Source organism: Hemiscyllium ocellatum, unplaced genomic scaffold (genome assembly GCF_020745735.1).
Source record: "Hemiscyllium ocellatum isolate sHemOce1 unplaced genomic scaffold, sHemOce1.pat.X.cur. scaffold_633_pat_ctg1, whole genome shotgun sequence".
NCBI classification, from domain to species: Eukaryota; Metazoa; Chordata; class Chondrichthyes; order Orectolobiformes; family Hemiscylliidae; genus Hemiscyllium; species Hemiscyllium ocellatum.
In genome coordinates this window covers 66,113-305,623 of record NW_026869144.1, presented here as the reverse complement: position 1 = coordinate 305,623, position 239,511 = coordinate 66,113, and the positions used below count along the sequence as shown (strand labels likewise).

Here is a 239,511-nt window from a genome sequence, read left to right as displayed (position 1 = left end):
GTAGTTAGCAAACAGACTAGGAGAAGTTTCACTGACTGTTCTGAGAAATCACAATAGGAGATATTCCACTGACTGTTATTAGCAAACACACTGGGAGAGGATTCAGTGATTCCATTCAGGATAGAGAATGCGACAGTTCAGAAGCTGCTCTGCGCAAATAGAAATGTAGCAATTTAACTGACAGTTAATAGGAAACACAATGGGAGACGTTAGTAGATAACAGAATGGGACAAGGTTCACTGGCTGTTATCAGGAAACAGAATGCGAGAATTTAATTGACTGTTATTAGGAAACATATTGGAAGAATTTTCTTTGGCCATTCTTGGGAAACAGATTGGGAGACGTTTCACTGGCTATTATTACGGTACAGAGTTGGACAAGTTTCACTGACTGTTAGTAGGACACAGAATGGGAGGACTTTCACTCGTTGTTATTACGAATAGGAGAATTTTCACTGACTATTCTTAGGAAACAAAATGGGACTACTTTCACTGACTGTAATTAGGAATAAGAGCAGTTGTACTGACTGTTATTAGGAAACAGAATGGGACATGTTTCACTGAGTGTTATTAGGAAACAGAATGGGAGATGTTTGACTGGCTGCTATTTGGAAACAGAATTGGAATAGTTTTACTGGCTGTTATTAGGAAACAGAATTGGAATAGTATTACTGGCTGTTATTGGGAAACGGAATGAGAGGTTTCACTGACTGTTATTAGGAAACAGAGTGGGAGAATATTCACTTGACTGTTAATACGAAACAAAATGACGTATTTCACTTACTGTCATTAGGAAACAGAATGTGAGAGCTTTCACTGGCTGTTGTCAGGAAATAGAATGGAAGAGGTTTCACTGTCTGTTTTTAGAAAAAACCCAATGGGACAGGTTTCACTGGCTGTTATTAGGAAATATATTGGGAGTGCTTTCAGTAACTGTTATTAGGAAATCGATTGAAGAATTCTCACTGGCTGTTTTTAGTACATAGGATAGGAGAAATGTCTCTGGCTATTATTAGGAAACAGAATTGGAGTATTTACAGTGGATGTTATCAGGAAACAGAATGGGAGTAATTTCACTGGCTGTTATTAAGAAATACAATCGTTGAAGTTTCACTGACTGTTATTATGAAACAAAATGGGATATTTTGCACTGACTGTTTTTTGGAAACAGAATATGAATATTTTTACTGCCTGCTTTTAGGAAATTGATTCGGTCAATTTTCAGTTGCTGTTTTCAGGAAAGAGGAATGCCCGAGGTTCACTGAGTGGTATTAGGAAATAAAATGGGACATGTTTCACTAAATGTAATTATGGAACAGAATGGGAGTAGTTTCACTGGTAGTTCTGAGGGATCTGCATGGAAAATGTATCACTGTCTGTTCTGAAGAAACAGAATGGAAGAAGGTTAACTGGTTGTTAAGAGGAATAAATTGGGACAAGTATCACTGAGTGTTGTTAGGAAACACAATGGGAAATGTTTCACAGTCTCATCTAAGGAAACAGAATGGATTACGTTTGAGTATTAGTTATTAGTAGACAGAAGGGGAGATGTTTCACTATCTGTTGTCAGGAAATAGAATGGAAGAAGTTTCACTGTCTGTTAGTAGGACACAGAATGGGAGTACTTTCTCTCGTTGTTATTACGAATAGGAGAATTTTCACTGACTATTCTTAGGAAACAAAATGGGACTACTTTCACTGACTGTAGTTAGGAATAAGAGCAGTTGTACTGACTATTATTAGAAAGCAGAATGGGACATGGTTTCACTGAGTGTTATTAGGAAACAGAATGGGAGAAGTTTCACTGCCTGTTCTGAGGAAACACAATGGAAGAAGTTTGACCGGCTGCTATTTGGAAACAGAATTGGAATAGTTTTACTGACTGTTATTGGGAAACGGAATGAGAGGTTTCACTGACAGTTATTAGGAAACAGAGTGGGAGAATATTCACTTGACTGTTAATACGAAACAAAATGACGTATTTCACTTACTGTCATCAGGAAACAGAATGTGAGAGATTTCACTGGCTGTTGTCAGGAAATGGAATGTAAGAAGTTTCACTGTCTGTTTTCAGAAAACCCAATGGGACACGTTTCTGTGGCTGTTATTAGGAAATATATTGGGAGAGGTTTCAGTAACAGTTATTAGGAAAACGATTGAAGAATTCTCACTGGCTGTTTTTGCACATAGGATAGAAGAAATGTCTCTGGCTATTATTAGGAAACAGAATTGGAGTATTTTCTGTGGATGTTATTAGTAAACAGAATGGGAGTAGTTTCACTGGCTGTTATTAAGAAATACAATCGTTGAAGTTTCACTGACTGTTATTATGAAACAAAATGGGATATTTTTCACTGACTGTTTTTTGGAAACAGAATATGAATATTTTTACTGACTGCTTTTAGGAAACTGAATCGGTCAATTTTCAGTTGCTGTTATCAGGAAAGAGAAACACACAAGGTTCACTGAGTTGTATTAGGAAATAAAATGGGACATGTTTCACTAAATGTAATTATGGAACAGAATGGGAGGTGTTTCACGGGCTGTTCTGAGGGAACAGCATGGAAAATGTATCACTGTCTGTTCTGAGGAAACAGAATGGAAGAAGTTTCACTGGCTGTTAATAGGAAAAAATTGGGACAAGTTTCACAGACTGTTGTTAGGAAACAGAATGGGAGAAGTTTTACTGGCTGTTATTAGGAAACAGAAAGGGTGAAGACTCATTGACTGTTTTTAGGAAAGCGAATGGGAGACGTTTCATTGAAATGTTATCAAGAAACAGAAGGGGTGAGGTTTCATGACTGCTAGCTGGAAATACAGTGGATGAAGTTTCACTTGTTGTTCTGAGGAAACAGCATGGGAAAGGATTGACTGGCTGTTCTGGGGAAACAGAATGGAAGAAGTATCATTGGCTGCTAATTGGAAACAAACTGGGGCAAGATTCAATTACTGTTGTTAGGAAACCGAACAGGAGATATTTCTCTGGCTCATCAAATAAACAGAATGGAAGACGTTTGTCTATTAGTTATTAGGAGACAGAATGGGAAATGTTTCACTGGCTGTTATCTGGAAACAGAATGAGAGAGGTTTCACTGTCTGGTATTAGGGAACAGAGTGGAAGAAGATTCACTGGTTTGTATGAGGATACAATAAGGAAGAATTTTCACTGGCTGTTATTAGGAAGCAGAATAGGAGAATTTTCACTGACTGTACTTAGGAAACAAAATGGGACTAATTTCACTGACTGTAATTAGGAAGCAGAATTGGAGCAGTTGTACTGACTGTTATTAGGAAACAGAATGGGACAGGTCTCACTGAGTGTTATTAGGAAACAGAATAGGAGAAGTTTCACTGGCTGTTATTAGGAAACAGAAAGGGAGAAGACTCATTGATTGTTTATAGGAAGCCGAATGGGAGACGTTTCATTGACATGTGATCAATAAACAGAAGGGGAGAGGTTTCATGACTCCTAGCCGGAAATACAGTGGGAGAAGTTTCACTGGTTGTTCTGAGGAAACAGCATGGGAAAGGATTGACTGGCTGTTCTGGGGAAACAGAATGGAAGAAGTTTCACTGGCTGCTAATAGGAAACAAACTGGGTCAGGTTTCATTGACTGTTATCCGTAATCAGAATGACAGATGATTCATTGGCTTTTCTGAGGAAAGACGATGGAAGACCGTGGACTGTCTACAGTTGGGAAATAGAACTGGAGAGGTTTCCCTGACTGTTGTTAGGAACCAGAATGGAGAGGTTTCACACACTGGTATTAGGAAACAGAATGGAACAAATTTCACCGTCTGTTGTTTGGAAACAGAATGAGAGAAAGTTCACTGACTCTTCTTAAGGAAAAGCATGGAAGACGTTTCACTGGCTGTAGTTAGCAAACAGTTTGGGAGAGGATTCTCTGACTGTTCTGCAAATCACAAGACGAGATATTCCACTGACTGTCCGTAGCATACAAACTGGGACAGGATTCAGTGATTCCATTGAGGATAGAGAATGCGACAGTACACAAGCTGCTCTGCGCAAACAGAAATGGAGTAGTTTAACTGACAGTTATTAGGAAACACAATGGGAGACGTTTCAGTGATTGTTAGTAGGTTACAGAATGGAAGAAGTTTAATTGACTATTATTTGGAAACATATTGGAAGAGGTCTGATTGGCTACTATTAACAAACAGATTGGGAGACGTTTCACTGGCTCTTATTAAGGAACAAAGTTTGTCAAAGATCACTGACTGTTAGTAGGACACAGAATGGGAGGACTTTCACTGTTTGCTATTACGAAACAGACTGGGAGAATGTTCACAGGGTATTATCAGGAAAGAGAATGGAAGAAGTTTGACTGACTGTTGTTAGGAAACAGAATTGGAGATGTTTCACTGGCTGTTATTAGGAAACAGAATGAGGCAGGTTTCACTGACTGTTATGAGGAAACAGAGTGGGAGAAAATTCAATGTCAGGTATTAGGGAAACAATATGGAAGAATTTTACTGGCTGTTAGTAGGTAGCAGAATAGCAGAATTTTGACTGACTGTTCTTAGGAAACAAAATGGCACTATTTTCACTGACTGTAATTAGGAAGCAGAATAAGAGACTGTTATTAGGAAACAGAATGGGACATGTTTCACTGTGTGTTATTAGAAAACTTAAAGGGACAAGTTTCACTGGCTGGTATCAGGGTACAAAATGGGAAAATTTTGACTGACTCCTACTTGGAAACAGAATGAGTGACGTGTCACTGGCTGGTCTGAAGAAATAGAACGGAAGAGGGTAGATGGGAGAAGATTTACTAGCTGTTATTAAGAAAATGAATGGGTTAATTTTCACTGGCTGTTATTAGGAAACAGAACGGGAGAAGACTCATTGACTGTTCTTAGGAAACAGAATGGGAGACTTTTCATTGAAATGTTATCAAGAAACAGAAGGGGTGAGGTTTCATGACTGCTATCAGGAAACACAGTGGGAAAGGTTTCACTGATTGTTCTGGGGAGACAGCACGGGAAAAGATTGACTGGCTGTTCTGAGGAAACAGAATGGAAGACGTTTGACTGGCTGTTATTAGGAAATAGCATTGGAGACGTTTCACTGTCTGTTAGTTGGAAACAGAACTGGAAAATTTTCACTGACTGATCCTAGAAAACAGAACGGGAGAGGTTTCACACACTGGTATTAGGAAACAGAATGGAATAAATTTCACCGGCTGTTGTTTGGAAACAGAATGCGAGAAGGTTCACTGACTGTTCTTAAGGAAAAGTATGGAAGACTTTTCACTGGCTGTAGTTAGCAAACAGATTGGGAGAAGTTTCACTGACTGTTCTGAGAAATCACAATAGGAGATATTCCACTGACTGTTATTAGCAAACACACTTGGAGATGATTCAGTGATTCCATTCAGGATGGAGAATGCGACAGTTCACAAGCTGATCTGCGCAAATAGAAATGTAGTAATTTAACTGACAGTTAATAGGAAACACAATGGGAGACGTTTCACTGATTGTTAGTAGATAACAGAATGGGACAAGGTTCACAGGCTGTTTACAGGGAACAGAATGGGAGAATTTAATTGACTGTTATTAGGAAACATTTTGGAAGAGTTTTCTTTGGCCATTCTTAGGAAACAGATTGGGAGACGTTTCACTGGCTATTATTACGGTACAGAGTTGGACAAGTTTCACTGACTGTTAGTAGGACACAGAATGGGAGGACTTTCACTCGTTGTTATTACGAATAGGAGAATTTTCACTGACTATTCTTAGGAAACAAAATGGGACTACTTTCACTGACTGTAATTAGGAATAAGAGCAGTTGTACTGACTGTTACTAGGAAACAGAATGGGAGAAGTTTCACTGTCTGTTCTGAGGAAACAAAATGAAAGAAGTTTGACTGGCTGCTATTTGGAAACAGAATTGGAATAGTTTTACTGGCTGTTATTAGGAAACAGAATTGGAATAGTATTACTGGCTGTTATTGGGAAACGGAATGAGAGGTTTCACTGACTGTTATTAGGAAACAGAGTGGGAGAATATTCACTTGACTGTTAATACGAAACAAAATGACGTATTTCACTTACTGTAATCAGGAAACAGAATGTGAGAGCTTTCACTGGCTGTTGTCAAGAAATAGAATGGAAGAAGTTTGACTGTTTTTAGAAAACCCAATGGGACAAGTTTCACTGGCTGTTATAAGGAAATAGATTGGGTGTGGTTTCAGTAACTGTTATTAGGAAAACGATTGAAGAATTCTCACTGGCTGCTTTTAGTACATAGGATAGGAGAAATGTCTCTGGCTATTATTAGGAAACAGAATTGGAGTATTGTCTGTGAATGATAACAAGAAACAGAATGGGAGTAGTTTCACTGTCTGTTATTAAGAAATACAATCGTTGAAGTTTCACTGACTGTTATTATGAAACAAAATGGGATATTTTTCACTGACTGTTATTTGGAAACAGAATATGAATATTTTTACTGACTACTTTTAGGAAACTGAATCGGTCAAGTTTCACTTGCTGTTATCAGGAAACATAAATGCACAAGTTTCACTGTGTGTTTGTTATTAGAAAATTAAACGGGACATGTTTCCCTGACTGTAATTATGGAACAGAATGGGAGGAGTTTCACTGGCTGTTCTGAGGGAACAGCATGGAAAGGTTATCGATGCCTGTTCTGAGAAAACGGAATGGAAGAATTTTCACTGACTGTTAATAGGAAAAAATTGGGAAAAACTCAACTGACTGTTGTTCGGAAACAGAATGGGACATCTTTCACTGAGTGTTATTAGGAAACAGAATGGGAGAAGTTTCATTGAAATGTTATCAAGAAACAGCAGTGGTGAAGTTTCATGAATGGTATCCGGAAATACAGTGGGTGAAGTGTCACTGGTTGTTCTGAGGAAACAGCATGGGAAAGGATTGACTGGCTGTTCTGGGGAAACAGAATGGAAGAAGTATCACTGGCTGTAAATAGGAAACATACTGGGTCAAGTTTCATCGACAGTTATCCGTAATCAGAATGACAGATGATTCACTGGCTTTTCTGAGGAAAAACAATCGAGACCTTGGACTGTCTGCAATTAGGAAAAAGAACTGGAGAAGTTTCCCTGACTGTTATTAGGAAACAGAATGGAGAGGTTTCACACACTGGTATTAGGAAACAGAATGGAACAAATTTCACTGCCTGTTTTTTGGAAACAGAATGAGAGAAAGTTCACTGACTCTTCTTAAGGATAAGCATGGAAGACGTTTCACTGGCTGTAGTTAGCAAACAAATTGGGAGAGGTTTCTCTGACTGTTCTGCAAATCACAATAGGAGATATTCCATTGACTTTCCTTAGCATACAAACTGGGAGAGGATTCACTGATTCCATACAGGATAGAGAATGCCACAGTTCACAAGCTGCTCTGCACAAACAGAAATGGCGTAGTTTAACTGACAGTTATAAGGAAACACATTGGGAGACGTTTCACTGATCGTTAGTAGGTTACAGAATGGGAGAAGTTTCACGGGCTGTTTTCTGGAAACAGAATGGAAGAAGTATAAATGACTATTATTTGGAAACATATTGGAAGAGGTTTGATTGGCTACTATTAACAAACAGATTGGGAGACGTTTCACTGGCTCTTATTATGGAACAAAGTTAGTCAAAGATCACTGACTGTTAGTAGGACACAGAATGGGAGGACTTCCTCTGTTTGTTATTACGAAACAGAATGGGAGAATGTTCACAGGGTATTATCAGGAAAGAGAATGCAAGCAGTTTTATTGAGAGTTATTATGAATGGGAGATGTTTCACTGGCTGTTATTAGGAAACAGAGTGGGATAAGATTCACTGGCAGGTATTAGGAAACAATATGGAAGAACTTTCACTGGCTGTTAGTAGGAAGCCGAATAGCAGAATTTTGACTGACTGTTCTTAGGAAACAAAATGGCACAATTTTCACTGACTGTAATTAGGAAGCAGAATAAGAGACTGTTATTAGGAAATAGAATGGGACATGTTTCACTGTGTGTTATTAGAAAACTTAAAGGGACAAGTTTCACTGGCTGGTATCAGGGAACAAAATGGGAAAATTTTGACTGACTCCTACTTGGAAACAGAATGAGTGACGTGTCACTGGCTGGTCTGAAGAAATAGAACGGAAGAGGGCAGACGGGAGAAGATTTACTAGCTGTTATTAAGAAAATGAATGGGTTAATTTTCACTGGCTGTTATTAGTTTTCAGAACGGGTGAAGACTCATTGACTGTTCTTAGGAAACAGAATTGGAGACTTTTCATTGAAATGTTATTAAGAAACAGAAGGGGTGAGGTTTCATGACTGCTACCAGGAAACACAGTGGGAAAGGTTTCACTGGTTGTTCTGAGGAGACAGCATGGGAAAAGATTGACTGGCTGTTCTGAGAAAACAGAATGGAAGACGTTTGACTGGCTGTTATTAGGAAATAGAATTGGAAACGTTTCAATCTCTGTTAGTTGGAAACAGAACTGGAGAAGTTTCACTGACTGTTATTAGGAAACAGAACGGGAGAGGTTTCACACACTGGTATTAGGAAACAGAATGGAACAAATTTCACCGCCTGTTGTTTGGAAACAGAATGCGAGAAGGTTCACTGACTGTTCTTAAGGAAAAGTATGGAAGACGTTTCACTGGCTGTAGTTAGCAAACAGATTGGGAGAAGTTTCACTGACTGTTCTGAGAAATCACAATAGGAGATATTCCACTGACTGTTATTAGCAAACACATTGGGAGAGGATTCAGTTATTTCATTCAGGATAGAGAATGCGACAGTTCACAAGCTGCTCTTAGCAAATAGAAATGTAGTCATTTAACTGACAGTTAATAGGAAACACAATGGGAGACGTTTCACTGATTGTTAGTAGATAACAGAATGGGACAAGGTTCACTGGCTGTTTACAGGGAACAGAATGGGAGAATTTAATTGACTGTTATTAGGAAACATTTTGGAAGAGTTTTCTTTGGCCATTCTTAGGAAACAGATTGGGAGACGTTTCACTGGCTATTATTACGGAACACAGTTGGTCAAGTTTCACTGACTGTTAGTAGGACACAGAATGGGAGGACTTTCACTCGTTGTTATTACGAATAGGAGAATTTTCACTGACTATTCTTAGGAAACAAAATGGGACTACTTTCACTGACTGTAATTAGGAATAAGAGCAGTTGTACTGACTGTTATTAGGAAACAGAATGGGACATGGTTTCACTGAGTGTTATTAGGAAACAGAATGGGACATGTTTCACTGCCTGTTCTGAGGAAACACAATGGAAGAAGTTCGACTGGCTGCTATTTGGAAACAGAATTGGAATAATTTTACTGCCTGTTATTAAGAAACAGAATTGGAATAGTATTACTGGCTGTTATTACGAAACAGAATGAGAGGTTTCACTGACTGTTATTAGGAAACAGAGTGGGAGAATATTCACTTGACTGTTAATACGAAACAAAATGACGTATTTCACTTACTGTCATCAGGAAACAGAATGTGAGAGCTTTCACTGGCTGTTGTCAGGAAATAGAATGGAAGAAGTTTCACTGTCTGTTTTTAGAAATCCCAATGGGACAAGTTTCACTGGCTGTTATTAGGAAATATATTGGGAGAGGTTTCAGTAACTGTTATTAGGAAGACGAATGAAGAATTCTCACAGGCTGATTTTAGTACATAGGATAGGAGAAATGTCTCTGGTTATTATTAGGAAACAGAATTGGAGTATTTACTGTGGATGTTATCAGGAAACAGAATGGGAGTACTTTCACTGGCTATTATTAAGAAATACAAACGTTGAAGTTTCGGTGACTGTTGTTACGAAACAAAACGGGATATTTTTCACTGACTGTTATTTGGAAACAGAATATGAATATTTTTACTGACTGCTTTTAGGAAACTGAATCGGTCAAGTTTCACTTGCTGTTATCAGGAAAGAGAAATGCACAAGGTTCACTGTGTGTTATTAGGAAATAAAATGGGACATGTTTCACTGACTGTAATTATGGAACAGAATGGGAGGAGTTTCACTGGCTGTTCTGAGGGAACAGCATGGAAAATGTATCATTGTCTGTTCAGAAGAAACGGAATGGAAGAAGTTCCACTGGCTGTTAATAGGAAAAAATTGGGACAAGTTCCACTGACTGTTGTAAGGAAGCAGAATGGGATATCTTTCACCGAGTGTTATTAGGAAACAGAATGGGAGAAGTTTCACTGCGTGTTCTGAGGAAACACAATGGAAGACTTTTGACTGGCTGTTATTAGGACATAGCATTGGAGACGTTTCATTGTCTGTTAGTTCGAAACAGAACTGGAAAAGTTTCACTGACTGTTACTAGGAAACAGAACGGGAGAGGTTTCACACACTGGTATTAGGAAACAGAATGGAACAAATTTCACCGGCTGTTGTTTGGAAACAGAATGCGAGAAAGTTCACTGACTGTTCTTAAGGAAAAGTATGGAAGACGTTTCACTGGCTGTAGTTAGCAAACAGATTGGGAGAAGTTTCACTGACTGTTCTGAGAAATCACAATAGGAGATATTCCACTGACTGTTATTAGCAAACACACTGGGAGAGGATTCAGTGATTCCAGCTGCAAATGTGTTGCTGGTCAAAGCACAGCAGGCCAGGCAGCATCTCAGGAATAGAGAATTCGACGTTTCGAGCATAAGCCCTTCATCAGGAATAAGAGAGAGAGAGCCAAGCAGGCTAAGATAAAAGGTAGGGAGGAGGGACTAGGGGGAGGGGCGATGGAGGTGGGATAGGTGGAAGGAGGTCAAGGTGAGGGTGATAGGCCGGAGTGGGGTGGGGGCGGAGAGGTCAGGAAGGAGATTGCGGGTTAGGAGGGCGGTGCTGAGTTGAGGGAACCGACTGAGACAAGGTGGGGGGAGGGGAAATGAGGAAACTGGAGAAATCTGAATTCATACCTTGTGGTTGGAGGGTTCCCAGGCGGAAGATGAGGCGCTCCTCCTCCAGCCGTCGTGTAGTTGTGTTCTGCCGGTGGAGGAGTCCAAGGACCTGCATGTTCCCGGTGGAGTGGGAGGGGGAGTTAAAGTGTTGAGCCACGGGGTGATTGGGTTGGTTGATTTAGGCGGCCCGGAGGTGTTCTCTGAAGCGTTCCACAAGTAAGCGGCCTGTCTCACCAATATAGAGGAGGCCACATCGGGTGCAGCGGATGCAATAGATGATGTGTGTGGAGGTACAGGTGAACTTGTGGCGGATATCGAAGAATCCCTTGGGGCCTTGGAGGGAAGTGAGTGTGGAGGTGTGGGCGCAAGTTTTACATTTCCTGCGGTTGCAGGGGAAGGTGCCGGGGGTGGAGGTTGGGTTGGTGGGGGGTGTGGATCTGACAAGGGAGTCACGAAGGGAGTGGTCCTTGCGGAACGCTGATAGGGGAGGGGAGGGAAATATATCCTTGGTGGTGGGGTCCGTTTGGAGGTGGCGGAAATGGCGGCGGATGATACGTTGTATGCGAAGGTTGTTGGGGTGGTAGGTGAGAACCAGTGGGGTTCTGTTTGGTGGCGTTTGGAGGAGCGGGGCTCAAGGGCGGAGGAGCGGGAAGTGGAGGAGATGCAGTGGAGGGCATCGTCGATCACGTCTGGGGGGAATCTGCGGTCCTTGAAGAAGGAGGCCATCTGGGCTGTGCGGTGTTGGAATTGGTCCTCCTGGGAGCAGATGCGGCGGAGACGAAGGAATTGGGAATATGGGATGGCGTTTTTACAGGGGGCAGGGTGGGAGGAGGTGTAGTCCAGGTAGCTGTGGGAGTCAGTCGGTTTATAATAGATGTCTGTGTTGAGTCGGTCGCCCGAGATAGAAATGGTAAGGTCTAGGAAGGGGAGGGAGGAGTCTGAGACAGTCCAGGTGAATTTCAGGTCGGGATGGAAGGTGTTAATAAAGTTGATGAACTGTTCAACCTCCTCGTGGGAGCACGAGGTAGCGCCGATACAGTCATCGATGTAGCGGAGGAAAAGGTGGGGGGTGGCGCCAGTGTAGTTGCGGAAGATGGACTGTTCCACATATCCTATGAAGAGGCAGGCATAGCTGGGGCCCATGCGGGTGCCCATGGCAACTCCTTTAGTTTGGAGGAAGTGGGAGGACTGAAAAGAGAAGTTATTCAGAGTGAGGACCAATTCAGTCAGTCGAAGGAGGGTGTCAGTGGAAGGGTACTGGTTGGTGCGGCGGGAAAGGAAGAAGCGGAGGGCTTTGAGTCCTTCGTGATGGGGGATGGAGGTGTACAGGGACTGGATGTCCATAGTGAAAATAAGGCGTTGGGGACCGGGGAAGCGAAAATCCTGGAGGAGGTGGAGGGCGTGGGTGGTGTCCCGAAGGTAGGTGGGGAGTTCTTGGACTAAAGGGGACAGGACCGTGTCGAGGTATTGGGAGATGAGTTCGGTGGGGCAGGAGCAGGCTGAGACAATGGGTCGGCCGGGGCAGGCAGGTTTGTGGATTTTGGGCAGGAGGTAGAAACGGGCGGTGCGGGGTTGTGGGACTATGAGGTTGGAGGTGGTGGATGGGCGATCCCCTGAGGTGATGAGGTCCTGGATGGTCTGGGAGATGATGGTTTGGTGGTGGGAGGTGGGGTCGTGGTCAAGGGGGCGATAAGAGGAGGCGTCCGCGAGCTGGCGTTTGGCTTCAGCGGTATACAGGTCAGTGCGCCAAACTACCACCGCGCCTCCCTTGTCTGCGGGTTTGATGGTGTGGTTGGGGTTGGAGTGGAGGGAGTGGAGGGCTGCACGTTCTGAGGGTGTGAGGTTGGAGTGGGTGAGAGGGGTGGACAGGTTGAGTCGGTTGATGTCACGGCGGCAGTTGGCTATAAAGAGGTCGAGGGCGGGTAGGAGGCCTGCACGGGGTGTCCAGGTGGATGGGGTGTGTTGGAGGCGGGAGAAGGGGTCGTCAGAGGGTGGGCGGGAGTCTTGGTTGTGAAAGTAGGCACGGAGGCGAAGGCGGCGGAAGAATTGTTCAATATCTCGCCGCGTGTTGAACTCATTAATCCGAGGGCGTAGGGGAACGAAGGTGAGGCCCCTGCTGAGGACTGATCTTTCATCCTCAGAGAGGGGGAGATCTGGAGGGATGGTGAAAATCCGGCAAGGCTGGGAGCTAGGACCTGGTGTGGGACTGGAGCTGGAGCTGGAGCTGGGGGCGGGGACAGAGATCGAAGTAGGGGCGGAGTTAGACGTGGTGACGTTACTCGATGTGGGGGCGGGGTCATGCGTCGTGACGGAAATAAGTGTGGGGGCGGGGTTACGTGAAGCGACGGAAGACGGCGTGTGGGCGGGGTTATGCGTAGTGACGAAAGACGGCGTGGGGGCGGGGAAACCTGAGGATTTGTGTTCCTGCAGGTTAGTGATGTCAGTGGGGGCGGAAGTGGCTGCGCCGACGGCAACCGGAGGGGCGGAAATGGTTGCGGCGACGGAGGAGTGGCGGTCATTCCCGGTGGCCGCGTGGGTAGCGGGTCCGTCGGCGATCGTGGAAGCGGTTGTGTGTGTGGTGGTCACCGGGGCAGTTGTTGGGGCGGCGATCGCGGGGGCTCCGAGGTCGGTGGGGGCGGAAGTGACGTCACGGTCGGCGGCGGCCTTTGGTGCCGCGGGCGCTGTGGAGGCCACATGTGTAATGGCGTCCGACAGGCCTGTGGAAGATTCTGGAACAGTTGAGGGGCCACGAGTGTGGGGGTAAGTACATGAAAGTTTTTGGTACTTACTGTCTTTAATCTCTGATAGGGCTAGGAAGAACTGTTTGTTGAGTTTGTGGATTCTTCTGTAGATGAAGAACAGCAGGGGTCCGTTGCAGGTCAGTGAGAGTGTTGTCCTGAGCTGGGGTAGGGCTGATTGCAGGGAGTGTAAGTGGCAACGCATGGCTGCAAGGGTGGAGCGGAGGATCCAGAGGGAGGTCTGTTGCTGGAGGCTTCGGATTTGTGGTAGGTACAGGTTGTCCTGGTTGGGTCCAAATTTTGTTGGTCGGAACGTAGTCCGGAGTCCGTGTGGGATCAGTCGGTTCCTTAGACAGGTGCTGAGGAAGGCGATGTGGCTGTGGTAGCGAGTCTGTTTGAGAACGTGGCTGAAGAGCTTCTGTGCAGAGGAGATGACCTGGGGGGTGCAGTGAGAGAGGGACTCACTGAAATCCTTGTAGAGGGAGGAAGAGAGCTTCTTCAAGGAAGGCATCCTTGTAAGAGGATTCAGATCCACACCCCCCACCAACCCAACCTCCACCCCCGGCACCTTGCCCTGCAACCGCAGGAAATGTAAAACTTGCGCCCACACCTCCACACTCACTTCCCTCCAAGGCCCCAAGGGATCCTTCCATATCCACCACAAGTTCACCTGTACCTCCACACACATCATCTATTGCATCCGCTGCACCCGATGTGGCCTCCTCTATATTGGTGAGACAGGCCGCTTACTTGCGGAACGCTTCAGAGAACACCTCCGGGCCGCCTAAATCAACCAACCCAATCACCCCGTGGCTCAACACTTTAACTCTCCCTCCCACTCCACCGAGGACATGCAGGTCCTTGGACTCCTCCACCGGCAGAACACAACTACACGACGGCTGGAGGAGGAGCGCCTCATCTTCCGCCTGGGAACCCTCCAACCACAAGGTATGAATTCAGATTTCTCCAGCTTCCTCATTTCCCCTCCCCCCACCTTGTCTCAGTCGGTTCCCTCAACTCAGCACCGCCCTCCTAACCTGCAATCCTCTTCCTGACCTCTCCGCCCCCACCCCACTCCGGCCTATCACCCTCACCTTGACCTTCTTCCACCTATCCCACCTCCATCGCCCCTCCCCCTAGTCCCTCCTCCCTACCTTTTATCTTAGCCTGCTTGGCTCTCTCTCCCTCTCTCCCTTATTCCTGATGAAGGGCTTATGCTCAAAACGTCGAATTCTCTATTCCTGAGATGCTGCCTGGCCTGCTGTGCTTTGACCAGCAACACATTTGCAGCTGTGATCTCCAGCATCTGCAGACCTCATTTTTTACTGGGAGAATATTCACTTGACTGTTACTATGAAACAAAATGACGTATTTCACTTACTGTCATCAGGAAACAGAATGTGAGAGGTTTCACTGGCTGTTATTAGGAAATAGATTGGGAGAGGTTTCAGTAACTGTTATTGGGAAGACGAATGAAGAATTTTCACTGGCTGTTTTTAGTACATAGGATAGGAGAAATGTCTCTGGCTATTATTAGGAAGCAGAATTGGAGTATTTACTGTGGATGTTATCAGGAAACAGAATGGGAGTAGTTTCACTGGCTGTTATTATGAAATACAATCGTTGAAGTTTCACTGACTGTTATTACGAAACAAAATGGGATATTTTTCACTGACTGTTATTTGGAAACAAAATATGAATATTTTTACTGACTGCTTTTAGGAAACTGAATCGGTCAAGTTTCACTTGCTGTTATCAGGAAACAGAAATGCACAAGGTTCACTGAGTGGTATTAGGAAATAAAATGGGACATGTTTCACTAAATGTAATTATGAAACAGAATGGGAGGAGATTCACAGGCAGTTCTGAGGGAACTGCATGGAAAATGTATCACTGTCTGTTCTGAAGAAAAGGAATGGAAGAAGTTTTACTGGCTGTTAAAAGGAAAAAAAGTGGGACAAGTTTCACTGACTGTTGTTAGGAAACACAATGGGAGATGATTCACTGTCTCATCTAAGGAAACAGAATGGATTACGTTTGACTATTAGTTATTAGGAGACAGAATCAGAGATGTTTCACTGGCTGTTGTCAGGAAATAGAATGGACGAAGTTTCACTGTTAGTAGGACACAGAATGGGAGTACTTTCTCTCGTTGTTATTACGAATAGGAGAATTTTCACTGACTATTCTTAGGAAACAAAATAGGACTACTTTCACTGACTGTAATTAGGAATAAGAGCAGTTGTACTGACTGTTATTAGGAAACAGAATGGGACATGTTTCACTGAGTGTTATTAGGAAACAGAATGGGAGAAGTTTCACTGCCTGTTCTGAGGAAACACAATGGAAGAAGTTTGACTGGCTGCTATTTGGAAACAGAATTGGAATAGTTGTACTGTCTGTTAGTAGGAAACAGAATTGGAATAGTATTACTGGCTGTTATTGGGAAACGGAATGAGAGGTTTCACTGACTGTTATTAGGAAACAGAGTGGGAGAATATTCACTTGACTGTTAATACGAAACAAAATGACGTATTTCACTTACTGTCATCAGGAAACAATGTGAGAGCTTTCACTGGCTGTTGTCAGGAAATAGAATGGAAGAGGTTTCACTGTCTGTTTTTAGAAAACCCAATGGGACAAGTTTCACTGGCTGTTATTAGGAAATATATTGGGAGAGGTTTCAGTAACTGTTATTAGGAAAAGGTTTGAAGAATTCTCACTGGCTGTTTTTAGTACATAGGATAGGAGAAATGTCTCTGGCTATTATTAGGAAACAGAATTGGAGTATTTTCTGTGGATGTTATCAGGAAACAGAATGGGAGTAGTTTCGCTGGCTGTTATTAAGAAATACAAACGTTGAAGTTTCACTGACTGTTGTTACGAAACAAAACGGGATATTTTTCAGTGACTGTTATTTGGAAACAGAATATGAATATTTTTACTGACTGCTTTTAGGAAACTAAATCGGTCAAGTTTCACTTGCTGTTATCAGGAAACAGAAATGCACAAGGTTCACTGTGTGTTATTAGGAAATAAAATGGGACATGTTTCACTGAATGTAATTATGGAACAGAATGGGAGGAGTTTCACGGGCTGTTCTGTGGGAACAGCATGGAAAATGTATCACTGTCTGTTCTGAAGAAAAGGAATCGAAGAAGTTTTACTGGCTGTTAAAAGGAAAAAAAATGGACACGTTTTCTGACTGTTGTTAGGAAACACAAAGGGAGATGATTCACTGTCTCATCTAAGGAAACAGAATGGATTACGTTTGACTATTAGTTAATAGGAGACAGAATCAGAGATGTTTCACTGGCTGTTGTCAGGAAATAGAATGGAAGAAGTTTCACTGACTGTTAGTAGGACACAGAATGGGAGGACTTTCTCTCGTTGTTATTACGAATAGGAGAAGTTTCACTGACTATTCTTAGCCAACAAAATGGGACCAATTTCACTGACAGTAATTAGGAATAAGAGCAGTTGTACTGACTGTTATTAGAAAACAGAATGGGACATGTTTCACTGAGTGTTATTAGGAAACAGAATGGGAGAAGTTTGACTGGCTGCTATTTGGAAACAGAATTGGAATAGTTTTACTGGCTGTTAGTAGGAAACAGAATTGGAATAGTATTACTGGCTGTTATTGGGAAACGGAATGAGAGGTTTCACTGACTGTTATTAGGAAACAGAGTGGGAGAATATTCACTTGACTGTTAATACGAAACAAAATGACGTATTTCACTTACTGTCATCAGGAAACAGAATGTGAGAGCTTTCACTGGCTGTTGTCAGGAAATAGAATGGAAGAGGTTTCACTGTCTGTTTTTAGAAAACCCAATGGGACAGGTTTCACTGGCTGTTATTAGGAAATATATTGGGAGAGGTTTCAGTAACTGTTATTAGGAAAAGGTTTGAAGAATTCTCACTGGCTGTTTTTAGTACATAGGATAGGAGAAATGTCTCTGGCTATTATTAGGAAACAGAATTGGAGTATTTTCTGTGGATGTTATCAGGAAACAGAATGGGAGTAGTTTCGCTGGCTGTTATTAAGAAATAAAATCGTTGAAGTTTCACTGACTGTTGTTACGAAACAAAACGGGATATTTTTCACTGACTGTTATTTGGAAACAGAATATGAATATTTTTACTGACTGCTTTTGGGAAACTAAATCGGTCAATTTTCACTTGCTGTTATCAGGAAACAGAAATGCACAAGGTTCACTGTGTGTTATTAGGAAATAAAATGGGACATGTTTCACTGAATGTAATTATGGAACAGAATGGGAGGAGTTTCACTGGCTGTTCTGAGGGAACAGCATGGAAAATGTATCATTGTCTGTTCTGAAGAAAAGGAATCGAAGAAGTTCCACTGGCTGTTAATAGGAAAAAATTGGGACAAGTTCCACTGACTGTTGTTAGGAAACAGAATGGGATATCTTTCACTGAGTGTTATTAGGAAACAGATTGGGAGAAGATTCATTGGTTGGTATTAGGAAACAATATGGAAGAATTTTCACTGACTGTAATTAGGAACCAGAATAGGAGCAGTTGTACTGACTGCTATTAGGAAACAGAAGGGGCATGTTTCACAGAATGTTATTAGGAAACAGAATGGGAGAAATTTCAATGGCAGTTCAGAGGAAACAAATGGAAGACGTTTGACTGTCTGCTATTAGGAAACAGAATGTGAGAAGAGTCACTGGTTGTTGTTAGGAAGCAAAATGGGATAATTTTCACTGACTGTATTAAGAAACAGAATGTGAGAGGTTTCACTGACTGTTGTCAGGAACCAGAATGTGAGAAGTTTCACTGACTGTTGTTCGGAAACAGAATGGGAGAAGTTTAAACTGCCTGCTTTTAGGAAACAGAATGGTGTAAGTTTCACGGACGGTTATTAGGACACACAATGGGAGAAGTTACACTTGCTGTTCTAAGGAACCAGAATGGAAGAAGGTTGGCTGGCTGCTGTTAGGAAACAGAATTGAAATAGTTTTACTGGCTATTAGGAAACAGAATGCGAGATGTTTCATTGACTGTTATTAGGAAACAGAGTGGGAGAATATTCACTGGCTGGTATTAGGATACAATATGGAAGAATTTTCACTGACTGTAATTAGGAAACAGAATAGGAACAGTTGTACTGAATGTTATTAGGAACCAGAATGTGAGAGGTTTCACTGAGTGTTATTTGGAAACAGAATCAGAAATCTTTAAGAGGCTGTTCTCAGGAAACAAAATGGAAGACGTTTGACTGTCTGATATTAGGAAACAGAATGGGAAAGGATTCACTTGCTGTTAATAGAAACAAAATAGGGCAATTTCACTGACTGTCATCAGGAAACAGAAGGTGAGAGGTTCTATTGAATGGGAGATTTTTCACTGGCTGTTATTACAAAACAGGATAGGAGAAATGTCACTGTTAGTGGGCGGCACGGTGGCACAGTGGTTAGCACTGCTGCCTCACAGCGCCTGTAGACCCGGGTTCAATTCCCGACTCAGGCGACTGACTGTGTGGAGTTTGCACGTTCTCCCCGTGTCTGCGTGGGTTTCCTCCGGGTGCTCCGGTTTCCTCCCACAGTCCAAAGATGTGCGGGTGAGGTGAATTGGCCAAGCTAAATTGCCCGTAGTGTTAGGTAAGGGGTAAATGTAGGGGTATGGGTGGGTTGCGCTTCGGCGGGTCGGTGTGGACTTGTTGGGCCGAAGGGCCTGTTTCCACACTGTAAGTCTAACCTATACGTCTAACCTAATATTAGGAAACAGAATGGGAGAATTTTCACTGGATGTTATCAGGAATCTGAATGGAAGAAGTTTAACTGTCTGTCATTAGGAAACAGAATGGGAGTAGTTTCACTGCCTGTTATTAAGAAATACAATCATTGAAGTTTCAACTGAGTGTTATAATGAAAAAAATGTGATATTTTTCACTTACTTTTATTTGGAAACAGAGTACGAGTATTCTTACTGACTGCTTTTAGGAAAATGAATCGATTAACTTTCACTGGCTGTTATCAGGTAACAAAGTTGGTGAAGATTCACTGTCTGTTATTAGGATACAAAATGGGATAAGTTTCACTGCTTGTTATTATGTAATAATATGAGTGAATTTTCACTGGCTGTTATCAGGAACGAAAATGTAAGAAGTTTGACTGGCTGGTATTAGGAAACAGAATGGAAGTAGTTATACTGGCTATTAGTAGGCAACAGATTGAGATAGGTTTCACTGACTGTTACTAGGAAACAGAGTGGGAGAAGATTCACTGACTGTTTTTTGGAAACAGAATGGGAGATGTTTCACTGGCTCTTCTGAGGAAACAGAATGGAAGAGATTTGACTATTACTTATTAGGGGACAAAATGGGAGTGGTTTCACTGATTGTTATTAGGAAACAGAATTGAGAGAGGTTTCCCAGACTGTTATTAGGAAACAGAGTGAGCGAAGATTCACTAATTGATGTTAGGAAACAGAATGGGAGATGTTTCACTGGCTTTTCTGAGGAAAAAGAAAGAAAGACGTTTGACTATTAGTTATTAGGAGACAGAATGGGAGATGTTTCACTGGCTGTTATTAGGAAATAGAATTGAGAGAGGTTTCCCAGAGTATTATTAGGAAACAGAGTGGGAGAAGTTTCATTGGTTGGTATTAGGAAACAATGTGGAAGAATTTTCACTGACTGTAATTAGGAACCAGAATAGGAGCAGTTGTACTGACTGTTATTAGGAAACAGAATGGCAGACATTTCACTGCCTGCTATTAGGAAACAGAATGTGAGAAGAGTCACTGGGTTTTATTAGGAAACAAATGGGATAATTTTCAATGACTGTTATTAAGAAACAGAATGTGAGAGGTTTCACTCTCTGTTGTTCGGAAACAGAATGGAGAAGTTTCACTGCCTGCTTTTAGGAAACAGAATGGTGTTAGTTTCACTGACGGTTATTAGGACACAGAATGGGAGAAGGTTCAATGGCTGTTCTGAGGACCCCGAATGGAAGAAGGTTGGCTGGCTGCTGTTAGGAAACAGAATTGAAATAGTTTTACTGGCCATTAGAAAACAGAATGAGAGATGTGTCATTGACTGTTATTAGGAAACAGAGTGGGAGAATATTGACTGGCTGGTATTTGAATACAATATGGAAGAATTTTCACTGACTGTAATTAGGAAGCAGAATAGGAGCAGTTGAACTGAATGTTATTAGGAAACGGAATGGGACATGTTTCACTGACTGTTATTTGGAAACAGAATTGGAGTATTTTTACTGACTGCTTTTAGGAAACTGAATCGGTTAAGTTTCACTGGCTGTTATCAGGTGACAAAGTTGTGAAGTTTCACTGGCTGTTATTAGGATACAAAATGGGATAAGTCTCAGTGCTTGTAATTATGCAATAATATGAGAAAATTTTCACGGGCTGTTATCAGGAACAAAAATGGAAGAAGTTTGACAGCTGTTATTAGGAAACAGAATGGGAGTAGTTTTACTGGCTATTATTAGGCAAGAGATTGAGATAGGTTTCACCTACTGTTATTAGGAAACAGAGTGGGAGAACATTCACTGACAGTTGTTTAGAAACAGAATGGGAGAGGTTCCACACGCTGGTATTAGGAAACAAATGGAAGACGTTTGATCATTAGTTCTTAGGTGACCGAATGGAAGTGATTGTTATTAGGAAATAGAATGAGAGAGGTTTCACTGATTGTTGTTAGGAAACAGAGTGAGCGAAGATTCACTAACTGTTGTTAGGAAACAGAATGGGAGATGTTTCACTGGCTGTTATTAGGACACAGAATGAGACAGGTTTCACTGACTGTTATTAGGAAACAGAGTGGTAGAAGATTCATTGGTTGGTATTAGGAAACGATATGGAAGAATTTTCACTGAATGTAATTAGGAACCAGAATAGGAGCAGTTTCCTAATAACAGCAGACTGTTATTAGGAAAGAGATCGGGCATGTTTCACTGAGTATTATTAGGAAACAGAATGGGAGATGTTTCAATGGCTGTTCAGAGGAAACAGAATGGAAGACGTTTTACTGGCTGCTATTAGGAAACAGAATGTGAGAAGAGTCACTGGTTGTTATTAGGAAACAAAATGGGATAATTTTCACTGAATGCTATTAAGAAACAGAATGTAAGAGTTTCACTGTCTGTTGTCAGGCACCAGATGTGAGATGTTTCACTGACTGTTGTTTGGAAACAGAATGGTGTTAGTTTCACTGACGGTTATTAGGACACAGAATGGGAGAAGGTTCACTAGCTGTTGTGAGAAAACACCGACTGCTATTAGTATAACGAATGAGCCAATTTTCACTGACTTTTATTTGGAAACAGAATGGGACAAGTTTCACTCGCTGGTAAGAGGGAACAGAATGGGAGAAGTTTGGCTGACTGGTATTTGGAAACAGAATAAGAGAAGTTTAACAGACTGTTCTGACGAAATAAAATGGAAGAGGTTAGACTATTTGTTATTAGAAACCGAATGGAAAAGTTTCAATGATTGTTTATTAGGAAACAGAATGAGAGAAAGTTCACTGTCACTTGTGAGGAAACAGAATGGAAGATAAACTTTCGTCTATTAGTTATTAGGAGACAGAATGGGAGATGTTTCACTGGCTGGTATTAGGAAACGGAGTGGGAGAATATTCACTGGCTGGTATTATGAAACAATATGGAAGAATTTTCACTGACTGTAATTAGGAACCAGAATGGGACATGTTTCACTGAATGTTATTAGGAAACAGAATGGGAGAAGTTTCACTGGCTGTTCTGAGGAACCAGAATGGAAGAAGATTGGCTGGCTGCTGTTAGGAAGCAGAATTGAAATAGTTTTACTGGCTGTTACTAGGAAACAGAATGAGAGATGTTTCACTGACTGTTATTAGGAAACAGAGTGGGAGAATATTCATTGGTTGGTATTAGGATACAATATGGAAGAATTTTCACTTACTGTAATCAGAAAACAGAATAGGAACAGTTGTTCTGAATTTTATTAGGAACCAGAATGGGACATGTTTCACTGACTGTTATTTGGAATCAGAATGGGAGAAGTTTCACTTGCTGTTCTGAGGAAACAGAATGGAAGAAGATTGGCTGTAACAGTAGTTAGTAAGCAGAATTGAAATAGTTTTACTGGCTGTTATTAGGAAACAGAATGAGAGATGTTTCACTGACTGTTAGTAGGAAACAGAGGGGGAGAATGTTCGTTTGTTGGTATTAGGATACAATATGGAAAAATTTTCCCTGACTGTAATTAGGAAGCAGAATACGAACAGTTGTTCTGAATTTTATTAGGAACCAGAATGGGAGAAGTTTCACTGACTGTTATTTGGAAACAGAATCAGAAAACTTAAGAGGCAGTTCTGAGGAAACAAAATGGAAGACGTTTGACTATCTGCTTTTCGGAAAACGAATGGGAGAAGATTCATTTGCTGTGTCACTGGCTGTTGTCAGGAAATAGAATGGGAGAATTTTCACTAGCTTTATTAGAAAACACAATGGGACAAGTTTCACTGGCTGTTATTAGGAAGTACATTGGGAGAGGTTTTGGTAACTGTTATAGGAAACAAGATTGAAGAATTTTCACTGGCTGTCATTATAAAACAGGATAGGAGAAATGTCACTGGCTATTTTTAGGAAACAGAATGGGAGAATTTTCACTGGATGTTATCAGGAAACTGAATGGAAGAAGTTTGAGTGTCTGGTATTAGGAAACATAACGGCAGTAGTTTCACTGGCTGTTATTAAGAAACACAATCGTTGAAGTTTCACTGACTGTTATAATGAAAAAAATGAGATATTTTTCACTGATTGTTAACTGGAAACAGAATAGGAGTATTTTTACTGACAGCTTTTAGGAAACTGAATTAGTAAAGTTTCACTAGCTGATTTTTGGAAACATAAATGGACAAGGTTCACTGACTGCTAGTAGGATACAGAATGAGACAAGTTTCACTGGTAGTTCTGAGGAGACACAATGGAAGAGGTTTGACTGGCTGTTATTAGGAAACAGAATCGGTGAAGTTTCACTGGCTGCAAGCAGGACACACAATGGAAAATGTTTCACTGATTTGATCAGGAAACAGGTTGGGAGAATTTTCACTGATTGTTATTAGGTAACAGATTGCGAGAATTTTCACAGGCTAGTTTTAGGAAACAGAATGAGAGAAATTTCACTGGCAGTTTGAGGAAAGAGAATGGGAGTAGTTTGACTGGCTTCTATTAGGAAACAGAATGGGAGAAGTTCCATTCGCTATTATTAGGAAATAAAGTGGTACAACTTTCACTGACTGTTATTAGGAAATAGAATGAGAGAAGATCCACTGGCTGTGTTAAGAGAATATTCACTGCCTGGTATTAGTATACAATATAGAAGAATTTTCACTGACTGTAATTGGGAAGCTGAATAGGAGCTGTTGTACTGAATGTTATTAGGGAACAGAATGGGACATGTTTCACTGACTGTTATTTGTAAACAGAATCAGAAAACTTTAAGAGACTGTTCTGAGGAAACAGAATGGAAGGCGTTTGACTCTCTGCTATTAGGAAACAGAATGGGAAAGGATTCCCTGGCTGTTAATACAAAACACAATAGACGTCAGGAAACAGAATGTGAGAGGTTTCCCTGGCTGTTGTCAGGAAATAGAATGGGAGAATTTTCACTGGCTGTTATTACGAAACAGGATAGACGAAATGTCGCTGGCTATTATTTGGAAACAGATTGGGAGAATTTTCGCTGGATGTTATCAGGTAACAAAGTTGGTGAAGTTTCACTGGCTGTTATGAGGATACAAAATGGGATAAGTTTCACAGCTTGTTTTTAGGTAATAATATGAGAGAATTTTCACGGGCACGAATTTTCAGAAACAAAAATGGAAGACGTTTGACAGGCTGTTATTAGGAAACAGAATGGGAGTAGTTTTATTGGGTATTATTAGGCAACAGATTGAGATAGGTTTCACTGAGTGTTATTAAGAAACAGAGTGGGAGAAGATTCACTGACTGTTGTTTGGAAACAGAATGGGAGAGGTTCCACACGCTGGTATTAGGAAACAAAATGGAAGACGTTTGATTATTGTTGATTAGGAGGCAGAATGGGTTAATTTTCACTGGCTGTTATTAGGAAACAGAATGAGAGAGGTTTCATTGATTTTTATTGTGTAATAATATGAGAGAATTTTCACGGGCTGTTATCAGGAACGAAAATGGAAGAAGTTTGACAGCTGTTATTTGGAAACAGAATGGGAGCAGTTTTATTAGGTTTTATTAGGTAACAGATTGAGATAGGATTCACTGAGTGTTATTAAGAAACCGTGTGGCAGAAGCTTCACTGACTGTTGTTTGGAAACAGAATGGGAGATGTTTCACTGGCTCTTCTGAGGAAATAGAGTGGAGGACGTTTGACTATGAGTTATTAGGAGACAGAATGGGAGATGTTTCACTGGCTGTTATTAAGAAATAGAATTGAGAGAGCTTTCCCAGTCTGTTATTAGGAATCAGATTGGGAGAAGATTCATTTGTTGGTATTAGGAAACAATATGGAAGAATTTTCACTGACTGTAATTAGGAACCAGAATAGCAGCCGTTTTACTGACTGCTATTAGGAAACAGCATGGTCATGTTTCAGTCAGTGTTATTAGGAAACAGAATGGGAGAAGTTTCAATGGCTTTTCGCAGGAATCAGAATGGAAGACGTTTGATTGGCTGCTATTGGGAAACAGAATGTGAGAAGAGTCACTGGTTGTTATTAGGAAACTAAATGGGATAATTTTTCCTGACCGCTATTAAGAAACAAATTGTGAGAGGTTTCACTGTCTGTTGTCAGGAACCAGAATGTGAGAAGTTTTACTGACTGTAGTTCGGAAACAGAATGGGAGAAGTTTCACTGACAGTTATTAGGAAACAGAATTGAAATAGTTTTACTGGCTATTAGGAAACAGAATGCGAGATGTTTCATTGACTGTTATTAGGAAACAGAGTGGGAGAATATTCACTGGCTGGTATTAGGATACAATATGGAAGAATTTTCACTGATTGTAATTAGGAAGCAGAATAGTTGTACTGAATGCTATTAGTAAATAGAATGGGTCGTGTTTCACTGACTGTTATTTGGAAGCAGAATCAGAAATCTTTAAGAGGCTGTTCTGAGGAAACAGAATGTAAGACGTTTGACTGTCTGATATTAGTAAACAGAATGGGAAAGGATTCACTGGCTGTTAATACAAAACAAAATAGGGCATTTTCACTGACTGTCATTAGGAAACAGAATGTGAGAGGTTTCACTGGCTGTTGTCAGGAAATAGAATGGGAGAATTTTCACTGGCTGTTATTATGAAACAGGATAGGAGAAATGTCACTGGCTATTATTAGGAAACAAAATGGGAGAATTTTCACTGGATGTTATCAGGAAACTGAATGGAAGAAGTTTGAGTGGCTGGTATTAGGACACAGAATGGCCTGTAGGGATGCGCTCTCGGGTCTCGATATATTGAGTCCTCCTGGCCTGTAGGGATGCGCTCCCTGGTCTCGATGTATTGAGTCCTCCTGGTGGGTCAGCACTCCCAGAGTCTCTATGTATTGAGTCCTCCTGGCCTGTAGGGATGCGCTCCCTGGTCTCAATGTATTGAGTCCTCCTGGTCGGTAGGTTGGCGCTCCTAGGTCTCGATGTATTCAGTCCTCCTGGCTGGTAGGGCGGCGCTCCTATGTCTTGATGTATTGAGTCCTCCTGACTGGTAGGGCGGCTCTCCCATGTCTCGATGTATTCAGTACTCCTGGCCTGCAGGGCGGCGCTCCCAGCTCTCGATGAGTTGAGTCCTCTTGGCCGTTTGGGCGGCGCTGCCTGGTCACAATGTGTTTTGTCCTCCTGGCTGGTAGGGCAGCGGTCCTAGGTCTCGATGCCTTGAGTCGTTCTAGACCGTATGTGGCACTTCTACGTCTCAATGTCTTGAGTCGTCCTGGCTGGTAGCGCGCTCCTATATCTTGATGAATTCAGTCCTCCCAGCCGGTAGGGCGGCGCTGCTACGTCCCGATGTATTCCGTCTTCCTGGCCGGTAAGGCAGCGTTCCTAAGTCTTGATGTATTGAGTCCTCTTGGCCTGTATTGCGGCCCTCCCAAGTCTCGAATTATTGAGTCCTCCTTGCCGGTAGGGCGGCGTTCCTAAGTCTCAATGTATTGAGTCCTCCTGGCCGGTAGGGCGGCGTTCCTAAGTCTCATGTATTGAGTCCTCCTGACCGGTAGGACGACGCTCCCAGGTCTCGATGTATTCAGTCCTCCTGGCCGGTAGGGTGACGCTCCTAGGTCTCGATGTGTTGAGTCCTCCTGACCGGTAGGGCGGCTCTCCCAGGTCTCGATGTATTGAGACCTCCTGGCCGGTAGAGCGGCGCTCCCAGGTCTAGATGAGATGAGTCCTCTTGGCCGGTTGGGCGGCGCTGCCTGGTCACAATGTGTTGTGTCTTCCTGGCTGGTAGGGCGGCGCTCCTAGGTCTCGATGTATTCAGTCCTGCTGTCTGGTAGGGCAGCGCTCCTAGGTCTCGATGCCTTGAGTCGTTCTAGACCGTATGTGGCACTTCTACGTCTCAATGTCTTGAGTCGTCCTAGCTGGTAGCGCACGCTCCTATACCTCGATGTATTGAGTCCTCCAAGCAGGTAGGGCGGCGCTCCCAGGTCTCGATGTGTTGTGTCCTCCTGGCTGGTAGGACAGCGCTCCTACGTCTCAATGTCTTGAGTCGTCCTATCTGGTAGCGCGCTCCTATATCTCGCTGTATTGAGTCCTCCAGGCCGGTAGGGCGGCGCTGCTACGTCCCGATGTATTCAGTCCTCCTGGCCGCTAGGGCGGCGATCCTAGCTCCCGATGTATTCCGTCCTCCTGGCCGGTAAGGCGGCGTTCCTAAGTCTCGAAGTGTTGAGTCCTCTTGGCCTGTAGTGCGGCCCTCCCAGGTCTCGAAGTATTGAGTCCTCATGGCCGGTAGGGCGGCGCTCCCTGTCTCGATGTATTGCGTCCACCTGGCCGGTTGTGCGGCGCTCCAAGGTCTCGATGTATTGAGTCCTCCTGGCCGGTACGGCGGCGCTCCCAGGTTTCGATGAATTGAGTCCTCCTGGCCGGTAGGGCGGCGCTCCCAGGTCTCGATGTATTGAGTCCTCCTGGCCGGTAGGGTGGCGCTCCCAGGTCTTGATGAAATGAGTCCTCCTGTTCGGTAGGGTGGAGGTCCCAGGTCTCGATGAAATGAGTCCTCCTGTTCGGTAGGGCGGTGCTGCCTGGTCACAATGTATTCAGTCCTCCTGGCCAGTAGAGCGGCGCTCCCAGGTCTCGATGTCTTGAGTCATTCTAGCCTGTAGGCGGAACTTCTACGTCTCGATGTATTGAGTCCTCCTGGCCGGTAGGGCGGCGCTCCCAGGTCTCGATGTATTGAGTCCTCCTGGCCGGTAGGGCGGCGCTCCCAGGTCTCGATGTATTGAGTCCTCCTGGCCGGTAGGGTGGCGGTCCCAGGTCTCGATGTATTGAGTCCTCCTGGCCGGTAGGGCGGCGCTCCCAGGTCTCGATGTATTGCGTCCTCCTGGCCGGTAGGGTGGCGGTCCCAGGTCTCGATGTATTGAGTCCTCCTGGCCGGTAGGGCGGCGCTCCCAGGTCTCGATGTATTGCGTCCTCCTGGCCGGTAGGGTGGCGGTCCCAGGTCTCGATGTATTGAGTCCTCCTGGCCGGTAGGGCGGCGCTCCCAGGTCTCGATGTATTGAGTCCACCTGGCCGGTAGGGCGCACTCCTAGGTCTCGATGTATTGAGTCCTCCTGGCCGGTAGGGCGCACTCCTAGGTCTCGATGTATTGAGTCCTCCTGACCAGTAGGACGGCTCTCCCAGGTCTCGATGTATTGAGTCCTCCTGACCAGTAGGACGGCTCTCCCAGGACACGATGAACTGAGTCCTCCTGGCCGGTGGGGCGGCTCTCCTAGGTCTTGATGTATTGAATCCTCCTGACCGGTAGGGTGGTTCTCCCCAGTCTCGGTGTATTAAGTCCTCCTGACTGGTAGGGCAGCAATCCTATGTCTCGATGCCTTGAGTCGGTCTAGCCTGTATGTGGCACTTCTACGTCTCAATGTCTTGAGTCCTCCTGGCCGGTAGGGTGGCGGTCCCAGGTCTCGATGTATTGAGTCCTCCTGGCCGGTTGTGCGGCGCTCCAAGGTCACGATGTATTGCGTCCTCCTGGCCTGTAGGGCGGCGTTCCTAAGTCTCATGCATTGAGTCCTCCTGGCCGGTAGGGTGGCGCTCCCAGGTCTCGATGTATTGAGTCCTCCTGGCCGGTAGGGCGCGCTCCCAGGTCTCGATGTATTGAGTCCTCCTGGCCGGTAGGGCGCGCTCCCAGGTCTCGATGTATTGAGACCTCCTGGCCGGTAGGGTGGAGGTCCCAGGTCTCGATGTATTGAGTCCTCCTGGCCGGTAGGGCGGCGCTCCCAGGTCTCGATGTATTGAGTCCTCCTGGCCGGTAGGGCGGCGCTCCCAGGTCTCGATGTATTGAGTCCTCCTGGCCGGTAGGGCGGCGCTCCCAGGTCTCGATGTATTGAGTCCTCCTGGCCGGTAGGGCGGCGCTCCCAGGTCTCGATGTATTGAGTCCTCCTGGCCGGTAGGGCGGCGCTCCCAGGTCTCGATGTATTGAGACCTCCTGGCCGGTAGGGCGGCGCTCCCAGGTCTCGATGTATTGAGACCTCCTGGCCGGTAGGGCGGCGCTCCCAGGTCTCGATGTATTGAGTCCTCCTGGCCGGTAGGGCGGCGCTCCCAGGTCTCGATGTATTGAGTCCTCCTGGCCGGTAGGGCGGCGCTCCCAGGTCTCGATGTATTGAGACCTCCTGGCCGGTAGGGCGGCGCTCCCAGGTCTCGATGTATTGAGTCCTCCTGGCCGGTAGGGCGGCGCTCCCAGGTCTCGATGTATTGAGTCCTCCTGGCCGGTAGGGCGGCGCTCCCAGGTCTCGATGTATTGAGTCCTCCTGGCCGGTAGGGCGGCGCTCCCAGGTCTCGATGTATTGAGTCCTCCTGGCCGGTAGGGCGGCGCTCCCAGGTCTCGATGTATTGAGTCCTCCTGGCCGGTAGGGTGGAGGTCCCAGGTCTCGATGTATTGAGACCTCCTGGCCGGTAGGGCGGCGCTCCCAGGTCTCGATGTATTGAGTCCTCCTGGCCGGTAGGGTGGAGGTCCCAGGTCTCGATGTATTGAGACCTCCTGGCCGGTAGGGCGGCGCTCCTAGATCAGATGGGTTTGAGTAGTGATGGTGCGTTGTGTTCAGGGTTAATGTCTTTGATGTTTTTTAAACAGACTGTTTAACAGCTGTGGGCCTTGGATATATCGATGTTGCTATGGTGGTGAAAAGGCTTTAATGTTTTTGTACTCCAGCCGGTAAGCGTGTGGAGAGGATGTGGTGAAGATGCACCGGGATTTATTTCCCCCGGCCTGGGACAGCCCTCGGCATCCTGAGGAAAACAAAATGTCTGAGCTGGTGAGGGCTCTGCCTTTGTTGCCGGGGCCTGGGCCTGGGCCCGGGGCCTGGGGTCGGGGCCTGGGGTCGGTGTTGGGATCGGGGCCTGGGGTCGGGGTCGGGGGCTGGGGCCTGTGATCGGGGGCTGGGGTCGGGGCTGGGGTCGGGGCTGGGGCTGGGGTCGGGGTCGGGGGCTGGGGCCTGTGGTCGGGGCTGGGATCGGGGTCTGGGGTCGGGGTTGGGGTTGGGGCCTGTGGTTGGGGCTGGGGTCGGGGTCTGGGGTTGGGGCTGGGGTCGGGGCTGGGGTTGGGGCCTGTGGTCGGGGCTGGGTCTGGGGTTGGGGCTGGGGTCGGGGCTGGGGTTGGGGCTGGGGTTGGGGCCTGTGGTCGGGGCTGGGTCTGGGGTTGGGGCTGGGGCCGGGGCTGGGGTCGGGGCCTGTGGTTGGGGCTGGGGTCGGGGCTGGGGCCGGGGCTGGTTCGGGTTTGGGGCCGGGGTCGGGGTTGGGGCCGGGGTCGGGGTTGGGGCCGGGGCCTGGGGCCGGAGCTGGGGTCGGGGCTGGGGCCGGGGCTGGGGTCGGGGCTGGTTCGGGTTTGGGGCCGGGGTCGGGGTTGGGGCCGGGGTCGGGGTTGGGGCCGGGGCCTGGGGCCGGAGCTGGGGTCGGGGCTGGGGTCGGGGCCTGGGGTTGGGGTCTGGGGCTGGGCCTGGGGTCGGGGCCTGGGGTTGGGGCTGGGGTCTGGGTCTGGGGCCGGGGCTGGGGTCGGGGCTGGGGCCGGGGCCTGGGGTCGGGGTTGGGGCCGGGGTCGGGGTTGGGGTCGGGGCCTGGGGTCGGGGCCTGGGGCCGGGGCTGGGGCTGGGGCTGGGCCTGGGGTCGGGGCCTGGGGTCGGGGCCGGGGCTGGGATCGGGGCCTGGGGTCGGGGCCTGGGGTCGGGGTTGGGGTCGGTGCTGGGGTCGAGGCTGGGACCGGGGCTGGTGTTGGGGCTGGGGTCGGGGCTGGGGTCGGGGTTGGGTCGGGGTCTGGGGTTGAGGCTGGGGTCGGGGTCTGGGGTTGGGGCTGGGGTCGGGGCTGGGGTTGGGGCCTGTGGTTGGGGCTGGGGTCGGGGTCTGGGGTTGGGGCTGGGGCCGGGGCTGGGGTCAAGGTTGGAGTCGGGGCCTGGGGCCGGGGCTGGGGTCGGGGCCCGGGGTCGGGGCCTGGGGTCGGGGTTGGGGTCGGTGCTGGGGTCGAGGCTGGGGCCGGGGCTGGGTTGGGGTCGGGGCTGGGGCTGGGGTCGAGGCCTGGGGTCGGGGTTGGGGCCAGGGCCTGGGGCCGGGGCCTGGGGTCGGGGTTGGGGCCGGGGCTGGAGTCGGGGCCTGGGGTCGGAGTTGGGGCCGGGGCTGGGGCCAGGGCTTGGGGCCGGAGCCTGGGGCTGTGGGCTGGGTGATGCGGCTGTGTGTCAGGCCCTGGCCCCTGTCGGTAAGCGAGCTCCCTCTTGTCCAGGCCCCTTGGCTGCGCTGTAAGACTTGTGCAGGCCTCCCACCTGTTCAGGAGCAGAGCCTTCGTGGGAGAGGGAGAAAGGGCTGTAACAAGGACAGAACCCCCCGGTCTCACCTTCCACCCTACCAACCTTGGCAAAAACCAAATCATCCGCCGACATTTCCGCCACCTCCAAACGGACCCCACCACCAGGGATATATTTCCCTCCCCGCCTTCCGCAAAGACCGTTCCCTCCGTGACTACCTGGTCAGGTCCACGCTCCCCCTACAACCCACCCTCCCACCCTGGCACCTTCCCCTGCCACCGCAGGAACTGTAAAACCTGCGCCCACACCTCCACCCTCACCTCTATTCAAGGCCCTAAAGGAATCTTCCACATCCAAAGTTTCACCTGCACATCCACTAATATCCTTTATTATATCTGTTGCTCCCGATGCGGTCTCCTCTACATCGGGGAGACTGGGCGCCTCCTGGCAGAGCGCTTTAGGGTACATCTCCGGGACACCCGCACCAATCAACCACACCGCCCCGTGGCCCAACATTTCAACTCCCCCTCCCACTCTGCCGAGGACATGGAGGTCCTGGGCCTCCTTCACCGCCGCTCCCTCACCGCCAGACGCCTGGAGGAAGAACGCCTCATCTTCCGCCTCGGAACACTCCAACCCCAGGGCATCAATGTGGACTTCAACAGTTTCCTCGTTTCCCCTTCCCCCACCTCACCCTAGTTCCAAACTTCCAGCTCAGCACTATCCCGATGATTGTCCGGACTTGTCCTACCTGCCTATTTCTTTTTCCACCTATCCACTCCACCCTCTCTTCCCTGACCTATCACCTCCATCCCCTCCCTCACTCACTTTTTGTACTCTGTGCTACTTTCTCCCCACCCTCCTTTAACTTATCTCTCCACGCTTCAGGTTCACTGCCTTTATTCCTGATGAAGGGCATTTTCCTGAAACGTTGATTTCTCTGCCCTTTGGATGCTGCATGAACTGCTGTGCTCTTCCAGCACCACTAATCCAGAATCTGGTTTCCAGCATCTGCTGTTATTGTTTTTACCCGCTACCTGACACCAACTGACTGCACACCAGACAAACTTCTCCTGCCACACTCTTCATACACACGTTAAAATATTATCATTGTAACTTACGATCCCTACAATGTGGAAACAGGCAATTGGGCCCAAAAGGTTAACATTGACCCTCCAAAGACTAACCCATACAGACTTTTTATGTACCCTACATTTACCTCTGATTAATCTCACTCTAATCTGCACATCTCTGGACATTAAAGGACAATTTAGCACAGCCAACTCATCCTAACATCCCTGCGCACTACGGGGACCATTTAACACGGCCAATCCATCCTAACCCGCGCATCCCCGGGCACTACAGGAACAAATTAGTCCGGCCAATCCCACCCTAACCTGCACTTCCTGGGCACAAAGTGACAATTTAGCACGGCCAATCCACCTTAACTTGCACATCCCTGGACACTATGGGACAATTAAGCTTGGCGAATCCACTCTTGCCTGCACATTCATGGGAACTACAGGATAATTTAGCCATGGCCAGTCCACCCTAACCTGCACATCCCAGGGCGCTATTGGACAATTTAGCACCGCCAATCCATCATAACCTGCGCATCTCTGGGAACTATGGGATAAAATTAGAATGGCCAAGCCTACCCTAACACGCACATCCCTGGGCACTAGGGGACAAATTAGTGCAGCCAATTCACCCTAACCTGTACATCCCTGAGCACTACCAGGACAATTTAGCACGGCCAATCCCACCCTAACCTGCACATCCCTGGTCACTGCAGTGACAATTTAGCCCGTCCAATCCACCGTAATCTGCACATCCCTGGGCACTACGGGGACAATTTAGCACGGCCAATCCTCCATAACCTGCACATGCCTGGGCACTACGGGGAGAATTTAGCACGGACAATTCCACTCTAACCTACACATCGCTGGGCACTACAGGACAATATTGCACGGCCAATTGCACCCTAACCTGCACACCCCTGGACACTATGGGACAATGTAGCACGGCCAAATCCACTCACACCTACACATCGCTGGGCACTACAGGACAATATAGCATGGCGAATCCACCGTAACCTGCATGTCCCTGGGCACTATGGGGACAATTTGGCATGGCCAATCCACCCTAACCTGCACATCCCTGGCCACTACGATGACAATTTAGAACGGCCAATTCACCCTAACCTGCACATTCCTGGGCTCTACGGGACAATTTAGCATTGCCAGTCCCACCCTAACCTGCATATCGCTGGGCATTACGACACAAAGATCGGGGACAATTGCACTGTGACCTGCACTCCCTGGGCACTAGGGGGACAATTTAGCACGGCCAATTCCACCCTAACCTGTACATCCCTGGGCACTACCGGGACAATTTAGCACGGCCAATTCACTGTAACCTGCACATCGCTGGGCACTACGACACAAAGATTACGGACAATCCCACCCTAACCTGCACATCGCTGGGCACTACAGGACAATTTAGCACGGCAAATCCCACTCTAACCTACACATCGCTGGGCACTACAGGACAATATAGCACGGTCAATCCACCGTGACGTGCACACCCTTGGGCACTACGGGACAATTTAGCACGGCCAATCCAGCCTAACCTGCACGTCCCTGGGCACTACGGGAACAATTTAGCATGGCCAATCCGCCCTAACCTATGCATCCCTGGCCGCTACGATGACAATTTAGCACGGCCAATCCATCCTAACCTGCAAATCCCTGGGCACTATGGGGACAATTTGGCATGGCCAATCCACCCTAACCTACACATCCCTGGCCACTACGATGACAATTTAGAACGGCCAATCCACCATAACCTGCACATCCCTGACCACTACGATGACAATTTAGAACGACCAATCCACCCTAACCTGCACATCCCTGGGCACTACAAGGACAATTTAGCACGACCAGTCACACCCTAACCTGCACATCGGTGGGCATAACGGGACAATTTAGCACGGCCAATTCACACTAACCTGCACATCCCTGAGCACTACGGGGACAATTTAGCACAGCCAATCACACCCTAACCTGCACATCGGTGGGCACAACGGGACAATTTAGCACGGACAAACCTGTACATCCCAGGGCACTATGGGAACAATTTAGCATGGCCAATCCACCCTAACCAGCACATCCATGGGCACTACGGGACAATTTAGCATGGCCAATCCATGCAACCTGCACAACCTTGAGTACTACGGGGATAATTTAGCACAGCCAATCCACCCTAACCTGCACATCCCTGGGCACTACGAGACAATTTAGCATAGCCAGTCTCACCCTAACCTGCATATCACAGGGCATTACGACAAAAGGGTCAGGGACAATTGCACTGTGACCTGCACATCCTTGGGCACTACAGGGACAATTTAGCACGGCCAATTCCACCCCAACCTGTACATCCCTGGGCGCTACCGGGACAATTTAGCACGGCCAATCCACTGTAACCTGCACATCGCTGGGCACTACAGGACATTATAGCACGGTCAATCCACCGTGACGTGCACACCCTTGGGCACTACGGGACAATTTAGCACGGCCAATCCAGCCTAACCTGCATGTCCCTGGGCACTACGGGAACAATTTAGCATGGCCAATCCGCCCTAACCTACGCATCCCTGGCCACTACGATGACAATTTAGAACGGCCAATCCACCCTAACCTGCACATCCCTGGCCACTACAAGGACAATTTAGCACGACCAATCACACCCTAACCTGCACATCCCTGGGCACAACGGGACAATTTAGCACGGCTAATTCACACTAACCTGCACATCCCTGGGCACTACGGGGACAATTTAGCACAGCCAATCACACCCAAACCTGCACATCGCTGGGCACTACAGGACAATTTAGCACGGACAATCCGACTCTAACCTGCACATCGCTGGGCACTACAGGACAATATAGCACGGCCAATTGCACTCTTACCTGCACACCCCTGGGCACTACGGGACAATTTAGCACGGCCAATCCCACTCTAATCTACATATCGCTGGGATCTACAGGACAATATAGCACGGCCAATCCACCGTAACCTGCACACCCCTGGGCACTACGGAACAATTTAGCACGGCCAATCCACCCTAACCTGTACATCCCTGGGCACTACGGAACAATTTAGCACGGCCAATCCACCCTAACCTGTACATCCCTGGGCACTACAAGACAATTTAGCACGGCCAATCCACCGTAACCTGCACACCCTGGGCACTACGGAACAATTTAGCACGGCCAATCCACCCTAACCTGCACATCCTTGGGCACTACGGGGACAATTTAGCACGGCCAATCCCATCCTAACCTGCACATCCCTGGGCACTATGGGACAATTTAGCACGGCCAATCCATCGTAACCTGCACAACCCTGGGCACTATGGGGACAATTTAGCACGGCCAATTAACAGTAATCTGCACATCCCTGGGCACTAAGGGGACACTTTAGCCTGGACAATCCAACCTAATGTGCATATCCCAGGACAATTTAGCTTTGCCAACCCACCCTAACCTAGGGCACTGCAGGACAATTTATTATGACGAATTGCACCCGAACCCGCACATCCCTGGGCACTACGGGGAGAATTTAGCACGGCCAATCCACCATAACCTGTACATCCCTGGGCACTACAGGAACAAATTAGTCCGGCCAATCACACCCTAACCTGCATTTCCTGGGCACAAAGTGACAATTTAGCACAGCCAATCCACCTTAACTTGCAAAGCCCTGGGCAGTTCGGGACAACTTAGCACGGCCAGTGTACCATAACCTGCACATCCCTGGACAATACGGGACAATTAAGCATGGCGAATCCACTCTTACCTGCACATCCCTGGGAACTACAGGATAATTTAGCCATGGCCAGTTCACCCTAACCTACACATCCTAGGGCGCTAACGGACAATTTAGCACCGCCAATCCATCGTAACCTGCGCATCCCTGGGAACTACGGGATAAAATTAGAATGGCCAATCCCAGCCTAACCCGGGCATCCCTGGGCACTACAGGACAATTTAGTGCGGCCAATTCACCCTAACCTACACTCCCTGGGCACTGCGGGGACAATTTAGCACAGCTAATCCCACACTAACCTGCACCTGCCTGGGCACTACAGGACAATTTAGCACGGCCAATGCGACTCTAATCTGCACATCCCTGGGCGCTACGGGGACAATTTAACTTGGGCAATCCCTCCCTACCCCGCACATCCCTGGGCATTAATGGACAATTTAGCACAGCCACTCCACCCTAACTAGCACATCCCTGGGCACAATTGGGACAATTTAGCACGGCCAATCCATCGTAACCTGCACAACCCTGAGCACTATGGGGACAATTTAGCTCGGCCAATCCACCCTAACCTGCACATCCCTGTGGACAATTGGGACAATTTAGCACGGCCAATCCACAGTAACCTGCACATCCCTGGGCACTAAGGGGACACTTTAGCATGGATAATCCAACCTAATGTGCATATCCCAGGACAATTTAGTTTGGCCAACCCACCCTAACCTATACCACCCTGGTCACTGCGGAACAATTTATTATGACCAATTGCACCCGAACCTGCACATCCCTGGGCATTACGGGGAGAATTTAGCACGGCCAATCCACCGTAACCTGCACATCCCTGGGCACTACAGGAACAAATTAGTCCAGCCAATCCCATCCTAACCTGCACTTCCTGGGCACAAAGTGACAATTTAGCACAGCCAATCCACCTTAACTTGCAAAACCCTGGACAGTACGGGCCAGTGCACCATAACCTGCACATCCCTGGACACTACGTGACAATTAAGCATGGCGAGTCCACTCTTACCTGTACATCCCTGGGAACTAAAGGATAATTTAGCCATGGCCAGTCCGCCCTAACCTACACATCCTAGGGCGCTATCGGACAATTTAGCACCGCCAATCCATCGTAACCTGCGCATCCCTGGGAACTACGGGATAAAATTAGAATGGCAAATCCCACCCTAACCCGCGCATCCCTGGGAACTACAGGACAATTTAGTGCGGCCAATTCACCCTAACCTACACTCCCTGGGCACTGCGGGTACAATACAGCACGCCAATTCACCCTAACCTACACTCCGTGGGCGCTATTGGACAATTTAGCACCGTCAGTTGATCCAGACATACACTTCATTGGGCTCTACGGGACAATTTAGCACAGCTAATCCAACCTAACCTGCACATCCATGGGCACTACTGGACAATTTAGCATAGCCAGTCCAAACCCTAACCTGCACAGTTCTGGGCACTACGGGACAATTTAGCATAGCCAGTCCCATCCTAACCTGCATATCGCTGGGCATTACAACACAACGATCGAGGACAATTGCACTGTGACCTTCACATCCCTGGGCACGACGGGGACAATTTAGCACGGTCAATTCCATCCTAACCTGTACATCCCTTGACACTATGTGGACAATTTAGCACGGCCAATCCAGTGTAACCTGCACATCGCTGGGCATTACGACACAAAGATTACGGCCAATCCCACCCTAACCTGCACATTGCGGGCACTACAGGACAATTTAGCACGGACAATCCCAATCTAACCTGCACATCGCGGGACACTACAGGACAATTTAGCACGGACAATCCCATTCTAACCTGCACATCCCTGGACACTATGGGACAATTTCCCACGGCCAATCCACCGTAACCTGCACACCCCTGATAACTACAGGAAATTTAGCACTGCCAATCCCATCCTGACCTGCACCTCCCTGGGCACTTCAGGACAATTTAGCATGGCCAATCTGCCCTAACCTACACATCCCTGGCCACTACGATGACAATTTAGCACGGCCAATCCACCCTAACCTGCACATCCCTGGCCACTACGATGACAATTTAGCACAGCCAATCCACCCTAACCTGCACATCCCTGGGCTCTACGGGAAAATTTAGCACAGCCAATCCACCCTAACATGCACATCTGTGGGCACTAGGGGACAATTTAGCATAGCCAGTCCCACCCTAACCTGCATATCGCTGGGCATTACGACACAAGGATCAGGGACAATTGCACTGTTACCTGCACATCCCTGGGCACTACGGGGACAATTTAGCACGGCCAATCCCACCCTAACCTGCACATCCCTGTGCACTACGGGACAATTTAGCACGGCCAATCCCACCCTAACCTGCACATCCCTGGGCACTATGGGGACAATTTAGCACGGCCAATTCCACCCCAACCTGTACATCCCTGGGCACAACCGGGACAATTTAGCACGGCCAATCCACTGTAACCTGCACATCGCTGTGCACTACAGGACAATATAGCACAGCCAATCCACCCTAACCTGCACATCCCTAGGCACTAAGGTACAATTTAACCCGGCCAATCCACTCTAACCTGCACATCCCTGGGCACTACGATGACAATTTAGCACGGCCAATCCACCCTAACCTGCACATCCCTGGCCACTACGATGACAATTTAGCACAGCCAATCCACCCTAACCTGCACATCCCTGGGCTCTACGGGAAAATTTAGCACAGCCAATCCACCCTAACATGCACATCTGTGGGCACTAGGGGACAATTTAGCATAGCCAGTCCCATCTTAACCTGCATATCGCTGGGCATTACGACACAAAGATCGGGGACAATTGCACTGTGACCTGCACTCCCTGGGCACTAGGGGGACAATTTAGCACGGCCAATTCCACCCTAACCTGTACATCCCTGGGCACTACCGGGACAATTTAGCACGGCCAATTCACTGTAACCTGCACATCGCTGGGCACTACGACACAAAGATTACGGACAATCCCACCCTAACCTGCACATCGCTGGGCACTACAGGACAATTTAGCACGGCAAATCCCACTCTAACCTACACATCGCTGGGCACTACAGGACAATATAGCACGGTCAATCCACCGTGACGTGCACACCCTTGGGCACTACGGGACAATTTAGCACGGCCAATCCAGCCTAACCTGCACGTCCCAGGGCACTACGGGAACAATTTAGCATGGCCAATCCGCCCTAACCTACGCATCCCTGGCCACTACGATGACAATTTAGCACGGCCAATCCATCCTAACCTGCAAATCCCTGGGCACTATGGGGACAATTTGGCATGGCCAATCCACCCTAACCTGCACATCCCTGGCCACTACGATGACAATTTAGAACGGCCAATCCACCATAACCTGCACATCCCTGACCACTACGATGACAATTTAGAACGACCAATCCACCCTAACCTGCACATCCCTGGGCACTACAAGGACAATTTAGCACGAACAATCACACCCTAACCTGCACATCGGTGGGCATAACGGGACAATTTAGCACGGCCAATTCACACTAACCTGCACATCCCTGAGCACTAGGGGGACAATTTAGCACAGCCAATCACACCCTAACCTGCACATCGGTGGGCACAACGGGACAATTTAGCACGGACAAACCTGTACATCCCAGGGCACTATGGGAACAATTTAGCATGGCCAATCCACCCTAACCAGCACATCCATGGGCACTACGGGACAATTTAGCATGGCCAATCCATGCAACCTGCACAACCTTGAGTACTACGGGGATAATTTAGCACAGCCAATCCACCCTAACCTGCACATCCCTGGGCACTACGAGACAATTTAGCATAGCCAGTCTCACCCTAACCTGCATATCACAGGGCATTACGATAAAAGGGTCAGGGACAATTGCACTGTGACCTGCACATCCTTGGGCACTACAGGGACAATTTAGCACGGCCAATTCCACCCCAACCTGTACATCCCTGGGCGCTACCGGGACAATTTAGCACGGCCAATCCACTGTAACCTGCACATCGCTGGGCACTACAGGACAATATAGCACGGTCAATCCACCGTGACATGCACACCCTTGGGCACTACGGGACAATTTAGCACGGCCAATCCAGCCTAACCTGCATGTCCCTGGGCACTACGGGAACAATTTAGCATGGCCAATCCGCCCTAACCTACGCATCCCTGGCCACTACGATGACAATTTAGAACGGCCAATCCACCGTAACCTGCACATCCCTGGCCACTACGTTGACAATTTAGAACGACCAATCACACCCTAACCTGCACATCCCTGGGCACAACGGGACAATTTAGCACGGCTAATTCACACTAACCTGCATATCCCTGGGCACTACGGGGACAATTTAGCACTGCCAATCACACCCAAACCTGCACATCGCTGGGCACTACAGGACAATTTAACACGGACAATCCGACTCTAACCTGCACATCGCTGGGCACTACAGGACAATATAGCACGGCCAATTGCACTCTTACCTGCACACCCCTGGGCACTACGGGACAATTTAGCACGGCCAATCCCACTCTAATCTACATATCGCTGGGATCTACAGGACAATATAGCACGGCCAATCCACCGTAACCTGCACACCCCTGGGCACTACGGAACAATTTAGCACGGCCAATCCACCCTAACCTGTACATCCCTGGGCACTACGGAACAATTTAGCACGGCCAATCCACCCTAACCTGTACATCCCTGGGCACTACAAGACAATTTAGCACGGCCAATCCACCGTAACCTGCACACCCTGGGCACTACGGAACAATTTAGCACGGCCAATCCACCCTAACCTGCACATCCTTGGGCACTACGGGGACAATTTAGCACGGCCAATCCCATCCTAACCTGCACATCCCTGGGCACTATGGGACAATTTAGCACGGCCAATCCATCGTAACCTGCACAACCCTGGGCACTATGGGGACAATTTAGCACGGCCAATTAACAGTAATCTGCACATCCCTGGGCACTAAGGGGACACTTTAGCCTGGACAATCCAACCTAATGTGCATATCCCAGGACAATTTAGCTTTGCCAACCCACCCTAACCTAGGGCACTGCAGGACAATTTATTATGACGAATTGCACCCGAACCCGCACATCCCTGGGCACTACGGGGAGAATTTAGCACGGCCAATCCACCATAACCTGTACATCCCTGGGCACTACAGGAACAAATTAGTCCGGCCAATCACACCCTAACCTGCATTTCCTGGGCACAAAGTGACAATTTAGCACAGCCAATCCACCTTAACTTGCAAAGCCCTGGGCAGTTCGGGACAACTTAGCACGGCCAGTGTACCATAACCTGCACATCCCTGGACAATACGGGACAATTAAGCATGGCGAATCCACTCTTACCTGCACATCCCTGGGAACTACAGGATAATTTAGCCATGGCCAGTTCACCCTAACCTACACATCCTAGGGCGCTAACGGACAATTTAGCACCGCCAATCCATCGTAACCTGCGCATCCCTGGGAACTACGGGATAAAATTAGAATGGCCAATCCCAGCCTAACCCGGGCATCCCTGGGCACTACAGGACAATTTAGTGCGGCCAATTCACCCTAACCTACACTCCCTGGGCACTGCGGGGACAATTTAGCACATCTAATCCCACACTAACCTGCACCTGCCTGGGCACTACAGGACAATTTAGCACGGCCAATGCGACTCTAATCTGCACATCCCTGGGCGCTACGGGGACAATTTAACTTGGGCAATCCCTCCCTACCCCGCACATCCCTGGGCATTAATGGACAATTTAGCACAGCCACTCCACCCTAACTAGCACATCCCTGGGCACAATTGGGACAATTTAGCACGGCCAATCCATCGTAACCTGCACAACCCTGAGCACTATGGGGACAATATAGCTCGGCCAATCCACCCTAACCTGCACATCCCTGTGGACAATTGGGACAATTTAGCACGGCCAATCCACAGTAACCTGCACATCCCTGGGCACTAAGGGGACACTTTAGCATGGATAATCCAACCTAATGTGCATATCCCAGGACAATTTAGCTTGGCCAACCCACCCTAACCTATACCACCCTGGTCACTGCGGAACAATTTATTATGACCAATTGCACCCGAACCTGCACATCCCTGGGCATTACGGGGAGAATTTAGCACGGCCAATCCACCGTAACCTGCACATCCCTGGGCACTACAGGAACAAATTAGTCCAGCCAATCCCATCCTAACCTGCACTTCCTGGGCACAAAGTGACAATTTAGCACAGCCAATCCACCTTAACTTGCAAAACCCTGGACAGTACGGGCCAGTGCACCATAACCTGCACATCCCTGGACACTACGTGACAATTAAGCATGGCGAGTCCACTCTTACCTGTACATCCCTGGGAACTAAAGGATAATTTAGCCATAGCCAGTCCGCCCTAACCTACACATCCTAGGGCGCTATCGGACAATTTAGCACCGCCAATCCATCGTAACCTGCGCATCCCTGGGAACTACGGGATAAAATTAGAATGGCCAATCCCAGCCTAACCCGGGCATCCCTGGGCACTACAGGACAATTTAGTGCGGCCAATTCACCCTAACCTACACTCCCTGGGCACTGCGGGGACAATTTAGCACATCTAATCCCACACTAACCTGCACCTGCCTGGGCACTACAGGACAATTTAGCACGGCCAATGCGACTCTAATCTGCACATCCCTGGGCGCTACGGGGACAATTTAACTTGGGCAATCCCTCCCTACCCCGCACATCCCTGGGCATTAATGGACAATTTAGCACAGCCACTCCACCCTAACTAGCACATCCCTGGGCACAATTGGGACAATTTAGCACGGCCAATCCATCGTAACCTGCACAACCCTGAGCACTATGGGGACAATTTAGCTCGGCCAATCCACCCTAACCTGCACATCCCTGTGGACAATTGGGACAATTTAGCACGGCCAATCCACAGTAACCTGCACATCCCTGGGCACTAAGGGGACACTTTAGCATGGATAATCCAACCTAATGTGCATATCCCAGGACAATTTAGCTTGGCCAACCCACCCTAACCTATACCACCCTGGTCACTGCGGAACAATTTATTATGACCAATTGCACCCGAACCTGCACATCCCTGGGCATTACGGGGAGAATTTAGCACGGCCAATCCACCGTAACCTGCACATCCCTGGGCACTACAGGAACAAATTAGTCCAGCCAATCCCATCCTAACCTGCACTTCCTGGGCACAAAGTGACAATTTAGCACAGCCAATCCACCTTAACTTGCAAAACCCTGGACAGTACGGGCCAGTGCACCATAACCTGCACATCCCTGGACACTACGTGACAATTAAGCATGGCGAGTCCACTCTTACCTGTACATCCCTGGGAACTAAAGGATAATTTAGCCATAGCCAGTCCGCCCTAACCTACACATCCTAGGGCGCTATCGGACAATTTAGTACCGCCAATCCATCGTAACCTGCGCATCCCTGGGAACTACGGGATAAAATTAGAATGGCAAATCCCACCCTAACCCGCGCATCCCTGGGAACTACAGGACAATTTAGTGCGGCCAATTCACCCTAACCTACACTCCCTGGGCACTGCGGGGACAATACAGCACGCCAATTCACCCTAACCTACACTCCGTGGGCGCTATTGGACAATTTAGCACCGTCAGTTGATCCAAACATACACTTCATTGGGCTCTACGGGACAATTTAGCACAGCTAATCCAACCTAACCTGCACATCCATGGGCACTACTGGACAATTTAGCATAGCCAGTCCAAACCCTAACCTGCACAGTTCTGGGCACTACGGGACAATTTAGCATAGCCAGTCCCATCCTAACCTGCATATCGCTGGGCATTACAACACAACGATCGAGGACAATTGCACTGTGACCTTCACATCCCTGGGCACGACGGGGACAATTTAGCACGGTCAATTCCACCCTAACCTGTACATCCCTTGACACTATGTGGACAATTTAGCACGGCCAATCCAGTGTAACCTGCACATCGCTGGGCATTACGACACAAAGATTACGGCCAATCCCACCCTAACCTGCACATTGCGGGCACTACAGGACAATTTAGCACGGACAATCCCAATCTAACCTGCACATCGCGGGACACTACAGGACAATTTAGCACGGACAATCCCATTCTAACCTGCACATCCCTGGACACTATGGGACAATTTCGCACGGCCAATCCACCGTAACCTGCACACCCCTGATAACTACAGGAAATTTAGCACTGCCAATCCCATCCTGACCTGCACCTCCCTGGGCACTTCAGGACAATTTAGCATGGCCAATCTGCCCTAACCTACACATCCCTGGCCACTACGATGACAATTTAGCACGGCCAATCCACCCTAACCTGCACATCCGTGGCCACTACGATGACAATTTAGCACAGCCAATCCACCCTAACCTGCACATCCCTGGGCTCTACGGGAAAATTTAGCACAGCCAATCCACCCTAACATGCACATCTGTGGGCACTAGGGGACAATTTAGCATAGCCAGTCCCACCCTAACCTGCATATCGCTGGGCATTACGACACAAGGATCAGGGACAATTGCACTGTTACCTGCACATCCCTGGGCACTACGGGGACAATTTAGCACGGCCAATCCCACCCTAACCTGCACATCCCTGTGCACTACGGGACAATTTAGCACGGCCAATCCCACCCTAACCTGCACATCCCTGGGCACTACGGGGTCAATTTAGCACGGCCAATTCCACCCCAACCTGTACATCCCTGGGCACTACCGGGACAATTTAGCACGGCCAATTCCACCCCAACCTGTACATCCCTGGGCACAACCGGGACAATTTAGCACGGCCAATCCACTGTAACCTGCACATCGCTGTGCACTACAGGACAATATAGCACAGCCAATCCACCGTAACCTGCACACCACTGGGCACTACGGGACAATTTAGCACGGCCAATCCCACCCTAACCTGCACATTGCGGGCACTACAGGACAATTTAGCACAGACAATCCCAATCTAACCTGCACATCGCGGGACACTACAGGACAATTTAGCACGGACAATCCCATTCTAACCTGCACATCCCTGGACACTATGGGACAATTTAGCACAGCCAATCCACCGTAACCTGCACACCCCTGATAACTCCGGGAAATTTAGCACTGCCAATCCCATCCTGACCTGCACCTCCCTGGGCTCTTCAGGACAATTTAGCATGGCCAATCTGCCCTAACCTACACATCCCTGGCCACTACGATGACAATTTAGCACGGCCAATCCACCCTAACCTGCACATCCCTGGCCACTACGATGACAATTTAGCACAGCCAATCCACCCTAACCTGCACATCCCTGGGCTCTACGGGAAAATTTAGCACAGCCAATCCACCCTAACATGCACATCTGTGGGCACTAGGGGACAATTTAGCATAGCCAGTCCCACCCTAACCTGCATATCGCTGGGCATTACGACACAAGGATCAGGGACAATTGCACTGTTACCTGCACATCCCTGGGCACTACGGGGACAATTTAGCACGGCCAATCCCACCCTAACCTGCACATCCCTGTGCACTACGGGACAATTTAGCACGGCCAATCCCACCCTAACCTGCACATCCCTGGGCACTACGGGGACAATTTAGCACGGCCAATTCCACCCCAACCTGTACATCCCTGGGCACTACCAAGACAATTTAGCACGGCCAATTCCACCCCAAACTGTACATCCCTGGGCACTACCGGGACAATTTAGCACGGCCAATCCACTGTAACCTGCACATCTCTGTGCACTACAGGACAATATAGCACAGCCAATCCACCGTAACCTGCACACCACTGGGCACTACGGGACAATTTAGCACGGCCAATCCCACCCTAACCTGTACATCCCTGGGCTCTACCGGGACAATTTAGCACGGCCAATCCACTGTAACCTGCACATCGCCGGGCACTATGACACAAAGATTACGGCCAATCCCACCCAAACCTGCACATCGCTGGGCAAACAGGACAATTTAGCACGGACAATCCGACTCTAAACTGCACATCGCTGGGCACTACAGGACAATATAGCACAGCCAATTGCACCCTAACCTGCACACCCCTGGGCATTACGGGACAATTTAGCACGGCCAATCTCACTCTAATCTACACATCGCTGGGCTCTACAGGACAATATAGCACGGCCAATCCACCGTAACCTGTACATCTCTGGGCACTATGGGACAATTTAGCACGGCCAATCCACCCTAACCTGTACATCCCTGGGCACTACAGGACAATTTAGCACGGCCAATCCACCCTAACCTGCACATCTCTTGGCACTACAAGGACAATTTAGCACGGCCAATCCATTGTAACCTGCATAACCCTGGGCACTATGGAGACAATTTACCATGGCCAGTCCACAGTAATGTGCACATCCCTGGGCACTAAGGGGACACTTTAGCCTGGACAATCCAACCTAATGTGCATATCCCAGGACAATTTAGCTTGGCCAACCCACCCTAACCTATACCACCCTGGGCACTGCGGGACAATTTATTATGACCAATTGAACCCGAACCCGCCCATCCCAGGGCACTATGGGGAGAATTTAGCACGGCCAATCTACCGTAACCTGCACATCCCTGGGCACTACAGGAACAAATTAGTCCTGCCAATCCCACCCTAACCTGCACTTCCTGGGCACAAAGTGACAATTTAGCACAGCCAATCCACCTTAACTTGCAAAACCCTGGACAGTACGGGACAACTTAGCACGGCCAGTTCACCATAACCTGCACATCCCTGGACACTACGTGAAGCATGGCGAATCCACTCTTACCTGCACATCCCTGAGAGCTACAGGATAATTTAGCCATGGCCAGTCCGCCCTTACCTACACATCCCAGGGCGCTATCGGACAATTTAGCACCGCCAATCCATCGTAACCTGCGCATCCCTGGGAACTACGGGATAAAATTAGAATGGCCAATCCCACCCTAACCCGCGCATCCCTGGGCACTACAGGACAATTTAGTGCGGCCAATTCACCCTAAACTGCACATCCCTGGGCACTATGGGGACAATTTAGCACAGCCAATCCCACACTAACCTGCACCTGCCTGCGCACTACAGGACAATTTAGCACGGCCAATCCCACCCTAATCTGCACATCCCTGGGCGCTACAGGGACAATTTAACTTGGGCAATCCCTCCCTAACCCGCACATCCCTGGGCATTAATGGACAATTTAGCACGGCCACTCCACCCTAACCTGCACATCCATGGGCACAATTGGGACAATTTAGCACGGCCAATCCATCGTAACCTGCACAACCCTGGGCACTATGGGGCCATTTTAGCTCGGCCAATCCACCCTAACCTGCACATCCCTGTGGACAATTGGGACAATTTAGCACGGCCAATCCATCGTAACCTGCACATCCCTGGGCACAATTGGGACAATTTAGCACGGCCAATCCATCGGAACCTGCATAACCCTGGACACTATGGGTACAATTTAGCACAGCTAATCCACAGTAACCTGCACATCCCTGGGCACTAAGGGGACACTTTAGCATGGACAATCCAACCTAATGTGCATATCCTAGGACAATTTAGCTTGGCCAACCCACCCTAACCTATACCACCCTGGTCACTGCGGGACAATTTTCAATGACCAATTGAACCCGAACCCACACTACCCTGGGCACTACGGGGAGAATTTAGCACGGCCAATCTACCGTAACCTGCACATCCCTGGGCACTACAGGAACAAATTAGTCCGGCCAATCCCACCCTAACCTGCACTTCCTGGGCACAAAGTGACAATTTAGCACGGCCAATCCACCTTAACTTGCAAAACCCTGGACAGTACGGGACAACTTAGCACGGCCAGTGTACCATAACCTGCACATCCCTGGACACTGCGTGACAGTTAAGCATGGCGAATCCACTCTTACCTGCACATCCCTGGGAACTAAAGGATAATTTAGCCATGGCCAGTCCACCCTAAACTGCACATCCCAGGGTGCTATCGGACAATTTAGCACCGCCAATCCATCGTAACCTGCGCATCCCTGGGAACTACGGGATAAAATTAGAATGGCAAATCCCACCCTAACCCGTGCATCCCTGGGCACTACAGGACAATTTAGTGCGGCCAATTCACCCTAACCTACACTCCCTGAGCACTACGGGGACAATACAGCACGCCAATTCACCCTAACCTGCACATCCCTGGGCGCTATTGGACAATTTAGCACCGTCAGTTTATCCAAACATGCACTTCATTGGGCACTATGGGACAATTTAGCACAGCTAATCCAACCTAACCTGCACATCCATGGGCACTATGGGACAATTTAGCATAGCCAGTCCAACCCTAACCTGCATATCTCTGAGCACTACGGGACAATTTAGCACAGCTAATCCAACCTAACCTGCACATCCCTGGGCACTATGGGACAATTTAGCACGGCCAATCCCACCCTAACCTACACATCCCTGGGCACTACGGGCACAATTTAGCATGGCCAATTCCACCCAAACCTGTACATCCCTGGGCACTACTGGGACAATTTAGCACGGCCAATCCACTGTAACCTGCACATCGCTGGGCATTACGATACAAAGATTACGGCCAATCCCACCCTAACCTGCACATCGCTGGGCACTACAGGGCAATTTAGCACGGACAATCCCAATCTAACCTGCACATCACTGGGCACTACAGGACAATTTAGCACGGACAATCCCACTGTAACCTGCACATCCCTGGACACTATGGGACAATTTCGCACGGCCAATCCACCGTAACCTGCACACCCCTGGGCACTACGGGAAATTTAGCCCTGCCAATCCCATCCTAACCTGCACCTCCCTGGGCACGTCAGGACAATTTAGCATGGCCAATCCGCCCTAACCTACACATCCCTGGCCACTACAATGACAATTTAGCATGGCCAATCCATCCTAACCTGCACATCCCTTGACACTATGTGGACAATTTGGTATGGCCCATCCACCCTAACCTGCACATCCCTGGCCACTACGATGACAATTTAGAACGACCAATGCACCCTAACCAGCATATCCCTGGATACTACGGGACAAATTAGCATGGCCAAACCCACCGTAACCTGCACAACCTTGTGCACTGCGGGGTTAATTTAGCACAGCCAATCCCACACTAACCTGCACATCCCTGGGCACTAAGGGACAATTTAGCATGGCCAATCCACCCTAACCAGCACATCCATGGGCACTACGTGACAATTTAGCCTGGCCAATCCATGCAACCTGCACAACCTTGGGTACTATGGGGACAATTTCGCACAGCCAATCCACACTAACCTGTACATCCCTGGGCACTTCGGGACAATTTCGCACAGCCAATCCACCCTAACCTGCATATCGCTGGGCATTACGACACAAAGATCGGGGACAATTGCACTGTGACCTGCACATCCCTAGGAACTAGGGGGACAATTTAGCACGGCCAATTCCACCCCAACCTGTACATCCCTGGGCACTACCGGGACAATTTAGCACGGCCAATCCACTGTAACCTGCACATAGCTGGGCACTACAGGACAATGTAGCACAGCCAATCCACCGTAATCTGCACACCACTGGGCACTACGGGACAATTTAGCACGGCCAATTCCACCCTAACGTGTACATCCCTGGGCTCTACCGGGACAATTTAGCACGGCCAATCCACTGGAACCTGCACATCGCTGGGCACTACAACACAAAGATTACGGACAATCCCACCCTAACCTGCACATCGCTGGGCACTACAGGACACTTTAGCACGACAATCGCACTCTAACCTGCACATCGCTGGGCACTAAAGGACAATATAGCACGGCCAATTGCACCCTAACCTGCACACCCCTGGGCACTACGGGACAATTTAGCACGGCCAATCCTACTCTAATCTACACATTGCTGGGCTCTACAGGACAATATAGCACGGCCAATCCACCCTAACCTGCACATCCCTTGGCACTATGGAGACAATTTAGCACAGCCAATCCATCGTAACCTGCACAACCCTAGGCTCTATGGGTACAATTTAGCATGGCCAATCCACATTAACCTGCAGATCCCTGGGCATTAAGGGAACACTTTAGCATGGACAATCCAACCTAATGTGCATATCCAGGACAATTTATCTTGGCCAACCCACCCTAACCTATACCACCCTGGGCACTGCGGGACAATTTATTATGACCAATTGCACTCGAACCCGCACATCCCTGGGCACTACGGGGAGAATTTAGGACGGCCAATCCACCGTAACCTGCATATCCCTAGGCACTACAGGAACAAATTAGTCCTGCCAATCCCACCCTAACCTGCACTTCCTGGGCACAAAGTGACAATTTAGCACAGCCAATCCACCTTAACTTGCAAAACCCTGGGCAGTACGGGAGAACTTAGCACGGCCAGTGCACCTTAACCTGCACATCCCTGGACACTACGGGACAATTAAGCATGGCGAATCCACTCTTACCTGCATTTTCCTGGGAAATAAAGGATAATTTAGCCATGGCCAGTCCACCCTAACCCGCACATCCTAGGGCGCTAACGGACAATTTAGCTCCGCCAATCCATCGTAACCTGCGCATCCCTGGGAACTACGTGATAAAATTAGAATGGCCAATCCCAGCCTAACCCACGCATCCCTGGGAACTACAGGACAATTTAGTTCGGACAATTCACCCTAACCTACACTCCCTGGGCACTACGGGGACAATATAGCACGGCCAATTCACCCTAACCTACACTCCCTGGGCGCTATTAGACAATTTAGCACCGTCAGTTGATCCAAACATGCACTTCATTGGGCACTACGGGACAATTTAGCACAGCCAATCCACCCTAACCTGCACATCCATGGGCACTACAGGACAATTTAGCATAGCCAGTCCAACCCTAACCTGCACATCCCTGGGCACCAGGGGGACAATTTAGCACGGCCAATTCCACCCTAACTTGTACATCCCTGGGCACTACCAGGACAATTTAGCACGGCCAATCCACTGTAACCTGCATATCACTCGGCACTACGACACAAAAATTACGGCCAATACCACCCAAACCTGCACATCGCTGGGCACTACGGGACAATATAGCACGGCCAATTGCACCCTAACCTGCACACCCCTGGGTACTACGAGACAATTTAGCACAGAAAATCCCACTCTAACCTACACATCGCTGGGCACTACAGGACAATATAGCACGGCGAATCCACCGTGAACTGCACACCCCTGGGCACTATGGGACAATTTAGCATGGCCAATCCAGCCAAACCTGCACGTCCCTGGGCACTACGGAAACAATTTAGCATGGCCAATCCGCCCTAACCTACGCATCACTGGCTACTACGATGAAAATTTAGCACGGCCAATCCATCCTAACCTACACATCCCTGGCCACTACGGTGACAATTTAGAACGGCCAATCCACCCTAACCTGCACATCCCTGGCCACTACGATGACAATTTAGAATGACCAATCCACCCTAACCAGCACATCCCTGGACACTACGGGACAAATTAGCATGGCCAAACCACCGTAACCTGCACAACCTTGTGCACTGCGGGGTTAATTTAACTTGGGCAATCCCTCCCTAACCCGCACATCCCTGGACATTAATGGACAATTTAACACGTCCAATACACCCTAACCTGCACATCCCTGGGCACTACGGGACAATTTAGCACAGCCAGTCCATTGTAACCTGCACATCGCAGGGCACTACGACACAAAGATTACGGCCAATCCCACCTAAACCTGCACATCGCTGAGCACTACAGGACAATTTAGCACGGACAATCCCACTCTAACCTGCACATGGCTGGGCACTGCAGAACAATATAGCACGGCCAATCGCACCCTAACTTGCACACCCCAGGGCACTACGGGACAATTTAGCACGGCCAATCCCACTCTAACCTATACAGCACTGGGCACTACAGGACAATATAGCACGGCCAATCCACCGTAACCTGCACACCCCATCTCACTACGGGACAATTTAGCACGGCCAATCCACCGTAATCTGCACGTCCCTGGGTACTACGGGAACAATTTAGCATGGCCAATCCACCCTAACCTGCATGTCCCTGGGTACTACGGGAACAATTTAGCACGGCCAATCCACCGTAACATACACGTCCCTGGGTACAACGGGAACAATTTAGCACGGCCAATCCACCCTAACCTGCATGTCCCTGGGTACTACGGGAACAATTTAGCACGGCCAATCCACCGTAATCTGCACGTCCCTGGGTACTACGGGAACAATTTAGCAAGGCCAATCCGCCCTAACCTACACATCCCTGGCCACTACGATGACAATTTAGAACGACCAATCCACCCTGACCAGCACATCCCTGGACACTACGTGACAAATTAGCATGGCCCAGCCACCGTAACCTGCACAACCTTGTGCACTGCGGGGACAATTTAGCACAGCCAATCCCACTCTAACCTGCACATCCCTGGGCACTACGGGACAATTTAGCACGGCCAATTCACACTAACCTGTACATCCCTGGGCACTACAGGACAATTTAGCACGGCCAATCCACCCTAACCTGCACATCCCTGGGCACTACGGGGACAATTTAGCACGGAAAATCCATCATAACCTACACATCCCTGGGCACTACGGGACAATTTAGCAGGGCCAATTCACACTAATCTGCACATCCCTGAGCACTACAAGGACAATTTAGCACGGCCAATTCACACTAACCTGTACATCCCTGGGCACTATGGGACAATTTAGTAGGGCCAATCCCACCATAACCTGCAAATCCCTGGGCATTACGGGGACAATTTAACTTGTGCAATCCCTCTCTAACCCGCACATCCCTGGGCATTAATAGACAATTTAACACGGCCAATATACCCTAACCTGCACATCCCTGGGTACTACGGGACAATTTAGCACGGCCAATCCACCGTAACCTGTACATCCCTGGGCCCAATTGGGACAATTTAGCACGGCCAATCCATTGTAACCTGCACATCGCTGGGCACTACAGGACAATTTAGCAAGGACAATCCCACTCTAACCTGCACATCCCTGGGCACTACGGGACAATTTAGCACGGCCAATCCCACTCTAACCTACACATCGCTGGGCACTACAGGACAATATAGCACGGCCAATCCACCGTAACCTGCACACCCCTGGCCACTACGGGACAATTTAGCACGGCCAATCCCACTCTAACCTACACATCGCTGGCCACTACAGGACAATATAGCACAGCCAATCCACCATAAAATGCACACCCCTGCACACTACGGGACAATTTAGCACGGCCAATCCACCCTAACCTGCACGTCCCTGTGTACTACAGGAACAATTTAGCAAGGCCAATCCGCCCTAACCTGCACATCCCTGGCCACTACAATGACAATTTAGCACAGCCAAACAATCCTAACCAGCAAATCCCTGGACACTATGGGGACAATTTGGCATGGCCAATCCACCCTAACCTACACATCCCTGGCCACTACGATGACAATTTAGAACGACCAATCCACCCTAACCAGCACATCCCTGGGCACTACGGGACAATTTAGCACGGCCAATTCACACTAATCTGCACATCGCTGAGCACTACAAGGACAATTTAGCACGGCCAATTCACACTAACCTGTACATCCCTGGGCACTATGGGACAATTTAGTAGGGCCAGTCCCACCCTAACCCGCAAATCCCTGGGCACTTCGGGGAAAATTTAACACAGCCAGTCCCACGCTAACCTGCACATCCCTGGGCATTACGGGGACAATTTAACTTGTGCAATCGCACAATTGGGACAATTTAGCACGGCCAATCTATTGTAACCTGCACATCGCTGGGCACTACAGGACAATTTAGCAAGGACAATCCCACTCTAACCTGCACATCCCTGGGCACTACGGGATAATTTAGCACGGCCAATCCCACTCTAACCTACACATCGCTGGGCACTACAGGACAATATAGCACGGCCAATCCACCCTAACCTGCACGTCCCTGGGCACTACGGGAACAATTTAGCATCGCCAATCCGCCCTAACCTACACATCCCTGGCCACTACGATGACAATTTAGCACGGCCAATCCATCCTAACCTGCACATCCCTGGGCACTATGGGGACAATTTGGCATGACAATCCACCCTAACCTGCACATCCCTGGCCACTACGATGACAATTTAGCACGGCCAATCCATCCTAATCTGCACATCCCTGGGTACTATGGGGACAATTTGGCATGGCCGATCCACCCTAACCTGCACATCCCTGGCCACTACGATGACAATTTAGAATGGCCAATCCACCCTAACCTGCACATCTCTGGCCACTACGATGACAATTTAGAACGACCAATCCACCCTAACCAGCACATCCCTGGACACTACGGGACAAATTAGCATGGCCAAACCACCGTAACCTGCACAACCTTGTGCACTGCGGGGATAATTTAGCACAGCCAATCCCACACTAACCTGCACATCCCTGGGCACCACAGGACAATTTAGCATGGCCAATTCACACTAACCTGCACATCCCTGGGCAGTACAAGGACAATTTAGCACGGCCATTCACACTAACCTGTACATCCCTGAGCACTACGGGACAATTTACTACAGCCAATCCCACGCTAACCTGCACATCCCTGGGCCCTACGGGACAATTTAGCACGGCCAATCCCACCTTAACCTGCACATCCCTGGGCACTACGGGACAATTTAGCACAGCCAATCCACCTTAACAAGCACATCCCAGGGCAGTATGGGACTATTTAGCACGGCCAATCCATGAAACCTGCACAACATTGAGCACTACGGGGACAATTTAGCACAGCCAATCCCACACTAACCTGCACCTCCCTGGGCACTACAGGACAATTTAGCACGGCCAATCCCACCCTAATCTGCACATCCCTAGGCGCTAGGGGGACAATTTAACTTGGGCAATCCCTCCCTAACCATCACATCCCTGGGCATTAATGACAATTTAGCACGGCCACTCCACCCTAACCTGCACATCCCTGGGCACTACGGGACAATTTAGCACGGCAAATCTACCCTAACCTGCACATCCCTGGGCACAATTGGGAAAATTTAGCACGGCCAATCCATCGTAACCTGCACAACCCTGGGCACTACCAGGACAATTTAGCATGGCCAATCCACTGTAAAAGCCTGCACATCACTCGGCACTATGACACAACAATTACTGCCAATACCACCCAAACCTGCACATCGCTGGGCACTACAGGACAATATAGCACAGCCAATTGCACCCTAACCTGCACACCCCTGGACACTACGTGACAATTTAGGAAGGCAAATCCCACTCTAACCTACACATCGCTGGGCACTACAGGACAATATAGCACAGCCAATCCACCGTGACCTGCACACCCCTGGGCACTGTGGGACAATTTAGCATGGCCAATCCAGCCTAACCTGCACGTCCCTGGGCACTACGGGAACAATTTAGCATGGCCAATCCGCCCTAACGTACGCATCCCTAACGTACGATGAAAAGTTAGTACGACCAATCTATCCTAACCTGCACATCCCAGGGCACTATGGGGACAATTTGGCATGGCCAATCCACCCTAACCTGCACATCCCTGGCCCCCACGGTGACAATTCAGAACAGCCAATCCACCCTAACCTGCACATCCCTGGACACTACGATGACAATTTAGAACGACCAATCCACCCTAACCAGCACATCCCTGGATACTACGGGACAAATTAGCATGGCCAAACCACCGTAACCTGCACAACCTTGTGCACTGCGGGGATAATTTAGCATGGCCAATTCCACACTAACCTGCACATCCCTGGGCACTACAAGGACAATTTAGCACGGCCATTCACACTAACCTGTACATCCCTGGGCACTACGGGACAATTTAGCACGGCCAATCCCACCCTAACCTGTACATCCCTGGGCACTACGGGGACAATTTAACACAGCCAATCCCACCCTAACCTGTACATCGGTGGGCAATACGGGACAATTTAGCACGGACAATCGTGCACTATGGGGACAATTTAGCATGGCCAATCCACTCTAACCAACACATCTCCGGGTACTACGGGGACAAATTTGCACAGCCATCCCCACTCTAACCTGCTTAACCCTGGGCACTACAGGACAATATAGCATGGTCACTGCCACCCAAACATTCACATCCCCGGGCACTACAGGACAATTTAACACGGCCAATCCCACCCTAACCCACACATCCCTGGGCACTACAATGACAATTTAGCACGGCCAAACAATCCTAACCGGCAAATCCCTGGGCACTATGGGGACAATTTGGCATGGCCAATCCACCCTAACCTGCACATCCCTGGCCACTACGATGACAGTTTAGAACGACCAATCCACCCTAACCTGCACATCCCTGGCCACTACGATGACAATTTAGAATGACCAATCCACCCTAACCAGCACATCCCTGGGCACTACGATGACAATTTAGCACAGCCAGTCCCACGCTAACCTGCACATCCCTGGGCACTACGGGGACAATTTAACTTGGGCAATCCCTCTCTAACCCGCACATCCCTGGGCATTAATACACAATTTAACACGGCCAATATACCCTAACCTGCACATCCCTGGGTACTACGGTACAATTTAGCACGGCCAATCCCCCGTAACCTGTACATCCCTGGGCCCAATTGGGACAATTTAGCACGGCCAATCCATTGTAACCTGCACATCGCTGGGCACTACAGGACAATTTAGCAAGGACAATCCCACTCTAACCTGCACATCCCTGGGCACTACGGGGCAATTTAGCACGGCCAATCCCACTCTAACCTGCACATCCCTGGGCACTACGGGACAATTTAGCACGGCCAATCCACCGTAACCTGCACACTCCTGGCCACTACTGGACAATTTAGCATGGCCAATCCACCGTAACCTGCAGGCCCCTGGGCACTACGGGAACAATTTAGCATTGCCAATCCACCCTAACCTGCATATCCCTGGCCACTACGATGACAATTTAGCACGGCCAATCCGCCCTAACCTACACATCCCTGGCCACTACGATGACAATTTAGCACGGCCAATCCACCCTAACCTGCACATCCCTGGGCACTATGGGAACAATTTGGCATTGCCAATCCACCCTAACCTGCATATCCCTGGCCACTACGATGACAATTTAGAATGGCCAATCCACCCTAACCTGCACATCTCTGGCCACTACGATGACAATTTAGAACGACCAATCCACCCTAACCAGCACATTCCTGGACACTACGGGACAAATTAGCATGGCCAAACCACCGTAACCTGCACAAACTTGTGCACTGCAGGGACAATTTAGCACAGCCAATCCACCTTAACTAGCACATGCCAGGGCACTATGGGACTATTTAGCATGTCCAATCCATGCAACCTGCACAACATTGGGCAGTACAAGGACAGTTTAGCACGGCCATTCACACTAACCTGTACATCCCTGAGCACTATGGGACAATTTACTACGGCCAATCCCACGCTAATCTGCACATCCCTGGGCACTACGGGACAATTTAGCACGGCCAATCCCACCTTAACCTGCACATCCCTGGGCACTACGGGACAATTTAGCACGGCCAATCCCACCTTAACCTGCACATCCCTGGGCACTACGGGACAATTTAGCACAGCCAATCCACCTTATCTAGCACATCCCAGGGCACTATGGGACTATTTAGCATGTCCAATCCATGCAACCTGCACACCATTGGGCACTACGGGGACAATTTAGCACAGCCAATCCCACACTAACCTGCACCTCCCTGGGCACTACAGGACAATTTAGCACGGCCAATCCCACCCTAATCTGCAATTCCCTAGGCGCTAGGGGGACAATTTAACTTGGGCAATCCCTCCCTAACCCGCACATCCCTGGGCATTAATGACAATTTAGCACGGCCACTCCACCCTAACCTGCACATCCCTGGGCACTACGGGACAATTTGGCATAGCAAATCTACCCTAACCTGCACATCCCTGGGCACAATTGGGACAATTTAGCACGGCCAATCCATCGTAAACTACACAACCCTGGGCACTACAAGGACAATTTACCACGGCTAATCCACTGTAACCTGCACATCACTCGGCACTACGATACAACAATTACTGCCAATACCACCGAAACCTGCACATCGCTGGGCACTACAGGACAATATAGCACGGCCAATTGCACCCTAACCTGCACACCCCTGGGCACTACAGGACAATTTAGGAAGGCAAATCCCACTCTAACCTACACATCGCTGGGCACTACAGGACAATATAGCACAGCCAATCCACCGTGACCTGAACACCCCTGGGCACTGTGGGGCAATTTAGCATGGCCAATCCAGCCTAACCTGCACGCCCCTGGGCACTACGGGAACAATTTAGCATGGCCAATCCGCCCTAACGTACGCATACCTGGCCACTACGATGAAAATTTAGCACGGCCAATCCATCCTAACATGCACATCCCGGGGCACTATGGGGACAATTTGGCATGGCCAATCCACCCTAACCTGCACATCTCTGGCCACTACGGTGACAATTTAGAACAGCCAATCCAACCTAACGTGCACATCCCTGGGCACTACGATGACAATTTAGAACGACCAATCCACCCTAACCTGCACATCCCTGGCCACTACGATGACAATTTCGAACGACCAGTCCACCCTAACCAGCACATCCCTGGACACTACGGGACAAATTAGCATGGCCAAACCACCGTAACCTGCACAACCTTGTGCACTGCGGGGATAATTTAGCACGGCCAATCCCACACTAACCTGCACATCCCTGGGCACTACGGGACTATTTAGCATGGCCAATTCACACTAACCTGCACATCCCTGGGCATTACGGGGACAATTTAACACAGCCAATCCCACCCTAACCTGCACATCGGTGGGCAATACGACACTTTAGCACGGACAATCGTGCACTATGGGGACAATTTAGCATTGCCAATCCACTCTAACCTACACATCTCTGGGTACTAGGGTGATAATATAGCATGGTCACTGCCACCCTAACATTCACATCCCTGGGCACTACGGGACAATTTAGCACGACCAATCGAGCCTAACCGGCACATCCCTGGTCACTGTGGGACAATTTAGTCTGGCCAATCCATGCAACCTGCACAACCTTGGGCACTACGGGGAAAATTTAGCACAGCCAATCCCACACTAACCTGCACCTGCCTGGGAACTACAGGTCAATTTAGAACGGCCAATCCCACCCTAATCTGCACATCCCTGGGCACTACGGGACAATTTAGCACGGCCAATCCACCCTAACCTGCACATCCCTGGGCACAATTGGGACAATTTAGCACGGCCAATCCATCGTAACCTGCACATCGCTGGGCACTACGACACAAAGATTACGTCCAATCCCACTCTAACCTGCACATCGCTGGGCACTACAGGACAAATTAGCACGGACAATCCCACTCTAACCTGCACACCCCTGGGCACTACGAGACAATTTTGCACGGCCAATCAAGCTCTAACCTACACATTGCTGGGCACTACAGGACAATATAGCTCGGCAAATCCATCGTAACCTGCACACCCCTGGGCACCACGGGACAATTTAGCATGGCCAATCCACCCTAATCTGCACGTCCCTTGACACTACGGGAACAATTTAGCACGGCCAATCCGCCCTAACCTACGCTTCCCTGGCCACTACGATGACAATTTAGCACGGCCAATCCATCCTAACCTGCACATCCCTGGGCACTATGGGGAAAATTTGGCATGGCCAATCCACCCTAACCTGCACATCCCTGGCCACTACGATGACAATTTAGAACTGCCAATCCCCCCTACCTGCACATCTCTGGCCACTACGATGACAATTTAGAACGACTAATCCACCCTAACCAGCACATTCCTGGACACTACGGGACAAATTAGCATGGCCAATCCACCCTAACCTGCACATCCCTGGCCACAATTGGGACAATTTAGCACGGCCAATCCATCGTAACATGCACATCGCTGGGCACTACGACACAAAGATTACGGCCAATCCCACCTAAACCTGCAAATCGCTGAGCACTACAGGACAATTTAGCACAGACAATCCCACTCTAACCTGCACATCGCTGGGCACTACAGAACAATATAGCACGGCCAATCGCACCCTAACCTGCACACCCCTGGGCACTACGGGACAATTTAGCACGGCCAATCCCACTCTAACCTACCCATCATTGGGCACTACAGGACAATATAGCACAGCCAATCCACCGTAACCTGCACACCCCTGCTCACTACGGGACAATTTAGCACGGCCAATCCACCCTAACCTGCACATCCCTGGCCACTACGATGACAATTTAGAACGACCAATCCACCCTAACCAGCACATCCCTGGACACTGGTGGGCAGCACGGTGGCACAGTGGTTAGCACTGCTGCCTCACAGCGCCTGAGACCCGGGTTCATTTCCCGACTCAGGCGACAGACTGTGTGGAGTTTGCACGTTCTCCCCGTGTCTGCGTGTGTTTCCTCCGGGTGCTCCGGTTTCCTCCCACAGTCCAAAGATGTGCAGGTCAGGTGAATTGGCCATGCTAAATTGCCCATAGTGTTAGGTAAGGGGTAAATGTAGGGGTATGGGTGGGTTGCGCTTCGGCGGGTCGGTGTGGACTTGTTGGGCCGAAGGGCCTGTTTCCACACTGTAAGTAATCTAAAAAAAAACTACGGGACAAATTAGCATGGCCAAACCACTGTAACCTGCACAACCTTGTGCACTGCGGGGGCAATTTAGCACAGCCAATCCCATCCAACCAGCACATCCCTGGACACTACGGGACAAATTAGCATGGCCAAACCACCGTAACCTGCACAACCTTGTGCACTGTGGGGACAATTTAGCACGGCCAATCCCACACTAACCTGCACATCCCTGGGCACTACGGGACAATTTATTACGGCCAGTTCACACTAACCTGCACATCCCTGAGCACTATGGGACAATTTAGTACGGCCAATCCCACCCTAACCTGCAAATCCCTGGGCACTTCGGGGACAATTTAACACAGCCAGTCCCACGCTAACCTGCACATCCCTGGGCACTACGGGACAATTTAGCAAGGACAAACCTACATGTCCCAGGGCACTATGGGGAAAATTTAGCACGACCAATCCACCCTAACCAGCACATCCCAGGGCACTAGTGAACAATTTAGCACGGCCAATCCCACTCTAACCTACACATCGCTGGGCACTACAGGACAATATAGCTCGGCGAAACCACCGTAACCTGCACACCCCTGGGCACCACGGGACAATTTAGCATGGCTAATCCACCCTAACCTGCACGTCCCTGGGTACTACGGGAACAATTTAGCATGGCCAATCCGCCCTAACCTACACGTTCCTGGCCACTACGATGACAATTTAGAACGGCCAATCCACCCTAACCTGCGCATCTCTGGCCACTATGATGACAATTTAGAACGACCAATCCACCCTAACCAGCACATCCCTGGACACTACGGGACAAATTAGCATGGCCAAACCACCGTAACCTGCACAACCTTGTGCACTGCGGGGACGATTTAGCACGACCAATCCCACACTAACCAGCACATCCCAGGGCACTATGGGACAATTTAGCATGGCCAATCCATGTCACCTGCACAACCTTGGGCACTACGGGGACAATTTAGCACAGCCAATCCCACACTAATCTGCACCTCCCTGGGCACTACAGTACAATTTAGCACGGCCAATCCCACCCTAATCTGCACATCCCTGGGAACAACAGGAACAATTTAGCATGGCCAATCCACCCTAACCTGTACATCCCTGGGCGCTACGGGGACAATTTAACTTGGGCAATCCCTCTCTAACCCGCACATCCCTGGGTATTAATAGACAATTTAGCACTGGCAATACACCCTAACCTGCACATCCCTGGGCATTACGGGGACAATTTAACACAGCCAATCCCACCGTAACCTGCACATCGGTGGGCAATACGGGACAATGTAGCACGGACAATCGTGCACTATGGGGACAATTTAGCATGGCCAATCCACTCTAACCTGCACATATCTGAGTACTACGGGGACAAATTAGCACAGCCATCCCCACTCTAACCTGCTTATCCCTGGGCACTACAGGACAATATAGCATGGTCAATGCCACCCTAACATTCACATCCCTGGGCACTACGGGACAATTTAACAGGGCCAATCCCACCCTAACCCACACATCCCTGGGCACTATTGGACAATTTAGCACGACCAATCCACCCTAACCGGCACATCCCTGGTCACTACGGGACAATTTAGTCTGGCCAATCTATGCAACCTGCACTACCTTGGGCACTACGGGTACAATTTAGCACAGCCAATCCCACACTAACCTGCACCTGCTTGGGCACTACAGGTCAAATTAGAACGGCCAATCCCACCCTAATCTGCACATCCCTAGTAACAACAGGGGGAACAACAGGAACAATTTAGCATGGCCAATCCACCCTAACCTGCACATCCCTGGGCGCTATGGGGACAATTTAACTTGGGCAATCCGTCCCTAACCCGCACATTCCTGGGCATTAATGGACAATTTAGCACGTCCAATACACCCTAACCTGCATATCCCTGGGCAATATGGGACAATTTAGCACGGCCAAACCACCCTAACCTGCACATCCCTGGGCACAATTGGGACAATTTAGCACGGCCAATCCATCGTAACCTGCACATCGCTGGGCACTACGACACAAAGATTACGGCCAATCCCACTCTAACCTGCACACCCCTGGGCACTACGGGACAATTTAGCACGGCCAATCCCGCTCTCACTTACACATTGCTGGGCACTACAGGACAATATAGCTCGGCGAATCCACCGTAACCTGCACACCCCTGGGCACCACGGGAACAATTTAGCACGGCCAATCTGCCCTAACCTACGCATCCCTGGCCACTATGATGACAATTTAGCACGGCCAATCCATCCTAACCTGCGCAGTCCTGGGCACTATGGGGACAATTTGGCATGGCCAATCCACCCTAACCTGCACATCCCTGGGCACTACGATGACAATTTAGCACGGCCAATCCATTGTAACCTGCACATCGCTGGGCACTACGACACAACAATTACGGCCAATACCACCCAAACCTGCACATCCCTGGGCACTACAGGACAATATAGCACGGCCAATTGCACCCTAACCTGCACACCCCTGGGCACTATGGGACAATTTAGAACAGCCAATCCCACCCTAATCTGCACATCCTTGGGAACAACAGGGGGAACAACAGGAACAATTTAGCAGGCCAATCCACCCTAACCTGCACATCCCTGGGCGCTACGGGGACAATTTAACTTGGGAAATCCCTCCCTAACCCGCACAACCCTGGGCACTACGGGACAATTTAACATGGCCAAGCCATCGTAACCTGCACATCACTGGGCACTACGACACAAAGATTACGGCCAATCCCACCTAAACCTGCACATCGCTGAGCACTACAGGACAATTTAGCACGGACAATCCCACTCTAAACTGCACATCGCTGGGCACTACAGAACAATATAGCACAGCCAATCCACCATAATCTGCATGTCCCTGTGTACTACGGGAACAATTTAGCAAGGCCAATCCGCCCTAACCTGCACATCCCTGGCCACTATAATGACAATTTAGCACGGCCAAACAATCCTAACCAGCAAATCCCTGGACACTACGGGGACAATTTGGCATGGCCAATCCACCCTAACCTGCACATCCCTGGCCACTACGATGACAATTTAGAATGACCAATCCACCCTAACCTGCACATCCCTGGCCACTACGATGACAATTTAGAACGACCAATCCACCCTAACCTGCACATTCCTGGCCACTACGATGACAATTTAGCACGGCCAATCCACCCTAACCAGCACATCCCTGGGCACTACGGGACAATTTAGCACGGCCAATTCACACTAATCTGCACATCCCTGAGCACTACAAGGACAATTTAGCACGGCCAATTCACACTAACCTGTACATCCCTGGGCACTATGGGACAATTTAGTAGGGCCAATCCCACCATAACCTGCAAATCCCTGGGCATTACGGGGACAATTTAACTTGTGCAATCCCTCTCTAACCCGCACATCCCTGGGCATTAATAGACAATTTAGCACGGCCAATCCACCGTAACCTGTACATCCCTGGGCACAATTGGGACAATTTAGCACGGCCAATCCATTGTAACCTGCACATCGCTGGGCACTACAGGACAATTTAGCAAGGACAATCCCACTCTAACCTGCACATCCCTGGGCATTAATAGACAATTTAGCACGGCCAATGCCACTCTAACCTACACATCGCTGGGCACTACAGGACAATATAGCACGGCCAATCCACCGTAACCTGCACACCCCTGGCCACTACGGGACAATTTAGCACGGCCAATCCCACTCTAACCTACACATCGCTGGCCACTACAGGACAATATAGCACAGCCAATCCACCATAACCTGCACACCCCTGCGCACTACGGGACAATTTAGCACGGCCAATCCACCCTAACCTGCACGTCCCTGTGTACTACAGGAACAATTTAGCAAGGCCAATCCGCCCTAACCTGCACATCCCTGGCCACTACAATGACAATTTAGCACGGCCAAACAATCCTAACCAGCAAATCCCTGGGCACTATGGGGACAATTTGGCATGGCCAATCCACCCTAACCTGCACATCCCTGGCCACTACGATGACAATTTAGTACGACCAGTCCACCCTAACCTGCACATCCCTGGCCACTACGGTGACAATTTAGAACGACCAATCCACCCTAACCTGCACATTCCTGGCCACTACGATGACAATTTAGCACAGCCAATCCACCCTAACCTGCACATCCCTGGGCACTACGGGACAATTTAGCATGGCCAATTCACACTAATCTGCACATCCCTGAGGACTACAAGGACAATTTAGCAGGGCCAATTCACACTAACCTGTACATCCTGGGCCCTATGGGACAATTTAGTAGGGCCAATCCCACCCTAACCTGCAAATCCCTGGGCACTTCGGGGAAAATTTAACACAGCCAGTCCCACGCTAACCTGCACATCCCTGGGCATTACGGGGACAATTTAACTTGTGCAATCCCTCTCTAACCCACACATCCCTGGGCATTAATAGACAATTTAACACAGCCAATATATCCTAACCTGCATATCCCTGGGTACTATGGGACAATTTAGCACGGCCAACCCACCGTAACCTGTACATCCCTGGGCACAATTGGGACAATTTAGCACGGCCAATCCATTGTAACCTGCACATCGCTGGGCACTACAGGACAATTTAGCAAGGACAATCCCACTCTAACCTGCACATCCCTGGGCACTACGGGATAATTTAGCACGGCCAATCCCACTCTAACCTACACATCGCTGGGCACTACAGGACAATATAGCACGGCCAATCCACCGTAACCTGCACACCCTTGGGCACTACAGGACAATTTAGCATGGCCAATCCACCCTAACCTGCACGTCCCTGGGCACTACGGGAACAATTTAGCATGGCCAACCGCTCTAACCTACACATCCCTGGCCACTACGATGACAATTTAGCACTTCCAATCTATCCTAACCTGCACATCCCTGGGCACTCTGGGGACAATTTGGCATGGCCAATCCACCCTAACCTGCACATCCCTGGCCACTACGATGACAATTTAGCACGGCCAATCCATCCTAATCTGCACATCCCTGGGCACTATGGGGACAATTTGGCATGGCCGATCCACCCTAACCTGCACATCCCTGGCCACTACGATGACAATTTAGAACGACCAATCCACCCTAACCTGCACATCTCTGGCCACTACGATGACAATTTAGAACGACCAATCCACCCTAACCAGCACATCCCTGGACACTACGGTACAAATTAGCATGGCCAAACCACCGTAACCTGCACAACCTTGTGCACTACGGGGATAATTTAGCACAGCCAATCCCACACCAACCTGCACATCCCTGGGCACCACGGGACAATTTAGCACAGCCAATTCACACTAACCTGCACATCCCTGGGCAGTACAAGGACAATTTAGCACGGCCATTCACACATACCTGTACATCCCTGAGCACTACGGGACAATTTAGCACGGCCAATCCCACGCTAACCTACACATCCCTGGACACTACGGGACAATTTAGCACGGCCTATCCACCTTAACAAGCACATCCCAGGGCAGTGGGCGGCACGGTGGCACAGTGGTTAGCACTGCTGACTCACAGCGCCTGTAGACCCGGGTTCAATTCCCGACTCAGGCGACTGACTGTGTGGAGTTTGCACGTTCTCCCCGTGTCTGCGTGGGTTTCCTCCGGGTGCTCCGGTTTCCTCCCACAGTTCAAAGATGTGCGGGTCAGGTGAATTGGCCAAGCTAAATTGCCCGTAGTGTTAGGTAAGGGGTAAATGTACGGGTATGGGTGGGTTGCGCTTCGGCGTGTCGGTGTGGACTTGTTGGGCCGAAGGGCCTGTTTCCACACTGTAAGTCTAATCTAAGTCTAATCTAATCCCACCTTAACCTGCACATCCCTGGGCACTACGGGACAATTTAGCACAGCCAATCCACCTTAACAAGCACATCCCAGGGCAGTATGGGACTATTTAGCACGGCCAATCCATGAAACCTGCACAACATTGAGCACTACGGGGACAATTTAGCACAGCCAATCCCACACTAACCTGCACCTCCCTGGGCACTACAGGACAATTTAGCACGGCCAATCCCACCCTAATCTGCACATCCCTAGGCGCTAGGGGGACAATTTAACTTGGGCAATCCCTCCCTAACCATCACATCCCTGGGCATTAATGACAATTTAGCACGGCCACTCCACCCTAACCTGCACATCCCTGGGCACTACGGGACAATTTAGCACGGCAAATCTACCCTAACCTGCACATCCCTGGGAACAATTGGGACAATTTAGCACGGCCAATCCATCGTAAACTGCACAACCCTGGGCACTACAAGGACAATTTACCACAGCTAATCCACTGTAACCTGCACATCACTCGGCACTACGACACAACAATTACTGCCAATACCACCCAAACCTGCACATCGCTGGGCACTACAGGACAATATAGCACGGCCAATTGCACCCTAACCTGCACACCCCTGGGAACTACGGGACAATTTAGGAAGGCAAATCCCACTCTAACCTACACATCGCTGGGCACTACAGGACAATATAGCACAGCCAATCCACTGTGACCTGCACACCCCTGGGCACTACGGAACAATTTAGCATGGCCAATCCAGCCTAACCTGCACGCCCCTGGGCACTACGGGAACAATTTAGCATGGCCAATCCGCCCTAACGTACACATCCCTGGCCACTACGATGATAATTTAGCACGGCCAATCTATCCTAACATGCACATCCCGCGGCACTATGGGGACAATTTGGCATAGCCAATCCACCCTAACCTGCACATCTCTGGCCACTACGGTGACAATTTAGAACGGCCAATCCAACCTAACGTGCACATCCCTGGGCACTACGATGACAATTTAGAACGACCAATCCACCCTAACCTGCACATCCCTGGCCACTACGATGACAATTTTGAACAACCAGTCCACCCTAACCAGCACATCCCTGGACACTACGGGACAAATTAGCATGGCCAAACCACCGTAACCTGCACAACCTTGTGCACTGCGGGGATAATTTAGCACAGCCAATCCCACACTAACCTGCACATCCCTGGGCACTACGGGACTATTTAGCACGGCCAATTCACACTAACCTGCACATCCCTGGGCATTACGGGGACAATTTAACACAGCCAATCCCACCCTAACCTGCACATCGGTGGGCAATACGACACTTTAGCACGGACAATCGTGCACATTGGGGACAATTTAGCATTGCCAATCCACTCTAACCTACACATCTCTGGGTACTAGGGTGATAATATAGCATGGTCACTGCCACCCTAACATTCACATCCCTGGGCACTACGGGACAATTTAGCACGACCAATCGAGCCTAACCGGCACATCCCTGGTCACTGTGGGACAATTTAGTCTGGCCAATCCATGCAACCTGCACAACCTTGGGCACTACGGGGAAAATTTAGCACAGCCAATCCCACACTAACCTGCACCTGCCTGGGAACTACAGGTCAATTTAGAACGGCCAATCCCACCCTAATCTGCACATCCCTGGGCACTACGGGACAATTTAGCACGGCCAATCCACCCTAACCTGCACATCCCTGGGCACAATTGGGACAATTTAGCACGGCCAATCCATCGTAACCTGCACATCGCTGGGCACTACGACACAAAGATTACGTCCAATCCCACTCTAACCTGCACATCGCTGGGCACTACAGGACAATTTAGCACGGACAATCCCACTCTAACCTGCACACCCCTGGGCACTACGAGACAATTTTGCACGGCCAATCAAGCTCTAACCTACACATTGCTGGGCACTACAGGACAATATAGCTCGGCGAATCCACCGTAACCTGCACACCCCTGGGCACCACGGGACAATTTAGCATGGCCAATCCACCCTAATCTGCACGTCCCTTGACACTACGGGAACAATTTAGCACGGCCAATCCGCCCTAACCTACGCATCCCTGGCCACTACGATGACAATTTAGCACGGCCAATCCATCCTAACCTGCACATCCCTGGGCACTATGGGGAAAATTTGGCATGGCCAATCCACCCTAACCTGCACATCCCTGGCCACTACGATGACAATTTAGAACTGCCAATCCACCCTAACCTGCACATCTCTGGCCACTACGATGACAATTTAGAACGACTAATCCACCCTAACCAGCACATTCCTGGACACTACGGGACAAATTAGCATGGCCAATCCACCCTAACCTGCACATCCCTGGCCACAATTGGGACAATTTAGCACGGCCAATCCATCGTAACATGCACATCGCTGGGCACTACGACACAAAGATTACGGCCAATCCCACCTAAACCTGCAAATCGCTGAGCACTACAGGACAATTTAGCACAGACAATCCCACTCTAACCTGCACATCGCTGGGCACTACAGAACAATATAGCACGGCCAATCGCACCCTAACCTGCACACCCCTGGGCACTACGGGACAATTTAGCACGGCCAATCCCACTCTAACCTACACATCATTGGGCACTACAGGACAATATAGCACAGCCAATCCACCGTAACCTGCACACCCCTGCTCACTACGGGACAATTTAGCACGGCCAATCCACCCTAACCTGCACATCCCTGGCCACTACGATGACAATTTAGAACGACCAATCCACCCTAACCAGCACATCCCTGGACACTGGTGGGCAGCACGGTGGCACAGTGGTTAGCACTGCTGCCTCACAGCGCCTGAGACCCGGGTTCATTTCCCGACTCAGGCGACAGACTGTGTGGAGTTTGCACGTTCTCCCCGTGTCTGCGTGTGTTTCCTCCGGGTGCTCCGGTTTCCTCCCACAGTCCAAAGATGTGCAGGTCAGGTGAATTGGCCATGCTAAATTGCCCGTAGTGTTAGGTAAGGGGTAAATGTAGGGGTATGGGTGGGTTGCGCTTCGGCGGGTCGGTGTGGACTTGTTGGGCCGAAGGGCCTGTTTCCACACTGTAAGTAATCTAAAAAAAAACTACGGGACAAATTAGCATGGCCAAACCACTGTAACCTGCACAACCTTGTGCACTGCGGGGGCAATTTAGCACAGCCAATCCCATCCAACCAGCACATCCCTGGACACTACGGGACAAATTAGCATGGCCAAACCACCGTAACTGCACAACCTTGTGCACTGCGGGGACAATTTAGCACGGCCAATCCCACACTAACCTGCACATCCCTGGGCACTACGGGACAATTTATTACGGCCAGTTCACACTAACCTGCACATCCCTGAGCACTATGGGACAATTTAGTACGGCCAATCCCACCCTAACCTGCAAATCCCTGGGCACTTCGGGGACAATTTAACACAGCCAGTCCCACGCTAACCTGCACATCCCTGGGCACTACGGGACAATTTAGCAAGGACAAACCTACACGTCCCAGGGCACTATGGGGAAAATTTAGCACGACCAATCCACCCTAACCAGCACACCCCAGGGCACTAGTGGACAATTTAGCACGGCCAATCCCACTCTAACCTACACATCGCTGGGCACTACAGGACAATATAGCTCGGCGAAACCACCGTAACCTGCACATCCCTGGGCACTACGGGAACAATTTAGCAAGGCCAATCCGCCCTAACCTACACATCCCTGGCCACTACAATGACAATTTAGCACGACCAAAGAATCCTAACCAGCAAGTCCCTGGGCAGTATGGGGACAATTTGGCATGGCCAATCCACCCTAACCTGCACATCCCTGGCCACTACGATGACAATTTAGAACGACCAATCCACCCTAACCAGCACATCCCTGGGCACTACGGGACAAATTAGCATGGCCAAACCACCGTAACCTGCACAACCTTGTGCACTGCGGGGACAATTTAGCACGGCCAATCCCACACTAACCATCACATCCCTGGGCACTACGGGACAATTTATTACAGCCAGTTCACACTAACCTGCACATCCCTGAGCACTACAAGGACAATTTAGCACGGCCAATTCACACTAACCTGTACATCCCTGGACACTTCGGGGACAATTTAGCACGGCCAATCCATCGTAACCTGCACAACCCTGGGCACTATGGGACAATTTAGCACAGCCAATCCACCCTAACCTGCACATCCCTGGGCACAATTGGGACAATTTAGCACAGCCAATCCATCGTAACCTGCACACCCCTGGGCACCCTGACAATTTAGCATGGCCAATCCACCCTAATCTGCACGTCCCTTGACACTACGGGAACAATTTAGCATGGCCAATCCGCCCTAACCTACACATCCCTGGCCACTACAATGACAATTTAGCATGGCCAATCCATCGTAACCTGCACAACCCTGGGCACTATGGGACAATTTAGCACAGCCAATCCACCCTAACCTGCACATCCCTGGGCACAATTGGGACAATTTAGCACAGCCAATCCATCGTAACCTGCACATCGCTGGGCACTACGACACAAAGATTACGGCCAATCCCACCTAAACCTGTACATCGCTGGGCACTACAGGACAATTTAGCACGGACAACCCCACTCTAACCTGCACATCCCTGGGCACTACGGGACAATTTAGCACGGCCAATCCCACTCTAACCTACACATCGCTGGGCACTACAGAACAATATAGCACAGCGAATCAGCCGTAACCTGCACACCCCTGGGCACCCTGACAATTTAGCATGGCCAATCCACCCTAATCTGCACGTCCCTTGACACTACGGGAACAATTTAGCATGGCCAATCCGCCCTAACCTACACATCCCTGGCCACTGCAATGACAATTTAGCATGGCCAATCCATCCTAACCTGCACAGCCCTGGGCACTATGGAGAAAATTTGGCATGGCCAATCCACCCTAACCTGCACATCCCTGGCCACTACGCTGACAATTTAGAACGGCCAATCCACCCTAACCTGCACATCTCTGGCCACTACGATGACAATTTAGAACGACCAATCCACCCTAACCAGCACATCCCTGGACACTACGGGACAAATTAGCATGGCCAATCCACCCTAACCTGCACATCCCTGGGCACAATTGGGACAATTTAGCACGGCCAATCCATCGTAACCTGCACATCGCTGGGCACTACGACACAAAGATTACGGCCAATCCCACCTAAATCTGCACATCGCTGAGCACTGCTGGACAATTTAGCATGGTCAATCCCACTCTAACCTACACATCGCTGGGCACTACAGGACAATATAGCTCGGCGAATCCACCGTAACCTGCACACACCTGGGCACCACGGGACAATTTAGCATGGCGAATCCACCCTAACCTGCACGTCCCTTGACACTACGAGAACAATTTAGCATGGCCAATCTGCCCTAAGCTACACATCCCTGGCCACTACGATGACAATTTAGCACGGCCAATCCATCCTAACCTGCACAGCCCTGGGCACTATGGGGAAAATTTGGCATGGCCAATCCACTCTAACCTGCACATCCCTGGCCACTACGATGACAATTTAGAACGGCCAATCCACCCTAACCTGCACATCTCTGGCCACTACGATGACAATTTAGAACGACCAATCCACCCTAACCAGCACATTCCTGGACACCACGGGACAAATTAGCACGGCCAATCCACCCTAACCTGCACATCCCTGGGCACAATTGGGACAATTTAGCACGGCCAATCCACCGTAACCTGCACACTCCAGCGCACTACGGGACAATTTAGCACGGCCAATCCACCCTAACCTGCATGTCCCTGGGCACTACGGGAACAATTTAGCAAGGCCAATCCGCCCTAACCTACACATCCCTGGCCACTACAATGACAATTTAGCGCAGCCAAACAATCCTAACCAGCAAATCCCTGGGCACTATGGGGACAATTTGGCATGGCCAATCCACCCTAACCTGCACATCTCTGGCCACTACGATGACAATTTAGAACGACCAATCCACCCTAACCAGCACATCCCTGGACACTACGGGACCAATTAGCATGGCCAAACCACCGTAACCTGCACAACCTTGTGCACTGCGGGGACAATTTAGCACAGCAAATCCCACCATAACCAGCACATCCCTGGACTCTACGGGACAAATTAGCAAGGCCAAACCACCGTAACCTGCACAACCTTGTGCACTGCGGGGACAATTTAGCACGGCCAATCCCACACTAACCTGCACATCCCTGGGCACTACGGGACAATTTATTACGGCCAGTTCACACTAACCTGCACATCCCTGAGCACTACAAGGACAATTTAGCACGGCCAATTCACACTAACCTGTACATGTCTGGGCACTATGGGACAATTTAGTACGGCCAATCCCACCCTAACCTGCAAATCCCTGGGCACTTCGGGGACAATTTAACACAGCCAGTCCCACGCTAACCTGCACATCCCTGGGCACTAGGGGACAATTTAGCACGGCCAATCCACCCTAACCTGTACATCCCAGGGCACTATGGGACAATTTAGCACGGCCAATCTATCGTAACCTGCACATCCCTGGGCACTACGACACAAAGATTACGGCCAATCCAACCTAAACCTGCACATCGCTGGGCACTACAGGACAATTTAGCACGGACAATCCCACTCTAACCTGCACACCCCTGGGCACTATGGGACAATTTAGCACGGCCAATCCCACTTTAACCTACACATCGCTGGGCACTACAGAACAATATAGCACAGCGAATCCACCGTAACCTGCACACCCCTGGGCACCCTGACAATTTAGCATGGCCAATCCACCCTAATCTGCACGTCCCTTGACACTACGGGAACAATTTAGCATGGCCAATCCGCCCTAACCTACACATCCCTGGCCACTACAATGACAATTTAGCACGGCCAATCCATCGTAACCTGCACAACCCTGGGCACTATGGGACAATTTAGCACAGCCAATCCACCCTAACCTGCACATCCCTGGGCACAATTGGGACAATTTAGCACAGCCAATCCATCGTAACCTGCACATCGCTGGGCACTACGACACAAAGATTACGGCCAATCCCACCTAAACCTGTACATCGCTGGGCACTACAGGACAATTTAGCACGGACAACCCCACTCTAACCTGCACACCCCTGGGCACTACGGGACAATTTAGCACGGCCAATCCCACTCTAACCTACACATCGCTGGGCACTACAGAACAATATAGCACAGCGAATCAGCCGTAACCTGCACACCCCTGGGCACCCTGACAATTTAGCATGGCCAATCCACCCTAATCTGCACGTCCCTTGACACTACGGGAACAATTTAGCATGGCCAATCCGCCCTAACCTACACATCCCTGGCCACTGCAATGACAATTTAGCATGGCCAATCCATCCTAACCTGCACAGCCCTGGGCACTATGGAGAAAATTTGGCATGGCCAATCCACCCTAACCTGCACATCCCTGGCCACTACGCTGACAATTTAGAACGGCCAATCCACCCTAACCTGCACATCTCTGGCCACTACGATGACAATTTAGAACGACCAATCCACCCTAACCAGCACATTCCTGGACACCACGGGACAAATTAGCACGGCCAATCCACCCTAACCTGCACATCCCTGGGCACAATTGGGACAATTTAGCACGGCCAATCCACCGTAACCTGCACACTCCAGCGCACTACGGGACAATTTAGCACGGCCAATCCACCCTAACCTGCATGTCCCTGGGCACTACAGGAACAATTTAGCAAGGCCAATCCGCCCTAACCTACACATCCCTGGCCACTACAATGACAATTTAGCGCGACCAAACAATCCTAACCAGCAAATCCCTGGGCACTATGGGGACAATTTGGCATGGCCAATCCACCCTAACCTGCACATCCCTGGCCACTTCGATGACAATTTAGAACGACCAATCCACCCTAACCAGCACATCCCTGGACACTACGGGACCAATTAGCATGGCCAAACCACCGTAACCTGTACATCCCTGGGCACTATGGGACAATTTAGTACGGCCAATTCACACTAACCTGTACATCCCTGGGCACTATGGGACAATTTAGTACGGCCAATCCCACCCTAACCTGCAAATCCCTGGGCACTTCGGGGACAATTTAACATAGCCAGTCCCACGCTAACCTGCACATCCCTGGGCACTACGGGACAATTTAGCACGGCCAATCCCACCCTAACCTGTACATCCCTGAGCACTACGGGGACAATTTAGCACGGCCAATCCCACCCTAACCTGCACATCCCTGGGCACTACGGAACAATTTAGCAGGGCCAATCCCACCCTAACCAGCACATCCCAGGGCACTATGGGACAATTTAGCAGTGCCAATCCCACCCTAACCTGCACATCCCAGGGCACTATGGGACAATTTAGCATGGCCAATCCATGCAAGCTGCACAACCTTGGGCACTACGGGGACAATTTAGCACAGCCAATCCACCCTAATCAGTACATCCCTGGGCACTACAGGACATTTTAGCACGGCCAATCCCACACTAACCTGCATAGCGCATGGCATTTCGGGACAATTTAGCACAGACAGTCGACCCTAACCTGCGCTTGCCTGGGCACTACTGGACAATTTCGTATGGCCTGTCCACCTTAATCTGGTCACACTGGGCACTAGGGGGTCAATTTAACAAGGCCAAACCCACTGTGACCTGCACATCTCTAGGCACTAAGCTACAATTTAGCACAGCCAATCCACCCTAACCTACACATCCCTGGGCACTACGAGGACAATTTAGCACAGCCAATTCACCCTAAACTGAACATCCCTAGGCACTACGGGACAATTTAGCACGGACAAACCTGAACTTTCCTGGGCACTATGGGACAATTTAGCCTGGCCTATCCATGCAACCTGCAAAACCTTGAGTACTACGGGGACAATTTAGCACAGCCAATCCCACACTAACCTGCACATCCCTGGGTACTACGGGAAAATTTAGCATGGCCAGTCCCACGCTAACCTGCACATCCCTGGAAACAACAGGACCAATTTAGCATGGCCAATCCACCCTAATCTGCACATCCCTGGACACTACGGGGACAATTTAACTTGGGCAATCCCTCCCTAACCTGCACATCTCTGGGCACTATGGGACAATTTAGCATGGCCATTCCACCCTAACCTGCACTTCCCTGGACAATACGGGACAATTTAGCAGGGCCAATCCCACCCTAACCTGCACATCCCTGTCCACTGCGGGGACAATTTAGCGCGGAAATCCCACCCTAACCTGCACAACCTTGTGCACTAGGGGGACAATTTAACACAGCCAATCCATCCTAACCTGCACATCCATGGGCATTACGGGACAATTTAGCACAACCAATCCACCCTAACCAGCACATCACTGGACACTACGGGGACAATTTAGCTCGGCCAATCCACTCTAACCTGCACTTACCTGGGCACTACGGAGCAATTTAGCACAGCCAAACCACCCAAAACTGCACGTCCCTGGGCATTATGGAACAATTTAGCAGGACCAATCACCCCTAAACTGCACATCCCTGGGCACAATGGGACAATTTAGCATGTGCAATCCACCCTAACCTGCACATCCCTGGGTACTACGGGGACAAATTAGCACATCCAACCCCACTCTAACCTGCTTATCCCTGGGCACTACAGGACAATTTAGCATGGTCAATCCCACCCTAACATTCACATCCCTGGGCACTATGGGACAATTTAAGACGGCCAATCCACCCTATCTTGCACATCCCTGGCCACTACGGGACAATTTACCACGGACAAACCTGCACATCCCTGGCCACTACGATGACAATTTAGCATGGCCCATCCACCCTAACCAGCACATCCCTGGACACTACAGGGTCAATTTAGCACGGCCAATCCACTCTAACCTGCACTTACCTAGGCACTATGGAGCAATTTAGCACAGCCAATCCACCCAAAACTGCACGTCCCTGGGCCCTACAGAACAATTTAGCAGGGCCAATCTCCCCTAAACTGCACATCCCTGGGCACTAGGTACAATTTAGCACAGCCCACCCCACTCTAACTTGCATATCCCTGGGCACTTCAGGACAATTTAGCATGGTCAATCCAACCCTAACATTCACTTCCGTGGGCACTATGGGACAATTTAATGCGGCCAATCCCACCCTAACCCACACATCCCTGGTCTTTATTGGACAATTTAGCGCGGCCAATCCACCCTAACCTGCACATCCCTGGGCACTAAGGGACAATTTAGCACAGCCAAACCACCCAAAACTGCACGTCCCTGGGCATTATGGAACAATTTAGCAGGACCAATCACCCCTAAACTGCACATCCCTGGGCACAATGGGACAATTTAGCATGTGCAATCCACCCTAACCTGCACATCCCTGGGTACTACGGGGACAAATTAGCACATCCAACCCCACTCTAACCTGCTTATCCCTGGGCACTACAGGACAACTTAGCATGGTCATTTCCCACCCTAACATTCACATCCCTGGGCACTACGGGACAATTTAAGACGGCCAATCCACCCTATCTTGCACATCCCTGGTCACTACGGGACAATTTACCACGGACAAACCTGCACATCCCTGGCCACTACGATGACAATTTAGCATGGCCCATCCATCCTAACCAGCACATCCCTGGACACTACGGAGCAATTTAGCACAGCCAATCCACCCAAAACTGCACGTCCCTGGGCCCTACAGAACAATTTAGCAGGGCCAATCTCCCCTAAACTGCACATCCCTGGGCATTAGGTACAATTTAGCACAGCCAACCCCACTCTAACTTGCATATCCCTGGGCACTTCAGGACAATTTAGCATGGTCAATCCAACCCTAACATTCACTTCCCTGGGCACTATGGGACAATTTAATGCGACCAATCCCACCCTAACCCACACATCCCTGGGCACTATTGGACAATTTAGCACGGCCAATCCACCCTAACCTGCACATCCCTGGGCACTAAGGGACAATTTAGCACAGCCAATTCCACTCTACCTTGCGCATCCCTGGGCACTACGGGACAATTTAGCACGGACAAACCTGAATGTCCCTGTGCACTATGGGGACAATTTAGCACAGCCAATCCACCCTAACCAGCACATCCCTGAACACTACGGGAAAATTTAGCCTGGCCAATCCATGCAACCTGCAAAACCTTGGGCACTATGGGGACAATTTAGCACAGCCAATCCCACACTAACCTGCATATCCCTGGGCACTACAAGACAATTCTTCACGGACAATCCACCCTAACCTGCACATCCCACCACACTAAAGGACAATTTAGCATGGCCTATCCACCTTAATCTGCACATCCCTGGGCACTAGGGGGACAATTTAGCACTGCCAAACCCACCCTGAACCGCACATCCCTGGGCACTACGGTACAATTTAGCACTACCAATCCACCCTAACCTGCACATTCCTGTCCACTGTGGGGACAATTTAGCTTGGCCAGTCCACTGTAACCTGCACAACCTTGTGCACTAGGGGGACAATTTAACACAGCCAATCCCACCCTAACCTGCACATCCATGGGCACTAAGGGACAATTTAGCACGGCCAATCCACCCTAACCAGCACATCCATGGACACTACAGGGAGAATTTAGCACGGCCAGTCCACCCAAAACTGCATATCCCTGGGCACTAAGGACAATTTAGCGTGGTCAATCTCACCCTAACATTCACATCCCTGGGCACTATGGGACAATTTAACACGGCCAATCCTCCCTAACCTGCTCATCCCTGGGCACAAAGGGGACAATTTAGCATGGCCAATCCACGCTAACCAATTCATCCCTGGACACTACGAGGTCAATTTCGCACGGCCAATCCACTCTAACCTGCACTTACCTGGGCACTACGGAGCTATTTAGCACAGCCAATCCACCCAAAACTGCATATCCCTGGGCATTATGGAACAATTTAGCAGAGCCAATCCCCCCTAACCTGCATATCCCTGGGCACTACGGGTCAATTTAGCATGGCCAATCCACCCAAACCTGCACATGCCTGGAAACTACGGGACAAGTTAGTATGGCCAATACACCCTAACCTGCACATCCCTGGGTACTACGGGGACAAATTAGCACAGCCAACCCGACTCTTACTTGCATATCCCTGGGCACTACAGGACAATTTAGCATGGTCAATCCCACCCTAACATTCACTTCCCTAGGCACTACGGGACAATTTAACACGGTCAATCCCACACTTATTCACACATCGCTGGGCACTATTGGACATAGAACATAGAAAGATACAGCGCAGTACAGGCCCTTCGGCCCTCGATGTTGCGCCGACCGAATCCTACCTAACCTACACTAGCCCAATAACTCTCAAATGCCTATCCAATGCCCGCTTAAATGACCATAAAGAAGGAGAGTTCACCACTGCTACTGGCAGGGCATTCCATGAACTCACAACCCGCTGTGTAAAGAATCTACCCCTAACATCTGTCCTATACCTACCACCCCTTAATTTAAAGCTGTGTCCCCTAGTAACACCTGACTCCATTAGCGGTAAAAGATTCTCAGTGTCAACCCTATCTAAACCCCTAATCATCTTATACACCTCTATCAAATCTCCCCTAAACCTTCTCTTCTCCAATGAGAACAGCCCCAAGTGCCTCAGCCTTTCCTCATAAGATTTTCCTACCATTCCAGGCAACATCCTGGTAAACCTCCTCTGCACTCGTTCCAATGCCTCCACATCCTTCCTATAGTATGGCGACCAAAACTGCACACAATACTCCAGATGAGGCCGCACCAGAGTCTTATACAACTGCAACATGACCTCAGGACTCCGGAACTCAATTCCTCTACCAATAAAGCCCAGTACACCATATGCCTTCCTCACAGCACTATTTACCTGGGTGGCAACTTTCAGAGATCTGTGTACATGGACACCAAGATCCCTCTGCTCATCCACACTACCAAGTAGCCTACCATTAGCCCAGTAATCCATCTTCTTGTTACTCCTACCAAAGTGAATGACTTCAGACTTAGCTACATTGAATTCCATTTGCCACATTTCTGCCCAGCTCTGCAACTTATCTATATCCCGCTGTAACCTACCACTTCCTTCCTCACTATCCACAACTCCACTGACTTTTGTCTTACCCAAACTTGCTTACCCAGCTTTCAAGCCCTTCCTCTAGATCATTTATAAAGATAACAAAAAGCAATGGTCCCAAAACAGATCCTTGTGGTACACTGCTAGTAACTGCACTCCAAGATGAACATAGTCCATCAACTACTACCCTCTGTCTCCTTCCAGCCAGCCAATTCCTAATCCAAACCTCTAATGTATCCTCAATGCCATACCTCCGTAGTTTTAGCATTAGCCTACCATGGGGAACCTTATCGAACGCCTTACTAAAATCCATATACACAACATCTACTGCTTTACCCTCGTCCACTTCCTTAGTCACCTTCTCAAAGAACTCAATAAGGTTTGTGAGGCACGACCTGCCCTTCACAAAACCATGCTGGCTACCCTTGATCACGTTATTCCTATCCAGATGTTCATAAATCTTATCCCTTACCATTCTCTCTAAGACTTTGCCCACCACTGAAGTCAGACTCACTGGCCTATAGTTACTAGGGCTATGCCTACTCCCTTTCTTGAACAAGGGGACCACATTCGCTATCCTCCAGTCCTCTGGTACTATTCCCGTTGACAATGACGACATAAAAATCCAGGCCAATGGCTCTGCTATCTCCTCCCTAGCTTCCCATAGGATCCTTGGGTAAATGCCATCAGGCCCAGGAGACTTATCTATTTTCATCCTCTCCAATATTCCCAGAACCTCTTCCCTGCATATTTCCAGGCCATCCATTCTAATCATTTGTGACTCCATATTCACATCAGCAACAGTGTCCTGTTCCTGAGTGAATACTGATGAAAAGTATTGATTTAGTGTCTCTCCAATCTCCTCCGCCTCCACACACAACTTCCCACTACTATCCTTGACTGGACCGATACCTACCCTAGACATCCTTTTATTCCTGACATACCTATAGAAAGCCTTTGGGTTTTCCCTAATCCTACCAGCTAAAGACTTTTCATGTCCCCTTCTCGCTTCTCTTAGCTCTCTCTTTAGATCCTTCCTGGCTACCTTATAACTCTCTATCGCCCCAACTGAACCTTCACGCCTCATCTTTACATATGCCGCCTTCTTCCCTTTCACAAGGGATTCCAATTCCTTACTAAACCACGGCTGCCTCACAAGGCCCTTTACACCATGCCTGACTGGTACATACTTATCGAGGACACGTAGTAGCTGCTCCTTGAACAATCCCCACATCTCATTAGTGTTCTTCTCTTGAAGCCTGTTTTTCCAATCCACACATCCTAAGTCATGCCTCACTGCATCATAATTTCCCTGCCCCCAGCTATAACTCTTGCCCTGCAGCGCACACTTATCCCTCTCCATCACTAAAGTAAAAGTCACCGAGTTGTGGTCACTGTCCCCGAAGTGCTCACCTACCTCCAAGTCTAACACCTGGCCTGGTTCATTACCTAGAACCAAATCCAGTATAGCCTCACCTCTTGTTGGCCTGTCTACATATTGTGTCAGGAAACCCTCCTGCACACATTGGACAATTATGGAACAATTTAGCAGGGCCAATCCCCCCTAACCTGCACATCCCTGGGCACTATGGGGACAATTTAGCATGGCCAATCCACCCTAACCTGCACATCCCTGGCCACTTCGGAGCTATTTAGCACAGCCAATCCAGCCAAAACTACATATCCCTGGGCATTATGGATCAATTTAGCAGGGCCAATCCTCCCTAACCTGCACATCCCTGGACACTACGGGACAATTTAGTATGGCCAATCCACCCTAACCTGCACATCCCTGGACACTACAGGGTCAATTTAGCACGTCCAATCCACTCTAACCTGCACATCCCTGGGTACTACGGGGACAAATTAGCACAGCCAACCCGACTCTTACTTGCAAATCCTTGGGCACTACAGGACAATTTAACACAGCCAATCCCACCCTTATCCACACATCATTGGGCACAATTGGACAATTTAGCATGGCCAGTCCACCCTAACCTGCACATCCCTGGGCACTACCGGACAATTTAGCATGGACAAACCTGAACGTCCCTGGGCACTATGGGACAATTTAGCCTGGCCAATCCATGCAACCTGCAAAACCTTGGGCACTACGGGCACAATTTAGCACAGCCAAACCCACACTAACCTGCACATCCCTGGGCACTACGGGAAAATTTAGCACGGCCGGTCCCACGCTAACCTGCACATCCCTGGGCACTATGGGGACAATTTAACTTGGGCAATCTCTCCCTAACCTGCACATCCATGGACACTACGGGGACAATTTAGCACGGCCAAACCACCCTAACCTGCACATCCCTGAGCACTATGGGACAATTTAGCACGGACAAACCTGAACGTCCCTGGGCACAATAGGGACAATTTAGCACGGCCAATCCACCCTAACCAGCAAATCACCGCGCACTACGGGACAATTTAGCCCAGCCAGTCCATGCAACCTGCAAAACCTTGGGCACCACGGGGACAATTTAGCACACAGCCAATCCCACACTAACCTGCGCATCCCTGGGCACTACAGGAAAATTTAGCACAGCCAGTCCCACACTAATCTGCACATCCCTGGGAACAACAGGAACAATTTAGCATGGCCAATCCACCCTAACCTGCATATCCCTGGACACTATGGGGACAATTCATCACGGAGAATCCACCCTAACCTGCACATCCCACCATACTAAGGGACAATTTAGCATGGCCTATCCACCTTAATCTGCACATCCCTGGGCACTAGGGGGACAATTTAGCACTGCCAAACCCACCCTGAACTGCACATCCCTAGGCACTACGGTACAATTTAGCACTACCAATTCACCCTAACCTGCACATCCCACCATACTAAGGGACAATTTAGCATGGCCTATCCACCTTAATCTGCACATCCCTGGGCACTAGGGGGACAATTTAGCACTGCCAAACCCACCCTGAACTGCACATCCCTAGGCACTACGGTACAATTTAGCACTACCAATCCACCCTAACCTGCACATCCCTGGGTACTACGGGGACAAATTAGCACAGCCAACCCGACTCTTACTTGCATATCCCTGGGCACTACAGGACAATTTAGCATGGTCAATCCCACCCTAACATTCACTTCCCTAGGCACTACGGGACAATTTAACACGGTCAATCCCACACTTATTCACACATCGCTGGGCACTATTGGACATAGAACATAGAAAGATACAGCGCAGTACAGGCCCTTCGGCCCTCGATGTTGCGCCGACCGAATCCTACCTAACCTACACTAGCCCAATAACTCTCAAATGCCTATCCAATGCCCGCTTAAATGACCATAAAGAAGGAGAGTTCACCACTGCTACTGGCAGGGCATTCCATGAACTCACAACCCGCTGTGTAAAGAATCTACCCCTAACATCTGTCCTATACCTACCACCCCTTAATTTAAAGCTGTGTCCCCTAGTAACACCTGACTCCCATTAGCGGTAAAAGATTCTCAGTGTCAACCCTATCTAAACCCCTAATCATCTTATACACCTCTATCAAATCTCCCCTAAACCTTCTCTTCTCCAATGAGAACAGCCCCAAGTGCCTCAGCCTTTCCTCATAAGATTTTCCTACCATTCCAGGCAACATCCTGGTAAACCTCCTCTGCACTCGTTCCAATGCCTCCACATCCTTCCTATAGTATGGCGACCAAAACTGCACACAATACTCCAGATGAGGCCGCACCAGAGTCTTATACAACTGCAACATGACCTCAGGACTCCGGAACTCAATTCCTCTACCAATAAAGCCCAGTACACCATATGCCTTCCTCACAGCACTATTTACCTGGGTGGCAACTTTCAGAGATCTGTGTACATGGACACCAAGATCCCTCTGCTCATCCACACTACCAAGTAGCCTACCATTAGCCCAGTAATCCATCTTCTTGTTACTCCTACCAAAGTGAATGACTTCAGACTTAGCTACATTGAATTCCATTTGCCACATTTCTGCCCAGCTCTGCAACTTATCTATATCCCGCTGTAACCTACCACTTCCTTCCTCACTATCCACAACTCCACTGACTTTTGTCTTACCCAAACTTGCTTACCCAGCTTTCAAGCCCTTCCTCTAGATCATTTATAAAGATAACAAAAAGCAATGGTCCCAAAACAGATCCTTGTGGTACACTGCTAGTAACTGCACTCCAAGATGAACATAGTCCATCAACTACTACCCTCTGTCTCCTTCCAGCCAGCCAATTCCTAATCCAAACCTCTAATGTATCCTCAATGCCATACCTCCGTAGTTTTAGCATTAGCCTACCATGGGGAACCTTATCGAACGCCTTACTAAAATCCATATACACAACATCTACTGCTTTACCCTCGTCCACTTCCTTAGTCACCTTCTCAAAGAACTCAATAAGGTTTGTGAGGCACGACCTGCCCTTCACAAAACCATGCTGGCTACCCTTGATCACGTTATTCCTATCCAGATGTTCATAAATCTTATCCCTTACCATTCTCTCTAAGACTTTGCCCACCACTGAAGTCAGACTCACTGGCCTATAGTTACTAGGGCTATGCCTACTCCCTTTCTTGAACAAGGGGACCACATTCGCTATCCTCCAGTCCTCTGGTACTATTCCCGTTGACAATGACGACATAAAAATCCAGGCCAATGGCTCTGCTATCTCCTCCCTAGCTTCCCATAGGATCCTTGGGTAAATGCCATCAGGCCCAGGAGACTTATCTATTTTCATCCTCTCCAATATTCCCAGAACCTCTTCCCTGCATATTTCCAGGCCATCCATTCTAATCATTTGTGACTCCATATTCACATCAGCAACAGTGTCCTGTTCCTGAGTGAATACTGATGAAAAGTATTGATTTAGTGTCTCTCCAATCTCCTCCGCCTCCACACACAACTTCCCACTACTATCCTTGACTGGACCGATACCTACCCTAGACATCCTTTTATTCCTGACATACCTATAGAAAGCCTTTGGGTTTTCCCTAATCCTACCAGCTAAAGACTTTTCATGTCCCCTTCTCGCTTCTCTTAGCTCTCTCTTTAGATCCTTCCTGGCTACCTTATAACTCTCTATCGCCCCAACTGAACCTTCACGCCTCATCTTTACATATGCCGCCTTCTTCCCTTTCACAAGGGATTCCAATTCCTTACTAAACCACGGCTGCCTCACAAGGCCCTTTACACCATGCCTGACTGGTACATACTTATCGAGGACACGTAGTAGCTGCTCCTTGAACAATCCCCACATCTCATTAGTGTTCTTCTCTTGAAGCCTGTTTTTCCAATCCACACATCCTAAGTCATGCCTCACTGCATCATAATTTCCCTGCCCCCAGCTATAACTCTTGCCCTGCAGCGCACACTTATCCCTCTCCATCACTAAAGTAAAAGTCACCGAGTTGTGGTCACTGTCCCCGAAGTGCTCACCTACCTCCAAGTCTAACACCTGGCCTGGTTCATTACCTAGAACCAAATCCAGTATAGCCTCACCTCTTGTTGGCCTGTCTACATATTGTGTCAGGAAACCCTCCTGCACACATTGGACAATTATGGAACAATTTAGCAGGGCCAATCCCCCCTAACCTGCACATCCCTGGGCACTATGGGGACAATTTAGCATGGCCAATCCACCCTAACCTGCACATCCCTGGCCACTTCGGAGCTATTTAGCACAGCCAATCCAGCCAAAACTACATATCCCTGGGCATTATGGATCAATTTAGCAGGGCCAATCCTCCCTAACCTGCACATCCCTGGACACTACGGGACAATTTAGTATGGCCAATCCACCCTAACCTGCACATCCCTGGACACTACAGGGTCAATTTAGCACGTCCAATCCACTCTAACCTGCACATCCCTGGGTACTACGGGGACAAATTAGCACAGCCAACCCGACTCTTACTTGCAAATCCTTGGGCACTACAGGACAATTTAACACAGCCAATCCCACCCTTATCCACACATCATTGGGCACAATTGGACAATTTAGCATGGCCAGTCCACCCTAACCTGCACATCCCTGGGCACTACCGGACAATTTAGCATGGACAAACCTGAACGTCCCTGGGCACTATGGGACAATTTAGCCTGGCCAATCCATGCAACCTGCAAAACCTTGGGCACTACGGGCACAATTTAGCACAGCCAAACCCACACTAACCTGCACATCCCTGGGCACTACGGGAAAATTTAGCACGGCCGGTCCCACGCTAACCTGCACATCCCTGGGCACTATGGGGACAATTTAACTTGGGCAATCTCTCCCTAACCTGCACATCCATGGACACTACGGGGACAATTTAGCACGGCCAAACCACCCAAAACTGCATATCCCTGGGCACTACAGGGACAATTTAGCACAGCTAATTCCACCCTAACCTGCACATCCCTGAGCACTATGGGACAATTTAGCACGGACAAACCTGAACGTCCCTGGGCACAATAGGGACAATTTAGCACGGCCAATCCACCCTAACCAGCAAATCACCGCGCACTACGGGACAATTTAGCCCAGCCAGTCCATGCAACCTGCAAAACCTTGGGCACCACGGGGACAATTTAGCACACAGCCAATCCCACACTAACCTGCGCATCCCTGGGCACTACAGGAAAATTTAGCACAGCCAGTCCCACACTAATCTGCACATCCCTGGGAACAACAGGAACAATTTAGCATGGCCAATCCACCCTAACCTGCATATCCCTGGACACTATGGGGACAATTCATCACGGAGAATCCACCCTAACCTGCACATCCCACCATACTAAGGGACAATTTAGCATGGCCTATCCACCTTAATCTGCACATCCCTGGGCACTAGGGGGACAATTTAGCACTGCCAAACCCACCCTGAACTGCACATCCCTAGGCACTACGGTACAATTTAGCACTACCAATTCACCCTAACCTGCACATCCCACCATACTAAGGGACAATTTAGCATGGCCTATCCACCTTAATCTGCACATCCCTGGGCACTAGGGGGACAATTTAGCACTGCCAAACCCACCCTGAACTGCACATCCCTAGGCACTACGGTACAATTTAGCACTACCAATCCACCCTAACCTGCACATCCCTGGGTACTACGGGGACAAATTAGCACAGCCAACCCGACTCTTACTTGCATATCCCTGGGCACTACAGGACAATTTAGCATGGTCAATCCAACCCTAACATTCACTTCCCTGGGCACCACGGGACAATTTAACACGGCCAATCCCACGGGCGGCACGGTGGCACAGTGGTTAGCACTGCTGCCTCACAGCGCCAGGGACCTGGGTTCAATTCCCGCCTCAGGCGACTGACTGTGTGGAGTTTGCACGTTCTCCCCGTGTCTGCGTGGGTTTCCTCCGGGTGCTCCGGTTTCCTCCCACAGTCACAAAGATGTGCGGGTCAGGTGAATTGGCCATGCTAAATTGCCCGTAGTGTTAGGTAAGGGATATATGTAGGGGTATGGGTGGGTTGCGCTTCAGCGGGTCGGTGTGGACTTGTTGGGCCGAAGGGCCTGTTTCCACACTGTAAGTAATCTAATCTAAGTAATCTAATCTAATCTTATCCACACATCCCTGGGCACTATTGAACAATTATGAAACACTTTAGCAGGGCCAATCCCCCCTAACCTGCACCTTCCTGGGCACTATGGGGACAATTTAGCATGGCCAATCCACCCTAACTTGCACATCCCTGGCCACTTCGGAGCTATTTAGCACAGCCAATCCAGCCAAAACTACATATCCCTGGGCATTATGGATCAATTTAGCAGGGCCAATCCTCCCTAACCTGCACATCCCTGGACACTACGGGACAATTTAGTATGGCCAATCCACCCTAACCTGCACATCCCTGGACACTACAGGGTCAATTTAGCACGTCCAATCCACTCTAACCTGCACATCCCTGGGTACTACGGGGACAAATTAGCACAGCCAACCCGACTCTTACTTGCAAATCCTTGGGCACTACAGGACAATTTAACACAGCCAATCCCACCCTTATCCACACATCATTGGGCACAATTGGACAATTTAGCATGGCCAGTCCACACTAACCTGCACATCCCTGGGCACTACCGGACAATTTAGCATGGACAAACCTGAACGTCCCTGGGCACTATGGGACAATTTAGCCTGGCCAATCCATGCAACCTGCAAAACCTTGGGCACTACGGGCACAATTTAGCACAGCCAAACCCACACTAACCTGCACATCCCTGGGCACTACGGGAAAATTTAGCACGGCCGGTCCCACGCTAACCTGCACATCCCTGGGCACTATGGGGACAATTTAACTTGGGCAATCTCTCCCTAACCTGCACATCCATGGACACTACGGGGACAATTTAGCACGGCCAAACCACCCAAAACTGCATATCCCTGGGCACTACAGGGACAATTTAGCACAGCTAATTCCACCCTAACCTGCACATCCCTGAGCACTATGGGACAATTTAGCACGGACAAACCTGAACGTCCCTGGGCACAATAGGGACAATTTAGCACGGCCAATCCACCCTAACCAGCAAATCACCGCGCACTACGGGACAATTTAGCCCAGCCAGTCCATGCAACCTGCAAAACCTTGGGCACCACGGGGACAATTTAGCACACAGCCAATCCCACACTAACCTGCGCATCCCTGGGCACTACAGGAAAATTTAGCACAGCCAGTCCCACACTAATCTGCACATCCCTGGGAACAACAGGAACAATTTAGCATGGCCAATCCACCCTAACCTGCATATCCCTGGACACTATGGGGACAATTCATCACGGAGAATCCACCCTAACCTGCACATCCCACCATACTAAGGGACAATTTAGCATGGCCTATCCACCTTAATCTGCACATCCCTGGGCACTAGGGGGACAATTTAGCACTGCCAAACCCACCCTGAACTGCACATCCCTAGGCACTACGGTACAATTTAGCACTACCAATTCACCCTAACCTGCACATCCCACCATACTAAGGGACAATTTAGCATGGCCTATCCACCTTAATCTGCACATCCCTGGGCACTAGGGGGACAATTTAGCACTGCCAAACCCACCCTGAACTGCACATCCCTAGGCACTACGGTACAATTTAGCACTACCAATCCACCCTAACCTGCACATCCCTGGGTACTACGGGGACAAATTAGCACAGCCAACCCGACTCTTACTTGCATATCCCTGGGCACTACAGGACAATTTAGCATGGTCAATCCAACCCTAACATTCACTTCCCTGGGCACCACGGGACAATTTAACACGGCCAATCCCACGGGCGGCACGGTGGCACAGTGGTTAGCACTGCTGCCTCACAGCGCCAGGGACCTGGGTTCAATTCCCGCCTCAGGCGACTGACTGTGTGGAGTTTGCACGTTCTCCCCGTGTCTGCGTGGGTTTCCTCCGGGTGCTCCGGTTTCCTCCCACAGTCACAAAGATGTGCGGGTCAGGTGAATTGGCCATGCTAAATTGCCCGTAGTGTTAGGTAAGGGATATATGTAGGGGTATGGGTGGGTTGCGCTTCAGCGGGTCGGTGTGGACTTGTTGGGCCGAAGGGCCTGTTTCCACACTGTAAGTAATCTAATCTAAGTAATCTAATCTAATCTTATCCACACATCCCTGGGCACTATTGAACAATTATGAAACACTTTAGCAGGGCCAATCCCCCCTAACCTGCACCTTCCTGGGCACTATGGGGACAATTTAGCATGGCCAATCCACCCTAACTTGCACATCCCTGGCCACTTCGGAGCTATTTAGCACAGCCAATCCAGCCAAAACTACATATCCCTGGGCATTATGGATCAATTTAGCAGGGCCAATCCTCCCTAACCTGCACATCCCTGGACACTACGGGACAATTTAGTATGGCCAATCCACCCTAACCTGCACATCCCTGGACACTACAGGGTCAATTTAGCACGTCCAATCCACTCTAACCTGCACATCCCTGGGTACTACGGGGACAAATTAGCACAGCCAACCCGACTCTTACTTGCAAATCCTTGGGCACTACAGGACAATTTAACACAGCCAATCCCACCCTTATCCACACATCATTGGGCACAATTGGACAATTTAGCATGGCCAGTCCACCCTAACCTGCACATCCCTGGGCACTACCGGACAATTTAGCATGGACAAACCTGAACGTCCCTGGGCACTATGGGACAATTTAGCCTGGCCAATCCATGCAACCTGCAAAACCTTGGGCACTACGGGCACAATTTAGCACAGCCAAACCCACACTAACCTGCACATCCCTGGGCACTACGGGAAAATTTAGCACGGCCGGTCCCACGCTAACCTGCACATCCCTGGGCACTATGGGGACAATTTAACTTGGGCAATCTCTCCCTAACCTGCACATCCATGGACACTACGGGGACAATTTAGCACGGCCAAACCACCCAAAACTGCATATCCCTGGGCACTACAGGGACAATTTAGCACAGCTAATTCCACCCTAACCTGCACATCCCTGAGCACTATGGGACAATTTAGCACGGACAAACCTGAACGTCCCTGGGCACAATAGGGACAATTTAGCACGGCCAATCCACCCTAACCAGCAAATCACCGCGCACTACGGGACAATTTAGCCCAGCCAGTCCATGCAACCTGCAAAACCTTGGGCACCACGGGGACAATTTAGCACACAGCCAATCCCACACTAACCTGCGCATCCCTGGGCACTACAGGAAAATTTAGCACAGCCAGTCCCACACTAATCTGCACATCCCTGGGAACAACAGGAACAATTTAGCATGGCCAATCCACCCTAACCTGCATATCCCTGGACACTATGGGGACAATTCATCACGGAGAATCCACCCTAACCTGCACATCCCACCATACTAAGGGACAATTTAGCATGGCCTATCCACCTTAATCTGCACATCCCTGGGCACTAGGGGGACAATTTAGCACTGCCAAACCCACCCTGAACTGCACATCCCTAGGCACTACGGTACAATTTAGCACTACCAATTCACCCTAACCTGCACATCCCACCATACTAAGGGACAATTTAGCATGGCCTATCCACCTTAATCTGCACATCCCTGGGCACTAGGGGGACAATTTAGCACTGCCAAACCCACCCTGAACTGCACATCCCTAGGCACTACGGTACAATTTAGCACTACCAATCCACCCTAACCTGCACATCCCTGGGTACTACGGGGACAAATTAGCACAGCCAACCCGACTCTTACTTGCATATCCCTGGGCACTACAGGACAATTTAGCATGGTCAATCCAACCCTAACATTCACTTCCCTGGGCACCACGGGACAATTTAACACGGCCAATCCCACGGGCGGCACGGTGGCACAGTGGTTAGCATTGCTGCCTCACAGCGCCAGGGACCTGGGTTCAATTCCCGCCTCAGGCGACTGACTGTGTGGAGTTTGCACGTTCTCCCCGTGTCTGCGTGGGTTTCCTCCGGGTGCTCCGGTTTCCTCCCACAGTCACAAAGATGTGCGGGTCAGGTGAATTGGCCATGCTAAATTGCCCGTAGTGTTAGGTAAGGGATATATGTAGGGGTATGGGTGGGTTGCGCTTCAGCGGGTCGGTGTGGACTTGTTGGGCCGAAGGGCCTGTTTCCACACTGTAAGTAATCTAATCTAAGTAATCTAATCTAATCTTATCCACACATCCCTGGGCACTATTGAACAATTATGAAACACTTTAGCAGGGCCAATCCCCCCTAACCTGCACCTTCCTGGGCACTATGGGGACAATTTAGCATGGCCAATCCACCCTAACTTGCACATCCCTGGCCACTTCGGAGCTATTTAGCACAGCCAATCCAGCCAAAACTACATATCCCTGGGCATTATGGATCAATTTAGCAGGGCCAATCCCACCCTTATCCACACATCGCTGGGCACTATTGGACAATTATGGAACAATTTAGCAGGGCCAATCCCCCCTAACCTGCACATCCCTGGACACTACGTGGTCAATTTAGCACGGCCAATCCACTCTAACCTGCACATCCCTGGGTACTACGGGGACAAATTAGCACAGCCAACCCGACTCTTACTTGCATATCCCTGGGCTCTACAGGACAATTTAGCATGGTCAATCCCACCCTAACATTCACTTCCCTGGGCACCATGGGACAATTTAACACGTCCAATCCCACCCTTATCCACACATCGCTGGGCACTATTGGACAATTATGGAACAATTTAGCAGGGCCAATCCCCCCTAACCTGCACATCCCTGGGCACTATGGGGACAATTTAGCATGGCCAATCCACCCTAACTTGCACATCCCTGGATACTACGGGGATAAATTAGCACGGCCAACCCGACTCTTACTTGCATATCCCTGGGCTCTACAGGACAATTTGGCACGGCCAATCCCACCCTTATCCACACATCACTGGGCACTATTGGACAATTTAGCATGGCCAATCCACCCTAACCTGCACATCCCTGGGCACTACGGGACAATTTAGCACGGACAAACCTGAACGTCCCTGGGCACTATGGGGACAATTTAGCACAGCCAATCCACCCTAACCAGCACATCCCTGGGCACTACGGGACAATTTAACCTGGCCAATCCTTGCAAGCTGCAAAACCTTGGGCACTACGGGCACAATTTAGCACAGCCAATCCCACACTAACCTGCACATCCCTGGGCACTACAAGACAATTCATCACGGACAATCCACCCTAACCTGCACATCCCACCACACTACGGGAAAATTTAGCACGGCCAGTCCCACACTAATCTGCATATCCCTGGGAACAACAGGAACAATTTTGCATGGCCAATTCACCCCAACCTGCGTATCACTGGACACTATGGGGACATTTAACTTGGGCAATCCCTCCCTAACCCGCACATCCCTGGGCACTACGGTACAATTTAGCACGGACAAGCCACCCTAACCTGCACATCCCACCATACTAAGGGACAATTTAGCATGGCCTATCCACCTTAATCTGCACATCCCTGGGCACTAGGGGGACAATTTAGCACTGCCAAACCCACCCTAGGCACTACGGTACAATTTAGCACTACCAATCCACCCTAACCTGCACATCCCTGGGCACTACAGGACGATTTAGCACGGCCAATCCCACCGTAACCTGCAAATCCGTGGGCAATACAGGACAATTTAACATGGCCAATCCACCGTACCTGCACATCCATAGAAACTACAGGACATTTTAGCATGTCCAATCCTCCCTATTCTACACATTGCTGGGCACTACGGGACAATTTAGCATGGACAAACCTGAACGTCCCTGGGCATTAGGTGGACAATTTAGCACAGCCAATCCCACCCTAACCTGCACATCCCTGGGAAATACGGGGACAATTTAGCACGGCCAATCCCACCCTAACCTGCACATCCCTGGGAACAACAGGAACAATTTAGCATGGCCAATCCATTCTAACCTGCACATCCCTGGGCACTATGGGGACAATTTTACTTGGGCAATCCCTTCCTAACCCGCACATCCCTGGGCACTACTGGACAATTTAACAGGGCCAATCCCACCCTAACCTGCACAACCCTGGGCAGTAGGGGGACAATTTAGCACAGCCAATCCCACCCTAACCTGCACATCCCTGGGAAATACGGGGACAATTTAGCACGGCCAATCCCACCCTAACCTGCACATCCCTGGGAACAACAGGAACAATTTAGCATGGCCAATCCATTCTAACCTGCACATCCCTGGGCACTATGGGGACAATTTTACTTGGGCAATCCCTTCCTAACCCGCACATCCCTGGGCACTACTGGACAATTTAACAGGGCCAATCCCACCCTAACCTGCACAACCCTGGGCAGTAGGGGGACAATTTAGCACGGTCAATCCCACCCTAACCTGCACATCTCTGGGCACTACAGTACAATTTAGCATAGCCAGTCCCACCCTAACATGCACATCTCTGGGCACTACGGGACAATTTAGCATAGCCAGTCCGACCCTAACCTGCACATCTCTGGGCACTACGGTACAATTTAGCATAGCCAGTCCCACCCTAACCTGTACTTCCCTGGGCACCACGGGGACAATTTAGCACGGCCAATTCCACACTAACCTGTACTTCCCTGGGCACTACGGGGACAATTTAGCATGGCCAATCCACTGTAACCTGCACATTGCTGGGCACTATGACACAAGGATTACGGCCAATCCCACCCAAACCTGCACATCGCTGGGCACTGTGGGACAATTTAGCGCGACCAATCCCACCCTAACCTGCACATCCCAGGGCACTACGGGACAATATAGCATGGCCAGTCCCACCCTAACCTGCATTTCGCAGGGCATTACGGGACAATTTAACATGGCCAATCCACCCTAACCTGCATATCGCAGGGCATTACGGGACAATTTAGCACAGACAGTCGACCCTAACCTGCTCATGCCTGGGCACTACGGGACAATTTCATGTGGCCTGTCTGCCTTAATCTGCACACCCTGGGCACTAGGGGGACAATTTAACAAGGCCAAACCGACTGTAACCTGCACATCCCTGGGCACTAAGGTACAATTTAGCACGGCCAATCCACCTTAACCTGCACATCCCTAGGCATTAAGGTACAATTTAGCACGGCCAATCCACCCTAACCTGCACAACCCTGGGCACTACAAGGACAATTTAGCACGGCCAATTCACCCTAACCTGCACATTCCTAGGCACTAAGGTACAATTTATCACGGCCAATCCACCCTAACCTGCACATCCCTGGGCACTACGAGGACAATTTAGCACGGCCAATCCACCCTAACCTGCACATCCCTGGGCACAACGGGGACAATTTAGCACAGCCAATCCCACCCTAACCTGCACATCCCTGGGCACTACGGGACAATTCAGTACGGCAAATCCACCCTAACCTGCACATCCCTGGGCACTACGGAGCTATTTAGCACGGCCAATCCACCCAAAACAGCATATCCCTGGGCACTACGGAACAATTTAGCATGACCAATCCACCCAAAACAGCATATTCCTGGGCACTACGGAACAATTTAGCACGGCCAATCCACCCTAACCTACACAACCCTGGGCAATTTAGCATGGACAAACCTGAACGTCCCTGGGCATTAGGGGGACAATTTAGCACAGACAGTCCCACAATAACCTACACATTCCTGGGCAGTACTGGAAAGTTTAGCACGGCCAGTCACACCCTAACCTGCACATCGCTGGGAGCAACAGGAACAATTTAGCATGGCCAATCCATCCTAACCTGCACATCCCTGGGAACTACGGGGACAATTTTACTTGGGCAATCCCTCCCTAACCCGCACATCCCTGTGCACTACTGGACAATTTAACAGGGCCAATCCCACCCTAACCTGCACATCCCTGGGCAGTAGGGGGACAATTTAGCACGGTCAATCCACACTAACCTGCACATCCCTGGGCACAACAGGACATTTTAACACGGCCAATCCCACCCTAACCTGCACATCTCTGGGCACTACGGTACAATTTAGCATAGCCAGTCCCACCCTAACCTGTACTTCCCTGGGCACTACGGGGACAATTTTACTTGGGCAATCCCTCCCTAACCCGCACATCCCTGTGCACTACTGGACAATTTAACAGGGCCAATCCCACCCTAACCTGCACATCCCTGGGCAGTAGGGGGACAATTTAGCACGGTCAATCCACACTAACCTGCACATCCCTGGGCACAACAGGACATTTTAACACGGCCAATCCCACCCTAACCTGCACATCTCTGGGCACTACGGTACAATTTAGCATAGCCAGTCCCACCCTAACCTGTACTTCCCTGGGCACTACGGGGACAATTTAGCATAGCCAATTCCACCCTAACCTGTACCTACCTGGGCACTACGGAGACAATTTAGCACGGCCAATTCCACCCTAACCTTTACCTCCCTGGGCACTACCAGGACAATTTAGCATGGCCAATCCACTGTAACCTGCACATCGCTGGGCACTATGACACAAGGATTACGGCCAATCCCACCTTAACCTGCACATCCCTGGGCACTACAAGACAATTTAGCATGGCCAGTCCCAATCTAACCTGCATTTCGCAGGGCATTACGGGACAATTTAACATGGCCAATCCACCGTACCTGCACATCCATATAAACTACAGGACATTTTAGCATGTCCAATCCTCCCTATTCTACACATTGCTGGGCACTATGGGACAATTTAGCATGGACAAACCTGAACGTCCCTGGGCATTAGGGGGACAATTTAGCACAGCCAGTCCCACAATAACCTGCACATTCCTGGGCACTACTGGAAAATTTAGAATGGCCAGTCCCACCCTAACCTGCACATCCCTGGGAAGAACAGGAACAATTTAGCATGGCCAATCCACCCTAACCAGCACATCCCTGGGCACTATGGGGACAATTTTACTTGGGCAATCCCTTCCTAACCCGCACATCCCTGGGCACTACTGGACAATTTAACAGGGCCAATCCCACCCTAACCTGCACATCCCTGGGCAGTAGGGGGACAATTTAGCACGGTCAATCCACCCTAACCTGCACATCTCTGGGCACTACAGTACAATTTAGCATAGCCAGTCCAACCCTAACATGCACATCTCTGGGCACTACGGGACAATTTAGCATAGCCAGTCCCACCGTAACCTGCACATCTCTGGGCACTACAGTACAATTTAGCATAGCCAGTCCCACCCTAACCTGCACATCTCTGGGCACTACGGGACAATTTAGTATAGCCAGTCCCACCCTAACATGCACACCTCTGGGCACTACGGTACAATTTAGCCTAGCCAGTCCCACCCTAACCTGTACTTCCCTGGGCACTACGGGGACAATTTAGCATGGCCAATTCCACCCTAACCTGTACCTACCTGGGCACTACGGGGACAATTTAGCACGGCCAATTCCACCCTAACCTTTACATCCCTGGGCACTACCAGGACAATTTAGCATGGCCAATCCACTGTAACCTGCACATCGCTGGGCACTATGACACAAGGATTACGGCCAATCCCACCCAAACCTGCACATCGCTGGGCACTGTGGGACAATTTAGCGCGACCAATCCCACCCTAACCTGCACATCCCTGGGCACTACGGGACAATTTAGCATGGCCAGTCCCACCCTAACCTGCATTTCGCAGGGCATTACGGGACAATTTAACATGGCCAATCCACCCTAACCTGCATATCGCAGGGCATTACGGGACAATTTAGCACAGACAGTCGACCCTAACCTGCTCATGCCTGGGCACTACGGGACAATTTCATATGGCCTGTCTGCCTGAACCTGCACACCCTGGGCACTAGGGGGACAATTTAACAAGGCTAAACCGACTGTAACCTGCACATCCCTAGGCACTAAGGTACAATTTAGCACGGCCAGTCCACCCTAACCTGCACATCCCTGGGCACTACGAGGACAATTTAGCACGGCCAATTCACTCTAACCTGCACATTCCTAGGCACTAAGGTACAATTTAGCACGTCCAATCCACCCTAACCTGCACATCCCTGGGCACAATGGGGACAATTTAGCACAGCCAATCCCACCCTAACCTGCACATCCCTGGGCACTACGGGACAATTTAGCATGGACAAACCTGATCGTCCCTGGGTATTAGGGGGACAATTTAGCACAGCCAGTCCCACAATAACCTGCACATTCCTGGGCAGTACTGGAAAGTTTAGCACGGCCAGTCCCACGCAAACCTGCACATCCCAGGGAACAACAGGAACAATTTAGCATGGCCAATCCACCCTAACCTGCACATCCCTGGGCACTACGGGGACAATTTTACTTGGGCAATCCCTCCCTAACCCGCACATCCCTGTGCACTACTGGACAATTTAACAGGGCCAATCCCACCCTAACCTGCACATCCTTGGGCAGTAGGGGGACAATTTAGCACGGTCAATCCACCCTAACCTGCACATCCCTGGGCACAACAGGACATTTTAACACGGCCAATCCCACCCTAACCTGCACATCTCTGGGCACTACGGGACAATTTAGCATAGCCAGTCCCACCCTAACCTGTACTTCCCTGGGCACTACCAGGACAATTTAGCATGGCCAATCCACTGTAACCTGCACATCGCTGGGCACTATGACACAAGGATTACGGCCAATCCCACCCAAACCTGCACATCGCTGGGCACTGTGAGACAATTTAGCGCGACCAATCCCACCCTAACCTGCACATCCCTGGGCACTACGAGACAATTTAGCATGGCCAGTCCCACCCTAACCTGCATTTCGCAGGGCATTACGGGACTATTTAACATGGCCAATCCATCCTAACCAGCATATCGCAGGGCATTACGGGACAATTTAGCACAGACAGTCGACCCTAACCTGCTCATGCCTGGGCACTAAGGGACAATTTCGTATGGCCTGTCTGCCTTAATCTGCACACCCTGGGCACTAGGGGGACAATTTAACAAGGCCAAACCGACTGTAACCTGCACATCCCTAGGCACTAAAGTACAATTCAGCACGGCCAGTCCACTCTAACCTGCACATCCCTGGGCACTACGAGGACAATTTAGCACGGCCAATCCACCCTAACCTGCACATCCCTGGGCACAACGGGGACAATTTAGCACAGCCAATCCCACCCTAACCTGCACATCCCTGGGCACTACGAGACAATTTAGCATGGCCAGTCCCACCCTAACCTGCATTTCGCAGGGCATTACGGGACAATTTAACATGGCCAATCCATCCTAACCTGCATATCGCAGGGCATTACGGGACAATTTAGCACAGACAGTCGACCCTAACCTGCTCATGCCTGGGCACTACGGGACAATTTCGTATGGCCTGTCTGCCTTAATCTGCACACACCTGAGCACTAGGGGGACAATTTAACAAGGCCAAACCGACTGTAACCTGCACATCCCTAGGCACTAAAGTACAATTCAGCACGGCCAGTCCACCCTAACCTGCACATCCCTAGGCACTAAGGTACAATTTAGCACGGCCAATCCACCCTAACCTGCACATCCCTGGGCACTACGAGGACAATTTAGCACGGCCAATCCCACCCTAACCTGCACATCCCAGGGCAGTAGGGGGACAATTTAGCACGTCCAATCCACCCTAACCTGCACATCCCTGGGCACTACGGTACAATTTAGCATAGCCAGTCCCACCCTAACCTGCACATCTCTGGGCACTACGGGACAATTTAACATAGCCAGTCCCACCCTAACCTGCACATCTCTGGGCACTACAGTACAATTTAGCACAGCCAGTCCCACAATAACCTGCACATTCCTGGGCACTACTGGAAAATTTAGAACGGCCAGTCCCACCCTAACCTGCACATCCCAGGGAAGAACAGGAACAATTTAGCATGGCCAATCCACCCTAACCTGCACATCCCTGGGCACTATGGGGACAATTTTACTTGGGCAATCCCTTCCTAACCCGCACATCCCTGGGCACTACTGGACAATTTAACAGGGCCAATCCCACCCTAACCTGCACATCCCTGGGCAGTAGGGGGACAATTTAGCACGGTCAATCCACCCTAACCTGCACATCTCTGAGCACTACAGTACAATTTAGCATAGCCAGTCCCACCCTAACCTGCACATCTCTGGGCACTACGGGACAATTTAGCATAGCCAGTCCCACCGTAACCTGCACATCTCTGGGCACTACAGTACAATTTAGCATAGCCAGTCCCACCCTAACCTGCACATCTCTGGGCACCACGGGACAATTTAGTATAGCCAGTCCCACCCTAACCTGCACATCTCTGGGCACTACGGTACAATTTAGCCTAGCCGGTCCCACCCTAACCTGTACTTCCCTGGGCACCACGGGGACAATTTAGCACGGCCATTTCCACCCTAACCTGTACTTCCCTGGGCACTACAGGGACAATTTAGAACGGCCAATTCCACCCTAACCTTTACATCCCTGGGCACTACCAGGACAATTTAGCATGGCCAATCCACTGTAACCTGCACATCGCTGGGCACTATGACACAAGGATTACGGCCAATCCCACCCAAACCTGCACATCGCTGGGCACTGTGGGACAATTTAGCGCGACCAATCCCACCCTAACCTGCAAATCCCTGGGCACTACAGGACAATTTAGCATGGCCAGTCCCACCCTAACCTGCATTTCGCAGGGCATTACGGGACAATTTAACATGGCCAATCCACCCTAACCTGCATTTCGCAGGGCATTACGGGACAATTTCACATGGCCAATCCATCCTAACCTGCATATCGCAGGGCATTACGGGATAATTTAGCACAGACAGTCGACCCTAACCTGCTCATGCCTGGGCACTACGGGACAATTTCGTATGGCCTGTCTGCCTTAATCTGCACACACCTGAGCACTAGGGGGACAATTTAACAAGGCCAAACCGACTGTAACCTGCACATCCCTAGGCACTAAAGTACAATTCAGCACGGCCAGTCCACCCTAACCTGCACATCCCTAGGCACTAAGGTACAATTTAGCACGGCCAATCCACCCTAACCTGCACATCCCTGGGCACTACGAGGACAATTTAGCACGGCCAATCCCACCCTAACCTGCACATCCCAGGGCAGTAGGGGGACAATTTAGCACGTCCAATCCACCCTAACCTGCACATCCCTGGGCACTACGGTACAATTTAGCATAGCCAGTCCCACCCTAACCTGCACATCTCTGGGCACTACGGGACAATTTAACATAGCCAGTCCCACCCTAACCTGCACATCTCTGGGCACTACAGTACAATTTAGCACAGCCAGTCCCACAATAACCTGCACATTCCTGGGCACTACTGGAAAATTTAGAACGGCCAGTCCCACCCTAACCTGCACATCCCTGGGAAGAACAGGAACAATTTAGCATGGCCAATCCACCCTAACCTGAACATCCCTGGGCACTATGGGGACAATTTTACTTGGGCAATCCCTTCCTAACCCGCACATCCCTGGGCACTACTGGACAATTTAACAGGGCCAATCCCACGCTAACCTGCACATCTCTGGGCACTACAGTACAATTTAGCATAGCCAGTCCCACCCTAACCTGCACATCTCTGGGCACCATGGGACAATTTAGTATAGCCAGTCCCACCCTAACCTGCACATCTCTGGGCACTACGGTACAATTTAGCCTAGCCGGTCCCACCCTAACCTGTACTTCCCTGGGCACCACGGGGACAATTTAGCACGGCCAATTCCACCCTAACCTGTACTTCCCTGGGCACTACAGGGACAATTTAGAACGGCCAATTCCACCCTAACCTGTACTTCCCTGGGCACTACCAGGACAATTTAGCATGGCCAATCCACTGTAACCTGCACATCGCTGGGCACTATGACACAAGGATTACGGCCAATCCCACCCAAACCTGCACATCGCTGGGCACTGTGGGACAATTTAGCGTGACCAATCCCACCCTAACCTGCACATCCCTGGGCACTACAGGACAATTTAGCATGGCCAGTCCCACCCTAACCTGCATTTCGCAGGGCATTACGGGACAATTTAACATGGCCAATCCACCCTAACCTGCATATCACAGGGTATTACGGGACAATTTAGCACAGACAGTCGACCCTAACCTGCTCATGCCTGGGCACTACGGGACAATTTCATATGGCCTGTCTGCCTTAACCAGCACACCCTGGGCACTAGGGGGACAATTTAACAAGGCCAAACCGACTGTAACCTGCACATCCCTAGGCACTAAGGTACAATTTAGCACGGCCAGTCCACCCTAACCTGCACATCCCTAGGCACTAAGGTACAATTTAGCACGGCCAATCCACCCTAACCTGCACATCCCTGGGCACTACGAGGACAATTTAGCAGGGCCAATTCACCCTAACCTGCACATTCCTAGGCACTAAGGTACAATTTATCACGTCCAATCCCACCCTAACCTGCACATCCCTGGGCACTACGGGACAATTTAGCATGGACAAACCTGAACCTCCCTGGGCATTAGGGGGACAATTTAGCACAGCCAGTCCCACAATAACCTGCACATTCCTGGGCAGTACTGGAAAGTTTAGCACAGCCAGTCCCACCCTAACCTGCACATCCCAGGGAACAACAGGAACAATTTAGCATGGCCAATCCACCCTAACCTGCACATCCCTGGGCACTACGGGGACAATTTTACTTGGGCAATCCCTCCCTAACCCGCACATCCCTGTGCACTACTGGACAATTTAACAGGGCCAATCCCACCCTAACCTGCACATCCATGGGCAGTAGGGGGACAATTTAACACGGTCAATCCACCCTAACCTGCACATCCCTGGGCACAACAGGACATTTTAACACGGCCAATCCCACCCTAACCTGCACATCTCTGGGCACTACGGGACAATTTAGCATAGCCAGTCCCACCCTAACCTGTACTTCCCTGGGCACTACGGGGACAATTTAGCATAGCCAATTCCACCCTAACCTGTACCTACCTGGGCACTACGGGGACAATTTAGCACGGCCAATTCCACCCTAACCTTTACATCCCTGGGCACTACCAGGACAATTTAGCATGGCCAATCCACTGTAACCTGCACATCGCTGGGCACTATGACACAAGGATTACGGCCAATCCCACCCAAACCTGCACATCGCTGGGCACTGTGGGACAATTTAGAGCGACCAATCCCACCCTAACCTGCACATCCCTGGGCACTACGAGACAATTTAGCATGGCCAGTCCCACCCTAACCTGCATTTCGCAGGGCATTACGGGACAATTTAACATGGCCAATCCATCCTAACCTGCATATCGCAGGGCATTACGGGACAATTTAGCACAGACAGTCGACCCTAACCTGCTCATGCCTGGGCACTACGGGACAATTTCGTATGGCCTGTCTGCCTTAATCTGCACACACCTGGGCACTAGGGGGACAATTTAACAAGGCCAAACCGACTGTAACCTGCACATCCCTAGGCACTAAAGTACAATTCAACACGGCCAGTCCACTCTAACCTGCACATCCCTAGGCATTAAGGTACAATTTAGCACGGCCAATCCACCCTAACCTGCACATCCCTGGGCACTACGAGGACAATTTAGCACGGCCAATTCACCCTAACCTGCACATTCCTAGGCACTAAGGTACAATTTAGCACGGCCAATCCACCCTAACCTGCTCATCCCTGGGCACAACGGGGACAATTTAGCACAGCCAATCCCACCCTAACCTGCACATCCCTGGGCACTACGAGACAATTTAGCATGGCTAGTCCCACCCTAACCTGCATTTCGCAGGGCATTACGGGACAATTTAACATGGCCAATCCATCCTAACCTGCATATCGCAGGGCATTACGGGACAATTTAGCACAGAAGGTCGACCCTAACCTGCTCATGCCTGGGCACTACGGGACAATTTCGTATGGCCTGTCTGCCTTAATCTGCACGCACCTGGGCACTAGGGGGTGAATTTAACAAGGCCAAACCGATTGTAACCTGCACATCCCTAGGCACTAAAGTACAATTCAGCACGGCCAGTCCACCCTAACCTGCACATCCCTAGGCACTAAGGTACAATTTAGCACGGCCAATCCACCCTAACCTGCACATCCCTGGGCACTACGAGGACAATTTAGCACGGCCAATCCCACCCTAACCTGCACATCCCAGGGCAGTAGGGGGACAATTTAGCACGTCCAATCCACCCTAACCTGCACATCCCTGGGCACTACGGTACAATTTAGCATAGCCAGTCCCACCCTAACCTGCACATCTCTGGGCACTACGGGACAATTTAACATAGCCAGTCCCACCCTAACCTGCACATCTCTGGGCACTACAGTACAATTTAGCACAGCCAGTCCCACAATAACCTGCACATTCCTGGGCACTACTGGAAAATTTAGAACGGCCAGTCCCACCCTAACCTGCACATCCCAGGGAAGAACAGGAACAATTTAGCATGGCCAATCCACCCTAACCTGCACATCCCTGGGCACTATGGGGACAATTTTACTTGGGCAATCCCTTCCTAACCCGCACATCCCTGGGCACTACTGGACAATTTAACAGGGCCAATCCCACCCTACCCTGCACATCCCTGGGCAGTAGGGGGACAATTTAGCACGGTCAATCCACCCTAACCTGCACATCTCTGAGCACTACAGTACAATTTAGCATAGCCAGTCCCACCCTAACCTGCACATCTCTGGGCACTACGGGACAATTTAGCATAGCCAGTCCCACCGTAACCTGCACATCTCTGGGCACTACAGTACAATTTAGCATAGCCAGTCCCACCCTAACCTGCACATCTCTGGGCACCACGGGACAATTTAGTATAGCCAGTCCCACCCTAACCTGCACATTTCTGGGCACTACGGTACAATTTAGCCTAGCCGGTCCCACCCTAACCTGTAGTTCCCTGGGCACCACGGGGACAATTTAGCACGGCCATTTCCACCCTAACCTGTACTTCCCTGGGCACTACAGGGACAATTTAGAACGGCCAATTCCACCCTAACCTTTACATCCCTGGGCACTACCAGGACAATTTAGCATGGCCAATCCACTGTAACCTGCACATCGCTGGGCACTATGACACAAGGATTACGGCCAATCCCACCCAAACCTGCACATCGCTGGGCACTGTGGGACAATTTAGCGCGACCAATCCCACCCTAACCTGCAAATCCCTGGGCACTACAGGACAATTTAGCATGGCCAGTCCCACCCTAACCTGCATTTCGCAGGGCATTACGGGACAATTTAACATGGCCAATCCACCCTAACCTGCATGTCACAGGGCATTACGGGACAATTTAGCACAGACAGTCGACCCTAACCTGCTCATGCCTGGGCACTACGGGACAATTTCGTATGGCCTGTCTGCCTTAATCTGCACACACCTGAGCACTAGGGGGACAATTTAACAAGGCCAAACCGACTGTAACCTGCACATCCCTAGGCACTAAAGTACAATTCAGCACGGCCAGTCCACCCTAACCTGCACATCCCTAGGCACTAAGGTACAATTTAGCACGGCCAATCCACCCTAACCTGCACATCCCTGGGCACTACGAGGACAATTTAGCACGGCCAATCCCACCCTAACCTGCACATCCCAGGGCAGTAGGGGGACAATTTAGCACGTCCAATCCACCCTAACCTGCACATCCCTGGGCACTACGGTACAATTTAGCATAGCCAGTCCCACCCTAACCTGCACATCTCTGGGCACTACGGGACAATTTAACATAGCCAGTCCCACCCTAACCTGCACATCTCTGGGCACTACAGTACAATTTAGCACAGCCAGTCCCACAATAACCTGCACATTCCTGGGCACTACTGGAAAATTTAGAACGGCCAGTCCCACCCTAACCTGCACATCCCTGGGAAGAACAGGAACAATTTAGCATGGCCAATCCACCCTAACCTGAACATCCCTGGGCACTATGGGGACAATTTTACTTGGGCAATCCCTTCCTAACCCGCACATCCCTGGGCACTACTGGACAATTTAACAGGGCCAATCCCACGCTAACCTGCACATCTCTGGGCACTACAGTACAATTTAGCATAGCCAGTCCCACCCTAACCTGCACATCTCTGGGCACCATGGGACAATTTAGTATAGCCAGTCCCACCCTAACCTGCACATCTCTGGGCACTACGGTACAATTTAGCCTAGCCGGTCCCACCCTAACCTGTACTTCCCTGGGCACCACGGGGACAATTTAGCACGGCCAATTCCACCCTAACCTGTACTTCCCTGGGCACTACAGGGACAATTTAGAACGGCCAATTCCACCCTAACCTTTACATCCCTGGGCACTACCAGGACAATTTAGCATGGCCAATCCACTGTAACCTGCACATCGCTGGGCACTATGACACAAGGATTACGGCCAATCCCACCCAAACCTGCACATCGCTGGGCACTGTGGGACAATTTAGCGTGACCAATCCCACCCTAACCTGCACATCCCTGGGCACTACAGGACAATTTAGCATGGCCAGTCCCACCCTAACCTGCATTTCGCAGGGCATTACGGGACAATTTAACATGGCCAATCCACCCTAACCTGCATATCACAGGGTATTACGGGACAATTTAGCACAGACAGTCGACCCTAACCTGCTCATGCCTGGGCACTACGGGACAATTTCATATGGCCTGTCTGCCTTAACCAGCACACCCTGGGCACTAGGGGGACAATTTAACAAGGCCAAACCGACTGTAACCTGCACATCCCTAGGCACTAAGGTACAATTTAGCACGGCCAGTCCACCCTAACCTGCACATCCCTAGGCACTAAGGTACAATTTAGCACGGCCAATCCACCCTAACCTGCACATCGCTGGGCACTACGAGGACAATTTAGCACGGCCAATTCACCCTAACCTGCACATTCCTAGGCACTAAGGTACAATTTATCACGTCCAATCCCACCCTAACCTGCACATCCCTGGGCACTACGGGACAATTTAGCATGGACAAACCTGAACCTCCCTGGGCATTAGGGGGACAATTTAGCACAGCCAGTCCCACAATAACCTGCACATTCCTGGGCAGTACTGGAAAGTTTAGCACAGCCAGTCCCACGCTAACCTGCACATCCCAGGGAACAACAGGAACAATTTAGCATGGCCAATCCACCCTAACCTGCACATCCCTGGGCACTACGGGGACAATTTTACTTGGGCAATCCCTCCCTAACCCGCAAATCCCTGTGCACTACTGGACAATTTAACAGGGCCAATCCCACCCTAACCTGCACATCCATGGGCAGTAGGGGGACAATTTAACACGGTCAATCCACCCTAACCTGCACATCCCTGGGCACAACAGGACATTTTAACACGGCCAATCCCACCCTAACCTGCACATCTCTGGGCACTACGGGACAATTTAGCATAGCCAGTCCCACCCTAACCTGTACTTCCCTGGGCACTACGGGGACAATTTAGCATAGCCAATTCCACCCTAACCTGTACCTACCTGGGCACTACGGGGACAATTTAGCACGGCCAATTCCACCCTAACCTTTACATCCCTGGGCACTACCAGGACAATTTAGCATGGCCAATCCACTGTAACCTGCACATCGCTGGGCACTATGACACAAGGATTACGGCCAATCCCACCCAAACCTGCACATCGCTGGGCACTGTGGGACAATTTAGAGCGACCAATCCCACCCTAACCTGCACATCCCTGGGCACTACGAGACAATTTAGCATGGCCAGTCCCACCCTAACCTGCATTTCGCAGGGCATTACGGGACAATTTAACATGGCCAATCCATCCTAACCTGCATATCGCAGGGCATTACGGGACAATTTAGCACAGACAGTCGACCCTAACCTGCTCATGCCTGGGCACTACGGGACAATTTCGTATGGCCTGTCTGCCTTAATCTGCACACACCTGGGCACTAGGGGGACAATTTAACAAGGCCAAACCGACTGTAACCTGCACATCCCTAGGCACTAAAGTACAATTCAACACGGCCAGTCCACTCTAACCTGCACATCCCTAGGCATTAAGGTACAATTTAGCACGGCCAATCCACCCTAACCTGCACATCCCTGGGCACTACAAGGACAATTTAGCACGGCCAATTCACCCTAACCTGCACATTCCTAGGCACTAAGGTACAATTTAGCACGGCCAATCCACCCTAACCTGCTCATCCCTGGGCACAACGGGGACAATTTAGCACAGCCAATCCCACCCTAACCTGCACATCCCTGGGCACTACGAGACAATTTAGCATGGCTAGTCCCACCCTAACCTGCATTTCGCAGGGCATTACGGGACAATTTAACATGGCCAATCCATCCTAACCTGCATATCGCAGGGCATTACGGGACAATTTAGCACAGAAGGTCGACCCTAACCTGCTCATGCCTGGGCACTACGGGACAATTTCGTATGGCCTGTCTGCCTTAATCTGCACGCACCTGGGCACTAGGGGGTCAATTTAACAAGGCCAAACCGATTGTAACCTGCACATCCCTAGGCACTAAAGTACAATTCAGCACGGCCAGTCCACCCTAACCTGCACATCCCTAGGCACTAAGGTACAATTTAGCACGGCCAATCCACCCTAACCTGCACATCCCTGGGCACTACGAGGACAATTTAGCACGGCCAATCCCACCCTAACCTGCACATCCCAGGGCAGTAGGGGGACAATTTAGCACGTCCAATCCTCCCTAACCTGCACATCCCTGGGCACTACGGTACAATTTAGCATAGCCAGTCCCACCCTAACCTGCACATCTCTGGGCACTACGGGACAATTTAACATAGCCAGTCCCACCCTAACCTGCACATCTCTGGGCACTACAGTACAATTTAGCACAGCCAGTCCCACAATAACCTGCACATTCCTGGGCACTACTGGAAAATTTAGAACGGCCAGTCCACCCTAACCTGCACATCCCTAGGCACTAAGGTACAATTTAGCACGGCCAATCCACCCTAACCTGCACATCCCTGGGCACTACGAGGACAATTTAGCACGGCCAATTCACCCTAACCTGCACATTCCTAGGCACTAAGGTACAATTTAGCACGTCCAATCCACCCTAACCTGCACATCCCTGGGCACAATGGGGACAATTTAGCACAGCCAATCCCACCCTAACCTGCACATCCCTGGGCACTACGGGACAATTTAGCATGGACAAACCTGAACCTCCCTGGGCATTAGGGGGACAATTTAGCACAGCCAGTCCCACAATAACCTGCACATTCCTGGGCAGTACTGGAAAGTTTAGCACAGCCAGTCCCACGCTAACCTGCACATTCCAGGGAACAACAGGAACAATTTAGCATGGCCAATCCACCCTAACCTGCACATCCCTGGGCACTACGGGGACAATTTTACTTGGGCAATCCCTCCCTAACCCGCACATCCCTGTGCACTACTGGACAATTTAACAGGGCCAATCCCACCCTAACCTGCACATCCATGGGCAGTAGGGGGACAATTTAACACGGTCAATCCACCCTAACCTGCACATCCCTGGGCACAACAGGACATTTTAACACGGCCAATCCCACCCTAACCTGCACATCTCTGGGCACTACGGGACAATTTAGCATAGCCAGTCCCACCCTAACCTGTACTTCCCTGGGCACTACGGGGACAATTTAGCATAGCCAATTCCACCCTAACCTGTACCTACCTGGGCACTACGGGGACAATTTAGCACGGCCAATTCCACCCTAACCTTTACATCCCTGGGCACTACCAGGACAATTTAGCATGGCCAATCCACTGTAACCTGCACATCGCTGGGCACTATGACACAAGGATTACGGCCAATCCCACCCAAACCTGCACATCGCTGGGCACTGTGGGACAATTTAGAGCGACCAATCCCACCCTAACCTGCACATCCCTGGGCACTACGAGACAATTTAGCATGGCCAGTCCCACCCTAACCTGCATTTCGCAGGGCATTACGGGACAATTTAACATGGCCAATCCATCCTAACCTGCATATCGCAGGGCATTACGGGACAATTTAGCACAGACAGTCGACCCTAACCTGCTCATGCCTGGGCACTACGGGACAATTTCGTATGGCCTGTCTGCCTTAATCTGCACACACCTGGGCACTAGGGGGACAATTTAACAAGGCCAAACCGATTGTAACCTGCACATCCCTTGGCACTAAAGTACAATTCAACACGGCCAGTCCACTCTAACCTGCACATCCCTAGGCACTAAGGTACAATTTAGCACGGCCAATCCACCCTAACCTGCACATCCCTGGGCACTACGAGGACAATTTAGCACGGCCAATTCACCCTAACCTGCACATTCCTAGGCACTAAGGTACAATTTAGCACGGCCAATCCACCCTAACCTGCTCATCCTTGGGCACAACGGGGACAATTTAGCACAGCCAATCCCACCCTAACCTGCACATCCCTGGGCACTACGAGACAATTTAGCATGGCTAGTCCCACCCTAACCTGCATTTCGCAGGGCATTACGGGACAATTTAACATGGCCAATCCATCCTAACCTGCATATCGCAGGGCATTACGGGACAATTTAGCACAGAAGGTCGACCCTAACCTGCTCATGCCTGGGCACTACGGGACAATTTCGTATGGCCTGTCTGCCTTAATCTGCACGCACCTGGGCACTAGGGGGTCAATTTAACAAGGCCAAACCGACTGTAACCTGCACATCCCTAGGCACTAAAGTACAATTTAGCACGGCCAGTCCACCCTAACCTGCACATCCCTAGGCACTAAGGTACAATTTAGCACGGCCAATCCACCCTAACCTGCACATCCCTGGGCACTACGAGGACAATTTAGCACGGCCAATCCCACCCTAACCTGCACATCCCAGGGCAGTAGGGGGACAATTTAGCACGTCCAATCCACCCTAACCTGCACATCCCTGGGCACTACGGTACAATTTAGCATAGCCAGTCCCACCCTAACCTGCACATCTCTGGGCACTACGGGACAATTTAACATAGCCAGTCCCACCGTAACCTGCACATCTCTGGGCACTACAGTACAATTTAGCACAGCCAGTCCCACAATAACCTGCACATTCCTGGGCACTACTGGAAAATTTAGAACGGCCAGTCCCACCCTAACCTGCACATCCCAGGGAAGAACAGGAACAATTTAGCACGGCCAATCCACCCTAACCTGCACATCCCTGGGCACTATGGGGACAATTTTACTTGGGCAATCCCTTCCTAACCGGCACATCCCTGGGCACTACTGGACAATTTAACAGGGCCAATCCCACCCTAACCTGCACATCCCTGGGCAGTAGGGGGACAATTTAGCACGGTCAATCCACCCTAACCTGCACATCTCTGAGCACTACAGTACAATTTAGCATAGCCAGTCCCACCCTAACCTGCACATCTCTGGGCACTACGGGACAATTTAGCATAGCCAGTCCCACCGTAACCTGCACATCTCTGGGCACTACAGTACAATTTAGCATAGCCAGTCCCACCCTAACCTGCACATCTCTGGGCACCACGGGACAATTTAGTATAGCCAGTCCCACCCTAACCTGCACATCTCTGGGCACTACGGTACAATTTAGCCTAGCCAGTCCCACCCTAACCTGTACTTCCCTGGGCACCACGAGGACAATTTAGCACGGCCATTTCCACCCTAACCTGTACTTCCCTGGGCACTACAGGGACAATTTAGAACGGCCAATTCCACCCTAACCTTTACATCCCTGGGCACTACCAGGACAATTTAGCATGGCCAATCCACTGTAACCTGCACATCGCTGGGCACTATGACACAAGGATTACGGCCAATCCCACCCAAACCTGCACATCGCTGGGCACTGTGGGACAATTTAGCGCGACCAATCCCACCCTAACCTGCACATTCCTGGGCACTACAGGACAATTTAGCATGGCCAGTCCCACCCTAACCTGCATTTCGCAGGGCATTACGGGACAATTTAACATGGCCAATCCACCCTAACCTGCATATCGCAGGGCATTACGGGACAATTTAGCACAGACAGTCGACCCTAACCTGCTCATGCCTGGGCACTACGGGACAATTTCATATGGCCTGTCTGCCTTAACCAGCACACCCTGGGCACTAGGGGGACAATTTAACAAGGCCAAACCGACTGTAACCTGCACATCCCTAGGCACTAAGGTACAATTTAGCACGGCCAGTCCACCCTAACCTGCACATCCCTAGGCACTAAGGTATAATTTAGCACGGCCAATCCACCCTAACCTGCACATCCCTGGGCACTACGAGGACAATTTAGCACGGCCAATTCACCCTAACCTGCACATTCCTAGGCACTAAGGTACAATTTAGCACGTCCAATCCACCCTAACCTGCACATCCCTGGGCACAATGGGGACAATTTAGCACAGCCAATCCCACCCTAACCTACACATCCCTGGGCACTACGGGACAATTTAGCATGGACAAACCTGAACTCCCTGGGCATTAGGGGGACAATTTAGCACAGCCAGTCCCACAATAACCTGCACATTCCTGGGCAGTACTGGAAAGTTTAGCACGGCCAGCCCCACGCTAACCTGCACATCCCAAGGAACAACAGGAACAATTTAGCATGGCCAATCCACCCTAACCTGCACATCCCTGGGCACTACGAGGACAATTTAGCACGGCCAATTCACCCTAACCTGCACATTCCTAGGCACTAAGGTACAATTTAGCACGTCCAATCCACCCTAACCTGCACATCCCTGGGCACAATGGGGACAATTTAGCACAGCCAATCCCACCCTAACCTGCACATCCCTGGGCACTACGGGACAATTTAGCATGGACAAACCTGAACCTCCCTGGGCATTAGGGGGACAATTTAGCACAGCCAGTCCCACAATAACCTGCACATTCCTGGGCAGTACTGGAAAGTTTAGCACAGCCAGTCCCACGCTAACCTGCACATCCCAGGGAACAACAGGAACAATTTAGCATGGCCAATCCACCCTAACCTGCACATCCCTGGGCACTACGGGGACAATTTTACTTGGGCAATCCCTCCCTAACCCGCACATCCCTGTGCACTACTGGACAATTTAACAGGGCCAATCCCACCCTAACCTGCACATCCTTGGGCAGTAGGGGGACAATTTAGCACGGTCAATCCACCCTAATCTGCACATCCCTGGGCACAACAGGACATTTTAACACGGCCAATCCCACCCTAACCTGCACATCTCTGGGCACTACGGGACAATTTAGCATAGCCAGTCCCACCCTAACCTGTACTTCCCTGGGCACTATGGGGACAATTTAGCATAGCCAATTCCACCCTAACCTGTACCTACCTGGGCACTACGGGGACAATTTAGCACGGCCAATTCCACCCTAACCTTTACATCCCTGGGCACTACCAGGACAATTTAGCTTGGCCAATCCACTGTAACCTGCACATCGCTGGGCACTATGACACAAGGATTACGGCCAATCCCACCCAAACCTGCACATCGCTGGGCACTGTGGGACAATTTAGAGCGACCAATCCCACCCTAACCTGCACATCCCTGGGCACTACGAGACAATTTAGCATGGCCAGTCCCACCCTAACCTGCATTTCGCAGGGCATTACGGGACAATTTAACATGGCCAATCCATCCTAATCTGCATATCACAGGGCATTGCGGGACAATTTAGCACAGACAGTCGACCCTAACCTGCTCATGCCTGGGCACTACGGGACAATTTCGTATGGCCTGTCTGCCTTAATCTGCACACACCTGGGCACTAGGGGGACAATTTAACAAGGCCAAACCGACTGTAACCTGCACATCCCTAGGCACTAAAGTACAATTCAGCACGGCCAGTCCACTCTAACCTGCACATCCCTAGGCACTAAGGTACAATTTAGCACGGCCAATCCACTCTAACCTGCACATCCCTGGGCACTACGAGGACAATTTAGCACGGCCAATTCACCCTAACCTGCACATTCCTAGGCACTAAGGTACAATTTAGCACATCCCATCCATCCTAACCTGCACATCCCTGGGCACAATGGGGACAATTTAGCACAGCCAATCCCACCCTAACCTGCACATCCCTGGGCACTACGGGACAATTTAGCATGGACAAACCTGAACGTCCCTGGGTATTAGGGGGACAATTTAGCACAGCCCGTCCCACAATAACCTGCACATTCCTGGGCAGTACTGGAAAGTTTAGCACGGCCAGTCCCACGCTAACCTGCACATCCCAGGGAACAACAGGAACAATTTAGCATGGCCTATCCACCCTAACCTGCACATCCCTGGGCACTACGGGGACAATTTTACTTGGGCAATCCCTCCCTAACCCGCACATCCCTGTGCACTACTGGACAATTTAACAGGGCCAATCCCACCCTAACCTGCACATCCTTGGGCAGTAGGGGGACAATTTAGCACGGTCAATCCACCCTAACCTGCACATCCCTGGGCACAACAGGACAGTTTAACACGGCCAATCCCACCCTAACCTGTACTTCCCTGGGCACTACGGGGACAATTTAGCATAGCCAATTCCACCCTAACCTGTACCTACCTGGGCACTACGGGGACAATTTAGCACGGCCAATTCCACCCTAACCTTTACATCCCTGGGCACTACCAGGACAATTTAGCATGGCCAATCCACTGTAACCTGCACATCGCTTGGCACTATGACACAAGGATTACGGCCAATCCCACCCAAACCTGCACATCGCTGGGCACTACGAGACAATTTAGCATGGCCAGTCCCACCCTAACCTGCATTTCGCAGGGCATTACTGGACAATTTAACATGGCCAATCCATCCTAACCTGCATATCGCAGGGCATTGCGGGACAATTTAGCACAGACAGTCGACCCTAACCTGCTCATGCCTGGGCACTACGGGACAATTTCGTATGGCCTGTCTGCCTTAATCTGCACACACCTGGGCACTAGGGGGACAATTTAACAAGGCCAAACCGACTGTAACCTGCACATGCCTAGGCACTAAAGTACAATTCAGCACGGCCAGTCCACTCTAACCTGCACATCCCTAGGCACTAAGGTACAATTTAGCACGGCCAATCCACCCTAACCTGCACATCCCTGGGCACTACGAGGACAATTTAGCACGGCCAATTCACCCTAACCTGCACATTCCTAGGCACTAAGGTACAATTTAGCACGGCCAATCCACCCTAACCTGCACATCCCTGGGCACAACGGGGACAATTTAGCACAGCCAATCCCACCCTAACCTGCACATCCCTGGGCAATACGAGACAATTTAGCATGGCTAGTCCCACCCTAACCTGCATTTCGCAGGGCATTACGGGACAATTTAACATGGCCAATCCATCCTAACCTGCATATCGCAGGGCATTACGGGACAATTTAGCACAGAAGGTCGACCCTAACCTGCTCATGCCTGGGCACTACGGGACAATTTCGTATGGCCTGTCTGCCTTAATCTGCACACACCTGGGCACTGGGGGACAAGTTAACAAGGCCAAACCGATTGTAACCTTCACATCCCTAGGCACTAAAGTACAATTCAGCACGGCCAGTCCACCCTAACCTGCACATTCCTAGGCACTAAGGTACAATTTAGCACGGCCAATCCACCCTAACCTGCACATCCCTGGGCACTACGAGGACAATTTAGCACGGCCAGTCCACCCTAACCTGCACATCCCTGGCACAACGGCGACAATTTAGCACAGCCAATCCCACCCTAACCTGCACATCCCTGGGCATTAAGGGACAATTCAGGACGGACAAACCTGCACATCCCTGGGCACTACGGGACAATTTAGCCTGGCCAATCCATGCAACCTGCAAAACCTTGGGTACTACGGGAAAACTTAGCACGGCCAGTCCCACGCTAACCTGCACATCCCTGGGAACAACAGGAACAATTTAGCACGGCCAATCCATCGTAACCTGCACAGCCCTGAGCGCTATGGGGACAATTTGGCATGGCCAATCCACCCTAACCTGCACATTCCTGGCCACTACGATGACAATTTAGCACGGCCAATCCACCCTAACCAGCACATCCCTAGGCACAACGGGACAAATTAGCTTGGCCAAACCACCGTAACCTGCACAATCTTGTGCACTGCAGGGACAGATTAGCACAGCCAATCCCACACTGACCTGCACATCCCTGGGCACAACGGGACAATTTAGCACGGCCAATCCCACACTAACCTGCACATCCCTGGGCACTACGGGACAATCTAGCACAGCCAATCGCATCCTAACCTGCACATCCCTGGGCACTACTGGGACAATTTAGCACGGCCAATTCCACCCTAACCTGCACATCCCTGGGCACTACGGGAACAATTTAGCATTAGCAATCCACCCTAACCTGCACATCCCTGTCCACTGAGGGGACAACTTAGCATGCCCAGTCCACTGTAACCTGCACATCTCTGTACACTACGGGGACAATTTAGCACGGCCAATCCACTCTAACCTGCACTTACCTGGGCACTATGGAGCAATTTAGCACAGCCAATCCACCCAAAACTGCATATCCCTGGGCACTACTAAACAATTTAGCAGGGCCAGTCCCACCTAACCTGCACATCCCTGGGCCCTTCGGGACAATTTAGCATGGCCAATCCCACCCTAACCCACACATCCCTGGGAACTATTCAAAAATTTAGCACGGCCAATCCACCCAAACCTGCACATCCCTGTGCACTATAGGACATTTTAGCACTGCCAATCCCACCCTAACCTGCATATCGCAGGGCATTACGGGACAATTTAGCACAGACAGTCGACCCTAACCTGCTCATGCCTGACACTGCGGGACAATTTTGTATGACCTGTCCACCTTAATCTGCCCAGCCCTGGGCACTAGGGGGACAATTTAACACGGCCACACCCACAGTAACCTGCACATCTCTAGGCACTAAGGTACAATTTAGCATGGCCAATCCACCCTAAACTGCACATCCCTGGACACTACAGGACAATTTAGCACGGACAAACCTGAACGTCCCTGGGCACTGGGGGGACAATTTACGACAGCCAATCCACACTAACCAGCACATCCCGGGACACTATGGGTCAATTTATCCTGGCCAATCCATGCAACCTGCAAAACCTTGGGCACTACGGGGACAATTTAGCACAGCCAATCCCACACTAACCTGCACATCCTTGGGCACTACGGGAAAATTTAGCAAGGCCAGTCCCACGCTAACCTGCACATCCCTGGGAACAACAGGAACAATTTAGCATGGCCAATCCACCCTAACTGGCCCATCCCTGGGCACTACGGGACAATTTAACTTGGGCAATCCCTCCCTAACCTGCACATCCCTGGGCACTACTGGACAATTTAGCACACCAAATCCATCCTAACCTGCACATCCCTGGGCAGTACGGGACAATTTAGCACGGCTAATCCACCCTAACCTGCGTATCCCTGGGCACTACAGGACAATTCATCACGGACAATCCACCCAAACCTGCACATGTCACCACTCTAAGGGACAATTTAGCACGGCCTATCCACCTTAATCTGCACATCCCTGGGCACTACGGGACAATTTAGCACTGCCAATCCACCCTAACCTGCACATCCCTAGGCACTAAGGTACAATTTAACCCGGCCAATCCACTCTAACCTGCACATCCCTGGGCACTACGAGGACAATTTAGCACGGTCAATTCACGCTAACCTGCACATCCCTAGGCACTAAGGTACAATTTAGCATGGCCAATCCACCCTAACCTGCACATCCCTGGGCACTACAGGACAATTTAACACGGCCAATCCAACCAAACCTTCATATTCCAGGGCACTACAAGACAATTCAGCACGGACAATCCACCCTAACCTGCACATCCCACCACACTAAGGGACAATTTAGCATGGCCTATCCACCTTCATCTGCACATTCCTGGGCATTAGCAGGACAATTTATCATGGCCAAACCCAGCCTGAATTACTAATCCCTAGGAACTACGGTACAATTTAGCACTGCCAATCCACCCTAAACTGCATATGCCTGGGCACTACGGGACAATTTAGCATGGCCAATCCCACTCTGACCTGCACATCCCTGGGCACTACAACACAAGGATCAGGGCCACTCGCTCCCTGACTTGCACATCCCTGGGCACTATGGGGACAATTTAGCCTGGCCAATCCACCCTAACCTGCACATTCCTAGGCACTAAGGTACAATTTAGCAGGGTCAATCCACCCTAACCAGCACATCCCTGAGCACTATGGGACAATTTAGCCTGGCCAATCCATGCAACCTGCAAAACCTTGGGCACTACAGGGAAAATTTAGCACGGCCAGTCCCACCCTAACCTGCACATCCCTGGAAACACCAGGAACAATTTAGCATGGCCAATCCTCCCTAACCTGCACATGCCTGGGCACCAGGGGACAATTTAGCCTGGCCAAACCTGCACGTCCCTGGGCTCTATGGGGACAATTTGGCATGGCCAATCCACCCTAACCTGCACATTCCTGGCCACTACGATGACAATTTAGCACGGCCAATCCACCCTAACCAGCACATCACTGGGCACAACGGGACAAATTAGCATGGCCAAACCACACTAACCTGCACAACCTTGTGCACTGCAGGGACAGATTAGCACAGCCAATCCCACACTGACCTGCACATCCCTGGGCACAACGGGACAATTTAGCACGGCCAATCCCACACTAACCTGCACATCCCTGGGCACTACGGGACAATCTAGCACAGCCAATCGCATCCTAACCTGCACATCCCTGGGCACTACTGGGACAATTTAGCACGGCCAATTCCACCCTAACCTGTACATCCCTGGGCACTACGGGAACAATTTAGCATTAGCAATCCACCCTAACCTGCACATCCCTGTCCACTGCGGGGACAATTTAGCATGCCCAGTCCACTGTAACCTGCACATCTCTGTACACTACGGGGACAATTTAGCATGCCCAATCCACTCTAACCTGCACTTACCTGGGCACTATGGAGCAATTTAGCACAGCCAATCCACCCAAAACTGCATATCCCTGGGCACTACTAAACAATTTAGCAGGGCCAGTCCCCCCTAACCTGCACATCCCTGGGCCCTTCGGGACAATTTAGCATGGCCAATCCCACCCTAACCCACACATCCCTGGGCACTATTCAAAAATTTAGCACGGCCAATCCACCCAAACCTGCACATCCCTGTGCACTACAGGACATTTTAGCACTGCCAATCCCACCCTAACCTGCATATCGCAGGGCATTACGGGACAATTTAGCACAGACAGTCGACCCTAACCTGCTCATGCCTGACACTACGGGACAATTTTGTATGACCTGTCCACCTTAATCTGCCCAGCCCTGGGCACTAGGGGGACAATTTAACACGGCCACACCCACAGTAACCTGCACATCTCTAGGCACTAAGGTACAATTTAGCACGGCCAATCCACCCTAACCTGCACATCCCTGGGCACTACGAGGACAATTTAGCACGGCCAATTCACCCTAACCTGCACATCCCTAGGCACTAAGGTACAATTTAGCACGTCCAATCCATCCTAACCTGCACATCCCTGGACACTACGGGACAATTTAGCACGGACAAACCTGAACGTCCCTGGGCACTGGGGGGACAATTTACGACAGCCAATCCACACTAACCTGCACATCCCTGGGCACTACGGGAAAATTTAGCGCGGCCAGTCCCACCCTAACCTGCACATCCCTGGAAACAACAGGAACAATTTAGCATGGCCAATCCTCCCTAACCTGCACATGCCTGGGCACCAGGGGACAATTTAGCCTGGCCAAACCTGCACGTCCCTGGGCACTATGGGGACAATTTGGCATGGCCAATCCACCCTAACCTGCACATTTCTGGCCACTACGATGACAATTAAGCACGGCCAATCCACCCTAACCAGCACATCACTGGGCACAACGGGACAAATTAGCATGGCCAAACCACACTAACCTTCACAACCTTGTGCACTGCGGGGACAATTTAGCACAGCCAATCCCACCCTAACCAGCACATCCCAGGGCACTACTGGACAATTTAGCACGGCCAATCCACCCTAACCTACACATCCCAGGGCACTACTGGACAATTTAGCACGGCCAATCCACCCTAACCTACACATCCTAGAGAAGTAGAGGATAATATTGCGAGGATGATTCAGGAAAAGAGTGTAGGTAGCAGGGTGGTTGTAATGGGGGACTTTAACTTCCCAGATATTGACTGGGAGAGCTATAGCTCGAGTTCATTAGATGGGTCGGTGTTTGTCCAATGTGTACAGGAGGGTTTCCTGACACAATATGTAGACAGGCCAACAAGAGGTGAGGCTATACTGGATTTGGTTCTAGGTAATGAACCAGGCCAGGTGTTAGACTTGGAGGTAGGTGAGCACTTCAGGGACAGTGACCACAACTCGGTGACTTTTACTTTAGTGATGGAGAGGGATAAGTGTGCGCCGCAGGGCAAGAGTTATAGCTGGGGGCAGGGAAATTATGATGCAGTGAGGCATGACTTAGGATGTGTGGATTGGAAAAACAGGCTTCAAGAGAAGAACACTAATGAGATGTGGGGATTGTTCAAGGAGCAGCTACTACGTGTCCTCGATAAGTATGTACCAGTCAGGCATGGTGTAAAGGGCCTTGTGAGGCAGCCGTGGTTTAGTAAAGAATTGGAATCCCTTGTGAAAGGGAAGAAGGCGGCATATGTAAAGATGAGGCGTGAAGGTTCAGTTGGGGCGATAGAGAGTTATAAGGTAGCCAGGAAGGATCTAAAGAGAGAGCTAAGAGAAGTGAGAAGGGGACATGAAAAGTCTTTAGCTGGTAGGATTAGGGAAAACCCAAAGGCTTTCTGTAGGTATGTCTGGAATAAAAGGATGACTAGGGTAGGTATCGGTCCAGTCAAGGATAGTAGTGGGAAGTTGTGTGTGGAGGCGGAGGAGATTGGAGAGACACTAAATCAATACTTTTCATCAGTATTCACTCAGGAACAGGACACTGTTGCTGATGTGAATATGAAGTCACAAATGATTAGAATGGATGGCCTGGAAATATGCAGGGAAGAGGTTCTGGGAATATTGGAGAGGATGAAAATAGATAAGTCTCCTGGGCCTGATGGCATTTACCCTAGGATCCTATGGGAAGCTAGGGAGGAGAGAGCAGAGCCATTGGCCTGGATTTTTATGTCGTCATTGTCAACGGAAATAGTACCAGAGGACTGGAGGATAGCGAATGTGGTCCCCTTGTTCAAGAAAGGGAGTAGGGATAGCCCTAGTAACTATAGGCCAGTGAGTCTGACTTCAGTGGTGGGCAAAGTCTTAGAGAGAATGGTAAGGGATAAGATTTATGAACATCTGGATAGGAATAACGTGGTCAAGGATAGCCAGCATGGTTTTGTGAAGGGCAGGTCGTGCCTCACAAACCTTATTGAGTTCTTTGAGAAGGTGACTAAGGAAGTGGACGAGGGTAAAGCAGTAGATGTTGTGTATATGGATTTTAGTAAGGCGTTCGATAAGGTTCCCCATGGTAGGCTAATGCTAAAACTACGGAGGTATGGCATTGAGGATACATTAGAGGTTTGGATTAGGAATTGGCTGGCTGGAAGGAGACAGAGGGTAGTAGTTGATGGACTATGTTCATCTTGGAGTGCAGTTACTAGCGGTGTACCACAAGGATCTGTTTTGGGACCATTGCTTTTTGTTATCTTTATAAATGATCTAGAGGAAGGGCTTGAAAGCTGGGTAAGCAAGTTTGCGGATGACACAAAAGTCGGTGGAGTTGTGGATAGTGAGGAAGGAAGTGGTAGGTTACAGCGGGATATAGATAAGTTGCAGAGCTGGGCAGAAATGTGGCAAATGGAATTCAATGTAGCTAAGTGTGAAGTCATTCACTTTGGTAGGAGTAACAAGAAGATGGATTACTGGGCTAATGGTAGGCTACTTGGTAGTGTGGATGAGCAGAGGGATCTTGGTGTCCATGTACACAGATCTCTGAAAGTTGCCACCCAGGTAAATAGTGCTGTGAGGAAGGCATATGGTGTACTGGGCTTTATTGGTAGAGGAATTGAGTTCCGGAGTCCTGAGGTCATGTTGCAACTGTATAAGACTCTGGTGCGGCCTCATCTGGAGTATTGTGTGCAGTTTTGGTCGCCATACTATAAGAAGGATGTGGAGGCATTGGAACGAGTGCAGAGGAGGTTTACCAGGATGTTGCCTGGAATGGTAGGAAAATCTTATGAGGAAAGGCTGAGGCACTTGGGGCTGTTCTCATTGGAGAAGAGAAGGTTTAGGGGAGATTTGATAGCAGTGTATAAGATGATTAGGGGTTTAGATAGGGTCGACACTGAGAACCTTTTACCGCTAATGGAGTCAGGTGTTACTAGGGGACACAGCTTTAAATTAAGGGGTGGTAGGTATAGGACAGATGTTAGGGGTAGATTCTTTACACAGCGGGTTGTGAGTTCATGGAATGCCCTGCCAGTAGCAGTGGTGAACTCTCCTTCTTTATGGTCATTTAAGCGGGCATTGGATAGGCATTTGGAAGTTATTGGGCTAGTGTAGGTTAGGTAGGATTCGGTCGGCGCAACATCGAGGGCCGAAGGGCCTGTACAGCGCTGTATCTTTCTATGTTCTATGTTCTATCCCAGAGCACTAGGAACAATCTAGCACAGCCAATCGCACCCTAACCTGCACATCCCTGGGCACTAGGAAGACAATTTAACACGGCCAATTCCACCCAAACAAGTACATCGCAGGGCACTACGGGAACAATTTAACACGGCCAATCCACTGTAACCTGAACATCGCTGGGCACTACGGGGACAATTTAGCACGGCCAATCCCACCCTAACCTACACTGCGCTGGGCACTACAGGACAATTGAGAACCGCCAATCCACCCTAACCTGTACACCCCTAGGCACTACGGGACAATTCAGCACGGCCAATCCACCGTAACCTGCACATCTCTGGGCACTACGGGACAATTTAGCACGGCCAATCCCATCCTAACCTGCAAATCCGTGGGCAATACAGGACAATTTAACATGGCCAATCCACCGTACCTGCACATCCATAGAAACTACAGGACATTTTAGCATGTCCAATCCACCCTATTCATGGCTGGGCACTAAGGGACAATTTAGCACGGCCAATCCACCCTAACTTGCACATCCCTGGGCACTATGGGGACAATTCAGCATGGCCAATCCACCCTTACCTGCACATTCCTGGGCACTACGGAACAATTTAGCCTGGCCAATCCATGCAACCTGCAAAACCTTGGGTACTACGGGGACAATTTAGCACAGCCAATCCCACACTAACCTGCACATCCCTGGGCACTACGGGACAATTTAGCACAGCCAATCCACCCTAACCTGGACCACCCTGGGAACTGCAGGACAATTTAGCACGGTCAATCCATCCTAACCCGCACATCCCTTGGAACTCATGGACAATATAGCATGGCCAATCCAATCTAACCTGCACATCCCTGGGCAAAATGGGACAATTTAGCACAGCCAATCCCATCCTAACCTGCACATCCCTGGGCACTACAGTATAATTTAGCACAGCCATCCTACCCTAACCTGTTCACCCTGGGCACTGCGGGACAATTTAGCACGGTCACCACTCTAACCTGCACACCCCTTGGTACTAAGGGATAATTTAGCACGGCCAATCCATCCTAACCTGCATATCCCTGTGCACTACGGGACAATTTAGCACGGCCAATCTGTACATCCATGGCCACTTTGGGCGATTTAACACAGCCTAACCTGTTCGTCCCTGGACACTATGGGCCAATTTAGCACGGCCAATCCCACCCTAACCTGCACATCCCTGGGCACTACGGGACAATTTAGCACGGCCAATCCATCCTAACCTGCATATCCCTGTGCACTACGGGACAATTTAGCACGGCCAATCCATCCTAACCTGCATATCCCTGTGCACTACGGGACAATTTAGCACGGCCAATCCACACTAACCCGCACATCCCATGGCACTCATGGACAATATAGCACGGCCAATCCAACCTAACCTGCACATCCCTGAGCACCGCGGGACTATTTAGCACGGTCAGTACACCCTAACCTGCCCATCCCTGGGCACTACGGGACAATTTAGCACGGACAATCCCACACTCACCTGCACATGCCTGGACACTACGGGACAATTTAGCACGGTCAATCTCACCCTAACGTGCACATCCCTGGACACTGCGGAGACAATTTAGCACGGCCAATCCACTCTAATCTGCGCATCCATGGCCTCTACGGGACAATTTAACACAATCAATCCCACCCTAACCTGTTCGTCCTGGACACTATGGGCCAATTTAGCACGGCCAGTACACCCTAATTTGCACATCCCTGGGCACTACGGGAAAATTTACCATGGCCAATCCCATCCTAACCTGCACATCCCTGGGCACTCCGGGACAATTTAGCACGGTCAATCGCACCCTCACCTGCACATCCCTGGACACTGCGGGGACAATTTAGCACAGCCAATCCACCCTAACCTGCACATCCCTGGGCACAAAGAGACAATTTAGCATAGGAAAATCCACCCTAACCTGCACATCCCAAAGCACTACAGGGACAGTTTAGCACGGCCAATCCCACCCTAACCTGCACATCCCTGGGCACTACGGGGACAATTTAGAACAGCCAATCCACTGTAACCTGCACATCCCTTGGTACTATGGGACAATTTAGCACAGCCAGTCCACCCAAATCTGCACATCCCTGGGCACTACAGAGACAATTTAGCTCAGCCAAACCCACCCTAAGCTGCACATCCCTGGGCACTATGGGACAATTATCACGCCAGTCGCACCCTAACTGCACATCTCTGGGCACTACGGGGACAATTTTGCATGGCCAATTCACCATAACCTGCACATCCATGGAAACAACGGGTCAATTTAGCACGGCCAATCCACCCTAATCTGCACATCCCTAGGCACTACTGGACAATTTAGCACGGCCACCCCATCATGACCTGCACATCCCTGGGCGCTATGGGACAATTTAGCACAGCCTATCCACCCTAACCTGCACATCCCTGGGCACTACGGTATAATTTAGCACAGCCTTCCCACCCTAACCTGCTCACCCTGGGCTCTACAGGAGATTTTAGCACGTTCACTCCACCCTAACCTGCACATCCCTGAGCACTAAGGGGTAATTTAGCATGGCCACCACTCTAATCTGCCCATCCTTGGACACTACAGGGCAATTTAGCATGGTCAATCCCATCCTCACCTGCACATATCTGGGCAATGCGGGGACAATTTAGCACGGCCAATCCACCGTAACCTTTACATCCCAGGGCACTACCGGATAATTTAGCACGGTCAAACCACCCTAACCTGCACATCCCTAGACACCACAGGGACAATTTAGCACGGCCAAACCCACCCCTAACCTGCACATCCGTGGCCCCTATGGGGACAATTTAGCACGGCCAATCACTCTAACCTGCACACCCTGGGCAGCATGGGACAAATTAGCATGGCCAATCTACCGTAACCTGCCAATCCCTGGCCACTACGCGTACAATTTTGCACGGCCAATCGCACCCTAACCTGCACACTCCAGGACTAGTATCACGGCCAATTGCACCCTAAACTGCACATCCCTGTGCACTACGGGACAATTTAGCACAGCCAATCCACTCTAACGTGCACATCCCTGGGCACTACGGGACAATTATCACGGCCAGTCATACCCTAACCTGCAGATCCCTGGGCACTATGGGGCAATTTAGCCTGGGTGCTACAGGACAATTATCACGGCCGATCGCACTTGAACCTGTACATCCCTAGGCACTACCAAGCAATTTAGTACAGCCAATCCCACCCTAACCTGCACATCCCTGAGCTCTACAGAACAATTTAGTACAGCCAGTCCCACCTAACCTGCCCATCCCAGGGCACTACCGGACAATTTAGCATGGCCAATCCACCCTAACCTGCACATCACTGAGCTCTAGAGGACAATTTACTATAGCCAATCCCACCCTAATCTGCACATACCTAGGCACTAATGGACAATTTAGCACAGCCAGTCCACCCTAACCTGCACATCCCTGCGAAATGCAGGACAATTTAGCACAGCCAATCTATGCTAACCTGCACAACCCATGGCACTCATGAACAATATATCATGGCCAATCCAACCTAACCTGCACATCCCTGGACACTAGGGACAATTTAACACGGCCAATCCACTCTAACCAGCACATCCCTGGGCACGATGGGACATTTTAGCTTGGCCAATTCACCCTAACCTGCCCATCCCTGGGCACTACGGGGCAATTTAGCACATCAATCCACCCTAACCTGCCTATCCCAGGGCACTACGGGACAATTTAGCACAGCCAATCCCACCCTAACCTGCACTTCCCTGGACAATTTAGCACGGCCAATCCCACCCTAACCTGCACATCCCTGGGCACTACGGGGACAATTTAGAACAGCCAATCCACTGTAACCTGCACATCCCTTGGTACTATGGGACAATTTAGCACAGCCAGTCCACCCAAATCTGCACATCCCTGGGCACTACAGAGATAATTTAGCTCAGCCAAACCCACCCTAAGCTGCACATCCCTGGGCACTATGGGACAATTATCACGCCAGTCGCACCCTAACTGCACATCTCTGGTCACTACGGGGACAATTTTGCATGGCCAATTCACCATAACCTGCACATCCATGGAAACAACGGGTCAATTTAGCACGGCCAATCCACCCTAATCTGCACATCCCTAGGCACTACTGGACAATTTAGCACGGCCACCCCATCATGACCTGCACATCCCTGGGCGCTATGGGACAATTTAGCACAGCCTATCCACCCTAACCTGCACATCCCTGGGCACTACGGTATAATTTAGCACAGCCTTCCCACCCTAACCTGCTCACCCTGGGCTCTACAGGAGATTTTAGCACGTTCACTCCACCCTAACCTGCACATCCCTGAGCACTAAGGGGTAATTTAGCATGGCCACCACTCTAATCTGCCCATCCTTGGACACTACAGGGCAATTTAGCATGGTCAATCCCATCCTCACCTGCACATACCTGGGCAATGCGGGGACAATTTAGCACGGCCAATCCACCGTAACCTTTACATCCCAGGGCACTACCGGATAATTTAGCACGGTCAAACCACCCTAACCTGCACATCCCTAGACACCACAGGGACAATTTAGCACGGCCAAACCCACCCCTAACCTGCACATCCGTGGCCCCTATGGGGACAATTTAGCACGGCCAATCACTCTAACCTGCACACCCTGGGCAGCATGGGACAAATTAGCATGGCCAATCTACCGTAACCTGCCAATCCCTGGCCACTACACGTACAATTTTGCACGGCCAATCGCACCCTAACCTGCACACTCCAGGACTAGTATCACGGCCAATTGCACCCTAAACTGCACATCCCTGTGCACTACGGGACAATTTAGCACAGCCAATCCACTCTAACGTGCACATCCCTGGGCACTACGGGACAATTATCACGGCCAGTCATACCCTAACCTGCAGATCCCTGGGCACTATGGGGCAATTTAGCCTGGGTGCTACAGGACAATTATCACGGCCGATCGCACTCGAACCTGTACATCCCTAGGCACTACCAAGCAATTTAGTACAGCCAATCCCACCCTAACCTGCACATCCCTGAGCTCTACAGAACAATTTAGTACAGCCAGTCCCACCTAACCTGCCCATCCCAGGGCACTACCGGACAATTTAGCATGGCCAATCTACCCTAACCTGCACATCACTGAGCTCTAGAGGACAATTTACTATAGCCAATCCCACCCTAATCTGCACATTCCAGGGCACTACGGGACAATTTAGCACAGCCAGTCCACTCTAACCTGCACATACCTAGGCACTAATGGACAATTTAGCACAGCCAACCCACCCTAACCTGCACATTCCTGCGAAATGCAGGACAATTTAGCACAGCCAATCTATCCTAACCTGCACAACCCATGGCACTCATGAAAAATATATCATGGCCAATCCACTCTAACTTGCACATCCCTGGGCACGATGGGACATTTTAGCATGGCCAATTCACCCTAACCTGCCCATCCCTGGGCACTACGGGGCAATTTAGCACATCAATCCACCCTAACCTGCCCATCCCAGGGCACTACGGGACAATTTAGCACAGCCAATCCCACCCTAACCTGCACATCCCTGGGCACAAAGGGACAATTTAGCATAGAAAAATCCACCCTAACCTGCACATCCCTGGGCACTACGGGACAATTTAGCACAGCCAATCCCACCCTATCCTGCATATCCCTGGGCACTACGGGAAAATTTTAGCACGGCTAACCTGCACATCCCTGGGCATTACGGGGAATATTTAGCACGGCTAACCTGCACATCTCTGGGCACTATGGGACAATTTAGCACGGCCATACCACTCTAACCTGCACATCCCTGGGCACTACTGGACAATTTAGCACAGCCAATCCCACCCTAACCTGCATATCCTGGGTACTACGGGACAATTTAGCACAGCCAATCCACCCAAATCTGCACATCTCTGGGCACTATGGGGACAATTTTGCATGGCCAATCCACCATAACCTGCACATCCCTGCAAACCACGGGTCAATTTAGCACAGCCAGTCCACCCTATCCTGCACAACTCTGGGCACTACAGGACAATTTAGACAGCCAGTCTACCCTAATCTGCACATCCCTGGGCACTACAGGACAATTTAGCACAGCCAATCCACCCTGACCTGCACATCCCTGGGAACTACAGGACAATTTTGCACAGCCAATCCACCCTAACCTGTACATCCCTGGGCGCTATGGGACAGTTTAGCATGGCCAATCCACCCTAACCTGCACATCCCTGGGCACTACGGCAACAATTTAGCATTAGAAATCCACCCTAACCTGCACATCCCTGTCCACTGCGGGGACAACTTAGCATGCCCAGTCCACTGTAACCTGCACACCTCTGTACACTACGGGACAATTTAGCACGGCCAATCCACTCTAACCTGCACTTACCTGGGTACTATGGAGCAATTTAGCACAGCCAATCCACCCAAAACTGCATATACCTGGGCACTACTAAACAATTTAGCAGGGCCAGTCCCCCCTAACCTGCACATCCCTGGGCCCTTCGGGACAATTTAGCATGGCCAATCCCACCCTAACCCACACATCCCTGGGCACTATTCAAAAATTTAGCACGGCCAATCCACCCAAATCTGCACATCCCTGTGCACTATAGGACATTTTAGCACGGCCAATCCCACCCTAACCTGCATATCGCAGGGCATTACGGGACAATTTAGCACAGACAGTCGACCCTAACCTGCTCATGCCTGACACTACAGGACAATTTTGTATGACCTGTCCACCTTAATCTGCCCAGCCCTGGGCACTAGGGGGACAATTTAACACGGCCACACCCACAGTAACCTGCACATCTCTAGGCACTAAGGTACAATTTAGCACGGCCAATCCACCCAAACCTGCACATCCCTGTGCACTATAGGACATTTTAGCACGGCCAATTCACCCTAACCTGCATATCGCAGGGCATTACGGGACAATTTAGCACAGACAGTCGACCCTAACCTGCTCATGCCTGACACTACGGGACAATTTTGTATGACCTGTCCACCTTAATCTGCCCAGCCCTGGGCACTAGGGGGACAATTTAACACGGCCACACCCACAGTAACCTGCACATCTCTAGGCACTAAGGTACAATTTAGCACAGCCAATCCACCCTAACCTGCACATCCCTGGGCACTACGAGGACAATTTAGCACGGCAAATTCACCCTAACCTGCACATCCCTAGGCACTAAGGTACAATTTAGCACGGCCAATCCACCCTAAACTGCACATCCCTGGACACTACAGGACAATTTAGCACGGACAAACCTGAACGTCCCTGGGCACTGGGGGGACAATTTACGACAGCCAATCCACACTAACCAGCACATCCCGGGACACTATGGGACAATTTAGCCTGGCCAATCCATGCAACCTGCAAAACCTTGGTCACTACGGGGACAATTTAGCACAGCCAATCCCACACTAACCTGCACATCCTTGGGCACTACGGGATAATTTAGCAAGGCCAGTCCCACGCTAACCTGCACATCCCTGGGACAACAGGAACAATTTAGCATGGCCAATCCACCCTAACCGGCCCATCCCTGGGCACTACTGGACAATTTAGCATACATAATTCATCCTAACCTGCACATCCCTGGGCACAACGGGACAATTTAGCACGGCCAATCCCACACTAACCTGCACATCCCTGGGCACTACGGGACAATCTAGCACAGCCAATCGCATCCTAACCTGCACATCCCTGGGCACTACTGGGACAAATTAGCACGGCCAATCCCACCCTAACCTGCACATCCCTGGGCACTACGGGACAATTTAGCAGGGCCAATTCCACGCTAACCTGTACATCCCTGGGCACTACGGCAACAATTTAGCATTAGCAATCCACCCTAACCTGCACATCCCTGTCCACTGCGGGGACAATTTAGCATGCCCAGTCCACTGTAACCTGCACATTTCTGTACACTACGGGGACAATTTAGCACGGCCAATCCACTCTAACCTGCACTTACCTGGGCACTATGGAGCAATTTAGCACAGCCAATCCACCCAAAACTGCATATCCCTGGGCACTACTAAACAATTTAGCAGGGCCAGTCCCCCCTAACCTGCACATCCCTGGGCCCTTCGGGACAATTTAGTATGGCCAATCCCACCCTAACCCACACATCCCTGGGCACTATTCAAAAATTTAGCACGGCCAATCCACCCAAACCTGCACATCCCTGTGCACTACAGGACATTTTAGCACGGCCAATCCCACCCTAACCTGCATATCGCAGGGCATTACGGGACAATTTAGCACAGACAGTCGACCCTAACCTGCTCATGCCTGACACTAACGGGACAATTTTGTATTACCTGTCCACCTTAATCTGCCCAGCCCTGGGCACTGGGGGGACAATTTAGCACAGACAATCCCACACTCACCTGCACATGCCTGAACACTACGGGACAATTTAGCACGGTCAATCCCACCCTAACGTGCACATCCCTGGACACTGCGGAGACAATTTAGCACGGCCAATCCACTCTAATCTGCGCATCCATGGCCTCTACGGGACAATTTAACACAATCAATCCCACCCTAACCTGTTCGTCCTGGACACTATGGGCCAATTTAGCACGGCCAGTACACCCTAACTTGCACATCCCTGGGCACTACGGGAAAATTTAGCATGGCCAATCCCATCCTAACCTGCACATCCCTGGGCACTCAGGGACAATTTAGCACGGTCAATCGCACCCTCACCTGCACATCCCTGGACACTGCGGGGACAATTCAGCACAGCCAATCCACCCTAACCTGCACATCCCTGGGCACAAAGAGACAATTTAGCATAGGAAAATCCACCCAAACCTGCACATCCCTAGGCACTAATGTACAATTTAACCTGGCCAATCCACTCTAACCTGCACATCCTTGGGCACTACGAGGACAATTTAGCACGGCCAATTCACGCTAACCTGCACATCCCTAGGCACTAAGGTACAATTTAGCATGGCCAATCCACCCTAACCTGCACATCCCTGGGCACTACAGAGACAATTTAGCTCAGCCAAACCCACCCTAAGCTGCACATCCCTGGGCACTATGGGACAATTATCACGTCAGTCGCACCCTAACTGCACATCTCTGGGCACTACGGGGACAATTTTGCATGGCCAATTCACCATAACCTGCACATCCATGGAAACAACGGGTCAATTTAGCACGGCCAATCCACCCTAATCTGCACATCCCTAGGCACTACTGGACAATTTAGCACGGCCACCCCATCATGACCTGCACATCCCTGGGCGCTATGGGACAATTTAGCACAGCCTATCCACCCTAACCTGCACATCCCTGGGCACTACGGTATAATTTAGCACAGCCTTCCCACCCTAACCTGCTCACCCTGGGCTCTACAGGAGATTTTAGCACGTTCACTCCACCCTAACCTGCACATCCCTGAGCACTAAGGGGTAATTTAGCATGGCCACCACTCTAATCTGCCCATCCTTGGACACTACAGGGCAATTTAGCATGGTCAATCCCATCCTCACCTGCACATACCTGGGCAATGCGGGGACAATTTAGCACGGCCAATCCACCGTAACCTTTACATCCCAGGGCACTACCGGATAATTTAGCACGGTCAAACCGCCCTAACCTGCACATCCCTAGACACCACAGGGACAATTTAGCATGGCCAAACCCACCCCTAACCTGCACATCCGTGGCCCCTATGGGGACAATTTAGCACGGCCAATCACTCTAACCTGCACACCCTGGGCAGCATGGGACAAATTAGCATGGCCAATCTACCGTAACCTGCCAATCCCTGGCCACTACGCGTACAATTTTGCACGGCCAATCGCACCCTAACCTGCACACTCCAGGACTAGTATCACGGCCAATTGCACCCTAAACTGCACATCCCTGTGCACTACGGGACAATTTAGCACAGCCAATCCACTCTAACGTGCACATCCCTGGGCACTACGGGACAATTATCACGGCCAGTCATACCCTAACCTGCAGATCCCTGGGCACTATGGGGCAATTCAGCCTGGGTGCTACAGGACAATTATCACGGCCGATCGCACTCGAACCTGTACATCCCTAGGCACTACCAAGCAATTTAGTACAGCCAATCCCACCCTAACCTGCACATCCCTGAGCTCTACAGAACAATTTAGTACAGCCAGTCCCACCTAACCTGCCCATCCCAGGACACTACCGGACAATTTAGCATGGCCAATCCACCCTAACCTGCACATCCCTGAGCTCTAGAGGACAATTTACTATAGCCAATCCCACCCTAATCTGCACGTTCCAGGGCACTACGGGACAATTTAGCACAGCCAGTCCACTCTAACCTGCACATACCTAGGCACTAATGGACAATTTAGCACAGCCAATCCACCCTAACCTGCACATCCCTGCGAAATGCAGGACAATTTAGCACAGCCAATCTATCCTAACCTGCACAACCCATGGCACTCATGAAAAATATATCATGGCCAATCCAACCTAACCTGCACATCCCTGGACACTAGGGACAATTTAACACGGCTAATCCACTCTAACCTGCACATCCCTGGGCACGATGGGACATTTTAGCATGGCCAATTCACCCTAACCTGCCCATCCCTGGGCACTACGGGGCAATTTAGCACATCAATCCACCCTAACCTGCCCATCCCAGGGCACTACGGGACAATTTAGCACAACCAATCCCACCCTAACCTGCACTTCCCTGGACAATTTAGCACGGCCAATCCACCCAAACCTGCACATCCCTGGGCACAAAGGGACAATTTAGCATAGAAAAATCCACCCTAACCTGCACATCCCTGGGCACTATGGGACAATTTAGCACAGCCAATCCCACCCTATCCTGCATATCCCTGGGCACTACGGGAAAATTTTAGCACGGCTAACCTGCACATCCCTGGGCATTACGGGGAAAATTTAGCACGGCTAACCTGCACATCTCTGGGCACTATGGGACAATTTAGCACGGCCAATCCACTCTAACCTGCACATCCCTGGGCACTACTGGACAATTTAGCACAGCCAATCCCACCCTAACCTGCATATCCTGGGTACTACGGGACAATTTAGCACAGCCAATCCACCCAAACCTGCACATCTCTGGGCACTATGGGGACAATTTTGCATGGCCAATCCACCATAACCTGCAGATCCCTGCAAACCACGGGTCAATTTGGCACAGCCAGTCCACCCTATCCTGCACAACTCTGGGCACTACAGGACAATTTAGACAGCCAGTCTACCCTAATCTGCACATCCCTGGGCACTACAGGACAATTTAGCACAGCCAATCCACCCTGACCTGCACATCCCTGGGAATTACAGGACAATTTTGCACAGCCAATCCACCCTAACCTGTACATCCCTGGGCGCTATGGGACAGTTTAGCATGGCCAATCCACCCTAACCTGCACATCCCTGGGCACTACGGGAACAATTTAGCATTAGAAATCCACCCTAACCTGCACATCCCTGTCCACTGCGGGGACAACTTAGCATGCCCAGTCCACTGTAACCTGCACATCTCTGTACACTACGGGACAATTTAGCACGGCCAATCCACTCTAAACTGCACTTACCTGGGTACTATGGAGCAATTTAGCACAGCCAATCCACCCAAAACTGCATATCCCTGGGCACTACTAAACAATTTAGCAGGGCCAGTCCCCCCTAACCTGCACATCCCTGGGCCCTTCGGGACAATTTAGCATGGCCAATCCCACCCTAACCCACACATCCCTGGGCACTATTCAAAAATTTAGCACGGCCAATCCACCCAAACCTGCACATCCCTGTGCACTATAGGACATTTTAGCACGGCCAATCCCACCCTAACCTGCATATCGCAGGGCATTACGGGACAATTTAGCACAGACAGTCGACCCTAACCTGCTCATGCCTGACACTACGGGACAATTTTGTATGACCTGTCCACCTTAATCTGCCCAGCCCTGGGCACTAGGGGGACAATTTAACACGGCCACACCCACAGTAACCTGCACATCTCTAGGCACTAAGGTACAATTTAGCACGGCCAATCCACCCTAACCTGCACATCCCTGGCACTACGAGGACAATTTAGCACGGCCAATTCGCCCTAACCTGCACATCCCTAGGCACTAAGGTACAATTTAGCACGGCCAATCCACCCTATACTGCACATCCCTGGACACTACAGGACAATTTAGCACGGACAAACCTGAACGTCCCTGGGCACTGGGGGGACAATTTACGACAGCCAATCCACACTAACCAGCACATCCCGGGACACTATGGGACAATTTAGCCTGGCCAATCCATGCAACCTGCAAAACCTTGGTCACTACGGGGACAATTTAGCACAGCCAATCCCACACTAACCTGCACATCCTTCGGCACTACGGGATAATTTAGCAAGGCCAGTCCCACGCTAACCTGCACATCCCTGGGACAACAGGAACAATTTAGCATGGCCAATCCACCCTAACCGGCCCATCCCTGGGCACTACGGGACAATTTAACTTGGGCAATCCCTCTCTAACCCGCACATCCCTGGGCACTACTGGACAATTTAGCACACCAAATCCATCCTAACCTGCACATCCCTGGGCAGTACAGGACAATTTAGCACGGCTAATCCACCCTAACCTGCATATCCCTGGGCACTACAGGACAATTCATCACGGACAATCCACCCTAACCTGCACATCCCACCACACTAAGGGACAATTTAGCACGGCCTATCCACCTTAATCTGCACATCCCTGGGCACTACGGGACAATTTAGCACTGCCAATCCACCCTAACCTGCACATCCCTAGGCACTAATGTACAATTTAACCTGGCCAATCCACTCTAACCTGCACATCCTTGGGCACTACGAGGACAATTTAGCACGGCCAATTCACGCTAACCTGCACATCCCTAGGCACTAAGGTACAATTTAGCATGGCCAATCCACCCTAACCTGCACATCCCTGGGCACTACAGGACAATTTAACACGGCCAATCCAACCAAACCTTCATATTCCAGGGCACTACAAGACAATTCAGCACGGACAATCCACCCTAACCTGCACATCCCACCACACTAAGGGACAATTTAGCATGGCCTATCCACCTTCATCTGCACATTCCTGGGCATTAGCAGGACAATTTATCATGGCCAAACCCAGCCTGAACTACTAATCCCTAGGAACTACGGTACAATTTAGCACTGCCAATCCACCCTAAACTGCATATGCCTGGGCACTACGGGACAATTTAGCATGGCCAATCCCACTCTGACCTGCACATCCCTGGGCACTACAACACAAGGATCAGGGCCACTCGCTCCCTGACTTGCACATCCCTGGGCACTATGGGGACAATTTAGCCTGGCCAATCCACCCTAACCTGCACATTCCTAGGCACTAAGGTACAATTTAGCAGGGTCAATCCACCCTAACCAGCACATCCCTGAGCACTATGGGACAATTTAGCCTGGCCAATCCATGCAACCTGCAAAACCTTGGGCACTACAGGGACAATTTAGCACAGCCAATTCCACACTAACCTGCACATCCCTGGGCACTACGGGAAAATTTAGCACGGCCAGTCCCACCCTAACCTGCACATCCCTGGAAACAACAGGAACAATTTAGCATGGCCAATCCTCCCTAACCTGCACATGCCTGGGCACCAGGGCACAATTTAGCCTGGCCAAACCTGCACGTCCCTGGGCACTACAGGGACAATTTAGCACAGCCAATCCCACACTAACCTGCACATCCCTGGGCACTACGGGAAAATTTAGCACGGCCAGTCCCACCCTAACCTGCACATCCCTGGAAACAACAGGAACAATTTAGCATGGCCAATCCTCCCTAACCTGCACATGCCTGGGCACCAGGGGACAATTTAGCCTGGCCAAACCTGCACGTCCCTGGGCACTATGGGGACAATTTGGCATGGCCAATCCACCCTAACCTGCACATTCCTGGCCACTACGATGACAATTTAGCACGGCCAATCCACCCTAACCAGCACATCACTGGGCACAACGGGACAAATTAGCATGGCCAAACCACACTAACCTGCACAACCTTGTGCACTGCGGGGACAGATTAGCACAGCCAATCCCACACTGACCTGCACATCCCTGGGCACAACGGGACAATTTAGCACGGCCAATCCCACACTAACCTGCACATCCCTGGGCACTACGGGACAATCTAGCACAGCCAATCGCATCCTAACCTGCACATCTCTGGGCACTACTGGGACAATTTAGCACGGCCAATCCCACCCTAACCTGCACATCCCTGGGCACTACGGGACAATTTAGCAGGGCCAATTCCACGCTAACCTGTACATCCCTGGGCACTACGGGACAATTTAGCATTAGCAATCCACCCTAACCTGCACATCCCTGTCCACTGCGGGGACAATTTAGCATGCCCAGTCCACTGTAACCTGCACATCTCTGTACACTACGGGGACAATTTAGCACGGCCAATCCACTCTAACCTGCACTTACCTGGGCACTATGGAGCAATTTAGCACAGCCAATCCACCCAAAACTGCATATCCCTGGGCACTACTAAACAATTTCGCAGGGCCAGTCCCCCCTAACCTGCACATCCCTGGGCCCTTCGGGACAATTTAGCATGGCCAATCCCACCCTAACCCACACATCCCTGGGCACTATTCAAAAATTTAGCACGGCCAATCCACCCAAACCTGCACATCCCTGTGCACTACAGGACATTTTAGCATGGCCAATCCCACCCTAACCTGCATATCGCAGGGCATTACGGGACAATTTAGCACAGACAGTCGACCCTAACCTGCTCATGCCTGACACTACGGGACAATTTTGTATGACCTGTCCACCTTAATCTGCCCAGCCCTGGGCACTAGGGGGACAATTTAACACGGCCACACCCACAGTAACCTGCACATCTCTAGGCACTAAGGTACAATTTAGCACGGCCAATCCACCCTAACCTGCACATCCCTGGGCACTACGAGGACAATTTAGCACGGCCAATTCACCCTAACCTGCACATCCCTAGGCACTAAGGTACAATTTAGCACGGCCAGTCCACCCTAAACTGCACATCCCTGGACACTACAGGACAATTTAGCACGGACAAACCTGAACGTCCCTGGGCACTGGGGGGACAATTTACGACAGCCAATCCACACAAACCAGCACATCCCGGGACACTATGGGACAATTTAGCCTGGCCAATCCATGCAACCTGCAAAACCTTGGTCACTACGGGGACAATTTAGCACAGCCAATCCCACACTAACCTGCACATCCTTGGGCACTACGGGATAATTTAGCAAGGCCAGTCCCACGCTAACCTGCACATCCCTGGGACAACAGGAACAATTTAGCATGGCCAATCCACCCTAACCGGCCCATCCCTGGGCACTACTGGACAATTTAGCACACCAAATCCATCCTAACCTGCACATCCCTGGGCAGTACAGGACAATTTAGCACGGCTAATCCACCCTAACCTGCGTATCCCTGGGCACTACAGGACAATTCATCACGGACAATCCACCCTAACCTGCACATCCCACCACACTAAGGGACAATTTAGCATGGCCTATCCACCTTAATCTGCACATCCCTGGGCACTACGGGACAATTTAGCACTGCCAATCCACCCTAACCTGCACATCCCTAGGCACTAAAGTACAATTTAACCCGGCCAATCCACTCTAACCTGCACATCCCTGGGCACTATGAGGACAATTTAGCACGGTCAATTCACGCTAACCTGCACATCCCTAGGCACTAAGGTACAATTTAGCATGGCCAATCCACCCTAACCTGCACATCCCTGGGCACTACAGGACAATTTAACACGGCCAATCCAACCAAACCTTCATATTCCAGGGCACTACAAGACAATTCAGCACGGACAATCCACCCTAACCTGCACATCCCACCACACTAAGGGACAATTTAGCATGGCCTATCCACCTTCATCTGCACATTCCTGGGCATTAGCAGGACAATTTATCATGGCCAAACCCAGCCTGAACTACTAATCCCTAGGAACTACGGTACAATTTAGCACTGCCAATCCACCCTAAACTGCATATGCCTGGGCACTACGGGACAATTTAGCATGGCCAATCCCACTCTGACCTGCACATCCCTGGGCACTACAACACAAGGATCAGGGCCACTCGCTCCCTGACTTGCACATCCCTGGGCACTATGGGGACAATTTAGCCTGGCCAATCCACCCTAACCTGCACATTCCTAGGCACTAAGGTACAATTTAGCAGGGTCAATCCACCCTAACCAGCACATCCCTGAGCACTATGGGACAATTTAGCCTGGCCAATCCATGCGACCTGCAAAACCTTGGGCACTACAGGGACAATTTAGCACAGCCAATCCCACACTAACCTGCACATCCCTGGGCACTACGGGAAAATTTAGCACGGCCAGTCCCACCCTAACCTGCACATCCCTGGAAACAACAGGAACAATTTAGCATGGCCAATCCTCCCTAACCTGCACATGCCTGGGCACCAGGGGACAATTTAGCCTGGCCAAACCTGCACGTCCCTGGGCACTATGGGGACAATTTGGCATGGCCAATCCACCCTAACCTGCACATTCCTGGCCACTACGATGACAATTAAGCACGGCCAATCCACCCTAACCAGCACATCACTGGGCACAACGGGACAAATTAGCATGGCCAAACCACACTAACCTGCACAACCTTGTGCACTGCGGGGACAGATTAGCACAGCCAATCCCACACTGACCTGCACATCCCTGGGCACAACGGGACAATTTAGCACGGCCAATCCCACACTAACCTGCACATCCCTGGGCACTACGGGACAATCTAGCACAGCCAATCGCATCCTAACCTGCACATCCCTGGGCACTACTGGGACAATTTAGCACGGCCAATCCCACCCTAACCTGCACATCCCTGGGCACTACGGGACAATTTAGCAGGGCCAATTCCACGCTAACCTGTACATCCCTGGGCACTACGGGAACAATTTAGCATTAGCAATCCACCCTAACCTGCACATCCCTGTCCACTGCGGGGACAATTTAGCATGCCCAGTCCACTGTAACCTGCACATCTCTGTACACTACGGGGACAATTTAGCACGGCCAATCCACTCTAACCTGCACTTACCTGGGCACTATGGAGCAATTTAGCACAGCCAATCCACCCAAAACTGCATATCCCTGGGCACTACTAAACAATTTAGCAGGGCCAGTCCCCCCTAACCTGCACATCCCTGGGCACTACAGGACAATTCATCACGGACAATCCACCCTAACCTGCACATCCCACCACACTAAGGGACAATTTAGCACTGCCTATCCACCTTAATCTGCACATCCCTGGGCACTACGGGACAATTTAGCACTGCCAATCCGCCCTAACCTGCACATCCCTAGGCACTAAGGTACAATTTAACCCGGCCAATCCACTCTAACCTGCACATCCCTGGGCACTACGAGGACAATTTAGCACGGCCAATTCACGCTAACCTGCACATCCCTAGGCACTAAGGTACAATTTAGCATGGCCAATCCACCCTAACCTGCACATCCCTGGGCACTACAGGACAATTTAACACGGCCAATCCAACCAAACCTTCATATTCCAGGGCACTACAAGACAATTCAGCACTGACAATCCACCCTAACCTGCACATCCCACCACACTAAGGGACAATTTAGCATGGCCTATCCACCTTCATCTGCACATTCCTGGGCATTAGCAGGACAATTTATCATGGCCAAACCCAGCCTGAACTACTAATCCCTAGGAACTACGGTACAATTTAGCACTGCCAATCCACCGTAAACTGCATATGCCTGGGCACTACGGGACAATTTAGCATGGCCAATCCCACTCTGACCTGCACATCCCTGGGCACTACAACACAAGGATCAGGGCCACTCGCTCCCTGACTTGCACATCCCTGGGCACTATGGGGACAATTTAGCCTGGCCAACCCTGGGCACTACGGGAAAATTTAGCATGGCCAATCCTCCCTAACCTGCACATGCCTGGGCACCAGGGGACAATTTAGCCTGGCCAAACCTACACGTCCCTGGGCACTATGGGGACAATTTGGCATGGCCAATCCACCCTAACCTGCACATTCCTGGCCACTACGATGACAATTAAGCACGGCCAATCCACCCTAACCAGCACATCACTGGGCACAACGGGACAAATTAGCATGGCCAAACCACACTAACCTGCACAACCTTGTGCACTGCGGGGACAGATTAGCACAGCCAATCCCACACTGACCTGCACATCCCTGGGCACAACGGGACAATTTAGCACAGCCAATCCCACACTAACCTGCACATCCCTGGGCACTACGGGACAATCTAGCACAGCCAATCGCATCCTAACCTGCACATCCCTGGGCACTACTGGGACAATTTAGCACGGCCAATCCCACCCTAACCTGCACATCCCTGGGCACTACGGGACAATTTAGCAGGGCCAATTCCACGCTAACCTGTACATCCCTGGGCACTACGGGAACAATTTAGCATTAGCAATCCACCCTAACCTGCACATCCCTGTCCACTGCGGGGACAATTTAGCATGCCCAGTCCACTGTAACCTGCACATCTCTGTACACTACGGGGACAATTTAGCACGGCCAATCCACTCTAACCTGCACTTACCTGGGCACTATGGAGCAATTTAGCACAGCCAATCCACCCAAAACTGCATATCCCTGGGCACTACTAAACAATTTAGCAGGGCCAGTCCCCCCTAACCTGCACATCCCTGGGCCCTTCGGGACAATTTAGCATGGCCAATCCCACCCTAACCTGCACATCCCTGTGCACTACAGGACATTTTAGCACGGCCAATCCCACCCTAACCTGCATATCGCAGGGCATTACGGGACAATTTAGCACAGACAGTCGACCCTAACCTGCTCATGCCTGACACTACGGGACAATTTTGTAAGACCTGTCCACCTTAATCTGCCCAGCCCTGGGCACTAGGGGGACAATTTAACACGGCCACACCCACAGTAACCTGCACATTTCTAGGCACTAAGGTACAATTTAGCACGGCCAATCCACCCTAACCTGCACATCCCTGGGCACTACGAGGACAATTTAGCACGGCCAATCCACCCTAACCTGCACATCCCTAGGCACTAAAGTACAATTTAGCACGGCCAATCCACCCTAACGTGCACATCCCTGGACACTACGGGACAATTTAGCACGGACAAACCTGAACGTCCCTGTGCACTGGGGGGACAAATTACGACAGCCAATCCACACTAACCAGCACATCCCTGGGACACTATGGGACAATTTAGCCTGGCCAATCCATGCAACCTGCAAAACCTTGGGCACTACGGGGACAATTTAGCACAGCCAATCCCACACTAACCTGCACATCCTTGGGCACTACGGGAAAATTTAGCACGGCCAGTCCCACGCTAACCTGCACATCCCTGGGAACAACAGGAACAATTTAGCATGGCCAATCCACCCTAACCGGCCCATCCCTGGGCACTACGGGACAATTTAACTTGGGCAATCCCTCCCTAACCCGCACATCCCTGGGCACTACTGGACAATTTAGCACACCAAATCCATCCTAACCTGCACATCCCTGGGCAGTACGGGACAATTTAGCACGGCTAATCCACCCTAACCTGCGTATCCCTGGGCACTACAGGACAATTCATCACGGACAATCCACCCTAACCTGCACATCCCTGGGCACTACGGGACAATTTAGCACTGCCTATCCACCTTAATCTGCACATCCCTGGGCACTACGGGACAATTTAGCACTGCCAATCCACCCTAACCTGCACATCCCTAGGCACTAAGGTACAATTTAACCCGGCCAATCCACTCTAACCTGCACATCCCTGGGCACTACGAGGAGAATTTAGCACGGCCAATTCACGCTAACCTGCACATCCCTAGGCACTAAGGTACAATTTAGCATGGCCAATCCACCCTAACCTGCACATCCCTGGGCACTACAGGACAATTTAACACGGCCAATCCAACCAAACCTTCATATTCCAGGGCACTACAAGACAATTCAGCACGGACAATCCACCCTAACCTGCACATCCCACCACACTAAGGGACAATTTAGCATGGCCTATCCACCTTCATCTGCACATTCCTGGGCATTAGCAGGACAATTTATCATGGCCAAACCCAGCCTGAACTACTAATCCCTAGGAACTACGGTACAATTTAGCACTGCCAATCCACCCTAAACTGCATATTCCTGGGCACTACGGGACAATTTAGCATGGCCAATCCCACTCTGACCTGCACATCCCTGGGCACTACAACACAAGGATCAGGGCCACTCGCTCCCTGACTTGCACATCCCTGGGCACTATGGGGACAATTTAGCCTGGCCAATCCACCCTAACCTGCACATTCCTAGGCACTAAGGTACAATTTAGCAGGGTCAATCCATGCAACCTGCAAAACCTTGGGCACTACAGGGACAATTTAGCACAGCCAATCCCACACTAACCTGCACATCCCTGGGCACTACGGGAAAATTTAGCACGGCCAGTCCCACCCTAACCTGCACATCCCTGGAAACAACAGGAACAATTTAGCATGGCCAATCCTCCCTAACCTGCACATGCCTGGGCACCAGGGGACAATTTAGCCTGGCCAAACCTGCACGTCCCTGGGCACTATGGGGACAATTTGGCATGGCCAATCCACCCTAACCTGCACATTTCTGGCCACTACGATGACAATTAAGCACGGCCAATCCACCCTAACCAGCACATCACTGGGCACAACGGGACAAATTAGCATGGCCAAACCACACTAACCTGCACAACCTTGTGCACTGCGGGGACAATTTAGCACAGCCAATCCCACCCTAACCAGCACATCCCAGGGCACTACTGGACAATTTAGCACGGCCAATCCACCCTAACCTACACATCCTAGAGAAGTAGAGGATAATATTGCGAGGATGATTCAGGAAAAGAGTGAAGGTAGCAGGGTGGTTGTTATGGGGGACTTTAACTTCCCAGATATTGACTGGGAGAGCTATAGCTCGAGTTCATTAGATGGGTCGGTGTTTGTCCAATGTGTGCGGGAGGGTTTCCTGACACAATATGTAGACAGGCCAACAAGAGGTGAGGCTATACTGGATTTGGTTCTAGGTAATGAACCAGGCCAGGTGTTAGACCTGGAGGTAGGTGAGCACTTCAGGGACAGTGACCACAACTCGGTGACTTTTACTTTAGTGATGGAGAGGGATAAGTGTGCGCCGCAGGGCAAGAGTTATAGCTGGGGGCAGGGAAATTATGATGCAGTGAGGCATGACTTAGGATGTGTGGATTGGAAAAACAGGCTTCAAGAGAAGAACACTAATGAGATGTGGGGATTGTTCAAGGAGCAGCTACTACGTGTCCTCGATAAGTATGTACCAGTCAGGCATGATGTAAAGGGCCTTGTGAGGCAGCCGTGGTTTAGTAAGGAATTGGAATCCCTTGTGAAAGGGAAGAAGGCGGCATATGTAAAGATGAGGCGTGAAGGTTCAGTTGGGGCGATAGAGAGTTATAAGGTAGCCAGGAAGGATCTAAAGAGAGAGCTAAGAGAAGTGAGAAGGGGACATGAAAAGTCTTTAGCTGGTAGGATTAGGGAAAACCCAAAGGCTTTCTATAGGTATGTCAGGAATAAAAGGATGACTAGGGTAGGTATCGGTCCAGTCAAGGATAGTAGTGGGAAGTTGTGTGTGGAGGCGGAGGAGATTGGAGAGACACTAAATCAATACTTTTCATCAGTATTCACTCAGGAACAGGACACTGTTGCTGATGTGAATATGGAGTCACAAATGATTAGAATGGATGGCCTGGAAATATGCAGGGAAGAGGTTCTGGGAATATTGGAGAGGATGAAAATAGATAAGTCTCCTGGGCCTGATGGCATTTACCCTAGGATCCTATGGGAAGCTAGGGAGGAGATAGCAGAGCCATTGGCCTGGATTTTTATGTCGTCATTGTCAACGGGAATAGTACCAGAGGACTGGAGGATAGCGAATGTGGTCCCCTTGTTCAAGAAAGGGAGTAGGGATAGCCCTAGTAACTATAGGCCAGTGAGTCTGACTTCAGTGGTGGGCAAAGTCTTAGAGAGAATGGTAAGGGATAAGATTTATGAACATCTGGATAGGAATAACGTGGTCAAGGATAGCCAGCATGGTTTTGTGAAGGGCAGGTCGTGCCTCACAAACCTTATTGAGTTCTTTGAGAAGGTGACTAAGGAAGTGGACGAGGGTAAAGCAGTAGATGTTGTGTATATGGATTTTAGTAAGGCGTTCGATAAGGTTCCCCATGGTAGGCTAATGCTAAAACTACGGGAGGTATGGCATTAAGGATACATTAGAGGTTTGGATTAGGAATTGGCTGGCTGGAAGGAGACAGAGGGTAGTAGTTGATGGACTATGTTCATCTTGGAGTGCAGTTACTAGCGGTGTACCACAATGATCTGTTTTGGGACCATTGCTTTTTGTTATCTTTATAAATGATCTAGAGGAAGGGCTTGAAAGCTGGGTGAGTAAGTTTGCGGATGACACAAAAGTCGGTGGAGTTGTGGATAGTGAGGAAGGAAGTGGTAGGTTACAGCGGGATATAGATAAGTTGCAGAGCTGGGCAGAAATGTGGCAAATGGAATTCAATGTAGCTAAGTGTGAAGTCATTCACTTTGGTAGGAGTAACAAGAAGATGGATTACTGGGCTAATGGTAGGCTACTTGGTAGTGTGGATGAGCAGAGGGATCTTGGTGTCCATGTACACAGATCTCTGAAAGTTGCTACCCAGGTAAATAGTGCTGTGAGGAAGGCATATGGTGTACTGGGCTTTATTGGTAGAGGAATTGAGTTCCGGAGTCCTGAGGTCATGTTGCAACTGTATAAGACTCTGGTGCGGCCTCATCAGTGTGCAGTTTTGGTCGCCATACTATAGGAAGGATGTGGAGGCATTGGAACGAGTGCAGAGGAGGTTTACCAGGATGTTGCCTGGAATGGTAGGAAAATCTTATGAGGAAAGGCTGAGGCACATGGGGCTGTTCTCATTGGAGAAGAGAAGGTTTAGGGGAGATTTGATAGCGGTGTATAAGATGATTAGGGGTTTAGATAGGGTCGACACTGAGAACCTTTTACCGCTAATGGAGTCAGGTGTTATTAGGGGACACAGCTTTAAATTAAGGGGTGGTAGGTATAGGACAGATGTTAGGGGTAGATTCTTTACACAGCGGGTTGTGAGTTCATGGAATGCCCTGCCAGTAGCAGTGGTGAACACTTCCTTCTTTATGGTCATTTAAGCGGGCACTGGATAGGCATTTGGAAGTTATTGGGCTAGTGTAGGTTAGGTAGGATTCGGTCGGCGCAACATCGAGGGCCGAAGATCCTGTACTGCGCTGTATCTTTCTATGTTCTATGTTCTATCCCAGAGCACTAGGAACAATCTAGCACAGCCAATCGCACCCTAACCTGCACATCCCTGAGCACTTGGAAGACAATTTAGCACGGCCAATTCCACCCAAACAAGTACATCGCAGGGCACTACGGGAACAATTTAACACGGCCAATCCACTGTAACCTGAACATCGCTGGGCACTACGGGGACAATTTAGCACGGCCAATCCCACCCTAACCTACACTGCGCTGGGCACTACAGGACAATTGAGAACCGCCAATCCACCCTAACCTGTACACCCCTAGGCACTACGGGACAATTCAGCACGGCCAATCCACCGTAACCTGCACATCTCTGGGCACTACGGGACAATTTAGCACGGCCAATCCCATCCTAACCTGCAAATCCGTGGGCAATACAGGACAATTTAACATGGCCAATCCACCGTACCTGCACATCCATAGAAACTACAGGACATTTTAGCACGGCCAATCCACCCTAACTTGCACATCCCTGGGCACTATGGGGACAATTCAGCATGGCCGATCCACCCTTACCTGCACATTCCTGGGCACTACGGAACAATTTAGCCTGGCCAATCCATGCAACCTGCAAAACCTTGGGTACTACGGGGACAATTTAGCACAGCCAATCCCACACTAACCTGCACATCCCTGGGCACTACGGGACAATTTAGCACAGCCAATCCACCCTAACCTGGACCACCCTGGGAACTGCAGGACAATTTAGCACGGTCAATCCATCCTAACCCGCACATCCCTTGGAACTCATGGACAATATAGCATGGCCAATCCAATCTAACCTGCACATCCCTGGGCAAAATGGGACAATTTAGCACAGCCAATCCCATCCTAACCTGCACATCCCTGGGCACTACAGTATAATTTAGCACAGCCATCCTACCCTAACCTGTTCACCCTGGGCACTGCGGGACAATTTAGCACGGTCACCACTCTAACCTGCACACCCCTTGGTACTAAGGGATAATTTAGCACGGCCAATCCATCCTAACCTGCATATCCCTGTGCACTACGGGACAATTTAGCACGGCCAATCTGTACATCCATGGCCACTTTGGGCGATTTAACACAGCCAAACACAGCCTAACCTGTTCGTCCCTGGACACTATGGGCCAATTTAGCACGGCCAATCCCACCCTAACCTGCACATCCCTGGGCACTACGGGACAATTTAGCACGGCCAATCCATCCTAACCTGCATATCCCTGTGCACTACGGGACAATTTAGCACGGCCAATCCATCCTAACCTGCATATCCCTGTGCACTACGGGACAATTTAGCACGGCCAATCCACACTAACCCGCACATCCCATGGCACTCATGGACAATATAGCACGGCCAATCCAACCTAACCTGCACATCCCTGAGCACCGCGGGACTATTTAGCACGGTCAGTACACCCTAACCTGCCCATCCCTGGGCACTACGGGACAATTTAGCACGGACAATCCCACACTCACCTGCACATGCCTGGACACTACGGGACAATTTAGCACGGTCAATCCCACCCTAACGTGCACATCCCTGGACACTGCGGAGACAATTTAGCACGGCCAATCCACTCTAATCTGCGCATCCATGGCCTCTACGGGACAATTTAACACAATCAATCCCACCCTAACCTGTTCGTCCTGGACACTATGGGCCAATTTAGCACGGCCAGTACACCCTAACTTGCACATCCCTGGGCACTACGGGAAAATTTAGCATGGCCAATCCCATCCTAACCGGCACATCCCTGGGCACTCCGGGACAATTTAGCACGGTCAATCGCACCCTCACCTGCACATCCCTGGACACTGCGGGGACAATTCAGCACAGCCAATCCACCCTAACCTGCACATCCCTGGGCACAAAGAGACAATTTAGCATAGGAAAATCCACCCTAACCTGCACATCCCAAAGCACTACAGGGACAGTTTAGCACGGCCAATCCCACCCTAACCTGCACATCCCTGGGCACTACGGGGACAATTTAGAACAGCCAATCCACTGTAACCTGCACATCCCTTGGTACTATGGGACAATTTAGCACAGCCAGTCCACCCAAATCTGCACATCCCTGGGCACTACAGAGACAATTTAGCTCAGCCAAACCCACCCTAAGCTGCACATCCCTGGGCACTATGGGACAATTATCACGTCAGTCGCACCCTAACTGCACATCTCTGGGCACTACGGGGACAGTTTTGCATGGCCAATTCACCATAACCTGCACATCCATGGAAACAACGGGTCAATTTAGCACGGCCAAACCACCCTAATCTGCACATCCCTAGGCACTACTGGACAATTTAGCACGGCCACCCCATCATGACCTGCACATCCCTGGGCGCTATGGGACAATTTAGCACAGCCTATCCACCCTAACCTGCACATCCCTGGGCACTACGGTATAATTTAGCACAGCCTTCCCACCCTAACCTGCTCACCCTGGGCTCTACAGGAGATTTTAGCATGTTCACTCCACCCTAACCTGCACATCCCAGAGCACTAAGGGGTAATTTAGCATGGCCACCACTCTAATCTGCCCATCCTTGGACACTACAGGGCAATTTAGCATGGTCAATCCCATCCTCACCTGCACATAACTGGGCAATGCGGGGACAATTTAGCACGGCCAATCCACCGTAACCTTTACATCCCAGGGCACTACCGGATAATTTAGCACGGTCAAACCACCCTAACCTGCACATCCCTAGACACCACAGGGACAATTTAGCACGGCCAAACCCACCCCTAACCTGCACATCCGTGGCCCCTATGGGGACAATTTAGCACGGCCAATCACTCTAACCTGCACACCCTGGGCAGCATGGGACAAATTAGCATGGCCAATCTACCGTAACCTGCCAATCCCTGGCCACTACGCGTACAATTTTGCACGGCCAATCGCACCCTAACCTGCACACTCCAGGACTAGTATCACGGCCAATTGCACCCTAAACTGCACATCCCTGTGCACTACGGGACAATTCAGCACGGCCAATCCACCGTAACCTGCACATCTCTGGGCACTACGGGACAATTTAGCACGGCCAATCCCATCCTAACCTGCAAATCCGTGGGCAATACAGGACAATTTAACATGGCCAATCCACCGTACCTGCACATCCATAGAAACTACAGGACATTTTAGCACGGCCAATCCACCCTAACTTGCACATCCCTGGGCACTATGGGGACAATTCAGCATGGCCGATCCACCCTTACCTGCACATTCCTGGGCACTACGGAACAATTTAGCCTGGCCAATCCATGCAACCTGCAAAACCTTGGGTACTACGGGGACAATTTAGCACAGCCAATCCCACACTAACCTGCACATCCCTGGGCACTACGGGACAATTTAGCACAGCCAATCCACCCTAACCTGGACCACCCTGGGAACTGCAGGACAATTTAGCACGGTCAATCCATCCTAACCCGCACATCCCTTGGAACTCATGGACAATATAGCATGGCCAATCCAATCTAACCTGCACATCCCTGGGCAAAATGGGACAATTTAGCACAGCCAATCCCATCCTAACCTGCACATCCCTGGGCACTACAGTATAATTTAGCACAGCCATCCTACCCTAACCTGTTCACCCTGGGCACTGCGGGACAATTTAGCACGGTCACCACTCTAACCTGCACACCCCTTGGTACTAAGGGATAATTTAGCACGGCCAATCCATCCTAACCTGCATATCCCTGTGCACTACGGGACAATTTAGCACGGCCAATCTGTACATCCATGGCCACTTTGGGCGATTTAACACAGCCAAACACAGCCTAACCTGTTCGTCCCTGGACACTCTGGGCCAATTTAGCACGGCCAATCCCACCCTAACCTGCACATCCCTGGGCACTACGGGACAATTTAGCACGGCCAATCCATCCTAACCTGCATATCCCTGTGCACTACGGGACAATTTAGCACGGCCAATCCATCCTAACCTGCATATCCCTGTGCACTACGGGACAATTTAGCACGGCCAATCCACACTAACCCGCACATCCCATGGCACTCATGGACAATATAGCACGGCCAATCCAACCTAACCTGCACATCCCTGAGCACCGCGGGACTATTTAGCACGGTCAGTACACCCTAACCTGCCCATCCCTGGGCACTACGGGACAATTTAGCACGGACAATCCCACACTCACCTGCACATGCCTGGACACTACGGGACAATTTAGCACGGTCAATCCCACCCTAACGTGCACATCCCTGGACACTGCGGAGACAATTTAGCACGGCCAATCCACTCTAATCTGCGCATCCATGGCCTCTACGGGACAATTTAACACAATCAATCCCACCCTAACCTGTTCGTCCTGGACACTATGGGCCAATTTAGCACGGCCAGTACACCCTAACTTGCACATCCCTGGGCACTACGGGAAAATTTAGCATGGCCAATCCCATCCTAACCGGCACATCCCTGGGCACTCCGGGACAATTTAGCACGGTCAATCGCACCCTCACCTGCACATCCCTGGACACTGCGGGGACAATTCAGCACAGCCAATCCACCCTAACCTGCACATCCCTGGGCACAAAGAGACAATTTAGCATAGGAAAATCCACCCTAACCTGCACATCCCAAAGCACTACAGGGACAGTTTAGCACGGCCAATCCCACCCTAACCTGCACATCCCTGGGCACTACGGGGACAATTTAGAACAGCCAATCCACTGTAACCTGCACATCCCTTGGTACTATGGGACAATTTAGCACAGCCAGTCCACCCAAATCTGCACATCCCTGGGCACTACAGAGACAATTTAGCTCAGCCAAACCCACCCTAAGCTGCACATCCCTGGGCACTATGGGACAATTATCACGTCAGTCGCACCCTAACTGCACATCTCTGGGCACTACGGGGACAGTTTTGCATGGCCAATTCACCATAACCTGCACATCCATGGAAACAACGGGTCAATTTAGCACGGCCAAACCACCCTAATCTGCACATCCCTAGGCACTACTGGACAATTTAGCACGGCCACCCCATCATGACCTGCACATCCCTGGGCGCTATGGGACAATTTAGCACAGCCTATCCACCCTAACCTGCACATCCCTGGGCACTACGGTATAATTTAGCACAGCCTTCCCACCCTAACCTGCTCACCCTGGGCTCTACAGGAGATTTTAGCATGTTCACTCCACCCTAACCTGCACATCCCAGAGCACTAAGGGGTAATTTAGCATGGCCACCACTCTAATCTGCCCATCCTTGGACACTACAGGGCAATTTAGCATGGTCAATCCCATCCTCACCTGCACATAACTGGGCAATGCGGGGACAATTTAGCACGGCCAATCCACCGTAACCTTTACATCCCAGGGCACTACCGGATAATTTAGCACGGTCAAACCACCCTAACCTGCACATCCCTAGACACCACAGGGACAATTTAGCACGGCCAAACCCACCCCTAACCTGCACATCCGTGGCCCCTATGGGGACAATTTAGCACGGCCAATCACTCTAACCTGCACACCCTGGGCAGCATGGGACAAATTAGCATGGCCAATCTACCGTAACCTGCCAATCCCTGGCCACTACGCGTACAATTTTGCACGGCCAATCGCACCCTAACCTGCACACTCCAGGACTAGTATCACGGCCAATTGCACCCTAAACTGCACATCCCTGTGCACTACGGGACAATTTAGCACAGCCAATCCACTCTAACGTGCACATCCCTGGGCACTACGGGACAATTATCACGGCCAGTCATACCCTAACCTGCAGATCCCTGGGCACTATGGGGCAATTTAGCCTGGGTGCTACAGGACAATTATCACGGCCGATCGCACTCGAACCTGTACATCCCTAGGCACTACCAAGCAATTTAGTACAGCCAATCCCACCCTAACCTGCACATCCCTGAGCTCTACAGAACAATTTAGTACAGCCAGTCCCACCTAACCTGCCCATCCCAGGGAACTACCGGACAATTTAGCATGGCCAATCCACCCTAACCTGCACATCCCTGAGCTCTAGAGGACAATTTACTATAGCCAATCCCACCCTAATCTGCACGTTCCAGGGCACTACGGGACAATTTAGCACAGCCAGTCCACTCTAACCTGCACATACCTAGGCACTAATGGACAATTTAGCACAGCCAATCCACCCTAACCTGCACATCCCTGCGAAATGCAGGACAATTTAGCACAGCCAATCTATCCTAACCTGCACAACCCATGGCACTCATGAAAAATATATCATGGCCAATCCAACCTAACCTGCACATCCCTGGACACTAGGGACAATTTAACACGGCTAATCCACTCTAACCTGCACATCCCTGGGCACGATGGGACATTTTAGCATGGCCAATTCACCCTAACCTGCCCATCCCTGGGCACTACGGGGCAATTTAGCACATCAATCCACCCTAACCTGCCCATCCCAGGGCACTACGGGACAATTTAGCACAGCCAATCCCACCCTAACCTGCACTTCCCTGGACAATTTAGCACGGCCAATCCACCCAAACCTGCACATCCCTGGGCACAAAGGGACAATTTAGCATAGAAAAATCCACCCTAACCTGCACATCCCTGGGCACTACGGGACAATTTAGCACAGCCAATCCCACCCTATCCTGCATATCCCTGGGCACTACGGGAAAATTTTAGCACGGCTAACCTGCACATCCCTGGGCATTACGGGGAAAATTTAGCACGGCTAACCTGCACATCTCTGGGCACTATGGGACAATTTAGCACGGCCAATCCACTCTAACCTGCACATCCCTGGGCACTACTGGACAATTTAGCACAGCCAATCCCACCCTAACCTGCACATCCCTGGGCACTACGGGGACAATTTAGAACAGCCAATCCACTGTAACCTGCACATCCCTTGGTACTATGGGACAATTTAGCACAGCCAGTCCACCCAAATCTGCACATCCCTGGGCACTACAGAGACAATTTAGCTCAGCCAAACCCACCCTAAGCTGCACATCCCTGGGCACTGTGGGACAATTATCACGTCAGTCGCACCCTAACTGCACATCTCTGGGCACTACGGGGACAGTTTTGCATGGCCAATTCACCATAACCTGCACATCCATGGAAACAACGGGTCAATTTAGCACGGCCAAACCACCCTAATCTGCACATCCCTAGGCACTACTGGACAATTTAGCACGGCCACCCCATCATGACCTGCACATCCCTGGGCGCTATGGGACAATTTAGCACAGCCTATCCACCCTAACCTGCACATCCCTGGGCACTACGGTATAATTTAGCACAGCCTTCCCACCCTAACCTGCTCACCCTGGGCTCTACAGGAGATGTTCACTCCACCCTAACCTGCACATCCCAGAGCACTAAGGGGTAATTTAGCATGGCCACCACTCTAATCTGCCCATCCTTGGACACTACAGGGCAATTTAGCATGGTCAATCCCATCCTCACCTGCACATAACTGGGCAATGCGGGGACAATTTAGCACGGCCAATCCACCGTAACCTTTACATCCCAGGGTACTACCGGATAATTTAGCACGGTCAAACCACCCTAACCTGCACATCCCTAGACACCACAGGGACAATTTAGCACGGCCAAACCCACCCCTAACCTGCACATCCGTGGCCCCTATGGGGACAATTTAGCACGGCCAATCACTCTAACCTGCACACCCTGGGCAGCATGGGACAAATTAGCATGGCCAATCTACCGTAACCTGCCAATCCCTGGCCACTACGCGTACAATTTTGCACGGCCAATCGCACCCTAACCTGCACACTCCAGGACTAGTATCACGGCCAATTGCACCCTAAACTGCACATCCCTGTGCACTACGGGACAATTTAGCACAGCCAATCCACTCTAACGTGCACATCCCTGGGCACTACGGGACAATTATCACGGCCAGTCATACCCTAACCTGCAGATCCCTGGGCACTATGGGGCAATTTAGCCTGGGTGCTACAGGACAATTATCACGGCCGATCGCACTCGAACCTGTACTTCCCTAGGCACTACCAAGCAATTTAGTACAGCCAATCCCACCCTAACCTGCACATCCCTGAGCTCTACAGAACAATTTAGTACAGCCAGTCCCACCTAACCTGCCCATCCCAGGGCACTACTGGACAATTTAGCATGGCCAATCCACCCTAACCTGCACATCCCTGAGCTCTAGAGGACAATTTACTATAGCCAATCCCACCCTAATCTGCACGTTCCAGGGCACTACGGGACAATTTAGCACAGCCAGTCCACTCTAACCTGCACATACCTAGGCACTAATGGACAATTTAGCACAGCCAATCCACCCTAACCTGCACATCCCTGCGAAATGCAGGACAATTTAGCACAGCCAATCTTTCCTAACCTGCACAACCCATGGCACTCATGAAAAATATATCATGGCCAATCCAACCTAACCTGCACATCCCTGGACACTAGGGACAATTTAACACGGCCAATCCACTCTAACCTGCACATCCCTGGGCACGATGGGACATTTTAGCATGGCCAATTCACCCTAACCTGCCCATCCCTGGGCACTACGGGGCAATTTAGCACATCAATCCACCCTAACCTGCCCATCCCAGGGCACTACGGGACAATTTAGCACAGCCAATCCCACCCTAACCTGCACTTCCCTGGACAATTTAGCACGGCCAATCCACCCAAACCTGCACATCCCTGGGCACAAAGGTACAATTTAGCATAGAAAAATCCACCCTAACCTGCACATCCCTGGGCACTACGGGACAATTTAGCACAGCCAATCCCACCCTATCCTGCATATCCCTGGGCACTACGGGAAAATTTTAGCACGGCTAACCTGCACATCCCTGGGCATTACGGGGAAAATTTAGCACGGCTAACCTGCACATCTCTGGGCACTATGGGACAATTTAGCACGGCCAATCCACTCTAACCTGCACATCCCTGGGCACTACTGGACAATTTAGCACAGCCAATCCCACCCTAACCTGCATATCCTGGGTACTACGGGACAATTTAGCACAGCCAATCCACCCAAACCTGCACATCTCTGGGCACTATGGGGACAATTTTGCATGGCCAATCCACCATAACCTGCAGATCCCTGCAAACCACGGGTCAATTTAGCACAGCCAGTCCACCCTATCCTGCACAACTCTGGGCACTACAGGACAATTTAGACAGCCAGTCTACCCTAATCTGCACATCCCTGGGCACTACAGGACAATTTAGCACAGCCAATCCACCCTGACCTGCACATCCCTGGGAACTACAGGACAATTTTGCACAGCCAACCCACCCTAACCTGTACATCCCTGGGCGCTATGGGACAGTTTAGCATGGCCAATCCACCCTAACCTGCACATCCCTGGGCACTACGGGAACAATTTAGCATTAGCAATCCACCCTAACCTGCACATCCCTGTCCACTGCGGGGACAACTTAGCATGCCCAGTCCACTGTAACCTGCACATCTCTGTACACTACGGGACAATTTAGCACGGCCAATCCACTCTAACCTGCACTTACCTGGGTACTATGGAGCAATTTAGCACAGCCAATCCACCCAAAACTGCATATCCCTGGGCACTACTAAACAATTTAGCAGGGCCAGTCCCCCCAAACCTGCACATCCCTGGGCCCTTCGGGACAATTTAGCATGGCCAATCCCACCCTAACCCACACATCCCTGGGCACTTTTCAAAAATTTAGCACGGCCAATCCACCCAAACCTGCACATTCCCTGTGCACTATAGGACATTTTAGCACGGCCAATCCCACCCTAACCTGCATATCGCAGGGCATTACGGGACAATTTAGCACAGACAGTCGACCCTAACCTGCTCATGCCTGACACTACGGGACAATTTTGTATGACCTGTCCACCTTAATCTGCCCAGCCCTGGGCACTAGGGGGATAATTTAACACGGCCACACCCACAGTAACCTGCACATCTCTAGGCACTAAGGTACAATTTAGCACGGCCAATCCACCCTAACCTGCACATCCCTGGGCACTACGAGGACAATTTAGCACGGCCAATTCACCCTAACCTGCACATCCCTAGGCACTAAGGTACAATTTAGCACGGCCAATCCACCCTAAACTGCACATCCCTGGACACTACAGGACAATTTAGCACGGACAAACCTGAACGTCCCTGGGCACTGGGGGGACAATTTACGACAGCCAATCCACACTAACCAGCACATCCCGGGACACTATGGGACAATTTAGCCTGGCCAATCCATGCAACCTGCAAAACCTTGGGCACTACGGGGACAATTTAGCACAGCCAATCCCACACTAACCTGCACATCCTTGGGCACTACGGGATAATTTAGCAAGGCCAGTCCCACGCTAACCTGCACATCCCTGGGACAACAGGAACAATTTAGCATGGCCAATCCACCCTAACCGGCCCATCCCTGGGCACTACGGGACAATTTAACTTGGGCAATCCCTCTCTAACCCGCACATCCCTGGGCACTACTGGACAATTTAGCACACCAAATCCATCCTAACCTGCACATCCCTGGGCAGTACGGGACAATTTAGCACGGCTAATCCACCCTAACCTGCGTATCCCTGGGCACTACAGGACAATTCATCACGGACAATCCACCCTAACCTGCACATCCCTGGGCACTACGGGACAATTTAGCACTGCCAATCCACCCTAACCTGCACATCCCTAGGCACTAAGGTACAATTTAACCCGGCCAATCCACTCTAACCTGCACATCCCTGGGCACTACGAGGAGAATTTAGCACGGCCAATTCACGCTAACCTGCACATCCCTAGGCACTAAGGTACAATTTAGCATGGCCAATCCACCCTAACCTGCACATCCCTGGGCACTACAGGACAATTTAACACGGCCAATCCAACCAAACCTTCATATTCCAGGGCACTACAAGACAATTCAGCACGGACAATCCACCCTAACCTGCACATCCCACCACACTAAGGGACAATTTAGCATGGCCTATCCACCTTCATCTGCACATTCCTGGGCATTAGCAGGACAATTTATCATGGCCAAACCCAGCCTGAACTACTAATCCCTAGGAACTACGGTACAATTTAGCACTGCCAATCCACCCTAAACTGCATATGCCTGGGCACTACGGGACAATTTAGCATGGCCAATCCCACTCTGACCTGCACATCCCTGGGCACTACAACACAAGGATCAGGGCCACTCGCTCCCTGACTTGCACATCCCTGGGCACTATGGGGACAATTTAGCCTGGCCAATCCACCCTAACCTGCACATTCCTAGGCACTAAGGTACAATTTAGCAGGGTCAATCCACCATAACCAGCACATCCCTGAGCACTATGGGACAATTTAGCCTGGCCAATCCATGCGACCTGCAAAACCTTGGGCACTACAGGGACAATTTAGCACAGCCAATCCCACACTAACCTGCACATCCCTGGGCACTACGGGAAAATTTAGCACGGCCAGTCCCACCCTAACCTGCACATCCCTGGAAACAACAGGAACAATTTAGCATGGCCAATCCTCCCTAACCTGCACATGCCTGGGCACCAGGGGACAATTTAGCCTGGCCAAACCTGCACGTCCCTGGGCACTATGGGGACAATTTGGCATGGCCAATCCACCCTAACCTGCACATTCCTGGCCACTACGATGACAATTTAGCACGGCCAATCCACCCTAACCAGCACATCACTGGGCACAACGGGACAAATTAGCATGGCCAAACCACACTAACCTGCACAACCTTGTGCACTGCGGGGACAGATTAGCACAGCCAATCCCACACTGACCTGCACATCCCTGGGCACAACGGGACAATTTAGCACGGCCAATCCCACACTAACCTGCTTATCCCTGGGCACTACGGGACAATCTAGCACTGCCAATCGCATCCTAACCTGCACATCCCTGGGCACTACTGGGACAATTTAGCACGGCCAATCCCACCCTAACCTGCACATCCCTGGGCATATCGCAGGGCATTACGGGACAATTTAGCACAGACAGTCGCCCCTAACCTGCTCATGCCTGACACTACGGGACAATTTTGTATGACCTGTCCACCTTAATCTGCCCAGCCCTGGGCACTAGGGGGACAATTTAACACGGCCACACCCACAGTAACCTGCACATCTCTAGGCACTAAGGTACAATTTAGCACAGCCAATCCACCCTAACCTGCACATCCCTGGCACTACGAGGACAATTTAGCACGGCCAATTCACCCTAACCTGCACATCCCTAGGCACTAAGGTACAATTTAGCACGGCCAATCCACCCTAACCTGCACATCCCTGGACACTACGGGACAATTTAGCACGGACAAACCTGAACGTCCCTGGGCACTGGGGGGACATTTTACGACAGCCAATCCACACTAACCAGCACATCCCGGGACACTATGGGACAATTTAGCCTGGCCAATCCATGCAACCTGCAAAACCTTGGGCACTACGGGGACAATTTAGCACAGCCAATCCCACACTAACCTGCACATCCTTGGGCACTACGGGATAATTTAGCAAGGCCAGTCCCACGCTAACCTGCACATCCCTGGGACAACAGGAACAATTTAGCATGGCCAATCCACCCTAACCGGCCCATCCCTGGGCACTACGGGACAATTTAACTTGGGCAATCCCTCTCTAACCTGCACATCCCTGGGCAGTACAGGACAATTTAGCACACCAAATCCATCCTAACCTGCACATCCCTGGGCAGTACGGGACAATTTAGCACGGCTAATCCACCCTAACCTGCGTATCCCTGGGCACTACAGGACAATTCATCACGGACAATCCACCCTAACCTGCACATCCCACCACACTAAGGGACAATTTAGCACGGCCTATCCACCTTAATCTGCACATCCCTGGGCACTACGGGACAATTTAGCACTGCCAATCCACCCTAACCTGCACATCCCTAGGCACTAAGGTACAATTTAACCCGGCCAATCCACTCTAACCTGCACATCCCTGGGCACTACGAGGAGAATTTAGCACGGCCAATTCACGCTAACCTGCACATCCCTAGGCACTAAGGTACAATTTAGCATGGCCAATCCACCCTAACCTGCACATCCCTGGGCACTACAGGACAATTTAACACGGCCAATCCAACCAAACCTTCATATTCCAGGGCACTACAAGACAATTCAGCACGGACAATCCACCCTAACCTGCACATCCCACCACACTAAGGGACAATTTAGCATGGCCTATCCACCTTCATCTGCACATTCCTGGGCATTAGCAGGACAATTTATCATGGCCAAACCCAGCCTGAACTACTAATCCCTAGGAACTACGGTACAATTTAGCACTGCCAATCCACCCTAAACTGCATATGCCTGGGCACTACGGGACAATTTAGCATGGCCAATCCCACTCTGACCTGCACATCCCTGGGCACTACAACACAAGGATCAGGGCCACTCGCTCCCTGACTTGCACATCCCTGGGCACTATGGGGACAATTTTGCCTGGCCAATCCACCCTAACCTGCACATTCCTAGGCACTAAGGTACAATTTAGCAGGGTCAATCCACCCTAACCAGCACATCCCTGAGCACTATGGGACAATTTAGCCTGGCCAATCCATGCAACCTGCAAAACCTTGGGCACTACAGGGACAATTTAGCACAGCCAATCCCACACTAACCTGCACATCCCTGGGCACTACGGGAAAATTTAGCACGGCCAGTCCCACCCTAACCTGCACATCCCTGGAAACAACAGGAACAATTTAGCATGGCCAATCCTCCCTAACCTGCACATGCCTGGGCACCAGGGGACAATTTAGCCTGGCCAAACCTGCACGTCCCTGGGCACTATGGGGACAATTTGGCATGGCCAATCCACCCTAACCTGCACATTCCTGGCCACTACGATGACAATTTAGCACGGCCAATCCACCCTAACCAGCACATCACTGGGCACAACGGGACAAATTAGCATGGCCAATCCCACACTGACCTGCACAACCTTGTGCACTGCGGGGACAGATTAGCACAGCCAATCCCACACTGACCTGCACATCCCTGGGCACAACGGGACAGTTTAGCACGGCCAATCGCATCCTAACCTGCACATCCCTGGGCACTACTGGGACAATTTAGCACGGCCAATCCCACCCTAACCTGCACATCCCTGGGCACTACAGTATAATTTAGCACAGCCATCCTACCCTAACCTGTTCACCCTGGGCACTGCGGGACAATTTAGCACGGTCACCACTCTAACCTGCACATCCCTTGGTACTAAGGGATAATTTAGCACGGCCAATCCATCCTAACCTGCATATCCCTGTGCACTACGGGACAATTTAGCACGGCCAATCTGTACATCCATGGCCACTTTGGGCGATTTAACACAGCCAAACACAGCCTAACCTGTTCGTCACTGGACACTATGGGCCAATTTAGCACGGCCAATCCCACCCTAACCTGCACATCCCTGGGCACTACGGGACAATTTAGCACGGCCAATCCATCCTAACTTGCATATCCCTGTGCACTACGGGACAATTTAGCACGGCCAATCCATCCTAACCTGCATATCCCTGTGCACTACGGGTCAATTTAGCACGGCCAATCTGTACATCCATGGCCACTTTGGGCGATTTAACACAGCCAAACACAGCCTAACCTGTTCGTCCCTGGACACTATGGGCCAATTTAGCACAGCCAATCCCACCCTAACCTGCACATCCCTGGGCACTACGGTACAATTTAGCACTGCCAATCCATCCTAACTTGCATATCCCTGTGCACTACCGGACAATTTAGCACGGCCAATCCATCCTAACCTGCATATCCCTGTGCACTACGGGTCAATTTAGCACGGCCAATCCATACTAACCCGCACATCCCATGGCACTCATGGACAATATAGCACGGCCAATCCAACCTAACCTGCACATCCCTGAGCACCGCGGGACTATTTAGCACGGTCAGTACACCCTAACCTGCCCATCCCTGGGCACTACGGGACAATTTAGCACGGACAATCCACCCTAACTTGCACATCCCTGGGCACTATGGGGACAATTCAGCATGGCCAATCCACCCTTACCTGCACATTCCTGGGCACTACGGAACAATTTAGCCTGGCCAATCCATGCAACCTGCAAAACCTTGGGTACTACGGGGACAATTTAGCGCAGCCAATCCCACACTAACCTGCACATCCCTGGGCACTACGGGACAATTTAGCACAGCCAATCCACCCTAACCTGGACCAACCTGGGAACTGCAGGACAATTTAGCACAGTCAATCCATCCTAACCCGCACATCCCTTGGAACTCATGGACAATATAGCATGGCTAATCCAATCTAACCTGCACATCCCTGGGCAAAATGGGACAATTTAGCACGGTCAGTACACCCTAACCTGCCCATCCCTGGGCACTACGGGACAATTTAGCACGGACAATCCCACACTCACCTGCACATGCCTGGACTCTACGGGACAATTTAGCACGGTCAATCCCACCCTAACGTGCACATCCCTGGACACTGCGGAGACAATTTAGCACGGCCAATCCACTCTAATCTGCACATCCATGGCCTCTACGGGACAATTTAACACAATCAATCCCACCCTAACCTGTTCGTCCTGGACACTATGGGCCAATTTAGCACAGCCAGTACACCCTAACTTGCACATCCCTGGGCACTACGGGAAAATTTAGCATGGCCAATCCCATCCTAACCGGCACATCCCTGGGCACTCCGGGACAATTTAGCACGGTCAATCGCACCCTCACCTGCACATCCCTGGACACTGCGGGGACAATTTAGCACAGCCAATCCACCCTAACCTGCACATCCCTGGGCACAAAGAGACAATTTAGCATAGGAAAATCCACCCTAACCTGCACATCCCAAAGCACTACAGGGACAGTTTAGCACGGCCAATCCCACCCTAACCTGCACATCCCTGGGCACTACGGGGACAATTTAGAACAGCCAATCCACTGTAACCTGCACATCCCTTGGTACTATGGGACAATTTAGCACAGCCAGTCCACCCAAATCTGCACATCCCTGGGCACTACAGAGACAATTTAGCTCAGCCAAACCCACCCTAAGCTGCACATCCCTGGGCACTATGGGACAATTATCACGCCAGTCGCACCCTAACTGCACATCCCTGAGCACTAAGGGGTAATTTAGCATGGCCACCACTCTAATCTGCCCATCCTTGGACACTACAGGGCAATTTAGCATGGTCAATCCCATCCTCACCTGCACATACCTGGGCAATGCGGGGACAATTTAGCACGGCCAATCCACACGTAACCTTTACATCCCAGGGCACTACCGGATAATTTAGCACGGTCAAACCACCCTAACCTGCACATCCCTAGACACCACAGGGACAATTTAGCACGGCCAAACCCACCCCTAACCTGCACATCCGTGGCCCCTGTGGGGACAATTTTGCACGGCCAATCGCACCCTAACCTGCACATCCCTGGGCACTACGGGGACAATTTAGAACAGCCAATCCACTGTAACCTGCACATCCCTTGGTACTATGGGACAATTTAGCACAGCCAGTCCACCCAAATCTGCACATCCCTGGGCACTACAGAGACAATTTAGCTCAGCCAAACCCACCCTAACCTGCACATCCCTGGGCACTATGGGACAATTATCACGCCAGTCGCACCCTAACTGCACATCCCTGAGCACTAAGGGGTAATTTAGCATGGCCACCACTCTAGTCTGCCCATCCTTGGACACTACAGGGCAATTTAGCATGGTCAATCCCATCCTCACCTGCACATACCTGGGCAATGCGGGGACAATTTAGCACGGCCAATCCACCGTAACCTTTACATCCCAGGGCACTACCGGATAATTTAGCACGGTCAAACCACCCTAACCTGCACATCCCTAGACACCACAGGGACAATTTAGCACGGCCAAACCCACCCCTAACCTGCACATCCGTGGCCCCTATGGGGACAATTTTGCACGGCCAATCGCACCCTAACCTGCACACTCCAGGACTAGTATCACGGCCAATTGCACCCTAAACTGCACATCCCTGTGCACTACGGGACAATTTAGCACAGCCAATCCACTCTAACGTGCACATCCCTGGGCACTACGGGACAATTATCACGGCCAGTCATACCCTAACCTGCAGATCCCTGGGCACTATGGGACAATTTAGCCTGGGTGCTACAGGACAATTATCACGGCCGATCGCACTCGAACCTGTACATCCCTAGGCACTACCAAACAATATAGTACAGCCAATCCCACCCTAACCTGCACATCCCTGAACTCTACAGAACAATTTAGTACAGCCAGTCCCACCTAACCTGCCCATCCCAGGGCACTACCGGACAATTTAGCATGGCCAATCCACTCTAACCTGCACATCCCTGTGCACTACGGGACAATTTAGCACAGCCAATCCACTCTAACGTGCACATCCCTGTGCAGTACCGGACAATTTAGCATGGCCAATCCACCCTAACCTGCACATCCCTGAGCTCTAGAGGACAATTTACTATAGCCAATCCCACCCTAATCTGCACGTTCCAGGGCACTACGGGACAATTTAGCACAGCCAGTCCACTCTAACCTGCACATACCTAGGCACTAATGGACAATTTAGCACAGCCAATCCACCCTAACCTGCACATCCCTGCAAAATGCAGGACAATTTAGCACAGCCAATCTATCCTAACCTGCACAACCCATGGCACTCATGAACAATATATCATGGCCAATCCAACCTAACCTGCACATCCCTGGACACTAGGGACAATTTAACACGGCCAATCCACCCTAATCTGCACATCCCTAGGCACTACTGACAATTTAGCACGGCCACCCCATCATGACCTGCACATCCCTGGACGCTATGGGACAATTTAGCACAGCCTATCCACCCTAACCTGCCCATCCCAGGGCACTACGGGAAAACTTAGCACGGCCAGTCCCACCCTAACCTGCACATCCCTGGAAACAACAGGAACAATTTAGCGTGGCCAATCCTCCCTAACCTGCACATGCCTGGGCACCAGGGGACAATTTAGCCTGACCAAACCTGCACGTCCCTGGGCACTATGGGGACAATTTGGCATGGCCAATCCACCCTAACCTGCACATTTCTGGCCACTACGATGACAATTTAGCATGGCCAATCCACCCTAACCAGCACATCACTGGGCACAACGGGACAAATTAGCATGGCCAAACCACACTAACCTGCACAACCTTGTGCACTGCGGGGACAATTTAGCACAGCCAATCCCACCCTAACCAGCACATCCCAGGGCACTACTGGGACAATTTAGCACGGCCAATCCACCCTAACCTACTCATCCTAGAGAAGTAGAGGATAATATTGCGAGGATGATTCAGGAAAAGAGTGAAGGTAGCAGGGTGGTTGTTATGGGGGACTTTAACTTCCCAGATATTGACTGGGAGAGCTATAGCTCGAGTTCATTAGATGGGTCGGTGTTTGTCCAATGTGTGCAGGAGGGTTTCCTGACACAATATGTAGACAGGCCAACAAGAGGTGAGGCTATACTGGATTTGGTTCTAGGTAATGAACCAGGCCAGGTGTTAGACTTGGAGGTAGGTGAGCACTTCAGGGACAGTGACCACAACTCGGTGACTTTTACTTTAGTGATGGAGAGGGATAAGTGTGCGCCGCAGGGCAAGAGTTATAGCTGGGGGCAGGGAAATTATGATGCAGTGAGGCATGACTTAGGATGTGTGGATTGGATAAACAGGCTTCAAGAGAAGAACACTAATGAGATGTGGGGATTGTTCAAGGAGCAGCTACTACGTGTCCTCGATAAGTATGTACCAGTCAGGCATGATGTAAAGGGCCTTGTGAGGCAGCCGTGGTTTAGTAAGGAATTGGAATCCCTTGTGAAAGGGAAGAAGGCGGCATATGTAAAGATGAGGCGTGAAGGTTCAGTTGGGGCGATAGAGAGTTATAAGGTAGCCAGGAAGGATCTAAAGAGAGAGCTAAGAGAAGTGAGAAGGGGACATGAAAAGTCTTTAGCTGGTAGGATTAGGGAAAACCCAAAGGCTTTCTATAGGTATGTCTGGAATAAAAGGATGACTAGGGTAGGTATCGGTCCAGTCAAGGATAGTAGTGGGAAGTTGTGTGTGGAGGCGGAGGAGATTGGAGAGACACTAAATCAATACTTTTCATCAGTATTCACTCAGGAACAGGACACTGTTGCTGATGTGAATATGGAGTCACAAATGATTAGAATGGATGGCCTGGAAATATGCAGGGAAGAGGTTCTGGGAATATTGGAGAGGATGAAAATAGATAAGTCTCCTGGGCCTGATGGCATTTACCCTAGGATCCTATGGGAAGCTAGGGAGGAGATAGCAGAGCCATTGGCCTGGATTTTTATGTTGTCATTGTCAACGGGAATAGTACCAGAGGACTGGAGGATAGCGAATGTGGTCCCCTTGTTCAAGAAAGGGAGTAGGGATAGCCCTAGTAACTATAGGCCAGTGAGTCTGACTTCAGTGGTGGGCAAAGTCTTAGAGAGAATGGTAAGGGATAAGATTTATGAACATCTGGATAGGAATAACGTGATCAAGGATAGCCAGCATGGTTTTGTGAAGGGCAGGTCGTGCCTCACAAACCTTATTGAGTTCTTTGAGAAGGTGACTAAGGAAGTGGACGAGGGTAAAGCAGTAGATGTTGTGTATATGGATTTTAGTAAGGCGTTCGATAAGGTTCCCCATGATAGGCTAATGCTAAAACTACGGAGGTGTGGCATTGAGGATACATTAGAGGTTTGGATTAGGAATTGGCTGGCTGGAAGGAGACAGAGGGTAGTAGTTGATGGACTATGTTCATCTTGGAGTGCAGTTACTAGCGGTGTACCACAAGGATCTGTTTTGGGACCATTGCTTTTTGTTATCTTTATAAATGATCTAGAGGAAGGGCTTGAAAGCTGGGTGAGTAAGTTTGCGGATGACACAAAAGTCGGTGGAGTTGTGGATAGTGAGGAAGGAAGTGGTAGGTTACAGCGGGATATAGATAAGTTGCAGAGCTGGGCAGAAATGTGGCAAATGGAATTCAATGTAGCTAAGTCTGAAGTCATTCACTTTGGTAGGAGTAACAAGAAGATGGATTACTGGGCTAATGGTAGGCTACTTGGTAGTGTGGATGAGCAGAGGGATCTTGGTGTCCATGTACACAGATCTCTGAAAGTTGCCACCCAGGTAAATAGTGCTGTGAGGAAGGCATATGGTGTACTGGGCTTTATTGGTAGAGGAATTGAGTTCCGGAGTCCTGAGGTCATGTTGCAACTGTATAAGACTCTGGTGCGGCCTCATCTGGAGTATTGTGTGCAGTTTTGGTCGCCATACTACAGGAAGGATGTGGAGGCATTGGAACGAGTGCAGAGGAGGTTTACCAGGATGTTGCCTGGAATGATAGGAAAATCTTATGAGGAAAGGCTGAGGCACATGGGGCTGTTCTCATTGGAGAAGAGAAGGTTTAGGGAAGATTTGATAGCGGTGTATAAGATGATTAGGGGTTTAGATAGGGTCGACACTGAGAACCTTTTACCGCTAATGGAGTCAGGTGTTACTAGGGGACACAACTTTAAATTAAAGGGTGGTAGGTATAGGACAGATGTTAGGGGTAGTTTCTTTACACAGCGGGTTGTGAGTTCATGGAATGCCCTGCCAGTAGCAGTGGTGAACTCTCCTTCTTTATGGTCATTTAAGCGAGCATTGATAGGCATTTGGAAGTTATTGGGCTAGTGTAGGTTAGGTAGGATTCGGTCGGCGCAACATCGAGGGCCGAAGGGCCTGTACTGCGCTGTATCTTTGTATATTCTATGTTCTATCCCAGAGCACTAGGAACAATCTAGCACAGCCAATCGCACCCTAACCTGCACATCCCTGGGCACTAGGAAGACAATTTAGCACGGCCAATTCCACCCAAACAAGTACATCGCAGGGCACTATGGGAACAATTTAACACGGCCAATCCACTGTAACCTGAACATCGCTGGGCACTACGGGGACAATTTAGCACGGCCAATCCCACCCTAACCTACACTGCGCTGGGCACTACAGGACAATTGAGAACCGCCAGTCCACCCTAACCTGTACACCCCTAGGCACTACGGGACAATTCAGCACGGTCAATCCACCGTAACCTGCACATCTCTGGGCACTACGGGACAATTTAGCACGGCCAATCCCATCCTAACCTGCAAATCCGTGGGCAATACAGGACAATTTAACATGGCCAATCCACCGTACCTGCACATCCATAGAAACTACAGGACATTTTAGCATGTCCAATCCACCCTATTCATTGCTGGGCACTAAGGGACAATTTAGCACGGCCAATCCACCCTAACTTGCACATCCCTGGGCACTATGGGGACAATTCAGCATGGCCAATCCACCCTTACCTGCACATTCCTGGGCACTACGGAACAGTTTAGCCTGGCCAATCCATGCAACCTGCAAAACCTTGGGTACTACGGGGACAATTTAGCACGGCCAATCCCACACTAACCTGCACATCCCTGGGCACTACGGGACAATTTAGCACAGCCAATCCACCCTAACCTGGACCACCCTGGGAACTGCAGGACAATTTAACACAGTCAATCCATCCTAACCCGCACATCACTTGGAACTCATGGACAATGTAGCATAGCCAATCCAATCTAACCTGCACATCCCTGGGCAAAATGGGACAATTTAGCACAGCCAATCCCATCCTAACCTGCACATCCCTGGGCACTACAGTATAATTTAGCACAGCCATCCTACCCTAACCTGTTCACCCTGGGCACTGCGGGACAATTTAGCACGGTCAACACTCTAACCTGCACATCCCTTGGTACTAAGGGATAATTTAGCACGGCCAATCCATCCTAACCTGCATATCCCTGGGCACTACGGGACAATTTAGCACGGCCAATCTGTACATCCATGGCCACTTTGGGCGATTTAACACAGCCAAACACAGCCTAACCTGTTCGTCACTGGACACTATGGGCCAATTTAGCACGGCCAATCCCACCCTAACCTGCACATCCCTGGGCACTACGGGACAATTTAGCACGGCTAACCCATCCTAACCTGCATATCCCTGTGCACTACGGGACAATTTAGCACGGCCAATCCATCCTAACCTGCATATCCCTGTGCACTACGGGACAATTTAGCACGGCCAATCCAACCTAACCTGCACATCCCTGAGCACCGCGGGACTATTTAGCACGGTCAGTACACCCTAACCTGCCCATCCCTGGGCACTACGGGACAATTTAGCACGGACAATCCCACACTCACCTGCACATGCCTGGACACTACGGGACAATTTAGCACGGTCAATCCCACCCTAACGTGCACATCCCTGGACACTGCGGAGACAATTTAGCACGGCCAATCCACTCTAATCTGCGCATCCATGGCCTCTACGGGACAATTTAACACAATCAATCCCACCCTAACCTGTTCGTCCTGGACACTATGGGCCAATTTAGCACAGCCAGTACACCCTAACTTGCACATCCCTGGGCACTACGGGAAAATTTAGCACGGCCAATCCCATCCTAACCTGCACATCCCTGGGCACTCCGGGACAATTTAGCACGGTCAATCGCACCCTCACCTGCACATCCCTGGACACTGCGGGGACAATTTAGCACAGCCAATCCACCCTAACCTGCACATCCCTGGGCACAAAGAGACAATTTAGCATAGGAAAATCCACCCTAACCTGCACATCCCAAAGCACTACAGGGACAGTTTAGCACGGCCAATCCCACCCTAACCTGCACATCCCTGGGCACTACGGGGACAATTTAGAACAGCCAATCCACTGTAACCTGCACATCCCTTGGTACTATGGGACAATTTAGCACAGCCAGTCCACCCAAATCTGCACATCCCTGGGCACTACAGAGACAATTTAGCTCAGCCAAACCCACCCTAAGCTGCACATCCCTGGGCACTATGGGACAATTATCACGCCAGTCGCACCCTAACTGCACATCTCTGGGCACTACGGGGACAATTTTGCATGGCCAATTCACCATAACCTGCACATCCATGGAAACAACGGGTCAATTTAGCACGGCCAATCCACCCTAATCTGCACATCCCTAGGCACTACTGGACAATTTATCACACCACCCCATCATGACCTGCACATCCCTGGGCGCTATGGGACAATTTAGCACAGCCTATCCACCCTAACCTGCACATCCCTGGGCACTACGGTATAATTTAGCACAGCCTTCCCACCCTAACCTGCTCACCCTGGGCTCTACAGGAGATTTTAGCACGTGCACTCCACCCTAACCTGCACATCCCTGAGCACTAAGGGGTAATTTAGCATGGCCACCACTCTAATCTGCCCATCCTTGGACACTACAGGGCAATTTAGCATGGTCAATCCCATCCTCACCTGCACATACCTGGGCAATGCGGGGACAATTTAGCACGGCCAATCCACCGTAACCTTTACATCCCAGGGCACTACCGGATAATTTAGCACGGTCAAACCACCCTAACCTGCACATCCCTAGACACCACAGGGACAATTTAGCACGGCCAAACCCACCCCTAACCTGCACATCCGTGGCCCCTATGGGGACAATTTAGCACGGCCAATCACTCTAACCTGCACCCCTGGGCAGCATGGGACAAATTAGCATGGCCAATCTACCGTAACCTGCCAATCCCTGGCCACTACGCGTACAATTTTGCACGGCCAATCGCACCCTAACCTGCACACTCCAGGACTAGTATCACGGCCAATTGCACCCTAAACTGCACATCCCTGTGCACTACGGGACAATTTAGCACAGCCAATCCACTCTAACGTGCACATCCCTGGGCACTACGGAACAATTATCACGGCCAGTCATACCCTAACCTGCAGATCCCTGGGCACTATGGGGCAATTTAGCCTGGGTGCTACAGGACAATTATCACGGCCGATCACACTCGAACCTGTACATCCCTAGGCACTACCAAACAATTTAGTACAGCCAATCCCACCCTAACCTGCACATCCCTGAGCTCTACAGAACAATTTAGTACAGCCAGTCCCACCTAACCTGCCCATCCCAGGGCACTACCGGACAATTTAGCATGGCCAATCCACCCTAACCTGCACATCCCTGAGCTCTAGAGGACAATTTACTATAGCCAATCCCACCCTAATCTGCACGTTCCAGGGCACTACGGGACAATTTAGCACAGCCAGTCCACTCTAACCTGCACATACCTAGGCACTAATGGACAATTTAGCACAGCCAATCCACCCTAACCTGCACATCCCTGCGAAATGCAGGACAATTTAGCACAGCCAATCTATCCTAACCTGCACAACCCATGGCACTCATGAACAATATATCATGGCCAATCCAACCTAACCTGCACATCCCTGGACACTAGGGACAATTTAACACGGCCAATCCACTCTAACCTGCACATCCCTGGGCACGATGGGACATTTTAGCATGGCCAATTCACCCTAACCTGCCCATCCCTGGGCACTACGGGGCAATTTAGCACATCAATCCACCCTAACCTGCCCATCCCAGGGCACTACGGGACAATTTAGCACAGCCAATCCCACCCTAACCTGCACTTCCCTGGACAATTTAGCACGGCCAATCCACCCAAACCTGCACATCCCTGGGCACAAAGGGACAATTTAGCATTGAAAAATCCACCCTAACCGGCACATCCCTGGGCACTACGGGACAATTTAGCACAGCCAATCCCACCCTATCCTGCATATCCCTGGGCACTACGGGAAAATTTTAGCACGGCTAACCTGCACATCCCTGGGCATTACGGGGAAAATTTAGCACGGCTAACCTGCACATCTCTGGGCACTATGGGACAATTTAGCATGGCCAATCCCACCCTAACCTGCACATCCCTGGGCACTACGGGGACAATTTAGAACAGCCAATCCACTGTAACCTGCACATCCCTTGGTACTATGGGACAATTTAGCACAGCCAGTCCACCCAAATCTGCACATCCCTGGGCACTACAGAGACAATTTAGCTCAGCCAAACCCACCCTAAGCTGCACATCCCTGGGCACTATGGGACAATTATCACGTCAGTCGCACCCTAACTGCACATCTCTGGGCACTACGGGGACAGTTTTGCATGGCCAATCCACCCTAATCTGCACATCCCTAGGCACTACTGGACAATTTAGCACGGCCACCCCATCATGACCTGCACATCCCTGGGCGCTATGGGACAATTTAGCACAGCCTATCCACCCTAACCTGCACATCCCTGGGCACTACGGTATAATTTAGCACAGCCTTCCCACCCTAACCTGCTCACCCTGGGCTCTACAGGAGATTTTAGCATGTTCACTCCACCCTAACCTGCACATCCCAGAGCACTAAGGGGTAATTTAGCATGGCCACCACTCTAATCTGCCCATCCTTGGACACTACAGGGCAATTTAGCATGGTCAATCCCATCCTCACCTGCACATACCTGGGCAATGCGGGGACAATTTAGCACGGCCAATCCACCGTAACCTTTACATCCCAGGGCACTACTGGATAATTTAGCACGGTCAAACCACCCTAACCTGCACATCCCTAGACACCACAGGGACAATTTAGCATGGCCAAACCCACCCCTAACCTGCACATCCGTGGCCCCTATGGGGACAATTTAGCACGGCCAATCACTCTAACCTGCACACCCTGGGCAGCATGGGACAAATTAGCATGGCCAATCTACCGTAACCTGCCAATCCCTGGCCACTACGCGTACAATTTTGCACGGCCAATCGCACCCTAACCTGCACACTCCAGGACTAGTATCACGGCCAATTGCACCCTAAACTGCACATCCCTGTGCACTACGGGACAATTTAGCACAGCCAATCCACTCTAACGTGCACATCCCTGGGCACTACGGGACAATTATCACGGCCAGTCATACCCTAACCTGCAGATCCCTGGGCACTATGGGCCAATTTAGCCTGGGTGCTACAGGACAATTATCACGGCCGATCGCACTCGAACCTGTACATCCCTAGGCACTACCAAGCAATTTAGTACAGCCAATCCCACCCTAACCTGCACATCCCTGAGCTCTACAGAACAATTTAGTACAGCCAGTCCCACCTAACCTGCCCATCCCAGGGCACTACCGGACAATTTAGCATGGCCAATCCACCCTAACCTGCACATCCCTGAGCTCTAGAGGACAATTTACTATAGCCAATCCCACCCTAATCTGCACGTTCCAGGGCACTACGGGACAATTTAGCACAGCCAGTCCACTCTAACCTGCACATACCTAGGCACTAATGGACAATTTAGCACAGCCAATCCACCCTAACCTGCACATCCCTGCGAAATGCAGGACAATTTAGCACAGCCAATCTATCCTAACCTGCACAAGCCATGGCACTCATGAAAAATATATCATGGCCAATCCAACCTAACCTGCACATCCCTGGACACTAGGGACAATTTAACACGGCCAATCCACTCTAACCTGCACATCCCTGGGCACGATGGGACATTTTAGCATGGCCAATTCACCCTAACCTGCCCATCCCTGGGCACTACGGGGCAATTTAGCACATCAATCCACCCTAACCTGCCCATCCCAGGGCACTACGGGACAATTTAGCACAGCCAATCCCACCCTAACCTGCACTTCCCTGGACAATTTAGCACGGCCAATCCACCCAAACCTGCACATCCCTGGGCACAAAGGGACAATTTAGCATAGAAAAATCCACCCTAACCTGCACATCCCTGGGCACTACGGGACAATTTAGCACAGCCAATCCCACCCTATCCTGCATATCCCTGGGCACTACGGGAAAATTTTAGCACGGCTAACCTGCACATCCCTGGGCATTACGGGGAAAATTTAGCACGGCTAACCTGCACATCTCTGGGCACTATGGGACAATTTAGCACGGCCAATCCACTCTAACCTGCACATCCCTGGGCACTACTGGACAATTTAGCACAGCCAATCCCACCCTAACCTGCATATCCTGGGTACTACGGGACAATTTAGCACAGCCAATCCACCCAAATCTGCACATCTCTGGGCACTATGGGGACAATTTTGCATGGCCAATCCACCATAACCTGCAGATCCCTGCAAACCACGGGTCAATTTAGCACAGCCAGTCCACCCTATCCTGCACAACTCTGGGCACTACAGGACAATTTAGACAGCCAGTCTACCCTAATCTGCACATCCCTGGGCACTACAGGACAATTTAGCACAGCCAATCCACCCTGACCTGCACATCCCTGGGAACTACAGGACAATTTTGCACAGCCAATCCACCCTAACCTGTACATCCCTGGGCGCTATGGGACAGTTTAGCATGGCCAATCCACCCTAACCTGCACATCCCTGGGCACTACGGTATAGTTTAGCACAGCCATCCCACCCTAACCTGCTCACCCTGGGCATTACGGGACAATTTAGCATGGCCACCACTCTAACCTGCACAGTCCTGGGCACTAAGGTATAGTATAGCATAGCCAATCCACTCTAACCTGCACATCCCTGGCCACTACGGGACAATTTAACACAGCCAATCCCACCCTAACTTCTTCATCCCTGGATACTATGGGACAACTTAGCATGGCCAATCTCACCCTAACCTGTACATCCCTGTGCACTACGGGTCAATTTAGTATGGCCAATCCCACCCTTACCTGCACATCTTTGGTCTGTGGTAGGAAACTGGAACACCCAGAGCTAACCTATGTAGGCATAGAGTGAATGCTCAAACTCACATGAACAGTCATCTGTGTCTGGAATCCAGCATGGGCCTCTGGCACTGTGAGGCAGGTGTCTTAACCACTTGCTGCTTTTGTTACCTTTATTTTTATTATAGTTTAAAGTTTTTGAATGAGTCAAGGTAATTGGGAATGTGTGGCTTGGATTTATAAATAGAAATCATGTTCAACCAACTTGTTGCAGTTATTTTAAACCATAACGTATAATGTGAATTACATCATCATAGGATCATAGAGCTGTATAACACAGAAGCGGACCCTTCGTTCTAGCCTGTCCATGCTGACCCATATATCCTAAATTAATCTAGTTGCCCATATCCTTCTAAACCCTTCTTTTTCATGATCCCATCCAGGTGCCTTCTAAATGTTATAATTGTATCAGCCTCCACCACTTCCTATGGCAGCTTGTTCCATACATGTACCACCTCTGTAGAGTTGCTCCTGGGTACCTTTTATATCTTTCCACTCTTACATTAAACCTATGCACTTCTAGTTCTGGACTCTCGCACCCCAAGGGAAAAACTTTGTCTGTTCATCCTATCCATGCTTCTCGTGATTTTATAAACCTATAAGGATACCCCTCAGACTCCAAAGCTGCAAGGATAACAGACTCAGCCTATTCACGCTCTTCCTGTAGTTCATATCTTCCAATCTTGACAACATCCTTGTAAATCTTTTCTAAACCCTTTCAAGTTTCACAGCGTCTTACAGCAGCAAGATCAGAATAAACACAGTATTCCTAAAGTAGCTAATCAATGTTCTGTACAGCCATGACATGATCTCCCAACTCCTGTAACAATGCTCTGACCAGTAATGGAAAGCCTACCAAATACTTTCTTTACCATCCTGTTCACCTGAGATTCCACTTTCAACGAACTATAAACATGCACTCCAAGATCTCTGTTCAGCAACACTCTGCAGAGACTTACATTAAGTCCTGCTCAGATACCTTTCCAAAATGCTGCACCTCACATTTCTTTAAGTTAAATACATCTGCCATTCCTTGGCTGATTGGATCAGGATCCTGTTGTACACTGAGGTAACCTTCGCAGTCCACTACACCTCTAATTTTGGTGTAATCTGCAAACGTACTAACTAAACCTCATATATCCACATCCAAATCATTTATATAAATGATGAAAAACAGTGGACCCAGCACTGGCCCTTGTGCACATTAATCACAGGTCTTCAATCTGAAAACTATCCCCATCTTCTAATTCAAGTCAGCTCTGTATCTAAATAGCTAATTCTCCCTGTATTCCGTGTGATCTCACTTTGCTAACATTAGGAGTCTTTAGGAGTCTTGTTGAACACATTACTGAAATCCATATACATCACGTCACTGCTTTGTCCTCACCAATCTCCTTTGTTACTTCTTCAGGAAATTCAATCCCTTGCATAAAGCTTTGTTGACTATCCCTAAGCAATGGGCCTAGATTAGAGTGGTGCTGGAAAAGCACAGCAGGTCAGGCAGCAACTAAGGAGCAGAAAAATTGATGTTTCGGGCAAAAGCCCTTCATCAGGAATAGAGGCAGGGTGTCTGCAGAGTGGAGAGATAAATAAGAGGGGGTGGGCATGGGGAGAAGGCATAGGTGAATGAGGGTGGGGATGGAGGTGATGGGTCAGAGAGGAGGGTGGAGGGACGTAGCAAAGAGTATAATGGGTGAATGGGGTGGGGATGAAGGTGATAGGTCAGAGGGCAGGGTGGATGAAGGTAGCAAAGAGTATAATGGGTGAATGGGGGTGGGGATGAATGTGATAGGTCAGAGAAGAGTGAATAGTGGAAAGGAAAATAGGCAGGTAGGGCAGGTCATGGGGACAGTGTTGAATTGAAAGGTGAGGTGAGGGAAGGGGAAATGAAGAAACTGATGAAGTCCACATTGATGCCCTGGGGTCTAAGTATTTTATTGCGAAAGATGAGGTGTCGGGTGGTGAGGGAGCAACAGTGGAGGAGTATACCTGCATGTGAGGACATGCCGAGGGGCAGAGTGGGAGGAGGAGTTGAAATGTTGGGCTACTGGACCATGGGGTTGATTGCTGCAGGTGTACCAGAGATGTTCCCTAAAGTGCTCTGCTAGGGGGCGTCCAGTCTACTCAATGTAGAGGAGACCGCACCACCAGGGATATATTTTCCTCCCCACCCATTTCTCCCTTCCGCAAAGACCATTCCTTCCATGACTACCTGGTCACAAATTCATGCTTGGGTGAAGATGGAAAACACCCAAGGCTTCAAATCATTGGACTTGGTATCTAAACTTACTGCCTTTGCTGTGTGAATTCATGTATCACTGAGCATTGAAAACTTAACAAACAGTGAAATTCAAAATTGATCTTGGAGGAATTTGTTTGGGAGAGGTCACAGCACAGAAACAGCTAAGTAAATAGTTTTTTAAGTATAATCTAGCATTAAATCTACATTAGTAAGTAGAAGGGTTCTTGATTATATGTTTTTGTTCTGATATGTCTCTTGATTAAATTTTAAAAACATAAGCCACAAGTATTAAGTTAGTCTGGACCAGTGCTTTGTAGAGCAATAATATGGTTCTATTTTCTGGATCTGCAGATTGGAAGGAGCCTTCAGTAGAGTGATATGCTCTTCTTGTCAGATGTGAGAGTTTTGGGAGAGTTTAAGGGTTACTGACGATTATTTCTGCAATAAATGTTGTGGTTACAAATCCTGTCAGATTCAATGGATCAGTTGGAGTGATAGTTAGACACAGCGAGGAATTTACAAGAGTAAGGGTGTGATAGATGGCAGTTATAGGAAGGGAGAAAAGCCACAGATACAGTAAGGAACATGGATTAACTCCAAGAAAGCTTAAAAAAAACACAAAGCATTTATAGTCAAAAAGGTTTATAGCTTTCAGAGAGCTGCTCCTTCATCAGGTGGTTGTAAGATGTAGGACTGATAAATTAAACTGTGTTTATTTCTATGCAAGAAGCCTAACAGGGAAGGCAGATGAACTCAGAGCAAGGTTAGGAAAATGGGACTGGGATATCATAGCAATTACAGAAATGTGGCTCAGGGATGGACAGGACTGGAGCTTAATGTTCCAGGATACACATGTCATAGGAAGGATAGAAAGGGAGGTAAGAGAGGAGGAGGAGTGGCTTTGTTGATAAGGGATAACATTATAGCCATACTTAGGGAGGATATTCCCAGAAATACAAGCAGGGAAGTTACTTGAGTAGAATTAAGAAAATAAGAAAGGGATGATCATCTTATTGCGATTGTATTATAGACCTTAAAAATGTGTTGCTGGAAAAGCGCAGCAGGTCAAGCAGCATAAAAGGAACAGGAGAATTGACGTTTCGGCATAAGCCCTTTTTCAGGAATCAGGACCTGCTGCTCTTTTCCAGCAACCCATTTTTAAATTCTGATTTCCAGCATTTGCTGTCCTCACTTTCTCTTAATTGTATAGTAGACCCCCTAATCGTCAGAGGGAAATTGAGAAACAAATGTGTAAGGAGATCTCACTTATTGTAAGAATAATACAGCAGTTATGGTGGGGGATTTTAACTTACCGAACATAGACTGGGACTGCCATAGTGTTAACAGTTTAGATAGAGAGGAATTTGTTAAGAAAATTTTCTGAGTCAGTACATGGATGTACCTACTAGAGAGGGTGCAAAACTTGACCTACTCTGGGAAATAAGGCAGGACAGGTGACTGAGGTGTCAGTGGGAGGACACTTTGGGGCCAACGACCATAATTCTAATAGTTTTAAAATTGTGACAGAAAAAGATAGACCAGATCTAAAAGTTCAAGTTTTAATTGAAGGAATAAATTTAATGGTATTAGGTAAAAACTTTCAAAATCTGATTGGGGGCAGATGTTTGTAGGTAAAGGGACAACTAGAAAATGGAAAGCCTTCAGAAATGAGATAACAATAATCCAGAGATAGTATATTCCTGTTAGGGTGAAAGAAAAGGCTGGTAGGTGGAGGGAATGCTGGATGACTGGAGAAATTGTGTGTTTGTTTAAGAAAAAGAAAAAAGCATATTAGATTAGATTAGATTTCCTACAGTATAAAAACAGGCTCTTCGACCCAACAAATCCACCCAGACTTTTTCCCCTACTCTATATTTACCTCTGATTATGGGCAATTTATATGGTTAATTCACCATACGTGCTAATCTTTGGATTGTGGAAGGAAACCAGAGCACCCAGAGGAAACCCACGCAGGGCATGGGGAGAATGTTCAAATTCCACACAGACACTCACTCAACGTGGAAATCGAACTCTGGTCCCTGGCATTGTGAGGCAACTGTGCTAACTGTGAGATGCTGCAAATCTTAGCAGAAGGCATACATTTAATGGTAAGGTCCTAAGGAGTGTTGGTGAACAGAGACCTTGGAGTGAAGGTTCATAGTTCCTTGAAACTGGAGCTGCAGGTTGATAGGAGAGAAGAAGGCGTTTGGTATGCTTTCCTTTATTGGTCAGAGATATTGAGTACAGGAGTTGGAAGGTCATGTTGCGGCTGTACAGGACATTGGTTAGGCCACTGTAGGAATATTGCGTGCAATTCTGGGTTTTTTTCCTATCAGAAAGATGTTGTGAAACTTGAAAGGGTTCAGAAAAGATTTACAAGGATGTTGCCAGGGTTGGAGGGTTTGAGCTACAGGGAGAGGCTGAACAGGCTGGGGCTGTTTTCCCTGGAGCATCGGAGGCTGAGGGGTGATGTGACAGAGGTTTATTAAATCATGAGGGACATGATTTAGGAAATAGACAAAGTCTTTTCCCTGATGTGAGTGACTCCAGAACTACAGGGCATAGGTTTAGGGTGAGAAAGGAAAAGTATAAAAAAGACCTGAGGGGCAACGTTTTCATGCAAATGGCAGTGCCTGTCTGGAATGTGTTGCCAGAGGATGTGGTGGAGGCTCGTGCAATTACCACATTTAAAAGGCATTTGGATGGGTATATGAATAGGAAGGGTTTGGAGGGATATGGGCCAAGTGCTGGAAGGTGGGACTAGATTAGATTGGGATATCTGATTGCGGTGGACTAGTTGGACCTAAGGGTCTCTTTCCGTGCTGTACATCTCCATGACTGTATGATATGAAGCAGTTCCAATTACCATTTCTATCAAATTGGAGGTCAAACTGGCTTACTGGAGTGCATTCCGGAAGCAGTACCAGGAATGTGAGGTTGGTGACAGCATCAATCAGGAAATGTAGGGAAGTGTACTGTAAGGATATAGCAGATATTTAGGGTGACTTCAGTCTGCAGTGCTTAATTTGATCTCTTGATTTGGAACCACTTATCCAATATTTGGATTTTGCCACATAAATAATACTAATTTTTAGCTTTGCAGATTGACATTACATTTTGGGCTGTGCCTGGTGCTATTCATAAAACATTCCTATGCCATTCAGTAAACCATTTATTGTAATAGAAAATGTTGATATGCCATACCATGAATTTGCATATTATGGTTAATTGCTAGTTTGCAGTTTATGATGAAGGCAGATGTTCACCTCCATATTACTATATGGTGGTATCTCCTATTGTTGCTTGAATAGATAAATTTGTGAGACTGGGTCATCTAGTTTCTTGTTTGCCCAATCCTACAATTATGTCCATTAGGACTCAGTCAACTCAGCCAGCAGTGACGCTACTGATCTTGGTGATTAACTTTGAATTCTAACATTCAGGTTACAATCCTTTCTCTTGCTTCACACTGTACGTCCTTCAAGTAGTTTTTAGAACAAAGTATCTGCAGTCAGTCAATGTTGAAAATGTTTTTGAAAATTCTGTCTCAGTTGCCTTCCCTTGTACCACCACTTTTGTTTGGTCTATCAGCCCTACAGGACAGAACACACTCAGGGATGATGATGACGATGGAATTCTGTGAACAGTTAGTTTGAGATTTGACCAGTCCATGAATCTCCTTTAGTACTAGCTCAAAGTGTTATAATAGAATCATAGAGTCCCTACAGTGTGGAAACAGGCCTTTCGGCCCAACAAGTCCCTACTGAGCCACAAAAGAGTATTCCACCCAAACCCATTCCCCATTAATCTGCATTTACCTCTCACTCACACACTTCACCCATACAATCCTGAACACTATGGGCAATTTAGCATGGTCAATTCACCCAACCTGCACATCTTTGAATTGTGGGAGGAAATAGGAGCACCCGTAGGAAATCCACACAGACACCAAGTGAATGTGCAACCTTCATACAGTCGCCCAATGTTGGAATCAAAACCCTGATACTGTGAGGCAGCAGTGCTAATCACTGAGCCACTGTGCCACTTAGTAAGATGAACTTTACTTGGTGTGCAGAGCTGAGTTTACAAGCTGCAGTGATGTCAACTGATTTATTATTTCCTTTTCTTTGACATTCTATCAATTTTGATACAAGTTAGTGCCTTATTGACCATTCAGTCTTCAAAAGTCAAACATATCATCACCAAGAATGAACGAAACAGCAGATTTACTGTCTAAAGGATATTTGGTAAATGTGATATGCGTTCTTCACCACCAAATGTGGTCTAAATAAAAATAAATACAGTTGATGTTGGAAGTCCTAAATAAAAACAAAGTGCTGGAAAATTGGCCAGGCTAAATTGTCCTTAGTATTCAGGGATGGGATGGGGATTTGGTGGACAGGACAAATATATAGTAATATAATAGAGTTTGTGTTGCCATCAGAGGGTTGTTGTGGACTTGTTGGGCCTAAAGGCCTGTTTCCACACTGTAGAGATTCCATGATAGTCATTTAAGCTAAGATTTAAGTTTCTTTTGAATTCACAATTAACTGTCTACTATCCTGAAACTTGAGGTCATGTCCCAGTACATTCACGGATAGTGGATTACTAGTCCACAGATGATACACCATATCATTCTCACAATGTTAAGAAAAGCATGCAAATTCATGTCATGTTCCTGATGCCTGTTAATTCTATAGATTTGATTTAAATTGCTGAATTGGAATGAAAAGTTAGATAAAATTTTGAAGGATATTATGTTTGTAAAATCTTGTATTCAAACTGATTTAACTATTCTCATTTGCAGGCTTGTCTATACAAGATAACAGTCATGGAACTATGTAAAGCAAAGTACTTTATTGGCCTGTCAATTTGACTTTAGTGGAAGTTGCCAAATCACTAACAGAAATGGGTATGAGAATTAAACTACACAGTGCTGACCACCCTAATAATGTTCTTAAGGAACTTAATAAGTTTAGGCTGTCCGAAACCATGTGTGATGTAATCATCATGGTTGGCAACAGGACATTTTCAGCACACAAATCAGTACTTGCATGTGCTGCTGGCTACTTCCAGAAGCTCTTTCTGAATTCTGAGGTTAATACTGCAAGAACATACGTGGTAGACTTCATCACCCCGGCAAATTTTGAAAGAATCTTGAATTTTATCTATACAGCTGAGCTTTTTACTGATCTCATTAATGTTGGTGTTATCTATGAGATGGCGGAGAAGTTGGGAATGCAAGATCTTCTGAAAGCTTGCTACTCCACCTTTCCTGACTTGGAAAAGACAGAAACCAACAAACCAACAGATCAATCACCCGAAGGCTATGCACCTCTCACTGGGGCTTCAAATGACCAAAACACCCCCATGTCAGACTCCAGGGGCCCAGGCCCACAATTTTGTCAAAACAGAAGTTACATAATGCAGGTTGAAGTAGGAGAGAGATTTAAAAGTGAAGAACGAAATCTTGTGAATGAAAATGGCCCAAGTATGCCAGTGATGTACCAACAGTCAACAAAAACTGAAGATAACCTGGAGATGGAATACAGCCAATCCACAACAAGTGAGAATGTGCCTTTGACTCCTAATAAAGGCCCATGTGAGCTGTATGAAATACAGAGTAATGGATATTATAATCAAACCAGTTTACTGGTCACTGGAGAATCTCTCAAAGAGAGTAGTAATTCCTGTGTCAGTAACAATGTCGACCTCCAGGTTCAATCAATGAAGGAAATGGAGTGCATGCAGTTTGATGGTATTGAACAGGATGGCCTTAATTTTGATAACCATCAAGAGAGCAGAGGTCCTTCTGAAGAAATAATCGAGTTAACAGATGACAGTGAAGATGACAATCTTGTCTGTGTTAAGGATAGTAATGATGAAGGTAAGAGTATGCCATGCCAGGTGTGTGGCAAGGTCTTGCCAGCCAAAATAGGAATGATTAGGCAACACGGTAAACTCCACATTGATGCAAAAGAGGGGCTGTGTACTGTGTGTGGCGCCAAGTTCACTGATAGGAGCTCTCGAATCACCCACGTTTTGTCTCACGTTGGAATTTATCTCTTCTCGTGTGACATGTGTGAAATGAAATTTGTAACACAGTGGCAAGTGGCTGGACACAGGAAAGGGAAGCCACATGATGCTAACATTATTGTCCAACCAAATACCATCCTGCCTGCTGAAGCTAATTTTGGTGGTTCTCCCACGGAACTGTTTTGTGCTGTCTGTGGAAAGACAGTGACTAAAGACTATCTTGCTGTGAAAGACCATATCCTTTCCCATCTTGACATGAAAAGTCTCTCCTGTTGTGTCTGTGAACAGCCATATAGATCAGTCTGTAGCCTAATGTGGCATGTTTTATCCCACATGAATGTATCAATCTTTTCCTGTTCTGTATGTGGTAATAGCTTTGTAGACCGAACTGTTCTAGAGCAACATATGGCTTCTCACCAGGGTATGGAGTATTTATATGAATGTAATTTCTGTTGTAGAAAGTTTCGGTTAGAAGCATCTTATCAGAACCATGTGAAGATACATAAGAGGAATAACTTGGATGGCACAAAAGGTCTAACTATTGCACACCAGTGGCTCAAAAAAACCTTAACAACATCACCATCAGATGAGTCTACAAGTGATGGACATGTGCCTGGTGTACACCAAGAGACCCTTCTGACCCTTCCCTCAAACCAAGGCAAAGCCAACTCCAAAGGGAACTGGTATGAATGTGAATTTTGTGGAAAAAGGTTTTCCCATTCTAGTGAGTTTCAGTATCATCTCCGAATCCACTCAGGAGAGAAGCCTTATGAATGCAAGCTGTGCCACAAGTTTTTCAGGGGGCGATCGACTGTCAAAAACCATCTAAAGACCCATTCAGGTGCCCTTATGTATTGCTGCACGGTTTGCCAGAAGTATTGTCCCACCTTGAACCTTATGATTAAACATGTGGAGATGCACAAAGATGGGGGCCTACCTCCTGACTTTAACATTGCACAGACATTCATGTACATCGTGCATTCCAAACAGTCAGTAAAGATGATGGACTAACCCTTACTCGAAAAGGAATCAGTTCCATTGTTGAAATGAAAAACTGTATTCAGAAATAAGCTTCAAATAAAGCCTCATTTTAATGTACAGTGGAATGTTCAACACTAAGATCAGATTTATAATGAGCTTATGGTTGACAGAATGTTTCAAGAGTTAGCAACTTGATCATAGAGATTTTGATTTATTTATAGAGTCATAAGACTCAGACATTCCAGAAATAGAGCTGTCGGTTCTACTCATCTCAGGTATCCTTGCCTGCATTTGGCTCTTATCTCTCTAAATCGTTTTAATCCATGCACGTGTCCTACTGTTTTTAAATGTAATCATTCTTCCGGCTTCTGCCACTTCCTCAAACAGGTCCTCATCTGTAACACATTATCCTCTGATAAATGTTGCCCCTCAGATCCCATTTGAATATTTTCCCTCTCACCTTAACTTGTGCCCTCTTGTTTGAATTCCCATACCTAAGGCTATTCACCTTACTTGTACCCCTAGGTTTAACAAACCCATTTAAGGTCACTCCTCAGCCCATGACATTCTGGGTTAACAATCCTAGCCTATCCCATCTCCCTATAACTCAGACACTCCAGTCTTAGCAACATTCTTGTAAATCCTTTCTGCGCACTATGTTGTTTAACAACATTCTTCCTGTAGCAGAGTAACTAGAATTGTAGTTTTCTAAACATGGACTCACTAATGTCTTGTATAGCACAGCATTATGTCTCAATTCCAATAAACAGTGCACTAACCAATGAAAATGTGCCAATTGCCTTCTTAACCACCCTGTCTATCTGCAGCATCAGAAACTATGAACCAACACCTCATGTCTCTCTTATCAAATAAATTGGTCGTCATATTATGAAAAGACTGTGAAAGTTTTGGAGAGTGTGCAGAGGAGGTTCACCAGAATGTTGTCTGGTATGGAGGGTGCCAGCTATGAAGAGAGGGTTGAGTGGATTAGGATGATTTTCAATAGAAAGATGGAGGTTGAGGGGACACCTGATTGAGGTATAATAAAAAATTTTCCAGAATGAAGGAGTCAGTTCCTAGAAGGTCACAAGTTCAAGGTGAGAGTGAAAAGTTTAAGGGAGGTATGTGTAGGAAGTTCTTTACACTGAGGTTGGTTCCTAACAGTAGGTACCCTGGAACGTGTTGCCAGCAGAGGTGATGGAGGCCAGTACAGTGGTGTCACTTAGGATTTATCTAGTTATACACGAGTGGGGAGGGAGCAGAGAGAGACAGACTTTTAGAAAAAAGGGACAGGTTTAGATGGAGGATCTGATTCAGTGCAGACTTGGAGGGGCCTGTTCAGTAATTTTCCTTGTTCTTTGTTCCCCAGCACTATATCAGTAAAAGCATAGGAGAGGGATGAGTAAAGCCCCATCATAGCCAGCAGCCCAGCTGCTATTAACTGTGGAGATACTGTCCAGGTTTACTTTACTAAAATGCAATATTTCATTAATCTAACATTTCTCAACTGATTGGGCAATTGATCATGATGCCGTATACACTTAGATAACCTTTTTTATTCTCAACTGCACCAAAATTTGGTATGATATGAGGTTGGTTAGAGTATTGTTATGAAGTTGTAGGTGTGTACTGTACCTTTAAGAGATTGTGTAGTTTGAACGGACATGGAAGGGGACATAGTGTGCTGAATATTTAAAAATGTAATTTTTGGTAGTAAAACAAATAGCTAAAGTTGCGATGCTGTGTTATACTACAAATTTGTATTTGGCCAACCAGTTTAAATTATGCCCCAAATTACCAAAATCCAATTGAATTTGAACTTTACTATTTTTGGATGGCCTCAAACAATGAGGTCTGATATTTTTGGGCATTTAGAACAGTTAACCAGAGTGGCGAAGAGCACCAACAGAATCGCACTCTGAATGGTACCTTTTCATATAAAATCTGTAATGCTGAAGATTGAAGAAAAGAAAGCAGGAAAATTACAAAGGAAAATACAGAGGAAAATATACACAGCTGACTGGTTTTGAAATTTTAATTTTTGTAAAACTTATTCGGGGGTTTTAACAGATTGGTATTTGCTGTAGAATGGGATTTAGATTTAGATGGATCCAGTCTGAGAGTTTGGGTACGAAGAAAGCCCGATAGATTTAAACACTTGCTGATTGGTGTCCTAGATCTTTAAATAAAATGTAGGTGAGAATGTTTAATTTCAAATACTTGTGGTTGATTAAACTAAAAGTGAAAAAAATGGCTCTTAAAATTGCTAAAGAGGCTCTAGAGTTTGAAGATGATTCCCAAATTTGCCAAGAAATTTTAGAAGGAAGAAAAAAGATCTTACTGTTATAATAAGCAAATAGGTTAGATTTGGGTTTATCCAAAACCAAAGATAAAGCTGAAATTGTAATTGAGTAACAGTAGAGTTAGAAAAATTTAAATTACAATTAATGAAAATGGAGTTAGAAATAAAAAGGGAGAGAGCAAGAAGAGAGAGGAAAAAGAAAGAAAGAGAAGGTACTTCGCTGAGCTGAGAGAGGGGGAAAGAAAACGAAGATTCTTAGCTGAGCAAAGAGAAGAAAGGGAGAGGGAAAAAGAATTTGAACTTGCGAAGTTGCAACTTAGCAAAGTCAAGTTAACAGGATGGAGATTAACAGGGAGCATGATGGTACAGTGGTTAGCACTGCTGCCTCACAGCGCTAGAGATCTGGGTTCAATTCCTGCCTCAGGCGATTGACTGTGTGGAGTTTGCACATTCTCCCCGTGTTTTCTTGGGTTTCCTTCGTTTGCTCCGGTTTCCTCCCACAGTCCAGAAATGTGCAGGTCAGGTGGATTGGCCATGCTAAATTGCCCGTAGTGTTAGGTGAAGGGGTAAATGTGGGGGAATGGGTTTTTGATGATAAAGATGATTTTGATGATAAAGATGTTGAACCTTTTTTGCATTTGAAGAATTGGCTCGGCAGTTGGAGTAGTCCAAGGATTTATGAGTAATGCCAGTTGAGACTAAATTGGTAGGCAGAGCTAGTGACGTATTTGTGACGCTGTCAGATGAGGGGTCAAGAGATTATGAAGATGTCAAACAAGCTATTTTACCGAGAACTCTGTGGGAAGCTAGAAATGTGATTGCTGGGTCTTTTGCTGAGGTATTTATATCATTGATAGTCACACATAAGATGCCGGAGACTGGATATTAGCAAACGTGGTGCCACATTTTAAGAAGGGCGGTAAGGACAAGCCAGGGAACTATAGACCAGTGAGCCTGGCCTCAGTGGTGGGCACGTTGTTGGAGGGAATCCTGAGGGACAGGATATACATTTATTTGGAAAGGCAAAGACTGATTGGGGATGGTCAACATGGCTTTGTGCGTGGGAAATCATGTCTCACTTTGATTGAGTTTTTTGAAGAAGTAACAAAGAAGATTGATGAGAGCAGAGCAGTGGATGTGATCTATATGGACTTCAGTAAGGCGTTCTCCCCATTGGAGTTAGATTAGCAAGGTTAGATATTTTGGAATACAGGGAGAACTAGTCATTTGGATACAGAACTAGCTCAAATGCAGAAGACAGAGGATGTTGGTGGAGGGTTGTTTTTCAGACTGGAGGCCTGTGACCAGTGGAGCGCCATAATGATCGATGCTGGGTCCTCAACCTTTTGTTATTTACATAAATGATTTGGATGCGAACATATGAGGTACAGTTAGTAAGTTTGCAGATGATATCAAAATTGGAGGTGCAGTGGACAGCGAAGAGGGTTACCTCAGATTACAACGGGATCTGGACCAGATGGACAAATGGGCTGAGAAGTGGCAGATGGAGTTTAATTCAGATAAATGCGAGGTGCTGCATTTTGGGAAAACAAATCTTAGCAGGACTTATACACTTAATGATAAGGTCCTAGGGAGTGTTGATGAACAAAGAGACCTTGAAGTGCAGATTCATTGCTCCTTGAAAGTGGAGTCGCAGGTAAATAGGATAGTGAAGGCGGCGTTTGGTATGCTTTCCTTTATTGGTCAGAGTATTGAGTACAGAAGTTGGGAGGTCATGTTGCGGCTGTACAGGACATTTGTTAGGCCACTGTTGGAATATTGGTGTGCAGTTCTGGTCTTCTTCCTATCAGAAAGTTGTTGTGAAACTTGAAAGGGTTCAGAAAAGATTTACAAAGATGTTGCCAGGATTGGAGGATTTGAACTACAGGGTGAGGCTGAACAGGCTGGGGCTGTTTTCCCTGGAGCGTCAGAGGCAGAGAGGTGACCTTGTAGAGGTTACAAAATTATGAGAGGCATGGATAGGATAAATAGACAAAATCTTTTACCTGGGGTCAGGGAGTTCAGAACTAGAGGGCATAGGTTTAGGGTGAGAAGGGAAAGATATAAAAGAGACCTAAGGGGCAACTTTTTCACACAGAGGGTGGTGCGTGTATGGTATGAGCTGCCACAGGAACTGGTGGAGGCTCGTACAATTGCAACATTTAAGAGGCATTTGGAAGGGTTTGGAGGGATATGGGCCAGGTGCTGGTAAGTGGGACTAGATTGGGTTGGAATATCTGGTCGGCATGGAGAGATTGGACCGATAGGACTGTTTCCACGCTGTACATCTCTATGACTCTAAGTACTTATGAACTGGTAACAAAAGTGTATAGACAGTGGATTAGAAACACAAGAAGGCACAAGATCAGATTGTTGTATTTACATGAGTTATATGTAGTCATCTTGATAGATGGTTGCAGGCCTTAAAAATAATGAAGATCTGTGAAGTGCGAAGAGACATTATTCAAAAACCCATTTCCAGATATGATAAGAATTCACATGAATGAGCAGAATGTTCAGGAAGTAAGAAGGGCAGCACGGTTAGCAGTTGAATACATGTTGGTGCATGAATTTCATCCAATGACAAACAGAAGTTAGGAGATGGGAAGATCCTACACTACAAGTGAAAGAGTAGAGAACACTGGTAATTGTTTATCATAGGTTAGAGAAACACAAGAGGGTGGAAAGGAGGTGAAAGGCTTCAGGTGTTTTCACTATACTGATAAATTAGAGTGCTGTTGGTTCAAGGAGGTCCCTGGGAAAAGGTGTTTTCACTGACAGAGGGTGGGACATGTAAAATCTTTAAAGATGTCACAGATGTTGGTCTCTTGTGGAAAACGTTGTAAAAGAAGCTAAGCATTATTGAAAGTGAAGAAAGTTGAGAAGCTGCAAGAGAGTGCACAGCCTCTATGGGTAAAGTTTACTCAGAAAGGGGGAAAAGGTCAAGAAGTTATAATTTTGAGAGGTACAGGAGCTAACCAGTCTCTAAAGGTAAGAGACAGACAAACTTGCACTCTTTCTGACTTGTTACCTGAGAGAATGATAATTTGTGGGACAGATGGACAGAAGTTTAAGGTCAGGTTAGAACAATACAGTGCAGACAGGCTGTTGACTAAGTTGACTAAGCCTTTCAACCTACACTATCCCATCAACATCCATATGCTTATCCTGGCACTATTTAAATGCCCATAATGTGGCTGACTTAACTACATTGGCAGGCCAGGCATTCCACACTCTTACCACTCTCTGAGTAAAGAACCTGCCTATGACATCTGTTTTACATCTATCCCCCTCAATTTGTAGCTATGCCTCTCGTAAAAGCAAATTTCATCATCCTAGGAAAATGATTCTCACTGTACATCCTTTCTAATCCTCTGATCATCTTGTATGTCTCTATTAAATCCCATCTTACCCTTCTTCGCTCCAATCAGCTTTTCCTCATAAGACCTTCACTCCAGACCAGGCAACAACCTGGTCAATCTCCTCTCCTCTCCTTTCCAATGCTTCCACTTCCTTTCTGTAATGGGGCAACCAGAACTGCACACAGTACTCCAAGTGAGGCTGCATTAGCCTTTTGTATAGTTGCAGCATGGCATCATGGCTCCAGAATTCATTCCCTCTCCCAATAAAACATAATACACCGTACGACTTAACAGCATTATCAACCTGGGTGGCAACTCTCAGGGATCTATATACATGGGCACCAAGATACCTCTACACATCCACACTGCCAAGAATCTTTCCATTGACCCAGTATTCCGTCTTCTTGTTATTCTTCCCAGAGTGAATCACTTCATATTTACCTGCATTGAATTCCATTTGCCACCTTTCAGTCCAATTCTTCAGTTATTCCACGTATCCCTGCAACGTGCAACATTCTTCCACCACTCTACGGACTTTAGTGTCATCTGCAAACTTACTAAACATCCACCTATGCCTGTGTCCAAGTTGTTACAAAAATGATAAACAGCATTGGTCCCAAACCAGTTTTCTGTGGTCCATCACTCCAGGCTGAATATTTTCCATCAACCACAAGTTGTTGACTTCTTACAGGAAGCCAGTTTCTAATCCAAACTGCTAAATCACCTTCAATCCATGCCACCACATTTTCTTCAATACCTTACCATGTGAACCTTATCAAAGACTTTCTTAAAGTCCATGTACACAATGTGAAACAGCCCTATCATCATCCACATACTTCAAAAAAACTCAATGAGGTTTATGAGACACGACCTGACCTTAATGAACTCATGTTGACTATTTCCAATCAAATTGTTGTTTGCTAGATGATTATAAATCCTATCTTTTGCCCTGTGGCATGAACCTTTCACTTTTCATCGCTAAACTAAACATAGCCGAGCTATGGTAACTCTCTCCAAAGTGCTCACCTATCACTAAATCAAACATCAGATCCAGTGTAGCCTCCCCTCTTGTCAGCCCTTAGGCACACTGTCAGAAAACCCTGCTGCACACATTGGACAAAAAACTGATCCATCTGACATACTAGAGTTGTAGCATTTCCAATCAAGTTGGAGACATTAAAGTCACCCCCCCAAAATGACCACCTTGTTGCTTTCACTCCTGTCCAGAATCAATTTGCCAACCCTGTCCTCCGCATTTCTGGAATTTTGCAGGGGCCTATTAAAAAACTCCCAGTGATCTCTCCTCTCCTATTTCTAACCTCAGCCTCAGTAAACAAATCCTCATCAAAAGCTCTTTCAGCCACCTTTATACTGTCATTGACTAAAATAGCCATACCATCCCCCTCTTTTACCACTTTCCTTGATATTAATGAAAGATCTAAACCTGGAACCTGCAATATCCATTCCTGACTTTGCTCTGTCCATGTCTCAGAAATGGCCACAATATCAAAGCCCCAGGTATCTATCCATATTGCAAGCTCATGTACTTTATTCTGGATACTCCTGACATTGAAATAGTCACACTTCAAACCAGCTTGTTGTCTGCCAGCATGTTCCTGTGATGGTGAAATCCTGTACACGTCATCCTCCTGTGCAGTGGAGCTGCACCTCAGGTTCCCATCCCCCTGCTGAGCTAGTTTAAACCCGCCGGAGTAACACTAGCAAATTTCCCAGCCAGGATATTAGTATCCCTTTGGTTTAAGTGAAGACTGACCTGTTTGTAAAGGTCCCACTTTCCCCAGAACGAGCCCCAAGTACGCAAAACCCTGAAAGCTTCCCTCCTGCACCATTCCTGCAGTCAGGTGTTCAGCTGCTACCTCTCCCTGTTCTTCACCTCGCAATCATGTGCCATGGTTAGCAAACCAGAGATAACAACTCTGTTTCAACAAGTTGTCAGCTTCCACCCTAGCTCCCTGAAATTTTGCCTTATATTCCTATCCCTTTTTCTACCTACGTTATAGGTACCTCTGTGGATCACAACTTGAGGCTGGTCACCCTGTCACTTCAGAATCCCTTTCAACTTTTTTTTAGATTAGATTAGATTACTTACTGTGTGGAAACAGGCCCTTCGGCCCAACAAGTCCACACCGACCCGCCGAAGCGCAACCCACCCATTCCCCCTACATTTACCCCTTTTACCTAACACTACAGACAATTTAGCACGGCCAATTCACCTAACCTACACATTTTTGGACTGTGGGAGGAAAGCCACGCAGACACGGGGAGAATGTGCAAACTCCACACAGTCAGTTGCCTGAGTCGGTAATTGAATCCGGGTCTCTGATGCTGTGGGGCAGCAGTACTAACCACTGTGTCACCGTGCCACCCACTAACATCACTGACCCTGGCACCTGGGAGGCAACACACCAACTGTGAGTCTCTTTCATTCCCAAAAAACATTCTATCTGACCCTCTAACTATTGAGTCCCCAGTGACTAACAGTCTCCTCCTTTCCCCACTTCCCTTCTGTGACATTCTAAGTGCCAGAGACTTCCACACTAAGCATGCCCCTGGTAAGTCCTCCTCCCAATTGTTTACTTGTTTTTCAGAGGAAAGACCACAGAGAATCTCTGCACTGGCTGTTTTGTCCCCCTTCAAACAGTTACCCAGTTTTCTTCTTGTCTCGGAGTAACAACTTCACTGAAACTCTTACCTGTTACAGCCTCTGCCTCCCAAGTGATCAAAGTTCATCCAGCTCCCGGTCCAGTTCCCTAACACAGTCTTAGAGAATCAAGAGTTGGGTGCACTTCTTGCAGAGTCCCTCATCACTAACAAGAAGCAGGAGGAACATTCCTCTCCCTACACTGCAATCCCTGCTAGTGCCCTTATCAGAAAGTCAAAAAAAAGAGAAGCTTACCTAATATGCCGCTGATGTTTAAAGTTAGGGCCGTGAGTTTAGAAAACCTCACTTATATTGCTCAGGAGATGAAAAGTCCCTCCTTTTCCAAAAATCCCTGATGTCTAAGGTGCTGCTGCTGCTTAAAGTTTTAAATTAGTGACTCGCCTTTCCCAACAGGTCTCCAATCCAAGCTTCTGCTCATTCCGCTGCTGGCAACAGAAATGGAAGGTTCCAATGCTCAAGGTAAGCTCTTAAAGTTTTAAATCAGTGACTTACCTTTGCCAAACAGGCCCCTGGTCCAAGCTCCTGCTCTTCATGCTGCTGGCAACCGGAATCTATCAGGTTGAAGTGGCAACTCAAAACTGCATAAGTAACAGTGGGAGTGATTGGCAGTGTGGCCATTCTAGAAATCCGGTTTGTTCTTAGGAATGATTTAGCAGGGTCTATAAGGTGGGAATGACACCCCTTGTTGTGGAGAAATCCAAGGAAGACCATGAAACTTAAGAGTTAGATAAAATAAATCCTGGTATTTTCCCAGACTGTGTACTAACAAGATCCCACAATCATAAGTCACAACATAAAGCAAAAACTAAAGACAACGTTGAAGGTTTTTGCAAGGTTTGTGAAGGTTTGTAGCTCAGGTTAAGGGTTAGGGTGTAGGTTTTCTCGCTGAGCTGTAGGTTTGATATCCAGACGTTTCATTACCTGGCTAGGTAACATCATCAGTGGTGACCTCCAAGTGAAGGTATTGAGATTCAGTTAGTGGACACCCTATTTGACATAATAGAACAATGCAGCACAGAACAGCCCCTTCAGCCCACAATGTTGAATTGGTGCAGGAGAAGCCTGAACTTGCAGAAAGTCACACAAATGTTTAGTCCTGAAAAGCTAATGGGTTTGTAACAGAAGGACAATTTAAGACAAGATGTATAGAACAAAGAACAAAGAAAATTTACAGTCCAGGAACAGGCTCTTCAGCCCTCCAAACCTGAGCGAAGCCAAATTCACTGTCTAAACCTGTCGATCAATTCCTAAGTATCTGTATCCCTCAGCTCCCCACCTACTCATACATCTGTCCAGATACATCTTAAATGAATCTACCATGCCTGTCTCTACCACCTCTGTTGGCAACACATTCCAGACACTCACCACCCTTTGTGTGAAGTACTTATCGCATGTATCCCCTTAAACTTTCTACCTCTCAACTTGAAAGCATGACCTCTCATTATTGAATCCTTCACCTTAGGAGAAAGCTTGTCTCTATCTACCCTGTCTATACCCTTCATGATTTTGTAAACCTCAATCAGGTCCCTCTTCAATCTCCTTTTTTATAATGACAATAAACCTAATCTTCTCAATTTTTCTTCATGGCTAGCACCTTCCATATCAGCTAAACCTCTGCACTCTCTCCATATCGTCCACACCCTTTTGGTAATGTGGCGACCAGAACTATGCGCAGAATTCTAAATGCAACCGAACTAATGTCTTATACAATTTTATCATGACCTGCTAACTCTTATATTCAATACCCCGTCCGATGAAGGCAAGCATACTTTATGCCTTCTTGACCACTCTATCCACCTGTGCAGCAACCTTCAGGTTACAATAGGCCTACACTCCCAGATCTCTCTGCCATCGACTTTTCCCAAGGCTCTTCGTTCATTGTATAATTCCCTCTTGAATTAGTCTTACCTAAATGCATCACGTCACATTTTTCTGGATTAAAAACCATCTGCCACTTCTCTGCCCAACTCCCCTGTCTATCGATATCCTCCTGTATTCTCTGACAGTCCTCTCGGCCTTTTGCTACACCACCAATCTTTGTGTCATCTGCAAACTTGCTGATCATACTAACAGTGCTCTCTTCTAGATCATTGATGTATTTTACAAACAGCAGTGGCCCCAACATTGACCCCTGTGGAACATCACTGGTCACCTTTCTCCATTTTGAGAAACTCCCTTAGCTACTACTCTCTACTCTCTATTACTCAACCAGTTCTTTATCCACCGAGCTAGAACACCCTACACACCATGTGACTTCACTTTCTCCATTAGTCTACCATGGGGAACCTTATCAGTCGCCTTACTAAAGTCCATGTATATGACATCAACAGCCCTTCCTTCATCTTTCAACTTGGTCACTTCCTTAAGTGCAATCTCCCCAGCACAAAACCATATTGCCTCTCACTGATAACCTAGGAGAAAATGAGGACTGCAGATGTTATAAGTGAATTCTGTCTAGGTATTCTAAATCTCCGGAGAATAGTCCCTGACACTGGGCTAACTACTCTACACTAGGGCTATGGTTCAAATCAACCGGGTTCTGCCTCCACACTCTGCCGACCGCGGACTGTCCTTTAACCCTTGACTTCAAGGGAGACTGTCCACAAGGTCCTGTCCTAGGAGGCGAACTCCAAGCTGTCAGCACCAGCCCTTATCCCCTCCGGCTACCGCTTTTCCATGGCAAATCGAAATGCTGCGAGACACACAAACAGAGCAACAGATGTTTATTCAATCTTCGAAGATTGGGCGAGTTCCAAAAAGATAGGAAGAGTCGCGACGGAAGATTTTACAGCACCAATATTTATACATTATTTTTACATTCAAAAACATTAGTGATAATTCCATTGGTTAAAAACATCTCACGCTATGGATTTTCTTACATTAAAAATCATTAATGACAATTCCATTGGTTAAAACATTTCACGCTTTTCTCTGCCAATTCCATAATTAAAATGTTATATAATTTTAACAATTTTTGCTAGTTAGAACATTCCTTTGTTATCTCCATGTTCTTGCTGGTTAAAGCATTTATTGATTATTTGTATGTCATAAAAAGAGCTTTTATTGTATTTTGCCCTCTGTGTCTAACTGAAGCATTCCTTGGTATCTTGCCCAAGGTTACCATGTTCCTGGCATAACAGAGGTTCATGCTTCTTTATGGCCTAGCTGAACATTAGTCCCATAATTTAAACCTTAGTTTTAGTACAGAAATTACCCCACTCATACCAAGAGAGTGTGTGTGTGTGTGTGTGTGTGAGTGTGTGTGTGTGTGTATGTGTGTGAGTGGTGTGTAGAGTGTGTGTGTAGGTGTATGTATGTGTGTGAGTGAGTGTGTGTGTAGGTGTGTGTATGTGTGTGAGTGAGTGTGTGTGTATGTATGTGTGTGAGTGTGAGAGAGTGTGTGGGTGTGTGTGTATGTATGTGTGTGTGTGTGAGCGAGTGTATGTGTATGTGTGTGTGTGAGTGAGTGTGTGTGTGTGTGTGTAGGTGTGTGTATGTGTGTGAGTGAGTGTGTGTGTAGGTGTGTGTATGTGTGTGGGTTATGTGTGAGGTGTGTGTGTGTGTGTTGTGTGTATTGTGTGTGTGTGTGTGTGTGGTGAGTGCAGAGTGTCTTAAGTCTGTGAGGGGGTGCATGTGTGAGTGTGTCTGTGTCTGTAAGGATGTGTGTGGGTGTCCGTGTGTGCATCTGTGTGTACCTGTGTCCTTGTGTATGTGAGAGAGTGTGTGTGTGTGTAGGAATAGCTGTGTGTGTGTGTGTGTGCGTGTGTAGTGCAATGGTGATCACCTGTAATGTGACATGAACCCAAGGTCCCTGTTCAGACCCTCCCTATGGGTAGCACACTTAGCTATCCCTTGTAGACACACGCACTCCCACACCTACACATGCACCCCCTCACAGACTTAAGACACTCTGCACTCACTGCACACACACACTTTCTCACACTCACAACCCCCACCCCAGACAGACACACACACACACGCAAAGACCCACATGCACACTTTTGAGAGGTGAATTTGTACTTGCAGAGTTACATTGTACTTTGCTCAAAACCTGCCTGCATTCATGTAGAACTGAGCTCAAAAACTGCATGAATTTATGTAAAAATCCATTATCTCACTTTTTAGATTAGAATCAATCTAAACATGATGGCATAAACAGAGAATACAGGGGTCAGGACCTTCAACATATTGTTTAGCTATCACCATTGTTAACAGCTATCCCAAGAATGCAACTTTTAAAAAAATGTTTTGTGATTTACACATGAAAGAAGTGAAACTATCACTGTATTCTAACAGATGAAAGGCTTTTTCAATGTATAATTTCAGTTACACCACACAGTAAATTTTTGCTATAAATTATGTGTGTTTCGAATGAGCCCTCCACTATCACCTGATGAAGGAGTGTCGCTTAGAAAGCTGGAGTGCTTCCAATTAAACCTGTTGGATTATAACCTAGTGTGGTGTGATTTTTAACTTTATACACCCCAGTCCAACACTGGCATCTCCAAATTAGAATTATTTATAGAGATCAAACTGTAACTCCATATACAGCTCCTCAACTTTTTTTGGGGTTTCCTTTACTATTTCACTAATGCCACCGGCTTAGCTTCTTTTTTCACATCTTTTCCCACAATGCCTTTCTTAAATGACTAGCCATGTCTTTACTTGTCCCACTTTATGGTAGTGAAAACGCATTTTCCCAGGCCCCTGCTTAGACCAAGAGCACTGTAATTTTCTGTGGCACACTTCACTGAGGCCTTTCACCTCCTACACACCCTCTTTGGCTTCTTTAACCTATGGTAAGCACTTATCAGTGTTCTCCACTCTTTGTTTTATAATGTAGGATATCCCCTTTTTCCAACTTCTATCCCTCACAAGATGAAATTCTTGCTGGACATTTGTCATATGTACCAATGTGCATTCAGTCTGCTTCTCCTTATTTCTGGAACTTTCTGCTCATCCATATGAATGAAAGTGAGTTTTTGAATCCTCCAGCAGAAAAATGTCTCTTAGAGCTTCATAGGTCATTATCCATTTTTAAGGCCCACAACCCTCTACCAAAATAACTATATTTAATTCATGTAACTTAACATTACTCTGACCTGGTTCATTTAAGTCTTTCTAAATCACTGTCTATATGCTTGTAGTACCAATTCATAAGCACTCAAAATAGCCTGTTTGACATCTTCATAATCTCTTGACGCCCTCATCTGATACCAGTTTAGTCTCAAATAGCATTACCCATAACTCCTTGCACCATTCCATCTGCCTATCCAGTTTTTCAAATGAAAAAAAGAAGGCTTCAACATCTTTCTCATCAAAACGTGGCAGATTTTTGACATATTTGTATACATCACTACCTTCTCATTTAATTTCCATCCTGTTAACTTCTCTTTCCTGACTAATTCACAACTTAAGTTCAAATGCTCTCTCCTTTTCTCCTTCTTTACTCTATTTCTCTCTCCTTTTCTCATCTCTTATTCTCTTTCTTTTCTTCTGTTTCTCTTTGTCTCTCTCCTTCTCTTCTCACTCTCTTTGCTCAGCTAAGAACCTTCTCTCTCTTTTTCCTCTCCCTTTCTCCTCTCTCTCTTTCTTTCCCTTCTCACTCCATTTTCCACAATTGTAATTTATGTTTTTCTAACGCTAGAGCACTTTTCTGTTTCTCCAACAGACAAAAGTGTTTGAGTAACTTTCTTATAATTTCAGTTTTACTTTTGTCCTTGGTTAAACCCAAATCTAACTGTTTTGTTAATTCTAAAAGTATGATTGTTTTCTGTCCTTCTAAACTTGCTTGGAAAATTTGGGAATCATTTCAAATACCAGATCCTCTTTAGCAATCTTAAGAACCATTTCTTTCACTTATAATTTAACCAACCACATGTAACTGAAATTAAACAATTTATCTCTGTTTTATTTAAAGATCTAGGACACTAATTGGCAAGTATTTAAATCTGCTGTGATCTTTCATACCCCAAATCTATCCAAATCTCAGACTGGATCTGTCTAAACCTGCCCAACTCATGGATCCGAGCCCCCAAATTGTTACAATATGGCAGTAAACCCTTCTAATAATTAAATCAATGGAAAAGCTAACCTCACCATATAATCTGTTTAAGTATGAGTAACAGAGAACTACCTAAATTCAACTATTTTAAAAAGTCACAATTTTTTCTGCTGTGTTCCAGGACACGGTGGCACAGTGGTTAGCACTGCTGCCTCACAGCGCCGGAGACCTGGGTTCAATTCCCGACTCAGGCGACTGTGTGGAGTTTGCACGTTCTCCCCGTGTCTGCGTGGGTTTCCTCCGGGTGCTCCGGTTTCCTCCCACAGTCCAAAGATGTGCGGGTCAGGTGAATTGGCCATGCTAAATTGCCCGTAGTGTTAGGTAAGGGGTAAATGTAGGGGTATGGGTGGGTTGCGCTTCGGCGGGTCGGTGTGGACTTGTTGGGCCGAGGGGCCTGTTTCCACAAACATGAGCCATTTTGCACCAGGACTCATGATCCACACACACTTCTCCAGGGATAATGAACCACACTCTGCTCCAGGGATAATGACCCACAACACTTTTCCAAGAATAGTGGCCCACACTGTCTCCATGTTTCCTGACCAATAATCTGTTCTAAGGATCATGATACACACTCTGCTCAAGCACACATGACCTTCTCCAGGACTGGTGACACACTCTGGTCCATGATTTGTGACCCACACTTTCCTCCAGGACTTGTCATCAACATTCTGCCCAGAGATTATGATATATACTCTGCTCCAGGACACATAACCAACACTCTGCTCCACTTATCTGGATACCAGGAATTATGATCTACTCTGTGTCCAATGACAAATAAGCTATTCTATTCCAGGGCTCATGAACTACAGTCTGCTCCAGAATATATGACACACCCTCTTCAGGGTTCATAACACACATCTGCTAAATTGCTTGGGTCACGTGTGCTAGAGCAGATTGTGTGTCATGAATACTGGAGCTGAGTATTGGTCAGGATCCTAGGAGCAATGTGTCGGTCATGTGTCCTGGAGCAGATTGTGGGTAACATGTTTTGGAGAAAAGTGTAGTTCACCAGTCCTGGAGAAAAATATGGATGATGATGATGAGCAGGGTTTTGGTATCTATCTCTGGATTGGAGTGTGTGTCATTTACTGTAGAAGAGAGGGTGGGTCATAATTCCTGGAACAGTGTCACAAGATCTAGAGCAGAATGTGGATTCAAGTCCACATGTCATGAGTCCCAAGCCAGAGTGTGGGTCATGAATCCTGGAGCAGGAGTGAATCAGTAGCCTTGCAACAGATTGTGTCAAGTGGTCTTGCAGCAAGGTAAGCAACAGGTGTCCTGGAGCAGATCAAAATTCCTGAAGGAGAGTGTGTATGTTATGAGTTCTGGAGAAGAGTGAGCGTGACAAGACCTGAAACAGAGCGTGAGCCACTATCCATGGATCAGTGTGTGGGCTACGATCCCTGGAGAACAGTGTGGGTCACTGTCCTTAGAGCAGAGTGTCGGTTTCGTGTACTGAAGAAAAGTAAGAATCACTTCCCAGGAGAAGTATCCCTAAAATGCACATCTCTGCACACTACGCAACAATTTAGCTTGGCCAATACGCACTAACCTGCACATCCCTGGGCACTAGGGGGCAATTTATCATGTCCAATCCACCACATTCTGTAAATTCCTGGATACTACAGTACAATTTAGCATGGACAATCCATCCGAACCTGCACCTCCATGGGCACTAGAGGACAAATTAACACATCCAATCCACCCAAACATGCTTAAGTCTGGGCATTACAAGACAGTTTTGCAAATCCAATCCACCCTAACCCGCATATCTCTGGATGCTATAGAACAATTTAGCACAGCCAATCCACCATAGACATTATGTGACACTGTAACATGGCCAATCCACCTTAAGCAGCAAATCCATGGACACTAAGGGACAATTTATCACGTCTAATCCATCCAAACCTGCACATCCCTGATTAGTACAGCACAATATCGCATTCCTAGTCCCTACGAGACAATTCAGCATGTGCAATTGACCCTAAACTGCATGGCACAGGGCACTGCAGGACAATTTAGCACGGCCAATCCAGCCTAACCTGCACATCCCTGGGCACAACAGGACAAGTTAGCACAACCAATCTGCCAAAACAGCACATTTCTGAGCACTACAGTACAATTTAGCACGGCCAATTCATTCTAAAGTACACATTCCTGGGCACTACGGAACAATTTTGGAAGGCCAATCCCATCCCAAACTGCACATTCCACTACCAGACAATTTAGCGTGGCCAATCCACCCTAACCTTCACATTCCTGAATACTATGGAATAGTTTAGCATGGCCAATCCACCCGAAACTGTACATCCCTGGCACTACAGGACAATTTTGCTCAGCCAATGGCACCACAACCTCCCTGAGGCTAAGGGAAAAATGTGCATTCACATCCTTGGGCACTATGGTACAATTTAGCACAGCCAATCAACTATAACCTGCACATCCCTGAGCACTATGGGACAGTTTAGCAAGGCCAATCTATCCTAAACTGCACATCCCTGGGCACTATCAAAGAGCCAATGTACCTTAACCTGCATATCGCTAGAAACAATGGGACAATTTATCATGACCAATTCACCCTAACCTGCACATTCCTGAATGCAACAGGATAATTTAGCATGTCCAATTCACCCTAAACTGCACATCCCTGGACACTACAGAACAATTTAGCAAGGCCAAAACCCACTAACCTGCACATCCCTTGGCACTAATGTGACAATTTTTCATGGCTAATCCACTGTAACCTGCACATCACTGGAAACTATGGGACAATTTAGCATGGCCAATCCCACCCCAACCTACATATCCCTGGGAACTATGGGACAATTCAGCATGGCCAGCCCACCCTAATCTGCACACCCCTGAGATGCAAAACAACTGGGAATAGCCAATCCACCCTTACCTGCACATCCCATAGCACTACGTAACAATTTAGCATGGCCACTCTGCCCGAACATACATATCCCTATAAACTATGGGACAATTTAACTTGGCCAATCCACCCCAACCTACTCTTCCCTTGCATTTTGGGGCAATTTAGCACGGCCAATCCACCCTAACCTGCACATACCAGTACACTATGGTAAAATTTATCAGGGCCAATCCGCCCTAGCCTGCATAACTGTTAAAACTACACGACACTATAACATAGTCAATCCACCCTAGGCAGCAAATCAGTGGACTCTACGGGACAATTTAGTATGGCACATCCATCCTAGGCAGCACATCCTTGGACTCTAATGGACAATATATCACAGCCAATTCACCAAATTCTGCAAATGTCTGGGCACTATAGTACAATTTAGCACGGACAATCCACCCTAACCCTCACCTCCATGGGCACTACTGGACAAATTAACACGTCCAATTCACGCCTCACCCATGGGTATTACAAGACAATTTTGCATTTTCAATCCACCCTAACCTGAACATCTCTGGCCGCTGTGGGACAATTTAGCACAGCTAATTCATCCTAACCTGCACATCCCTGGGCACTACAGGACAATTTAGCACGGCCAATCCATTCTAATCTGCACATCCCTGGGCACTACAGGACAATTTAACACTGCCAATCCACCTTAACCTTCATATCCCTTGACACAGTAGGACTATTTATCATATCCAATCCAAACCTGCACATATCTGAATGCTGTCCCTATGGGACAATTTAGCATGGGAAATTACCCTAAACTGCATGACCCAGAGCACTGCAAATCAATTTAGCACCAATTCACCCGGATCTGCATGTAGTAATTGGAAACTACAGGTTAATTTAGCATGCCGAATTCCACTTAACCTCACATCCCAAGGCACCAATGTGACAATTTACGTGGACTATCCATCCTAACCTGCACATCATGGGATCTACAGGGCAATTTTGCATTCCAATGCCACCTAACCTGCACATCCCAGTGCACTAATGCGACAATTTACCATTGCCTTTACACCCTGAACTACACATCCCTGGAAACTATAGACAACTCAGCATGGCCAATCTAGCTTAAACTGCACATCCCTTGACAACTTGTGACAATTTATCATGGCCACACCCACCCCAACCCTGAATACTATGGGACAATTCATCACGGCCAATCCAAATTAACCTGCAAATCTGTGGACACTGTCACAATTTATCACGGCCAATCCACCCTAACATGCATATCTTTGGATACTTCAGGACAAATTATCATGGCCATCTCACCCCAACCTGCATATCCAAGGACATTACAGAAAAATCTGGTATGGTTAATCTACTCTAACCCTCACATGCCTGTGCACTACAGGACAATTGAGCCAAATTCACCCTAACCAGCACACCCCAAGACACTCTGTGACAATATAACACAGTCAATCCACCACATTCAGCACATCCCTGGGCGCTACAGGTCAATTTAGCACGGCCTATCCTCCGTAACCTGCACATCCCTGAGCACTACGGGACAATTTAGCATGGCCATTCCACCCTCACCTGCACATCCCTGGCACTATGGGACAAATAACATGGCCAATCCAACCAAAACTGCACATAATTGAGCACTATGGAACAATTTATAGTGGCCAGTGTCCCCAACCTGCATATCCCTGGGCACTACAGGATTATTTAGCATGGTCAATGGAATCTTATTTGGACATCTTTGGCACTTTGGAATAATGTAGCATGTCCAATCCATCCTAACCTGTACATCCCTGGGAACTATCCCTAACCTGTACATCCCTGGGAGCTATGGGACAATTTAGCACGGCCAAACCACCCTAACCTGTACATCCCTGGGAACTATGGGACAATTTAGCACGGCCAATCCACCCTAACCTGCACAACCCTAGGCATTACCGGATAATTTAGCACGGCCAACCCTATACATCTCTGTGCATAGCAGGACAGTTTAGTATGATGAATCCATCCTAAACTGCCTATCCTTCTGCAGTACAGGACAATTTAGGAAGGCCAGTCCACTCTAACTTGCACTTCTCTGGACAGTACATTGTAATGTGCCATGGTCAATCCAGTCTAATCTACAGATCTCTAGGCACTATGGGACAATTTTAGCACAAACGATCCACCCTAAACTGCACATATCTGGACTCTACACTATATATAGCACAGCCAATCCACCCTAACCTACACATCCTTGGACACAACAGAACCATTTAGCAAAACCAGTTCCATTCCCGACTCAGGTGACTGTCTGTGAGGAGTTTGCACGTTCTCCCTGTGTCTGTGTGGGATTCGTCCAGGTGCTCTGGTGTCCTCCCAGTCCAAAAGATGTGGAGGTCAGGTGAATTGGCCATGCTAAATTGTCCGTAGTGTTAGGTAAAGGAGTAAAATTAGAGGAATGGGTGGGTTGCACTGCGGCGGGTCGGTGTGGACTTGTTGAGCCAAAGGGACTGTTTCCACACTGTAGGTAATCTGATCTAATCATTAACCTGGACACTACACATCAATTTAGAACATACAAAACACTTTACCCTGCAAATCCCTAGTCTGTGTGGAGTTTGCATATTCTTTCCGTGTCTGCATGGGATTTCCTCTGGGTGTTCTGGTTTCCTCCCACAGTCCAAAGATGTTCAGATGAATTAGCCATGCAAAATTGCTCGTAGTGTTAGGTATATTAGTTAGGGTAAAATATAGGTTTGGGTGGATTTCCTTTCCGTGGGTCAGTATGTACTTATTGGGCCGAAGAGCCAGTTTCCACACTGTAAGGAATCTAATCTAATTTATCACAGCCGATTCAGCCTAACGTACACATCCATAGACTCTGCAGAACGTTTTCCCATGGCCAATCCATAATGACTTGTACGACACTGAACAGGACTAATTAGCACAGCTAATCCACTCTAACCTGCACATCCCTGGGCATTACGGGACAATTTAGCATAGCCAAATCACCCTAACTTGCACATCCTTGGCCTCTAAGGGCAATTTAGCACGGACAATCCACCCTAACCTACAGATCTCTAGGCACTATGGGACAATTTTAACACGGACAATCCACCCTAAACTGCACATATCTGGACTCTACACTATATATAGCACAGCCAATCCATCCTATCCTACACATCCTTGTACACAACTGAGCCATTTAGCAAAACCAGTTCCATTCCCGACTCAGGTGACTGTCTGTGTGGAGTTTGCACGTTCTCCCTGTGTCTGTGTGGGATTCGTCCAGGTGCTCTGGTGTCCTCCCAGTCTAAAAGATGTGGAGGTCAGGTGAATTGGCCATGTTAAATTGTCCGTAGTGTTAGGTAAAGGGGTAAAATTTGTGGAGTGGGTGGGTTGCACTGCGGCAGGTCGGTGTGGACTTGTTGAGCCGAAGGGACTGTTTCCACACTGTAGGTAATCTGATCTAATCATTAACCTGGACACTACACATCAATTTAGAACATAAAAAACACTTTACCCTGCAAATCCCTAGACACTGTGGATGAAGTTAGCATGGCCAATTCTCCCTAATCTGTACGTCGTTGAGTACATCCAGAAAATTCAGCAGGGTCAATTGACCCTAACATTCACACTCCTGGGCATTACGTGACAATTAGGTATGGCTAATCCACCCTAACCAACACATCTTCACTCTTCGGGATCGTTTCCCATGGTCAATTCACCCTAACCTGTAAATACCTGGAAATTACGGGACAATTTATCATGGTCAACCAGCCTAATCTACACATATCAGAGCACTACGTAACAAATCAATTCTAACCTGTGACCCCTGGACATTATGGGACAATTTAGCATGGTAAATCACACAAACCTCCAAATGCTGGATTACTATGTGACAAGTTACCACATCCAACCTACATTAACCTGCAGATCACTGGACACTACAGGCAATTTAGCACGGTCAAAGCACCGTAACCTGCACATTGGAATAAAGTAGCACAGCCAGCCCACCCTAAACTGCACATCCCTGGAAAACACAGGACAATATAACATGGTCAATCCAGCCAAATCTATACATGTCTGAGCAATACAGGACAATTTACTGTGACCCTAAATTGTACATCCCTGGACATGACGGGAGAATTTAACCTGATAAATTCACCCTAACCTGCACATCCCTGGACACTACAGAATGAGTTATTACATCCTATGTACCCAAACTTGCACATCCCTGGTCCCTATGGAGCAATTTAGCACGGCCAATCAACCCCAACCTGCATCCCTGGACACTACAGTACAATTTAGCATGGCCACTCCAAACCAATCTGCACTACCCTGGGCATGAGCGACAGTTTTGCGTAATGAATCCACCATAAATTGCATTTCGCTGGGCACTATGGGTCAATTTAGCACAGCCAATCCACCTTAACTTACACAGTCCTGGACACTATAAGACAATTTAGCACATCCAAACAAACCTAACCTGCACATTCCTGGTCACTGGGAAAGAATTCTAGCATGACCAAGCCAACCTAACCTGAACATCACTGGGCACTACAGGACAAATTAGATTGGCCAATCAACCCAAGGTACGCATCAATGGGACACATGATACAATTTAGCACAGCCTGCCATGTTGGAACAATTAGTTTGGCAAATCCATCCTAAAGTGCACGGCGGCACGGTGGCACAGTGGTTAGCACTGCTGCCTCACAGCGCCTGTAGACCAGGGTTCATTTCCCGACTCAGGCGACTGACTGTGTGGAGTTTGCACGTTCTCCCCGTGTCTGCGTGGGTTTCGTCCGGGTGCTCCGGTTTCCTCCCACAGTCACAAGGATGTGCAGGTCAGGTGAATTGGCCAAGCTAAATTGCCCATAGTGTTAGGTAAGGGGTAAATGTAGGGGTATGGGTGGGTTGCGCTTCGGCGGGTCGGTGTGGACTTGTTGGGCCGAAGGGCCTGTTTCCACACTGTAAGTCTAATCTGTGGGGACTACGGGACAGTTTAGAATGGCCAATCTACTCTAGCCTGCACTTCTCTGAACAGTAGGGGATAATATAACATGTTCTATTCATCCTAATCTACACATGTCTGAGCACAACTGGACAATTCAACCATAACCTTCATAACTCTGGATATTACAGGGCAATTTACCCTAACCTGCAAATACCTCGACTCTACGTGACAAGTTATCACACCCAATCCAACCTAACCTATCCATGCATGCACACTGTAGGACAATTTTGCACATCTAACCATGTTATCTGGTTCATTCCTGAATATTGCTGGACACTTTAGCACATCTAGTTCACCTAACCAACACAACCCTGAACACTGCACGAAAAATTTAGATGACCAATTCACCCTAATCTGCAATTCTGTAGAAACTATGTGACCATTTATCACGGCCAATCGAACCTAACTTGCATACCCCTGGACAGTACAGGACTATGGAGCGCCAGTTCACCCTAACCTGCACTCCCCCCGATAGAACAATTTGTCATGTCAATTGTACCCTAATCTATACAGCCCTGGACACTGCAGGACAACTTAGCATGACAAATCCACCTTAACCTGCACATCCCTGGGCACTATGGGATAATATAGCACAGCCAACCCACCCTTGCCTTCATAACCTTCAGCACTACGGGACAATTTATCATGGCCATTTCACCCTCACCTGCACATCCCAGGGCACTATGGAACAATTTATAGTGGCCAGTGCCCCCTACCTGCATATCCCTGGGCACTACAGGATTATTTAGCATGGTCAATGGACTCTTATCTGGACATCTTTGGCACTTTGGAATAATGTAACATGTCCAATCCATCCTAACATGTCCATCCCTGGGAACTATGGGACAATTTAGCACGGCTAATCCACCCTAACCTGCACATCTTTGGGAACTATGGAACAATTTAGCACAGCCAATCCACCCTAACCTGCATGTAGGTATGTCAGGAATAAAAGGGTGACTAGGGTAGGTATCGGTCCAGTCAAGGATAGTAGTGGGAAGTTGTGCGTGGAGCCGGAGGAGATTGGAGAGACACTAAATCAATACTTTTCATCAGTATTCACTCAGGAACAGGACACTGTTGCTGGTGTGAATATTGAGTCACAAGTGATTAGAATGGATGGCCTGGAAATATGCAGGGAAGAGGTTCTGGGAATATTGGAGAGGATGAAAATAGATAAGTCTCCTGGGCCTGATGGCATTTATCCTAGGATCCTCTGGGAAGCTAGGGAGGAGATAGCAGAGCCATTGGCCTGGATTTTTATGTTGTCATTGTCAACGGGAATAGTACCAGAAGACTGGAGGATGGCGAATGTGGTCCCCTTGTTCAAGAAGGGGAGTAGGGATAGCCCAAGTAACTATAGGCCAGTGAGTCTGACTTCTGTGGTGGGCAAAGTCTTAGAGAGAATGGTAAGGGATAAGATGTATGAACATCTGGATAGGAATAACGTGATCAAGGATAGCCAGCATGGTTTTGTGAAGGGCAGGTCGTGCCTCACAAACCTTATTGAGTTCTTTGAGCAGGTGACTAAGGAGGTGGACGAGGGTAAAGCAGTAGATGTTGTGTATATGGATTTTAGTAAGGCGTTCGATAAGGTACCCCATGGTAGGCTAATGCAAAAACTACGGAGGTATGACATTGAGGGTACATTAGAGGTTTGGATTAGGAATTGGCTGGCTGGAAGGAGACAGAGGGTAGTACTTGTTGGTATAGGTTCATCTTGGAGTGCAGTTACTAGCGGTGTACCACAAGGATCTGTTTTGGGACCATTGCTTTTTGTTATCTTTATAAATGACCTAGAGGAGGGGCTTGAAAGCTGGGTGAGTAAGTTTGCGGATGACACAAAAGTCGGTGGAGTTGTGGATAGTGAGGAAGGATGTGGCAGGTTACAGCGGGATATAGACAAGTTGCAGAGCTGGGCAGAAATGTGGCAAATGGAATTCAATGTAGCTAAGTGTGAAGTCATTCACTTTGGTAGGGGTAACAAGAAGATGGATTACTGGGCTAATGGTAGGCTACTTGGTAGTGTGGATGAGCAGAGGGATCTTGGTGTCCATGTACACAGATCTCTGAAAGTTGCCACCCAGGTAAATAGTGCTGTGAAGAAGGCATATGGTGTACTGGGCTTTATTGGCAGAGGAATTGAGTTCCGGAGTCCTGAGGTCATGTTGCAACTGTATAAGACTCTGGTGCGGCCTCATCTGGAGTATTGTGTGCAGTTTTGGTCGCCATACTATAGGAAGGATGTGGAGGCATTGGAATGAGTGCAGAGGAGGTTTACCAGGATGTTGCCTGGCATGGTAGGAAAATCGTATCAGGAAAGACTGAGGCACTTGGGGCTGTTCTCATTGGAGAAAAGAAGGTTTAGGTGAGATTTGATAGAGGTGTACAAGATGATTAGGGGTTTAGATAGGGTAGACACTGAGAACCTTTTACCACTAATGGAGCTAGCTGTTATAAAGGGACACAGCTTTAAATTAAGGGGTGGAAGGTATAGGACAGATATTAGGGGTAGATTCTTTACACAGCGGGTTGTGAGTTCATGGAATGCCCTGCCAGTAACAGTGGTGAACTCTCCCTCTTTATGGTCATTTAAGCGGGCATTGGATAGGCATTTGGAAGTTATTGGGCTAGTGTAGGTTAGGTAGGATTCGGTCGGCGCAACATTGAGGGCCGAAGGGCGTGTACTGCGCTGTATTTTTCTATGTTCTATGTTCTATCCCTGGGCACTACCGGATAATTTAGCATGGCCAACCCTATACATCTCTGTGCATAGCAGGACAGTTTAGTATGATGAATCCATCCTAAACTGCCTATCCTTCTGCAGTACAGGACAATTTAGGAAGGTCAGTCCACTCTAACTTGCACTTCTCTGAACAGTACATTGTAATGTGCCATGGTCAATCCAGTCTAATCTAGACACATCTAAGCACTACAGGACACATAACACAGACAGTCGACCCAAACCTGCACATCCCTGGACATTACAGGCCAATTTAGCATAGTCAATCTACCCTAACTTGCAAACATCTGAACTCTACAGGACACGTTATCATGCCCAATCTACTCTCACCCGCACATTCCTGGGCACTATGGGACAATTTACTACAGTCAACCCAACCTACCTGCCCATCCATGGACACTATGGGACAGTTAATTACATCCCACCATGCTCTCTGGCTCATCCCTGGATGCACAGCCAGTTCACCTAACTTACACATCCATGAAAACTATACAACAATTTAGATGCAAATTCACTCCAACTTGCAAATCTGTTGGCACAACATGACAATTTAGCTAGGCCTATCTATCCTAAGCTGCACGTCTCTGGACAATAAGGGACAATTTATCACAGACAATCCACCCTAACCTGCACGCCCTTGGACACTGTGGGACAATTTAACATGGCCAATCCACGGCCAATTCACCCTATCCTGCAAATTTTGGACACTATGTCACAATTTATCATGGCCAATCCAAACTAACCTGCATATCCCTGGGCAATTAGGGACAATTTATCATGGCCAATCCCACCCTAGTCTGCACATCCCATGGCACTTATGGGGCAATATTTTACATCCAATCTATCCTAACCTGCACATCCCTGGACACTGCGGGACAACTTAGCATGGCCAGTCCGCCATATCCTGCACATCACTGAGAATTATTGACAATTTAGCATGGCCAATATACCCAAAACTGCACATCACTGGGCACCATGGATAATTTAAAATGATTCATTCACACAATCTGCCCATCCTTTGATACTTCGTGACAATTTATTTCAGCATTATCCACCCCAACCTGCATATCCCTGGACTCTACAGGACAATGTCGCATGGCCAATCTACCCTAATCCGCACATCACTATGCACTATGGGATAGTTTAGCATGGTCCATTCACCCTAACCAGCACATTTCAAGACACTCCAGGACAATATAACACAGTCAATCCACCCTATTCTGCACAGACTGCAAACAATGGGACAATTTAGCACTGAAAATGTGTTGCTGGTTAAAGCGCAGCAGGTCAGGCAGCATCCAAGGAACAGGAAATTTGATGTTTCGGGCATAAGCCCTTCATCAGGAATTTAGCACTGCCAATCTGCCCTTATCCTATGGGTATACTGAATGGGCACCTTGGCTCAACAGGTGGCACGGTGGCTCAGTAGTTAGCAGTGCTGCCTCACAATGCCAGGGACCTGAGTTCAATTCCCACCTTGTTCAACTGTCTGTGTGGAGTTTGCATATTCTTTCCGTGTCTGCATGGGATTTCCTCTGGGTGTTCCGGTTTCCTCCCACAGTCCAAAGATGTTCAGATGAATTAGCCATGCAAAATTGCTCGTAGTGTTAGGTATATTAGTTAGGGTAAAATATAGGCTTGGGTGGATTTCCTTTCCGTGGGTCAGTATGTACTTATTGGGCCGAAGAGCCAGTTTCCACACTGTAAGGAATCTAATCTAATTTATCACAGCCGATTCAGCCTAACGTACACATCCATAGACTCTGCAGAACGTTTTCCCATGGCCAATCCATAATGACTTGTACGACACTGAACAGGATTAATTAGCACAGCTAATCCACTCTAACCTGCACATCCCTGGGCATTACGGGACAATTTAGCATAGCCAAATCACCCTAACTTGCACATTCTTGGCCTCTAAGGGCAATTTAGCACGGCCAATCCACCCTAACCTACAGATCTCTAGGCACTATGGGCCAATTTTAGCACGGACAATCCACCCTAAACTGCACATATCTGGACTCTACACTATATATAGCACAGCCAATCCAACCTATCCTACACATCCTTGGACACAACTGAACCATTTAGCAAAATAAGTTCCATTCCCGACTCAGGTGACTGTCTGTGAGGAGTTTGCACGTTCTCCCTGTGTCTGTGTGGGATTCGTCCACGTTCTCCGGTTTCCTCCTTGTCCAAAGATGTGGAGGTCAGGTGAATTGGCCATGCTAAATTGTCCGTAGTGTTAGGTAAAGGAGAAAAATTTGCGGAATGGGTGGGTTGCACTGCGGCGGGTCGGTGTGGACTTAGAACATAGAAGGATACAGCGCAGTACAGGCCCTTCGGCCCTCGATGTTGCGCCGACCGAATCCTACCTAACCTATACTAGCCCAATAACTTCCAAATGCCTATCCAATGCCCGCTTAAATGACCATAAAGAAGGAGAGTTCACCACTGTACGGGTAGGGCATTCCATGAACTCACAACCCGCTGTGTGAAGAATCTACCCCTAACATCTGTCCTATACCTACCACCCCTTAATTTAAAGCTATGTCCCCTAGTAATACCTGACTCCATTAGCGGTAAAAGGTTCTTAGTATCTACCCTATCTAAACCCCTAATCATCTTATACACTTCTATCAGATCTCCCCTAAACCTTCTCTTCTCCAATGAGAACAGCCCCAAGTGCCTCAGCCTTTCCTCATAAGATTTTCCTACCATTCCAGGCAACATCCTGGTAAACCTCCTCTGCACTCGTTCTAAAGCTTCCACATCCTTCCTATAGTATGGCGACCAAAACTGCACACAATACTCCAGATGAGGCCTCACCAGAGTCTTATACAACTGCAACATGACCTCAGGACTCCGGAACTCAATTCCTCTGCCAATAAAGCCCAGTACACCATATGCCTTCCTCACAGCACTATTTACCTGGGTGGCAACTTTCAGAGATCTGTGTACATGGACACCAAGATCCCTCTGCTCATCCACACTACCAAGTAGCCTACCATTAGCCCAGTAATCCATCCTCTTGTTATTCCTACCAAAGTGAACGACTTCGCACTTAGCTACATTGAATTCCATTTGCCACATTTCCGCCCAGCTCTGCAACTTATCTATATCCCGCTGTAACCTGCCACTTCCTTCCTCACTATCCACAACTCCACCGACTTTTGTGTCATCCGCAAACTTGCTTACCCAGCTTTCAAGTCCTTCCTCTAGATCATTTATAAAGATAACAAAAAGCAATGGTCCCAAAACAGATCCTTGTGGTACACCGCTAGTAACTGCGCTCCAAGATGAACATAATCCATCAACTACTACCCTCTGTCTCCTTCCAGCCAGCCAATTCCTAATCCAAACCTCTAATGTATCCTCAATGCCATACCTCCGAAGTTTTAGCATTAGCCTACCATGGGGAACCTTATCGAACACCTTACTAAAATCCATATACACAACATCTACTGCTTTACCCTCATCCACTTCCTTAGTCACCTTCTCAAAGAACTCAATAAGGTTTGTGAGGCACGACCTGCCCTTCACAAAACCATGCTGGCTATCCCTGATCACGTTATTCCTACCCAGATGTTCATAAATCTTATCCCTTACCATTCTCTCTAAGACTTTGCCCACCACTGAAGTCAGACTCACTGGCCTATAGTTACTAGGGCTATCCCTACTCCCTTTCTTGAACAATGGACCACATTCGCTATCCTCCAGTCCTCTGGTACTATTCCCGTTGACAATGACGACATAAAAATCCAGGCCAATGGCTCTGCTATCTCCTCCCTAGCTTCCCATAGGATCCTGGGGTAAATGCTATCAGGCCCAGGAGACTTATCTATATTCATCCTTTCCAATATTCCCAAAACCTCTTCCCTGCATATTTCCAGGGCATCCATTCTAATCATTTGTGATTCCATATTCACATCAGCAACAGTGTCCTGTTCCTGAGTGAATACTGATGAAAAGTACTGATTTAATGTCTCTCCAATCTCCTCCGCCTCCACACATAACTTCCCACTACTATCCTTGACTGGACCGATACCTACCCTAGTCATCCTTTTATTCTTGACATACCTATAGAAAGCCTTTGGGTTTTCCCTAATCCTACCAGCTAAAGACTTTTCATGTCCCCTTCTCGCTTCTCTTAGCTCCCTCTTTAGCTCCTTCCTGGCTACCTTATAACTCTCAATCGCCCCTACTGAACCTTCACGCCTCATCTTTACATATGCCGCCTTCTTCCCTTTCACAATGGATTCCAATTCCTTACTAAACCACGGCTGCCTCACAAGGCCCTTTACACCATGCCTGACTGGTACATACCTATCAAGGACACGCAGTAGCTGCTCCTTGAACAATCCCCACATCTCATTAGTGTTCTTCTCTTGAAGCCTGTTTTTCCAATCCACACATCCTAAGTCATGCCTCACTGCATCATAATTTCCCTGCCCCCAGCTATAGCTCTTGCCCTGCAGCGCACGATTATCCCTCTCCATCACTAAAGTAAAAGTCACCGAGTTGTGGTCACTGTCCCCGAAGTGCTCACCTACCTCCAAGTCTAACACCTGGCCTGGTTCATTACCTAGAACCAAATCCAATATAGCCTCCCCTCTTGTTGGCCTGTCGACATATTGTGTCAGGAAACCCTCCTGCACACATTGTACAAACACCGACCCATCTAATGAACTCGAGCTATAGCTCTCCCAGTCAATATCTGGGAAGTTAAAGTCCCCCATAACAACCACCCTGCTACCTTCACTCTTTTCCTGAATCATCCTCGCAATATTATCCTCTACTTCTCTAGGACTATTAGGAGGCCTGTAGAAAACACCTAACAGGGTGACCTCACCTTTCCTATTTCTAACCTCAGCCCAAACTACCTCAGATGGCAAGTCCTCTTCCATCGTCCATTCCACTGCTGTGAGACTGTCTTTGACAAGTAATGCCACGCCTCCCCCTTTTTTACCCCCATGTCTGATCCTACTAAAACATTTGAACCCTGGAACGTGCAACAGCCATTCTTGTCCCTGTTCTACCCACGTCTCTGTAATGGCCACAACATCGAAGTCCCAGGTACCAACCCACGCTGCAAGTTCACCTACCTTATTCCTTATACTTCTGGCATTGAAGTATACACACTTCAATCCACCTTTCTGGTTACAGGCACCCTCCTTAGAGATCGCTGCATTATTCCTAACCTCCCTACACTCAAGGTCCTGTACCCTAAAGCTACAGTCCTGGTTCCCATGCCCCCGCGGAGTTAGTTTAAACCCTCCCAAAGGGAGACTTGTTGAGCCAAAGGGACTGTTTCCACACTGTAGGTAATCTAATCTAATCATTAACCTGGACACTACACATCAATTTAGAACATACAAAACACTTTACCCTGCAAATCCCTAGACACTGTGGATGAAGTTAGCATGGCCAATTCTCCCTAATCTGTACGTCGTTGAGTACATCCAGAAAATTCAGCAGGGTCAATTGACCCTAACATTCACACTCCTGGGCATTACGTGACAATTAGGTATGGCTAATCCACCCTAACCAACACATCTTCACTCTTCGGGATCGTTTCCCATGGTCAATTCACCCTAACCTGTAAATACCTGGAAATTACGGGACAATTTATCATGGTCAACCAGCCTAATCTACACATATCAGAGCACTACGTAACAAATCAATTCTAACCTGTGACCCCTGGACATTATGGGACAATTTGGCATGGTAAATCACACAAACCTCCAAATGCTGGATTACTATGTGACAAGTTACCACATCCAATCTACATTAACCTGCAGATCACTGGACACTACAAGCAATTTAGCACGGTCAAAGCACCGTAACCTGCACATTGGAATAAAGTAGCACAGCCAGCCCACCCTAAACTGCACATTCCTGGAAAACACAGGACAATATAACATGGTCAATCCAGCCAAATCTATACATGTCTGAGCAATACAGGACAACTTACTGTGACCCTAAATTGTACATCTCTGGACATGACGGGAGAATTTAACCGGATAAATTCATCCTAACTTGCTCATCCCTGGACACTACAGAATGAGTTATTACATCCTATGTACCCAAACTTGCACATCCCTGGTCCCTATGGAGCAATTTAGCACGGCCAATCAACCCCAACTTGCATCCCTGGACACTACAGTACAATTTAGCATGGCCAATCCAAACCAATCTGCACTACTCTGGGCATGAGCGACAGTTTTGTGTGATGAATCCACCATAAATTGCATTTCGTTGGGCACTATGGGACAATTTAGCACGGCCAATCCACCTTAACTTACACAGTCCTGGACACTATAAGACAATTTAGCACATCCAATCAAACCTAACCTGCACATTCCTGGCCACTGGGAAAATATTCTAGCATGACCAAGCCAACTTAACCTGAGCATCACTGGGCACTACAGGACAAATTAGAATGGCCAATCGACCCAAGGTACGCATCAATGGGACACATGATACAATTTAGCACAGCCAATCCATCCTAACACGCACGTGCCTGCCATGTTGGGACAATTAGTTTGGCAAATCCATCCTAAAGTGCACATCTGTGGGAACTACGGGACAGTTTAGAATGGCCACTCTACTCTAGCCTGCACCTCTCTGGACAGTAGGGGATAATATAACATGTTCTATTCATCCTAATCTACACATGTCTGAGCACTACGGGACAATTCAACCATAACCTTCATAACTCTGGATATTACAGGACAATTTACCCTAACCTGCAAATACCTCGACTCTACGTGACAAGTTATCACACCCAATCCAACCTAACCTATCCATGCATGCACACTGCAGGACAAATTCGCACATCTAACCATGTTATCTGGTTCATTCCTGAATATTGCTGGACACTTTAGCACATCTAGTTCACCTAACCAACACATCCCTGAACACTGCACGAAAAATTTAGATGGCCAATTCACCCTAATCTGCAATTCTGTAGAAACTATGTGACCATTTATCAAGGCCAATCGAACCTAACTTGCATACCCCTGGACAGTACAGGACTATGGAGCGCCAGTTCACCCTAACATGCACTTCCCATGGCATGATAGAACAATTTGTCATGTCAATTGTACCCTAATCTATACAGCCCTGGATACTGCAGGACAGCTTAGCATGACAAATCCACCATAACCAGCACATCCCTGGGCACTATGGGATAATATAGCACAGTCAACCCACCCTTTCCTGCATATCCTTCAGCACTACGGGACAATTTAGCATGGCCATTCCACCCTAACCTGCACATCCTTGGGCACTACGGGGACAATTTATAATGGCCAAACCACCATAACCTGCACATTCCTGGGCACTATGGGTACAATTTAACATGGTCAATCCACCATAACCTGCACATTCCTGGCCACTACGGGACAATTTACCACGGCCAATCCACCCTAACCTGCACATCCCAGGGCTCTACTGGACAATTTTCCATGACCTATCCACCCTAACCTGCACATCCCTGGGCATGATGGGACAAATTAGCACGGCAATCCACCCTAACCAGCACATTCCTGGGCACTACGGGGACAATTTAGCACAGACAATCTGCCATAGTCTGCACTTCCCTGGACAGTATAGGAGAAATAGCATGTTCAATCCAGCCTAATCTGCACCCTATCTGAGCGATGCAGGACACTACAATATGGCAATCGACCCTCACCTTCATATCTCTGTACATTAAGGGACAATCTACCAAAACCTGCATCCCTGAACACTACAGGGCAATTTGCATGGCCAATCCACCCTAACCTACACATCCCTGGACACAACGGAATGATTTAGCGCAACCAGTTCCATTCCTGACTTAGGTGACTGTCAGTGTGGAGTTTGCACATTCTCCCGTGTCTGTGTGGGATTCCTCCAGGTGCTCCGGTTTCCTCCTTGTCCAAAGATGTGGAGGTCAGGTGAATTGGCCATGCTAAATTGTCTGTAGTGTTAGGTAAAGGGGTAAAATTAGAGGAATGGGTGGGTTGCGCTTCAGCGGGTCGGTGTGGACTTGTTGAGCCGAAGGGACTGTTTCCACACTGTAGGTAATCTGATCTAATCATTAACCTGGACACTACACATCAATTTAGAACATACAAAACACTTTACCCTGCAAATCCCTAGACACTGTGGATGAAGTTAGCATGGCCAATTCTCCCTAATCTGTACGTCGTTGAGTACATCCAGAAAATTCAGCAGGGTCAATTGACCCTAACATTCACACTCCTGGGCATTACGTGACAATTAGGTATGGCTAATCCACCCTAACCAACACATCTTCACTCTTCGGGATCGTTTCCCATGGTCAATTCACCCTAACCTGTAAATACCTGGAAATTACGGGACAATTTATCATGGTCAACCAGCCTAATCTACACATATCAGAGCACTACGTAACAAATCAATTCTAACCTGTGACCCCTGGCCATTATGGGACAATTTAGCATGGTAAACCACACAAACCTCCAAATGCTGGATTACTATGTGACAAGTTACCACATCCAATCTACATTAACCTGCAGATCACTGGACACTACAAGCAATTTAGCACGGTCAAAGCACCGTAACCTGCACATTGGAATAAAGTAGCACAGCCAGCCCACCCTAAACTGCACATCCCTGGAAAACACAGGACAATATAACATGGTCAATCCAGCCAAATCTATACATGTCTGAGCAATACAGGACAATTTACTGTGACCCTAAATTGTACATCCCTGGACATGACAGGAGAATTTAACCTGATAAATTCACCCTAACCTGCTCATCCCTGGACACTACAGAATGAGTTATTACATCCTATGCACCCAAACTTGCACATCCCTGGTCCCTATGGAGCAATTTAGCACGGCCAATCAACCCCAACCTGCATCCCTGGACACTACAGTACAATTTAGCATGGCCAATCCACACCAATCTGCACTACCCTGGGCATGATGCGACAGTTTTGCGTAATGAATCCACCATAAATTGCATTTCGCTGGGCACTATGGGACAATTTAGCACGGCCAATCCACCTTAACTTACACAGTCCTGGACACTATAAGACAATTTAGCACATCCAAACAAACCTAACCTGCACATTCCTGGCCACTGGGAAAGAATTCTAGCATGACCAAGCCAACCTAACCTGAACATCATTGGGCACTACAGGACAAATTAGAATGGCCAATCGACCCAAGGTACGCATCAATGGGACACATGATACAATTTAGCACAGCCTGCCATGTTGGAACAATTAATTTGGAAAATTCTTCCTAAAGTGCACGGCGGCACGGTGGCACAGTGGTTAGCACTGCTGCCTCACAGCGCCTGTAGACCAGGGTTCATTTCCCGACTCAGGCGACTGACTGTGTGGAGTTTGCACGTTCGCCCCGTGTCTGCGTGGGTTTCCTCCAGGTGCTCCGGTTTCCTCCCACAGTCACAAAGATGTGCAGGTCAGGTGAATTGGCCAAGCTAAATTGCCCATAGTGTTAGGTAAGGGGTAAATGTAGGGGTATGGGTGGGTTGCGCTTCGGCGGGTCGGTGTGGACTTGTTGGGCCGAAGGGCCTGTTTCCACACTGTAAGTCTAATCTGTGGGGACTACGGGACAGTTTAGAATGGCCAATCTACTCTAGCCTGCACTTCTCTGGACAGTAGGGGATAATATAACATGTTCGATTCATCCTAATCTACACATGTCTGAGCACTACGCGACAATTCAACCATAACCTTCATAACTCTGGATATTACAGGGCAATTTACCCTAACCTGCAAATACCTCGACTCTACGTGACAAGTTATCACACCCAATCCAACCTAACCTATCCATGCATGCACACTGCAGGACAATTTTGCACATCTAACCATGTTATCTGGTTCATTCCTGAATATTGCTGGACACTTTAGCACATCTAGTTCACCTAACCAACACATCCCTGAGCACTGCACGAAAAATTTAGATGGCCAATTCACCCTAATCTGCAATTCTGTAGAAACTATGTGACCATTTATCAAGGCCAATCGAACCTAACTTGCATACCCCTGGACAGTACAGGACTATGGAGCGCCAGTTCACCCTAACATGCACTTCCCATGGCATGATAGAACAATTTGTCATGTCAATTGTACCCTAATCTATACAGCCCTGGATACTGCAGGACAGCTTAGCATGACAAATCCACCATAACCAGCACATCCCTGGGCACTATGGGATAATATAGCACAGTCAACCTACCCTTTCCTGCATATCCTTCAGCACTACGGGACAATTTAGCATGGCCATTCCACCCTAACCTGCACATCCTTGGGCACTACGGGGACAATTTATAATGGCCAAACCACCATAACCTGCACATTCCTGGGCACTATGGGTACAATTTAACATGGTCAATCCACCATAACCTGCACATTCCTGGCCACTACGGGACAATTTACCACGGCCAATCCACCCTAACCTGCACATCCCAGGGCTCTACTGGACAATTTTCCATGACCTATCCACCCTAACCTGCACATCCCTGGGCACTACGGGGACAATTTAGCACGGACAATCTGCCATAGTCTGCACTTCCCTGGACAGTATAGGAGAAATAGCATGTTCAATCCAGCCTAATCTGCACCCTATCTGAGCGATGCAGGACACTACAATATGGCAATCGACCCTCACCTTCATATCTCTGTACATTAAGGGACAATCTACCAAAACCTGCATCCCTGAACACTACAGGGCAATTTGCATGGCCAATCCACCCTAACCTACACATCCCTGGACACAACGGAACGATTTAGCACAACCAGTTCCATTCCTGACTTAGGTGACTGTCTATGTGGAGTTTGTACGTTCTCCCTGTGTCTGTGTGGGAATCGTCCCGGTTTCTCCGGTTTCCTCCTTGTCCAAAGATGTGGAGGTCAGGTGAATTGGCCATGCTAAATTGTCCGTAGTGTTAGGTAAAGGGGTAAAATTTGCGGAATGGGTGGGTTGCGCTGCGGCGGGTCGGTGTGGACTTGTTGAGCCGAAGGGACTGTTTCCACACTGTAGGTAATCTAATCTAATCATTAACCTGGACACTACACATCAATTTAGAACATACAAAACACTTTACCCTGCAAATCCCTAGACACTGTGGATGAAGTTAGCATGGCCAATTCTCCCTAATCTGTACGTCGTTGAGTACATCCAGAAAATTCAGCAGGGTCAATTGACCCTAACATTCACACTCCTGGGCATTACGTGACAATTAGGTATGGCTAATCCACCCTAACCAACACATCTTCACTCTTCGGGATCGTTTCCCATGGTCAATTCACCCTAACCTGTAAATACCTGGAAATTACGGGACAATTTATCATGGTCAACCAGCCTAATCTACACATATCAGAGCACTACGTAACAAATCAATTCTAACCTGTGACCCCTGGACATTATGGGACAATTTAGCATGGTAAATCACACAAACCTCCAAATGCTGGATTACTATGTGACAAGTAACCACATCCAATCTACATTAACCTGCAGATCACTGGACACTACAGGCAATTTAGCACGGTCAAAGCACCGTAACCTGCACATTGGAATAAAGTAGCACAGCCAGCCCACCCTAAACTGCACATCCCTGGAAAACACAGGACAATATAACATGGTCAATCCAGCCAAATCTATACATGTCTGAGCAATACAGGACAATTTACTGTGACCCTAAATTGTACATCCCTAGACATGACGGGATAATTTAGCATGATAAATTCACCCTAACTTGCTCATCCCTGGACACTACAGAATGAGTTATCACATCCTATGTACCCAAACTTGCACATCCCTGGTCCCTATGGAGCAATTTAGCACGGCCAATCAACCCCAACCTGCATCCCTGGACACTACAGTACAATTCAGCATGGCCAATCCACACCAATCTGCACTATCCTGGGCATGATGCGACAGTTTTGCGTAATGAATCCACCATAAATTGCATTTCGTTGGGCACTATGGGACAATTTAGCACGGCCAATCCACCTTAACTTACACAGTCCTGGACACTATAAGACAATTTAGCACATCCAATCAAACCAAACCTGCACATTCCTGGCCACTGGGAAAGAATTCTAGCATGACCAAGCCAACCTAACCTGAACATCACTGGGCACTACAGGACAAATTAGAATGGCCAATCGACCCAAGGTGCGCATCAATGGGACACATGATACAATTTAGCACAGCCAATCCATCCTAACATGCACATGCCTGCCATGTTGGGACAATTAGTTTGGCAAATCCATCCTAAAGTGCACATCTGTGGGAACTACGGGACAGTTTAGAATGGCCAATCTACTCTAGCCTGCACTTCTTTGGACAGTAGGGGATAATATAACATGTTCAGTCCAGCCTAATCTACACATGTCTGAGCACTACGGGACAATTCAACCATAACCTTCATAACTCTGGATATTACAGGGCAATTTACCCTAACCTGCAAATACCTCGACTCTACGTGACAAGTTATCACACCCAATCCAACCTAACCTATCCATGCATGCACACTGCAGGATAATTTTGCACATCTAACCATGTTATCTGGTTCATTCCTGAATATTGCTGGACACTTTAGCACATCTAGTTCACCTAACCAACACATCCCTGAGCACTGCACGAAAAATTTAGATGGCCAATTCACCCTAATCTGCAATTCTGTAGAAACTATGTGACCATTTATCAAGGCCAATCGAACCTAACTTGCATACCTCTGGACAGTACAGGTCCATGGAGTGCCAGTTCACCCTCACCTGCACTTCCCACGATAGAACAATTTGTCATGTCAATTGTACCCTAATCTATACTGGATACTGCAGAACAACTTAGCATGCTAAATCCACCTTAACCTGCACGTCCCTGGGCACTATGGGATAATATAGCACAGCCAACCCACCCTTTCCTGCATATCCTTCAGCACTACGGGACAATTTAGCATGGCCATTCCACCCTAACCTGCACACTCCTGGGCACAATGGGGACAATTTAGCACGGCCAATCCACCATAACCTGCACATTCCTGGCCACTACGGGACAATTTACCACCGCCAATCCACCCTAACCTGCACATCCCAGGGCTCTACGGGACAATTTTCCATGGACTATCCACCCTAACCTGCACATCACTGGGCACGATGGGACAAATTAGCACGGCAATCCACCCTAACCAGCATAATCCTGTGCACTGCGGGGACAATTTAGCATGGCCAATCAACCCCTACCTGCATCCCTGGACACTACAGTACAATTTAGCATGGCCAATCCACACCAATCTGCACTACACTGGGCATGATGCGACAGTTTTGCGTAATGAATCCACCATAAATTGCATTTCGCTGGACACTATAAGACAATTTAGCACATCCAATCAAACCTAACCTGCACATTCCCTGCCACTGGGAAAGAATTCTAGCATGACCAAGCCAACCTAACCTGAACATCACTGCGCACTACAGGACAAATTAGAATGGCCAATCGACCCAAGGTGCGCAACAATGGGACACATGATACAATTTAGCACAGCCAATCCATCCTAACCTGCACATGCCTGCCATGTTGGGACAATTAGTTTGGCAAATCCATCCTAAAGTGCACATCTGTGGGAACTACGGGACAGTTTAGAATGGCCAATCTACTCTAGCCTGCACTTCTCTGGACAGTAGGGTATTATATAACATGTTCAGTCCAGCCTAATCTACACATGTCTGAGCACTATGGGACAATTCAACCATAACCTTCATAACTCTGGATATTACAGGACAATTTACCCTAACCTGCAAATACCTCGACTCTACGTGACAAGTTATCACACCCAATCCAACCTAACCTATCCATGCATGCACACTGCAGGACAATTTTGCACATCTAACCATGTTATCTGGTTCATTCCTGAATATTTCTGGACACTTTAGCACATCTAGTTCACCTAACCAACACATCCCTGAACACTGCACGAAAAATTTAGATGACCAATTCACCCTAATCTGCAATTCTGTAGAAACTATGTGACCATTTATCAAGGCCAATCGAACCTAACTTGCATACCCCTGGACAGTACAGGACTATGGAGTGCCAGTTCACCCTAACATGCACTTCCCATGGCACTATAGAATAATTTGTCATGTCAATTGTACCCTAATCTATACAGCCCTGGACACTGCAGGACAGCTTAGCATGACAAATCCACCTTAACCAGCACATCCCTGGGCACTATGGGATAATATAGCACAGCCAACCCACCCTTTCCTGCATATCCTTCAGCACTACGGGACAATTTAGCATGGCCATTCCACCCTAACCTGCACACCCCTGGGCACTATGGGGACAATTTAACATGGCCAATCCACCCTAACCTGCACTCCCCTGGACACTACGGGGACAATTTAACATGGCCAATTCACCATAACCTGCTCACCCCTGGGCACTACGGGGACAATTTAGCATGGCCATTCCACCCTAACCTGCACTCCCCTGGACACTACGGGGACAATTTAACATGGCCAATTCACCCTAATCAGCACATTCCTGGGCACTACGGGGACAATTTACACGGCCATTCCACCATAACCTGCACATCCCAGGACACTACGGGGACAATTTTCCATGGCCTATCCACCCTAACCTGCACATCCCTGAGCACGATGGGACAGGTTAGCACGGCAATCCACCCTAACCAGCACATCCCTGGGCACTACGGGGTCAATTTTGCATGGCCTATCCAACCTAACCTGCATATCCCTGGGCACTACGGGGACAATTTAGCACGGACAATCTTCCATTGTCTGCACTTCCCTGGACAGTATAGAATAAATAGCATGTTCAATCCAGCCTAATCTACACCGTATCTGAGCACTGCAGGACAGTACAATATGGCAATCGACCCTAACCTTCATATCTCTGTACATTAAGGGACAATCTACCAAAACCTGCATTGCTGAACACTACAGGGCAATTTGCATGGCCAATACACCCTAACCTACACATCCCTGCACACTACAGCACAATTTAGCATGTCCAATCCAACCTTACCTGCCCGTGCATGACATTATGGGACAATTTAGTACATCCCAACTATGTTTTCTGGTTCTTTCCTGGATACTACAGGATAATTTAGTACATCCAATTCACCTAACCTACACATCCATGAACACTACACAACAAATTAGATTGCCAATTTACGTTAACCTGCAAATCTGTGGACATTATGTCACAATTTATCATGGCCAATCCAATCTAACCTGCATATCCCTGGATACTTGGGACGATTTATCAGGACCAAACCACCCAAACTTGCACATCCTATGGCACTATGGGGCAATTTATGACATCCAATCTACCCTAACCTTCACATCCCTGGACACTACAGGACAACTTAGCATGGCCAATCCACCCTATCCTGCACATCATGGACACAATAGACAATTTAGCATGGCCAATCCACCTGCACAATCCTGGGAACCACAGGACAATTTAGAATGGTCCAACCACCCAATCTACCCATCCTTTGATACTTCGTGACAATTTATTACAGCATTACCCAGCCCAACTTGCATATCCCTAGATCGTACAGGACAGTGTCACATGGCCAATCTACTGTAATCCACACATCCCTGGGCACTACAGAACAATTCAGAATGGTCCATTCACCCTAACTAGCACATTTAAAGACAATCTGGATAATACAATACATCATATTCTGCACATCTCTTCACACAATGGGACTATTTAGTACAGTCAATCCACCCTATTCTGCACGTTCCTATACCCTATGAGACAATTTATCATAATTAATCCAGCCTAACCTACACAGCCATGGAGTCTGTGGACCTTTACCATGGCCAATCCACAATAACTTATAAATCCTTGAACATTATACAACAATTCAGCATGGCCAATCCACCTAACCTGCACATCCCTAGCCTCTGCAGGACCATTTAGCACGACCAATACACTCTAATCTGCACATCCTTCTACACTATAGGAGAAATAGCACAGCTAATCCCTACCCCCACCCCTCTCCTGCACATCCCTGGGCACTACAGCAATTCAGCATAGCCAATTCATCATAATTGCATATCACCGGACACTTTGGGACAATGTAGCACAGTCAATTCATGCTGTCCTACAGATCCCTGGACTTGACAGGACCATTTAATACAGCCAATCAAACCAAACCTGCACATCCCTGGAAACTACACGTCAATTTAGCATGTGCAAAACACCTTAACCTACAAATCCCTGGACTCCGAAGGGAAATTTAGCATGGCCAATCCATCCTAATCTTTACATCCTTGAGCACATCGGAAAAATTCAGCACAGCCAATTTATTCTAATGTTCATGTCCCTGTGTAATATGTGACAATTTAGCATGGCCAATCCACCCTAATCTGCACATCCCTAGATACTACATGACGAGTTATCAAGTCCAATGTACCCTAACCTGCATATTCCTGGGCACTGCAGGAGAACTTAGCATGGCTAATCCACCCCAAACTGCACATCCCTGGGCATGATGTGACTAAACTGAAAATGTGTTGCTGGAAAAGCGCATCAGGTCAGGCAGCATCCAAAGAGCAGGAGAATCGATGTTTCGGGCATGAGCCCTTCTTCAGGAATCCTGATGCGATTAATTTGCGTCGTGAATGCATCCTAACTGCACATCTCTGGATACCAAGGGAAAATCTAGCATAGGCAATCCAATCCAGCCTGCACATGACTGAGCACTAATAGACAATTTTACCTGACTAATCCACTCTAACCTACACATTCTTGAATACTACAGGACAATTTAACATATCCAATCAAACCGAACCAGCACACCCCTTGCCATTGCAGGTCAATTTAGCATGAACAAACCAACCTACCCTGAACATTCATGTTAAAATTGTACAAATTGTTCGGCTGTGTACAGTTCTGGGCACCACATTACCAAAAGGTTGTGGATGCTTTGGAGAAGGTGCAGAGAGGTTTATGAGGATGCTAAGGATGTTGCCTGATATGGAAGGTGCTAGCTATGAAGGGAGGTTCAGTAGGTTAGGTTTGTTTACAATAGGAAAAAAAGGAGATTGAAGGGAGACCTGATTGAAGTTTACAAAATCATGAAGGGTATAGACAGGGTAGATAGAGATCAAACTTTCTCTTAGGGTGAAGGATTCAATAACAAGAAGTCCTGCTTTCAGCGCGAGAGGTGGAATGTTTAAGTGGGATACATGCAGTAAGTACTTCACACAGAGACAATTTAGCACAGTCAATTTACCTTAACCTGCACATCCCTGGGCACTACGGGGACAATTTAGCTTGGCCAATCCCACCCTAACCTGCATATACTTGGACGTTATGAGACAATGTAGCCTAATCTGCAAGTACCTCAATGATATGGGTGATGTAATTTCTGCAGTTTAACTAAGGGTTAATAAGTAAGGGCAAACTGTGAGACTGAATGTAAGTTAGCCTGGAAACAGGGAGAAACTGTTATGTCAAAAACATGGCGGTTTGTAACCTTGAATGAAACTGACGTAAGCTGTTAATTAAAACTAGGCTGCTATGAAGCTAGGTAACCTTGGCAATGATACAATAGAAGCTCTCAGAATATTAGAAACATACAGATAACCAAGGCCTGGGATAGAGAGGCGTGATTGTTAAAAATAATGTAATGTTTAAGAAACAGGTGGCCATGATACAATAGTAGCTCTCAGAATATTAGAAACATACAGATAATCAAAGCCTTGGCAGAGAGAAGTGTGAAAGGTTTTGACCAATGGAATTGTTAAAAACAATATAAATCAAAGAATTGGCAGAGAAAAGCGTGAAATGTTTTAACCAGTGGAATTGTCATTAATGTTTTTACATGTAAAAATAATGTGTAAATATCAGTGCTGTAAAATCTTCCTGCGCGATTTTCCGAAGCTTTATTTTTTGGAAGCCGCCCAAACTTGCAAGTTTGAAATAAACATCCGTTGCTCATTTGTGTGTCTCGCAGCATTTCGATTTGCCACGGGAAAAGCGGTAGCCGGAGGGGATGAGGGCTGGTGCTGACAGCTTGGAGTTTGCCTCCTAGGATGGGACCTTGTGGACAGTCTCCCTTGAAGTCAAGGGTTAAAGCACAGTCCGCGGTCGGCAGAGTGTGGAAGCAGAACTCGGTTGATCTGAACCATAGCCCTAGTGTAGAGTAGTTAGCCGAGTGTCAGGGACTATTCTCCGGAGATTTAGAATACCTAGACAGAATTCACTTATAACATCAACATTACATGACAAGTTATCACGATCAATCCATTCTAACCTGCAATTCCTGGGTACTACAGGACAATTTAGCACAGCCAATCCCACCCTAATCTGCACATTCCTGGGCACTACGGGACAATTTAGCACGGCCAATCCACAATAACTTGCACATCCCTGGCCACTACGGGACAATTTAGCATGGCCAATCCATTCTAACCTACACATCACTGACCACTACGGGACAATTTAGCACGGCCAATCCATCCTAACCTGAACACCCCTGGGCACTACGGGACAATTTAGACCGGCCAATCCACCATAACCTACACATCCCTAGGCACTACGGGACAATTTAGCACGATCAATCCATCCTAACTGGCACATCCCTGGACATTATGGGGCAATTTAGCAAAGCCAATTCACTCTAACCTGGACATTACGGGCAATATAGCACGACTAATCCCACCCTAACGTGCATATTCCTGGGCACTATGGGGATAATTTAACACGGCCAATCCCACCCTAACCTGCACATCCCTGGGCATTATGGGGATAATTTAGCACGGCCAATCCCACCCTAACCTGTACATCCCTGGACACTACAGGACAATTTAGCACGCCAATCCCACCCTAACCTGCACATCCCTGGGCACTACAGGACAATTTAGCACGGCCAATCCACCCAAGTGCTCCCTCCCTTAGCACTTATTATTTTGACACATTTTGCAACTCAGTGAAGTCAAGTTGAAGGGTTTGAAAAGGCCCCTCAGGGAAGGATGTCAGTCCCATGGAATAATGTTTCCTGGATTGTGTTCTTGGCAGGTGAGACATCTATCACTGATTCATTAGACCATTTTCTGGAAGCGCAGATGCCACCAAGTGGTTAAAAGTAGGTCAGATATTGAGTGAGCACCATAGTGTATAGCCTTATGAAGATAATCAATACCCAGAGAGCAAGAACATTAGACATACAAATCTGTCCAGCTGGAAAGTCCATAGTTTAGTAACAGGATTACAATAACAGCCGGTCTTGGACTACAACTGCCTTTCAGACTCAGAGGCGTGCCTCTGTAAGGTAACAACATCTTGAATAGTTGACGTTAGTTTATCTGAGGTAGACCCACTCATCATTTTGGGCAGAATCATAAGATGGTTGTGAGAGACATGTTTGCAGCCACATCAGCAGCATGGTCACCAATATCAGCAAGGGATTGGCCAGTAGCAGGAGAAGAGTTGAAAAATGTGGTGCTGGAAAAACACAGCAGGCCAGTTGGCATCCGAGGAGCAGGAGAATCGACGTTTCGGGCATAAGCACTTCTTCGGTAGCATGAGCAATACATTTGATAACAGTAACCTGTTTAGGGAGTAAGAGCACAGTCAAAAGGTCTGAGACAAGCTGACAGTGAGAAATAGGATTACCAGACAATGTTAAAATGTCTGAAAATGTGTTGCTGGTTAAAGCACAGCAGGTTAGGCAGCATCCTGATGAAGGGCTCTGGCCCGAAACGTCGAATTTCCTGTTCCTTGGATGCTGCCTAACCTGCTGTGCTTTAACCAGCAACACATTTTCAGCTCTGATCTTCAGCATCTGCAGACCTCACTTTTTACTTGAAAATGTTAAAAAATCCTCTATTACTCCAGAGTTGCCCAAAATCAAGCACAATCCCAGAAGCATATCGAAATTCAATGTAAGTGTTAGCACAGAACTCTGTCCCTTTAATACAGGCACAGATGAGGGCAAGAAGTTCAGCCAGCTAAGCAGAAAAAGGAGTCTCAAAGGTGACAAATTCCAGGATAGAGCTGGAATTTGTCACAACTATAGCATAGCCTGAAAGGGTAGTTCCTGTATGGTCAGTAAAGGAACTACCATCAGTGAACATACTGATATCAGGATCTGAGAGAGATTTGGATGCACTCGGACGTCCTCATTAATGAGGAGAAAACAATCATGATCAGGAGTGGACAAGGGTAAAGAAGGATGAACCAGGAAATCGGCTGGGTTAATAATAGTACAATACTGAGAAGTCAATTGAAGTTTGTTAAGGGGATAAATCTCATAATGGCTGTGGCAGGCAGCAGTCAAATATTGAGTTTATAATTGTCCCGGGAGGGCAAGTACAGAATGAGAACTATAGATGACAATGTTGTATTGCAGTGTGAGATTCTCTGGATTGTAAACTAGATAATACTTAAGATTTGAGTGCAGTGAGAGTGTCCTAAAGCAACAGTGTCAAGTTTAGTAGAAAAATAGGAAACTGGGTGATGTCGATCTCCATGGAGTTGAGCAAGTACTGAAGAGGCACAGTCGTGCAGGATGATGCAGTACAATTGGAAGGGTCTATCATAGCGGGGTCTTCCAAAGTTGGAGCTTATGCCAAGGCTTGCTTAAGTTCATCGAAGACTTGCTTAGCCTCTGAGGAGAGTGTGAAGGAACCTACATAGGAAGAAAATGGAGTCAACATCTTTATAAGGAGAGCCACATTGAGAAATCATTGTTGCAGAAGTTGACCATGCCCAACCATTGGTGCACTTGTTTTGCGATGTTTGGGACTGGGAAGTTGAAAATAGGAATGATACAGCTTTGTTCCAGAGTGTGTGAGTCAGCAGATATGATAAAGCCTAGGAACTTGCCCTGATGTAGTGCAATGGAAAACTTTCTGTGGAGAAACTACATATCGTAAGGACTTTAAGTAACTGAGAAGGAGGACAACATCAGAGCAATTTGATTTTCATTGACAAATAGGTCGTCTGCATATTAGATTAATATAGATCCACTTGCCAGGTTTAAAGACCACAATTGTTTTTGTAAGGTCTGAGAGAAAACTGTTGCAGAGTGAATGAAACCATGAGGTAGTTGAATCCAGGTTAGCTTCTGTCCATTAACGGTTAAGGTAAACAGGTACTGACTATTTTCATGAAGAGGCAAGGAGAAAAAAAATGTTGGAAGTCAACAAAAGCGAAAAATTTAGCATCTGATGAATGGAGGACAAAATGTGTGCTGGATTTAGGACCAAGGCATGAAATGCCTGGTCAATGGCATTTTAAGTCTTAAACTAACCTATATTGGTCTGGCTTGCCAGGCTTTGGGACAGCCATAATTGGAGAGTTGCTTTGATGGAGAAAGTCAGGCTTGGTATTGCTTGTTGTTTCAATAGATATTGACGAATGGATAGCTGAATAACATTTGGTTTTAAGGTAATTTAAATGGGTTCGCAATCCGTGAGTCCAACTTAGAAGGATGTCTCAGCTCATACATCAGAGTTGACTGAATCAAGGCTGTCCTGACTCTCATGGTGCTGGAAGTGGCATTGCAGGAGATAGGAGTTGGGTAAGAGAATAGTCATGTTCTCTTAAAATGTCTGCTGCAGGTGACAATGTGGGTCAGCCCTGGGAACTACACAGTTTACCTGTTCCTTAGCATGATAGGGAGGATTAATTTTCTGAGTGTGTGAGGGGCTGAAGAGTCCACATGTTTCCACAGGTGAGGAGGTATTTGAACAAAATATGTTTTGCCTTCTGGACCGGTGACCCGAGCCAAAATCTGTACAGTCCATCCAGTACCAATCAGGTTTACGAAGAAGTTTTCAAGAAATTTATCTTGGCCTGTTCGATCATAGAGAAGGATGATGTGACCTCCAGATTCTTGAGGATTAAGATCAAGTGATCACCATTAATGTTTAGTGGATATATAGGGCTGGCGTTCAAATGAGTCAGAGTCAAGTTGGACACCATCAGGGAACAGGCAAGTTTACACAGCAGGTCTCATCCCATCAGTTTGCAAGATAATATGGTTATAATCACAAAACGGTGGTCTAGGGTAGACCCTCGGAAATAGATAGGATCTGGATTAGAAAGTGGATATCTAAGGCTTTTTCCTTGGAAACCAGGATAATTTAGAGACCAGCAGATTCATGTCAGATTTCACAGAAGACATTGAAGCCCCTGTGTCAATTAGAAAAAGATACCATCTGTTGTTAACTTTAAGTAAGACTGTGGGTTCCTGCTTGGAAGACAGAAACTGTAAAGGAAAATTATTTAGTCATTGGGAAAAGGGTTTATTTTGTGAGAAATTGGTGATCTGTCCTTTGTCTCCCTAGAGTCATAGAGATGTACAGCATGGAAAGAGACCCTTCGGTTCAACCTGTCCATGCCAACCAGATATCACAACCCAATCTAGTCCCACCTGCCAGCACCCGGCCCATATCCCTCCAAACCCTTCCTATTCATATACCCATCCAAATGCCTCTTAAATGTTGTAATTGTACCAGCCTCCACCACATCCTCTGGCAGCTCATTCCATACACATACCACACTCTGCGTGAAAACATTGCCCTTAGGTCTCTTTTATCCCTTTCCCACTCACCATAAACCTATGCCCCTCAAGTTTTGGCCTTCCCCCACCCCAGGGAAAATACTTTGTCTATTTATCCTAGCCATGCCCTTCAAGATTTTGTAAACCTCTATAATGTCACCTCTCAGCCTCCGACGCTTCAGGGAAAACAGCCCCAGCCTGTTCAGCCTCTCCCTGCAGCTCAGATCCTCCAACTCTGGCAACATCCTTGTAAATCTTTTCTGAACCCTTTCAAGTTTCACAATATCATTCCAATAGGAAGGAGACCAGAATTGAATGTTCTATTCCAACAGTGGCCTAACCAATATCCTGTACAGCCACAACATGACCTCCCAACTCCTGTACTCAATACTCTGACCAATAAAGGAAAGCATACCAAATGCCTCCTTCACTATCCTATCTACCTGCGACTCCACTTTCAAGGAGCTATGAACCTGCACGCCAAGGTCTCAGTGTTCAGCAACACTCCCTAGGATCTTACCATTAAGTGTATAAGTCCTGCTAAGATTTGCTTTCCCTAAATGCAGCCCCTCACATTAAACTCCATCTGCCACTTCTCCAGCCATCCTGTCCAGATCCTGTTGTAATCTGAGATAACCCTCTTTGCTGTCCACTACACCTCCAATTTTGGTGTCATCTGCAATCTTGCTAACTAGAACCGATCCTTGTGGCACTCCACTGGTCACAGGTATTTTGAGGTATTTTAGGTGCCGACTTATTATCAGAAGGCTTCTCCCAGTTATCATAGGATACTGAGGGTGATTCTCATAATTACTTCCTGGGTTCCCCTTTAGGGCAATCAGAAGGCCAATGGTGAGGACTGCCACAAAGAGAGCAGTTTTGGGTCGAGCAGTCACTAGCCCAGTGATACGGGCTGTTACAATTAAAACAGCTTGAAAGTGGACACCTGGGAGGAGTCCCTTGGCCACAACCACGACTGTGGCTTCGACTGGGTGCAGGGCCACTATTATAACGTATGGATAGTTGTTGGAAAGCCTCCTCCTGGATTACAAATTCTGATTTACGCAGGTTGGAGGTTTGTTTTCACCTTGCTGTTTCCATAAAGCCCTAAGAGAACAATGGAATTGATTAGGAGCGGTTCAACCCATTCCAAGTTGTTTGTCTTGACTTCTGTGGCTACAGAAGGCGGCAGGCAATTTAACAGCATAGAGTTATATTGAGCATTGATAGCATTGAAATCTCAAGCCCAATCTCTGGAATAAAATTCATTGCATTTTCTAAAGCGTTCCAGAAAATTCTCAATAACCTCCTTTTTTTGGGTGAAGTTTGGGTGAAGGTCAATAGTCTTTGCTAGTATAGCTAAACAATTTGTGAGGGAGGAGTTGGGATGGGGGGCTGCTAGGGGCCTTGAACTTGGCATTTTGACAGGGACTGGATACCTAGGGGAGTGTTAGGATACACCTCTACGGTAGGCACAATTGAAGGAGGTGGTGGTAGCGGCGGTGGTGGCAAGTAAGAACAGCACTCATCGAAATCCGAATTTTCATTGTCTCCCGAGCTTAAACCAAAGCAAACCATTGAACTGCACAGGTCTGCTTGTTTACCAGCCACTAGTAACTTTTCCTTTTGTTTCTGTTGGTGTTTAATGCGAGCAAACTCATTTTTGAGGACCTGAATAGTATCATCAGCAATTAATTCAATCCCTAACTTAGTGGCAGTATCCTGCCATGAACATGAAACTTGTTCCTTGTGGCTTTCATCACAAAATTGTTGCTAAAATCTAATTAGTTCTTTGTCTTGGATCCCATGTTCCGCTGTCAAATCAATTGCTGAGCTAATTTAACCAATTTAATAGTTTTAGGGCCATCCAGTGGCCACTGCTCAACATTCAATGTTTTATTTAAAATGCCAGGAAGTTTCCAAAAAGCCTCAGATTTTTCTGGAAACTTCTCACATATTTTCACTAATGTTGAAGTTGGATAGTTCGTCTTATCTATACGATTACCCATCCTTAAACAACCTTCCTTTTACACTACCCACTCAAATCTTTACTTTTCAACAGTCTGACTTCAACAAACCCTTCATAATTATTCCAAACCTTCAAAACTTTCATTATGAAATATCGTGTTACTTTCTTTTTTATCGAGCAATTTAGATATTAATTTATATAATGGCAATCCAACCTAATCAGGATTTTTTGAATCTGAGAAGGTCATTGCCATCATTCTCTTTTTAAAACAGAGTTCTCAACACCAGAACTCCTGAACTTCTATTTCCACAAAAAATGGAGTTCACAACTCCACTTTTTCCCTCCCCACCCCCTCCAACTTTTTTATATAATGCCTCCCGATGCTATCCTTGCCAAGACTGAACGTTTCGATCTGGACTAGACAATAGACAACAAGGTTCTGGAGTCTGCAGTCATTATTTTTACCTAATAGACAACAAGCTGTCAAGTCAGCCACTACTTGAATGAGAGGAAAACCAAACAGAAATGAATATTCACATCTGGCCGGTCAATTCCTCAACACTCAATAGCAGAGAACTCAATGCTCTTACACCGCTGACTACGATCCATCTGTGCCAAATCTACAAGTCACAGCACCATATTAAGATATGTACTCCCAGGAGGGGCCTCTTGGTTCCACAACTGGTCAAAAGAATCGCTAAGATGTGGTCTGCTTCAGTAAGGTGTCACAGTTTAATCATATCGACCGGGTGCAGATTTGTGCAGCGAAACTTGGAGAAATTGCACAGTTGAATTTGAATGATAAACAATTTTTATATGTTTCTTAAGAGACAGTGCAACCTTATTTACAAAGGAAAAATAATTAAATATAGTAACGTTACATAATGGACAGCAGGCTAATGCCATGATATTTCCTGGGAAACAGTATTGTCTTACGCACATTATCGTCTCATACTCATGGTTCAAATTTAGTCAGGGTGTTCAGTTACTGTCTAATGATTCAAACTATGAACACTCCATTGTCTGCTTTATCTTTTAATTCAGCCAGCTCAGCAAAACAGGACTGCAGCTTCCAATCATTTTAGCACAGTATTAATTTATACCCTGAAGCCATTTTGTTATGTTACTTTATATTGAAAAACCGTTTTGTATTGAGAAAAAGCTTGTATAGATTTGTTGCCCTTGTCAACAGGCTAAATCCAGATTTTAGATCCTCAAATTTAGCACGGTCAATCCATGCTAACCTGCACACCTCTGGACACTCTGGGACAATTTAGCAGGGATGACAGTGGAGGAACAATGGCGGATATTTCTGGGTATAATGCGGAAGTTGCAGGATCAGTTCATTCCAAAAAAGAAGTAAGATCCCAGGAGGAGGCAGGGGTGGCCGTGGCTGACGAGAGAAGTTAAGAAACAAAGATAAGTGGGAAAATGGAGGACTGGGAAGCTTTTGAAGTATAACAGAGGATTACTAAGAAGGAAATACGCAGAGAAAAAATGAGGTACAAAGGTAAACTGGCCAATAATATAAAGGAGGATAGTAAAAGCTTTTTCATATATGTGATAAGAAAAAGAATGGTTAAGACTAAAATTGGGCCCTTGAAGGCAGAAACAGGGGAATATATTATGGGGAACAAAGAAATGTCAGAAGAGTTGAATTGGTACTTCAGATCTGTATTTACTGGGGAAGACACAAGCAATCTCCCTGAGGTAACAGTGGCTACAGGACCTAAACTTAAGGGAATTTATATTTGCCAGGAATTGGTGTTGGAGAGACTGTTAGGTCTGAAGGTTGATAAGTCCCCAGGGCCTGATGGTCTACATCCCAGGGTACTGAAGGAGGTGGCTCGAGAAATCATGGATGCGTTGGTGATTATTTTCCAATGTTCTATAGACTCAGGATCAGTTCCTGTGGATTGGAGGGTGGCTAATGTTGTCCCACTTTTTAAGAAAGGAGGGAGAGAGAAAGCAGGAAATTATAGACCAGTTGGTCTGACCTCAGTGGTGGGAAAGATGCTGGAGTCAATTATAAAGGATGAAATTATGACACATCTGGATAGCAGTAACAGGATAGATCGAGTCAAAATGGATTTATGAAGGGGAAATCATGCTTGACTAATCTTCTGGAATTTCTTGAGCATGTACCTCTGAAGATGGACAAGGGAGATCCAGTAGATGTAGTGTACCTGGACTTTCAGAAAGCCTTTAATAAAGTTCCACACAGGAGGTTAGTGAATAAACTTAGAGCACATGGTATTGGGGGCAAAGTACTGACTTGAATTGAAAGTTGGTTGGCTGACAGGAAACAAAAAGTAGTGATAAACAGCTCCTTTTCGGAATGGCAGTGCAGTACTGCAGGGATCAGTACTGGGACCGCAGCTTTTTACAATATATATTAATGATATAGATGAAGGCATTAAAAATAATATTAGCAAGTTTGCTGATGATACAAAGCTGGGTGGCAAGGTGAAATGTGATGAGGATGTTTGGAGATTACAGGGTGACCTGGACAGGCTAGGTGAGTGGACAGATGCAGTTTAATGTGGATAAATGTATGGTTATCCAATTTGGTGATAAGAACAGGAAGGCAGATTACTACCTAAATGGAGTCAAGTTAGGTAAAGGGTCAGTACAACGAGATCTGGGTGTTCTTGTACACCAGTCAATGAAGATAAGCATGCAGGTACAGCAGGTAATGAAGAAGGCTAATAGCATGCTGGCCTTCATAACAAGAGAGATTGAGTATAGAAGCAAAGAGGTTCTTCTGCAACTGTACAGGGCCCTGGTGAGACCACACCTGGAATATTGTGTGCAGTTCTGGTCTCCAAATTTGAGGAAAGACATTCTGGATATTGAGGGAGTGCAGCGTAGGTTCACAAGGTTAATTCCCGGAATAACGGGACTGTCTTACACTGAAAGACTGGAGCGACTGGGCTTGTACACGCTTGAGTTTAGAAGACTGAGAGGGGATCTGATTGAGACATATAAGATTATTAAAGGATTGGACACTCTGGAGGCAGGAAATATGTTTCCGCTGATGGGTGAGTCCTGAACCAAAGGACACAGTTTAAAAATGCGGGGTAGGCCATTTAGAACAGAGTTGAGGAGAAACGTCTTCATCCAGAGAGTGGTGGCTGTGTGGAATGCTCTGCCCCAGAGGGCTGTTGTTTTCCTTGGAGCAGAGGAGACTGAGAGGGGACATGCTGAAGATGTATAAACAGCTCATTAAAACTCTCATCCCCTTCTAAAGGTAAATCACCATAGTCCCAGAGGAATCTCAGGGCTGCTGTCTCTTTAAAGAGAGAGAGAGCGACACGATCAGTGGTGGGTTTAACCTGAGGGTCACCATGCCTCAGGCAAGGGGGTGAGATTGTGAAGGCAAGACCTCGATGGTAACCTCCGATGCGACAGGAATTGACATGCTGTTGTTGTTGCTCTGTAAACCAACCATCCGACCAACTGAGCTAGCCCTGAACCCCCCTCCCCACCGGCCAAACCAACTTTCTAAATTCGCCCTTGCATGCAGCAAGACACCTGTCCCACTAGAATGCTGAAGCAATGCTGCAAGGTCAGAAAAACCATCTCTCAGGTGGAAAGCAAAATGCTTGCAACCACTGCAGTCTAGGGCAGGCACAAGAATATCCCCTTGTCCTCTTTCAAAGGCCTCCCTGGTGTTCAGGCTGCAGTTTATACCTCGACAGGCTGTTATCACACCGCTGTGTGTGTGGGAGTTTGCTGTGCGCAAATTGGCTGCTGCATTTCCCTGCTTTATAACAGTTGCTGCGTTGCACTTGGTGACTATGAAGTGCATTGGAAACATCCTGAGTTTGTGTGAGATGCTATAAAAGCACAGGTTTTGTCTTTTGTTTTGGTTTGTGTGTGTGTGTGTGTGTGTGTGTGTGTGTGTACTTCAGAGTTAACAAGTGAATGAACTGGTAGGCAAGGCGGTAAACGTTGAAACACTCCCCACCCTCTACCAGAGCAATTGAGTGAACGTTGTCATTCAGTCGAGCGTCCAACTTTGCATCAACCTTCCAGCTTAAAGTTTCCTGACACATGCTGTGCCAGGCGTTGGCTCTCTTTCGCGCTGTCCGCTTCTTAGCTCCAGCGTCTACGTTGGACTGAAAAATGTCAGCCTTTCCGCGTCCACTTCAGCAGAGAGAATCTTGTCTTTTAAAAGAAAAGCACGCTATCTAAAATGGTGAGAGGGAGCAGAGCTCGGAGATGCAGTGGGATCTGGGTATCTGAGTGCACGATCGCAGGTCAGTCTGCAGCCACAGCAAGCGATCAGGCCAACTAATAAGATGTGACGGTTTATTGTGAGTGGCATTGAATGCAAGAGTAAGGAGGTTATGCTTCAGTAATGCAGGAACATTGGTGAGACCACATCTGGAGCACTGTGTATAGGAAGAACTAGCCATTTGGATACAGAACTGGCTCAAAGGCAGAAGACAGAGGGTGGTGGTGGAGGATAGTTTTTCAGACTGGAGGCCTGTGACCAGTGGAGTGCCATAAAGATCGGTGCTGGGTCCTCCACCTTTGTTATTTACATAAATGATTTGGATGCGAGCATAAGAGGTACAGTTAGTAAGTTTGCAGATGACACCAAGATTGGAGGTGTAGTGGACAGCGAAGAAGGCTAGCTCAGATTACAACAGGATCTTAACCAGATGGGCCAGTGGGCAGAGAAGTGGCAGATGGAGTTTAATTCAGATAAATGTGAGGTGCTGCAGTTTGGGAAGTAAATCTGAGCAGGACTTATGCACTTAATGGTAACGCCCTAGGGAGTGTTGCTGAACAAAGAGACTTTGGAGTGCAGGTTCATAGCTCCTTGAAAGTGGAGTCGCAGGTAGATAGGATAGTGAAGAAGGTGTTTGGTATGCTTTCCTTTATTGGTCAGAGTATTGAGTACAGGAGTTGGGAGGTCGTGTTGCAGCTGTACAGGACATTAGTTAGGCCACTGTTGGAATGTTGCGTGCAATTCTGGTCTCCTTCCTATCGGAAGGATGTTGTGAAATTTGAAAGGGTTCAGAAAAGATTTACAAGGATGTTGCCAGGGTTGGAGGATTTGAGCTACAGGGAGAGGCTGAACAGGCTGGGGCTGTTTTCCCTGGAGCGTTGGAGGCTGAGGCGTGACCTTATAGAGGTTTACAAAATTATGAGGGGCATGGATAGGATAAATAGGCACAGTCTTTTCCCTGGCGTGGGGGAGTCCAGAGCCAGAGGGCATAGGTTTAGGGTGAGAGGGGAAAGATATAAAAGGCACCTACGGGGCAACTTTTTCATACAGAGGGTGGTACGGGTATGGAATGAGCTGCCAGAGGAAGTGGTGGAGGCTGGTACAATTGCAACATTTAAAAGGCATTTGGATGGAAGGGAAGGGTTTGGAGGGATATGGGCCAAGTGTTGGCAGGTGGGACTAGATTGGGTTGGGATACCTGATCGGCATGGACGGGTTGGACTGAAGGGTCTGTTTCCGTGCTGTACATCTCTATGACTGGTCACCATACTTACAGAAAGATGTTAATGTGTCTGAGTCAGTTCAGAAAAAGGTTTACTGGTCTAATCCCTGGAATGAGCAGAATGCCCTATGAGGAAAGGCTAAACAGGCTAGGTCCATATACTCCAGAGTGTAGACAATCAGAGGTGACTTAATTGGAACATGTAAGATCCTGAGGGGATGGGGTGGATGTGGAAGAGGATGTTTCCTCTTGTGGGAGAATCTAGAACTGGGGGTCACAGTTTAAAAATAAGGGAGAGCCCATTTAAAACAGAAAAAAATGTTGCCCCATCTCTATCAGAGGGTGGAGTTTCTTTGGAATCCCCTTCAGTTAGGCTACATTTGGAACACTGCATTCAATTCCGGTCCCCCTGCTTTAGGGAAGATGCTGTTAAACTTGAAAGGGTTCAGAAAAGATTTAAAAGGATGTTGCCAGGGTGGAGGGTTTGAGCTATAGGGAGAGGCTGAATAGGTTGAGGCTGTTTTCCCTGGGGAGTGGGAGGGTGAGGAGTGACCTTAGAGGTTTATAAAATCATGAGGGGCATAGATACTTTGGAATATTGCGTGCAATTCTGGTCTCCTTCCTATCGGAAAGGTGTTGTGAAACTTCAAAGGGTTTACAAACGTATTACAGGGATGTTGTCAAGGTTGGAAGATTTGAGTGATAGGGAGAGGTTGAATAAGCCGGGGCTGGAGGCTGAGGGGTGACCTTATAGAGGTTTATAAAATCATGAGGGACATGGCTAGGATAAATAGTCTAGACAAAGTCTTTTCCCTGGGGTCGGGGAGTCCAGAACTAGAAGGCATAGGTTTAGGGTGATGGGGAAAAGATATAAAAGAGACCTAAGGGGCAACTTTTTCACACAGAGGGTGGCACGTGTATGGGATGAGCTGCCAGAGGAAGTGGTGGAGGCTGGTACAATTGCAACATTCAAAAGGCATTTGGATGGGTATATGAATAGGAAGGGTTTGGAGGGATATGGGCCGGGTGCTGGCAGGTGGGACTAGATTGGGTTGGGATATCTGTTGGCATGGATGGGTTGGACCGAAGGGTCTGTTTCCATGTTGTACATCTCTATGGCTTTATGAGATAGGGTGAGTAGCCAAGGTCTTTTTCCCTGGGCTGGGGGAGTCCAAAACTAGAGGGCATAGGTTTAGAGTGAGAGGGGAAAGATATAGAAAGGAGCTATGGAGCAAGTTTTTTTTTCATGCAAAGTGAGGTGCGTGCATGGAATGATCTGCCACAGGAAGTGGTGGAGGTTGGTATAGTTACAGCATTTAAAGGCATCTGGGTGGGCGCTTGAATCAGTGGGATATGGGTCAACTGCTGACAAATGGGACTAGATTAGTTCGGGATATCTGGTCAGCGTGGACAAGTTTCCATGCTGTGTGACTCTGACTGTGGATGCAGGAAATCTGAGTATTTTTAAGGCAGAGATCATTAGATTCTATATCAGCAATAGGATGAAAGATTATTGCAGGAATGTAGATTTGAGGTTAAAACCAGATCAG

General features: G+C 48.6%; 1 protein-coding gene across 4 annotated transcripts; it reads left to right on the top strand.

Annotated features, from left to right (window-relative positions):
• The first annotated feature begins 29,858 nt into the window (after positions 1-29,858).
• On the top strand, positions 29,859-183,016 carry LOC132814029 (zinc finger and BTB domain-containing protein 39-like). 4 transcript variants are annotated; one of them, XM_060823349.1, is made up of 3 exons: positions 29,874-29,896; positions 30,019-30,121; positions 180,706-183,016. In XM_060823349.1, exon 3 carries the CDS (start codon positions 180,807-180,809, stop codon positions 182,943-182,945), a length of 2,139 nt encoding a protein of 712 aa, XP_060679332.1. In that variant the 5' UTR covers positions 29,874-29,896; positions 30,019-30,121; positions 180,706-180,806; the 3' UTR covers positions 182,946-183,016. The 4 variants fall into 4 exon arrangements, with proteins under 4 accessions (XP_060679333.1, XP_060679332.1, XP_060679331.1 ...); XM_060823350.1 differs by lacking the exon at positions 30,019-30,121 and having other exon boundaries at positions 29,859-29,896; XM_060823348.1 differs by having other exon boundaries at positions 29,884-30,021.
• The last annotated feature ends 56,495 nt before the right edge of the window (positions 183,017-239,511 follow it).

Excerpts from the sequence above, each read along its gene's own strand:
- LOC132814029 (XM_060823350.1), top strand. The coding sequence starts at position 180,807 with ATGGGTATGAGAATTAAACTACACAGTGCTGACCACCCTAATAATGTT.